The sequence below is a fragment of the Neoarius graeffei genome, chromosome 21 (assembly GCF_027579695.1).
Source record: "Neoarius graeffei isolate fNeoGra1 chromosome 21, fNeoGra1.pri, whole genome shotgun sequence".
In the NCBI taxonomy this organism is placed as follows: Eukaryota; Metazoa; Chordata; class Actinopteri; order Siluriformes; family Ariidae; genus Neoarius; species Neoarius graeffei.
This window is the reverse complement of record NC_083589.1, coordinates 4073609-4361966: the sequence shown is the minus strand read 5'-3', so window position 1 is coordinate 4361966 and position 288358 is coordinate 4073609. Positions and strand designations below refer to the sequence as shown.

General features: G+C 46.2%; 2 protein-coding genes across 10 annotated transcripts in view; both read left to right on the top strand.

Annotated features, from left to right (window-relative positions):
• Positions 1-44908, top strand: part of rps16 (ribosomal protein S16) — a 457927-nt gene extending 413019 nt beyond the window's left edge. For 3 of the 4 annotated variants that reach the window (XM_060903800.1, XM_060903801.1, XM_060903802.1), the window contains exons 2-6: positions 39720-39772; positions 40302-40403; positions 43683-43779; positions 44055-44102; positions 44570-44908. In XM_060903800.1, the coding sequence (XP_060759783.1) occupies positions 39720-39772; positions 40302-40403; positions 43683-43779; positions 44055-44102; positions 44570-44715 (446 nt within the window). In that variant the 3' untranslated portion in view covers positions 44716-44908. Of the gene's footprint in view, positions 1-39582; positions 39633-39719; positions 39773-40301; positions 40404-43682; positions 43780-44054; positions 44103-44569 lie in introns of those variants that run through there. The other variant, XM_060903799.1, reaches the window with a different exon arrangement.
• Positions 44909-111644: 66736 nt separating this feature from the next.
• ppp1r12a (protein phosphatase 1, regulatory subunit 12A) lies at positions 111645-273477 on the top strand. Of its 6 annotated transcripts, none has more exons than XM_060903789.1 (26): positions 111645-111997; positions 229859-229989; positions 230770-230888; positions 231805-231964; positions 232127-232271; positions 232898-232972; positions 238692-238786; positions 238887-239044; positions 241868-241986; positions 244467-244688; positions 245011-245096; positions 246720-246833; positions 253150-253287; positions 255539-255652; positions 257835-257957; positions 258051-258141; positions 258261-258443; positions 259209-259374; positions 260743-260858; positions 260975-261040; positions 261246-261262; positions 261365-261473; positions 261840-261944; positions 263445-263492; positions 264264-264314; positions 271770-273477. In XM_060903789.1, the coding sequence occupies exons 1-26, from the start codon at positions 111767-111769 to the stop codon at positions 271854-271856; spliced, it is 3069 nt and encodes a 1022-aa protein (XP_060759772.1). In that variant the 5' UTR covers positions 111645-111766; the 3' UTR covers positions 271857-273477. The 6 variants fall into 6 exon arrangements, with proteins under 6 accessions (XP_060759772.1, XP_060759770.1, XP_060759771.1 ...); XM_060903787.1 differs by having other exon boundaries at positions 261840-261959; XM_060903788.1 differs by having other exon boundaries at positions 111646-111997; positions 259206-259374.
• Positions 273478-288358: the final 14881 nt, after the last annotated feature.

The following is a 288358-nucleotide window of genomic DNA, read 5'->3' as shown; positions in this document are numbered from 1 at the left end:
TTTTTCTTAAACTTCTTCTTGAAAATAATTTGGATTATTGATGCAAACATTTCATTTGTATACTTTTATCCCAGCTCTCTTAAGTTAGCACCATAAATAAACACCATTGTAGTGTTTTTTTTTTTTAATTCAGTTAAATATTATTGGGATAGTAATCATTTCCTAGAACACAATATTGTATTTTATGAAATAATGCAAGACACGAAATTTATCGGTTTTTATTTATTTATGGAGTAGTTTTGACTGTAAGTGGCATTTTATTTGTGTGTGTGTGTGTGTGTGTGTGTGTGTGTGTGTGTGTGTGTGTGTGTGTGTGTGTAAAATCTGCACTTATACACAGTGTTTTTGTTAAGAATTATATTACTTTATTATTGTTTTACAAAGTATTTGTTATTGGATGTGTTATCACAATAAAACAACAAAAAATCTGAGATAAATTCATCGACTACGAATTTAAACCAGATAAACTGGCCATAGTCGACCAGTTCAGGTTGATTTCACTGCTGAGCATGGAAGGGAAAATCTTCTTCATTATAGTAGCAAAGCGATTGTCGGACTTCCTCTGCCATAACAACTACATAGACACGTCGGTGCAAAAGGGAGGGGTCGCCGGAGTGCCGGGGTGTCTAGAACACACTGGAGTGATGACTCAACTCATTCGGGAAGCTCGCGAGAACAAGAGAGACCTCACTGTGTTGTGGCTAGATATAGCCAATGCGTATGGCTCTATCCCTCACAAACTGGTCCAGACCACCATGTCCAAACATCATGTGCCACACCATATTGCAGATTTTATCCTGGACTATTATGACCAGTTCAGGTTAAGAGCCTCAGTAGGTGCAATAATGTCTGAGTGGCACAAGCTGGAGGTTGGAATAATTACAGGCTGTACCATCTCAGTAGCCTTGTTTGCCTTGGCAATGAACATGATTGTGAAGTCAGCTGAGCCAGAGTGTCGAGGCCCCAGGACCCAGTCAGGGATCCGACAGCCACCAATCAGGGCTTTCATGGATGACCTGACAGTCACCACGGAGACTGTGCCAGGATGCAGATGGATCCTCCAAGGGCTAGAGAAGCTAATCAAGTGGGCTTGGATGAGCTTCAAACCAGCCAAGTCCAGATCACTAGTGGTGAAGAAGGAAAAGGTCACCGAAAGGTTCCGATTCAAGATTGAGGGGACATTAATACCAACAATCATGGAGAAGCCTGTGAAGAGTTTGGGCAAGGTGTTCGACAGCAGTTTCAAGGACTCCACATCTGTTCAGTCAACCTGCCATGAACTGGACAGCTGGCTAAGATTCATTGACAAATCTGGACTACCAGGCAAGTTTAAAGCTTGGATATACCAGCATGGTATCTTGCCAAGGATACTCTGGCCACTCCTTGTCTACGAGGTCCCCATATCCACTGTGGAGACCTTGGAAAGGAAGGTTAGTATCTGTCTCCGGAGATGGTTGGGATTGCCCAGAAGTCTCAGCAACACCGCTCTCTATGGTAACACCACAAAGCTGGTTGCCTCTGAAGTCCTTGGAAGAGGAGTTCAAGGTTACATGGGCAAGGGAGGTGTTGATGTACAGGGACTCAAGAAACCCAAAGGTGGCCCAGGCAGGAGTGGTGGTGAGGACTGGGAGGAAGTGGAGTGCCCAGGTTGCAGTGCTGGATGCAGAGTCCCAGTTGCACCGTAAAGATCTAGTGGGTGTGGTGGCGCATGGCAGAGCTGGCTTGGGATTGTTCCCAACACCTCGGCACAAGGAGGGCAAGGGGAAGGAGAGGTGGAGGCAGATTCAGGAGGAAGTGAGGGCTGCAGTAGAGGAAGGAAGATCAAGCAGAGCCTCTGGCTTAAGGCAACAGGGAGCAGAGATGCAGTGGGAGCAAGCCATGGACCAGAAATTCACCTGGTTGGACCTCTGGCACACTGAGCCACACCGCATCACCTTCCTGATTCGGGCAGTGTATAATGTCCTGCCTAGCCTGGCAAACCTCTTCACCTGGGGTAAGGTGAAGACCCTGAACTGCTCACTGTGCTCAGGAAAAGGAACATTGGAACACATCCTGAGCTCCTGCCCGACAGCACTCGGCCAGGGTCGATACACCTGGCGCCATAACCAGGTGCTGAAACCCATTGCAGAAGCCATCAGCAAGGGGATCAGCAGCTGCAGCCAGGTGTGCAACATAACATGAGCGGTTGCATTTGTCAAAGCAGGAGAGCAGCCGAGGGCTGGACACAAGAGGGCGGCAGCAGGGATCCTGGCTACAGCCCAGGACTGGCAGTTGTCAGTGGACCTAGAGAAACAGCTGAGATTTCCACAGCACATTGTTGGCTCCACCCTGAGGCCAGATATCTTTCTGGTCTCAGACAGCACCGAGAGCATCATTATCATGGAGCTGACGGTGCTATGGGAGGACCGCCTGGGGGAGGCCCATGAAAGGAAGAAAACCAAATATGAACATCTGGTGGCAGACTGTCAAGAGCAGGGCTGGAAGACAAGGTGTATGCCCATTGAAGTAGGCTGCAGAGGATTTGTGGGCTACTCATTCCACAAAGCACTCAGTGTACTGGGCATCACAGGAGGAGCAAGGAGCAGAGCCATCAAGAACATCACCAAAGCAGCTGAAAAAGCCTCGAGATGGCTCTGGATAAAGAGAGAGGGTCCATGGGGACAAGTGAATGCCACCTGAACACACACCGTGGCTTGATCAACCGTGGTGGGGTCACCTGGGTGCGGGTGTCTGATGTTGAAAGACCCGAAACATCCAAGGACCCCAGGTTACATCACTGATGATGTGTTCAGGTGCACCAGTAGGTGTATTTAAGAACTATTTTTATAATCTAAATATTTTATGATATGCAAATTAATGCATATTTACTGATTAGCTAACTTGCATATTTTTATATTCAAAAAGAAATTCGCAACACAAGATGGTGCACGCTTTCAACAGGTTTATACTGCATGCATACGAGCAGAGTTAGCAAAAGATAATTATAGAACTAGGAGTTGAGTTTAAAGTTTTATTTTTATTCTTTTCCTCATTTTTTGTAACTATACATTTCAGAAGAAAAACGTCACTCATTTGTCCTCAGTCTACGTTTTAAAACCCTGATAGTCTGAGAAACTCAAACTTATTCATATGTAAATCATGTAAAGATATACTTTTTACTTTAACCAGATTAAACTTGAGGAAGGAATTTCTGTCATTCTGAAACATCAGCAGCAGCAGCAGCCTGAGCCATGTGTAAGTGATCCTTCTCAAGTGTGTGCTATTGATCCAGTCAATGGTAAAACTCCATCGCACTAACATTAGTGTAGCTGAAACACAGTAACTCTGTACGTGCTCTGTGTGTGTGTGTGTTATCTTAGCGATTAGCTGACTTAACTAGCAGAAAAGAAACAACAGTGAGTTTTTACAGCTCCATCAGCAGCATCCAACACAAACTAACAGGATACTGATGAAGACCAGAGTGACAGAGACAGTGGAGACACGACGCTGGTGTTCCTGTTTCAACTAACACACATGACATTTAGTCTGATTCTCCAGGAGAACATGATCACCATCACACCACAGAGCGTAAAACAAACAGCCATGTTTCACAATACAGTGTGGAAAATCAATGAAATACACTCAACGCCCACTTTATTAGGAACACCCAGCTACCTGCTGTTTTATGCAGTTCTCTAATCAGCCGATCCCCTGACAGCAGCACAGTGCATCAACTCATGCAGCTACAAATCAAGAGCTTCAGTTAACGTTCACTTCAAACATCAGAATGGGAAAAATTGTGATCTCAAAGTGTGACTTCCTTTCTTTCACTGTGGCATGGGTGTTGGTTTGAACCAGATGGACTGGTTAGAGTATTTCAGAAGCTGCTGATCTCCTGGGGTTTTCACACACAACAGTCTCTCGAGTTTACACAGAAAGGTGCGAAAAACAAAAACACCAGCGAGTGAGTGAGCGACAGTTCTGTGGGTGGAAACAAACACCTTGTTGATAAGAGAGGGTCAGAGGAAAATGGACAGATTGGTTTGAGCTGCCAGGAAGGATATATGTAGGACTTTGAGTGGGTGGGTGGAGCACAGAAGTACAGCAGGCCAGAACTGAGTTTCAAAAAACTCTTTACTTTCAGCTTTTCAGCTTTCTCAATCTCCCAGTCACACAGACATGCATACACACATAAGTCGTCTGGTTGGGGAGAGAGCTCCCTTCCTCTGCTCTCTCTCTCGTTATATAGGTGCAGTGATTCTGCCCCTTACCTTCCCTGACTCCACCCTCCGGTTACAGACCGACGCTTGACCATGCCCCCGCTGCCACATACCCCCACCACCCGACTCAGGCCGGGCAGCCGTCCGGCCTGCAGCCGACTCCCCTCCCCCTTGACGGGAGAGGAAGTCCGCCACAACCATCTGCACCCCCGGCCTGTGGATCACCTTGAACTTAAAGGGCTGGAGTGCCAGATACCAACGGGTGATCCGCGCGTTGGCATCCTTCATGCGGTGGAGCCACTGGAGGGGCGCGTGGTCCGAACAGAGGGTGAAAGGGCGTCCCAGCAGGTAGTAGCGGAGGGCGAGGACCGCCCACTTGATGGCTAGGCACTCTTTCTCTATCGTGCTGTAGCGCCCCTCACGCACCGACAGCTTTCTGCTGATGTACAGCATGGGGCGATCCTCCGCCTCCACCTCCTGGGACAGAACAGCCCCCAGCCCTCTGTCCGACATGTCCATCTGCAACATAAAGGGGAGAGAAAAGTCAGGGGAGTGTAACAGTGGCCCCCCACACAGTGCAGCCTTCATCTCAGAGAAAGCCCGCTGGCATTGCTCCGTCCACTGGACCGGATCTGGTGACCCCTTTTTAGTGAGATCAGTCAGCGGGCTGGTGACGTCCGAATAATGAGATATAAACCTACGATAGTAGCCAGCCAGCCTCAGGAACTGTCTCACCCCCTTTTTGGCCTTGGGCCTCGGGCAGGCCGCAATCGCTGCTGTCATTAATTTGGGGACGCACCTGCCCATTGCCCAAGTGGAAGCCCAGATACCGTACTTCCACCCGCCCAATCGCACACTTCTTCGGGTTGGCAGTGAGACCCGCCCGCCTCAGCGACCTAAGGACGGCTCTCAGATGTTGGAGGTGCCTCGGTCAGTCATTACTATAGATAATGATATCGTCGAGATAGGCGGCCGTATAGGTGGCGTGGGGGTGGAGGACCCTATCCATCAGCCGCTGAAATGTAGCAGGCACCCCAAACAGCCCAAAAGGAAGTGTGACAAACTGGTGTAAGCCGAACGGTGTGGAAAAGGCCGTTTTTTTCTCAGGATAATGGAGTCAAGGGGATCTGCCAATAACCCTTTGTTAAATCCAGTGTCGAGTAAAAGCAAGCCGTGCCTAGTCGATTGAGCAACTCATCAATATGAGGCATTGGGTACGCGTCGAATTTTGACACCGTGTTGACTTTTCTATAGTCCACATAGAACCGGACCGACCCGTCGGCCTTGGGAACCAAGACCACTAGGCTGCTCCAGTCACTGTGGGACTCCTCGACAATGCCCATGTCGAGCATGGCCTTGAGTTCTTCCTGAACCACCTTTTTCTTGTAGTCGGGTAGCCTGTAAGGGCGGCTGAGCACTACCACCCCCGGGAGCGTCTCAATGTGGTGTTCTATGAGGCGGGTGCGGCCGGGCAGGGGCGAAAACACATCCGAAAATTCGGTCTGCGACTGGGCAACCTCTGTGAGTTGGGTTGGGGAGAGGTGGTCTCCACAGGGGACCGGAGAGGCAAGTGATGTCAATGTTCTCTTTTGAACCTCCAGCCCCAGCTCTGCCTTCTCTGGAACCAACGACACCAATGCCACTGGGACCTCCTCGCTCCAGAGTTTGAGGAGATTGAGGTGGTAAATCTGTAGCGCCCCACCCCTGTCCGTTCACCTCACCTCATAGTCAATGTCCTCAACTCACCGTGTGACCTCAAAGGGTCCTTACCACTTGGCGATCAATTTGGAGCTCGATATGTGCAACAGTACAAGTACTTTATCTCCCGGTGCAAACTCCCTAAGGCGCGTACCCCTGTCATACAGGCGGATTTGCCGTTCTTGGGCTTGCCGCAAATTCTCCTGGGTTAGGTGTGTGAGTGTGTGGAGTTTTGTGCGCAGGTCGATAACGTATTGAATTTCAATTTTGCTTGGTGAAGGTCACTCTTCCCAATTTTCCTGCAGTACATCTAGGATGCCGCGCGGCTTACGCCCATATAATAATTAAAACGGGGAGAACCCCGTGGAGGCTTGTGGGACCTCTCACACTGCGAATAACAGGGGTTCGAGCCATTTATCTCAATTGCGTGCATCCTCGTGTACAAACTTTTTAATTATATTCTTGAGGGTGCGATTGAACCGTTCAACTAAACTGTCCATTTGTGGGTGATAAACGCTGGTGCGGATCGGCTTAATTCCCAGTAACCCATACAGTTCACGCAGTGTGCGTGACATAAACTAAGTGCCTTGATCAATCAGAATCTCTTTGGGGATTCCGACTCGGGAGATGATGTGGAAGAGTGCTTCCACAATATTACGTGCTGAGATATTGCGAAGAGGCACTGCTTCCAGGTATCGCGTTGCATAGTCCACCAGAACTAAAATAAAGTGATACCCTCGTGTTGACCGATCTGATGGACCGACGAGATCCATCCCAATTCTTTCGAATGGGGTCTTGATTAATGGTAGAGGGCGCAAAGGCGCTTTTGGAATGGCCGCTGGATTTACTAACTGGCATTCGCGGCATGCCGTACACCACCTACGGACATCACCGCGAATCCCTGGCCAATAGAACCGGGCCATTATTCAGGCTAGTGTCTTATCCTGCCCCAAGTGTCCAGCCATGGGATTAAAGTGAGCCGCCTGGAATATAAATTCCCGGCAGCTCTTTGGGATCAAAAGTTGTGTGATCGGCTCCTTAGTCTGAGTGTCCTGCATCACTCGGTATAATCTATCCTTCATAATGGAGAAATAGGGGAAGGACGGGGTGGCATTTGGCTGGAGCGTTTGACCATCAATTACTCTCACTTGGTCAAATGCATGCCGCAGAGTCTCATCTCGCAACGGATTCCCCAAGAGAGGGAGGAGGAGCCTGCTGCTCCTCACTCTGACGCGGAGATGACGTAGACGGCTCTGTGACAGCTGCTCCCGCCAATGCCACACCGGGACCTCCCCCTGCTGAACTACAGCAGGACCCACTCTTCACTAAATGAGTCATTAACTCCCGAAATCCTGGCCAATCGGTCCCCAAAATTATCAAGTGGGTAAGGCGAGGATTAACTGCCGCCTTTACTCTAAATTTTTCCCCTCGAAATAGAATGTTGACCGACACTAAAGGGTAGTTGTGAACATCCCCGTGCACACACAACACCTTCACCAATTGTGCTCCCCCCAATGCCTCGTCTTGCACCAGGCTTTGGTGGATTGAGGTCTGATTACAGCCGGAGTCCACCAAAGCCTGATACGTATCCCCTTGGACACTCACCGGTATGCGATACACTCCAGCCCAATCGAGGGCGGTTCCTGGCGTGTCGGGGATCCGGACCACCACGCCCACCTCCATTGCCGAGCACTGATGCTGGAGGTGTCCCGGCTCCCCGCAGCGCCAGCAAACCTGCCTGGGCTCTCTGCACCGGCGCTCTGGGGCTCACTCACCTGAGGGGGGGAAGAGACAGACATGGAAGCGGGAAACGGGAGGGCACCGCGGGTGTGACGGGCCGGCTGGGGTGGAGCCGGCCCCCGCCTCCGCGGTGGGAGAACAGGGCAAGGACAAGACACAGAAGGGGAGAGAGAGAGAGAGAGAGAGAAAGAGAGAGGAGAAGAGGAGATCTGCGATCCTGCCATTGGAACTGCCGCCAAATGATCCTCTGCCAACTCGATGGCCTGATCCAGCAACGCCGGGAGATGGCACTGGACCCACTCCACGGTCCCTTCGGGAAGCCAAGTGACGAACTGCTCCAGTACCACCAGATCGACGATTCCCTCGGCGTCGCGGTTGTCAGCCCTCAGCCACCACCGGCAGGCATCCCGGAGTTACTGGCCAAACACAAACGGCCGGCTGACCTCCTCTAGGTGTAGACCGCGGAAGCGCTGGCGTTGTTGTTCAGGGGTGCACCCCACACGCTGGAGGACGGCCCGGCGCAGGTCTGCGTAGACCAGCCGGCTGTCGTCAGGGAGCTGTAGCGCAGCCAGCTGCACCTCGCCCGTTAGCAGGGGGAGGAGGCGCGCCACGCACTGTTCCACCAGCCAGCCCCAGGCCTCTGCTGCTTGCTCGAAGAGTGCTAGGAAAGCCTTGGGATCATCGTGCGGGCCCATCTTCATTAGGGTGAGGTGGGGAAGGACCGCGGTGGTGGAGGTGGTGGACCCCGCTGACGCGAGGAGGTGCCGGAACGCCTGATGATCTTCCTGTTGTGCCAGCACCAGGGCCTCAAACCTTTGCGCTTGCTCCTTTCGGAGGGCAACCAGCGCCTGGTGCTGGCTCTGTTGGGCCGTGGCGTGGATCAGGTCTGCGAAGGGGGAGGACTCCATGGGGCTGTTCTCCTCTGTGCTCCTTCCCGGGTTTCAGCACCACTGTAAGACTTTGAGCGGGTGGGTGGAGCACAGAAGTACAGCAGGCCAGAACTGAGTTTCAAAAAACTCTTTATTTTCAGCTTTTCAGCTTTCTCAATCTCCCAGTCACACAGACACGCACACACACATCAGTCATCTGGTTGGGGAGAGAGCTCCCTTCCTCTGCTGTCTCTCTCGTTATATAGGGCGCGGTCACTGGGGAAGACACACAAACATAGGTTAACTGACATCAGGTGCAGTGATTCTGCCACTTACCTTCCCTGACTCCACCCTCTGGCTACGCCCCCGCTGCCACAATATAGTAACTCATATAATCACTCTTTACAACAGTGGTGAGCAGAAAAGCATCTTAGCGTGCAACAGCAGAAGAACACATTGGGTTCCACTTCTGCAGCCAAGAACTGGGATCTTAGCGTCAAGAACAAGTTCCTATTAAAGTGGCCAGTGAGTGTATGTGGTTTGGGACACACCCACAGTAGACTGATGATGGTGTTTATGTTGACTGTGTAGTGAATAGGGTGTGTGGTTTGGGACACACCCACAGTAGACTGATGATGGTGTTTATGTTGACTGTGTAGTGAATAGGGTGTGTGGTTTGGGACACGCCCACAGTGATCTGATGGTGTTTATGTCTTTCCTCAGGAATGGATGAGGTTCTAAATGTAACCTGAGTTCCCACTCATCTTCATAACGGTGACAGAGAGGATCACGGGATTGTCCTTCATCTTCATCCACCCAGGTGTGTGTGCGTGTGTGTGTGCGTGTGTTTTATGTACATTTTTATGTACATTTTATTTTTACATGTTTTCTTATATTCTACACTAATCTTGGATATCAAAACCATCTTTACTGCAATGCCTGTCCACTTACGTAGGCTCTGTGTGTGTGTGTGTGTGTGTGTGTGTGCCCTGATTCCATCCTTTACATAAATCAGCACAGCGTGACTAAACTTGAGTAACAGGAGCTGCTGAGCACATCATTGTTTTAACTCTCTCTCTCTCTCTCTCTCTCTCTCTCTCACACACACACACACACACACACTTATTTTCCTCCATGTGCACAGGGTTACAAAGTTATAAGCTGTATGTTTTGTTTTACCTTCTCGTCCATTATCTTCACTGAATTCCATTATAGTCTGTGAGAAAAATCTCTCATGGTTTCCATCACATAATCAGAATCAAGGTAATGGTTTCCATTAAGGACTTTCTGGTGACTATTATTCTACATTCCAGCAGAACCCAGTAGGCCCTTATTTCATCTGTAACAGATGACCATCAGAATAAAATGAGACGGAACCACTGGGAAGAACACAATCCATTAAACTACCATTACAGACCATTACACAAGCACATAAGAACCTGTTAAGAACCAGTAGAAATCTATACTGGTTTCTGATGATGATGATGAAGTTGATTATTATTATTATCCATCCATCCATTATCTGTAGCCGCTTATCCTGTCCTACAGTGTCGCAGGCAAGCTGGAGCCTATCCCAGCTGACTACGGGCGAAAGGCGGGGTACACCTTGGACAAGTCGCCAGGTCATCACAGGGCTGACACATAGACACAGACAACCATTCACACTCACATTCACACCTACGCTCAATTTAGAGTCACCAGTTAACCTAACCTGCATGTCTTTGGACTGTGGGGGAAACCGGAGCACCCGGAGGAAACCCACGCAGACACGGGGAGAACATGCAAACTCCACACAGAAAGGCCCTCGCCGGCCACGGGGCTCGAACCCGGACTTTCTTGCTGTGAGGCGACAGCGCTAACCACTACACCACCGTGCCGCCGCCCCTATTATTATTATTATTATTATAGTAGGCACAGTGGTGTAGTGGTTAGCACTGTCGCCTCACAGCAAGAAGGTTCTGTGTTCGACCCCAGCGGCCGGCGAGGGCCTTTCTGTGCGGAGTTTGCATGTTCTCCTCACATCTGTGTGGGTTTCCTCCAGGTGCTCCGGTTTCCCCCACAGTCCAAAGACATGCAGGTTAGGATAATTGCTGGCTCTAAACTGACCGTAGGTGTGAATGTGAGTGTGAATGGTTGTTTGTCTCTGTGTGTCAGCCCTGCGATGACCTGGCGACTTGTCCAGGGTGTACCCTGCCTCTCACCCATAGTCAGCTGGGATAGGCTCCAGCTTGCCCGCGACCCTGCACAGGATAAGCGGTTACAGATAATGGATGGATGGATTATTATTTTCAGCAGGGATTCTTTGGGAAGGTTTTATATTTATTTATCTGTGAATGCTAGTTTATGCACACTGTTGGTTTATTGCACAGTATGGTAGCCATCATGCTAACTGCTACTTAACATTTCAGTTGGCGAGTTATTAATCCTAAACTTTGTTCATATCATAGTCAGCTATGATTCTTTTCTCTTATACTCAAATAACATTCGATAACACACTCCTTTTTTAAGAAAAATAAAAGAAAAACTTCTATCAAACATGAGCATTCAGGATTAGCATTTGTCCTTTCTTAATGAGAACTAGCCGAACAGTTTCCTTTAACTATTTAAAATCATGACCTTTCGATATCAGCTGACATTAAGTCGTCATGTTTTTACCATGTTGTTTCTATTTTTTTTAAATAATTTTTTTCAATTCTAGTTCTCAACTGTAGCTTAGTTTTCATATTAACTACTTGGTTGTGTGAGAGCCACCTAACGAGCAGGTCGAACGTGTTTACTCTCCTCCATCAGACCACACAGACAGAGCTGAAGTGGTTTTTAGGTTTCGAGTGTCCTCTGAAGGGTCGCTGGTTAATTTGCGTTTTACAATGTGCTTTTGTTCAGGACAGAAAAGGGACAGGTGACACCACACAGGAAGTCCTGAGCGAGTCTGAGAGCATTAGCAACACGCGCTACTCCAACTCCACGGAGAACCCTGAGAAGTTTGGTTAGCCGTGGAGGCTAAGTGTAATTACAGTGTAATAAATTCATGTGGATTTTTTTTTATCAACACATCTGAGGTAAATGTTGATATTACGACTCATTCTATCTCCTTTCTGCTGTCATTCTGCTTTCATATTCATATAAAACACTTACCGGCTACATGCTAGCGAGAATTTTAGCCACACAGTGTTTTTTCTTAGTAATTTATCAACAAATCTGAGGTAAAGGTCGATGTTCCAGATATATCTCTCATTTCTGCTGTCATTCCACTTTCATATTCATGTAAAATACTTACCGACTACATGCTAGCTGGAAGTTTCGCCACACGGTGTCTTTTCTTAGTAATTTATCAACACATCTGAGGTAAATGTTGATATTTCGGATAGTTCTATCTCATTTCTGCTGTCATTCTACTTTCATATTCATATAAAAGACTTAACGGACACATATTAGCTGGAATTTTAGCCACACAGAGTCTTTTCTTAGTAATTTATCAACACATCTGAGGTAAATGTTGATGTTCTGGACAGTTCCGTCTCATTTCTACTGTCATTTTACTTTCATAATCATATAAAATACTTATTGGCTGCATGCTAGCTGGCATTTTAGCCACATGGTGTCTTTTCCTTTTACAGTTATTTTCAACTGCTTACACACATTTTCAAAGCTCTGTGTCTTTTTCTCAAAACTTTACACACAAATCCAACTATTGCTCACACGAAATGCAAAAAGCGCGCTGTCTCCTGCGAAATGAAACACAGTATTCAGAATATTCTAAACACACCTCAAAAGCAAGCATTTGTCTCACATTATAAACACATTTCCCATAGTATCACATACGTGTGTATATCATTTACACACTGTTGCTCTAAATCTAAAGCTCTTTTGTTTTTGTTTTTTTAATATATTGCCATACAAGAATGAAAATACAGTATTATGCAAATAGAAGTCAACACAAGCAATATTGGAACCAAAAATATTAAATTTTCTGAATAAATCGGTTGCTGTTGTGAATGCAGTATTGTACAGCATATAAGAAAAAAAGAAAACAAAGTACACCAACCACCACATATGGTGATACAGCAACCAAAAAATAGACATGTATGAAAAAGTGTGTATGTGTGTGTTTGTGTGTTTGTTGATGGGGAGAGCAAGTTGGGTGTGTATTTAGGATCAGTCTCTCCTCCAGGCTGGGTCTGGCCACAATATTTCATCAACATCGCATGCTATATTTTCTCTTGCCAAACATCAAGGAAAGAATCGTCTTGTGTGGCGTATCCAACCTTGGACAGAAGCAGCATCAATGTCACCACATGCTTCCTCCATTGCCTGGAGAAGTATAAGGCGGGCATAGGGACGATGATCATACAATTTCCAACGCCATGTTGAGAAGAATTCTTCGATCGGGTTAAGAAATGGTGAATATGGAGGCAGGTTAACAACAGAAAAATGGGGATGGTTGACAAACCAATTTTGGACCAGCTGGGAGCGATGAAAACTGACATTATACCATATAACCACAAATCTTGCCTGTTCTGGATTCTCTTCTTTTGGAGCAAGAATACCATGAATATTGTCCAGAAATGTTAGGATATGACCAGTGTTATAGGGGCCAAGTGTTGCATGGTGGTTCAGGACACCATTCTGCATTATAGCAGCACACATGGTGACATTTCCTCCACGTTGGCCTGGGACATTGACAATTGCCCTCTGTCCAATGATGTTTCTCCCCCTCCGTCTTGACTTTGTGAGGTTGAATCCCACCTCATCCACATAAATGTATTCATGGAGGATGGGGTGGGCTTCCATCTCCAAAATTCTCTGTATTGGACAAAAGAATAGATTAGGATACGCACAATACAATAGTCTGTCTCAGCAGGTGAAAGTCTGATGTACTGGCAGTGCTATGTACATACCTCCACATAGTCACGCCGCAGGTTCTTGACTCCATCACAGTTCCTTTCAAATGGGACCCTGTACAGCTGCTTCATCCGTAACTGATTCCTCTGGAGGACCTGATGTATCGTAGATAGACTAACAGCATCAATATTGTTGAATATGGTGATGTCTTCCAAAATATGATTTTGAATCTCACAGATTCTAATGGCATTATTTGCCAAAACCATATTCACAATTGCTGTCTCCTGCTCTTGTGAAAATATACAACCTCGTCCTCCATGATGCTGTTGTCTTTCCACTCTAGAAAATTCAGAAATACAGTAGTACTGTAAGAGTGCTGTATAAAGTCAAGGTTGTACTGCCCTGTGACCATTCATACAGTATAGTGCAGTAAAATGGATGCTTGGAGCTACAATAGTATACATGTATTTTACAGCTATGCAGGAATGGCTATTACATGTACATATACATTACAGTACTGTTGATTGTTGCATACCTGTTCACATTTCAAAAAGTTCGAATTATGACTGCCACTGTAAATCGACTCAAGTTGGGCTGGACTCTGAGTCCAGCCTCTCTCATGGTCAACCCATGATTGATCATGTGATCAATCAGAGTAGCCCTAATCTCATCAGAGACTATTCTTCTTGGTTCTTCGTCCCTTCCTCCTTCAACTCGTCCTCGTCCTCTTCCTCTTCCTGCTCCCCTTCCAAAGCGTCCTCCACGAACCCGAACTCCTCGTCATCCTCTGTGCCTTCCTCTGACTCCCCTGGCTCTCTCTGCATTGTTGTTATCCATTGTTCAAGACTGATAACTTGACCTTTACCCTGTTTATAGGCCTATGACAGGCAGTGATTGGTTGGTGTTCATTAAAGCAATTATTGTTTGCACATATGAGGACATAGTCTGAGGCACTGATGAATAAGTGTGGCATTTTGATTGGTTGTGTTTGAAATAGGAAATCAAGTTACTTCCTGTTAGATTTTCGTGTGTTAGGTAGAGAATTGTGTGTATTGATTTGCAGAAAGTCTCATCTCATTATCTCTAGCTGCTTTATCCTGTTCTACAGGGTCGCAGGCAAGCTGGAGCCTATCCCAGCTGACTACGGGCGAAAGGGGGGGTACACCCTGGACAAGTCGCCAGGTCATCACAGGGCTGACACATAGACACAGACAACCATTCACACTCACATTCACACCTACGCTCAATTTAGAGTCACCAGTTAACCTAACCTGCATGTCTTTGGACTGTGGGGGAAACCGGAGCACCCGGAGGAAACCCACGCGGACACGGGGAGAACATGCAAACTCCGCACAGAAAGGCCCTCGCCGGCCATGGGGCTCGAACCCAGACCTTCTTACTGTGAGGCGACAGCGCTAACCACTACACCACTGTGCCACCTGATTTGCAGAAAGTGAATAGCTAAATTGAAAACTGTGTCAAGGCTGAGAATTAGTTTATGGTTTTGCTGATTTGAGGTGGAGTTGTGAAGTTTGAGTGACAGAGTTTAGAAATAGTGTAATATATAAAGGTTTTGTGTGTAAGCAATTGAAAAAAACTGTAAATTATCAACACATCTGAGGTAAACGTCGATGTTCCAGATACATCTGTCTCATTTCTGCTATCATTCCTCTTTCATATTCATATAAAAGACTTATTAGCTACATGCTAGTTGGCATTTTAGCTGCACTGTGTCTTTTCTTAGTAATTTATCAACACATCTGAGGTAAATGTTGACATTCTGGATCATTCTGGCTCATTTCTTCTGTCATTCTATTTTCATATTCATATAAAAGACATAATGGCTACATATTAGCTGGAATTTTAGCCACACAGTGTCTTTTCTTTGTAAATTATCAACACATCTGAGGTAAATGTTGACGTTCCAGATCATTCTGTCTCATTTCTACTGTCATTCTACCTTCATATTCATATAAAATACTTACCAGCTACATGCTAGCTGGAATTTTAGCCACACGGTGTCTTTTCTTAGCAATTTATCAGCACATCTGAGGTAAATGTCTGTCTATTTGTTTACTTATTTATCTGTCTGTTTGTCTGTCTATCTATATATATGCATCTATCCATCCATCTGTCTGTCTGTTTATTGATTTATCTGTATATCTATCTATCTATCTATCTATCTATCTATCTATCTATCTATCTATCTATCTATCTATCTATCTATCTATCTATCCTCATGTTGTCACGGTGATGTAACCAGTTTATTGTGTGATTATGTTTTCAGTCAGTGATGAGGGTTTAAAGGTCTCAGAAAGTGGAGACATCAGTGATATTATTGTGGTCCATGATGATTTTAGTGGCCCACCAATATAGTGCACTACCTAGTGAACAGGGTGTGACATCATCACCTTGAAGCTGTTCTCCAGAGAGTCAGTCAGTGCGTTTACATGCACATCCAAATCGAGCTACTGTCAGTAATCGAGCTAAGGGTCCCAGCAGGGGTGCCAGAGAAATCCAATCCTACATGCACACAAGGAAATCGAGCTATTGTGTGAGGTACATTGTGCACCCGAGCCACAGGTGGCGCTACATGCCCCATTGTGTTGGTACACTTCCGGTTGTCGTCATGAAGAAGAGCTATTCAAGAGTATAAGCAAAGTTATCAGTTCCGTGTTCACAAGAAGAACGACGACAAAAATTAGAATATCATGGAAAAGTTGTTTAATTTCCATAATTCCATTCAAAAAGTTAAACTTTCATAGATTATAGATTCAGGGCCACAATTTAAATGATTTCAAGTATTTATTTGTTTATTTTTACATAATTTCCAGCTCATAAAACCCACAAAAACAGGAATTCAAAAAATTAGAATACTGTGAACAAATCACCATTTACTTCTCAGTTTTTGCAGAAAAAAAAGAAAGAAATTAGGATCACATCAAATCAATCAAAATATGGTACTTTCAAAACAATATGTCAATCTTCAGTACTTGGTTGGGAATCCCTTTGCCTTAATCACTGCCTTGATGCGACATGGCATTGAGGCAATCAGCCTGTGGCATTGCCTGGGTGTTATGGAAGCCCAGATTTCCTTGATGCTTGCTGTCAGCTCTTCTTTGTTGTTGTGTCTGGTGCCCCTCATTTTCCTCTTGAGGATACCCCATAGATTCTCAATGGGGTTTAGGTCCGGCGAGTTGGCTGGCCAGTCAAGCACTGTGATGGCATGGGCATCAAACCAGGTTTTGGTGCTTCTGGCGGTATGGGCAGGGGCCAGGTCCTGCTGGAAGACGAAATCTGCATCTCCATACAGATCCTCAGCAGAAGGAATCATGAAGTCCTCTAAAACATTCTGGTAGACTGTTGCGGTGACCTTGGACTTAAGAAAGCGGAGTTTACCAACACCTGCACCGGACATTGCACCCCAAATCATGACTGACTGTGGATATTTCACATTGGACCTCAAGCAGCTTGGGTTCTGTTCCTCACCTGTCTTCCTCCAAACCCTTGGACCTTGATTCCTGAATGAAAGGCACACTTTACTTTCATCGGAAAAGAGGACCTTGGACCACTGGCCAACAGTCCAGTCCTCCTTCTCCTTGGCCCAGTTGAGATGCTTCCTACGTTGGCTCAGGTTCAGAAGTGGCTTGACCCGAGGAACCCGACAGTTGTAGCCCATCTCCCGGATGCGTCTGAATGTGGTGGTTTTTGAAGCTGTGACTCCCGCCTCATTCGACTCTTTCTGGATCTCTGCCAGATTCTTGAACCTTCTCTGTTTGATAATCCGCTGAAGGCCACGGTCATCTCTTTTGCTGGTGCATCTTCTCCTGCCACATTTTGCCCTTCCACTAGACTTTCCATTGATAGTATGCTTGGACACAGCAGTCTGTGAACAGGCAGCCTCCTTAGCTATGAACTTTTGTGACTTACCCATCCTATGGAGGGTATCAATGATGATCTTCTGGCCAGTTGTCAAGTCTGCAGTCTTCCCCATATTGAACCGAACTGAGACAATTGAACCAAACTGAAGCAATTTAATGACACCTGGGGAAACCTGTGCAGGTGCTTTGAGTTTAGTAGATGATTAGTGTGTGACACTCAGTTTAAAACATTCATGGCCTGCAAAATGTGGGCTGATTTGTTCACAGTATTCTAATTTTTTGAATTCCTGTTTTCGTGGGTTTTATGAGCTGGAAGCCCAAATTATGTAAAAATAAACAAATAAATACTTGAAATCATTTAAATTGTGGGCCCTGAATCTATAATCGATGAAAGTTTAACTTTTTGAATGGAATTATGGAAATTAAACAACTTTTCCATGATATTCAAATTTTTTGGAAAGGGTCTGTATATATATATATATATATATATATATATATATATATATATATATATATATATATATATACAGTGGTGCTTGAAAGTTTGTGAACCCTTTAGAATTTTCTATATTTCTGCATAAATATGACCTAAAACATCATCAGATTTTCACACAAGTCCTAAAAGTAGATAAAGAGAACCCAGTTAAACAAATGAGACAAAAAATATTATACCTGGTTATTTATTTATTGAAGAAAATGATCCAATATTACATATTTGTGAGTGGCAAAAGTATGTGAACCTTTGCTTTCAGTATCTGGTGTGACCCAGCAATAACTGCAACTAAATGTTTCCGGTAACTGTTGATCAGTCCTGCACACCGGCTTGGAGGAATTTTAGCCCATTCCTCTGTACAGAACAGCTTCAACTCTGGGATGTTGGTGGGTTTCCTCACATGAACTGCTCGCTTCAGGTCCTTCCACAACATTTCCATTGGATTAAGGTCAGGACTTTGACTCGGCCATTCCAAAACATTAACTTTATTCTTATTTAACCATTCTTTGGTAGAACAACTTGTGTGCTTAGGGTCGTTGTCTTGCTGCATGACCCACCTGCTCTTGAGATTCAGTTCATGGACAGGTGTCCTGACATTTTCCTTTAGAATTTGCTGGTATAATTCAGAATTCATGGTTCCATCAATGATGGCAAGCCGTCCTGGCCCAGACGCAGCAAAACAGGCCCAAACCATGATACTACCACCACCATGTTTCACAGATGGGATAAGGTTCTTATGCTGGAATGTAGTGTTTTCCTTTCTCCAAATATAATGATTCTCATTTAAATCAAAAAGATCTATTTTGGTTTCATCCGTCCACAAAATATTTTTCCGATAGCCTTCTGGCTTGTCCATGTGATCTTTAGCAAACTGCAGACAAGCAGCAATGTTCTTTTTGGAGAACAGTGTCTTTCTCCTTGCAACCCTGCCATGCACACCATTGTTGTTCAGTGTTCTCCTGATGGTGGACTCATGAACATTAACATTAGCCAATATGAGAGAGGCCTTCAGTTGCTTAGAAGTTACGCTGGGGTCCTTTCGTGACCTCACTGACTATTACACGCCTTGCTCTTGGAGTGATCTTTGTTGGTCGACCACTCCTGGGGAGGGTAACAATGGTCTTGAATTTCCTCCATTTGTATACAGTCTGTCTCACTGTGGATTGGTGGAGTCCAAACTCCTTAGATATGGTTTTGTAACCTTTTCCAGCCTGATGAACATCAACAGCGCTTTTTCTGAGATCCTCAGAAATCTCCTTTGTTCGTGCCATGATACACTTCCACAAACATGTGCTGTGAAGATCAGACTTTAATAGATCCCTGTTCTTTCAATAAAACAGGGTGCCTACTCACACTTGATTGTCATCCCATTGATTAAAAACGCCTGAGTCTAATTTCTCCTTCTAATTTTAACTGCTAATCCTAGAGGTTCACATACTTTTGCCACTCACAAATATGTAATATTGGATCATTTTCCTCAATAAATAAATGACCAATTATAATATTTTTGTCTCATTTGTTTAACTGGGTTCTCTTTATCTACTTTTAGGACTTGTGTGAAAATCTGATGATGTTTTAGGTCATATTTATGCAGAAATATAGAAAATTCTGAAGGGTTCACAAACTTTCAAGCACCACTGTATGTATATATATATATATATATATATATATATATATATATATATATATATATTCAACTCCTTAAGCTGAATGAGCATGAACTCTTATCTCCTCATTGCTCCAGAAGTGCACGTTTCTACTACTGTTGTCATGCTGACCGAGGCTGTTGTGTTTCCCGCTTGTGGTCTCGTCACTCGTCACTTCCGGAAGGGGCAGTGCTGAAGTAAGTAGCTCGACTACGTAGCTCGATAGGGTTTACATGCACTAAGTAGCTCGGCTACAATCACATAATCTAGGTCGCGTAGCTCGATTACGAGAAATCCAGTTCGGTTCGATTTCAGCCGAGCTAAGGTGTTTTCATGGCATTTAGAACTTCAATTTCAGTTGAGCTACCGCAGAAATTCGATTTTCTCTATGTGCATGTAAACGCACTGAGTGTTTAAGTGACCTTAGTGAAGTGGACAATTTCACGCCTGGTGCAACAGAAAATAAATTCAGAGTAGAAGTGACGTGAGCTACAGCCCCACTGAGAGTCCACTATGATCAAGCTTACTCTCCTGAGGATACTAAGGCTCAGAAGTGCCCTTATTGGGCCAAGAGGGGATTCAGGGGTCCTTTAGATTCACCCTGAGAGGAAAGGAGGGGTTAATGAGAGAACCCTGATCTTTAACCTTCATAAATAACACCACAAACATTCCACTGTGGGTGTGTCCACATGCCTACAATCACTACTTATTCACGACATAGTCCATATAAACATCATCATCGGTCCTCTGTGGATGTGTACCAATCCACAAGCCCTTTTCACTATATAGTCTTCATAAACACCATTATCTTTAATTCACTGTGGGCGGTCTCAAACCACATCCTATTCATGTAATATTTGGTACATATATATTATATATCCAGACCACTCTTTGAGGAAATCACCTAAAGTTTGGTGTGTGTGTGTGTGTGTGTGTGTGTGTGTGTGTGTGTGTGTGAGGGGGGGTGTAGGTTTCAAAGAGAGTCTCAAGAGTCTGTATAAACAAACAGAGGTCATGGTGAGGTCACGCTGGGACACCCCGAGCTCGGCTATCAGATGACCTGTTCCTGTCCCACAAGGTCAAATCCATATCAACATTTCACCAACATGGCAATAAAGACATGAAATATGACCAAAACACACAGCTATCAAGTGTCAGTGTGTGTGTGTGTGTGTGTGTGTGTGTGTGTGTGTGTGTGTGTGTGTGTGTGTTAAAATGCTAACATACTCTCAGTACACACTGATCCATGTGATATTTCATTTCATATACCTGTCTGAGACACTATATCCCCCCACCACCACCCCCTTACCAAGTGGTACAGTCTGGATTCGACTGCTGAGCTAAAAAGTCCCATAAAACCAGGAAGAGGCTGACCACACTGAACGCTAACAGGAGCATTAGCAATACAGAATGCTAAAAAAAATGTATTAGCAATATAGAATGTTCGTCAGCATGTTACCAATGCAGTGAAAGTCCCTCCCGCGCCAGGATCTGGTCTTCCCAGGCAGTTTCCTGTCCCAGTACTAACCAGCTCTTTGAGGCACATGGGTGCGGCACCAATCTCCATATCTACAGCCCTCAGCCTCTCACCTATTATACAGCTTGGGTTACAGTGGGGGGCTAGTCCTCTGGTAACCGCAAGAGAATGCCAATGCAGTACGGGGCAATAATTATTTTTGCACATGTTTCTTCTTATGATTGACTTATTTTCGCTATTGATTCTGAAACATGATTCATTTACAGTGTTTCCCCCGTTTACTGGCTGGGGCAGGGGGTGCTGGATGAGGACGGTCACCTGCAGGACCCCTCTCCGTGGGTCCTATTACAGAGCATTTGGACCTGAACAAGGACTCATATTTAAGTCTTCACGTTTATTTTAGAACAATCATTAGAACAATTTTTACAATAGAACTGCGCTCCTGAGTTTTTTTCAGACCTTAAAGTGTGTGTGTGTGTGTGTGTGTGTGTGTGTGTGTGTGTGTGTGTGTGTGTGTGTGTGTGTGTGGTGGGGATTTCAGTATAATGGTAGGGGAAGCAATGATTTATTTAAACGTGATTATTAAACATGATTAATTTAGGCCCAATCCCAATTCTAATTTCTACCCCTACCCCTCCCCCTTCCCCTCCGCCTTCCCCTTGGCCCTTCCCCTTGAAACTGAGCTACAAGGGATAGGGCTTGAAATTCAACCCTTACGTATTGGGATAGCCCTTCAACGATCGCATACGTCATCGCGTACCTCCGTCAGCGTTTACGTTAGCAAGACGCGACCAAATGCGTCATTGGCTGCGACCAGCCGCTACAGTCAGAGCCAGAGGCAGAAATCTCTGCTGGCAGGGTGTGATTTGTTAACTAACACCACTGAATGGGATATCTTTGGCGCTTCGTGCACCACATCCGACAGAATGAGGTGTCAGAACACTCATGTAAACAATAAAAGCGAGAATAACAGAACAAAACGTACGCAGTCAAGCAACCGAAAACAATACTCACTCCCAAAGCTTTTTAGCAGCAGCTTGGATTTCAGAAATCGCTGCTCATTCTCAGCTCGAAAGCGAATCAAGCGGCGTGTTTCCTCTGGATAACAACTTAAAACACGTAAATAATGGAGAAAATACATTTATGACAATCTTTCGCCGCGGGAACTGCCATCTTTCTGAAATCCGCATGAAATCTCGCTGAAATCCGCATGGCATTGTGGGAAATCACTCAAACCCCTTCGTTCGGAGTCAGCTCCAGGAAAATCTCCGTTTGGAGGGGTACAGAAGCCCTCCCCCTTCCCCTACCCCTCCGCGTTAACTGGGATTGGGATACCCCTACCCCTTCACGTGAACGCACAAAATGGAGGGGAAGGGCCAAGGGGTTGGTCCAAGGGGTGAAATGGGATTCGGCCTTATTTTCACTTTTGATTCTTAAACATGATTCACTTATTTTCACTTGTAGTTCTTACACCTGATTGCATAAGGGATTGAAGAAAATGGAAATGAAAGTACTACAGGATCAGTTCCCAGACTGTCAAATACATACTTTGAAAAAAATATTTTTGTGAAACTTTAATTTATTTGTGTAAAATAAATGAAAATCTGCCTATATTTGCTATCATTTGCTAGCCAACTTCAGAATGTTAGCTAACCTTCTATATGTGCGTCTTTAGGTTCATATATAAATAATATGACACTGGCTGAGTTTAGAAGTGCAGAGGGAACCCATACGGCTAATGTTAATGAAATTAATGTTGAATTAGCGAGCTAGCTTTCTTACTAGCATTATAATGGACTGGCTTGTTGTTAGAAAAGAGTGAGATAAAAACATCACCATACGAAGTCATTAATCTTCTTGCTAATTCAAGAAAAAATAATGAAGGAGTTTCTCAACTAGGAGAGTTTCTCAGAGCGGGAAAACCTGGCTTTAAATATTTTCTGGTTTGCTAGCTAACATGCTAAATACCTAGCAGTGTAACCCGCAATCCAGTTGACATGTTTGAACAGCTTTTTAAATCTAACATTTTATTAAAACATAAACATTAGCTGATCTTATGAACTTCACAAGAGTGACTAATGAAGATCATGGAGAATTCTTTCACAGTGGAATGGGAACACAATCCAAGCACAAGCCGAGCTTCCTGATGTATGGACAATTAGGATTTCATGCTAAAATGTTGGAATAATGGCCATCTGTCTCCGATATTTTGTTTCATTCTGATGCTGATCTTTCATTTGATTCATTTCGTGTAACCAATGGAGGTGAGGTCAGCCATTTCTCTCCGCACATTAACTCACCGTGATTAATAGAGATTTACCTCAGAAAAGAAAACAGCTGGAAGACGAAGGGACAAATACAGGAGAGGACAGGACGTAAATCCAACTCAAGGAAACCCGACGCATTTGTTAAAACATGAATTACTCACTGCAGCCAGTTATTCCAAGAATGTCCCTTATCCCACAACCGGAATGTCGTATTTCAACCGAGGGATTTCTTTATACCTTGGAAACACCGCCTGCGTGCCTTCAGTGGAAAATTGCTAAGACACATACTGTCTCACTGTCCAGTATGTCTCTTATGATAGAGTTTACACCAACACACCTTTAATGCAATGTTTATGTTGAAATTCTCATTCTGTCATCTCTTCAGCTTCATGCTGAATATCAGCAATACGGATGAATGGAGCTCATGGAATACTGGTTGTTTAAAGGCGCTTGGAAAAAAATGAAAACTAGAAAATACTGAAAATTGCAAAACACTAAAGAACTGGCAACTAAAGAACACTAGAAAATAGAAAGTATTAGCAACTAGGAAATAATGGGTATAAAAGAAATGCTGAGCATGAAGGAATTCTAATAACTGTTAGACAACAGGATTGAGGGAACACTGGGAAATAGGAATCATTGAGAAATAGCAAACAACAAGCGAACATCTCATTATCTCTAGCCGCTTTATCCTGTTCTACAGGGTCGCAGGCAAGCTCGAGCCTATCCCAGCTGACTACGGGTGAAAGGCGGGGTACACCCTGGACAAGTCGCCAGGTCATCACAGGGCTGACACATAGACACAGACAACCATTCACACTCACATTCACACCTACGCTCAATTTAGAGTCACCAGTTAACCTAACCTGCATGTCTTTGGACTGTGGGGGAAACCGGAGCACCCAGAGGAAACCCACGCGGACACGGGGAGAACATGCAAACTCCACACAGAAAGGCCCTCGCCAGCCACGGGGCTCGAACCCGGACCTTCTTGCTGTGAGGCGACAGCGCTAACCACTACGTGCCACCCAAGCGAATGTTTAGAAACTAAATATTAAGAAACCTGAGAACACAAGACACTAAGGAATGCTGGAATTCAATGACCACTAAGGAACAACAGAACACTGGTGAACATTAAGGAACAAGGGAATGCTGGAACAACATATAAAATATGGAAGATAAGAATTAAGGAATTTGAGAAACTTGAGAGCACAAGACACTGAGGAATTCTGGAATATATAAAGACTGCTAAAATTTAAGGAACAGGAAAACAATAGAAGTAGGGAATGTTGGAAACTGGTAAGCTGGACAACCCTAAGTTAGGGAATGCTGGAAATGAGGAAACACTGAAAACTAGGAAATAATGCTGATAATTAAGATAATTGGGATGATTGGAAGTAAGGAAATATGGGAATAATGGAAACTGGAAACCAGAAGATGGTTAACATCGGAACTGCACGGGGGCACTGGATCAGGATTTATACAGATGTTTAAAAGCATTTAAAAACCTTTTTAAACTTAAACATTTGTGTTGACTTTCACTTTAGAAATGCTAAAAATGAGGAAACATGATTAAAATAGTTAGTGTTAGAAGTGAAAATAATATATATGTGAAAGAAGTGCAAATCAGTTTTACTGCTGTACAGTAGTGTGGGGGGGGGGGGGGGATGATGTTACATGCCTGATCTTTGACAGATGTGTTCTCTCTCTCTCTCTCTCTCTCTCTCTCTCTCTCTCTCTGTCTCCAGGCCATTAGGGTGGGCTGCACTTGCTTCATATCCCAGTTGGTGCAGGTCGCGACCCCGTATCGTGCTCCATTTCCTGTTTCTATAAGAAAAAGTCTAGAGAGACGGACAGAGATGAAGAAGGCACATGGAGAACATCCGGATGTGGACAGCCTGCTGCGCTCCAAACCTATCCATCAGCCCTACAGTAGCAGCTCCTGATGGTGGGGGAACGAGAGCTTACAGTGAGGAACCACAGAGGAACCGGAGGGAACGTTCACAGCTACCAGGGCTCCTCAACAAATCACCAGGATTTTCTATCAGCAGATAAACATTTCTCTCAGCTGCTTTATTACACCACACTGCACATAAGTAAAAAGATGAAGGTGTGTAGGAGTGGGCGGAGCTAAAACATACTCATAGTCATCAAATCTGATATATGATGATGGAAAAATTCAACATTTTATAATTTAATTTTAATGTATTTATGAATTTGATAATTATATAAACATCTAGAACATCTTAAATGTACCACGTTCAGGATTTTATTTTGTGAATGTTGTAAAACACACACACACGAAAGTGAATTTTAGAAGTTACGCATTGTATTCACTGAATATGTGATACTTATGTCAGTCATTCAACAAATCCTCGTTCACAACTCCTTACATTTTAAATTCTGTTAAAACCCCAATCACCTTGTATTAGCGACCAACAATTTTAATAATGGCACTCTTTTACAGATATAAGTGTAATTTCACTTGATTTTCGAGATTGTGGTGCAGCTCACTAGCCCCATTTAGTACCATTAAGTTATTAGTGATGCAGTGCCTAGTTATTATTATTATTATTATTATTATTATGGGCGGCACGGTGGTGTAGTGGTTAGCGCTGTCGCCTCACAGCAAGAAGGTCCTGGGTTCGAGCCCCGGGGCCGGCGAGGGCCTTTCTGTGCAGAGTTTGCATGTTCTCCCCGTGTCCGCGTGGGTTTCCTCCGGGTGCTCCAGTTTCTCCCACAGTCCAAAGACATGCAGGTTAGGTTAACTGGTGACTCTAAATTGAGCGTAGGTGTGAATGTGAGTGTGAATGGTTGTCTGTGTCTATGTGTCAGCCCTGTGATGACCTGGCGACTTGTCCAGGGTGTACCCCGCCTTTCGCCCGTAGTCAGCTGGGATGGGCTCCAGCTTGCCTGCGACCCTGTAGAAGGATAAAGCGGCTAGAGATAATGTGATGTGTGATGTGTATTATTATTATTTCTGCACCTAGTGGTCAGAAATGAGAACTGCAACAAAGCATGACTAAAGGCCCATTGGAGCAGGACTCATGCTGCCCCATCCTCACTTTTCAGGACAGTTAATGACCGGGTTGCCAGATTGCGCTGGTTTAAAAATACTCCTCATCCAAAAATGTCTTATTTGTAACAAATGATCAAAATGTAATTGATTAAATTTTCTGTTAAAAAAGCAATATTATGTTGGATAGTATCAAACACAACACTTAAATCTCGTAGGATTAACACAGAGACATTCCCAGCATCTTCATTCATTACAGTGTCATTCATAACCCTGAGGAGGGCCGTTTCTGTCCCGTGTTTATGTCTGAATCTCAGTTTCCTCCACTGCTCTAACTTTCTCTAACACTTTAGATAGAAATAGCAGTTTGGAGATGAACCTGTAAGTATCTGACTGTAGCAGATAAAGCAGCTGTAGAGTAGTCAGGAAGCACACCAGCATCCAAAGGACTCTCAGAATAGATAGAAGAGTCCAGGCTACGACGTCCCTGAGCAGTGTAGTGGGCGTACCATCAACAGAACTGATGAGGGTTTAATGCTGTAACATGATGTCAGTTAAAGTCATTGATATTTTCATTTCCATCCATATTTAAGATTTATTTGCACTTTGCGGCCTTGTTTCCATTACAGCCGTTTACACTGATTTTCATTGAGATGTATTGTGTTAAGTTGTACTTGCGTGTGTGTGTGTGTGTGTGTGTGTGTGTGTTTAAGATGATGTTAGGGGTATTTCAGGGTGTTTGAGGAATCAGTCTGCCACCACAGGTCCTGTAAATCAGGGCACTTTAGTGTGTGTGTGTGTGTGTGTGTGTGTGTGTGTGTGTGTGTGTGTGTGAAGAATTACAGCACTTCCTCTCACACTGCGAGCTCCATGACACACTCAGAAATGCATTTACTGTAACTAACAGCCGTCCTTTCCCCATTATCACGCTCCTGTGTGTGTGTGTGTGTGTGTGTGTGTGAGTGAGAGAGAGAGACAGAGAGAGAGTGTGTGTGTGTGTGTGTGTGTGTGTGTGTGTGTGAGTGAGAGAGAGAGACAGAGAGAGAGAGTGTGTGTGTGTGTGTGTGTGTGTGTGTGTGTGTGTGTGTGTGTGTGTGTGTGTGTGTGTTTAGTCGTCAGTAATCCTCATTATCTCTTTCCCAAATAGAAAACACAAACACACGTGTCGCCTCCATCAGCTCCATTTCCTCTTCCAACATCTGTCTGAGTGTTACTGTCTCACACACACACACACACACACACACACACACACACACACACACCTGAGCTATTGTCTTCCTGCCATCCTCTCTCTCTCTCTCTCTCACCCACACACACGCAGAGGGACAAAAGGCAGTGTGGTGGTTTTATAAGTGTGTAAGTTAATAACACAGGACACACAGATGAGGAGTTGAAAGAAAGTGCTGCTGGAGAGAGAGAGAGAGAGAGAGAACTGTATTTACTGACCACATCACTGTGTATCTTCATCGCCCCCTGTTGACTGATCACAGAATCTGCTAATCTACACACACTTTCATTATTTTTTTTTACATTATGTTATTCTTCCTGTGAGCAGCACACTTAATATTAACAGAGTGAGTCTTGTGTAATTAAACATTAATATGTGCTTTAAAATCATAAATCAATAAAGTAAATCTATCTATCTTCTTCTTTTGGCTGCTCCTGATTAGGGGTCACCACAGCGGATCTTTCGTCTCCATTGCTCCCTGTCTTCCGCATCCTTCTCTACCACACCTGCCACTTTCATGTCCTCTCTCACCACATCCATGTATCTCCTCTTTGGCCTTCCTTGTTTTCATTTGCCTGGCAGCTCCATTCTCAACATTCTCCTTCCCACATGCTCTGCATCTCTTCTCAGGATGTGCCCAGACCATCTCAGTCTCATCTCTCTTAGCTTCATTCCCAAGCTCTCCACATGTTCTGTCCCTCTGATGTGTTCATTCCTTATCCTGTCCAACCTCCCATCACAAACCTTAACATCCTCAATTCCGCCACCTCCAACTTTGCCTCCTGTCTCTTCGTTAAGGGTACGGTCTCCAATCCGTACATCACAGCTGGTCTCACTACTGTCTTGTACATTTTACATTTCACTTTTGCTGGGACTTTCCTATCACAAATAACTCCCGAAATCCTTCTCCAACTGCTCCACCCTGCCTGCACTCTCTTTCTCACCTCACTATCGCAGCCCCCATTTTCCTGCACAGTTGACCCCAGGTACTTGAATTCACCAACTTTCTTGACGTCTGCTCTTTGCATCTTCACTGCACTCTCATCCCCATTCTCATTGATGCAGATGTATTCTGTTTTGCTACTGCTCACCTTCATTCCTCTTCGTTCCAATGCATACCTCAGTCTCTCCAAACCCAGCTCAACCTCCTTTCTACTTTCACCACATATCACAATATCATCCGCAAACATCGTGTTCCATGGTGACTCTTGCCTCACTCCGTCCATCAAGCTATCCATCACTATGGCAAACAAAAAAGGACTCAAAGCAGATCCTTGATGGAGTCCCACCTTCACCTTGAACCATTCAGTCGTTCCAACTGCACACCTCACTGCAGTTTCACTGTTCTCATACATGTCTTGCACCACTCTGATATACTTCTCATTCACTCCACACTTTCTCATACAATACCATAACTCATCTCTTGGCACTCTGTCGTATGCCTTCTCCAGGTCTACAAACACACAATGTAGCTTTCTTTGGCCTTCCCTGTGCTTCTCTATTAACATTCTTAAAGCAAAAATTGCATCCCACGTGCTCTTCCTTGGGGCGGCACGGTGGTGTAGTGGTTAGCGCTGTCGCCTCACAGCAAGAGGGTTCGAGCCCCGTGGCTGGCAAGGGCCTTTCTGTGCGGAGTTTGCATGTTCTCCCCGTGTCCGTGTGGGTTTCCTCCGGGTGCTCCAGTTTCCCCCACAGTCCAAAGACATGCAGGTTAGGTTAACTGGTGACTCTAAATTGACCGTAGGTGTGAATGTGAGTGTGAATGGTTGTCTGTGTCTATGTGTCAGCCCTGTGATGACCTGGCGACTTGTCCAGGGTGTACCCCGCCTTTCGCCCGTAGTCAACTGGGATAGGCTCCAGCTTGCCTGCGACCCTGGAGAACAGGATAAAGCGGCTAGAGATAATGAGATGAGATGAGATGCTCTTCCTTGGCATAAACTCATACTGCTGTTCACAGATTGCTACCTTTCTTCTTGATCTCACCTCCAATACCCTTTCCCATAACTTCATGGTGTGGCTCACCAATTTTATCCCTCTGTAATTACTGCAGCTCTGTACATCTCCCTTATTCTTGTATATTGGGACTAGCACACTCTTTCTCCATTCATTCAGCATTTTCTCATTCTCTAGGATCTTATTAAACAATCTCGTGAGGAACTCCACAGCCGTCTCACCCAAACATCTCCAAGCCTCAGTCGGGATACCATCTGTTCTGACTGCTTTCCCAGTCTTCATTCTTTTCATGGCTGCCCTCACCTCATCCTTACTAACCAACTCTGCTTCCTGATTTGCTGTCTCCAATGAATCTGACCTTTTCTCTCTTGGATTCTCCTCATTTAATAAATCCTCAAAGTACTCTTTCCACCTTCTTAATACACTCTCTTTGTTTGTCAGCACATTTCCATTCACATCTTTCATCACTCTTACATTATTCGCTTCCTTGTTTCGCTGCCTAGCTAGTCTGTACAGGTCTTTCTCTCATTCTTTGGTCTCCAGTCTTTTGTACAACTCCTGGTATGCATCTGCTTTCGCCTTCAGATAGCTTTCTTTCATCTCAGAAATATTGCTAAGATAAGAAATTTAATGTCACTACATGACGCAGAAAAACTAGTTCAAGCTTTCGTTACCTCCAGGTTGGATTATTGTAATGCCTTACTGTCTGGATGTTCCAATAAGTGCATAAACAAGCTCCAGTTAGTTCAAAATGCAGCAGCAAGAGTCCTTACTAGAACTAGAAAATATGACCCCATCACCCCTGTCTTATCCACACTGCACTGGCTCCCAATCAAATTTCGTATTGATTATAAAATACTACTATTGACCTTTAAAGCACTGAATGGTCTCGCACCACAGGTCCTGAGTGAACTTCTGGTCCTCTATGACTCGCCACGCCTACTTAGATCAAAAGGTGCAGGCTATCTGCTGGTACCTCGTATAGTGAAGGCTACATCAGGGGGCAGAGCCTTTTCTTACAAAGCCCCACAGTTATGGAACAGCCTTCCAAGTAGTGTTCAGGAATCAGACACAGTCTCAGCGTTTAAGTCTCGGCTGAAAACATATCTGTTTAGTCAAGCCTTGTGTTAATGGTGTTTATGAGGTAAAGGAGTAGATCTGGAGGGTCTTCAGACATAGAGTGTTTTGGTAAACTGGGATGTATGGATGCTGTCAGTCCCCCACTCGCTTGCTCACTCGAGTTTGTTGGCGGTGTAGTGGCTGCTGCTTTATGTCCCAGAGCTCCCTCATGCCTGTGTTACCTTCTGGCTCTCCCCTTTTAGTTATGCTGTGGTAGTTAGTTGCCGGAGTCCCTGCTTGTACTCAGTGCAATATGTATACTGTTCCTACTTATTCAGGTGACATTAGACATACCTAACAACCTGTGTTTCCCCCCCCCCAAATCTGTCCCTCTGAGTTACATGTCGGTCCTGGGATCGAGATGCTGACCTCTTCTGCTCCTCGGACCTGCCTGATCCATCCTGGTGCCCTGTGTCTGGTTGGAGTCTTGTCACATCGCTCCTGTGGAGGACGGCCCCATGTGGACAGTTGAAAGTCACACCTGGAGGACGTTCTGGACTCTTACAGTAATGCTTTTAAGGCTGAGGACTACAGTTGACTTGCAAACTTTAGGACTGCAGTTGTCATGAACAGTTTTGCACTCAAGTTTCCATCAATGAAGAGTTTATAACATCAACGAAACTGACTTCATGTTAAAACTGTTAATGTTATAGTCATGTTGTCTGGTGTTGCCCAAATGAGGATGGGTTCCCTTTTGAGTCCGGTTCCTCTCGAGGTTTCTTCCTCGTGTTGTCTGAGGGAGTTTTTCCTTGCCACCGTCGCCACAGGCTTGCTCATTGGGGATAGATTAGGGATAAAATTAGCTCATGTTTTAAGTCGTTCAAATTCTGTAAAGCTGCTTTGCGACAATGTTTATTGTTAAAAGGGCTATACAAATAAACTTGACTTGACTTGGCCTTCGCTACCGCTCTTTTTGCCTTCTGTCTTGTCTCTCTGTATAACCGCCTGCTTTCCTCATCTCTCTGATCATCCCAATTCTTCTTTGCTAGCCTCTTCTCTTTTATAATTTCCTGCACTTCTTTGTTCCACCACCATGTCTCCTTGTCTTCCTTCCTCCTTCCCGATGACCACCCTAGCACCTTCCTTGCTGCCTCTCTTACTAGTATAGCAGTAGTATACCAGTCTTCTGGCAGACTTCCATTCCCACTCAGTGTTCGTCTCATTTCTTCCCTAAACTCCTTCTGATGTTCAACCTCTTTTAGTTTCCACCACTTAATCTTCAGCTCCACTATTTCATGCTTCCTCTTTTTCACTTTCAAGCTCATCCTGCACACAACCACTCCTTGTTGTCGAGTTACACTCTCCCCTGCCATCACTTTACAGTCTCCAATCTCCTTCAAGTTATCCCTTCTGCAGAGTATGTAGTCCACCTGTGTAGATCTTCCTCCACTCTTAAACGTCACCCTGTGCTGCTCTTTCTTCTCGAAGTATGTATTGACTATTGCCAAATTCATCCTCTTTGAAAAATCAACCACCATTTGCCCTTCCACATTTCTCTCTCTTACACCATATCTGCCCATCACGTCCTCATCTCCTCTGTTTCCCTCGCCAACATGTCCGTTGAAATCTGCTCCTATCAGCAAGCGCTCCTCCCTTGGTATACTTTCTACCACTTCATCCATCTTTTCCCAGAAAGACTCTTTCTCTTCATTCTCACATCCAACCTGTGGGGCGTATGCACACACAACATTGATTACCACTCCTTGAATCTCCAACTTCATGCCTATCACCCTCTTCACATCAATTACACTGTTGACCAACTCTCCCCTCAAAACAATCCCAACACCATTTCTCTTTCCATCGACTCCATAATAAAACAACTTGCATCCATCTCCAGTGTTCTTGGCCTTGCTTCCTTTCCACCTCGTCTCCTGCACACACAGAATGTCCAACTTCCTTCTTTCCATCATACCTGCTAACTCTCTCGCTCTGACAGTCAATGTTCCCACATTCAGTGTTCCTATCCTCAATTCTAAGCTCCTTCCCTTCCATCTTTCACGCTCTCTCCTAACACGCCTCTCCCCTCTCTTTCTCCTTCTCCGTTGTGGCGCAACAGTAGCATACTTTCCACCAGCACCCTGTTGACCAACAGTATCAGAGGCGGTCATTGTTAACCTGGCCCCCGACCGATCTGGTATGGTATTTCTCTTTTCAATCTGCATATTAGATTTGGCACAGTTTTATGCCGGATGCCCTTCCTGATGCAACCCTCTCCATTTATCCGGGCTTGGGACCGACACCAAGAGTACGCTTATGCACCCCCAGTGGCTGGATTAGAGACAGACACATGAATAGTGATGTAATATGCTGGAACTTGTCTCAGTGTAAATATTAATTAATTAATGCACAGAGAGAAAGAGAGAACTATATTTACTGACCACATCACTGTGTATCTTCACTGCCCCTGTTGACTGATCACTGAATCTGCTAATCTACACACATTTTTATTGTTTTTTACATTATGTTATACTTCCTGTGAGCAGCACACTTAATATTAACAGAGTGAGTCCTGTGTAATTACACATTAATATGTCCTTTAAAATCATATATCAATAAATTAAATCTATCTATCTATCTATCTATCTATCTATCTATCTACAGTGGCATGCAAAAGTTTGGGCACCCTTACTGAAAATGTCTGTTACTGTGAATAGTTAAGTGAGCAGAAGATGAACTGATCACCAAAAGGCATAAAGGTAAAGACGACACATTTCTTTTCAGCGTTTTCTGCAAGATTTGTTTATTATTTTTGTTTTGTACAATTGGAGAGTGAAAAAAGAAAAGGAACACCATGCAAAAGTTTGGGCACCCCAATACATTTGAGTTCTCAGGTAACTTTTACCAAAGTTCCAGACCTTAATTAGCTTACTGAGCTGTGGCTTGTTCAAATTCTTCGTTAGGAAAGGTCAGATGATGCAGATTTCAAAGCTGTATAAATTCTCTGACTCCTCAAACTTGTCCCTAAAATCAACAGCCATGGGCTCCTCTAAGCAACTCCCTCGCATTCTGAATAATAAAATAATTGATGCTCACAAAGCAGGAGAAGGCTACAAGAACGTAGCAAAGTGTTTTCAGGTAGCTGTTTCCTCAGATCGTAATGTTATTAAGAAATGGCAGTTAACAGAAACAGTGGAGATCAAGGTGAGGTCTGGAAGATGAAGAAAACTTTCTGAAAGAACTGCTTGTTGGATTGCTAGAAAGGCAAATAAAAACCCCGGTTTGGCTGCAAAAGACCTTCAGAAAGATTTAGCAGACCCTGGAGTGGTGGTGCACTGTTCTACTATGCAGCGACACCTGAACAAATATGACCTTCATGGGAGAGTCATCAGAAGAAAACCGTTCCTGCCAGTAGCGTGCACAGATAGACACGAGGTGGTGCTCAAGCACCTGCCCCTCTGCCCTCTGTCCAAAAAAGTGCCCTTTTTGAATTTTTTTTTTTTTTACAGTTTACTGAGGCCAATGTCGACATGATCTTTTAGAAAAGCCATGGCATTAAAAGCGTGTGTGAAAATAATGTCCCGATGTGTGCCCCCTCCGCACACACACCGGACCTCTGTCTCTCTTGCTCTGTCACGTGAACAAGCGTGCAGTGCATTCAATGTGAGGTTGCAGCAGCATAGCGTCCTGGAAGCCACGGCCTTGTCGTAGCGCAGACAACACATCGGGCAGTCAGTCAGCTCTTCCCCTGCCCCACCAACCAGGTAACACATGAATCGAGTGAAAATGTATTGTTTGCCCTCTAAGCCCAAGCTGTAATTATTTTGTCGTGAAGTAGCCCGTCGCATACAGAAACAACTGCATATAAGTATTATATTTTTTGCTAGACCATTTTCAGATTTAGGAAAACAAAAATTTCTTTTTCTGTTTTGTTCAACTAGAGATTCCTGGCAAAGTCAAAAAGCCTTGATGTAATAAATTAACATTAAGTGGTTGTTTTACACCTTTAAAAACTAAAACGGGTCAGTGGCGACCCAAACACAAGAGGAGGGTTAAATCTCAGACTTTTATAATACGGTATTCCACATGCGCAAAAAAGTGCCCTTTTTTCTCCCCAGAGCACTTGCACCCCAAAATGTCTGTGCACGCCACTGGTTCCTGCATCCTAGCCACAAAATTCAGCATCTGATGTTTGCAAATGAACATCTAAATAAGCCTGACAAATTTTGGAAACAAGTCCTGTGGACTGATGAAATCAAAATAGAACTTTTTGGCCACAATGTGCAAAGGTATGTTTGGAGAAAAAAGGGTGCCAAATTCCAGGAAAAGAACACCTCTCCAACTCTGAAGCATGGGTGTGGATCGATCATGCTTTGGGGTCGTGTTGCAGCCAGTGGCACAGGGCACATTTCACTGGTTGAGGGACGCATGGATTCCAATAAATACCAGCAAATTCTGGAAGCAAACATCACACCATCTGTAAAAAAAAGTTGAAGTTAAAAAGAGGACGGGTCCTACAATAAGACGATGATCCAAAACACACCTCAAAATCTACAATGGAATACCTCAAGAGGCCCAAGCTGAAGGTTTTGCCCTGGCCCTCACAGTCCCCTGACCTAAACATCATTGAAAATCTGTGGATAGATCTCAAAAGAGCAGTGCATGCAAGACAGCCCAAGAAACTTGTAGAACTGGAAGCCTTTTGCAAGGACGAATGTGTGAAAATCCCCCAGGTAAGAACTGAAAGATAAGTCTTTATTGTCATTGTCACTTTTTCAAAGGTACAACGAAATTGAAGGTGCTGTTGACTCATGAGTTATAGAAAAAAATAAAAACAAATAAAGTATAAAAACAAATAGTAAAGTATACAGAATTGCACTGGTAAAATAGTATAAACAGAATGTAAACAGAATTGTATTGTATTGGTTCTATATGTACACAGATTGCACTGATCTCATCTCATCTCATTATCTGTAGCTGCTTTATCCTGTTCTATAGGGTCGCAGGCAAGCTGGAGCCTATCCCAGCTGACTACGGGCGAAAGGCGGGGTACACCCTGGACAAGTCGCCAGGTCATCACAGGGCTGACACATAGACACAGACAACCATTCACACTCACATTCACACCTACGGTCAATTTAGAGTCACCAGTTAACCTAACCTGCATGTCTTTGGACTGTGGGGGAAACCGGAGCACCCAGAGGAAACCCACGCGGACACAGGGAGAACATGCAAACTCCACACAGAAAGGCCCTCGCCGGCCACAGGGCTCGAACCCGGACCTTCTTGCTGTGAGGCTACAGCGCTAACCACTACACCACCGTGCCACCCAGATTGCACTGATAAAATAGTATAAACGATTTTATTAAAAAAGAAAGATTATTAGCCGGCTACAAAAAGTGTTTACAAGCTGTGATACTTGCCCAAGGGGGTGTTACTAGCTACTAACCATACAGGGTGCCCAAACTTTTGCTCCGGGCCCTTTTCCTTTTTTTGTCATTTTGAAACTGTAAAAGATGAAAAAAAAATTTTTGCTTAAAATATAAAGGGAATGAGTCATCTTTAACTTTATGCCTTTTGGAGATCATTTCATCTTCAACTTGCTGAACTGTTCACAGTAACAGCAATTTTGACCAGGGGTGCACAAACTTTTGCATACCACTGTATCTGGGACATTCCACCGAATGGGTGCCATTTGCTTGTTGTACCACTCCCAAATTAAACTTAATTTGTTATATCTTTTCAACACTGATTATAATAACACACATATTTAACTATTCAAAATGTGTATTGGCCAACCTCAGGCTACGTTACAAGGTTTGGAAGTCAAAGATGGCTGCATTTTTTTCAGTCCTGTTACCAAAACTCTGAAAGTAACAGGACTGAGTTTTTAGCCTAGGATTAGCTAATACATGGAATTAAGCCACATGGCGTCATCGCTAATAGCATGACCACACTTAGCACAGTCTAGTGATTTACCAAAAATCTGTATTTTTAAAATAAACAAATATCATCGAAGAAATAATTTAAGTAACAGGACAGTATGTTGACATTGACCTTATCAGTCAAAGTTAAAAAATCATCAAATATACAGAAAAGTAAATGAGAGAACTAACTTTTGGTCTTCCCATGGCCTTCAGAAGACACAACTGATGTAACTTCCTGTTGAGCATGTGATTTATGGAATGTTCCAAATTTGTCAGATGGGGTAATATGTTTGGGTAACAGGACTGAGTGAAAACCCAGGGACATGGCTAAAATTTGTATTTTAACTAAGATATTGTGGATTTATTATGAAAAAAATATATTTAAACCATGGATAGGATATGGAGTCACACAACAGTGCAAAAGAAATACTGTTTCTGAAGGATTTTAATCATAATATTTCATAGTTAAGTATAAAGTTAGAGTGCGGGGACAGGTAACACATGCTATTTTTCAGTGTTTTAGGTAGTTTTTATTAATCCTTACAATTATATATCTTAAATTTGAAATTAGATCAATGTGCAGGACATTCTGCGTAATAAGGAAATGTATTTTAAAGTACATTTTTATGTGCATTTATACATATAATTTTCTAGGGATGGAAATGGCACCGATTCGGTGGAATGGCTCATCTATCTATCCATCTCTACCAGTCTATCGACCAAATCAACAACTGGATGTCACAAAATTTTCTTCAGCTGAACACAGATAAAACAGAAGTAATTCTATTTAGTAAAAAGATGAAAGACTCAGGATTACCACTATTCTTGACACAAAGGGGATTAAAACAAAAGAAATGGTTAAAAATCTTGGTGTTTTCATTGACAGCGAGCTAAACTTTGACAGTCACATGAAAGCAATCACTAAATCGGCATTTTATCACCTAAAAAACATTTCCAAACTAAGAGGACTTATGTCAAAAAATGATCTAGAAAAAAATCATACATGCCTTCATCTCTTGTAGGGTTGATTACTGCAAAGGCCTTTTCACAGGCCTGCCAAAAAAGACCATCAAACGACTTCAGCTGGTGCAAAATGCAGCGGCTAGGGTTCTCACACGAACAAAAAGAACAGAGCACATTACTCCAATTCTAAGGTCCCTTCACTGGCTTCCAGTAAGCTACAGAATTGACTTTAAAGCATTGCTGCTGGTGTACAAATCTCTAAATGGTACAGGGCCCAATTACCTCTCTGATATGTTGCAGCGGCCTAACCCAATCAGATCTACCAGATCGCAACAGAAAAATTTACTGTTAAAACCTGTTGTTAAAACAAAGTGTGGTGAAGCAGCTTTTAGCTACTATGCAGTCCAGCTATGGAACCAACTGCCAGAGGACATCAAAAATGCTCCTGCTGTTGGCAGCTTCAAATCTAGACTAAAGACCAAGCTGTTCTCAGATGCTTTCTGCTAAATATCATCATCTTTACATGTTTTAAACTTTACTTAACTTTTACAGTCCTTGCATGTTTTAAACTTTACTTCACTTTTATTCAATTTTATTATGCTGTTTTTTACTGAACTTTTACTTAATTTTATTACTTTATTTCTACTATTCTTTAATTCTCATCTCATCTCATTATCTCTAGCTGCTTTATCCTGTTCTACAGGGTCGCAGGCAAGCTGGAGCCTATCCCAGCTGACTACGGGTGAAAGGCGGGGTACACCCTGGACAAGTCGCCAGGTCATCACAGGGCTGACACACACCCCTTTTCCACCAAATCAGTTCCAGGGCTGGTTCGGGGCCAGTGCTGGTGCTGGTTCACAACTCGTTCAACTTGCAAGCCAGCTGAGAACCAGCTTGCTTTTCCATAGCTCGTGGTGCTAAGGGGAGCCGCGTCATTATGTCGCTGTATACGTCAGTTATGTCGCTGTATATGTCAGTTACGTCGCTGCGTTTGCATAAACCTTGGCGCGAATATCAAAGCAACAACAACACGGAGGAGAAGAAGAAGAAGAAGAAGAAGAAGCAACAACAACAATAATGGATGACTTCGCGTTTGTACAGCTGCTGCTTCTCGTCGCTTAAAAATGGTGATCTTTCGCGGTCTTGCTATTGTTGTTGGTCTTAACAACTCCACCCCCCCGCTGACGTAAGCGGTTCTTTCCTCTGGCCCAGCAGAGAGTTGGTGCTAGCCTGGAACCGGTTTTTCTGGCCCCAGAGCCAGTTCTTTGTCAGTGGAAACAGAAAACCCGGTTCCAAACTAAGCACTGGCCCCGAACCAGCCCTGGAACTGCTTTGCTGGAAAAGGGGCAACATATACCCCTTTTCCACCAAATCAGTTCCAGGGCTGGCTCGGGGCCAGTGCTGGTGCTGGTTCACAACTCGTTCAACTTGCAAGCCAGCTGAGAACCAGTTTGCTTTTCCATAGCTCGCGGTGCTAAGCGGAGCCACGTCATTACGTCGCTGTATACGTCATTACGTTGCTGTATACGTCAGTTACGGTGCTACGTTTACATAAACCTTGGCGTGAATATCAAAGCAAAAACAACACGGAAGAAGCAGCAGTGGCAACAACAATAATAATGGATAACTTCGCGTTTGTACAGCTGCTGCTTCTCATTGCTTAAAAATGGCGATCTTTCACGGTCTTGTTATTGTTGTTGGTCTTAACAACTCCACGTAAGCAGTTCTTTCCTCTGGCCCAGCAAAGAGTTGGTGCTAGCCTGGAACCGGTTTTTCTGGCCCCATAGCCAGTTCTTTGTCAGTGGTAACAGAAAACCCGGTTCCAAACTAAGCACTGGCCCCGAACCAGCCCTGGTGGAAAAGGGGCAATAGACACAGACAACCATTCACACTCACATTCACACCTACAGTCAATTTAGAGTCACCAGTTAACCTAACCTGCATGTCTTTGGACTGTGGGGGAAACCGGAGCACCCGGAGGAAACCCACGCGGACACGGGGAGAACATGCAAACTCCACACAGAAAGGCCCTCGCCGGCCACGGGGCTCAAACCCGGACCTTCTTGCTGTGAGGCGACAGCGCTAACCACTACACCACCGTGCCGCCCTGTTTAATTCTCATATTATTTTTATTTTTCTCTCTGTTTTTACTGTTTTGCCTTTACCTCTGTAAAGCACATTGAACTGCCACTGTGTATGAAATAAACTTGCCTTGCCATCTGTATTGATTTTCCCCCTGTCGTGTCCTGACGCCACCGATAGGGGTCAGTGGCGCTCTAATCCTCCCACTACACCGTAGAAGAAGAACGCGCAGCCCGTGCATTTCGGGGTGAGAAACCCCGCCTCGGCCTCTTCTTCCGGTGCTGTGCTGAATGCGGTGTGTGTGATTAACGCTCTCTCACACTTTACACTTTTATCACATTTAAACCTTTAATTAACGCGGACATTTCTGTGTTTTATTGTAGAATCATGCCGGCTAAAGGACCTCTGCAGTCTGTCCAGGTGTTCGGGCGCAAAGTGAGTGCAGGAAATAGCGAGTTTATTCAAACTTCACATGAGGCCGCTAGCTACTCGGCTAATCAGTCAGCGCGTGCGGGCTTTCAGTCACTGTCTCTAATAAATAAATAAATAATATTAAAATAAACTCAGAAATGTCTGTTTATTAAAGCTCACAGTGTTTCTGTTGGTATTCAGAGGGCGAAGCGAGTGCGCTGTCTGTAGCTAATATGCTAGCATTGATTTATTATTATTATTGACTAGCCCTGTATTCTGAATTAATTAGAATTTATTTCTATGCAGTTCTGATTTTACTATAGCGATAAAACTCTGATTAAGCGCCTGTCTCCATCATGGCTCGGTGTATAATCATGATATAAAATAATGCGATTGAGTGTGGGGTTTGTTCTGTATTATTAGTGAAGCTGTAAATGTTATCCAGTCAGAAGATGAGTGGTCCTGTCACTCAAGCGGTAGTGCGTTTAATTGAGCTGTTTTCTGGTTCTGCAGGTTAATAATAAAGTGATCTGGATCTCTGTGTGTGTTGTAGAAAACAGCCACTGCTGTAGCGCACTGTAAGCGAGGGAATGGACTGATTAAAGTGAACGGCAGACCGCTGGAGACCATCGAGCCAGCCACACTGCAGTACAAGGTGTGTATACGATCCAGCAGGGACGAGAGCATCCACACATCCATCAGCTACGCCTTATTCAGAACTCCAGGCACTGGGTACTGATTATGGGTTCCTAAATCCGACAGGACCTGAAAATAGGGGTGTTCACACGGCACATATTTGCATCGATGCTGCACCGATGTAATTTGTTGCGATGTATCTTACACCGGTGTAAATTTTGTGGAACATTCACACGTCACAAACCTGCTTACTAGAGAGAAGCGTGTTAGCACCGGTTCACGCGGCAGTTTTTGCGACCGTGCTATACGATAGTAATAATACGGAAATGAAATATGCGCATGTGTGAAAATGTACTTCCTTTTCCCAGTTGTCATGGCATCACCAAGCGCCGGGAAAACAACGTGGATGAAGACACCAGTGTTGCCAGATACTGCTGACGTTTTCCAGCCCAAAATATGTTCAAATCCGCCAAAATGCACTTAAAACCGCCCAATCTGGCAACACTGGAAGACACGCAGTTCTGTTGTTGTTGATATTCGCCATTTTGGAAGCGCAAAATACCAGGATGCAAATTATGCAATGCCCGTATGTAATCAACTCTCCTTACGCGTAGCGAGTCTACCCCTGTAGCGTTCAGACGTCCCATTTTATATCGGTGCTGCCCCGCAATCTAGCATTTACTCCGGAGTAAATTTCTTAAACCACCTCCCGAGCAGGGTTAGATTTGCACCGGTTTAAGCAGCTTTCAGGGGCTACACCGCTATAACTTTGTACCGTGTGAACGCTCTACCAGAGCAGCCCCGGTGCTACACCGGAGTAAAAGTTGCCGTGTGAACACCCCTCATGTCACAACAGTACAGGGCTTGACATTAACGGTGGTCCGACTGTCCGGGACAACCAAATGTTTGGTCCAGGCAAGTCAAATCTGCATTTGGTGGGATGAGTTGAATATTTATTTATTTATTTATTTATTGAAATTCAGCATTTTTTTAATAATAATTATTCAAGAATTACATCAATAAAATTCCAACAAAACCAGTTCAATCCCCTCAGTGATCTGGCCATATTACTGTTCATGAAATTCAGGTGAAGCCGAGTACAGCAGGAGTGTGTGTGTGTGACGTCGTAATATCTAATTATAGATCAGACTAAATTGAAATCAGAGATTGTGATCAAATGCCTCAATAAAATAAATATCTGTGGTGAGTCATTTTATTCAGATGGTTATTGGTTTTTTTTTTGTTTGTTTGTTTTTTTTTTTGTATGGTTCACATTAGCCATTCTAAATGTGGTAAAATATTTCAGCGGGATTGTACGACAGTGCCGAACTCACGGTTTTTCATTCACAGCGTGATTCTGTCCCCCTTATCATGTCCAACTCATTTTCTTTAGATAAATTTATACTTCAAGTGAGTTTAACTCTTAAAACTGCAGATCAGGGCATGAGTAACACCATAATGGGGCTTTGGATAGTTTCTGTTTGTTATAGTTTTTCAATAAAACTAGAAGTAATTAAAGCATAATGATTAACTAGACCTGCTTTTAGATAAACATTGTTAATCACTTTCCTTCCGTTGAACTGGTAGATACGTAGGAATAAAAAGGTTCTGGTCAGGACAAGTGAAAAATCTTGCTGCTCGGATGAGTGGATTAAATTAAAATGATGCCGGGATCTAAATGTACGTCCACCAGAAGAATAAAAACGAGGGACAGTCCGAGAATGTTCTCTGGAGTAAAACTTCAGTCTGTCAGACCAAACCATCTCTCGTTCACATCAGGGGGAAGAAAATCAATGACTGTAAACCCCACTGATCTGATGCTTCGCTTAAGCATGCGCTAGTGCATGTGAATCAGAGTCATTTGACTTGATGAAATGGCATGACACCAAAAAAAGGTGATTGAAGGAGGGAAAAAAACCCTCAGGTTGGGAACAGAACTGATGTTAAATAAGTGATTTTAATCTAAATTGGTGTTTTAAATCGGTGTTTGTCTCTCATCAGGCCGTGGTTTGTGCAGTGCTCCATCTGTTATAGTGCCGTTCATCCCAAAACACTTGACCTTGGGTCATGCTCTTGTTAGTGACTCTGCCTCTAATCTCTTCTCTTCTCCGTGTTCTCGCGTACCTAAAGAACCTTCTCCAGAAAGGTTAATGCGCAGAGGTTTAGCGCCCCGTCTCCGCTGCACTCCTCGTCTCTGTGAACACGCGTCAGGTTAAAGGTGTCAGGACTTTAATCAGCCGTGTGCGGCTCAGAGCCCCGGCATCCAGCTGTCGCGACGATACTGCACATCAGCCAACGGATGCAGTCTGATGAGTAGATGCCCACTGAGCATCACATCACTGCAGCTGGTTTACATTAACAGATCTTTATTCTGACTGCACTCAGATTATTACTGGATTATTGGGCTTTTATAACTTGGAATAAATTTATTTTGCGGTTCTTGTTCTGGTGTGTAACGGTGTTAAACTCTAAGGGCCTCTGCATGCTTTCACGACAAGGCTTTCGCAGATAGCTTTTCGCAGACAGTTGTAATTTATCGTTGAGCAGGGAGTATAGGTGTGTATAGGTGTGCGCGATGTTATTCACCACCACAACGCAAGGGGGCGCGAAGTCGCGAAATCATGAGGAGTAGTTGGTGGGTGTGGTTAGTGGAGTGTTTATCCTCCGGTTACTTATTATGCTTATAATGACTAGAACTGGAGTCGTATAGATGTCCGTACTTCCTCGATCAACCGCTCTTCGTGCTGCTCCATCTTCGCTCGTGTTTTTAAAAATGCCGGTCATGAAAACAAACCAAACCGGGAAAGTAGGGAAGCGGAAGTGCGTGTACAGCGGATGTAGAGTGGACCAATCAGAGCCCTCTTGTCTGCGACGCTGTCTGCGGTGGTCACAATTTTTGGGGGGTGCGCGCAGAGCGTCTGTGAAGGGGGGGGAGGCTTCGCAGACGCTATCTGCAACGCCATCTGCGAGGACTGGGTTGTCAGCATAAATTGGCCTTAAAGGACAGTACAGGTTCTACATCACACCTTTAACCACACTTCCTGCTGACATCACAGTGTAGGGGCGTGGCTTTTCCATACTTCAGTTTATAAAGTAACATAACTGGAAATGTGAATATTTAATGCATTTATATAAATACAAATGAGGTATCTGGTTTAAATAAATGTAAAAAGTAAAATCAAATTTAAAGAATGTAAATGTTTAGTAAAGGATTCACAGTGAAATAAGAGTAAAATATTTATAAACCAACACGGGGGGGGGGGTATGCGGTAGTTAACCATATGTGTAACTGTTCCAGCTGCTGGAGCCAATCCTGCTGTTGGGAAAGGAACGCTTCGCTGGCGTTGATATCAGGGTGCGTGTGAAGGGCGGAGGACACGTCGCACAGGTCTACGGTAAGCGTGCGCACACAGTCCTCGTGACTTTAATACGGATTTAAACAACGTGACTGACACTAATGGGCGTGGTCAAGTATTCTAATCAGCACATGATTGAACATTCAGTTGAACGGGGTTGTTGGTGAATATTATGCACGCAGTTATAAAAACATTATAACACTAACACGCCCTCTGATTTTTTTTTCCTCACAAAGAAAGAATTTAATGTATGTTTGTACGGGGGGTGGGTTTTTTTTTTCTCTCTCTCCTCAACATGTGTTGTTTCCTCACAGCGATTCGTCAGGCCATCTCCAAAGCTCTGGTCGCTTACTACCAGAAGTGTGAGTACTGTTACTGCACTCTACTGAGTCCTGAACGCTGCCTTCTGATTGGCTGAGAAGAGCTGCAGCAAGATTATTATGAACAAAAACCCTCCATAACTTTAATTATAAAACTATTTAACATTAGTGTATGACTGCAAACACCATCATGGGATGTTTGTTTTATTGGTTACTTTTTTTTTTAAAGCCAGGATTTTGATTCGGAGAAATCTTTTAAAATTAAAAAAAAATCAAAAACTATAGTTTTGTGTAAACGAGGGTTATTTTGTCTATAATGTACATGAATTAAAGTTAAATTCGTATAATGAGTAAAAAGCATGTACAGGAATAAATATGTAGATACCTGGAAAAATGGTGTAAATACAGAAGTAAAGTAGAAAATAAATATCATTATATTTGAGTAAATAAAGAATACACAAATGAATCAGAGTAAATAAATTTTAAAAATATTGTGTGTTGGTCCTCAGATGTGGACGAGGCGTCCAAGAAGGAGATAAAGGACATCCTGATCCAGTATGACAGAACTCTGCTGGTTGCCGATCCGCGCCGCTGCGAGTCCAAGAAGTTTGGCGGTCCAGGAGCTCGCGCTCGCTACCAGAAGTCGTACCGTTAAACTCCACCCACACTTCATCCAAATAAAACTGAGGAGAAAAACCATCCGTCACTGCAGTATCACGCTTTATTACTGACGCCCATCAGTCCTCCTGTAGGACACAGTGGGCGGGGCTACAGTCAGCTCACCGTCTGATTGGTCCATTCATTTAGCTGTCGAAGTGATTATTAAAGACCCGAGTGTTTCTGTTTAACTTTCTGTAGGGTGTTTTTATATCAAAACATCTAATAAAACACACACAAAAGTTAATTATATGCAAATTTAAAACTGGGACATACAAATGTAATTTAAACCTACTGAATTATTTAAATTTAGAAAGAGTGAATTGATACTGAAAATACAAGAGAAAGTAGAGTTCAGTGAAAAACAGAACAGACTATCATGATTTGAGGTGACATGAGCACCAAGAAAACAACAGGAGCAGAGTTTAAATAGTAGTTGAAGGAAGGATAAAGGAGTAGGAATGAAAGAGTGGAATGCGGACGAGTGAAGTTACTCCAGTTCTTGGGGAGGGAGAGAGAGACAGATCGCGCCCTCTGCTGGTTAAAACTCATTAGTGGAAGATGTGCAGTGTGTTGGTGTCACCTGCAGGGGGCGACGGTAAGCCGGTGCAGGTTTTAGATCTGCTCTCAAACTGAAATAAATCCAATTAAAATCTCAGGGGGGAAAAAAACAACAAAATTACATTGAGGTTTTTAAGAAGTCGCTTCAGGAGTAAATGCAAAAGTAAAGCAAGATATTTTAATATAAAATAAACATGAATGGATGCAGAAAATTCTGCGTTTTGTAATATTTTTGTTCATGCCTTGAATTAAATACAAAAGTCTGTATAAATAGAACAAATATGTAAATAGAATAAAGAGTAACTTTACTGCAGGGAAATAAATACAAAAACTGCTACAGAGGGGGTTTTTAGAGAGAAACCTTTATTCAAATCAATACAAACTAGTGCAAAGTTTAATATATTAAGACTAAACTACAGGAATAATATATTTAAAAAATATCTTGAATAAAAATTAGAGTAAACAAAAACAATGAAAAATGCAAAAAAAAGACTAAACTACAGGAATATATCTTGAATAAAAATTAAATTTAAGAGTAAACAAAAACAAATGTAATGAAAAATGCAAAAAAAGAATAAATCACAGAAATAAAATCATACACTGTATAAATAGCAAAAATTATTGAATTAAAGGATAAAAATACACAGATTAAAAAGTAACTAAATACAGAAATATATTAAACAAAGTAAATATACAAATATAATAAAATGGTTAAGGGAAATTTCTTTCATTTTAAAGTTGTGTATTCAATAATTTATTTATTGGGTTATTAGTTTATTTAGTTTTCATTCTGGCCAATCTGCTTACACACACACACACTGGTCAGTGTTTCCTGTAACGCTGAGGTCCGACTGAGTGCAGGTTCTGACCCCCGGAGCAGCAGAACCACAGAGACGTGGGAACTGGGGACGGGTTCGCATGGGAGAGAGGAAACACACACACACCAGATCAGAGGAGGGTAAGAGAAAATAAAGAGGATGAAAGAACACAAAGATGTTTATAACAGTCAGGAAAAGTCCAGATTTTGGCTGCAGTGGTTTTAGTCTCTTGTGAGGATGAAGATGTTAAAGTAAATCCATAGATAAATTTATTTTAAAATAAATGAAAAATACAGTACCAGTCAAAAGTTTGGAAACACCTTCAAATTCAATGTTTTTATTTTTTTTTCCTACATTGTAAATTAATACAGAAGTCATCCAGACTATGCAGCAACACGTAAGGAATCGTAGTAAACTTTAAAATGTTAATCAAACCAAAATATGTTTTAGATTTTAGATTCTTAAAGTAGGCACCGGCGGCACGGTGGTGTAGTGGTTAGCGCTGTCGCCTCACAGCAAGAAGGTCCGGGTTCGAGCCCCGTGGCCGGCGAGGGCCTTTCTGTGCGGAGTTTGCATGTTCTCCCTGTGTCCGCGTGGGTTTCCTCCGGGTGCTCCGGTTTCCCCCACAGTCCAAAGACATGCAGGTTAGGTTAACTGGTGACTCTAAATTGACCGTAGGTGTGAATGTGTGTGAATGGTTGTCTGTGTCTATGTGTCGGCCCTGTGATGACCTGGTGACTTGTCCAGGGTGTACCCCGCCTCTCGCCCGTAGTCAGCTGGGATAGGCTCCAGCTTGCCTGCAACCCTGTAGAACAGGATAAAGCGGTTAGAGATAATGAGATGAGAAAGTAGGCACCTTTTGCTTTGATTACAGCTTTGCACACTCTTGACATTTTCTCAATCAGCTTCATGAGGTAATCACTCGAAATGGTTTCCCAACAGTCTTGAAGGAGTTCCCAGAGGTGCTGAGCACTCGTTGGCTGCTTTGCCTTCACTCTGCGGTCCAACTCATCCCAAACTTTTTCGGACTGACCGACCTTCGTTTCTTAAAGTAATGATGGACTGTCGTTTTTCTTTACTTAGTTGAGTAGTTCTCGGCATAATATGGAATAGAACAGTACTCAAATAGGGCCATTCACTGTATACCAACTCTACCTCTTCACAACACAACTGATGGTCTCAAACACATTAAGAGGTCAAGAAATTCAAGAAATTAACTCTTGACAAGGCACAGCTGTAAACTGAAAGCCATTCCAGGTGACTACCTCGTAAAGCTGCCTGAGAAAATGCCAAGACGTGCAAAGCTGTCATCTAAGCAAAAGGTGCCTACTTTGAGGAATCTAAAATAAAAAACATTCTTGTTTGATTAACACGTTTTTGTTTACCAAATAATTCCATATATACTTCTTCATAATACTGATGTCTTTAGTATTAATCTACAATTCAGAAAATTTTAAAATAATGAAAAACCACTGAATTAGAGGCATTTCCAAACTTTTGACTGGTACTGTACAGTGGTGCTTGAAAGTTTGTGAACCCTATAGAATTTTCTATATTTCTGCATATATATGACCTAAAACATCAGATTTTCACACAAGTCCTAAAAGTAGATAAAGAGAACCCAGTTAAACAAATGAGACAAAAATATTATATTTAGTCATTTATTTATTGAGGAAAATGATCCAATATTACATATCTGTGAGTGGCAAAAGTATGTGAACCTCTAGGATTAACAGTTAATTTGAAGGTGAAATTAGAGTCAGGTGTTTTCAATCAATGGGATGACAATCAGGTGTGAGTGGGCACCCTGTTTTATTTAAAGAACAGGGCTCTATCAAAGTCTGATCTTCACAACACATGTTTGTGGAAGTGTATCATGGCACGAACAAAGGAGATTTCTGAGGACCTCAGAAAAAGCGTTGTTGTTGCTCATCAGGCTGGAAAAGGTTACAAAACCATCTAAAGAGTTTGGACTCCACCAATCCACAGTCAGACAGATTGTGTACAAATGGAGGAAATTCAAGACCATTGTTACCCTCCCCAGGAGTGGTCGACCAACAAAGATCACTCCAAGAGCAAAACGTGTAATAGTCGGTGAGGTCACAAAGGACCCCAGGGTAACTTCTCAGCAACTGAAGGCCTCTCTCACATTGGCTAATGTTAATGTTCATGAGTCCACCATCAGGAGAACACTGAACAACAATGGTGTGCATGGCAGGGTTGCAAGGAGAAAGTCACTGCTCTCCAAAAAGAACATTGCTGCTTGTCTGCAGTTTGCTAAAGATCACGTGGACAAGCCAGAAGGCTATTGGAAAAATGTTTTGTGGACGGATGAAACCAAAACAGAACTTTTTGGTTTAAATGAGAAGCATTATGTTTGGAGAAAGGAAAACACTGCATTCCAGCATAAGAACCTTATCCCATCTGTGAAACATGGTGGTGGTAGTATTATGGTTTGGGCCTGTTTTGCTGCATCTGGGCCAGGACAGCTTGCCATCATTCACTACGTTTACATGCACATCCAAATAGAGCTACTGTTAGTAATCGAGCAAAGGGTCCCAGCAGGGGTGCCAGAGAAATCCAATCCTACATGCACAGTGTTTAAATCGAGCTATTGTTATGAGGTGCATTGTGCACCCGAGCCACAGGTGGCGCTACACGCCCCATCGTGTTGGTACACTTCCGGTTGTCGTCATGAAGAAGAGCTATTCAAGAGTATTGAGGTATTTCACTCACGTGACCAAGTCATGTGATGCTGCCATTTTGGACGGCACGGCTCGAATCAGTTTGAATGCGAGGAAGGCGACAAACGAAAAACATAAAAGAAAAAGGAGCGAGATGCAGAAAACACCTTCACTATCCAGCGACGTAGGGCATTTACAGGGCAAGCAGAGGGAGAGGTATTTGCAAAAATTGAGGTTAGCAGGCTTAGAGAACGACGTTTACCTGCTTCCACCAGGATTGTTCACTGACATACGGAAGTACACCAAGCCCTCGTCTTTACCTGACTTCAGCCCACATGATCTGTATACCTATGTCGTTAAAAACCCATCGCCATACACAGGTATTGATCTGAAAGCGTATATGAGTTTGGATACCTACAAATATTTTGTGTCAGGCTGGGTAACATGCCTACATCAGTGGGTCGTCCCTAGAGCCGGTGGTCGACATCTTATTACAGCTAAGGTTTGCTCACATTTTCATTTACTTTCGGTCCTCAGGATAAACAAAATGTTATTAAATGTCATTGAAATAACTTCTTAGTCTGTTGAGACATGGCCCGTTATAAATTTGCTGTTACCAGGCAATGACCAAGAACTGTATTATTAGGGTCGGTGTAGTTGTAGCAGTGTATTAGCAACTAGCTGTTAGCACTAGCTAATGTCAACAACATCATAGCTGGTATGTTACTGTAGCAATGTTTACATTCAGTCATTTGGATGACTGTTAAAACCTTTCAGTCTCAAGTTTTTTCCTTTACTGGATTTACTAGTTTACTGAGCTAGCGCGCTCGGGCAAGCCGGGAGCTAGCGCGCGCTAGCCAGCCTGCCGGCCGGGAGCTAGCGCGCGCTAGCCAGCCTGCCGGCCGAACTTGTTATCAGTATAAAAGACACCTGTCCACAACCTCAAACAGTCACACTCCGAACTCCACTATGGTCAAGACCAAAGAGCTATCAAAGGACACCAGAAACAAAATTGTTGACCTGCACCAGGCTGGGAAGACTGAATCTGCAATAGGTAAGCAGCTTGGTGTGAAGAAATCCACTGTGGGAGCAATTATTAGAAAATGGAAGACATACAAGACCACTGATAATCTCCCTCGATCTGGGGCTCCACACAAGATCTCACCCCGTGGGGTCAAAATGATCACAAGAAGGGTGAGCAAAAATCCCAGAACCACACGGGGGGACCTAGTGAATGATCTGCAGAGAGCTAGGACCAAAGTAACAAAGGCTACCATCAGTAACACACTACGCCACCAGGGACTCAAATCCTGCAGTGCCAGACGTGTCCCCCTGCTTAAGCCAGTACATGTCCAGGCCCGTCTGAAGTTTGCTAGAGAGCATTTGGATGATCCAGAAGAGGATTGAGAGAATGTCATATGGTCAGATGAAACCAAAATAGAACTGTTTGGTAAAAACTCAACTTGTCGTGTTTAGAGGAGAAAGAATGCTGAGTTGCATCCAAAGAACACCATACCTACTGTGAAGCATGGGGGTGGAAACATGCTTTGGGGCTTGTTAGTTTTTTTTCTTTTTTATCAGACATCTAATTTTTTAGGTTTGTTTACCTGACATGTTTCGACGTACGACTGTCGTCTTCCTCAGAGTGTCACCGGATGTTATTGGTGACGCATCTTTTATCAGCTGATGTTTCCGAAGGCGTGGCCTTCCTGTCTGGATTGACAGGTCGGTCACGCCTTCTACTGTCAGTTCGTCCCCTGCAAGATGGCACTCCAGGTATGGGAGAGCATGTATGCTCCCTCATCTCGGTTGATGGTCCTCGGGCTTCGCTTACGGATCTCTATGGCCTCCCTGATCCAGCGCTGATGTTTATTATCTTCTGTGCGGATGACTCTGGCATTCCCCCAGTCCATAACATGATTTTCCCTTTTGCAATGATCTGTTATGGCTGACTTATAATTTTCCTGTTGTGCCTTTTCTTTTATTGTTCGGGTTTGTCTATGGTCATGGAAGCCACCATACAGATAGTACAAGACAAATTAAAAACAGATAGGACGCTCAAGAAACGCACAAACCTCACCGTACAAGACATCACTCAGCTCCTTCAATTCATCGCCACATCCACATACTTTCAGTTCAGGAACACAATTTACAGACAAAAGGAAGGGTTTGCCATGGGAGACCCACTATCAGCCATCATGTGCGGCTTTTTCATGGAAGACCTGGAGCAGAAAGCACTCACTACAATACCAGTGGAATACAGGCCAACACTCTGGAAACGGTATGTGGACGACATATTGGAAAAAGTAAAGAGGGGACACACTCAACAACTCACCGACCATCTCAATACTATAGACAATACCGGCAATATAAAATTTACACATGAAGAGGAAACGGAGCAGTCAATAGCATTTTTGGACTTAAAAATACATCACACAGAAGAGGGGGATATCAAAATAAAAGTACACAGGAAACCCACACACACCGACCAATATTTAAACTGGACTTCCGAACACCCCATAATGCACAAAATATCAGTAGTTAGAACATTACATGAACGCACAGCAATAATTACAGATGCACAGGACAAAGAACAGGAAGAACAACATATACAACACGCACTGAAGGCATGTCAATATCCACAATGGGCAATATCCAAAGGGGAGGAACAGGTCAAAAACAATAAAACACAGAAGAAAGAGAAAAAACAAACCAACAAACAAGAACACAGGGGAGTAGTGACATTACCATACATCAGAGGAATAACGGAACGCATTCAAAGAGCAATGAGGAAATACAACATTAACACACCTGTCAAACCACACACAACTCTCCGTCAGATCCTGGTTCATCCCAAAGACAGAATACATCCGGACAACAGATGCAACACCATATATGAGATTCCATGCCAATTATGCAATAAAACTTACATCGGGGAGACAGGAAGGAGTTTCAACACAAGAAAAAATGAACATAAGAAAGAGTGCGAAAAGGAGACAGCTACAAGACAAACCCGAACAATAAAAGAAAAGGCACAACAGGAAAATTATAAGTCAGCCATAACAGATCATTGCAAAAGGGAAAATCATGTTATGGACTGGGGGAATGCCAGAGTCATCCGCACAGAAGATAATAAACATCAGCGCTGGATCAGGGAGGCCATAGAGATCCGTAAGCGAAGCCCGAGGACCATCAACCGAGATGAGGGAGCATACATGCTCTCCCATACCTGGAGTGCCATCTTGCAGGGGACGAACTGACAGTAGAAGGCGTGACCGACCTGTCAATCCAGACAGGAAGGCCACGCCTTCGGAAACATCAGCTGATAAAAGATGCGTCACCAATAACATCCAGTGACACTCTGAGGAAGACGACAGTCGTACGTCGAAACATGTCAGGTAAACAAACCTAAAAAATTAGATGTCTGATAAAAAAGAAAAAAAACTAACAATATTCAATATAAGGCATAATGAACGTAATCGAAAGATGCTTTGGGGCTGTTTTTCTGCAAAGGGACCAGGACGACTGATCCGTGTAAAGGAAAGAATGAATGGGGCCATGTATCGTGAGATTTTGAGTGAAAATCTCCTTCCATCAGCAAGGGCATTGAAGATGAAACTTGGCTGGGTCTTTCAGCATGACAATGATCCCAAACACACTGCCCAGGCAACGAAGGAGTGGCTTCGTAAGAAGCATTTCAAGGTCCTGGAGTGGCCTAGCCAGTCTCCAGATCTCAACCCCATAGAAAATCTTTGGAGGGAGTTGAAAGTCCGTGTTGCCCAGCGACAGCCCCAAAACATCACTGCTCTAGAGGAGATCTGCATGGAGGAATGGGCCAAAATACCAGCAACAGTGTGTGAAAACCTTGTGAAGACTTACAGAAAACGTTTGACCTCTGTCATTGCCAACAAAGGGTATATAACAAAGTATTGAGATGAACTTTTGTTATTGACCAAATACTTATTTTCCACCATAATTTGCAAATAAATTCTTTAAAAATCAGACAATGTGATTTTCTGGATTTTTTTTTCTCATTCTGTCTCTCATAGTTGAAGTGTACCTATGATGAAAATTACAGGCCTCTCTCATCTTTTTAAGTGGGAGAACTTGCACAATTGGTGACTGACTAAATACTTTTTTGCCCCACTGTACATGTTTTTTGCAGATGATGTGGTCCTGTTGGCTTCATCAATCTGTGACTTACAGCATGCACTGGGATGGTTTGCAGCTGATTGCGAAGCAGCTGGGATGAGGATCAGTACCTCCAAGTCCGTGGCCATGGCGCTCAGCCGGAAACAGGTGGAGTGCCTACTCCAGGTCAGGGGGGAGTTGCTACCTAAAGTGGAGGAGTTTAAGTATCTCAAGATTTTGTTCATAAGTGAGGGTAAGGGGGAGCCGGAGTTGGACAGACGGATCGGGGCAGCGTCAGCAGTGATGCGGATGCTAAACCGGTCTGTTGTGGTAAAGAGAGAGCTGAGCCAAAAGGCAAAGCTCTCAATTTACTGGTCCATCTACGTTTCCACTCTCATCTATGGTCACGAGCTGTGGGTAGTAGCCAAAAGAATGAGATCACGGATACAAGCAGTAGAAATGAGTTTTCTCCACAGGGTGACCGGTCTCTCCCTTAGAGACAGGGTGAGAAGCTTGGTCATTCGGGACAGACTCGGAGTAGAATCGCTGCTCCTCCACATTGAAAGGAGTCAGTTGATGTGGTTCGGGCACCTTGTTAGGATGCCCCCTGGACACCTCCCAAGGGAGGTTTTCTGGGCATGCCCCACCGGGAGGAGACGCCGGGGCAGACCCAGGACATACTGGAGAGATTACATCTCTCAGCTGGCCTGGGAATGCCTCAGTATTCCCCCGGAAGTGCTGGTGGAGGTGGCCGGGGAGAGGGAAGTCTGGGCTGCTCTGCTTAGGCTGCTACCCCCATGACCCGGTTCCGGATAAGTGGTAGAAGATGGATGGATGGTGTGGCAGCGGGGGCGTGGTCAAGCGTCGGTCTGTGAACAGAGGGCAGAGTCAGGGAAGGTAAGTGGCAAAATCATTGCACCTCATGTTAGTTAACCTGTGTTTGTGTGTCTTCCCCAGTGACGGCGCCCTATAAAAGGAGAGAGAGAGAGAGCAGAGGAAGGGAGCTCTCTCCCCAATCAGAAGACTTGTGTGCGTGCATGTATGGCTAGGAGAGTGTGAAAAGCTGAAAAGCTACAAATAAAAAGGGTTTTTTGAACTCAGTTCTGGCGTGCCATACTTCTGTGCTCCACCCACCTGCTCTGATCTCTACAGTGGTGCCGAAACCCAGGATCGGAGCACAAAGGAGAAACAGCTCCATGGAGCCATGGACCTGATCCATGCCCTCACCACGGCCCAACAGAGCCAGCACAAGGTGCTGGTCGCCCTCCGGAAGGAGCAGGAGCAAAGGTTCAAGGCTCTGGTGCAGGCGCAGCAGGAAGATCACCAGGTGTTCTGGCACCTACTCGCATCGGCGGGGTCCATCACCTCCACGGGCCCTCCCCACCTCACCCTAACGAAGATGGGCCTGCACGATGACCCCGAGGCCTTCCTCGCGCTCTTTGAGCAGGCAGCAGATGCCTGGGGCTGGCCGGTGGAGCAGCGCGCCTCCTCCCCCTGCTAACGGGCGAGGCGCAGCTGGCTGCGCTACAGCTCCCCACCGACAGTTGGCTGGTCTATGCCGACCTCCACCGGGCCGTTCTCCAGCATGTGGGGCGCACCCCGGAGCAACAACGGCAGTGCTTCCGCACTCTGTGCCTGGAGGAGGTCGGCCGGCCATTCGCGTTTGGCCAGCAACTCCGGGACGCCTGCTGGCGGTGGCTGAGGGCTGACAAGCGCGACGCCGAGGGAATCATCGATCGGGTGGCACTGTAACAATTCATTGTCCGACTTCCCGATGGAACAGCGGAGTGGGTCCAGTGCCATCGCCCGGCGTCTCTGGATCAGGCCATCAAGCTGGCAGAGGACCATTTGGCAGCTGTCCCGACGGCAGGACAGCATGTCTCCTCCCCTCTCCTCTCTCTCTCCCCCCCCCATTCTGTTCCTCGTCCTCGCCTCGTTCCCCCACCGCGGAGGCGGGGGCCGGCTCCACCCCAGCTGGCCCGCCGCACCCGCAGTGCCCTACCGTTTCCCGCTTCCGTGTCTGTCTCTCCCCCCCCTCAGGTGAGTGAGCTCCGGAACACCAGTGCAGAGAGAGAGCCCGGGCCGGTTTGCTGGCGCTGCAGGGAGCCGGGACACCTCCAGCATCAGTGCTCGGCGATGGAGGTGGGCGTGGTGGTCCGGATCCCCGATGCGCCAGGGACCACCCTCGATCAGGCCAGAGTGTATGGCATACCGGGGAGTATCCAAGGGGATACGTATCAGGCTTTGGTGGACTCCGGCTGTAATCAGACCTCAATCCACCAAAGCCTGGTGCAAGACGAGGCATTGGGGGGAGCACAATTGGTGAAGGTGTTGTGTGTGTGCACAGGGATGTTCACAACTATCCTTTAGTGTCGGTCCACATTCTATTTCGAGGGGAGAAATTTAGAGTAAAGGCAGCAGTTAATCCTCGCCTTACCCACTCGATAATTTTGGGGACTGATTGGCCGGGATTTCGGGAATTAATGACTCATTTAGTGAAGAGTGGGGCCTGCCATAGGTCAGCAGGGGGAGGTCCCGGTGTGGCATTGGCAGGAGCAGCTGTCACAGAGCCGTCTACATCATCACCGCGTCAAAGTGAGGAGCAGCAGGCTCCTCCTCCCTCTCTCGGGGAATCCCTCACGGATTTCCCGTTAGAGCAATCGCGAGATGAGACTCTGTGGCATGCGTTTGACCAAGTGAGAGTAATCGATGGTCAAATGCTCCAGCCAAAAGCCACCCTGTCCTTCCCCTATTTTTCCATTATGAAGGATAGATTATACCAAGTGACGCAGGACACTCAGACTAAGGAGCCGATCACACAGCTTTTGATCCCAAAGAGCCACAGGGAATTTATATTCCAGACGGTTCACTTTAATCCCATGGCTGGACACTTGGAGCAGGATAAGACACTAGCCTGAATAATGGCCCGGTTCTACTGGCCAGGGATTCGCGGTGATGTCCGTAGGTGGTGTACGGCATGCCGCGAATGCCAGTTAGTAAATCCAGCGGCCATTCCAAAAGCGCCTTTGCGCCCTCTGCCATTAATTGAGACCCTGTTCAAAAGAATTGGGATGGATCTTGTTGGGCCATTAGATCAGTCAACACGAGGGTATCACTTTATTTTAGTTCTGGTGGACTATGCAACGCGATATCCGGAAGCAGTGCCTCTTCGCAATATCTCAGAATGTAGTATTGCGGAAGCACTCTTCCACGTCATCTCCTGAGTTGGAATCCCCAAAGAGATTCTGACTGATCAAGGCACTACGTTTATGTCACGCACACTGCGCGAACTGTATGGGTTACTGGGAATTAAGCCAATCCGCACCAGCGTTTATCACCCACAAATGGACGGCTGAGTTGAACGGTTTAATCGCACCCTCAAAAACATAATTAAAAAATTTGTACGCGAGGATGCACGCAACTGGGATAAATGGCTCGAGCCCCTGTTATTCGCAGCGCGAGAGGTCCCACAAGCCTCCACGGGGTTCTCCCCATTCGAATTATTATATGGGCATAAACCACGGGGCATCCTAGATGTACTGCGGGAAAATTGGGAGGAGGGACCTTCAACGAGCAAAAACGAAATTCAATACGTTATCGACCTGCGTGCAAAACTCCACATACTCACACACCTAACCCAAGAGAATTTGCAGCAGGCCCAAGAATGGCAAATCCGCCTGTACGACAGGGGCACGCGCCTTAGGGAGTTCGCACCGGGAGATAAAGTACTCGTGCTGTTGCCCACGTCGAGCTCCAACTTGATCGGCAAGTGGCAAGGACCCTTTGAGGTCACATGGCGAGTCGGGGACATCGACTATGAGGTGAGGTGAACAGACAGGGGTGGGGCGCTACAGATTTACCACCTCAATCTGCTCAAACTTTGGAACGAGGAGGTCCCCGTCGCGTTGGTGTCGTTGGTTCCGGAGAAGGCAGAGCTGGGGCCGGAGGTTCAAAAGGAAACATTGACATTGCTTACCACTCTGGTCCCCTGTGGATACCACCTCTCCCCAACCCAACTCACGGAGGTTGCCCAGTTGCAGACCGAATTTTCGGACGTGTTCTCACCCCTGCCCGGCCGCACCCGCCTCATAGAACACCACATTGAGATGTCCCCGGGGGTGGTAGTGCATAGCTGCCCTTACAGGCTGCCCGAACACAAGAAAAAGGTGGTTCGGGAAGAACTCAAGGCCATGCTCAACAAGGGCATCGTCGAGGAGTCCCACAGTGACTGGAGCAGCCCAGTGGTCTTGGTTCCCAAGGTCGACGGGTCGGTCCAGCTCTGTGTGGAATATAGAAAAGTCAACGTGGTGTCTAAATTCGATGCGTACCCAATGCCTCGTATTGACGAGTTGCTTGATCGACTAGGCACGGCTCGTTTTTATTCGAAACTGGATTTGACAAAGGGATATTGGCAGATCCCCTTGACTCCATTATCCCAAGAGAAAACGGCCTTTTCCACACCGTTTGGCTTACACCAGTTTGTCACACTTCCTTTTGGGCTGTTTGGGGCACCCGCTACGTTCCAGCGGCTTATGGATAGGGTCCTCCGCCCCCACGCCACCTATGCGGCCACATACCTGGGCGATATCATAATCTATAGTAATGACTGGCCACGGCATTTACAACACCTAAGGGCCGTTCTTAGGTCACTGAGGCAAGCGGGTCTCACAGCCAACCTGAAGAAGTGTGCAATTGGGCGGGTGGAAGTACGGTATCTGGGCTTCCACTTGGGCAATGGGCAGGTGCGTCCCCAAATTAATAAGACAGCAGCGATTGCGGCCTGCCCGAGGCCCAAGACCAAAAAGGGGGTGAGACAGTTCCTGGGGCTGGCTGGCTACTATCGTAGGTTTATACCTAATTATTCGGACATCATCAGCCCGCTGACTGATCTCACTAAAAAGGGGGCACCAGATCCGGTCCAGTGGACAGAGCAATGCCAGTGGGCTTTCTCTGAGGTAAAGGCTGCACTGTGTGGGGGGCCACTGTTACACTCCCCTGACTTTTCTCTCCCCTTTATGTTGCAGACGGATGTGTCGGACAGGGGGCTGTTCTGTCCCAGGAGGTGGAGGGGTAGGATCGTCCAGTGCTGTACATCAACAGGAACCTGTTGGTGCGTGAGGGCTGCTACAGCACCATAGAAAAGGAGTGCCTGGCCATCAAGTGGGCGCTCCTTGCCCTCTGCTACTGCCTACTGGGACGCCCTTTCACACTCTGTTCAGACCACGCGCCCCTCCAGTGGCTCCACCGCATGAAGGATGCCAACGCGCGGATCACCCGTTGGTATCTGGCACTCCAGCCATTTAATTTCAAGGTGGTCCACAGGCCGGGGGCGCAGATGGTCGTGGCGGATTTCCTCTCCTGTCAAGGCGGGGGGGGGGGGGGGGGGAGTCAGCTGCAGGCCGGACGGCTGCCCGGCCTGAGTCGGGCAGTGGGGGTATGTGGCAGCGGGGGCATGGTCAAGCGTCAGTCTGTGAACGGAGGGCATAGTCAGGGAAGGTAAGTGGCAGAATCACTGCACCTGATGTCAGTTAACCTGTGTTTGTGTGTCTTCCCCAGTGACCGCGCCCTATAAAAGGAGAGAGAGAGCAGAAGAAGGGAGCTCTCTCCCCAACCAGAAGACTTGTGTGTATGCTTGCATATGTGGCTGGGAGAGTGTGAAAAGCTGAAAAGCTACAAATAAAAAGAGTTTTTTAAACTCAGTTCTGGCCTGCCGCACCCGATCTGATCTCTACAGATGGATATCCAACGTTTAATTAACAGTGAACTGCAGATAGAACTGTTTGGTTTTACCTGTTCATTTATTCGCTGAAAATCCAACATTGTTGTCCGCCATTGGTGCTGGTGTTGATGACGATGACGATGATGATCCTCATTCTGGTGTCATGGTAAAATTCAGTATGGAGGAAAACTAGGGACACAATGTGACAAATCATTTTTACATGATCGACTCAGATATACGGAGATAGGACTTTCTTAATTTTATTCATTTCTTATTCATTTCTTCATTGAATTATTTTTCAGAAATATTCATAAATTACTGTATTTTATATATATATATATATATATATATAATATATATATATATATATATATATATATATATGTGTGTGTGTGTGTGTGTGTGTCTGTAGATTTTGTTGAAATGATGAACATCAGTCTGATGGTGAATTACATCATGACGTATTGATTTAATTAACTTTTTATAACGATGTAATACAGCTGTTCCAGGGGTGCGTGTGTGAGCTGCAGTAACATATTTCCACCAGAGAGTGCGCCAAACTCACAGGAACGCGCACATCCCCGATACACACAAAAGAAACATAAAATATCAGATGGCTGTTCGCTTACGTCACGTTCATCACGTGACACCGAAGATTCAGTGTTTTTAGCAACTAGTTTGTTACTGTGCAGAGATTCGCTTACTTGCACACACACACACACACACACGAGTGTGTATGTATAAATGGATTTTTATGAGGCTGATTTGTGCTCAATAGTTTATGTTCTGGAATAATAATAATAATAATAATAATAATAATAATAATAATAATAATAATGAGAAGAAGAATACATGTTGAATTCTGGATTGTGATTGGTCAGAGGATGTTGATTAATTTTCTATAATGGCAGCTCTGACAATAGTGCAGCTCCACATCACACCTTAATATACGCACATCATAAACATCTTAATGCGCTCATTCTAATACGTTATCGTTTCTATTGTAGCAAATCAATCTGTCTGTCTGTATCTCTATCTATTTGTCTGTCTGCAACTTTATCTTCTTTAATCTTTAACAATAAAAGAGAGATGAGTAACAGACAGCGTGAGAACACACACACACACACACACACACACACACACACAGTTTAAGATAAACACACTGCTTTATTCTCTGAGGTGTGATGACATCATGATACACTCCAGCTACAGGCTGGGAGTAAAAATAGCAGCACAGTGTCAACACACTCGACATATATGTCCATGCAAGAGGAGCAGCATTCAATACGCACACGCACACACACACACGTAGATAAATAAAATTGAATCAACACAAATACAAGCATTTCATCTCTTGGCAGGCAAGAGCATTCCTGTAAAGCTGTATCATGTCCATTGTTAAAAGTGTTATGTAAATAAAATTGAATTGAATTGAATTGAAACAAACAAACACACACACAGAGTTCTGACTGAGACTCATAAAGGTCGAGATGGAAAAGGTGTGTCACACTGAAAGTGAAAGTGTAGCAGTGTGTGTTGGTCCTGCTGCTGATTCATCTCTCTCTCTCTCTCTCTCTCTCTCTCTCTCTCTCTCTCTCTCTCTCTCTTTCTATTATAGCTCATTATCTGTTCCACAAAATCAGCACTTACTTTTTCTCAGATTGTATAACACTCTGTAATGCTCTGTCATATGGTGTAAAACTCTGCAATGTAACTCTGTAACTCACTGTGTAACACTCTATCACTGTAACTCTGTAACCCACTGTAACACCATGTAACACTCACTGTAACTCTATAACACTTTGTAACTCTAACTCATTGTAACACCATGTAACACTCACTGTAACTCTCTAACACTTTGTAATTCTAACTTATTGTAACACCAAGTTACTCACTGTAACTTTAACACTGTAACTCTCTAACTCATTGTAACACCATGTAACAATCTGTAACACTTACTGTAACTCTCTGTAACACCATATAACCCTCCATGTAACACTCTGTAACACCATGTAACACTCCCTGTAACATTCTGTGACACTCTATAACACCGCATAACACTCCCTGTAACATTCTGTACCACCATGTAACACTCACTGTAACACTGTGCAACACTCACTGTAACTCTCTGTAACACCATGTAACACTCTGTAACACAATGTAATGCTCCCTGTAACACTCTGTGACACTCTGTAACACCATGTAACACTCACTGTAACGCTGTGCAACACTCACTGTAACTCTCTGTAATGTAACTCCCTGTAACACTCACTGTAACACTCTGTAACACTGTGTAGCACTCTGTAATGTAATTCCCTGTAAAACTGTGTAACACTCACTGTAACATCATGTAACATCATGTAACACTCCCTGAAACACTCTGTAACCCCATGTAGCACTCACTGTAACACTCTGTAACACTGTGAAACACTCACTGTAACACTCTGTAATGTAACTCCCTGGAACACTCACTGTAATACTGTGTAGCACTCTGTAATGTAATTCCCTGTAGCACTGTGTAACACTCACTGTAACACCATGTAACACTCCCTGTAACACCATGTAACACTCCCTGTAACACTCTGTAACACCATGGAACACTCACTGTAACACTCTGTAACACTGTGGAGCGCTCTGTAATGTAATTCCCTGTAACACTGTGTAACATTCACTGTAACACTCTGTAATACTGTAGCACTCTGTAATGTAACTCCCTGTAACACTGTGTAGCACTCTGTAATGTACAGTAACTCCATGTAACACTGTGTAACACTCACTGTAACACTGTGTAACATTCGGTAACACTGTAATGCAACTCCCTGTAACACTGTGTAACACTCACTGTAACACTCAGTAACACTGTAATGTAACTCTCTGTAACAATCTGTAAAACTATAATAATAATAATAATAATAATAATAATAATAAGACAAAGAAGAAGAAGAAGAATCTTTATTGAGGAAGCCAACTTCACTGGGAGGTGATTTACAGAGGGGTCCTCCAAAATACATATAATAAATAAACATATAAATAATATCAATATATGATAATATAAATAATAACAATACATTAAAAACAGAATTATAACTAAAATAACTAGATTCTATATTAAATTCTATGTTACTTATCCAAAAGTAAAGTAAGATCACTGCGATCATACTACACCATCACCACAATCACGATCACCAGAATCCCTTCCAGCTCATCATAAAAGATAAACTAAAAAAGATCCCGTCAACATGAATAATACAATAGCAATGACCTTAAGTATACTCACTGATACATTAAATTGGAGCTCTAGCTAGGCCACGTTTGAAAGCTGCTAAAGTAGGCGCTTCTTTAAGAGAGCGGTCTAAGGAGTTCCAGCCATCGGCAGTAAAATTAATGGTAGACCAATGTCCCCATCTCCTATTAGCAGTGGTTTTACGGATGTTATTTCTGGACCTAGTATTATAGTTATGACAATTCTTATTGAATGAACACCGAAAGGGGTGTAAAAAACAATTGTTAATTTACTTGTAAACAAAAATAGCACAGGGTTCAGCCCTACAACGCTGTAATGGCTTCCAGTGAAACTTCCCAAGTGCATTACTGGCAGAGGCGCGTGGGGGGAGATCTAAGATAAGTTGTGCAGCCTTATTATATAGAGTTTGGAGCTCAGCCATTAAAGTTGCATTCCCTCGGTCGCCCCAAATAATATCCCCATAATCGAAAAGTGGCAAGACATAGCTATTAAAAAACATAATTCTAGCATTAAGAGGTAAATATGATTTGATGTGCCTTAAAAGACCCAGTTTCTTATTAATCTTGCTATATGCTCTAAATGATCACCCCATGTGAGGTTCTTCTTGATAACTATTCCTAAATATATGAAAGATCGAACTTCATCCAAGGCGCAATCATTAGCAAAACTCTGTAATGTTTTGCTAATGCGCCTCTGTAACACTGTGTAAAACAGGCTTGTAGTATTCGAGTCCAGGAGTCAGACTCGAGTCCAATTTGTGCCCTAATTTTAAGGACTCGTGACTTGACTTGGACTTGAGCGGTGATGACTCAGACTTGGACTCAGACTTGTGCATTAACTGCATTCGGACTTATAAATTGGAGACAAGGACATGGATTTTTTCTTTATTTTTTGTAACATGCCATAATAATTTGGCATAAAATATTTATATCTACATTAATTTTTATACTAATTTCGTGCAAGAGTGTCACACCTGTGCGCCTTGGCGCGTGCATCAGATAGACTCTGGGGGGCGCTCCAGACAGCGCACGCACCAAGCAGACTCTCTCGTGCACCGTAAACGACTCACACCTGCACAGGATTAAGGCACAATCAGCACGCATATATAAAAACTGTGAAAACACACTTACTTTGCGAAGTATTGAGTTGTGTTGATGACACATTACCAAGCCTTATTTCCTTGTTTGGTTTCCTGATCCCTGATTTCCTGTTTCTCGACTTTGATTCTGCCGAGTCTACGATAGCCTGTTTGTGTCTCGCTCAACCTGTTGGCTGTTTCATGATTTTGCCTGCCATTCTGGATTGTTCACCTGTCTTCACTTGTATTAATAAACACACCTTCTGCATTTACATCCGTCTCCCAACCATATCTGACAGAATACTTCACACCCCCTGACAAAGAGAAGCACATTCACCTGTTCATACGTCATGTTCAGGAACAAACTAATGTTAATGGCGCTAAAACAGCCACCATCAAACGGTGCGGTTGGAGTCTTGTTCTCGGACTCGACTCGAAATTTTTTTTAATGACTCGGACTCGAACACTGGACTCGGACTCGAGGTTTAGTGACTCAACTACAATACTGGTGTAACACTCACTGTAACTCACTGTAACACTGTAACTCTCAGTAGCGCTCTCTGTATAATGCTCTGTGTAACACTATCACTGTAAAACTCTAATACTCTAACACTGTAATACCTTGTGACATTGTAATGCTGTGTTAAACTCTAACACTGTCATCTTTTTCAAGATTAAAAACATTTTAACCTCGCAATTTATGCAAATCACCTTTATCTCTTTTTTATATGCATGTGTTTATTTTAACTGGTTCAATATTGACCTGGTTTCACACTCCCCAATTCATTTTGCTTTGTTTTCTTTGTTATAAATCCCCCGAGCGGCACGGTGGTGTAGTGGTTAGCGCCGTCGCCTCACAGCAAGAAGGTCCGGGTTCGAGCCCCGTGGCCGGCGAGGGCCTTTCTGTGTGGAGTTTGCATGTTCTCCCCGTGTCCACGTGGGTTTCCTCCGGGTGCTCCGGGTTTCCTCCACAGTCCAAAGACATGCAGGTTAGGTTAACTGGTGACTCTAAATTGACCGTAGGTGTGAATGTGAGTGTGAATGGTTGTCTGTGTCTATGTGTCAGCCCTGTGATGACCTGGCGACTTGTCCAGGGTGTACCCTGCCTTTCGCCTGTAGTCAGCTGGGATAGGCTCCAGCTTGCCTGCGACCCTGTAGAACAGGATAAAGTGACTAGAGATAATGAGAATGAGATAAATCCCCTGCTTATGTTCACCTGCTCCTGGTTTCCCCTTAAATACTCTGTGTATTTATACTGTCTTTGTGGTCCTGTGGGTTTTTTGAACTTGTGTATATTTGTTATCAATCTTGGAACCTGTGTTTTTAATAAGGATGGTCCTTGTGGTTCCCCTGCTATGGCCCAAGGCTCACTACACCACCTTGGGTGGCACGGTGGTGTAGTGGTTAGCACCGTCGCCTCACAGCAAGAGGGAAGAAGGTTCTGGGTTCGAGCCCAACAGTCGACAAGGGCCTTTCTGTGTGGAGTTTGCATGTTCTCTGCGTGGGTGCTTTGGTTTCTCCCGCAGTCCAAAGACGTGCAGTTAGGTTAACGTGGAGCGGCCTTGGGCTGAGGTGCCCTTGAGCAAGGTACTTAACCCCTGACTGCTCCCCGGGCGCTGCAGTATGGCTGCCCACTGCTCTGGTTGTGTGTGTGTTCACTGCTTCAGATGGGTTAAATGCAGAGGATGAACCTCACTGTGCTTGAAGTGCGCATGTGACAAATAAAGGTTTCTTCTTCTTAAATATATTCAACCCTCAGCATGTATCCATAAAGTTTATAATAATAATAATAATAATAATACACTATTTGTTTTTTATCTAATCCAATATCTGTCCAGTTTTATGTGGTGCATCTGATGTGTGTGAAGCTTCAGCTTAGTGAGAGCAAAACAGAACGGAGGAAAGAAAGAAAGAAAGAGAGAGAGAGAAAAGAGGACGCTTCCACGACATCATCCATCCTGGCCTTTTAAGGAGCTCTCCTGAGGAACTGGCCTAGTTTCACTCACACACACACACACACACACACACACACTTCATCATGCTCTCTATTTTCCTGACTATAACACACTTTTTCTCTGACTGAAGCAGTGTAGTGACAGTGATGTAGTTATTGATTATGTACCGTGATTTGAGCTGCCCGTGTTTTACAGTATTTACAGTAGACAGGCTCCTACAGCAACTATGATCATGTTATGAGCGGGTCTGTTACACTTAGCTTGGTGTAACAAACCACTAAAAATCTCATCTCATTATCTGTAGCCGCTTTATCCTGTTCTACAGGGTCACAGGCAAGCTGGAGCCTATCCCAGCTGACTACGGGCGAAAGGCGGGGTACACCCTGAACAAGTCGCCAGGTCATCACAGGGCTGACACATAGACACAGACAACCATTCACACTCACATTCACACCTACGCTCAATTTAGAGTCACCAGTTAACCTAACCTGCATGTCTTTGGACTGTGGGGGAAACCGGAGCACCCGGAGGAAACCCACGCGGACACAGGGAGAACATGCAAACTCCGCACAGAAAGGCCCTCGCCAGCCACGGGGCTCGAACCCGGACCTTCTTGCTGTGAGGCGACAGCGCTAACCACTACACCACCGTGCCGCCCCTACCACTAAAAATACCATAGATATTGTATGCTAGCAGAGATTAGCATTATATTAGCTTGGCAATGTCGTCTAGAGCTTGATTTTAAACAGCGTTTCACGAAAACATCATCACAAAACGAAATCGTCCATTGCGAGAATTTGAGTTTCATCATGAAACCAAATGAAAAGAATCAACTACTGCACCTGCACAGTACAGTGGAAAATACTTGGACCTCTTAATCACTCTTATTGGTCCCTTTACAGCCGTTATGAAGGATTCGTTTACAGAGTTATACACTGAGCGGACGGAACACATGAATCACAACATATCAGTGAGAGGGAGGGAGAGAGAGAAAAGGTGAGAGAGAGAGAAGGAGTGGGAGAGAGAATAAAACTTGCTGATGTTTTTTTTTCATAAGGAATAATGAATGAAAAAACACCGGACACTTGAAGAAAGTGTAAAAACCCTCACCGCTTGTTTCTGCATATCTGTGTGGACAAGCAGAAGATGTGATGAATGAATTAATAACTGAATGGTGCTAATGTTCCACATGTTGGACACCAGTGTGTCCTGTAGAGCTGTGTGTTCCTCTAGTTCTCGAGGTGTTTTCTAGTTTCCTGACCCCCCAGTATTTGATAGTTTACAGAAAACAGTCTGAACAAAGTATGAAAGATTTTAAGGGGCTTAAAGCGTCATGTCTGTCTGCACGTTCCTGTTTGTAAGATATTCGTTTTCTTTCGTGGATGTTCTTGTGTGGGTATTTAAACTGTCTGGAAGATTTGAAGCCTACACTGTAATCTGAAATATTTTTATCTGGAAATAATGAACTAAATCTGATCTAGAGCTGAAATGTTCAGGCTGTCACTGCGGTTCAAGACCCCTGATATAGTTTGCGATTTCTCTGTCGACCCTGTTGTGAGCTCTCTGTAGGCTGTGTAGAACAGGACTGTGTAACACAAATAAACACCGTAGGCATTAAATACACTGGCGAGCGTGACAGTGCTGGTGTTCGTTCAACACTTTGCAAGTCAGTTTAATGCTGTAATGTGTTAATCCTACACTACATTATCCTGCTAATTAAGCAAAGCCCTAAATCCGTTCCCATAACAACCGTATTAATATATCCATCACAGAAGGGACACACACACACACACACACACACACACACACTTGGCAGCCCATATGGACATGCAGGGAACCTTCAGTACCAGGACATGTTTTTTCTCAGCTCTCAGAGCCTATTATGGTAAAACAAGGTGATATGGCGCGGGCGAGAATAAATCTCCTCTGATCATCACGTCAACCAGGGGTCAGGAGGTCAACAGCCTCATCAGGTGCTGTGTTTCCATAGTGCTGGGGAAGGCAGAGGAAATGCCCATGTATGGTCTCTCCTTTGTTTGTGACTGTTCAGCTTTTTTTTTACAAGACGATGATTCACTGAGGCCCGTGAGAGCCGCTGAAGATACTTTGTCTCGTCATCATATCACCTCATCGTGTTTTAGAGAAGTGGGGCAGAGTTCATTTCAGCACATCGTAATCCAACAGACACTGAAATATATCATTCAACACCAACATTCTCCGTCAAGCACCAACATTTACCACTAAACCCCAACATTTATGATCAAACACCAACATTCAGCATCAGACACTAATAATCCCCAATAAACCCCAATATTATCCATCTAACACCAACATTTACCACTAATTCCCAATATTTATCATCAAACACCAATATTCACCATCAAACACCAACATTCACCATCAAACTTTAAAATTTCCATTAAACACCTACATTATCCATTTAAAACCAACATTCATCATCATGCACCAACACTCTCCATCAATCACCAACATTATCCATCAAACACCAACATCCATCATCAAACCCCGACACTGTCCATCACCAACATTCTTCATCAAACACTAACATTTACTACTAAACTCCAACATTTATGATCAAACACCAACATTCAGCATCAGACACTAATAATCTCCAATAAACCCCAATATTATCCATCTAACACCAACATTTACCACTAATTCCCAATATTTATCATCAAACACCAATATTCACCATCAAACACCAACATTCACCATCAAACTTTAAAATTTCCATTAAACACCTACATTATCCATTTAAAACCAACATTCATCATCATGCACCAACACTCTCCATCAATCACCAACATTATCCATCAAACACCAACATCCATCATCAAACCCCGACACTGTCCATCACCAACATTCTTCATCAAACACTAACATTTACTACTAAACTCCAACATTTGTCATCAAACTCAGTCTCCATCAAACACTAAGAATCACAATCAAACTTAATTGTTGACGTCAAATGTTCATAATTGATTATAAAGAAATAATGTTTGAGTTGGGGCAGCATGGCGGTGTAGTGGTTAGCGCTGTCGCCTCACAGCAAGAAGGTCCAGGTTCGAGCCCCGTGGCCGGCGAGGGCCTTTCTGTGCGGAGTTTGCATGTTCTCCCCGTGTCCGCGTGGGTTTCCTCTGGGTGCTCCGGTTTCCCCCACAGTCCAAAGACATGCAGGTTAGGTTAACTGGTGACTCTAAATTGAGCGTAGGTGTGAATGTGAGTGTGAATGGTTGTCTGTGTCTATGTGTCAGCCCTGTGATGACCTGGCGACTTGTCCAGGGTGTACCCCGCCTTTCGCCCGTAGTCAGCTGGGATAGGCTCCAGCTTGCCTGCGACCCTGTAGAACAGGATAAAGCAGCTACAGATAACGAGATGAGATGAGATATTTGAGTTTGATTAGTGTAAGTTTAGTAAGTTAGTCAGAAACACCTCGTCTCAGAATGAATACAGGATTAGAGTTACAGCAGTAATGGATTTAACTACACACAGGTGAGAGTAATGATAAGGGTTAGGGTTGTCCAGGACCGAGCAGGAGTATGGGTGAGCCAGTGAGGAGCTGAGAAGCATCTTCATGTGTGATACCTGCCCTTCACAGATACACATCATGAGCCTGTGTGTTGAAGTGTGTATGAAGTGTGCAGGTATCTGGGGTGTTTTTTGTGATGTGTGTGTGTGTGTGTGTGTGTGTATGTTTAGTTTGCGCATCTGATTTACAATGTGTTGACAATGAAAGTGCCTGAGGGTGGTGAAGAGTAACGATGCGACTGGCTGTACATGTGTTTTTTACACACACACACACACACACACACACAGATTGTCAGTGGCAAGCGAATCAGGACTTGTCACAGGTTGCTGACAGATTCCAAGGAAGATGGATGCTATCAGTCACCTTATATCTTGTACTACACACACACACACACACACACCTTCAACACAACAACAGATGTGGTTCTTCTGTACTTAACCTTTACCTCCAGGTCATGTGATTATGTCATGGAGCCAGTGTTGTAGTCAAGTCACCAAACCTCAAGTCCGAGTCCAGTCTTGAGTCCCCAGTGTTCAAGTCCAAGTCATTAAAAAAAATTTCAAGTCCACTCCATGATTGATCCGAGTCGAGTCTGAGAACAAGACTCCAACTGCACCATTTGACAATGTCTGTTTTAGTGCCATTAACATTAGTTTGTTCCTGAACATGCAAATGTGCTTCTCTTTATCAGGGAGTGTGAAGTATTCTGTCAGAGATGGTTGTAAGTGCAGGTGGTGTGTTTTTTTTTTTTTTTAAAGATTTTTTTGGGGCTTTTTTCACCTTTATTGGATAGGACAGTGTAGAGACAGGAAATGAGCAGGAGAGAGAGACAGGGAGGGATCGGGAAATGACCTCGGGTCAGAATCAAACCCGGGTCCCCGGATTTATGGTATGGCGCCTTATCCACCTGAGCCACGACTGTGGGGGAAACTGGAGCACCTGGAGGAAACCCATGCGGACACGGGGAGAACATGCAAACTCCGCACAGAAAGGCCCTCGCCGGCCACCAACCCGGACCTTCTTGCTGTGAGGCGATGGCGCTAACCACTACACCACCGTGCCGCCCGGGGGATTTATAACAAAGAAAACAAAGCAAAATGAACTGGGGAGTGTGAAACCAGGTCAATATTGAACCAGTTAAAATAAACACATGCATATAAAAAAGAGATAAAGGTGCTTTGCATAAATTGCGAGGTTAAAATGTTTTTAATCTTGAAAAAGATGACAGTGTTAGAGTTTAACACAGCATTACAGCATTACAATGTCACAAGGTATTACAGTGTTAGAGTATTAGAGTTTTACAGTGATAGTGTTACACAGAGCATTATACAGAGAGCGCTACTGAGAGTTACGGTGTTACAGTGAGTTACAGTGAGTGTTACACCAGTATTGTAGTTGAGTCACTAAACCTCAAGTCCGAGTCCAGTGTTCGAGTCCGAGTCATTAAAAAAAATTTCGAGTCGAGAACAAGACTCCAACCGCACCGTTTGACGGTGGCTGTTTTAGCGCCATTAACATTAGTTTGTTCCTGAACATGACGTATGAACAGGTGAATGTGCTTCTCTTTGTCAGGGGGTGTGAAGTATTCTGTCAGAGATGGTTGGGAGACGGATGTAAATGCAGAAGGTGTGTTTATTAATGCAAGTGAAGACAGGTGAACAATCCAGAATGGCAGACAAAATCATGAAACAGCCAACAGGTTGAGCGAGACACAAACAGGCTATCGTAGACTCGGCAGAATCAAAGACAAGAAACAGGAAATCAGGGATCAGGAAACCAAACAAGGAAATAAGGCTTGGTAATGTGTCATCAATACAACTCAATACTTCGCAAAGTAAGTGTGTTTTCACAGTTTTTATATAGGCGTGCTGATTGCGCCTTTATCCTGTGCAGGTGCGAGTCGTTTACGGCGTGCACGCCAAGCAGACTCTCTCTGTCCAGAGCACCTGAGGGTCTATCTGATGCCCGCACCAAGGCACACAGGTGTGACACTCTTGCACAAAGTTAGTATAAAAATGAATGTAAATATAAATATCTTGTGCCAAATTATTATGGCATGTTACAAAAAATAAAGAAAAAAGTCCGGGTCCTCATCTCCAATTTACGAGTCCGAATGCAGTTAATGCATGAGTCCGAGTCCGAGTCCAAGTCATCAGTGCTCAAGTCCAAGTCAAGTCACGAGTCCTTAAAATTAGGGCACGAGTCAGGATCGAGTACTACAAGCTTGCATGGAGCATGTATGTATGTATGTATGTAGCAGCGTCTATAAAGAGCTTCAGGTTTTTAGCTTGAGGGAGGCAGGTATCACCCAGAGTGACTGCGTGGTGCAGCTGAAATACTTCAGAAGTTAAAGTACTGAAGCATGGAATGTGTGCCTCAGGACATGATGCAAATCACATCCTCATGGGGACTACAGATGGAAAGGATTTACAGTTTGAAGGAGGCATCACCAAGTGGTACAGGAAGATGTTCAGAAGGCAGTGACCCTCCTCACCATGATCCCCATCCCAGCATGTCAGGCAGTTCCTCAGCATGATCCTGTTCCACACTGTAACCCTGTTCCTTACCATAATCCTCATAGTTATCCCATCCCTCACTATAATTCATTTCTTCACCATATCCATTTTCCTCACTGTAATCCCCATAATCTACACTGTAATAAACACCTGACAGTAATACCATTCCCCAACATAATCCTCTATCTCAACGTAATCCTTTTCATCACTATAACTCTGTTCCCCACCATAATCCCGGTCCCCACTATAATCCCGCTCCTCACCATAATCCCATCCACCACCATGATCTCATGCCACACTGTAATAAACACCTGACAGTAATCCCATTCCCCAACATAATCCTCTATCTCAACGTAATCCTTTTCATCACTATAACTCTGTTCCCCACCATAATCCCGGTCCCCACTATAATCCCGCTCCTCACCATAATCCCATCCACCACCATGATCTCATGCCACACTGTAATAAACACCTCATAGTAATCCCATTCCCTACCATAATCCCATTCATCACCATAATCCTCATCTCATCGTAATCCTTTTCATCACTATAACCCCTTTCCTCCACATAATTCTGTTCCCCACCATCATCTTGTTCCCCACCATAATCCTGCTCATCATCATAATTTTGCTCATCACTATAATCCCGTTCATCACCATAATCTTGTTCCTTACCATAATCCTGTTCATCACCATAATCCCATTCCACACTGTAATAAACACCTCACAGAAATCCCATTCCTCTGCATAACTCTGTTCCCCACCATAATCCTCTTCCTCACCATAGTCACATTCTACACTGTAATAAACACACAATAATCCTGTTCCCTACCATAATTTTGCTCCCCACCATGATCCTGTTCCCCACCATAATCCCATTCATCACCATAATCCTCTATCCCACTGTAATCCTTTCCCCACTATAATCCCATTCCTCACCATAACCCCTTTTCTTTAATGTAATCCTGTTCCTCACCATAATCTCATTTCTTCCATTTCTGACTGTGATCCCATTCCTCACCATAATCTCTTTCCTCCCCATAACATCGTTCCCCACCATAATCCCGTTCCTCAGTATAAAACCCTTCCTCACCATAATCTTCTTCCTCACCATAATGCTGCTGCTCACCCTAAACCTGTTTTTCACCACAATCAAGTTCTTCATCATAGCCCTTCTCACTGTAATCCATTTCCTTCTCATAATCCCGTTCCTCACTGTAATCCCATTCCCCACTGTAATCCCGTTCCCCACTGTAATCCCGTTCCTCACTTTCCCACTGTAATCTTGTTCCCCACTGTAATCCCATTCCCCACTGTAATCCCGTTCCTCACTGTAATCCCATTCCCCACTGTAATCCCGTTCTCCACTGTAATCCCATTCCTCAATTTCCCACTGTAATCCTGTTCCCCACTGTAATTTCATTCTTCACTGCAATCCAGTTCCTCACCATAATGCAGTTCCCCACTGTAATCCCGTTCTTCACTGTAATCCTGTTCCCCATTGTAATCTCATTTGCCACTGTAATCCTGTTCCCCATTGTAATCCAGTTCCTCACTGTAATCCTGTTCCCCACTGTAATCCCGTTCCCTGCTGTAATCCAGATCCTCACTGTAATCCAGTTCCTCACTGTAATCCCATTCCCCATTATAATCCCATTCCCCTCTGTAACCCCGTTCCCCTCTGTAATCCAGTTCCCTGCTGTAATCCAGATCCTCACTGTAATCCAGTTCCTCACTGTAATCCTGTTCCCCACTGTAATCCTGTTCCCTGCTGTAATCCAGATCCTCACTGTAATCCAGTTCCTCACTGTAATCCCATTCCCCATTATAATCCCATTCCCCTCTGTAATCCCATTCCCCATTATAATCCCATTCCCCTCTGTAATCCCGTTCCCCTCTGTAATCTCGTTCCTCGCTGTAATTACTTTCCTCGCCATAGTGATAATGATGTTAAATCTGTTTTTCCTCACTGCTCACTCTTGACTGTATTCCTGCCATTGCACGGCTGTAACACTGTCAACGAGTGACTCATATTGTTTATTATCATTCTAGTTATGCACTTTACAGCCCGTTAATTCTTGTCTGCGCAGTCTTACATGGCTTTTATGTTCCTGCTGGAACGTGTTTGTTGTCTGTGAATGAAGGTATGTGTTAGTACAGTATGTTATTACAAGGCGTTAGTGATGAAACGCATTAACTGCAGTGTACATGATGCATGACCAGGATTGGGGTCTGATAGCTAAAATGAAAACGTCAGAAGAAAACACTTGATGGAAGTCTGAAGTTGGAGAAGTAAAGAGAAATCTGTTCATCCCTCACTCTATTTCGATTTATCTCCCTGTCTGTGTGTGTTGGAGAAAGCACTTTATACTGATTGATCTGAGAGGGAAAGAGCATTCTCTCTGGTCTCTCTCTCTCTCTCTCAAGTGATCAATCCAGCTTTCTCTAGCTCTTTCTCCCTCCTTCTCTCTTTCATTCTTTCTCTTTGTCTCTCTCATCATATCACCCCCTCCATCCCTCCATCATAATATAATACACATTTACAGTAATGTAAAAGCCTAATGCATGCTTAAATAGTCATCAGATTTGCTGATTGGTAAATTTGCAATGCATTAGCTTTAGCATGTGCTTACTCTGAAGTGGGTTATAATGGAGAAGGTCAATACGGCTGAGTGTGTTTGCATCTCACATAACCCACTGCACTGTCTGGATGGCCATAGTTGCCATGGTAACGAGTGGGAACTTGCGTCGTCCAAAATGTGTCGAAAAATAAGCTATTATCCTCCTACACACTCAGAATGTGCTTTTACACACTGCTCTGTGTGTGTGTGTGTGTGTGTGTGTGTGTGTGTGTGTGTGTGTGTGTGTGTGTGTGTGTTTCTCATGCTGGTTGAGAAGGAGTCAGTCAACTTTATCAGTTCTGTTAAACTCTTGTTGAAGCTTTTGAGTTGCACTGTTATGAAACACAACCATCAGTGCACTGTGAATGTGTCCCAAAGCACACACCTTCGAAAAAACTTTTGGGATCATAGTGTTAGGAGCCTAATAATAAAGGAAGTGAAAATAAGCACATAAATAGTTTTTTCCCCTCCCCTGTAGCTATGGTGTGGAACTGAAACAGAAAGACTGTAGTTCCTGGTTCATTCTCGCTCTAACGCCAATGCCAAGTTCACAACAAAAGAAAGAATATGTGACATTTACGTATTCAGATCTGAAAATAAATACAAAGGGTGAGGTTGAGCAGCTCTGTTCCAGGTTAGGGTGGAGCTACTTTTTAGGCTCTACCAAGTCAAGGTCAAGAATAATACTAACCAATACCAAAGCTAAGACAAGACCAAGAACTGGAATAAACAAGAACAAGATCCATACTGACCAACAGGGACGTGCACAGGATTATAGAGGGGCAGGGGCTCAAAGTTAGAAAAAGGGCAGCAAGTGCATGATTTTTTTTTTCCCGGTCCTTTCCAAAATATGGAAATGTAGAATTAAAATTAATGTGCTAATAGGAAGGTAAGTACTTAGCTATGTGTCCTGTGTTGGTGAAAGTGATATGCAATTGCCATTTCTTTTGTGTCAGCAAAATTGTCACTCACATTATCATCGGCTTGGAAGACATGCAAAGCAATAAAACACTGGTGCATTATTAGGCTTTTTTATTGTTAAAGATTTAATATTGAACAGTGAAACCTGAACTTTGAACAAACAAGTAAATAGCCTAATGGACAAAATGATAAAAATCAGTCCTTCCTCTCATAAGGTAGAAGCCTAACATTCCAGGGGCCTTAAAGCAGTAACCTTCTGAGGGCCATGTCCCTGTAGATATTAATGACCTCATTGTGATTTACGGGTATGTCTTTTTCAATCGAGAGGAGAAGGAGATCAGAGAGCCTCTCTTCTTTGCATAGGCTTCCGAGTACATTTTTCACAAGCTTTTGTTTTTGCTTTTTTCTGAAACATAACCCACATTTGATTTGAGCACGTTGTGGAAGAGGTCGACGACTAGTTATATATACAAGAGGAGAATGTAAGCTTCCCGACGATATATGATACTTGCATGTAGACCGAAGCACGGCCGAGGCAATCGATTGTGAACAGTAACAGGTCAGGTCACGTCAGTTAACAAGCAGATTATTAAACTACAGAGACTTAAATTACTCGCACAAATGTCAGTAGCCCTACAAACGCCCAAATGTGATGTACATACAGTTTGAAAGGGCTAACTGTTAGACCATAACTCACATGTTCAAGCTGCCTCACTATCGCGTCTCCTCTGTTATCATTGTGGCAGCGCAGCGGCTTCTTCCCTCTCACTCCCGTCCGCGCGCCCCCTCTCTCTGGCCACACTCGAGCAGAGCAGCAATGGACAGAGAAGCGGCAGCTCAACGCACACAACGACCCCGTATTACAAGAAAATTGTTAGATTGCCGTGGACTTTTTGTACCGCCGTTGTTTTAAACTTATAACAGGACTGTATTATTTATTATTAGGATTATTATTATTATTATTTTAAAAGGGCAACATTTAATTCGAGGCAAAAAGGGCAGGGGCTCAAGCACCCCTAAAGCCCTATGTGTGCACCAGGGGTAATTTCTCAGAGACAACAAGGGAAGCTGAGCTTCCCCTAAAATTCTCTCCCCAAACTGCGGCGTCTACGACGTTGAATTCTCATTAAAACAATAACTTGCATAACATAATATATGCCCAAGATTGTATTCATGTTCATAACTATCCTGTAACTTATTTGAGTGATGTCTGACGAACTTGCAGTTCGCTACGAGAATCACCTTTGCTGCCAGGCCGTAACCTTTCTTATTTCAATGGGCTCTATGGACTGGCAGCAGTGTTCCCAGATTGGGCGGTTTTAAGTGCATTTTGGCGGGTTTTGAACATATTTTGGGATGGAAAACGTCAGCAGTATCTGGCAACACTGACTGGCAGCCGGGTATCCGTTGCAGTCTACGAGACGGCTCTGAACAGCCAATTTCGGCTAGTTGTTATTGGTTAAAATCAACAAAATCGTCACTTCCAGGGAAGCCGGGCTTCTCTGGGACTAAATGAGACAGTGGGAGGGACAAGAAGCCGGGCTGATAAAGGATTATTGGAGGTAGTGTTTGAAAGACATGAGGAGAGCGGTACTTCGGCGTCGGCGAGGAACACGGAAGTATGATCAGCCAGTCAGGATGTCGAGAAAGTGTAGTCGTGTGCCAAAGTGCTGTCCGAATTTCTTTTCATATAAACGGTTCTTCTCATTGATGTCTCTGTACATTACTCTGTAAATAAATGTAAATATTACTCGTTGTGCTCTGTTAACTTTCATCCATTCTATCAGTTTGATCATTCGTGAATTCACTCATTTATTTCATTTGTAGTTCAATCTGGTTGTAGGATAGCTTGAGCCTTATTGGGATCTGCAGTGCTAGCTGCTAACAGAAATTGGTGAAGTCTCTGGAAAGCACAACCAGCTGGTATGACAGGGTCACAGACCATTTTCTGGAAAAGGAGTGGAGGGCAGAATTTGTGTATAAATAGTGTTCATGTTCATGAATCTGAAGTGTGTATATTGTTCAGTAATGTGAAGAGAATGGTGGGCTCTGTGTTATAGGTTATACCTGGGTATAATATTCAAGGTTCTGTGTGTTGCATAGCCTACCTGGTTATGAATTTCCAGACTGTGTTGCAGAAGATGTTCAAGGATGTGTTGCACAGCTGGGTGTTGTGTTAAAGACTCTGTGTTGCATATCAGGGTATGATGTTCAAGGCTCTTCGTTGAATAGCCAGTGATTTTTGGATGTTTGATATTTTTGATTAAGGATATGAGGCACTAGCCTGGCAAGCCAGACTATAACATGAAATGTACAAGCAAAAATACTTTCTGCCACTAGGTAGGGTTGTCTAGTTCACTGTGCTAATGGGGCACACTTTTCTATGCTTTGATATCCGGCCTACAGGTTTTAAGATGAATGCGTAAAATGGGCTTCCCCTGTTTTAAAAACCAGCAGCCGCCACTGGTGTGCACGTGCCTGCTGACCAAAACCAAGATGTCTTCAATACATACTGTAGATAACTAAGATTAAGATATGACTAAAGACCAAAGACCAAAACAGGACGATGACCCATGCTAGACAAGACGATGACCCCTACTAACCAATACATTTCCAAGAACAAGCCAAGACCAGAGACCAAGACAAACCCAAACCAAGAACAAGACCAATATTAATGAAAACCAAGACCAAAAAAGACTAAAACACCTATTAACAATACTCAGACCCATACTGATGAAGAACAAGACAGTATAAGCACCCACTCTAACTAAGACCAATAATGGATCAAGACTCATTCTAATCCAAACAAGAAGACAGAGTCATCTATATCCCCTGCCCTATATACCAACTATATACCAAGTTTCAAGATATTATTTGTCACATTTTTCAAGTTCTGCTGCAGGAAACCAACCAACCCTACCCCTTTACACTGACCTCAGCAACTCATGGTATACAGTAAGCCCACCGGACCTTTGGAGCAGGTGAGCTAAAAATTTAAATTTCTCACATTTTTTAGTATCTAAAGGCACATAGACATTACTTAATCAACACATATACCAACTTTCAAGACCATACCACTCATAGTTTTCAAGTTCTGCTCCAGAAACAAACCTACCCCTAAGACTAACCTGAAAGACTAAGTCTGAAACTGTTTCCATGGAAACATGAAAAATTACAATTTCTCAAATTTCTTAGTATGAAAAGGCACATCTACATCACCTTGTTAACATGTATACCAAGTTTCAAATCCATATCATGAATAGTTTTGGATATATGCTCCCGAAACGAACCTTGCTCTTAGAAACTATGTCAAAATCTATTTTCTATGTAAAAATTTGAATTTTTTTTTCAAAAATCCAAAATAGCAAAAGGCACCAATTCACATGTTGCTTGATATGTATACAAAGTTTCATGAAGCTATCTTCAGTAGTTTTAAAGATATGGCCCGAAAACATGACTGGACGGACAGCCGGTTGGACAGATGGACGGACGGATGGATAGCCAGATGGACAGATGGAACCCATTTCTATATCGAAGTTTGGGTGGGGGATAACCAAGACCAAGACACACTCACCAAAGCAAAGCCATGACTCTTACTAACCAAGACCAAAGACCTATACTAGACCAAAAGGATAAAGACCTATACTAACAAAGATCAAGACCCACACTAAACAAGACTATTAAGGCTCTTAGTAACCAAGAACAAGACAATACCAGAAGACAACATAAAAACAAGCCAGGGCGAATTCCCATAATATTCAAAACCAAGACCATGACCCATCCTAACCAAGAACAAGGCTCAGACCCATACAAACCAAGAACAAGACTAAAGACCAAGACTGGCTGGAGAGTCATTGTAACTAAGACCAACACAGGACCATGACCCATATTGACTAAGACAAGACCCAAACTAACCAAGACCCATACTAACCACGATACATACTAACCAAGACCCATACTAAACAAGACCCATACTATCCAAGACCCATACTAACCAAGACCCATACTAATCAAGAGCCATACTAACCAAGATCCACATTAATCAAGACCCATACTAAACAAGATCCATACTAACCAAGATCCACATTAATCAAGACCCATAGTAAACAAGACCCATATTAACCAAGATCCACACAAATCAAGACCCATACTATCCAAGACCCATACTAATCAAGACCCATACTAACCAAGACCCATACTAATCAAGACTCCATACTAACCAAGATCCATACAAATCAAGACCCATACTAATGAAGACCCATATGTGGCAGCGGGGGCATGGTCAAGCGTTGGTCTGTGACCGGAGGGTGGAGTCAGGGAAGGTAAGTGGCAGAATCACTGCACCTGATGTCAGTTAACCTGTGTTTGTGTGTCTTCCTGACTGCACCCTATAAAAGGAGAGAGAGAGAGCAGAGGAAGGGATCTCTCTCCCCAACCAGACGACTTGTGTGTGTGTGTGTGTGTGTGTGTGTGTGTGTGTGTGTGTGTGTGTGTGTGTGTGTGTGTGTGCGTGCGTGTGTGGCTGGGAGAGTGGAAAAGAATCACTGAAAAGTGCATAATAAAGAGTTTTGAAACTCAGTTCTGGCCTGCCGTACTTCTGTGCTCCACCCACCCACTCGAATTCTTACACCATACTAACCAAGACCTATACTAATCAAGAGCCATACTATCCAAGACCCATACTAACCAAGATCCATACTAACCAAGACCCATACTAATCAAGATCCATACTTACCAAGATTCACATTACTCAAGACCCATACTAAACAAGACCCACCAAGATCCACACAAATCAAGACGCATACTAACTAAGACCCATACTAATCAAGATCCATGCTAACCAAGATCCATACTAATCAAGATCCATACTAATCAAGATCCACATTAATCAAGACCCATACTAACCAAGATCCACACAAATCAAGACGCATACTAACCAAGACCCATACTAATCAAGATCCATGCTAACCAAGACCCATACTAATCAAGATCCATGCTAACCAAGATCCATACTAATCAAGATCCATACTAACCAAGATCCACATTAATCAAGACCCATACTAACCAAGATACATACTAATCAAGACTAAGACAAAACTCATACTATTCAAGACCCACATCTGTAGTAACCATGTTAGTAGAAGGAGTTTAATATAAGTGCATGTTAAGGACACTAGTTCAGATCATATTTGTGTGTTCATGAGTTGGCATGTGTTTGACCCAAATTGTCTGTAAACATGAGCTACATAGACAACGTTGGTGTTGGTGTCTCATTGCCTCCATCTCTCATTTCCACTCCCACCTGCTATCAGCAGGGGCTGTAACCCTGGGGGAGGAACTTTGTGTCTCCGTTTCCATCAGGATTGTTTATATTCATCATCAGTGAGACGACGAGACAAAAGATTGGGGATTAAACGTTAAAAATAATCTGAAACGATGCTTTGCTCTCTGACAGGACCTTTAGTCTAGGATATAAATAGTGAAAATTGTTGCCCTATTTCTGGTCTCACTCATAGCCCAGCTGTTGTCTGAGTACAGATCAGGACTTGTTCATTCGTCCCCTCATTCCCTTTGCTCTGAGGGATTTATTCTGGTTTTGGCTCTGGATATAAAATAATGTGCAAGCATTTGAGGCTGTACATGGCTAGACACACATTAGCATGTCTGAATCTGGAACTTCTGGATCTCCTCATGCTCTATAGTTAACCTCTTTTAATTGGGGAGCTGTAACACCTCCAGCTTTTTCTGAAATGCTGACAAGAAAAATAACCCCCAGCCCCCCACCCCCAAAAGAATTGCCATGGTATGATCCAATCTAAAATAAGACAAACAATAATAGTGCAACAATAATAACAACATTAGTAAGAACATTTGAAGATATGTAACACCTCCAGAGTTCAAATCACAACTGATGAAAACTCAACAACACTGGCAAGACAATATCACCACCATCACCACCACCACCCCTGTAGAGGGTGGTAGACCATACTGGGGATTAGTAATAAATAATACAATATCATAAGACTAGAAAAGCACTCGGAGAGCGCAGACCTCCACCAAGAATCCTTTAAAAAAAATCCGGGATCCAGAAGGTGATCCGGATCACCGCCAAAATTTAATGGATTGTTACTTGTGCCCAGTCACACCTCTGGAAAAAATTTCAGAGCAATCCGTTCATTACTTTTTCCGTAATGTTGCTAACAGACAAACTAACCAACAAACAAACCAACGCTACCGAAAACATAACCTCCTTGGCGGAGGTAATAATAAACTATCACTAATTACCTTTAGTGACATGGAAAAGCATCAAGAGCTCAAACACTAAATGATGACATCTATAAGACACACCTGAAGTTATCTAATTATGGTACAGTCCACTCTGGGTGTTTGAGAATAACTACCTAATAAAAAGTAATAATAAAATAATAAGTATGACAGCTGAAACATTGAAGACTTTGCCAAGACAGTGAACCCCTACAGAACAGTTATTATGGTACAGTCCTCTCTGGGGCTCAATAATGAATAACTCAACATAATATGTCATAAAATATCAAATATGAAGTAAAAACGAGGCGGCACGGTGGTGTAGTGGTTAGCGCTGTCGCCTCACAGCAAGAAGGTCCTGGGTTCGAGCCCCGGGGCCGGCGAGGGCCTTTCTGTGCGGAGTTTGCATGTTCTCCCCGTGTCCGCCTGGGTTTCCTCCGGGTGCTCCGGTTTCCCCCACAGTCCAAAGACATGCAGGTTAGGTTAACTGGTGACTCTAAATTGACCGTAGGTGTGAATGTGAGTGTGAATGGTTGTCTGTGTCTATGTGTCAGCCCTGTGATGACCTGGCGACTTGTCCAGGGTGTACCCTGCCTTTCGCCCGTAGTCAGCTGGGATAGGCTCCAGCTTGCCTGCGACCCTGTAGAAGGATAAAGCGGCTAGAGATAATGAGATGAGATGAGATGAAGTAAAAACAGCCCAAATGAGTACTGTCTAATGGAACAGCATCCACGGATCTCTGGAACATTCCCTACATTAAGCCTGTAATGGTACAGTCCAATAGAGGCCATGATACTAAGTCTAAAACTTCAGAAGTCTAATTTACCCATTTGATCAGAATATTTATGGCACAATCCATGTAAATCTTTATTTAAAATACATTTATGTAGCTGTAACAACATTTAGAGTTTAAGCTATAACTGATAAGCCGTCTGAGACTGTCATAAGGAAAAAAAGTAAATAATAAATTATTATTATTATTATTATTATTATTATTATTATTATTATTATCCCCCTATAGAGAGGTTAATTATGGTATGTTCTGCTCTTGGCCTTGATGATAAATAATCAGATGATAATATGATAATAAATCATTTTAGGTAGATGTAATGATTGTTATAAGTTGAAACCAAGACTCATAAGCGGTTTTAGACTTTGGAAAGATATTACTCACCCCAGGGAAGCCATGGCCTGATGGTTAGAGAAGCAGCTTTGGGACCAAAAGGTCGCCAGCTCGATTCCCTGGACCAGCAGGAATGGCTGAAGTGTCCTTGAACAAGGTGCCTAACCACCAACTCTGGGTATGTTGTTGCTCTGAATAAGAGTGTCTGCTAAATACCATTAATGTAATGAAGGTAGTCCACTATAGTATGTAATAATAAAAGAAGAACTTTGAGGGAGGTATAACAATACAGAAATATTTTCCCTCTGAAATCTCTGTGATGGTACAGTCCAGAAGATTTTTTTTTGACACTCCTGTAGATGGTTTTAATGGTATAGTCTACTCTGGAGGAGAATGATGGGTCTCTGGAACAGCTGTGGGTTTGATGAGGAACCCAACACAGATCTATTTGACCTTTGACCCTGGTCTGTCAAATTTAAACCCTCATGTCTCTCTCACATACTATTTCTGTGGCTAGGATTTACGCTGAGCTATTATAAGTTTTAACGTGTGGAGAGAGGGAAGGAAAAATACCCCCCCTCAAAAAAAAAAGCCAAATGGTGGGCTTTAAAAAGGTAAATAAATAAATAATATTATATAATAATAATCTTCTTCTTTTGGCTGCTCCCGATTAGGGGTCGCCACAGCGGATCTTTCGTCTCCATTGCTCCCTGTCTTCCGCATCCTTCTCTACCACACCTGCCACTTTCATGTCCTCTGTCACCACATCCATGTATCTCCTCTTTGGCCTTCCTCGTTTTTGTTTGCCTGGCAGCTCCATTCTCAACATTCTCCTTCCAACATGCTCTGCATCTCTTCTCAGGATGTGCCCAGACCATCTCAGTCTCATCTCTCTTAGCTTCATTCCCAAGCTCTCCACATGTGCTGTCCCTCTGATGTGCTCATTCCTTGTCACTCCCATCGCAAACCTTAACATTCTCAACTCCGCCACCTCCAACTTTGCCTCCTGTCTCTTCGTTAAGGGTCCAGTCTCCAATCCATACATCACAGCTGGTCTCACTACTGTCTTATGCATCTTACATTTCACTTTTGCTGGGACTTTCCTGTCACAAATGACTCCCGAAATCCTTCTCCACTTGCTCCACCCTGCCTGCACTCTCTTTCTCACCTCACTATCACAGCCCCCATTTTCCTGCACAGTTGACCCCAGGTACTTGAATTCACCAACTTTCTTTATGTATTATCACCTTCATTCCTCTTCGTTCCAATGCATACCTCCATCTCTCCAAACCCAACTCAACCTCCTTTCTACTTTCACCACGTCACAATATCATCCGCAAACATTATGTTCCATGGTGAATCTTGCCTCACTTCATCCATCAAGCTATCCATCACTATGGCAAGCAAAACAGGACTCAAAGCAGATCCTTGATGGAGTCCCACCTTCATCTTGAACCATTCAGTTGTTCCAACTGCACACCTCACTGCTGTTTCACTGTTCTCATACATGTCTTGCACCACTCTGATATACTTCTCATTCACTCCACTCTTTCTCATACAATACCATAACTCATCCCTCGGCACTCTATCATATGCCTTCTCCAGGTCTACAAACACACAGTGTAGCTATCTCTGGCCTTCTCTGTACTTCTCCATTAACATTCTTAAAGCAAAAATCGCATCCGACGTGCTCTTCCTTGGCATAAACCCGTACTGCTGTTCACAGATTGCTACTTCTCTTCTCAATCTCGCCACCAATACCCTTTCCCATAGCTGTGTGGCTCATCAATTTTATTCCTCTGTAATTACTGCAGCTCTGTACATCTCCCTTATTCTTGTATATTGGGACTAGCACACTCTCCATTCATTTGGCATTTTCTCATTCTCTAGGATCTTATTAAACAATTTCGTTAGGAACGCCACAACCGTCTCACCCAAACATCTCCAAGCCTCAATCGGGATACCATCTGGTCCAACTGCTTTCCCAGTCTTCATTCTTTTCATGGCTGCCCTCACCTCATCCTTACTAACCAACTCTGCTTCCTGATTTGTTGTCTCCAATGAATCTGACCTTTTCTCTCTTGGATTCTCCTCATTTAATAAATCCTCAAAGTACTCTTTCCACCTTCTTAATACACTCTCTTTGTTTGTCAGCACATTTCCATCTTTCATCACGCTTACCTGCTGTACATCCCTCGCTTCCCTGTTTCTCTGCCTAGCTAGTCTGTACAGGTCTTTCTCTCCTTCTTTGGTCTCCAGTCTTTCGTACAACTCCTGGTATGCATCTGTTTTCGCCTTCACTACCGCTCTTTTTGCCTTCTGTCTCATCTCTGTATAACCGCCCGCTTTCCTTGTCTCTCTGATCATCCCAATTCTTCTTTGCTAGCCTCTTCTCTTTTATAATTTCCTGCACTTCTTTGTTCCACCACCATGTCTCCTTGTCTTCCTTCCTCCTTCCCGATGACCACCCTAGCACCTTCCTTGCTGCCTCTCTTACTAGCACAACAGTAGTATTCCAATCTTCTGGCAGACTTCCATGACCACTCAGTGCTCGTCTCATTTCTTCCCTAAACTCCTTCTGATGTTCAACCTCTTTTAGTTTCCACCACTTAATCTTCGGCTCCACTATTTCACGCTTCCTCTTTTTCACTTTCAAGCTCATCCTGCACACAACCACTTGATGTTGTCTAGCTACACTCTCCCCTGGCATCACTTTACAGTCTCCAATCTCCTTCAAGTTACCCCTTCTGCAGAGTATGTAGTCCACCTGTGTAGATCTTCCTCCACTCTTAAACGTCACCCTGTGCTGCTCTTTCTTCTCGAAGTATGTATTGACTATTGCCAAATTCATCCTCTTTGAAAAATCAACCACCATTTGCCCTTCCACATTTCTCTCTCTTACACCATATCTGCCCATCACGCCCTCATCTCCTCTGTTTCCCTCGGCAACATGTCCATTGAAATCTGCTCCTATCAGCACGCGCTCCTCCCTCGGTATACTTTCTACCACTTCATCCATCTTTTCCCAGAAAGACTCTTTCTCTTCATTCTCACATCCAACCTGTGGGGCGTACGCACACACAACATTGATTACCACTCTTTGAATCTCCAACTTCATGCCTATCACTCTATCTGACACCCTCTTCACATCAATCACACTGTTGACCAACTATCCCCTCAAAACAATACCAACACCATTTGTGCACACACAAAATGTCCAACTTCTTTCTTTCCATCATACCTGCTAACTCTCTTGCTCTGCCAGTCAGTGTTCCCACATTCAGTGTTCCTACCTTCAATTCTAAGCTCCTTCCCTTCAATCTTTCACGCTCTCTCCTAACACGCCTCTCCCCTCTCTTTCTCCTTCTCCATTTTGGCGCAACAGTAGCACACTTTCCACCAGCACCCTGTTGAAATATTATATCTCATCTCATCTCATTATCTGTAGCTGCTTTATCCTGTTCTACAGGGTCGCAGGCAAGCTGGAGCCTATCCCAGCTGACTATGGGCGAGAGGTGGGGTACACCCTGGACAAGTCGCCAAGTCATCACAGGGCTATAATAATAATAATAATAATAATAATAATAATAATAATAATCTCATTCATCATCATGAATGAGATTATTATTATTATTATTATTATTATTATTATTATTATTATTATTATTATCCACCCTCCTCTCAGCACAGTGGGGCACAGCATGCTGGTTTGTTTGCCAGAAGTCAACCAGGCCTTTCAGGCTTTTTGATCAGATAGGTATTCAGCTAAGGATTCGTCGAAGGATGTGTGCCATCCTGAGGAGTGCGATGTTCTGGGTCTGTTTTGCACTCATCTTGCATGGGAGTTTGTCCAGCTGGTCTTGAAACCCAGTCTTGATAGTCCCCAGCGTGCCTACTACTATTGGGGCCACTCGTGTCTTCGTGTTCCACATGCGTTACACCTCGATCTCAGGGTCTTTGTACTTGATGATCTTCTCGGCCTCCTTACTCAGTATGTTGTCTTCTGGGATGGCCACATCGATGAACACACGTTTTGTTCTTTTTATTCTGGAACATGATGTCCGGCCTGTTGGCAGCTATGGTTCGGTCCATGGGCACCGTCTTATCCCATGTGACACAGTCTCTGTTGTTGACAACTGTATCTGGCTTGTGTTGATACCAATTGTCCACCACAGGAACACCCAGTTGCCAACACAGCACCCAGTGCACGTAGGTACCAACCCTGTTGTGTTGCTCGAGGTACTCTTTTTGGGCCAATACCCGGCATCCGGACACTATGTGGCTGACGGTCTCCTCGGCTTCACCACACAGACAGCACTTGCTGTTGACCTGCATGCCCATGACATATTTCTGGTGGTGACGGGTGTTCAAGGCCTGATCTTGTGCAGCTGTGATGAGGCTCTCGGTTTCACCCTTGAGTCCTGCAATTCGGAGCCATGCATGTGTCTGTTCTTTGTTGATGTACGGCCTGTCCAGGCTGGTAAAGAACTGACCGTGCAGTGGTTTCTCCTTATAGCACTGCATTCTGGCCTCCATGATCTTGATGTGGAGTAGTTTCTTGGTGGTCTCACTGCTAGCACTCGCTGTCTCAGGTAAACTGTACCTTGTTTTGATCTCGCAACCTCTCTTTATGACTGACTTGTGTTCACCCAGGTCTTATAGGTGTGCTCGCAAGAGTCGCAAGAGGCATCTGTCGGTCCATTCCAAGTACTCACACAGTCCGACTATGGCATCCTCCTCTGAGGACTCAAGCTCTAATAGTCCTCAGCCTCCTAGACGTCGCAAGATGTAGAAATGCTCAATGTCTGCTCTAGGATGCAGAAGGCCATGCATCGTGAGGAGCTTTCTGGTCTTGCAATCCATATTCTTAAGCTCCCGGTTTGTCCATGAGATGATACCAAAGTTGTATGAGACAACCAGGACAGCCAGGCTGTTGATGGTTGTGATCTTGTTCTTTGAGTTGAGCTCTGACTTGAGGACTAGTCGCACATGCCTATAGTATTCTTTAGAGATCTTGGTCATCATTAGCTCGTGTTTGATGTCGTCGCTCTCGTCCATGCCAAGATACTTGCACGCAGTTCTGAGTCCAGGTTCTTGAAGGTTTCTTTGTCACTGAGCACAGCATCAGGAGCTTTGACGAGTTTGCCTCATGGGAAGGTCACCTTGGCACACTTGTTGAGGCCCCACTCCATTCACGTGTCATTCCTAAACTGCTTTACCAACTCCAGTTGTTTTTTGAAGATTGGTGTAGTTACAGGAGAAGAGCTTCAGATCATCCAGATACAGCAAGTGGCTGATGCATTGGCTAATCTTAATCTCGTACCCTACTTGTTCTTGGTTAAGCATGCTGCTGATTGGTATCAGGGCAGTGTAGAACAGCAGGGGAGACAAGGAGTTGGCTTGAAAAATGCCTCTCTTTATCTGGATCTCATTCGTCTGGATTACACCTCTGCTATAGAACAGGCTCATTTTAGTTCACCATGTTCCCATCATGTGTTCCAAGAACCTCATGATGACCGGACTGACTCGGTAGAGTTCCAGGCTCTGTAGGATCCGTGTGTGTGGCAGACTGTCGAAGGCCTTCTTGTAGTCTATCCACACCATACTGAGATGTTTTTTCCTGCTTTTGGCATCTCTGATCATCATCTTGTTGATGAGGAGCTGGTCCTTGCGTCCACAGTTCCATCATCAGCATCCCTTCTGTTCTTCTGGAGCATGTTGTTTTTGAACAGGTGATCATAGAGGTTGTCTGCGATGACCACCGTGAGTACCTTGTATAGTGTTGGCAAGCATGTGATCGGGAGGTAGTTCTTTGGGTCCTTGCTGTTTTTGCCCTTAAAGAGCAGGAACGTGTTACTCTTGGTCATCCATTCGGACATCAGATGTGACTCATGGAGCACTTCATTCAGTGCTCTTGTGATCTGGCTGTGAACTTCTTGAGCCAGAAGTTCTGGAGCTTAGCCGGGCCTGGCACCTTCCAGTTGCTGGTCTTGTTGATAGCAGCGGTCATGTTGTTGAGTGATAACTCACACCACTGTTGTTCGGGCATGTTCTCATACTTTTCAGCCTTGTGACAGATCCACAGCATGCTCTTGTTGTGCTCCTTTCTATCTGACAAAATGTTTATCCAGAACTTGTGCACTTTGTCTTTGTTCGGCAGCTCGGTCACCAAGATTTGCTCATTGTTGAGCTCTCAGTACAGGAGCTTGGTGTTTTCAGCAAAGAGATTGTTCTGATGGTACTGCTTACTTTGCATCGCAAACAGTCTCAGACATTGGGCACATACAGTGATCTTCAGCTGAATGTCCTGGATGAGTTCCGCAAGCTTGTTTGGTCCCATTTGCCATCTCCTAAAGATCGAGAGGCAATGGATCTTTTCGGCAGCGACTCCTTTTGTCAGCTCAAGCAAGATGGAGAGTTGCCCTCTCAGGTGCTCAACCTGGTGCTCAATGTGTTGTTTCCAGGCAGGTGCCTCTCCTTTCCAGTGCTTGGCAGGCTTGTCCTTAAATTCGCCCGCAACCACAGCAGCAGCGGCATAAAGGAGTTGGTTGATCTTGGTGAGGGTTTGGTGTTCTTCCCTGCACTGTCTCTCAATGGCCTGGGTGGCACGGTCGATCTTCCCCATGATTTCTTTGTTCAGCTTTACTTTCCTCATGCCTCTCCATTTGTCTAGTGGAAGCGTTTCGGTCTCAAGCAGCTTCTCTACGATCTTCCTCTCCATCTCTACCACAAAGTCTACTTGCAAGTTCGCTGCAGCAACAGCTGTTTTCTCAGTCGTGGCAGCCTCATCTGCAAGTTCTTCTTCTTGCACTTGCTCTGCTTCCACTGCGGCTTCGATCAAGACCATAGGGCCTTGCTGTGCTGCTAATGTTGTTGGTCCAGCAATGCTGGATTGTGTCTTTACATTGGGAATTATTTCATTGATCTCGAGTGTCATCAATAGTTTCTTGGCTTCAATGTACCTCCTCTGCGTACTGAGCTTCAATGCATTCATGTCCGGAAGTAGATCTGGATTTTGTGATCTCCAGGTGTTGAAGGTACCACTGGTCTTGTGCGCATCCAGGTTGTTGAGACTGCATAGTGGTAGACCCACATCTCTTCTTTGTATTGCTCTTTGGTCCAGTGATGCTTTTGTTTTTTACTTGATGCACTGGAGATAGATGTTGCAGTGAGTAGGCCATCTTGCGAACTGGCCTCAGTCTGGGAACTACTTACCTGACATATGTAATTGGCCGAATCAGTCACCAATTTTTCGACCCCAGGCTGTTCGGCATTCCCTGAGGGACGTGCTCCTTGTTGATCCACGCAACGAGCGATGTGGCATGTTTTACTTTTTGAATGTGTTTTCATAATCATTAATTTGCCTGCTCTGTTAGCCACTACCTGGGGCCTTTCGAAGATGCTACTCTCCCTTGAGCAGATGAGCACCCAGGGTATTAATGAGTAGCAGAAAGGGGCATCCAGGTAATGTTCCTGCCCAGCACCATAAGGAGGTAGAGCTAGGACTTTGCCAGGCTTATTATTATTATTATTATTATTATTATTATTATTGTGTCATGATTTGGTTAAAAAAACAGCACATTTTAAATGAATATTGAGAACCAATCTTGACCTAAAACGTTATTTAACACACACACACACACACACACACACACACACACACACACACACACACACAGAAGAAAGGCAGCTGAATTCACAGCTGTGATGCTTAAGGCATGTGATCTGCAGAGCTCAGGTTTCTATTATTGCTCTACTGCTGAAGAGCAGAAATCCATCACTGATTGAAACACACACACACACACACACACACACACACACACACACACACACACACACACACACACTTTAATAGTTTCACAACCTCACAAACTCAATCACTGCCAGTGTGCATCACATTTTTACCTTCTGAGAAATCACGGTTCCTCGAGTGTTCTTCAGCTGGTTAAGGGTTCTTATGGGTTCAAGTAAAGTAAACCCATCTGTTTTAGGGTTCTAGATAGAACCATTAGAGGTTTACTTAGCAGGAAATAAAATCTGGAACAGGACATTATTTTCTGCTCTGTACATTATTTCATTAGCTATCAAATATGTCATTGTTATAAATGCGAAGAAACTTTTTTTTAAAATGCGAAACATTGCATCATATTTTATAACTCAGGAACTAAAACCAGTTCTTTGAAGCTGACACACTTTTGGACCAGAACAAAGCTTAGTAGAAAGAGATCTGGGGGTAAATCGTACATACTGTATATACTAGTATATACTGTATATATATACACATCAGTGATGTTTCTAATCCATTCTGAAGGCTCTAAGATGATATATAATATGTACAGTATATTTTATCTGTGCAGATCGTGACTCCCTCTCTCTCTCTCTCTCTCTCTCTCTCGGTCTAATGTCATATAAAAGATCAAAGCCTGGTTCTGTGTATCTGTGTGATAACTGTACATTCTGTGCGTGTGTGTGTGTGTTTAAGAGTGTTTGAAGCCCCACTTTCTCTCTATGGTAACCAAAACCAAGCATCTGGATTTTCTCAAACCATCTTTACTCGTTTTCAGTAGTTCACGGGTCACTCAGAGCGCAGAGCTTTAGCGCTGTACAGATCTCTCATCTACAAAGACTGGGCAAAAATCTTTTCATCATCATCATCATCATGTTTACATGTGTAAAAAAATGTTCTGATTATTCTGAACTTAATTTTTGCTTGTTACAGCGTCTTTGCTAGTGTAGATTCATTCCAGTGTAAGAAAATTAAAAATGATCGTAAGTACAGTGGTATTTTTTTAACATTAAAAGTTACACTGATGAAACAGTGTTCATCATTTAAAGTTTCACTAAATACATTTCTTACTTAAAGTCACAGTGGATGAACTTGTATCAGTAAAAGTTATCATGAATATACAGTACTGTAGATTTTCTGCTATTAAATTGCCCTCACTAGAATATTTCATCCTGGAAAACTTACAGTAATATACAGCACCGTGCAAAAGTCTTAGCTCCCTATTTATTTTTCATCCAAACTTTGTTATAGATTTCTACTTTATGACTTCTACATTATTGAGTCAGTACAAAAAAATTTTAGAGTCCAAATGTTCATTTTCCAGCACAAAATAAAATGTTACAGAAACAAAAGTGTTTGTATTTGAGCAGCATATTCCACAAGAGAGCACTTTTCAGATTAAAAAGAAAACTTAATGAAGGCTGCTGGGTTTTGGTGCAAAATGAAGACGCGAGTGTGACAGTGTCCAGAAGAACTGGGGCTGGTTCTGGAAGATGCTCAGTAAAACCTACAGATCATTTCCGCATAAAACTGGACCTGAGACAGATTTTTTTTTAAAGCAAAGAGAATTTTGTCTCACACCATATATCAACTTTGTTTCATTTATTATGGCTTACTGAGTACTGTTAATAGTCTTTTTTTTTAATGTTGAAAGATTTAATTTCATTAGTTTTTAGCCATTTTTTGGTCAACAGCATTTATTATATGTGCCTAAGACTTTTGTACAGGACTGTAATTTGTATAAATATAATACCATTGAGTATGACAGTAGAATTTGGATCATTGCAAGTTACACTAATGAGAGCTTTTTTCATTGGAAATGAATTGTACATTAAAAAGTTTAATTGAAAATTGAAAAGATTGAAAATTGCTTGCAAATTAATTAATTTATTAAAACTACATTTCTTACTTTTCCAGTTATATTTTTATTCAAATTTACCACCAGAAGGATTTTTCACTGAAAGTTTCATCATTTTTAAATCTTTCCAATCATTTAAGCTACTGATACTGAAACAAACAAGTTAGTGATAAACGTTGGGTACTTACCTGGAAAATTCTGGCTGAGTAAAAGAATATTGAGAATTAAAAAAACTTTTATATTACCATGTAAGAGCAGTATCATTAAATAACTCATTTTTAAAATACATTTTACTGAATATTTATCATTTAAAAAATATTTGTTTGATTTATTTGCTGTCGGAATTAAGGCTGTCTTTTTGCACTCAATGTGTATAGATAGATAGATAGATAGATAGATAGATAGATAGATAGATAGATAGATAGATAGATAGATAGATAGATAGATAGATAGATAGATAGATAGATAGATAGATAGATAGATCATTTAATGCACAGTGAGGTTTCCATTGACTTTTTTTGGAAGAGTAAGAAGTGAAATCTACTTCATCTTTTTATTGCTGTTCTTTAAGATAAAGATCAGAGCTGTTCTGAAAACAGTATACTACACTCACAAAGTTATAAATCCTGTCGACAAATTTGTAAGGAGATCTGCACAAACGTTTACAGGAAAGATCGGGTTGGAAGTGGAAAATAAGAGAGAGAGAGGAAGGGACACACTGTCAGACAAACAGTGGAGTGGTGGTTGATGAGGAAACGAGGGAATTATCCGGCAGCTTGAGAGGAGAGAGGAGAGAAGAGACGACACTGGGATGAAAAGAAACCTCTCACCTTGGCCTTTAATAATGACAGAATACTAATAAGCAGGTTGTGTTGTTTAATTTTATTTGACCTTTTTAAAACTTTTGTCTTTTAGAAAAATAATTTAATTCTATTTTAATTTGTGTACCACTTGGTTTTTTGTTGGACACTCTAAATAATAATAATAATAATAATAATAATAATAATAATAATAATAATAATAGAATGTGTATTCAGCAATACTTCATAAAACTTTGATACCAATCCTTTGCTTATATATATATATATATATATATATATATATATATATATATATATATATATATATATATATGATATTACATGGTTGTGCGAAGATATGAAGTTTATCTTTGAGTGGTGAATGTATATATCACAAGTGAGTGAAGCGAATGAGTGAAAATATTTTCAACATGAGAAGATAAACTTCATATCTTCACACAACCATGAAATGTTCTTTATATTATATGGACACATCCACACAAAAAAATACACAAGTTAATCAAATGAATTTTAATTTTGAACCGGTTCGCCATTTTGACAACACGCATCTAGTCGGCGTGAAAACACTGGGAATGACGTCATCAGAGTGAAATATCAGGAAATATGCCACTCAGATCCGCCATGTATTTTAAATGAAAAATGCGAGTTTTTCAACACGAGAAGATAAACTTCATATCTTCAAGCCAACGTGTGATTTTCTTTTTCTTATATTGACACATTCACAAACAAAAAGTCCTCAAATTTATCAAAACAATTCATCGATTTCCTCACGATAGACACTTAGAGATTTATGCCCAGGTTTTGGTTCTCCGTGTCCCAGATGGAGCTCGGATGAAAAATACCAGTGGTGTATTTCCCAGTAAAACACTCATGTCTATGTAATATATATTTATTCTTTATTATATACTGCACCTGTCATTCGTTACCTGGCTGAATGTATGTTTTTGGCGATGGTGTAAAAGTGTTATATTTGTTTGTTCTGTACTTCAGTCACTAAAGTGTCCTCGGTGTAAACCCAGTGTTCCAGCATGTGTTCTCTCCACTGAGGGGAAATAAGTACAGTATTCAGACACTTCTGTTTTTGTTATTGACATACTTCTAGTGATTACAGTACAAGTATATCCACTTCACATTTACACACTTAATGTCTTTTGACTTTGTACTTCGAAACATGAACAAAAAAGGATGCATTCATGAGCGTAAACAAAGATACATCAATCAACTGATCTGTCTATCAATTACAAAATTAATCAAGAAGAGTATATTTTGACACTGTAATAAAAAAAAATTAAAAAGAGAATCAAATTCAAGAAAAGGTGTTATTTTTGGTTGGGAAGATTTCACACAAATAGTCATCATGGTGAAAGTGAAGGAGCTCAAATAACATTATTACACAACAGTCGAGTAGAAAAACCTACAGAGTCATAGGAAAGACCTTAAACTTCCCTGGTACGATAATATGCAGGTGGAAAGTTCATGAAACAACAACTAATTTTCCCTTTGACAGGTGTGTCATGCAAGATTTCACACCACACTCTCAGATTCATTATAAAGAAGATAAGAAAGAAACCAACAGTCACTTGAACAGAGTTGCAGGATGACCTGAAAGCAGCAGGAACAACATTTACACAAAGAACAAGAAGCAGTGAACTGCACCATAATCATCTCTGTCCCTACACCTCAGTGAAAAATTCAGCTTGTCACATTTGGAGAAATAAGGGCTGGGGATCCCACCATCCACACAGTGAAGCATAGTGATGGGAGCATCAGAATAAAGGGTTGCTTCTCTGCAGATAGTACCGGGGCATTACATATCAGTGAAGGAAACATGAACGAAGCGATGTATCAGGATTTTTAGAGGGAAAAACTAGATCTCAGAAAATAAATCTAGAGTGAAGATGAGAATTTACACAAGACAATGCTCAGTAGTTTGTTAGGATTATATTATGTAACTTTAATTTTTAAAAAATCCTAGTTACTGTAATTATCAACAATAAAAGTTGGAGTGAGTGTAACTTTAAACAATACAAATAGAATAGAATAGAATATCTTTATTGTTAATGCACTAGTACAATGAAACTAGTTTAAGAAACACTTAATAAACATCCCAGTGAGTGTAATTTTAACTAATAAACATCCTGGTGAGTGTAATTTTTGACAAAAAAAGTAGTTATTGTAACTTTCAACAATGAAATCAGAATCAGATTGTTTCTCTTTGCCAAGTCTACAAGGAGTTTGTCTTTGTATTGGAGTCAACAGTGAAAACAACTGACATAAAATACAGTATCTACTGTACAATGTTCACAATGCACACAATACACAATAATTTAAAACAGACAGTAGTTTATACAGTAAACTAAACGACAGTAAATAAACTAGTGCATTAACAATAAAGATATTCTATTCTATTTTTTCTGTTTTATCTTTTGCAATATGGCCACCTGATATGTGCAGTAAGTGTGTTTCTGCTTTCCATTGTGCTGCTGCGAACAGAAAATTTCCCCATTGTGGGATAATAAAGGTCTTTTTATCTTGTCTTCTTATCTTAAATCCTAGTTAGAGCAATTTTCAACAATGAAAAATTTTAATTAGTGTAAGTTTCAACAATAAAAAGGTAGCTTGTGTAACTTTCTACAACCAGAACCCAAGATAAGAGAACATTCAACAATAAAAATCCTAGTTAGTTTAACTTTCGATCATAAAAACCTCGTTAATACAACCCCAAATTAGAAACAGTTGAGATCGTTTGTTGAAATTGAAATTAAAACTAAAATAATGATTTGTAAATAATCTTTGACCTGTAATACACTCAAAACAATATAACAGCCCATTACACTGCAACTCCGCTATAGCTAACTTTTTTACGATAAACTTTCACACATAACAAACTCAGTTGGCGTGTTCAAAAAAAAAATCATCACTGAGCCATGCGCTCCTCTTCCCACAGAGACAAACAATATGTAATAAAAGTTAATAGTAACAACAGTACAGCTGGAATCATGTACAAACAACCATTCTACAGAACCTCCAGATATCAAAACAACGAGAATTTGGAAGGCACTACCACAAGAAACTTGCCAACTCAGACTAACCCTGTCTTCCTACCAGGGCTTTACATTAGCACCCGCCCACCCGCCAAATGCGGGTAAAATTTGGCTTTGGCGGGTAATAACTTTAGTCTCACTAGCCACTTTGGCGGGTGGTTTATTCTGTGGTATGACAATATATTTTAATTGTAGTTTTCTCTGAAGGCATCTGATATAATAAACGCATTGCAATGTAATATTACACGCCTACAACTCACATGAGCACCTGCATAAACGTTCTGACAACATGTTAGAATTGTTTAGAACGTTCGTTAACGTCTCAGATAAAATCAATGATACGGTAACCTGCGGTTAATGAACGAAGCAGCAAAGTTGCTGACGACTGACAAGCGCACTATGTGGCGGCATATAGCTGAAGTTTCAAACCCTGCTGCTCAGGAAAAAAAGGGCAGAGATGATCAGGGCCGGAGCAGCATTTTAAAATCACCGAGGTCCGTGATGTGCAAAGCGCACGCTGAAAATGTTCGACATATTTAAATGAGAGGGTGAATTACACATCACACAAGAGATCTCATCTCATCTCATTATCTCTAGCCGCTTTATCCTTCTACAGGGTCGCAGGCGAGCTGGAGCCTATCCCAGCTGACTACGGGCAAAAGGCAGGGTACACCCTGGACAAATCGCCAGGTCATCACAGGGCTGACACATAGACACAGACAACCATTCACACCTACGCTCAATTTAGAGTCACCAGTTAACCTAACCTGCATGTCTTTGGACTGTGGGGGAAACCGGAGCACCCGGAGGAAACCCACGCGGACACGGGGAGAACATGCAAACTCCACACAGAAAGGCCCTCGCCGGCCATGGGGCTCGAACCCAGGACCTTCTTGCTGTGAGGCAACAGCGCTAACCACTACACCACCGTGCCGCCCACAAGAGATCTATTCCTGAAATTACTTTTAATGGTGTTTGAACTGAATATCATCGGTTTTGAAAAAAAAATCATGTATGTGGCAAGAGTAAGAATAATTTAAGCTTGTTTAATGGTTTGATCTGGCCCAAGCAATGAGGACAAAAGATACCCTAACCATGTAGCCTATGGAACTAAGATACATTAACAATCTGGCATCCGTTACACCTACACACAAAAAAAATTCTGGGAAAAAAATCAGTATACACCACCATGTTTTAGGCAAAGTTATCCAAGGCAAACATAAGTTGAAACTTTCCACTCTACTGCTTTGGCTTATCGAATGATTTATTTTTAAAATGACAAACAAGGCAGGCTACAACTGCGCTGCTTCGAAAATGTCAACTGAACAGCTTGATGAAAGTGCGCTGATGGTTACCATGGAAATCCTGTGTCTCCTGCACTGCGTTCCTCCGCCAAGTCGCGAGCTCATTCGCTTTTGTGTTCTTGGTCTCAGAGCCGCGCGCTCTCAGAGACCAAACACACACAGAAGACATAATCAGCATTTAACATAATTAACAATGCACTTTTTATGGAGACGTTTTAATGTTATTCTTTATTTTTTATCCAGTTGAATATTTAGCGTACAAATGTATTTTCAGCTCTTAAAAATGACCGAGGTCCAGACCGCGGGGCCTCAGAGCTGGCTGCGACCATGGAGATGAACAACACGCTAATAGGAAGATAAGACAGTTCAATGACAAATGGAAGTTCGGGCGAGATTGGCTAGTTCATAGCAAAACCGAAAATACCCTGTACTGCGAAGACTGTAGAAAGTCTGGCAAAGACAGGCACCAGTAATTTTAAACTTGAAACTATAAAAGACCACGAAAAGTCAAATGCACACATCGGTAGCATAACATCAAAACCGGCGAAGATGGCTGGTCACTACAGGACAGCATTGCTTTCAAGTCCCTGGCTGTCATGAAGTCGGCTGAGCTGGAGAGGATGGAGCTGCTGTTTAGAAACGTTCACGCGATTGGAAAGAAGTTGATCTCGCCCCAGCTATCAACTTACGGCCTGCTGGAAGCCTCAGGTCACGAAGACCATTTTTCATGGACCATTCAGACTCATCTGATGATGAATGTAATGAGGACATTTAATGTCTCTCTCTACACATGTTCACACACACACACTAATAGATAATACATAATATACATAATAATACTTGATAATACACATACGGTAATACTTGCATATCAAAACATCAAATGTTTTTCAGTGATAAATGTTTTGAATTGGACTTTTAATATTAGAATCAGTTCAGTTGTACTGAATGTTATTTTTCATATTATACGATATTTCATATTGTAAGGGGCTTGAATTTGAGTTCAATAAACAGAATACTCTGTTTATATTCTTGTCTGAATTGGTTGCATGTTTTCATACAGGGAGCGACCTTAACAGCACTGAATACTTGAGTGCTACTGTAGAGATGCATTATACGCTGCCATTCATAATTACATCTAGATCTTCCGAACTTTAACATATAATGGTGAAGAAAAAACTGCGATTTCCTGGCAACAAAATTGTGGCTAATGAAAAGGCTGAATGGCTAGTGACTCGGGAAAACCACTAGCCACAGCGGCCAGTGAGCAAAAAAGTTAACGTAAAGCCCTGCCTCCTACATGTCCCTCCTCCTACAGTATTACACCTTATCCTTATCCTTGCAGTCTACTTACAACCCTGACAATCCATGAACATGGAGAACATGATTTATATTAAGTGCAATTCTACACGTAGGCTTCTTAGACCTTTAACTTGTTGTTTTCAAATATTTATATTTTATTACTAAGTTAGTTGTCATTATCATGTAATCTTAGTTTGACATACGGGTCTGCAAGAATTGGCTTTAGCTGTTGCGGTTTCTATGCCTTAGTTTTATTATTATTGTAAAATTATTTAAAATTTGTTTACCCTAAGGCAAAGCGAAATAAATAAAATAAAAATAACAATACGTGTTAACGCCATAAAACAAAGGCTTAATGAGTCTCATTTAGATGTTGATCACTAACAATTATCAAGAACGGTGATCAAAGGAGCGATAAAAAGATGAAGAGTCTGCTGAAATCATCGGTGATTTGCGACACTTGAATAAACTGAATGGTGAAGATTTAGAAAACACAGTGAGTGGACATTGACAACAAATGACACACCAGTAACCTCCATCATTTCCACAACAGACAAAGAACTCAATCATCGCCTCCGTTCGTGATCCTTTAACTCAGGCTACATCCACACGACAATGGCAACGAGATTTTTTTTTTTAAATATCACGTCCACATGGGCAAAGGATCAGTAAAATTTCAGGTCCATATGGCAACGCAACGCTTGCTGAAAATGATGCAATACACATGCCACACCTCTATGTGCGCTGTAAGACGGTCCCATCGGAGACACCAGAACAATAGAAGAAGTAGACGCATGCGCATAAACCCCTTCTTCTGTAGCATCAGCCACATAAAGTTTTGATTATTAATCAGTAGTGTAAAATGAAAGACACGGAAAGAGGAATGAACGGGGGTAGATGGAAGCCGGTACGCCAACATTCTGATATCCTCCAGAATTCTTTAATGGTCCGGAATAAATTGAATGCTACACGTTGATGGATTACTTTGTTCTTCTACGTCCTTTTTGAAGAATGTATTGTTGGACTTAAACCAACATCTGAAGAGGTGAGATCGCTCCTTTTTTTTTTTCCTATTTTTGCTGGTGGGATTGTTTTTGTTTTTGGAAAGCGCACGGGCGCTGCGCGGTTTGGTACTGCTTCCGCAGTGTTTGGACTAAAGACTCTGCCCTAAGCGCTATTCTCTCACTCTCTCTCTCTCTCTCACTTTGCACCATTACACAATAAATATTCACAGTGAAAATATTTTGTAAGCGCGTTTCATGAACCAAGTTATAGGATTTGTTGACAACTCGCATCGAGTTCATTACACTTCTACCTGGCGTGAAGCACTGACAGTCATGTGGTTGTGACGTCATCGTAAACAAATCCGTTCTACTCATCCAGACGACTTCGCAACGGGGCCGTTGCCAGATTTTTCCACTCTGGAACCTGTTCTCAAAAGATTTCGTTTTGGGGCACCCAAAACGCCGGTGCTGTGTGGACGCCAGGCCGAAACGATAAACAATTTTATCAGATTCACCTGAATCCGTTGCCGTGTGGACAGGGCCTTAGTCAGTGAACTGCGATAGTGACTCAAGAGGAGAAATTCATGATCAGGAGAATGCGGTGAAAATTAAAGCAGTCCAGGATTACAAGTTTCTTTAGCAAGTAAAACAGATGTGACACTACTGTAGTATCGTACTGTTACTAATGGAAAGTTTATATAATGTGAATAAATTCACCACTTGAAGATAAACTTCATATCTTCGCACCACCATGTAATATCCTCTTTAAATGATACGTTTTAAAAATACGTTTTTATATTACACGAAACCTTTTGACGTTTCTGATGAGAACCATTGCATGTATTGTTTTCTACTGTATATATTTATATTTATATATATAAAGTTTTGCTGTTTTGTCTCATAAGAAAATGAGTACACGATGACCAAGTTGTGTTTTATTTTTCTGACTCTTGTGTCCATGACAGCTGATGGAGCTGCTAAAATTACTCTGCTAGCAAATTAGAAAAGCATGATCTCTAATTATCATGATACATGGCTTACAAGAAATAGATCCTACTGGAAATACATGTGTACAAGTCACATGTGTATTGGAACCGTACTGGAATGCAGCACTGTGTATAACATCCTTTAACCGGTCAGTTTAGACGCATCACATCTGAGAAATCTGACTAATCTGGCTCTGTGAGTGTATTCTAGTTTTGGATGAGCCAGAAAACAATCATTTACCATCATACTCCTACTAAAAACACACACACACACACACACACACACACACACACACACACACACACACACACACACACACACACACACAGTTGCCAGGAGCTGATTCATGCGCTGAGTGTGCTAAAATCCATTAGCGTAAGCTCTCTCATGCGGCCTGATGGATGGAGTTCTGTACAAATCCATTGGTAATATAAACGTCCAGTGTGGAGATGAGGAAGATCCTTCATTTATTTATGTAAAGTCACCTTCTCACACTCCAAACTACTTTACAAAATAAAGGAAAAAAGTGGACTTCTCGTTGGTTCTTGGCCTCTTTGACGTCAAGATGTTCATCATGTGTTATGGTTTACTTTTGTGCTTTATTGTGATTTTTTTCCCCTCATCTTAATGTCAGGGTTTGCTCAACAGCCTGTAATCACAGAAAACATTAGTGTTAGTGAGCTGTGAACTCTGTGTTATAGGTACCATGCTGATTGTGTTCCATCGGAGAAGCAGAACAGTGGATAATGGAAGATAAAATTAGATTGTTTACATTTCTAAAATAGGTGGCACGGTGGTGTAGTGGTTAGCGCTGTCGCCTCACAGCAAGAAGGTCCGGGTTCGAGCCCCGTGGCCGGTGAGGGCCTTTCTGTGCGGAGTTTGCATGTTCTCCCCGTGTCCGCGTGGGTTTCCTCCGGGTGCTCCGGTTTCCCCCACAGTCCAAAGACATGCAGGTTAGGTTAACTGGTGACTCTAAATTGAGCGTAGGTGTGAATGTGAGTGTGAATGGTTGTCTGTGTCTATGTGTCAGCCCTGTGATGACCTGGCGACTTGTCCAGGGTGTACCCCGCCTTTCGCCCGTAGTCAGCTGGGATAGGCTCCAGCTTGCCTGCGACCCTGTAGAACAGGATAAAGCGGCTAGAGATGATGAGACATTTCTAAAATAATGACTCAAACACCAAGACATGCTAAAATAACACTCAAAAAAGGTTATCTTTTTCACTTCTTTCTGTAGAAAAGCTGATATTAGGGCAGGGCTCAGATACTGATGTCATTAATAGAACCGATCACATTTGAGCTTAGAGAATAAAAATGTGATTCTTTTAGCCAGAAAAGCTTGGTATATAGCTAACCTAGCCCTACGTAATCTCAGTGATGAGCACATGGGTGTTGTCATGGTGATGATACACACAGTCCTGTACAAAAGTCTTCGGCACATGTAAAGAAATGCTGTCGACCAAAAATGGCTTAAAAAATAATGAAATGTTTCAACATTAAAAAACACTATAAACAGTACTCAGTAAGCCATAATAAATGAAACAAAGTCGATATTTGGTGTGAGATGAAATTCACTTTGCTTTAAAAAAATAAAATAAAATATCCGTCTCGGGTCCAGTGAGTGCAGTTTTATGCGGAAATGATCTGTAGGTTTTACTGAGCATCTTCCAGAACCAGCCACAGTTCTTCTGGACACTTTGACTGTCACACTCGCGTCTTCATTTTACACCAAAACCCAGCAGCCTTCATTATGCTTTATTTTTTCATCTGAAAAGTGCTCTCTTATGGAATAATGCTGCTCAGATACAAACATTTCTTCTGTAACATTTAATTTTTTGCTGGGAAAAAAAGTTTTTGTACTGATAATGTATCGATAATGTAGAAGTCATAAAATAGAACTCTATCACAAAGTTTGTAGTAAAAATAAATAGGGGGCTAAGACTTTTGCACAGTACTGTATTTATTCTTATTAGTTTAAATAAAGTACAGTAATTTGAGACCCATAACGAAGTCACCCTTGTTGTCATTGTTGGCAAGTCGATTAGAAATGTTAGCTAATGTTCGCTTGATTAGCTTTTGTTATGGTACTAATTAGATTATTTTTGATTGTTAAATTTTCATATTACTCAAGAAAGACAAATTCTGATTAAAAACTAGAATGCTAATTAGCAGTTTAAGTGTTTATGAGAACTGTATTTTTATAAATTTGAGAAGTTGAAAAAACAAAACAGAACAGGCGTCTCATTTGATTCCCATATGCTCACATTAAATATGAGTGTTTTAGAGCATGTACGTTTATCCATAAACAGGTTCAAAGGATTCTAGACAGGAAGCCTTAATCTATCTGGTAAAATATCTGGCATGCTAACCATCATGAGGGATTGGGAAGTTGGTAGCTACTGGATTAATTAGCGTTTACCTCGCCCGGGACGGAGTCCACCAGGGGGCGAGGTATTGTTTTCGGTCGGGTTTGTTTGTTTGTTAATGATATTACAGGAAAACGGCTGGACCTATCTTCATGAAAATTTCAGGATAGATGGGCATTGGTCTCAAATAGAACCTCCAACTAGAGCCCTGCACTCCCACGGGAGTCCCGCGGGACCCGACGCAAAGCAGTGCGACGTGGGACAAATTTTGAAAGCTCATTGCGGGCGTGGGCGGGAGGGGGAGTGCACAATGCGGGAGTGGGCGGGAGAGGTGATAAGCTGTAGTCCCGCTAACTAAAAATGTGTTTAAAATAAAATGTATAAATTATTCATTTATGTCTATCATATTGTAAGAGACCCTACGTGTGGGTGGAGCACAGAGGACGGCAGGACAGAGATCAGGTTTTATAAATTGGCTTTATTGCCACACTTTTCAGTCTAACAATAATATTCACAGACACACACCACCGGCGTCTGGTTCAGGGTTGAGCTCCTTCTGCTCTCGCTCTCCCTCCTGATATAGGGCGCAGTCACTGGGAAGACACACAAACAGGTTAATTGCTCTCAGGTGACGTGATTCTGCCACTTACCTTCCCTGACTCCGCCCTCCTGTCACAGACCGGCGCTTGACCACGCCCCCGCTGCCACACATATATAATTTGTGCTGGATATTTTATTTGCCATTAATAAAAACATTTTAAGATGCCTAAATTTGCGGATGTGGTCTAATCTCGCGTACGTTTCCGATTCCTTTCCGCTCTTCCGTGTTTGAGATCTCCGATCATGGCAGAAGAGCAGAGCTCCTCTAGTGAAGCTCACAGTGCTTCAGAAGTAAGTGCTGCTTTAAAAAGAGGTACATTTACCATTAAAAAGTCAAGAGTCCTGAAATCAGACGCACCCCTGAACGTGAGCTGTAGATATTTATGCTCAAATCCACTCAAAGTAGGGGGCGGGGCACCATCACGCTGTGTCTTTAAATTATATTAATTTCTTATAGGCCTACTTGTATTTCCTAGAATGTAAATGTGAGGAGTGACATATAAGCTATGTGCAATGTACAATATTCTTAATATCCACTGTAGATTTTGGTAGGTGTGTTGGGTATCTCTGTAAAGCCTCAGCTGCGCATGCCGCCTGGCAACGCGCACCCTCGCTACGTGCGCTAGGTGAAGGATCGGTCAGTGGAGAGCTCAGCTAAGCTCAGCATGTTTAATTCCCCAAGCCAATGACAAGAACTTTCGTGAGAAATAACGCGAACGTCTGCATCATGTGGGATTTGCGGGCGCGGACGGGAGTGGGACTGAAAATCATAATTCTTTGCGGGAGCGGGACTGCACAATGCGGGAGCGGGCCTGAAAATTCTGTCCCGCGCAGACCTCTACCTCCAACATTTTGAGGCTCATCCAGTCAAGGTCAAGGTTTTTGTGGCTACTGCGTCGTACACTCATATGTAAGAGTGTAACAATCACGCACTGCGCGTACAGATCACCAGAACCGCACTGCGCACGCGCATACACGTGTTCCTATTAAAATGGCCGGTGAGTGTATACAATTCGGTTCACTTTTCGAAATAAATGGACTAAAGAAGTCACTTTCGGACATGTTTGTGTTTATTACAGATGGAAAATGTGTTCCACTGAGCTCGAGCGCCGGGCCATTTCCAGGAAATAAGAGTTTGGGTAATGGTGACAGCGTGTGTATGTCAGCCTCGGTTCGGAGGTTTCGGTTTGAAAACTGTAAGCGGTAAGAGTCGAATAATATAAAGTACAGACATTTGGTATATTTTACTTCTGAGATTTTTAAATTGTTCATTTTTGGATTACGCTTCATTTTTGTGGCTACTGCCTCATAGAGTAAATATACTAGTATATATGCTATATTTACTGTATGGACATGGGATCCATGGGCGCCGCCAGGGAGGGAAAGGTTAGAACAATTCTAGGGGCCCAGCACTGCCATGGGGCCCTTTAAGGGGCTGATAATATGCTTTTAATGATTTTAATAAGACTTTTGAAATAACAACAATGCAATATTCCATCTGGTAAAATGAGCTAAGTGAACAAGGTTGTCTATTTCTTGAGTTCTTCAACATATTGTCATTTAACCCTCCCCCTTTTGCGAAATGGTACGGTCCAGTTCTGGTAGAAGCACGATGCGTTAAATCTGTGTGCTGATCAGTGCAACGCTACTTGCTGCTGTGTTGCGGTGCAGCAGCCAGCCAGCCAGCAGTGGAGTGCGTACAGTCTATGATCGCTAAATATGAAGAGTGGCTGTCAAAAACGTAAAGAAAGGCAGCTGAAAGCTGAGAGGGACCGGAGAGGCAGGCAACTGGTCACTCAGTTTTTCCCAAAGACAGGTCGCTATCGCTCACGTGTGTTCAAAATATTAGCGAATGGTAAATGAACAGTATGAACGTGGTTGGATTAGCCTATCAAGAGAGCACTTTTACAGTTTGTACAGTGACATTTTTTCCATTTTAATAACTGAACTGACTTGTGTGATAAACAAGATGAAATATTACGTTATGCTGGTGCTAATAACTAGTGCTAATAACCAGTTTCATAACTAATGGGGTGCCTTAAATATGCACAGATGCAGCCTCAGGGGGACCTCCGCCCTACCAAACCACTGAACCCCCCTTTGGAGAAGGAGGTAAGCAGCAGTACAACCCATAAATGCTTTAGGATTTAAGTTTTTAATGAGCGAGCGCCGTATACAGTTTGCTGGATTAAAGTGTTGCTAATAAACTTTTTCTATGATTTATTAGCAGTCACATCACACATTTCACTACCAGTTGCCCTAGCACAAGAAGGCATGTGGCAAAATCTTGAATTTTCATTTGTGATTGTAAATGCACCAGAATTAGTCACTGACCAGTTTTCATCTAGTCCCTGGTAGGTTAATACATAAAATGTAATAAAGTCACAAACTCAAGGTCCATGGGCTATCAAAAGTCAAATAATGACAATAGTGCAATTGTGATGAGGGTGGGCAAAGTTGGGGGGCCCAAAATTCTAATCTTTCATGGGGCCCAAAATTTCTGGCGGCGCCCCTGATGGGATCAGAAAACTATTTTATTTATAAGCAGGAGCCACATGGACCCATAGGGGACTGATTTTTTTTCATGATATCTTCCTTCATATTCCTCTTAAGTGCTACCGGGCGAGGTTTGTTTTGCCTGGTAACACTTGCTAGCATTTAATTTAGCGCTGTATAAGAACCCAGAGAGAGCGATTGAGAGAACCCACAAAAAACTGTAAAGAGATAACAAAGAGTTACATTTTAGGCTCAAAGCAAAAAATATTGCCTTTTCGACAATTTAGCCCCGCCCACTTAAAGTGTAAGTTAATTTGCATACTATGCTAAACCTACTTTTACAAACCGTTCTTAGGATTGTTATCCTGTCTTTATAGAATTGGTGTCAAAATATTGAGAAGAGTCTGAAGCTCAATAATTAACAAAAAAAAAACATGTTGAGATTTAGGCGGCACAGTGGTGTAGTGGTTAGCGCCGTCGCCTCACAGCAAGAAGGTCCGGGTTCGAGCCCCATGCCTAACGAGGGCCTTTCTGTGTGGAGTTTGCATGTTCTCCCCGTATCCGCGTGGGTTTCCTCCGGGTGCTCCGGTTTCCCCCAAAGACATGCAGGTTAGGTTAACTGGTGACTCTAAATTGAGCGTAGGTGTGAATGTGAGTGTGAATGGTTGTCTGTGTCTATGTGTCAGCCCTGTGATGACCTGGTGTACCCCGCCTTTCGCCCGTAGTCAGCTGGGATAGGCTCCAGCTTGCCTGCGACCCTGTAGAACAGGATAAAGCGGCTACAGATAATGAGATGATGTTGACATTTATAAACAATATGGCTGCCACAGACCACATGATTCAGAGCTTAACACTTGGATCAAACAGATTTAACTTGAGAATGCTTGCATGGATTCACACAAAAAATTTATTTGATGCTCAGGATAAGAATCTGAGGAGGTTGGGGTGTGGTCATCCATAGGGCGGAGTGATGTACTTCAAACAGTTGTTTCTTATGAATGGTAAACTTGATCGAGCTCAAATTCGGCATTGTGTATCGTAGTCTTTGTAAATGAATTGAACACGGATGCTGCGAGCAGTGAGCTTTGAGCAGGGTGAGAACTGAGGGAGTGAGTTCCTGTGAGCGGCGGTGTTTTTATCCGGGGTCTCTTTAGTGTTCTGTGTAATTCGCCCACCAGTGGAGCGTTAAACTGTGAAAAGTGCTTGGGCCCCCTCATACCCCTTTTCCACCAAATCAGTTCCAGGGCTGGTTCGGGGCCAGTGCTGGTGCTGGTTCACAACTCATTCAACTTGCGAGCCAGCTGAGAACCAGTTTGCTTTTCCATAGCTGGGGGTGCTAAGGGGAGCCACGTCATTACATCGCTGTATACATCAGTTACGTCGCTGCATTTGCATAAACCTTGGCGCGAACATTGAAGCAACAACAGCATGGAGAAAAAGAAGCAGCAACAGCAACAACAACAATAATGGATGACTTCGCGTTTGTACAGCTGCAGCTTCTCGTCGTTTAAAAATGGCGACCTTGCGCGGTCTTGCTATTGTTGTTGGTCTTAACAACTCCGTCCCCCCCCCCCCCCCCCCCCCCCCGCTGACATAAGCGGTTCTTTCCACTGGCCCAGCAAAGAGTTGGTGCTAGCCTGGAACCGGTTTTTCTGTCCCCAGAGCCAGTTCTTTGTCAGTGGAACCAGAAAACCCGGTTCCAAACTAAGCACTGGCCCCGAACCAGCCCTGGAACTGCTTTGGTGGAAAAGGGGCAAGAGAGTACCCAGAGAGAGAACCCAGATAGAGCAAGTGAGAGTAGTCAGAGAGAGAACCCAGATAGAGCGAGTAAGAGTACCCAGAGAGAGAACCCAGATAGAGCGAGTGAGAGTACCCAGAGAGAGAACCCAGAGAGAGCGAGTGAGAGTACCCAGAGAGAGAACCCAGAGAGAGCGAGTGAGAGTACCCAGAGAGAGAACCCAGAGAGAGCGAGTGAGAGTACCCAGAGAGAGAACCCAGAGAGAGCGAGTGAGAGTATCCAGAGAGAGAACCCAGAGAGAGTGAGAGTTCCCAGAGAGAGAACCCAGAGAGAGCGAGTGAGAGTACCCAGAGAGAGAACCCAGAGAGAGCGAGTGAGAGTACCCAGAGAGAGAACCCAGAGAGAGCGAGTGAGAGTATCCAGAGAGAGAACCCAGAGAGAGTGAGAGTTCCCAGAGAGAGAACCCAGAGAGAGCGAGTGAGAGTACCCAGAGAGAGAACCCAGAGAGAGCGAGTGAGAGTACCCAGAGAGAGAACCCAGAGAGAGCGAGTGAGAGTATCCAGAGAGAGAACCCAGAGAGAGCGAGTGAGAGTACCCAGAGAGAGAACCCAGAGAGAGCGAGTGAGAGTTCCCAGAGAGAGAACCCAGAGAGAGCGAGTGAGAGTACCCAGAGAGAGAACCCAGAGAGAGCGAGTAAGAGTATCCAGAGAGAGAACCCAGAGAGAGTGAGAGTTCCCAGAGAGAGAACCCAGAGAGAGCGAGTGAGAGTACCCAGAGAGAGAACCCAGAGAGAGCGAGTGAGAGTACCCAGAGAGAGAACCCAGAGAGAGCGAGTGAGAGTATCCAGAGAGAGAACCCAGAGAGAGCGAGTGAGAGTACCCAGAGAGAGAACCCAGAGAGAGCGAGTGAGAGTTCCCAGAGAGAGAACCCAGAGAGAGCGAGTGAGAGTACCCAGAGAGAGAACCCAGAGAGAGCGAGTGAGAGTACCCAGAGAGAGAACCCAGAGAGAGCGAGTGAGAGTACCCAGAGAGAGAACCCAGAGAGAGCGAGTGAGAGTACCCAGAGAGAGAACCCAGAGAGAGCGAGTGAGAATACCCAGAGAGAGAACCCAGAGAGAGCGAGTAAGAGTTCCCAGAGAGAGAACCCAGAGAGAGCGAGTGAGAGTACCCAGAGAGAGAACCCAGAGAGAGCGAGTGAGAGTACCCAGAGAGAGAACCCAGAGAGAGCGAGTGAGAGTACCCAGAGAGAGAACCCAGAGAGAGCGAGTGAGAGTACCCAGAGAGAGAACCCAGAGAGAGCGAGTGAGAGTACCCAGAGAGAGAACCCAGAGAGAGCGAGTGAGAGTACCCAGAGAGAGAACCCAGAGAGAGCGAGTGAGAGTACCCAGAGAGAGAACCCAGAGAGAGCGAGTGAGAGTACCCAGAGAGAGAACCCAGAGAGAGCGAGTGAGAGTACCCAGAGAGAGAACCCAGAGAGAGCGAGTGAGAGTACCCAGAGAGAGAACCCAGAGAGAGCGAGTGAGAGTACCCAGAGAGAGAACCCAGAGAGAGCGAGTGAGAGTACCCATAGAGAGAACCCAGAGAGAGCGAGTAAGAGAACCCACAGAGAGAACCCAGAGAGAGCGAGTGAGAGAACCCACAGAGGAACCCAGAGAGAGAACCCAGAGAGAGCGAGTGAGAGTACCCACAGAGAGAACCCAGAGAGAGTGAGTAAGAGAACCCACAGAGAGAACCCAGAGAGAGCGAGTGAGAGAACCCACAGAGGAACCCACAGAGAGAACCCAGAGAGAGCGAGTGAGAGAACCCACAGAGAGAACCCAGAGAGAGCGAGTGAGAGAACCCACAGAGGAACCCAGAGAGAGAACCCAGAGAGAGCGAGTGAGAGAACCCACAGAGAGAACCCAGAGAGAGCGAGTGAGAGAACCCACAGAGAGAACCCAGAGAGAGCGAGTGAGAGAACCCACAGAGAGAACCCAGAGAGAGCGAGTGAGAGTACCCAGAGAGAGAACCCAGAGAGAGCGAGTGAGAGTACCCACAGAGAGAACCCAGAGAGAGTGAGTAAGAGAACCCACAGAGAGAACCCAGAGAGAGCGAGTGAGAGAACCCACAGAGGAACCCACAGAGAGAACCCAGAGAGAGCGAGTGAGAGAACCCACAGAGAGAACCCAGAGAGAGCGAGTGAGAGAACCCACAGAGGAACCCAGAGAGAGAACCCAGAGAGAGCGAGTGAGAGAACCCACAGAGAGAACCCAGAGAGAGCGAGTGAGAGAACCCACAGAGAGAACCCAGAGAGAGCGAGTGAGAGTACCCACAGAGGAACCCAGAGAGAGCGAGTGAGAGAACCCACAGAGAGAACCCAGAGAGAGCGAGTGAGAGAACCCACAGAGGAACCCAGAGAGAGCGAACCAGCCCTGGAACTGCTTTGGTGGAAAAGGGGCATGAGATAACACACTTTCACGAGGAAAACTCACACAGCTTGTTTTTCATAAATATTACAACTCTGAATAATATTTTCCCTCCGTAACACTCAGGGCTCTTATCACAAAGAATGCTTGGACCCCTCAGATCGCCACTCAGGTGGCTGTATACAGGATATTCGTAAACAGAACTGTCTCGTTATAACGTTATACTGTATCAGGTACACATCCGTGTTAGTCAATGTCCTTCTACAGAACTGTGCTTTTTATTTTAAAATCCTCATCTGGTCATGATTTCATGCCTGTAATGATGAATGTAATCAGTCCTGATGGAAACCGAACCCTCTTATTTCTGTAAAATGGACGAGCTGCTACCAACAGCTGATGGAAAAAAAAACTCTCTCTTGTACACACAGTGTTGATCTGGAGCCAAGAACAACACGCCAGAACACACTCACCAGGATGGGAGACCACCCAGTTGTGCAGAACCACAACAGAAGCTTTAAATAAAGGACCGAGAAAAAAAAAAAAAACCTCCAAGAAAATATACATTTGGTCTGTGAGAGAAATCTCATGTGGTGTGTTTAGCTCAGTTAAACTCGGAAACATGAACATGAACTGAATAACGTCGGAAAATGATTAGTGGATCCGTGAACACCTGCCTCATCATGCTCCAGTGCGTGGGCGGGGCTTACAGCAGGTAACGGACAGATGTGTCAAAGCTGGTATCATCCTGACCTTACTGGGACACTGCCAGGAAAAATCCTCCAATCAACACTCTACTTTTATTCCTTATAATAAATACTACATACAGAATACACTGGAATAGCTGTATAATGTAACTGCAACATTAATGTTGTAAATAAAATGTAATAAATTATACTTTTTACAACATATTATATAAAATATACACAATGCAGAGAGTCCATTATGTATAATTATTGCATGTTATATAATTAAATAATCTTTCTAGAATCATAAACGTTAAAAATGATAATTTGTTTAGTAATTTGTTTTTATCATTATAATATTATTATCCAAGTTTTATACATAAATGTATTATTATTAATATAATTACAGTATTATTAAATGCATGTGAACATATTTAAAAAAGTTAAACATTCTAGAAATATCCTCATATAAATAAAAATATGTTATAACTTTTTAAAATGATAAAGAGAATTGCTGAGTATAAATTTGTATTATATGATATAAAATTCTGTACATGATGTGATTTTACAAAAAATATATCATTCAAAATTAATTATATATCTGATATGCACATAATGACATAAATGTTACATTTTCATGTTATAAATATACAGTATTATTTACATATACGGTATCCTATTTGAGAAAGTTCTATTTTTTATTCCCATCCCATTTATTTTTCATCCAAACATTAACAAGTGAATGTTATATTTAAATCTGACATATTAAAATGAATAATTAATTAAAAATAGTATGAAAGATGTTTATACTAATTATAAAATTATATTGTGTATGTTATGCATTTAAAATAAAATATATTTGTCATTTGCTATTTATTTATTTATATCACAGTTATGATTTGTTGCAAAGGTTGTTTATTTTTATGTTTATATGAATAGGCAATCTATATAATCTATATAATATTAAATCATTAACAGCATTAGGGAGAGGAATATTCCCCAAAAAACAAAAATCAATATTTTATTGTTATTTATATTCATATTTATTTTGACATGTTTGTGTAACTCTCCCTCGTCCCTTCCCGAATGTTTATTGTTAATGATTACGTCATACTGCAGATCCGGACCGGGGCAGGGTTAAGATTACCGTTTTGGTGTTTGCTACTGTAATCTCGCGAGAATATGTATTTAAAAAAACTGGTTTCTATGTGCGATCTCGCGAGATTGTAGGCTGTGGTAGCGAGGGCGGGAGAAGGGGGGAGATGACGACGAAGACGAGAAGGTTTGCTAAGATCTCGCGAGATGTCTGAGAACGTAGTGTAGTTGTGGAAGGGAGATCTCGCGAGAATGTGTAAAAAAGTGCTGTTGTGTGGCTAGTGGCGGTATAAAGTGGTGAGCGAGCGCGCGCGCGCGGGCGGGCGGGAGAGAGAGAGATTATAAAGCAGGGCAGGAAAAGCCCCGGGGGGGATGCGGATATGGCGGACGCCAAGCAGAAGCGGAACGAGCAGTTGAAGCGATGGCTGGGTTCGGAGACGGACCTGGAGCCGCCGGTCCTGAAGAAGAAGAAGACGAAGGTGAAGTTCGACGAGGGCGCTGTGTTCCTGGCCGCCTGCTCGAGCGGAGACACCGAGGAGGTGCTGCGGCTGCTGGAGCGCGGAGCCGACATCAACTACGCTAATGTGGACGGGCTAACGGCGCTGCACCAGGTCTCTGTCCTTCATCACACACACACACACACACACACACTCCCTCCCTCTCCGTCTGTCCGTCCGTCTGAGAGCCGAGCGCGCTGTTTTCATGCACCACACCTAATCCTCCTCATCCTCTCTCTCTCTCTCTCTCCCGGCCGCTGTGACTGAGGGGAAACGGCTAGCGCGCTGTGGGTTAGCTTAGCCTGGAGCCTGCCTGCCTGTAAACACACACACACACACACACAGGGAGGACGCACAGAAACAGGCCTCGGGTTAAAGCACTGCTCACTTTTCCACTAAACACTCTCTCTGCTCATCTCCTCCTCATCGCCTCCTCATCTCATCTCCTCCTCATCTCATCTCATCTCCTCCTGCACTTACTGAGCTAATATTAGCAGTGAACAGCACTACAGGCAGGAAGAGACTCTCTCTCTCGCTCTCTGTGGGTTCTCTCTCTGTGGGTTCTCTCTCTCGCTCTCTGTGGGTTCTCTCTCTGTGGGTTCTCTCTCTCGCTCTCTGTGGGTTCTCTCTCTGTGGGTTCTCTCTCTGTGGGTTCTCTCTCTGTGGGTTCTCTCTCTCGCTCTCTGTGGGTTCTCTCTCTGTGGGTTCTCTCGCTCGCTCTCTGTGGGTTCTCTCTCTGGGTTCTCTCACTCGCTCTCTGTGGGTTCTCTCTCTGGGTTCTCTCACTCGCTCTCTCTGGGTTCTCTCTCTCTGGGTTCTCTCACTCGCTCTCTCTGGGTTCTCTCTCTCTGGGTTCTCTCGCTCGCTCTCTGTGGGTTCTCTCTCTGTGGGTTCTCTCTCTCGCTCTCTCTGGGTTCTCTCACTTGCTCTCTCTGGGTTCTCTCTCTGGGTTCTCTCTCTGTGGGTTCTCTCTCTCGCTCTCTGTGGGTTCTCTCTCTCGCTCTCTGTGGGTTCTCTCTCTCGCTCTCTGTGGGTTCTCTCTCTCGCTCTCTGTGGGTTCTCTCTCTCGCTCTCTGTGGGTTCTCTCTCTCGCTCTCTGTGGGTTCTCTCTCTCGCCCTGTCTGGGTTCTCTCTCTCGCCCTGTCTGGGTTCTCTCACTCGCTCTCTGTGGGTTCTCTCTGTGGGTTCTCTCACTCGCTCTCTGTGGGTTCTCTCTTTGGGTTCTCTCGCTCGCTCTCTGGGTTCTCTCGCTCTCTCTCTCTGGGTTCTCTCGCTCGCTCTCTCTGGGTTCTCTCGCTCGCTCTCTCTGGGTTCTCTCGCTCGCTCTCTCTGGGTTCTCTCACTCGCTCTCTCTGGGTTCTCTCGCTCGCTCTCTCTGGGTTCTCTCGCTCGCTCTCTGTGGGTTCTCTCTCTGGGTTCTCTCACTCGCTCTCTCTGGGTTCTCTCTCTCGCTCTCTCTGGGTTCTCTCTCTCGCTCTCTCTGGGTTCTCTCTCTCGCTCTGTGGGTTCTCTCTCTCGCTCTCTGTGGGTTCTCTCTCTCGCCCTGTCTGGGTTCTCTCACTCGCCCTGTCTGGGTTCTCTCACTCGCTCTCTGTGGGTTCTCTCTGTGGGTTCTCTCTGTGGGTTCTCTCTGTGGGTTCTCTCGCTCGCTCTCTGGGTTCTCTCGCTCGCTCTCTCTGGGTTCTCTCGCTCGCGCTCTCTGGGTTCTCTCGCTCGCTCTCTCTGGGTTCTCTCGCTCGCTCTCTCTGGGTTCTCTCGCTCGCTCTCTCTGGGTTCTCTCGCTCGCTCTCTCTGGGTTCTCTCGCTCGCTCTCTGTGGGTTCTCTCGCTCGCTCTCTCTGGGTTCTCTCGCTCGCTCTCTGGGTTCTCTCGCTCGCTCTCTCTGGGTTCTCTCGCTCGCTCTGTGGGTTCTCTCGCTCGCTCTCTGTGGGTTCTCTCGCTCGCTCTCTCTGGGTTCTCTCGCTCGCTCTCTCTGGGTTCTCTCGCTCGCTCTCTCTGGGTTCTCTCGCTCGCTCTCTCTGGGTTCTCTCGCTCGCTCTCTCTGGGTTCTCTCGCTCGCTCTCTCTGGGTTCTCTCGCTCGCTCTCTCTGGGTTCTCTCGCTCGCTCTCTCTGGGTTCTCTCGCTCGCTCTCTCTGGGTTCTCTCGCTCGCTCTCTCTGGGTTCTCTCTCTGGGTTCTCTCGCTCGCTCTCTGTGGGTTCTCTCGCTCGCTCTCTGTGGGTTCTCTCGCTCGCTCTCTGTGGGTTCTCTCGCTCGCTCTCTGTGGGTTCTCTCGCTCGCTCTCTGTGGGTTCTCTCGCTCGCTCTCTGTGGGTTCTCTCGCTCGCTCTCTGTGGGTTCTCTCGCTCGCTCTCTGTGGGTTCTCTCGCTCGCTCTCTGTGGGTTCTCTCGCTCGCTCTCTGTGGGTTCTCTCGCTCGCTCTCTGTGGGTTCTCTCGCTCGCTCTCTGTGGGTTCTCTCGCTCGCTCTCTGTGGGTTCTCTCGCTCGCTCTCTGTGGGTTCTCTCGCTCGCTCTCTGTGGGTTCTCTCGCTCGCTCTCTGTGGGTTCTCTCGCTCGCTCTCTGTGGGTTCTCTCGCTCGCTCTCTGTGGGTTCTCTCGCTCGCTCTCTGTGGGTTCTCTCGCTCGCTCTCTGTGGGTTCTCTCGCTCGCTCTCTGTGGGTTCTCTCGCTCGCTCTCTGTGGGTTCTCTCGCTCGCTCTCTGTGGGTTCTCTCGCTCGCTCTCTGTGGGTTCTCTCGCTCGCTCTCTGTGGGTTCTCTCGCTCGCTCTCTGTGGGTTCTCTCGCTCGCTCTCTCTGGGTTCTCTCTCTGGGTTCTCTCGCTCGCTCTCTCTGGGTTCTCTCTCTGGGTTCTCTCGCTCGCTCTCTCTGGGTTCTCTCTCTGGGTTCTCTCGCTCGCTCTCTCTGGGTTCTCTCGCTCGCTCTCTGTGGGTTCTCTCGCTCGCTCTCTCTGGGTTCTCTCGCTCGCTCTCTCTGGGTTCTCTCGCTCGCTCTCTCTGGGTTCTCTCGCTCGCTCTCTCTGGGTTCTCTCGCTCGCTCTCTCTGGGTTCTCTCGCTCGCTCTCTCTGGGTTCTCTCGCTCGCTCTCTCTGGGTTCTCTCGCTCGCTCTCTCTGGGTTCTCTCGCTCGCTCTCTCTGGGTTCTCTCGCTCGCTCTCTCTGGGTTCTCTCGCTCGCTCTCTCTGGGTTCTCTCGCTCGCTCTCTCTGGGTTCTCTCGCTCGCTCTCTCTGGGTTCTCTCGCTCGCTCTCTCTGGGTTCTCTCGCTCGCTCTCTCTGGGTTCTCTCGCTCGCTCTCTCTGGGTTCTCTCGCTCGCTCTCTCTGGGTTCTCTCGCTCGCTCTCTCTGGGTTCTCTCGCTCGCTCTCTCTGGGTTCTCTCGCTCGCTCTCTCTGGGTTCTCTCGCTCGCTCTCTCTGGGTTCTCTCGCTCGCTCTCTCTGGGTTCTCTCGCTCGCTCTCTCTGGGTTCTCTCTCTGGGTTCTCTCGCTCGCTCTCTGTGGGTTCTCTCTCTGGGTTCTCTCGCTCGCTCTCTCTGGGTTCTCTCTCTGGGTTCTCTCACTCGCTCTCTCTGGGTTCTCTCGCTCGCTCTCTGGGTTCTCTCGCTCGCTCTCTCTGGGTTCTCTCGCTCGCTCTCTCTGGGTTCTCTCGCTCGCTCTCTCTGGGTTCTCTCGCTCGCTCTCTCTGGGTTCTCTCGCTCGCTCTCTCTGGGTTCTCTCGCTCGCTCTCTCTGGGTTCTCTCGCTCGCTCTCTCTGGGTTCTCTCGCTCGCTCTCTCTGGGTTCTCTCGCTCGCTCTCTCTGGGTTCTCTCGCTCGCTCTCTCTGGGTTCTCTCTCTGGGTTCTCTCGCTCGCTCTCTCTGGGTTCTCTCGCTCGCTCTCTCTGGGTTCTCTCGCTCGCTCTCTCTGGGTTCTCTCGCTCGCTCTCTCTGGGTTCTCTCGCTCGCTCTCTCTGGGTTCTCTCGCTCGCTCTCTCTGGGTTCTCTCGCTCGCTCTCTCTGGGTTCTCTCGCTCGCTCTCTCTGGGTTCTCTCGCTCGCTCTCTCTGGGTTCTCTCGCTCGCTCTCTCTGGGTTCTCTCGCTCGCTCTCTCTGGGTTCTCTCGCTCGCTCTCTCTGGGTTCTCTCGCTCGCTCTCTCTGGGTTCTCTCTCTGGGTTCTCTCTCTGGGTTCTCTCGCTCGCTCTCTGTGGGTTCTCTCTCTGGGTTCTCTCGCTCGCTCTCTGTGGGTTCTCTCTCTGGGTTCTCTCACTCGCTCTCTGTGGGTTCTCTCTCTGGGTTCTCTCACTCGCTCTCTCTGGGTTCTCTCACTCGCTCTCTGGGTTCTCTCTCTGGGTACTCTCACTCACTTTCTTTGGGTTCTCTCTCTCTCTCTGGGTTCTCTCCTTGGGTTCTCTCTCTCTCTGGGTTCTCTCTCTTGCGGTGTGTGTGTGAGAGAGAGAGGTCCTCCTGTTTGTTTACACACTTCATTGTGTTCACTCTGCACACACAAGTGGCTCCAATCTCATTTCTTTCTTTCTCATTATCTGACTCCAGGGCAAAAACGACAATATTCTGATTCTCCTAATCTAAACTAATATCCCATTAATCTCCCTGTGTGCATCCAGCCGACCTCAGACTCTCTGGTGTTTTTGTCGTCTGTGATGGGTCAAGAACATGACCCGTTCGACCTCGACTAATTCGAAACATCGTTCTAGGAGGCGGGTCACAAAATTGTCAGTCATAGAAATTGGGATCGAGGAGCACTGGGCGAGAACGTGCACATTTCTGACGTGCTAGACAGACTTTGTTGCGTTTCATCCCAGATGCCATGTTGCTGTTCTTCGGTGATGCATCACACTGAGACCTGCCCGTCAGATTCGGGTCCTGATGCTGCAGGTTTGTGTTCTGTGATGAAATCGGATCACGGTCAGGTTGTAGTCTGATCCTGGGATAAAACGTCACTGTGGTCTTTGTGTGAGTGAGCGAGCAGTCAGACTGCTGTAAAAACCCAGCTGGGATGCAGGTTCCGGATGCACCGTGCACATGTCTGTATGATGCTCGAGTAATATCAGGATATCCCACGTGTTGGAATCGGCTACACCGGTTTGTGACCTGTATCAGAGTCTAAATCTCATCCGAGTTGCACTGACAGCGTATTAGTGTGAACAGATCACGTGGATTATGATCTTTAAGTCTGATTTAGGCCACTTGACCGGTCTGATGCTGTGCAGTCTGAGTTCGGAATTCGTGCAACTTTTCCGTCGCTCTCGACGGACGTTCGTCACACTTCTTTTCCTGTAGTGCTGCTGACCGATGGAGTTAAAAGTAGCTCTTGGATGTGGATGAAATCTGTTTCAGTGAAGCCTTGCGTCATGATCTCACAACTCCTGGCTCTGACTCCTGCGTGCGCGCACACACCTCTCTCACAGAAAGTCGGAGCTCTGATTAACAGTCCGACTCCATCTCCTCGCGATCTCACTGGCTTCCCGGCACATCCACTTACACGCCAAACTGTAAACGCCGACTTCACGGCCTCTGTGTTTATTACGTATGATGGTGTGCTGCGTGTGATGCCTGTTATTCTTCTGTTGCGCGTGCAGGTCGGGTCAGGACTGTGACCGGTTCACACTGGAATCTATCAGCCACATAAAACAAAAAACCCCCCCAATCTAAACAATCAGACCTGAGCAGTAAAGCCGAAGTGAACGCTGAGGCTGGTGGCGTGACTGTAACCTGACTGAGGGGTCTATTCCTGATTCGGCGCCCTCGCTCTCACGCGCGTACATCATGAGGATTAAATGTGTGAGAGCCTTCACTCTGACCAGTGACCTGTCTCACTGCTTCCAGTCATCTCACTATGATTGTGAAGATGCTGAATGAACTCGTGACCTGAGATTACTGAAACCTGGAGAGAACCGAAGCTCTGAGTGAGATGGAGATATTCTGCTTTTAGCGTCGGTGATAGTGGAGAGGCGGAGTCGTCTCCTGCACCTGTGTGCAAACAGTGCCTCAGGCAGCGCTCGAAACTAACGGTGTCCCGACGTCCCGGGGACCATAAAAAATGTCATCGGGACACAAAATTATAATATCTGGGACAATCCCGGGACAATGGAAAAAAATAGATCTAGAGACGATAATTCCCCCGGGGGAAATCGTGAGAGTGATGCAGTGCGCGTAGCAGTCACAGTTGCCGGAGCTGAGCTGGACTGTATTTTTGTCTCTCTCTGCTCAGCGCGCGGGTGGGGGAGGAGCACACAAAAAGGGCAGCTTTCCGTCAGAGCGCTCCCTCCAAACAACGGGGGTTTATACGAAAACGGAAGGAGATATTCACAAAATTATTTCACATTGAGTGCCACAAGGGTCTCCTGAACACACTGATGTACTTTTTTTTGTCTGTAGTGTAAAAATTGAGGACACTAGAGCGAGTTAAAAACGAGTGACTTTTCTGATTTAACAGTCAAAGCGCAGCCACGTTTATAATGGCAGTCTATGGGGCTGCGCGCCTGCCCTCTCCTCACTTTCAGGCTTCTCATTCAAAAACTGCAAGTCCTATCGCTCAGGGAGACACATTGTGTGAATCAGGACAAGTGTGGCTACTACTTTTGAGAAAATTATGTGTGTAGAGTGAAAATTGGGGCTGAAAACACAGTTTAAATTTTCCAAGCTCTCTACACTGTAACTTAACGAGCTGCACTGGTGTGTAACGCAATAGACACCCATTATAAAGCCGGAATTTCTCCAGGAACCCACATGGTGTTTGAGCTGGGACTGAGCCAAAAGTATAGAACCTAGCAAAAAGTTGAATGCCAGATCCACAGAGGAGAAGTTTCTCTACGTTTTAAAGTTTGAATCATGTCTCTAGGTGAAAGTATGCCAGAGCAGCGGATGTTTGAAAATGTGTGTAGTTTTTCAAATAATTCCATAGAAATGAATGGGAAATTTATCTAGGTCAAAGAAAATGAAATTAAGCACTGTAAATAATGTAAATGATTTCTATGACTAAAGGTTACAATAAAAAAAACGTGCATTACATTGCTTTGTTTGCACTTATGATATGACACTTATCCAAAGTGACTTTACATTTTTTACAGTGTTACAGTCCCTGTAGCAACGTTGGGGGGGTAGGTGCTTTGCTCAAGGGCATTTCATCCATTGATGGTATGGCTGATGGCTTTCAAAACATCTCTGAATGGGGCAACAGGTATATTACATAAAAATGGATAACGGTAATGGTGAAAATGATAAGTTGGCCTTATATATGCCAACAGATATTCAAGGTATAAGTAGATGAAATGAACATAAAAGGGGTCTTATTTTCAACTAAAGTGTACTGCAGATGTAGTGAGTTGAAACATTTTCTGAATGAGCTAGTTGGCCCCTTTAAATAAACGGGTATCTATTCATACAGTGAGATCGCCGAAGTTTAATAAACTGAAAATGCAATAACTGTAATTTTGAAGTAGATGATGTATAGTACATGTCACTTGTGTTTTGTGACTTATTGTAAAAATGATATAAAGGGTTCAAAATCGCATAGTTACAAATATAATAGTAACTTCAACACCACTGGTTATTTCAGAGAGGAAAAAAATGGGGACACTATTGCTTCCATTCGGGACAATACAACACAGAATTCGGGACCACTGGGGGACACAAAGAAAAAAAGTTAATTTCGAGCCCTGGCCTCAGGTCACACGATGGGCGGAGGCGCTACGTCTAACCCGATGAACCGTCAGACACGCGTCCTGTAGATCCCAGTTTATACGCAGAATCCCAGGAATGGAAGGTGCACATCACATGATCTCAAATAAACTGAAATAAGTGTGTGTAAATGACAGGAAGTGAACTTTCTCCACGGTTCGTTTATTTGCAGTATTCCACATCCTGACTCGAGCTCACACGCTCGCCCGACTGGAACGCAAGTTTATCCGCCCTGATGTGACACCGAGTGAACTGGCAGCCAGACACTGTGATGGTGGTGCTCACACTTGCGTTTATCTTCTGAGGCCATGCCCACATTAATACGTTTTAGTTTTAAAACACATGATGTTTGTGATGCTTACGCCCAGCGTCCACACCGCTCGGGAGAATTCAAGCTCTGAAATGACGCGGACACCCACGCTCACTTCCTGATCGAGTCTCATCAGTCACCCTGTAGCCTTCCTTGATTTGTCACGCTCCGATCACATGACTCTTTCCTGGAAGAAAGCAAACGAAATCAGCTGTTTATCCTGGCACGCGCATGCCCAGTGTACGTGATGGGTCATGTGATCTGTCTTGGCGTGGGCGGAGATTGTTTCTCAGACGGAGCTAAAACACTTGTCCGGATGGAGACCGTTTTCGTTTTAAAATTAAATCGCATTAATGTGGACGTAGCTTTAGTCGCTTTAGCAGTTTACTGCTTAATGAATGAAAGAAGAACGAGGCTGTAGAAATAACCTCAATCAGCTGTCTGTAGAATTAATGACTAATAAATCCATCTTTCTGAAACTGGAACCCACACACAGACAGGAACTCGGTTTTCACTCAGTTAATACAGCGCATAAACAAAACTTCTGATGGTTTATGAATGTCATCAGTTTGGAAGATGATTTGTTTATTACATGGGTACTGAACTAGTACCATTCCCATTCTACCATACCAGGTACCAAACGGAACCCTACTCTGGACACAGTGTGTTGTTGATGTACGCTCTATGGAGTGTGTGTGCGTGTGTTTGTTAGATGCTCTGTATGGAGGGTGTTGGTGTGATTGATGCTCAGGCTGTAGTGTGGTGTACGCTCTGGATGCAGTGTGAGAGAGTTGGTGTGTATGGTACGCTCTGGATGCAGTGTGAGAGAGTTGGTGTGTATGGTACGCTCTGGATGCAGTGTGAGAGAGTTGGTGTGTATGGTACGCTCTGGATGCAGTGTGTGAGAGAGTTGGTGTATATGGTATGCTCTGGATGCAGTGTGTTGGTGTGCGTGGTATGCTCTGGATGCAATGTATGAGAGAGTTGGTGAGTATATGGTACACTCTGGAAGCAGTGTGTGTGTTGGTGTGCGTGGTACGCTCTGGAAGCTCTGTGTGTGTTGGTGTGCGTGGTACGCTCTGGATGCAATGTATGAGAGTTGGTGTGTATATGGTATGCTCTGGAAGCAGTGTGTGTGTTGGTGTGCGTGGTACGCTCTGGAAGCTCTGTGTGTGTTGGTGTGCGTGGTACGCTCTGGAAGCTCTGTGTGTGTTGGTGTGCGTGGTACGCTCTGGAAGCTCTGTGTGTATATTGGTGTGCGTGGTACGCTCTGGAAGCTCTGTGTGTGTTGGTGTGCGTGGTACGCTCTGGAAGCTCTGTGTGTATATTGGTGTGCGTGGTACGCTCTGGAAGCTCTGTGTTGGTGTGCGTGGTACGCTCTGGATGCAATGTATGAGAGAGTTGGTGTGTATATGGTACGCTCTGGAAGCAGTGTGTGTGTATTGGTGTGCGTGGTACGCTCTGGAAGCTGTGTGTGTGTTGGTGTGCGTGGTACGCTCTGGATGCAATGTATGAGAGAGTTGGTGTGTATATGGTAGGCTCTGGAAGCTGTGTGTGTATTGGTGTGCGTGGTATGCTCTGGAAGCTCTGTGTGTGTTGGTGTGCGTGGTACGCTCTGGATGCAATGTATGAGAGAGTTGGTGTGTATATGGTAGGCTCTGGAAGCAGTGTGTGTGTGTTGGTGTGCGTGGTACGCTCTGGAAGCTGTGTGTGTTGGTGTGCGTGGTACGCTCTGGAAGCTCTGTGTGTTGGTGTGCGTGGTACGCTCTGGATGCAATGTATGAGAGAGTTGGTGTGTATATGGTAGGCTCTGGAAGCTGTGTGTGTATTGGTGTGCGTGGTACGTTCTGGAAGCTCTGTGTGTGTTGGTGTGCGTGGTATGCTCTGGATGCAATGTATGAGAGAGTTGGTGTGTATATGGTAGGCTCTGGAAGCAGTGTGTGTGTGTTGGTGTGCGTGGTACGCTCTGGAAGCTGTGTGTGTTGGTGTGCATGGTACGCTCTGGATGCAGTGTATGAGAGAGTTGGTGTGTATATGGTAGGCTCTGGAAGCAGTGTGTGTGTGTATTGGTGTGCGTGGTACTCTCTGGAAGCTGTGTGTGTTGGTGTGCATGGTACGCTCTGGAAGCTCTGTGTGTGTTGGTGTACGTGGTACGCTCTGGATGCAATGTATGAGAAAGTTGGTGTGTATATGGTAGGCTCTGGAAGCAGTGTGTGTGTGTATTGGTGTGCGTGGTACGCTCTGGAAGCTCTGTGTGTTGGTGTGCGTGGTACGCTCTGGATGCAATGTATGAGAGAGTTGGTGTGTATATGGTAGGCTCTGGAAGCTGTGTGTGTGTGTGTGTGTGTGTATTGGTGTGCGTGGTACGCTCTGGAAGCTGTGTGTGTTGGTGTGCATGGTACGCTCTGGATGCAGTGTATGAGAGAGTTGGTGTGTGTATGGTACGCTCTGGAAGCAGTGTGTGGTTGTGCAGGGTTTTGTCTAGAAAAATTTAGTATGAGGGTGCTCACCATGGCGAGGGAGCAAAGCGGGGCGGGGGGGGGGGGGGATGGTGCCGGTTGTCCCCCCCTCTCCGCCGTGTGAAGCCTTTGAAAAATTGAGGCTCCAATGGGACATTCTGAGGCTATCTGAGAGGGAAATTGTAACAAATTGTCTGTCAATATTGAAAAAGAAAGAAGTAATCTTCTGCCCCGGACAGTCTTTGGCTTTCTTCCGCTTCGTGCCGCGGGATAACGACGTCTTTAAATGCCCAAGTGTCAACAAAAACAACTCGCGAACTACTTCTGTCAAAGGCTCCCATGCTGGTGGGTGAAAGGTCATTCAGTCTCGCTCTTGCTGACCTTGTATGTAACCCATGTCAAATCTCGCGAGAGCAGCCGCGACAAGTAAACAAACATGGCACCTCAGTCTGGAAAATGCCAATTCGGATTGTTTTTGCACCGTCTGGCAGTGTATCTACTATGATGGGAATATTTTTGGAGTAATTATAACGTATTTGATGATCAGACACATTGTCACGTGGTGGTGCTGGGATCTTTTCACGGAGAAACGATCGTTTTGAGAGATTGCATGTTGTGCAGAAGCGTATAAGTGCATGGCCTGAGTGTGACTTGGGGTTCAGTCGGCATTTCGGTAAGAGGGCGCACGCCGAGAGTAAGAGGGCGCAGCGCCCCTGTTCCCCGGTTTAGACGAAAGTCTGGTTGTGTGCATGGTACGCTCTGGAAGCAGTGTGTGTTGGTGTGCGTGGTACGCTCTGGAAGCAGTGTGTGTTGGTGTGCATGGTACACTCTGGATGCAGTTGGTGTGTGTATGGTATGCTCTGGAAGCAGTTGGTGTGTGTATGGTATGCTCTGGAAGCAGTTGGTGTGTGTGTATTGGTGTGTGTATGGTACGCTCTGGAAGCAGTTGGTGTGTGTATGGTACGCTCTGGAAGCAGTTGGTGTGTGTATGGTACGCTCTGGAAGCAGTTGGTGTGTGTATGGTATGCTCTGGAAGCAGTTGGTGTGTGTATGGTATGCTCTGGAAGCAGTTGGTGTGTATTGGTGTGTGGGGTACGCTCTGGAAGCAGTGGGTGTGTATTGGTGTGTGGGGTACGCTCTGGAAGCAGTGGGTGTGTATTGGTGTGTGTGGTACGCTCTGGAAGCAGTTGGTGTGTGTGTATTGGTGTGTGTATGGTACGCTCTGGAAGCAGTTGGTGTGTGTATGGTACGCTCTGGAAGCAGTTGGTGTGTGTATGGTACGCTCTGGAAGCAGTTGGTGTGTGTATGGTACGCTCTGGAAGCAGTGGGTGTGTGTATGGTACGCTCTGGAAGCAGTGGGTGTGTGTATGGTACGCTCTGGAAGCAGTGGGTGTGTGTATGGTACGCTCTGGAAGCAGTGGGTGTGTATTGGTGTGTGTGGTACACTCTGGAAGCAGTGGGTGTGTATTGGTGTGTGTGGTATGCTCTGGAAGCAGTTGGTGTGTGTGTGTATGGTACGCTCTGGAAGCAGTCGGTGTGTGTATGGTACGCTCTGGAAGCAGTTGGTGTGTGTATGGTACGCTCTGGAAGCAGTGGGTGTGTATTGGTGTGTGTGGTACGCTCTGGAAGCAGTGGGTGTGTATTGGTGTGTGTGGTACGCTCTGGAAGCTGTGTGTGAGTTGGTGTGTATGGTACGCTCTGGATGCAGTATGTGTGTGTATTGGTGTGCGTGGTACGCTCTGGAAGCTGTGTTGGTGTGTGTGTGGTATGCTCTGGATGCAGTGTGTGAGAGTTGGTGTGTGTATGGTACGCTCTGCAAGCAGTGTGTGTTGGTGTGTGTATGGTACGCTCTGCAAGCAGTGTGTGTTGGTGTGTGTATGGTACGCTCTGCAAGCAGTGTGTGTTGGTGTGTGTGTGGTACGCTCTGGAAGCAGTGTATGTATGGTACGCTCTGGAAGCAGTGGGTGTGTATTGGTGTGTGGGGTACGCTCTGGAAGCAGTGGGTGTGTATTGGTGTGTGGGGTACGCTCTGGAAGCAGTGTATGTATGGTACGCTCTGCAAGCAGTGTGTTGGTGTGTATGGTACGCTCTGGAAGCAGTGGGTGTGTATTGGTGTGTGTGTGGTACGCTCTGGAAGCAGTGGGTGTGTATTGGTGTGTGTATGGTACGCTCTGCAAGCAGTGTGTGTTGGTGTGTGTATGGTACGCTCTGCAAGCAGTGTGTGTTGGTGTGTGTATGGTACGCTCTGCAAGCAGTGTGTGTTGGTGTGTGTATGGTACGCTCTGCAAGCAGTGTGTGTTGGTGTGTGTATGGTACGCTCTGCAAGCAGTGTGTGTTGGTGTGTGTATGGTACGCTCTGCAAGCAGTGTGTTGGTGTGTGTATGGTACGCTCTGCAAGCAGTGTGTGTTGGTGTGTGTATGGTACGCTCTGCAAGCAGTGTGTGTTGGTGTGTGTATGGTACGCTCTGCAAGCAGTGTGTTGGTGTGTGTATGGTACGCTCTGGAAGCAGTGGGTGTGTATTGGTGTGTGTATGGTACGCTCTGGAAGCAGTGGGTGTGTATTGGTGTGTATGGTACGCTCTGGAAGCAGTGGGTGTGTATTGGTGTGTATGGTAGGCTCTGGAAGCTGTGTGTGGTACGCACTGGAAGCTGTGGGTGTGTATTGGTGTGCGTGTGTGTGGTATGCTCTGGAAGCTGTGGGTGTGTAGTGGTGTGTGTGTGGTATGCTCTGGAAGCTGTGGGTGTGTATTGGTGTGTGGGGTATGCTCTGGAAGCGGTGGGTGTGTATTGGTGTGTGTGTGTGGTACGCTCTGGAAGCAGTGTATGTATGGTACGCTCTGGAAGCAGTGGGTGTGTATTGGTGTGTGGGGTACGCTCTGGAAGCAGTGGGTGTGTATTGGTGTGTGGGGTACGCTCTGGAAGCAGTGTATGTATGGTACGCTCTGCAAGCAGTGGGTGTGTATTGGTGTGTGTGTGTGGTACGCTCTGGAAGCAGTGGGTGTGTATTGGTGTGTGTGGTACGCTCTGGAAGCAGTGGGTGTGTATGGTACGCTCTGGAAGCAGTGGGTGTGTATTGGTGTGTGTGGTACGCTCTGGAAGCAGTGGGTGTGTATTGGTGTGTGTGGTACGCTCTGGAAGCAGTGGGTGTGTATTGGTGTGTGGGGTACGCTCTGGAAGCAGTGGGTGTGTATTGGTGTGTGTGGTACGCTCTGGAAGCAGTGGGTGTGTATTGGTGTGTGTGGTACGCTCTGGAAGCAGTGGGTGTGTATTGGTGTGTGGGGTACGCTCTGGAAGCTGTGTGTGGGGTACGCTCTGGAAGCAGTGGGTGTGTATTGGTGTGTGTGTGGTACGCTCTGGAAGCAGTGTGTATTGGTGTGTGTGTGTGTGGTATGCTCTGGAAGCTGTGGGTGTGTAGTGGTGTGTGGGGTACGCTCTGGAAGCAGTGGGTGTGTATTGGTGTGTGTGGTACGCTCTGGAAGCAGTGTGTTGGTGTGTGTATGGTACGCTCCGGAAGCAGTGGGTGTGTATTGGTGTGTATGGTACGCTCTGGATGCAGTGTGTGAGAGAATTGGTGTGTATGGTACATCTGGATGCAGTGTGTGTTGGTGTGCGTGGTATGCTCTGGAAGCTGTGTGCGTGGTATGCTCTGGATGCAAGGTATGAGAGTTGGTGTGTATATGGTACACTCTGGAAGCAGTGTGTGTATTGGTGTGTGTGGTACGCTCTGGAAGCAGTGGGTGTGTATTGGTGTGTGTGCGTGGTACGCTCTGGAAGCTCTGTGTGTGTTGGTGTGCGTGGTACGCTCTGGATGCAATGTATGAGAGAGTTGGTGTGTATATGGTACACTCTGGAAGCAGTGTGTATTGGGGTGTGTGGTACGCTCTGGAAGCAGTGGGTGTGTATTGGTGTGTGTGTGTGTGCGTGGTACGCTCTGGAAGCTCTGTGTGTGTTGGTGTGTGTGGTAAGCTCTGGAAGCTCTGTGTGTTGGTGTGCGTGGTACGCTCTGGAAGCTCTGTGTGTGTTGGTGTGCGTGGTACGCTCTGGAAGCAGTGTGTGCGTATTGGTGTGTGGTACGCTCTGGAAGCAGTGTGTGCGTATTGGTGTGTGGTACGCTCTGGAAGCAGTGTGTGCGTATTGGTGTGTGGTACGCTCTGGAAGCAGTGTGTGTGTATTGGTGTGTGTGGTACGCTCTGGAAGCAGTGTGTGTATTGGTGTGTGTGGTACGCTCTGGAAGCAGTGTGCGTATTGGTGTGTGGTACGCTCTGGAAGCAGTGTGTGTGTTGGTGTGTGTGGTACGCTCTGGAAGCAGTGTGTGTGTATTGGTGTGTGTGGTACGCTCTGGAAGCAGTGTGCGCATATTGGTGTGTGGTACGCTCTGGAAGCTGTGTGTGTATTGGTGTGTGTGGTACACTCTGGAAGCAGTGTATGTATTGGGGTGTGTGGTACGCTCTGGAAGCAGTGTGTGCGTATTGGTGTGTGTGGTACGCTCTGGAAGCAGTGTGTGTGTATTGGTGTGTGTGGTACGCTCTGGAAGCAGTGTGTGTATTGGTGTGTGTGGTACGCTCTGGAAGCAGTGTGTGTGTATTGGTGTGTGTGGTACGCTCTGGAAGCAGTGTGTGTGTGTATTGGTGTGTGTGGTACGCTCTGGAAGCAGTGTGTGTGTATTGGTGTGTGTGGTACGCTCTGGAAGCAGTGTGTGTATTGGTGTGTGTGGTACGCTCTGGAAGCAGTGTGTGCGTATTGGTGTGTGTGGTACGCTCTGGAAGCAGTGTGTGCGTATTGGTGTGTGTGGTACGCTCTGGAAGCAGTGTATGTATTGGGGTGTGTGGTACGCTCTGGAAGCAGTGTGTGCGTATTGGTGTGTGTGGTACGCTCTGGAAGCAGTGTGTGTGTATTGGTGTGTGTGGTACGCTCTGGAAGCAGTGTGTGTATTGGTGTGTGTGGTACGCTCTGGAAGCAGTGTGTGTGTATTGGTGTGTGTGGTACGCTCTGGAAGCAGTGTGTGTGTGTATTGGTGTGTGTGGTACGCTCTGGAAGCAGTGTGTGTGTATTGGTGTGTGTGGTACGCTCTGGAAGCAGTGTGTGTATTGGTGTGTGTGGTATGCTCTGGAAGCAGTGTGTGCGTATTGGTGTGTGTGGTACGCTCTGGAAGCAGTGTGTGCGTATTGGTGTGTGTGGTACGCTCTGGAAGCAGTGTGCGTATTGGTGTGTGGTACGCTCTGGAAGCAGTGTGTGTATTGGTGTGTGTGGTACGCTCTGGAAGCAGTGTGTGTATTGGTGTGTGTGGTACGCTCTGGAAGCAGTGTGTGCGTATTGGTGTGTGTGGTACGCTCTGGAAGCAGTGTGTGCGTATTGGTGTGTGTGGTACGCTCTGGAAGCAGTGTGTGCGTATTGGTGTGTGTGGTACGCTCTGGAAGCAGTGTGTGTATTGGTGTGTGTGGTACGCTCTGGAAGCAGTGTGTGCGTATTGGTGTGTGTGGTACGCTCTGGAAGCAGTGTGTGCGTATTGGTGTGTGTGGTACGCTCTGGAAGCAGTGTGTGCGTATTGGTGTGTGTGGTACGCTCTGGAAGCAGTGTGTGCGTATTGGTGTGTGTGGTACGCTCTGGAAGCAGTGTGTGTATTGGTGTGTGTGGTACGCTCTGGAAGCAGTGTGTGCGTATTGGTGTGTGTGGTACGCTCTGGAAGCAGTGTGCGTATTGGTGTGTGGTACGCTCTGGAAGCAGTGTGTGTATTGGTGTGTGTGGTACGCTCTGGAAGCAGTGTGTGTATTGGTGTGTGGGGTACGCTCTGGAAGCAGTGGGTGTGTATTGGTGTGTGTGGTACGCTCTGGAAGCAGTGTGTGTATTGGTGTGTGGTACGCTCTGGAAGCAGTGTGTGCGTATTGGTGTGTGCTACGCTCTGGAAGCAGTGTGTGTATTGGTGTGTGTGGTACACTCTGGAAGCAGTGTGTGTATTGGTGTGTGTGGTACACTGTGGAAGCAGTGTGTGTATTGGTGTGTGTGGTACGCTCTGGAAGCAGTGTGTGTATTGGTGTGTGGTACGCTCTGGAAGCAGTGTGTGTATTGGTGTGTGTGGTACGCTCTGGAAGCAGTGGGTGTGTATTGGTGTGTGTGGTACGCTCTGGAAGCAGTGTGGGTGTATTGGTGTGTGTGGTACGCTCTGGAAGCAGTGTGTGCGTATTGGTGTGTGGTACGCTCTGGAAGCAGTGTGTGTGTATTGGTGTGTGTGGTACGCTCTGGAAGCAGTGTGTGTGTATTGGTGTGTGTGGTACGCTCTGGAAGCAGTGTGCGTATTGGTGTGTGGTACGCTCTGGAAGCAGTGTGTGTATTGGTGTGTGTGGTACGCTCTGGAAGCAGTGTGTGTATTGGTGTGTGGGGTACGCTCTGGAAGCAGTGGGTGTGTATTGGTGTGTGTGGTACGCTCTGGAAGCAGTGTGTGCGTATTGGTGTGTGGTACGCTCTGGAAGCAGTGTGTGTGTATTGGTGTGTGTGGTACGCTCTGGAAGCAGTGTGTGTGTATTGGTGTGTGTGGTACGCTCTGGAAGCAGTGGGTGTGTATTGGTGTGTGTGGTACGCTCTGGAAGCAGTGGGTGTGTATTGGTGTGTGGTACGCTCTGGAAGCAGTGTGTGTGTATTGGTGTGTGTGGTACGCTCTGGAAGCAGTGTGAGTATTGGTGTGTGTGGTACGCTCTGGAAGCAGTGTGTGCGTATTGGTGTGTGGTACGCTCTGGAAGCAGTGTGTGTGTATTGGTGTGTGTGGTACGCTCTGGAAGCAGTGTGTGTGTATTGGTGTGTGTGGTACGCTCTGGAAGCAGTGTGTGCGTATTGGTGTGTGGTATGCTCTGGAAGCAGTGTGTGTTGGTGTGTGTGGTACGCTCTGGAAGCAGTGTGTGTGTATTGGTGTGTGTGGTACGCTCTGGAAGCAGTGTGTGTGTATTGGTGTGTGGTACGCTCTGGAAGCTGTGTGTGTATTGGTGTGTGTGGTACACTCTGGAAGCAGTGTGTTTATTGGTGTGTGTGGTACGCTCTGGAAGCAGTGTGTGTGTATTGGTGTGTGTGGTACGCTCTGGAAGCAGTGTGTGTATTGGTGTGTGTGGTACGCTCTGGAAGCAGTGTGCGTGTATTGGTGTGTGTGGTACGCTCTGGAAGCAGTGTGCGCGTATTGGTGTGTGTGGTACGCTCTGGAAGCAGTGTGTGCGTATTGGTGTGTGTGGTACGCTCTGGAAGCAGTGTGCGCGTATTGGTGTGTGTGGTACGCTCTGGAAGCAGTGTGCGTATTGGTGTGTGGTACGCTCTGGAAGCAGTGTGTGTATTGGTGTGTGTGGTATGCTCTGGAAGCAGTGTGTGTATTGGTGTGTGTGGTACGCTCTGGAAGCAGTGTGTGCGTATTGGTGTGTGGTACGCTCTGGAAGCAGTGTGTGTGTATTGGTGTGTGTGGTACGCTCTGGAAGCAGTGTGTGTGTATTGGTGTGTGTGGTACGCTCTGGAAGCAGTGGGTGTGTATTGGTGTGTGTGGTACGCTCTGGAAGCAGTGGGTGTGTATTGGTGTGTGGTACGCTCTGGAAGCAGTGTGTGTGTATTGGTGTGTGTGGTACGCTCTGGAAGCAGTGTGTGTGTATTGGTGTGTGTGGTACGCTCTGGAAGCAGTGTGTGTATTGGTGTGTGTGGTATGCTCTGGAAGCAGTGTGTGCGTATTGGTGTGTGTGGTACGCTCTGGAAGCAGTGTGCGTATTGGTGTGTGTGGTACGCTCTGGAAGCAGTGTGTGCGTATTGGTGTGTGTGGTACGCTCTGGAAGCAGTGTGTGCGTATTGGTGTGTGTGGTACGCTCTGGAAGCAGTGTGCGCGTATTGGTGTGTGTGGTACGCTCTGGAAGCAGTGTGCGCGTATTGGTGTGTGTGGTACGCTCTGGAAGCAGTGTGCGCGTATTGGTGTGTGTGGTACGCTCTGGAAGCAGTGTGCGTATTGGTGTGTGGTACGCTCTGGAAGCAGTGTGTGTATTGGTGTGTGTGGTACGCTCTGGAAGCAGTGTGTGCGTATTGGTGTGTGGTACGCTCTGGAAGCAGTGTGTGTGTATTGGTGTGTGTGGTACGCTCTGGAAGCAGTGTGTGTGTATTGGTGTGTGTGGTACGCTCTGGAAGCAGTGGGTGTGTATTGGTGTGTGTGGTACGCTCTGGAAGCAGTGGGTGTGTATTGGTGTGTGTGGTACGCTCTGGAAGCAGTGTGTATTGGTGTGTGTGGTACGCTCTGGAAGCAGTGGGTGTGTATTGGTGTGTGTGTGGTACGCTCTGGAAGCAGTGGGTGTGTATTGGTGTGTGTGGTACGCTCTGGAAGCAGTGGGTGTGTGTATTGGTGTGTGTGGTACGCTCTGGAAGCAGTGGGTGTGTATTGGTGTGTGTGCTACGCTCTGGAAGCTGTGGGTGTGTATTGGTGTGTGTGTGTGTGTGTGTGTGGGGTACGCTCTGGAAGCTGTTGGTGTGTGGGGTACGCTCTGGAAGCAGTGGGTGTGTATTGGTGTGTGTGGTACGCTCTGGAAGCTGTGTGTGTGGTACGCTCTGGAAGCTGTGGGTGTGTATTGGTGTGTGTGGTACGCTCTGGAAGCAGTGGGTGTATTGGTGTGCGTGGTACGCTCTGGAAGCAGTGGGGGTGTATTGGTGTGCGTGGTACGCTTTGGAAGCAGTGGGGGTGTATTGGTGTGCATGGTATGCTCTGGAAGCAGTGTGTATTGGTGTGTGTTTATGGTATGCTCTGGAAGCAGTGGGTGTGTGTGGTACGCTCTGGAAGCAGTGGGTGTGTATTGGTGTGTATGGTACGCTCTGGAAGCAATGGGAGTGTATTGGTGTGTATGGTACGCTCTGGAAGCTGTGTGTGGTACGCTCTGGAAGCTGTGGGTGTGTATTGTGTGTGTGTGTGTGTGGTACGCTCTGGAAGCTGTGGGTGTGTATTGCTGTTTGTGTGTGTGTGGAACGCTCTGGAAGCTGTGGGTGTGTATTGGTGTTTGTGTGTGTGGTACGCTCTGGAAGCTGTGGGTTTGTATTGGTGTGTGGGGTACGCGCTGGAAGCAGGGTGTGTATTTGTGTGTGTGTGGGCGTATGCTCTGGAAGCTGTGGGTGTGTAGTGGTGTGTGTGGTACGCTCTGGAAGCTGTTGGTGTGTGATGTACGCTTTGGAAGCAGTGTGTGTATTGGTGTGTGTGGTACACTCTGGAAGCAGTGTGTGTATGGTACGCTCTGGAAGCTGTGTGTGTGGTACGCTCTGGAAGCTGTGGGTGTGTATTGGTGTGTGTGTGTGTGTGTGTGTGTGTGTTACACTCTGGAAGCTGTGGGTGTGTATTGGTGTGTGGGGTACGCTCTGGAAGCAGGGTGTGTATTGGTGTGTGGGTGTGTAGTGGTGTGTGTGGTACGCTCTGGAAGCTGTTGGTGTGTGGGGTACGCTTTGGAAGCAGTGTGTGTATTGGTGTGTGTGGTACACTCTGGAAGCAGTGTGTGTATGGTACGCTCTGGAAGCAGTGGGTGTTCATTGGTGTGCGTGGTACGCTCTGGAAGCAGTGGGTGTGTATTGGTGTGTGTGGTACGCTCTGGAAGCAGTGGGTGTGTATTGGTGTGTGTGGTACGCTCTGGAAGCTGTGGGTGTGTATTGCTGTTTGTGTGTGTGTGGTACGCTCTGGAAGCAGTGGGTGTGTATTGGTGTGTGTGGTACGCTCTGGAAGCAGTGAGTGTGTATTGGTGTGTTTGGTATGCTTTGGAAGCAGTGGGGGTGTATTGGTGTGCGTGGTATGCTCTGGAAGCAGTGGGGGTATATTGGTGTGCGTGGTACGCTCTGGAAGCAGTGGGTGGGTGTGTATTGGTGTGCGGGGTACGCTCTGGAAGCAGTGGGTGTGTATTGGTGTGTGTGGTACGCTCTGGAAGCAGTGGGTGTGTATTGGTGTGTGTGTGTGTGTGGTACGCTCTGGAAGCAGTGGGTGTGTATTGGTGTGTGTGGTACGCTCTGGAAGCAGTGAGTGTGTATTGGTGTGTTTGGTATGCTTTGGAAGCAGTGGGGGTGTATTGGTGTGCGTGGTACGCTCTGGAAGCAGTGGGGGTATATTGGTGTGCGTGGTACGCTCTGGAAGCAGTGGGTGGGTGTGTATTGGTGTGCGGGGTACGCTCTGGAAGCAGTGGGTGTGTATTGGTGTTTGGTATGCTCGAAGCAGTGGGTGTGTATTGGTGTGTGTGTGGTGCGCTCTGGAAGCAGTGGGTGTGTATTGGTGTGCGTGTTACGCTGTGGAAGCAGTGGGGGTGTATTGGTGTTTGTGTGTGTGGTACGCTCTGGAAGCTGTGGGTGTGTATTGGTGTGTGGGGTACGCGCTGGAAGCAGGGTGTGTATTTTTGTGTGTGGGGGGGGAATGCTCTGGAAGCTGTGGGTGTGTAGTGGTGTGTGTGGTACGCTCTGGAAGCTGTTGGTGTGTGGGGTACGCTTTGGAAGCAGTGTGTGTATTGGTGTGTGTGGTACACTCTGGAAGCAGTGTGTGTGTGGTACACTCTGGAAGCAGTGTGTGTATGGTACGCTCTGGAAGCTGTGGGTGTGTATTGTGTGTGTGTGTGTGTGTGTGTGTGGTACACTCTGGAAGCTGTGGGTGTGTATTGGTGTGTGGGTGTGTAGTGGTGTGTGTGGTACGCTCTGGAAGCTGTTGGTGTGTGGGGTACGCTTTGGAAGCAGTGTGTGTATTGGTGTGTGTGGTACACTCTGGAAGCAGTGTGTGTATGGTACGCTCTGGAAGCAGTGGGTGTTCATTGGTGTGCGTGGTACGCTCTGGAAGCAGTGGGTGTGTATTGGTGTGTGTGGTACGCTCTGGAAGCAGTGGGTGTGTATTGGTGTGTGTGGTACGCTCTGGAAGCAGTGGGTGTGTATTGGTGTGTGTGGTACGCTCTGGAAGCAGTGAGTGTGTATTGGTGTGTTTGGTATGCTTTGGAAGCAGTGGGGGTGTATTGGTGTGCGTGGTACGCTCTGGAAGCAGTGGGGGTATATTGGTGTGCGTGGTACGCTCTGGAAGCAGTGGGTGGGTGTGTATTGGTGTGCGGGGTACGCTCTGGAAGCAGTGGGTGTGTATTGGTGTGTTTGGTATGCTCGAAGCAGTGTGTGTGGTGCGCTCTGGAAGCAGTGGGTGTGTATTGGTGTGCGTGTTACGCTGTGGGTGTGTATTGGTGTGTGTGTATTGGTGTGCGTGGTACCCTCTGGAAGCAGTGGGTGTGTATTGGTGTGTGGTACGCTCTGGAAGCAGTGGGTGTGTATTGGTGGGTGTGTGGGGTACGCTCTGGAAGCAGTGGGTGTGTATTGGTGTGTGTGGTACGCTCTGGAAGCAGTGGGTGTGTATTGGTGTGCGTGGTATGCTCTGGAAGCAGTGGGGGTGTATTGGTGTGCGTGGCACGCTCTGGAAGCAGTGGGTGTGTATTGCTGTGCGTGGTACGCTCTGGAAGCAGTGGCTGTGTGTGTATTGGTGTGCGGGGTACGCTCTGGAAGCAGTGGGTGTGTATTGGCGTGTGTGGTCCGCTCTGGAAGCAGTGGGTGTGTATTGGTGTGCATGGTACGCTCTGGAAGCAGTGGGTGTGTATTGGTGTGCGTGGTACGCTCTGGAAGCAGTGGGTGTGCATTGGTGTGCATGGTACGCTCTGGAAGCAGTGGGTGTGTATTGGTGTGTGGTACGCTCTGGAAGCAGTGGGTGTGTATTGGTGTGTGCGTGGTACGCTCTGGAAGCAGTGGGTGTGTATTGGTGTGTGCGTGGTACACTCTGGAAGCAGTGGGTGTGTATTGGGGTGTGCGTGGTACGCTCTGGAAGCAGTGGGTGTGTATTGGTGTGCGTGGTAAGCTCTGGAAGCATTGGGGGTGTATTGGTGTGCGTGGTACGCTCTGGAAGCAGTGGGGGTGTATTGGTGTGCGTGGTACGCTCTGGAAGCAGTGGGGGTGTATTGGTGTGCGTGGTACGCTCTGGAAGCAGTGGGGCTGTATTGGTGTGCGTGGTACGCTCTCGAAGCAGTGGGGGTGTATTGGTGTGCGTGGTACGCTCTGGAAGCAGTGGGGGTGTATTGGTGTGTGTGGTACGCTCTGGAAGCAGTGGGGGTCTATTGGTGTGCGTGGTACGCTCTGGAAGCAGTGGGTGTGTATTGGCGTGTGTGGTCCGCTCTGGAAACAGTGGGTGTGTATTGGTGTGTGTGGTACGCTCTGGAAGCTGTGGGTGTGTATTGGTGTGTGTGTGTATTGGTGTGCGTGGTACGCTCTGGAAGCAGTGGGTGTGTATTGGTGTGTGTGTGTGGTACGCTCTGGAAGCGGTGGGTGTGTGTGGTACGCTCTGGAAGCAGTGGGTGTGTATTGGTGTGTGGTACGCTCTGGAAGCAGTGGGTGTGTATTGGTGTGTGTGGTACGCTCTGGAAGCAGTGGGTGTGTATTGGTGTGTGGTACGCTCTGGAAGCAGTGGGTGTGTATTGGTGTGTGGTACGCTCTGGAAGCAGTGGGTGTGTATTGGTGTGCATGGTACGCTCTGGAAGCAGTGGGTGTGTATTGGTGTGTGTGGTATGCTCTGGAAGCAGTTGGTGTGTATTGGCGTGTGTGGTATGCTCTGGAAGCAGTGGCAGTGTATTCGTGTGCGTGGCACGCTCTGGAAGCAGTGGGTGTGTATTGCTGTGCGTGGTACGCTCTGGAAGCAGTGGCTGTGTGTATTGGTGTGCGGGGTACGCTCTGGAAACAGTGGGTGTGTATTGGCGTGTGTGGTCCGCTCTGGAAACAGTGGGTGAGTACTGGCGTGTGTGGTCCGCTCTGGAAACAGTGGGTGTGTACTGGTGTGTGTGTGTGTGTGTGTGTGGTCCGCTCTGGAAGCAGTGGCTGTGTGTGTATTGGTGTGCGGGGTACGCTCTGGAAGCATTGAGTGTGTATTGGTGTGTGAGGTACGCTCTGGAAGCAGTGGGTGTGTATTGGTGTGCGTGGTACGCTCTGGAAGCAGTTGGTGTGTGCGTGGTACGCTCTGGAAGCAGCGGGTGTGTATTGGTGTGTGGTACGCTCTGGAAGCAGTGGGTGTTTATTGGTGTGTGGTACGCTCTGGAAGCAGTGGGTGTGTATTGCTGTGTGCGTGGTACACTCTGGAAGCAGTGGGTGTGTATTGGTGTGTGCGTGGTACGCTCTGGAAGTAGTGGGTGTGTGCGTGGTACGCTCTGGAAGCAGTGGGTGTGTATTGCTGTGCGTGGTACGCTCTGGAAGCAGTGATGGTGTATTGGTGTGCGTGGTACGCTCTGGAAGCAGTGGGGGTGTATTGGTGTGCGTGGTACGCTCTGGAAGCAGTGGGGGTGTATTGGTGTGCGTGGTACGCTCTGGAAGCAGTGGGGGTGTATTGGTGTGCGTGGTACGCTCTGGAAGCAGTGGGTGTGTGTGTATTGGTGCGTGTGGTATGCTCTGGAAGCAGTGGGTGTAGTGTGGGTGTGTGTGTATTGGTGCGTGTGGTATGCTCTGGAAGCAGTGGGTATAGTGTGTGTGTGTGTGTGTGTATTGGTGTGCGTGGTACGGTCTAGAAGCAGTGGGTGTGTATTGGTGTGCGTGGTACGCTCTGGAAGCAGTGGGTTTGTATTGGTGTGTGTGTGTGGTGCGCTCTGGAAGCAGTGGGTGTGTATTGGTTGTGTGTGTGTGTGTGTGGTACGCTCTGGAAGCTGTGGGTGTGTATTGGTTTGCGTGGTACGCTCTGGAAGCAGTGGGTGTGTATTGGTTTGCGTGGTACGCTCTGGAAGCAGTGGGTGTGTATTGGTGTGCGTGGTACGCTCTGGAAGCAGTGGGTGTGTATTGGTGTGTGGGGTACACTCTGGAAGCAGGGTGTGTATTGGTGTGTGTGTGGTACGCTCTGGAAGCTGTGGGTGTGCATTGGTTTGTATGGTACGCTCTGCAAGCAGTGAGAGTGTATTGGTGTGTGTGTGGTGCGCTCTGGAAGCAGTGGGTGTATTGGTGTGTGCGTGGTACGCTCTGGAAGCAGTGGGTGTGTATTGGTGTGTGTGTGTGTGGTACGCTCTGGAAGCTGTGGGTGTGTATTGGTTTGCGTGGTACGCTCTGGAAGCAGTGGGTGTGTATTGGTGTGCGTGGTACGCTCTGGAAGCAGTGGGTGTGTATTGGTGTGTGGGGTACACTCTGGAAGCAGGGTGTGTATTGGTGTGTGTGTGGTACGCTCTGGAAGCTGTGGGTGTGCATTGGTTTGTATGGTACGCTCTGCAAGCAGTGAGAGTGTATTGGTGTGTGTGTGGTGCGCTCTGGAAGCAGTGGGTGTGTAGTGGTGTGTGTGTGGTACGCTCTGGAAGCTGTGGGTGTGCATTGGTTTGTATGGTACGCTCTGGAAGCTGTGGGTGTGTGTGTGTGGTGCGCTCTGGAAGCAGTGGGTGTGTATTGGTGTGTGCGTGGTACGCTCTGGAAGCAGTGGGTGTGTATTGGTGTGTGCGTGGTACGCTCTGGAAGCAGTGGGTGTGTATTGGTGTGTGCGTGGTACGCTCTGGAAGCAGTGCATGTGTATATTGGTGTATGGTACGCTCTGGGAGCAGTGGGTGTGTATGGTATGCTCTGGGAGCAGTGTGTGTATGGTATGCTCTGGGAGTAGTGTGTGTATGGTATGCTCTGGGAGCAGTGTGTGTATGGTATGCTCTGGGAGCAGTGTGTGTATTGTATGCTCTGGATGCAGTGCGTGTATGGTGTGCTCTGGATGCAGTGTGTATGGTGTGCTCTGGATGCAGTGTGTATGGTATGCTCTGGAAGCAGTGCGTGTATGGTATGCTCAGGAAGCAGTGCGTGTGTGGTATGCTTTGGAAGCATTGCGTGTATGGTATGCTCTGGGAGCATTGCGTGTATGGTATGCTCTGGATGCAGTGCGTGTATGGTGTGCTCTGGATGCAGTGTGTATGGTATGCTCAGGAAGCAGTGCGTGTATGGTATGCTCTGGAAGCATTGCGTGTATGGTATGCTCTGGAAGCATTGCGTGTATGGTATGCTCTGGGAGCAGTGCGTGTATGGTATGCTCTGGATGCAGTGTGTGTATGGTGTGCTCTGGATGCAGTGTGTATGGTATGCTCTGGAAGCAGTGCGTGTGTATATTGGTGTGTGGTATGCTCTGGATGCAGTCTGTGTGGTATGCTCTGGAAGCTGTGTGTGTGGTACGCTCTGGAAGCTGTGTGTGTGGTACGCTCTGGAAGCTGTGTGTGTGGTACGCTCTGGAAGCTGTGTGTGTGGTACGCTCTGGAAGCTGTGTGTGGGGTACGCTCTGGAAGCTGTGTGTGGGGTACGCTCTGGAAGCTGTGTGTGGGGTACGCTCTGGAAGCTGTGTGTGTGTGGTGTACGCTCTGGAAGCTGTGTGTGTGTGGGGTACGCTCTGGAAGCTGTGTGTGTGCGGGGTACGCTCTGGAAGCTGTGTGTGTGTGGGGTACGCTCTGGAAGCTGTGTGTGTGTGGGGTACGCTCTGGAAGCTGTGTGTGTGTGGGGTACGCTCTGGAAGCAGTGTGTGTATTGGTGTGTGTGTGGTACGCTCTGGAAGCTGTGGGTGTGCATTGGTTTGTATGGTACGCTCTGCAAGCAGTGAGAGTGTATTGGTGTGTGTGTGGTGCGCTCTGGAAGCAGTGGGTGTGTAGTGGTGTGTGTGTGGTACGCTCTGGAAGCTGTGGGTGTGCATTGGTTTGTATGGTACGCTCTGGAAGCTGTGGGTGTGTGTGTGTGTGGTGCGCTCTGGAAGCAGTGGGTGTGTATTGGTGTGTGCGTGGTACGCTCTGGAAGCAGTGGGTGTGTATTGGTGTGTGCGTGGTACGCTCTGGAAGCAGTGGGTGTGTATTGGTGTGTGCGTGGTACGCTCTGGAAGCAGTGCATGTGTATATTGGTGTATGGTATGCTCTGGGAGCAGTGTGTGTATGGTATGCTCTGGGAGCAGTGTGTGTATGGTATGCTCTGGGAGCAGTGTGTGTATGGTATGCTCTGGGAGCAGTGTGTGTATGGTATGCTCTGGGAGCAGTGTGTGTATTGTATGCTCTGGATGCAGTGCGTGTATGGTGTGCTCTGGATGCAGTGTGTATGGTGTGCTCTGGATGCAGTGTGTATGGTGTGCTCTGGAAGCAGTGCGTGTATGGTATGCTCAGGAAGCAGTGCGTGTGTGGTATGCTTTGGAAGCATTGCGTGTATGGTATGCTCTGGGAGCATTGCGTGTATGGTATGCTCTGGGAGCATTGCGTGTATGGTATGCTCTGGATGCAGTGTGTGTATGGTGTGCTCTGGATGCAGTGTGTATGGTATGCTCTGGAAGCAGTGCGTGTGTATATTGGTGTGTGGTATGCTCTGGATGCAGTCTGTGTGGTATGCTCTGGAAGCTGTGTGTGTGGTATGCTCTGGAAGCTGTGTGTGTGGTACGCTCTGGAAGCTGTGTGTGGGGTACGCTATGGAAGCTGTGTGTGGGGTACGCTCTGGAAGCTGTGTGTGTGTGGGGGGTACGCTCTGGAAGCTGTGTGTGGGGGGTACGCTCTGGAAGCTGTGTGTGTGTGGTACGCTCTGGAAGCTGTGTGTGTGTGGTACGCTCTGGAAGCTGTGTGTGTGGTACGCTCTGGAAGCTGTGTGTGGGGTACGCTCTGGAAGCTGTGTGTGGGGTACGCTCTGGAAGCTGTGTGTGTGTGGGGTACGCTCTGGAAGCTGTGTGGGGTACGCTCTGGAAGCTGTGTGTGTGTGGTACGCTCTGGAAGCTGTGTGTGTGTGTGGTACGCTCTGGAAGCTGTGTGTGTGTGTGGTACGCTCTGGAAGCTGTGTGTGTGTGGGGTACGCTCTGGAAGCTGTGTGTGTGTGGGGTACGCTCTGGAAGCTGTGTGTGTGTGGGGTACGCTCTGGAAGCTGTGTGTGTGTGGGGTACGCTCTGGAAGCTGTGTGTGTGTGGGGTACGCTCTGGAAGCTGTGTGTGTGGTATGCTCTGGAAGCAGTGTGTGTGGTACGCTCTGGAAGCAGTGTGTGTGTGTGGGGTACGCTCTGGAAGCTGTTTGTGGGGTACGCTCTGGAAGCTGTGTGTGTGTGGTATGCTCTGGAAGCAGTGCGTGTGTGTGGTACGCTCTGGAAGCAGTGCGTGTGTGGGGAACGCTCTGGAAGCAGTGCGTGTGTGGTACGCTCTGGAAGCAGTGCGTGTGTGGTACGCTCTGGAAGCAGTGCGTGTGTGTGGGGTACGCTCTGGAAGCAGTGCGTGTGTGTGGGGTACGCTCTGGAAGCAGTGCGTGTGTGGGGAACGCTCTGGAAGCAGTGCGTGCGTGTGTGGTACGCTCTGGAAGCAGTGCGTGTGTGGTACGCTCTGGAAGCAGTGCGTGTGTGGTACGCTGTGGAAGCAGTGCGTGTGTGTGGGGTACGCTCTGGAAGCAGTGCGTGTGTGGGGGGTACGCTCTGGAAGCAGTGCGTGTGTGGGGGGTACGCTCTGGAAGCAGTGCGTGTGTGGGGGGTACGCTCTGGAAGCAGTGCGTGTGTGGGGGGTACGCTCTGGAAGCAGTGCGTGTGTGGGGGGTACGCTCTGGAAGCAGTGCGTGTGTGGGGGGTATGCTCTGGAAGCCAGGGCTCGAAATGAACTTTTTTTCTTTGTGTCCCCCAGTGGTCCCGAATTCTGTGTTGTATTGTCCCGAATTGAAGCAATATTGTCCCCATTTTTTTCCTCTCTGAAATAACCAGTGGTTAATATTATATGAAGTTACTATTATATTTGTAACTATGCGATTTTGAACCCTTTATATCATTTTTACAATAAGTCACAAGACACAAGAGACACATGTCCTATGCTATAAGTATTTACACCTCTACTTCAAAACACATCTACTACTACATGACACATCTACTTCAAAATTACAGTTATTGCATTTTCAGTTTATTAAAAACTTTGGCGATCTCACTGTATGAATAGATACCCGTTTATTTAAAGGGGCCAACTAGCTCATTCAGAAAATGTTTCAACTCCCTACATCTGCAGTACACTTTAGCTGAAAATAAGACCCCTTTTATGTTCATTTCATCTACTTATACCTTGAATATCTGTTGGCACTTATAAGGCCAACTTATAATTTTCACCATTACCGTTATCCATTTTTATGAACTTTCCGTTATCCATTACAGTTATCCATTTTTTATGAACTTTCGCTGCCGAAACGTGGGTGCAAATGTTAGCAACATCAACATAGTGCCAGGTCCGAGCCTAGCTGTGCTGCTGACTGACTAAACTTTCTGAACTAGAAAGACACCAAGAAAACTCACTTATTCTGTTGAACGGTATCTTCCGTCAATATCATCCACATCATTCCTGTTGTATTTTATAACGTGTCTAACAGTGTTCATTCAGTTCATTCAGTTGCTAGCGTTGCCTGCAGACCAGGCGATGACATTTTGGATCCTGAAGGTCCCGGAGACGTTATGTCTGGGCTTTCAGTTTCTTCCCCGCGGTCGGTCCGCTTCAACCCCTTCTGCATTTTTGTTCTGGCAAGAGTCGGCGCAGCGTGTGCGGTGGCAATTCCATTCCAAGTCCATATAACGCGGACTCCGGCCGAAGATTCTAGAACAGAATGCGCTGCTCTGTAGCCTACGGATGCAGGTGCATCGAAAGTGTAGCTACTATGTATTTTTCGCTGTTAATGTTTTAAAATTAAAATTGACAAATTAGGTGAATGTCTATGTATGTGTTACGGCTTTGTAAATAATATTAATGTAGAACTTTTTTTCTAGATCTATTTTTTTCCAGTGTCCCGGGATTGTCCCAGATATGATAATTTTGTGTCCCGATGACATTTTTTATGGTCCCCGGGACGTCGGGACACCGTTAGTTTCGAGCGCTGCTGGAAGCAGTGTGTGTGTGGGGTACGCTCTGGAAGCAGTGCGTGTGTATATTGGTGTGTGGTACGCTCTGGAAGCAGTGTGTGTGTGGTACGCTCTGGAAGCAGTGTGTGTGTGGGGTACGCTCTTGAAGCAGTGTGAGAGGTGTGTGTGTATCATACGCTCTAGAAGCAGTGTATGTATGGTACATTCTGGATGCAGTGTGTGGTACGCTCTGGATACAGTGCATGTGTATATTGGCGTGTGGTACGCTCTGGATGGAGTGCGTGTGTTGGTGTGTGTGGTATGCTCTGGATGCAGTGTGTTGATGTATGCTCTATGGCGTGTGTTGGCGTGTTAGATGCTCTGTATGGAGGGCGTTGGTGTGATTGATTCTCAGGCTGTAGTGTGTGGTACGCTCTGTATGCAGTGCGAGTTCGTGTGTGTATGGGATGCTCTGGATGCAGTGTGTGTGTGTTGGTGTGTTGTACGCTCTGGATGCAGTGTGAGTTGTGTGTGTGTATCGTACGCTCTAGAAGCAGTGTATGTATGGTACATTCTGGATGCAATGTGTGGTACGCTCTGGATACAGTGCATGTGTATATTGGCGTGTGGTACGCTCTGGATGGAGTGCGTGTGTTGGTGTGTGTGGTACGCTCTGGATGGAGTGCGTGTGTTGGTATGCTCTGGATGCAGTGTGTTGATGTATGCTCTATGGAGTGTGTTGGCGTGTTAGATGCTCTGTATGGAGGGCGTTGGTGTGATTGATTCTCAGGCTGTAGTGTGTGGTACGCTCTGGATACAGTGTGTATATTTGTGTGTGGTACGCTCTGTATGCAGTGCGAGTTCGTGTGTGTATGGGATGCTCTGGATGCAGTGTTTATTGGTGTGTGGTACGCTCTGGACGCAGTGTGTGAATGGTATGCTCTAGAAGCAGTGTGTGTGTGTGGTCCGCTCTGGAAGCACTGTGTGTGTGGTCCGCTCTGGAAGCAGTGTGTGTGGGGTCCGCTCTGGAAGCTGTGTGTGTGGTCCTGCTCTGGAAGCTGTGTGTGTGGGGTCCGCTCTGGAAGCAGTGTATTGGTGTGGGGTACGCTCTGGATGCAGTGTATTGGTGTGTGGTACGCTCTGGATGCAGTGTGTGTATGGTACGCTCTGGATGCAGTGTGTGTATGGTACGCTCTGGATGCAGTGTGTGTATGGTATGCTCTGGAAGCAGTGCATGTGTATATTGGTGTATGGTACGCTCTGGATGCAGTGTGTGGTATGCTCTGGAAGCGGTGCGTGTGTATATTGGTGTATGGTACGCTCTGGATGCACTGTGTATGGTACGCTCTGGATGCAGTGTGTGTGTATGCTATGCTCTGGAAGCAGTGCATGTGTATATTGGTGTATGGTACGCTCTGGATGCAGTGTGTATGGTATGCTCTGGAAGCAGTGTGTGTGTATACTGGTGTATGGTACGCTCTGGATGCACTGTGTGTATAGTATGCTCTGGATGCAGTGTGTGTATGGTACGCTCTGGATGCAGTGTGTGTATGGTATGCTCTGGAAGCAGTGCATGTGTATATTGGTGTATGGTACGCTCTGGATGCACTGTGTGTATGGTACGCTCTGGATGCAGTGTGTGTATGGTACGCTCTGGATGCAGTGTGTATGGTATGCTCTGGAAGCAGTGTGTGTGTATACTGGTGTATGGTACACTCTGGATGCAGTGTGTGTATGGTACGCTCTGGATGCAGTGTGTGTATGGTACGCTCTGGATGCAGTGTGTGTATGGTATGCTCTGGAAGCAGTGCATGTGTATATTGGTGTATGGTACGCTCTGGATGCAGTGTGTGGTATGCTCTGGAAGCGGTGCGTGTGTATATTGGTGTATGGTACGCTCTGGATGCACTGTGTGTATGGTACACTCTGGATGCAGTGTGTGTGTATGCTATGCTCTGGAAGCAGTGCATGTGTATATTGGTGTATGGTACGCTCTGGATGCAGTGTGTGGTATGCTCTGGAAGCGGTGCGTGTGTATATTGGTGTATGGTACGCTCTGGATGCACTGTGTGTATGGTACGCTCTGGATGCAGTGTGTGTGTATGCTATGCTCTGGAAGCAGTGCATGTGTATATTGGTGTATGGTACGCTCTGGATGCAGTGTGTGGTATGCTCTGGAAGCGGTGCGTGTGTATATTGGTGTATGGTACGCTCTGGATGCACTGTGTGTATGGTACGCTCTGGATGCAGTGTGTGTGTATGCTATGCTCTGGAAGCAGTGCATGTGTATATTGGTGTATAGTATGCTCTGGATGCAGTGTGTATGGTACGCTCTGGATGCAGTGTGTATGGTATGCTCTGGAAGTAGTGCGTGTGTATATTGGTGTATGGTATGCTCTGGAAGCAGTGCGTGTGTATATTGGTGTATGGTACGCTCTGGATGTAGTGTGTGTATGGTACGCTCTGGATGCAGTGTGTGTATGGTACGCTCTGGATGCAGTGTGTGTATGGTATGCTCTGGAAGCAGTGCATGTGTATATTGGTGTATGGTACGCTCTGGATGCAGTGTGTATGGTATGCTCTGGAAGCAGTGTGTGTGTATACTGGTGTATGGTACACTCTGGATGCAGTGTGTGTATAGTATGCTCTGGATGCAGTGTGTATGGTACGCTCTGGATGCAGTGTGTATGGTATGCTCTGGAAGCAGTGCGTGTGTATATTGGTGTATGGTACGCTCTGGATGCAGTGTGTGTATGGTACGCTCTGGATGCAGTGTGTGTATGGTACGCTCTGGATGCAGTGTGTGTATGGTACGCTCTGGATGCAGTGTGTGTATGGTACGCTCTGGAAGCAGTGCGTGTGTATATTGGTGTATGGTATGCTCTGGATGCAGTGTGTGTGTGGTACGCTCTGGATGCAGTGTGTGTATGGCACGCTGCGGATGCAGTGTGTGTATGGCACGCTGTGGATGCAGTGTGTGTATGGCACGCTCTGGATGCAGTGTGTGTATGGCACGCTCTGGATGCAGTGTGTGTATGGCACGCTCTGGATGCAGTGCGTGTATGGCACGCTCTGGATGCAGTGCGTGTATATTGGTGTATGGTATGCTTGGGATGCAGTGTGTATGGTATGCTCTGGAAGCAGTGTGTGTATATTGGTGTATGGTATGCTTGGGATGCAGTGTGTGTGGTATGCTCTGGAAGCAGTGTGTGTATATTGGTGTATGGTATGCTTGGGATGCAGTGTGTATGGTCCGCTCTGGATGCAGTGTGTATGGTATGCTCTGGAAGCAGTGCGTGTGTGTATATTGGTGTGTGGTATGCTCTGGATGCAGTGTGTGTATGGTATGCTCTGGATGCAGTGTGTGTATGGTACGCTCTGGATGCAGTGTGTATGGTATGCTCTGGAAGCAGTGCCTGTGTATATTGGTGTATGGTACGCTCTGGATGCAGTGTGTATGGTACGCTCTGGAAGAAGTGCGTGTGTATATTGGTGTATGGTACGCTCTGGAAGCAGTGTGTGTATATTGGTGTATGGTATGCTCTGGATGCAGTGTGTATGGTATGCTCTTGAAGCAGTGTGTGTATATTGGTGTATGGTATGCTCGGGATGCAGTGTGTGTATGGTACGCTCTGGATGCAGTGTGTATGGTATGCTCTGGAAGCAGTGCCTGTGTATATTGGTGTATGGTACGCTCTGGATGCAGTGTGTGTATGGTACGCTCTGGAAGCAGTGTGTGTATGGTACGCTCTGGAAGCAGTGTGTGTATGGTACGCTCTGGAAGCAGTGTGTGTATGGTGTGCTCTGGATGCAGTGTGTGTATGGAGTGCTCTGGATGCAGTGTGTATGGTATGCTCTGGAAGCTGTGCGTGTGCATATTGGTGTGTGGTATGCTCTGGAAGCTGTGTGTGGGGAACGCTCTGGAAGCTGTGTGTGTGTGGTACGCTCTGGAAGCTGTGTGTGTGTGGTACGCTCTGGAAGCTGTGTGTGTGTGTGTGGTACGCTCTGGAAGCTGTGTGTGTGTGTATGGTACGCTCTGGAAGCTGTGTGTGTGTGTGGGGTACGCTCTGGAAGCTGTGTGTGTGGGGGGTACGCTCTGGAAGCTGTGTGTGTGTGGTACGCTCTGGAAGCAGTGTGTGTGTGTGGTACGCTCTGGAAGCAGTGTGTGTGTGGGGGGGTACGCTCTGGAAGCAGTGTGTGTGTGGTACGCTCTGGAAGCAGTGTGTGTGTGTGGTACGCTCTGGAAGCTGTGTGTGTGTGTGTGGTACGCTCTGGAAGCTGTGTGTGTGTGTATGGTACGCTCTGGAAGCTGTGTGTGTGTGTGGGGTACGCTCTGGAAGCTGTGTGTGTGGGGGGTACGCTCTGGAAGCAGTGTGTGTGTGGTACGCTCTGGAAGCAGTGTGTGTGTGTGGTACGCTCTGGAAGCAGTGTGTGTGTGGGGGGGTACGCTCTGGAAGCAGTGTGTGTGTGGTACGCTCTGGAAGCAGTGTGTGTGTGTGGTACGCTCTGGAAGCAGTGTGTGTGTGTGCTACGCTCTGGAAGCAGTGTGTGTGTGTGCTACGCTCTGGAAGCAGTGTGTGTGTGTGCTACGCTCTGGAAGCAGTGTGTGTGTGGGGGGGTACGCTCTGGAAGCAGTGTGTGTGTGGTACGCTCTGGAAGCAGTGTGTGTGTGGTACGCTCTGGAAGCAGTGTGTGTGTGTGGTACGCTCTGGAAGCAGTGTGTGTGTGTGGTACGCTCTGGAAGCAGTGTGTGTGTGTGGTACGCTCTGGAAGCAGTGTGTGTGTGTGGTACGCTCTGGAAGCAGTGTGTGTGTGGGGGGGTACGCTCTGGAAGCAGTGTGTGTGTGGTACGCTCTGGAAGCAGTGTGTGTGTGTGGTACGCTCTGGAAGCAGTGTGTGTGTGTGCTACGCTCTGGAAGCAGTGTGTGTGTGTGCTACGCTCTGGAAGCAGTGTGTGTGTGTGCTACGCTCTGGAAGCAGTGTGTGTGTGCTACGCTCTGGAAGCAGTGTGTGTGTGTGCTACGCTCTGGAAGCAGTGTGTGTGTGTGCTACGCTCTGGAAGCAGTGTGTGTGTGTGCTATGCTCTGGAAGCAGTGTGTGTGTGTGTGCTACGCTCTGGAAGCAGTGTGTGTGTGTGTGCTACGCTCTGGAAGCAGTGTGTGTGTGTGCTACGCTCTGGAAGCAGTGTGTGTGTGTGCTACGCTCTGGAAGCAGTGTGTGTGTGTGCTACGCTCTGGAAGCAGTGTGTGTGTGTGCTACGCTCTGGAAGCAGTGTGTGTGTGTGTGCTACGCTCTGGAAGCAGTGCGTGTGTGGCACGCTCTGGAAGCCAGTGCGTGTGTGACGCTCTGGAAGCCAGTGCGTGTGTGACGCTCTGGAAGCCAGTGCGTGTGTGACGCTCTGGAAGCCAGTGCGTGTGTGACGCTCTGGAAGCCAGTGCGTGTGTGACGCTCTGGAAGCCAGTGCGTGTGTGACGCTCTGGAAGCCAGTGCGTGTGTGACGCTCTGGAAGCAGTGTGTGGTACTCTCTGGAAGCAGTGTGGTACGCTCTGGAAGCAGTTTGTGGGGTACGCTCTGGAAGCCAGTGCGTGTGTGACGCTCTGGAAGCCAGTGCGTGTGTGACGCTCTGGAAGCCAGTGCGTGTGTGACGCTCTGGAAGCCAGTGCGTGCGTGTGTGACGCTCTGGAAGCCAGTGCGTGCGTGTGTGACGCTCTGGAAGCCAGTGCGTGCGTGTGTGACGCTCTGGAAGCCAGCGTGTGTGACGCTCTGGAAGCCAGCGTGTGTGACGCTCTGGAAGCCAGCGTGTGTGACGCTCTGGAAGCCAGCGCGTGTGACGCTCTGGAAGCCAGCGCGTGTGACGCTCTGGAAGCCAGCGCGTGTGACGCTCTGGAAGCCAGCGCGTGTGACGCTCTGGAAGCCAGCGCGTGTGACGCTCTGGAAGCCAGCGCGTGTGACGCTCTGGAAGCCAGCGCGTGTGACGCTCTGGAAGCCAGCGCGTGTGACGCTCTGGAAGCCAGCGCGTGTGACGCTCTGGAAGCCAGCGCGTGTGACGCTCTGGAAGCCAGCGCGTGTGACGCTCTGGAAGCCAGCGCGTGTGACGCTCTGGAAGCCAGCGCGTGTGACGCTCTGGAAGCCAGCGCGTGTGACGCTCTGGAAGCCAGCGCGTGTGACGCTCTGGAAGCCAGCGCGTGTGACGCTCTGGAAGCCAGCGCGTGTGACGCTCTGGAAGCCAGCGCGTGTGACGCTCTGGAAGCCAGCGCGTGTGACGCTCTGGAAGCCAGCGCGTGTGACGCTCTGGAAGCCAGCGCGTGTGACGCTCTGGAAGCCAGCGCGTGTGACGCTCTGGAAGCCAGCGCGTGTGACGCTCTGGAAGCCAGCGCGTGTGACGCTCTGGAAGCCAGCGCGTGTGACGCTCTGGAAGCCAGCGCGTGGTCCGCTCTGGAAGCCTGCGCGTGGTCCGCTCTGGAAGCCTGCGCGTGGTCCGCTCTGGAAGCCTGCGCGTGGTCCGCTCTGGAAGCGTGCGCGTGGTCCGCTCTGGAAGCCAGTGCGCGTGGTCCGCTCTGGAAGCCAGTGCGTGTGTGGGGTACGCTCTGGAAGCAGTGTGAGAGGTGTGTGTGTATCATACGCTCTAGAAGCAGAGTATGTATGGTACATTCTGGATGCAGTGTGTGGTACGCTCTGGATACAGTGCATGTGTATATTGGTGTGTGGTACGCTCTGGATGGAGTGCGTGTGTTGGTGTGTGTGGTATGCTCTGGATGCAGTGTGTTGATGTATGCTCTATGGCGTGTGTTGGCGTGTTAGATGCTCTGTATGGAGGGCGTTGGTGTGATTGGTTCTCAGGCTGTAGTGTGTGGTACGCTCTGTATGCAGTGCGAGTTCGTGTGTGTATGGGATGCTCTGGATGCAGTGTGTGTGTTGGTGTGTGGTACGCTCTAGATGCGGTGTTGGTGTGTTGTACGCTCTGGATGGAGTGCGTGTGTTGGTATGCTCTGAATGCAGTGTGTATGTATGCTCTATGGAGTGTGTTGGCATGTTAGATGCTCTGTATGGAGGGCTTTGGTGTGATTGATTCTCAGGCTGTAGTGTGTGGTACGCTCTGGATGCAGTGTGTATATTGGTGTGTGGTACGCTCTGTATGCAGTGTGATTTTGTGTGTGTATGGGATGCTCTGAATGCAGTATGTTTATTGGTGTGTGGTACGCTCTGGACGCAGTGTGTGAATGGTATGCTCTAGAAGCAGTGTGTATATTGGTGTATGGTTCGCTCTGGATGCAGTGAGAGTTGGTGTGTGTATGGTACGCTCTGGAAGCAGTGCGTGTGTGTATGGTACGCTCTGGAAGCAGTGCGTGTGTGTGGTACGCTCTGGAAGCAGTGCGTGTGTGGTACGCTCTGGAAGCAGTGTGAGAGGTGTGTGTGTATCATATGCTCTAGATGCAGTGTGTGGTACGCTCTGGATGGAGTGTGTTGATGTATGCTCTATGGCGTGTGTTGGCGTGTTAGATGCTCTGTATGGAGGGCGTTGGTGTGATTTGGTTCTTAGGCTGTAGTGTGTGGTACGCTCTGTATGCAGTGCGAGTTCGTGTGGTACGCACTGGAAGCAGTGTGTGTGATACGCTCTGGACGCAGTGTGTGTGGATGGTCTATGGAGTGTGTTGGCATGTTGGATACTCAGGCTGTAGTGTGCGGTAGGGTCTGGATGCAGTGTGTGAGAGAGAGAGTTGGTGTGCATGGTACGCTCTGGATGCAATGTGTTTGATGTAGGCTATATGGAGTAGGGTTGGGCGGTATTACGGTAAGAAGGTATCCCGAGGTATCCAAAAGTACCAACGGTATCGGTCTCATTACCATCATTTTAAAAAAAATATATAATATCTAAATAAATATGGAGTACATGAGGTCATAATATAAAATAATAAATTGAAGATCATCTCGAATAACTGTGTGATCGTATTTTCACTAATTCTATCAATTTCCTAAAGAAGTTCTCATCGCGTGCAGGGTTGTTTGTCGTTACCATGGCAACCCTGCGTGACATTTGGAGTCTGACAGAAAGCTTCGCAAGAGACTGAGACCGCGGTTGAAAGATGGCAAGTCAAGATAACGAGTTAGTGGCAAAAAAAAAAAATACAACATCGGCAGTATGGCAGTATTTTGGTTTCAAACCAAACGAAAAGGGAGAGCCAGCAAACACAGATGAAGCTGTGTGTAAAGTATGTAAGAAGAAAAATCGAAAAAATCTAATATGTCCCCTAAGGCACACCATAGCCTGGGGTACTCCACTTCCATGAGATCTCTCCAATGAGTTGTGTTTTGAGTAGGTTACATGAGTAACAACAAGGTAAAATAATATAACGTATGACATTTGGGATGTGGGTAATAAACGTTTGAAATGTCATCTACTGAAGAAACGGAAGAAAACATCGTAGCGTAAACCGTTAGGTTTCTGGTGGGAATTAGCAATGCGCTTGCTATCTTCGTTGGGTGTGTTAAACCGTATGGATTTAAGTGGAATAATTGTAAGGAGTTATGTGATCAAGACAACGTTTTAAGCAAGGTAAGGCCATTTGATTATTAATTTCTCCGCCATGGCATGACGTGGGCCCATATGATTTTGCCTTGTGCAGCTATCACGCATTTGAATTAGGTTCGCCTCATTTGCGCTGAAGAATATGGTTTATCGCGCAGTCTAAACGGACTTGGTTTCTTTTTCTTTTCTTTTTTTATTTCCCATGCTTGAAAGGGTATGATCCTGCTCATCGTGTACTTTTTTTGATGGAGTAGGTGAAATAGTGCTGCAAATGGCGTTTCAACGCAGACATGTGTAAACGACAGTTGAATGCTATTTTCAAGATGAAGAAAGAGTTGCGTGATGCTTTGAAATATCTCTTAATCCATTCATCAATGCACAAAATTCGCTTTGCTGCTTAATCCATACCACAATGCACACAATTCGCTATGCTGCTTTTAAATAGTACATTTGAGGCATAGGCGCAGGTCTGGACAAGGTCCGCCGGTATAGGCGCACGTTACACAGTAGGCCGAAACAAAATATTTTTTTTCTCGGTAATACCGTATACCCCGGGAAAACACAGAGACAGTTTAAAGGTATCAAAATTTGGATACCGCCCAACCCTAATATGGAGTGTGTGTGTGTTGGCGTGTTAGATGCTCTGTATGGAAGGTGTTGATGTGATTTGATGCTCAGGTTGTAGTATGTGGTATACTCTGGAAGCAGTGTGAGTTGGTGTGTGTGGGGTACGCTCTGGAAGCTGTGTGCATGGTACGCTCTGGATGCAGTGTGTTGTATGCTATATGGAGTGTGTGTGTTGGTGTGTTAGATGGTCTGTCTGGAGGGCGTTGGTGTGATTTAATTCTCAGGCTGTAGTGCGTGGTACGCTCTGGATGGAGTGCGTGTATATTGGTGTGTGGTACGCTCTGGATGCAGTCTGTGCATCCAGAGCATACAATACACACACTGTATCCAGAGCGTGCCATACACACACTGCATCCAGAGCATACCATACAGTGTGTGTATATTGGTGTGTGGTATGCTCTGGATGCAGTGTGTGGGGTACGCTCTGGATGCAGTGTGTGTGGGGTACGCTCTGGAAGCTGTGTGTCTATTGGTGTGTGGTACGCTGTGTGTGTGTGTGGTACGCTCTGTGTATGGGGTACACTCTGGATGCAGTGTGTGTATGGTACACTCTGGAAGCAGTGTGTATATTAGTGTGGTACGCTCTTGATGCAGTGTGAGAGAGTTGGGGTGTGTGTGTGGGGTATGCTCTGGATGGTGTGCGCATGTGGTACGATCTGGATGGAGTGTGTGCGAGCATATGGTACGCTCTGGATGGTGTGTGTGTGTGTGTGTGGTATGCTCTGGAAGCAGTGGGTGTGTATATTGGTGTGTGGTACGCTTTGGATGCAGTGTGTGTATATTGGTGTGTGGTACTCTCTGGATGCAGTGTGTCTCTATTGGTGTGTGGTACGCTCTGGATGCAATGTGTGTGGGGTATGCTCTGTATTGAGTGTGCGTGCGTGTGGTACACTCTGGATCGTGTGCGTGTGGTACACTCTGGATGGAGTGTGTGCGTGGTACGCTCTGGATAGTGTGTGTGTTGGGGTGTAATTGATTCTCTGGATGGACTGTGTGTGTTGGTGTGTGATTGACGCTCTGGATGGGCGGTGTGTGATTGACGCTCTGGACGGGCTGTGTGTGAGATCGGTGCTCTGGACGGGCCGTGTGTGTGAGAGATCGGCGCTCTGGACGGGCCATGTGTGTGTGAGATCGGCGCTCTGGACGGGCCGTGTGTGTGTGAGATCGGCACTCTGGACGAACTGTGTGTGTGTGTGTGTGTGAGATCGGCGCTCTGGACGGGCTGTGTGTGTGAGATCGGCGCTCTGGACGGGCTGTGTGTGTGTGTGAGATCGGCGCTCTGGACGGGCTGTGTGTGTGTGAGATCGGCGCTCTGGATGGGCTGTGTGTGAGAGATCGGCGCTCTGGACGGGCTGTGTGTGTGAGATCGGCGCTCTGGACGGGCTGTGTGTGAGAGATTGGCGCTCTGGACGGGCTGTGTGCGTTGCGTTGTGACTGACGCTCTGGATGGACTGTGTGTGATTGATGCTCTGGATGGACTGTGTGCGTTGGTGTGTGATTGACGCTCTGGATGGGCTGTGTGAGATTGACGCTCTGGACGGGCTGTGTGTGAGATCGGCGCTCTGGACGGGCTGTGTGTGTGAGATCGGCGCTCTGGACGGGCTGTGTGTGAGAGATCGGCGCTCTGGACGGGCTGTGTGCGTTGCGTTGTGACTGACGCTCTGGATGGACTGTGTGTGATTGATGCTCTGGATGGACTGTGTGCGTTGGTTTGTGATTGACGCTGAGGACGGGCTGTGTGTGTGATTGACGCTCTGGACGGGCTGTGTGTGTGATTGACGCTCTGGACGGGCTGTGTGTGTGTGATTGACGCTCTGGGCGGGCTGTGTGTGTGATTGACGCTCTGGGCGGGCTGTGTGTGTGTGATTGACGCTCTGGACGGGCTGTGTGTGTGTGATTGACGCTCTGGACGGGCTGTGTGTGTGTGATTGACGCTCTGGACGGGCTGTGTGTGTGTGATTGACGCTCTGGACGGGCTGTGTGTGTGTGATTGACGCTCTGGACGGGCTGTGTGTGTGTGATTGACGCTCTGGACGGGCTGTGTGTGTGTGATTGACGCTCTGGACGGGCTGTGTGTGTGATTGACGCTCTGGGCGGACTGTGTTGTTGTGTGATTGACGCTGTGAACGGACTGTGTTGGTGTGTGATTGACGCTGTGAACGGACTGTGTTGGTGTGTGATTGACGCTCTGGACGGACTGTGTTGGTGTGTGATTGACGCTCTGGACGGACTGTGTGTGTGTTGGGGTGTGATTGATGCTCTGAACAGGCTGTGTGCGTTGCGGTGTGACTGACGCTCTGGGTGGACTGTGTGTGTGATTGACGCTCTGGGTGGACTGTGTGTGTGATTGACGCTCTGGGTGGACTGTGTGTGTGATTGACGCTCTGGACGGACTGTGTGTGTGATTGACGCTCTGGACGGGCTGTGTGTGTGTGATTGACGCTCTGGACGGGCTGTGTGTGTGTGATTGACGCTCTGGACGGATGGTGTGTGATTGACGCTCTGGACGGATGGTGTGTGATTGATGCTCTGGACGGACGGTGTGTGATTGATGCTCTGGACGGACTGTGTTGGTTTGTGATTGATGCTCTGGACGGACTGTGTGTGTGTTGGGGTGTGATTGATGCTCTGAACAGGCTGTGTGCGTTGCGGTGTGACTGACGCTCTGGACGGACTGTGTGTGTGATTGATGCTCTGGACGGGCTGTGCGTGTGATTGATGCTCTGGATGGACTGTGTGTTGGTGTGTGATTGACACTTTGGATGCACTGTGTGTGTGATTGACGCTCTGGATGGACTGTGTTGGTGTGTGATTGACGCTCTGGACGGACTGTGTTGGTGTGTGATTGACGCTCTGGACGGACTGTGTTGGTGTGTGATTGACGCTCTGGACGGGCTGTGTGTGTGTGATTGACGCTCTGGACGGGCTGTGTGTGTGTGATTGACGCTCTGGACGGGCTGTGTGTGTGTGATTGACACTCTGGATGGATGGTGTGTGATTGACGCTCTGGACGGATGGTGTGTGATTGATGCTCTGGACGGACTGTGTGTGTGTTGGGGTGTGATTGATGCTCTGAACAGGCTGTGTGCGTTGCGGTGTGACTGATGCTCTGGACGGACTGTGTGTGTGATTGATGCTCTGGACGGGCTGTGCGTGTGATTGATGCTCTGGATGGACTGTGTGTTGGTGTGTGATTGATGCTCTGGATGGGCTGTGTTTGTTGGTCTGTGATTGACGCTTTGGATGCACTGTGTGTGTGATTGACGCTCTGGACGGACTGTGTTGGTGTGTGATTGACGCTCTGGACGGACTGTGTTGGTGTGTGATTGACTCTCTGGACGGACTGTGTGTGTGTTGGGGTGTGATTGATGCTCTGAACAGGCTGTGTGCCTTGCGGTGTGACTGACGCTCTGGACGGACTGTGTGTGATTGGCGCTCTGGGTGGACTGTGTGTGAGATTGACGCTCTGGATGGGCTGTGTGTGAGATTGACGCTCTGGATGGGCTGTGTGTGAGATTGACGCTCTGGATGGGCTGTGTGTGTGATTGACGCTCTGGATGGGCTGTGTGTGTGATTGACGCTCTGGGCGGGCTGTGTCTGTGATTGACGCTCTGGGCGGGCTGTGTGTGTGATTGACGCTCTGGATGGGCTGTGTGTGTGATTGACGCTCTGGGCGGGCTGTGTGTGTGATTGACGCTCTGGGCGGGCTGTGTGTGTGATTGACGCTCTGGGCGGGCTGTGTGTGTGATTGACGCTCTGGGCGGGCTGTGTGTGTGATTGACGCTCTGGGCGGGCTGTGTGTGTGATTGACGCTCTGGGCGGGCTGTGTGTGTGATTGACGCTCTGGGCGGGCTGTGTGTGTGATTGACGCTCTGGATGGACTGTGTGTGTGATTGATGCTCTGGATGGACTGTGTGTGTGATTGACGCTCTGGATGCACTGCGTGTGTAGATTGACGCTCTGGATGCACTGCGTGTGTAGATTGACGCTCTGGATGCACTGCGTGTGTAGATTGACGCTCTGGATGCACTGCGCGTGTAGATTGACGCTCTGGATGCACTGCGCGTGTAGATTGACGCTCTGGATGCACTGCGCGTGTAGATTGACGCTCTGGATGCACTGCGCGTGTAGATTGACGCTCTGGATGCACTGCGCGTGTAGATTGACGCTCTGGATGCACTGCGCGTGTAGATTGACGCTCTGGATGCACTGCGCGTGTAGATTGACGCTCTGGATGCACTGCGCGTGTAGATTGACGCTCTGGATGCACTGCGCGTGTAGATTGATGCTCTGGATGCACTGTGTGTGATTGACGCTCTGGATGGGCTGTGTGTGTGATTGACGCTCTGGATGGGCTGTGTGTGTGATTGACGCTCTGGATGGGCTGTGTGTGTGATTGACGCTCTGGATGGGCTGTGTGTGTGATTGGCGCTCTGGATGGGCTGTGTGTGTGATTGGCGCTCTGGATGGGCTGTGTGTGTGATTGACGCTCTGGATGGGCTGTGTGTGTGATTGACGCTCTGGATGGGCTGTGTGTGTGATTGACGCTCTGGATGGGCTGTGTGTGTGATTGACGCTCTGGATGGGCTGTGTGTGAGATTGACGCTCTGGATGGGCTGTGTGTGAGATTGACGCTCTGGATGGGCTGTGTGTGTGATTGACGCTCTGGATGGGCTGTGTGTGTGATTGACGCTCTGGATGGGCTGTGTGTGTGATTGACGCTCTGGATGGGCTGTGTGTGTGATTGACGCTCTGGATGGGCTGTGTGTGTGATTGACGCTCTGGATGGGCTGTGTGTGTGATTGACGCTCTGGATGGGCTGTGTGTGTGATTGACGCTCTGGATGGGCTGTGTGTGTGATTGACGCTCTGGATGGGCTGTGTGTGTGATTGACGCTCTGGATGGGCTGTGTGTGTGATTGACGCTCTGGATGGGCTGTGTGTGTGATTGACGCTCTGGATGGGCTGTGTGTGTGATTGACGCTCTGGATGGGCTGTGTGTGTGATTGACGCTCTGGATGGGCTGTGTGTGTGATTGACGCTCTGGATGGGCTGTGTGTGTGATTGACGCTCTGGACGGATGGTGTGTGATTGACGCTCTGGACGGATGGTGTGTGATTGACGCTCTGGACGGATGGTGTGTGATTGACGCTCTGGACGGATGGTGTGTGATTGACGCTCTGGACGGATGGTGTGTGATTGACGCTCTGGACGGATGGTGTGTGATTGACGCTCTGGACGGATGGCGTGTGATTGACGCTCTGGACGGATGGCGTGTGATTGACGCTCTGGACGGATGGCGTGTGATTGACGCTCTGGACGGATGGCGTGTGATTGACGCTCTGGACGGATGGCGTGTGATTGACGCTCTGGACGGATGGCGTGTGATTGACGCTCTGGACGGATGGCGTGTGATTGACGCTCTGGACGGATGGCGTGTGATTGACGCTCTGGACGGATGGCGTGTGATTGACGCTCTGGACGGATGGCGTGTGATTGACGCTCTGGACGGATGGCGTGTGATTGACGCTCTGGACGGATGGCGTGTGATTGACGCTCTGGACGGATGGCGTGTGATTGACGCTCTGGACGGATGGCGTGTGATTGACGCTCTGGACGGATGGCGTGTGATTGACGCTCTGGACGGATGGCGTGTGATTGACGCTCTGGACGGATGGCGTGTGATTGACGCTCTGGACGGATGGCGTGTGATTGACGCTCTGGACGGATGGCGTGTGATTGACGCTCTGGACGGATGGCGTGTGATTGACGCTCTGGACGGATGGCGTGTGATTGACGCTCTGGACGGATGGCGTGTGATTGACGCTCTGGACGGATGGCGTGTGATTGACGCTCTGGACGGATGGCGTGTGATTGACGCTCTGGACGGATGGCGTGTGATTGACGCTCTGGACGGATGGCGTGTGATTGACGCTCTGGACGGATGGCGTGTGATTGACGCTCTGGACGGATGGCGTGTGATTGACGCTCTGGACGGATGGCGTGTGATTGACGCTCTGGACGGATGGCGTGTGATTGACGCTCTGGACGGATGGCGTGTGATTGACGCTCTGGACGGATGGCGTGTGATTGACGCTCTGGACGGATGGCGTGTGATTGACGCTCTGGACGGATGGCGTGTGATTGACGCTCTGGACGGATGGCGTGTGATTGACGCTCTGGACGGATGGCGTGTGATTGACGCTCTGGACGGATGGCGTGTGATTGACGCTCTGGACGGATGGCGTGTGATTGACGCTCTGGACGGATGGCGTGTGATTGACGCTCTGGACGGATGGCGTGTGATTGACGCTCTGGACGGATGGCGTGTGATTGACGCTCTGGACGGATGGCGTGTGATTGACGCTCTGGACGGATGGCGTGTGATTGACGCTCTGGACGGATGGCGTGTGTGTGTTGGGGTGTGATTGACGCTCTGGGCGGACTGTGTGTGTGTTGGGGTGTGATTGACGCTCTGAACAGGCTCTGTGCGTTGCGGTGTGACTGACGCTCTGGGCGGACTGTGTGTGTGTTGGGGTGTGATTGACGCTCTGAACAGGCTCTGTGCGTTGCGGTGTGACTGACGCTCTGGGCGGACTGTGTGTGTGATTGACGCTCTGGGCGGACTGTGTGTGTGATTGACGCTCTGGGCGGACTGTGTGTGTGTTGGGGTGTGATTGACGCTCTGAACAGGCTCTGTGCGTTGCGGTGTGACTGACGCTCTGGGCGGACTGTGTGTGTGATTGACGCTCTGGGCGGACTGTGTGTGTGATTGACGCTCTGGGCGGACTGTCTGTGTGATTGACGCTCTGGGCGGACTGTCTGTGTGATTGACGCTCTGGGCGGACTGTGTGTGTGATTGACGCTCTGGGCGGACTGTGTGTGTGATTGACGCTCTGGGCGGACTGTGTGTGTGATTGACGCTCTGGGCGGGCTGTGTCTGTGATTGACGCTCTGGGCGGGCTGTGTCTGTGATTGACGCTCTGGGCGGGCTGTGTCTGTGATTGACGCTCTGGGCGGGCTGTGTCTGTGATTGACGCTCTGGGCGGGCTGTGTCTGTGATTGACGCTCTGGGCGGGCTGTGTCTGTGATTGACGCTCTGGGCGGGCTGTGTCTGTGATTGACGCTCTGGGCGGGCTGTGTCTGTGATTGACGCTCTGGGCGGGCTGTGTCTGTGATTGACGCTCTGGGCGGGCTGTGTCTGTGATTGACGCTCTGGGCGGGCTGTGTGTGTGATTGACGCTCTGGGCGGGCTGTGTGTGTGATTGACGCTCTGGGCGGGCTGTGTGTGTGATTGACGCTCTGGGCGGGCTGTGTGTGTGATTGACGCTCTGGGCGGGCTGTGTGTGTGATTGACGCTCTGGGCGGGCTGTGTGTGTGATTGACGCTCTGGGCGGGCTGTGTGTGTGATTGACGCTCTGGGCGGGCTGTGTGTGTGATTGACGCTCTGGGCGGGCTGTGTGTGTGATTGACGCTCTGGGCGGGCTGTGTGTGTGATTGACGCTCTGGGCGGGCTGTGTGTGTGATTGACGCTCTGGGCGGGCTGTGTGTGTGATTGACGCTCTGGGTGGATGGTGTGTGACTGACGCTCAGGATGGGCTGTGTGTGAGATTGACGCTCTGGATGGACTGTGTGTGTGTTGGGGTGTGATTGACGCTCTGGATGGGCTGTGTGTGTGATTGACGCTCTGGATGGATGGTGTGTGATTGACGCTCAGGATGGGCTGTGTGTGAGATTGATGCTCTGGATGGACTGTGTTGGTGTGTGATTGACGCTCTGGATGGGCTGTGTGTGTGACGCTCTGGTTGGATGGTGTGTGATTGACGCTCAGAATGGGCTGTGTGTGTGATTGATGCTCTGGATGGACTGCGTGTTGGTGTGTGATTGATGCTCTAGATGGGCTGTTTGTTGGTCTGTGATTGACGCTTTGGATGCACTGTGTTTGGTGTGTGATTGATGCTCTGGATGGACTGTGTGAGATTGATGCTCTGGATGGACTGTGTGTGTGATTGATGCTCTGGATTAGGGATCCCAGACGTCCGCTATTTAGCGGAATTCCGCTATTTTTCCTAGCCAAAGTGTTTTTTTTAATCTCTTGTATATCCAGGGGTGAAAGTAGACCGGTGTGAGACGGTGCTGTGCACCGTCAAAATATTTAGGGCCGGTGTGTCGCACCTGTAAGAGAGAGGGTTTATGCTGACTAAAAAAAAAAACCCACATAAAATTAATGTTCGCTGTTTGAGAAGAAAACATGTCTACCCACAATATGCCATTTTTGACCAGCTCCGATGAAGAGTGGCGTGTTTAAAAAGTCATAGGATGTGTGACGCGCGTCAGCAGCAGCTTCCTTTTGCAGTTCTGTGCATTGACTAATGCTTTCAAATCCACCCATTCGAGCCGCAATAATAAATAGGAAAATAATGGTACTAAATGCCAGCAAGTATGGTAATCCGTTTTCAAAACTTCTGCAAATGTCTCCCATATTTTGGTCTTTCTGTTGGTGTGTTTTTGGAGCTTCAATTCCGTCTCCATCTCATGCAGGGCTCGTGCTGCCCGCTCAGCAGTTTGTCAGCCAAGTCTCGTCTTTGATAGAAAATTTTGTCAACGAAATTAATCTGCATTTCAAACATGTTTTTAAGTGACTGGGTATCAGATTGAGACATGGCATTCACATCACTGGTGGTTTCACTCGGACAAATAATAAAGGATTCTTCAAATACACCTTTTATAAATCGTGGTTAAGCTTTAGAACATTGTGCTCACGCCGTTTATAACTGGGGCATGGCCAGGGGTGAAAGTAAGCCGGTCCGGCGTACCACTAAAAGATTTGGCCGTACCAGAAAGAAAAATATACTGTCTGAAAAAAAAATGCACTTTAAGCATCACACCACACCTGCTAACGTCAATTTACCAAAAGCAACACGTTTTCCTCAATATACATTGCATATAACTCGTTCTGACCGGTCTCTGAATTGTCTGAAGTGAATTCCTTCCGTGTTTCACTCGACAGACAACGTGTGAGTGCGCGCGGAGCCCACTGCTTAACCATCTTGCGCCAACGTGCGCAGCTGGTATCCAAAGTGTTTTAGTAGACAGACGTTTGTTGCAAAGCCTCCCAAATAAAAAACATGTACAGAAACGTATGTTGATGTTTCAATATTCTATTATGTGTGCAGTGTTTCGCTGGACAAACAACGAGCGAGCTACAGCGCGCGAACGGCTTAACCAGATCTTGTGCTATAAAGTGCGCAGCTGGTAATCAGTGTTTTAGCAGACGGACGTTAGTTGCAAAGCCTCCCAAATAAAAAGGCATATAAAGAAACATGTTAACGTTTCATGATGGGCTATTTAAAAATGGCTTTCATCAGAATTCCTAAATCGAGTGGAAGTCGGGGCAAAGATTCTAGATTACTGTCTGGTTGGAGCGAGCAGAGTAACTAGGCTCCCAATGCATGGCACGCACACTGAGAACACACGCACTTTCTCAACCGTTCCGACACACCCGTGGGAAAATACAAAGAATCCAAAAAACACCACCAGAAAACCACAACGATATATTTGATAAGATAAGGAAGAGAGGACAACTTTTACCTACAAACTTTCACTTTTCTGTTCTGTTACACTGTTCTGTGTCCAAAATGAAAAGTTAGTTTTCAACTGTTCACCTAAAAAAAAAATTATTAAAACAATTGTGTTGTTGAAATGATGTGTTTGCAATTTATTTATAATCAAAAACTGATACAGGTGGATGAAAGAGTGATAGTGTGATAAAGTACTATACTAGTACTACTGAGCGATAAGAAGTTCTAGTGAATGCTTGATAAGTAGACGATAATAAATAATTAGGTGTATTAGGTGACTCAAAATAATAGTACCGGCAAGAAATAAAAGTTACTTTCACCCCTGTGTATATCCGTTAAGTAAAATGACCAGCAGAATACGTTCTGATTTGGTTTGCTTGTTTAGCGATGTTTTTGTCAGCTTCGTTTATCGTTGACATTCGGGAACACTCGGAAGTTAAATTGATGTAAATACCGCGAGACTGTACGCGATAGAACGAGAAAACAATATGGCTGTGCCCATTTGCGAGAATGTGTTTTAACTCCGTTCGTGCTTTTGTTTCTAATGCGTTGAACTTAATTCAATATGTCGTGGAAAAAAAATATCCTCCATAAAAGAGATAGCGGAACAGTGTCCGGGTTAGAAGTATATTCTTCAAAGCTAAATTTTCATCTAATTTTTATAAATATTTTTTTTGCCACTTATGTCATTGATTACAAAATATGGCATCAAATAGATACACATTATTGTTATATTCTGTTGCTTTTCTATGTTAAATCTATGTAAAAAATGTGTTCTATAGCATCTTTAAATGTTAAAATCTCAACAGCTTCAGGGGGCTTGCAGCACCCTTGACCCCTGCTGATAGTTTCTTACATTCCTCTATTTTTTTCAATTACTGCTGGGATCCCTGCTGGATGGACTGTGTGTGTGATTGACGCTCTGGATGGACTGTGTGTGTTGGGGTGTGATTGATGCTCTGGATGCACTGCGTGTGTGAGATTGATGCTCTGGATGGACTGTGTGTGTGATTGACGCTCTGGATGGACTGTGTGTGTGATTGACGCTCTGGATGGACTGTGTGTGTGATTGACGCTCTGGATGGACTGTGTGTGTGATTGACGCTCTGGATGGACTGTGTGTGTTGGTGTGTGATTGATGCTCTGGATGGACTGTGTGTGTTGGTGTGTGATTGATGCTCTGGATGCACTGCGTGTGTAGATTGATGCTCTGGATGCACTGCGTGTGTAGATTGATGCTCTGGATGCACTGCGTGTGTAGATTGATGCTCTGGATGCACTGCGTGTGTAGATTGATGCACTGCGTGTGTAGATTGATGCACTGCGTGTGTAGATTGATGCACTGCGTGTGTAGATTGATGCACTGCGTGTGTAGATTGATGCACTGCGTGTGTAGATTGATGCACTGCGTGTGTAGATTGATGCACTGCGTGTGTAGATTGATGCACTGCGTGTGTAGATTGATGCACTGCGTGTGTAGATTGATGCACTGCGTGTGTAGATTGATGCACTGCGTGTGTAGATTGATGCACTGCGTGTGTAGATTGATGCACTGCGTGTGTAGATTGATGCTCTGGATGCACTGCGTGTGTGATTGACGCTCTGGATGGACTGTGTGTGTTGGGGTGTGATTGATGCTCTGGATGCACTGTGTGTGATTGATGCTCTGGATGGACTGTGTGTGTTGGGGTGTGATTGATGCTCTGGATGGACTGTGTGTGTTGGGGTGTGATTGATGCTCTGGATGCACTGTGTGTGATTGACGCTCTGGATGGACTGTGTGTGTTGGGGTGTGATTGATGCTCTGGATGCACTGCGTGTGTGAGATTGATGCTCTGGATGCACTGTGTGTGATTGATGCTCTGGATGCACTGCGTGTGTGAGATTGATGCTCTGGATGCACTGTGTGTGATTGATGCTCTGGATGGACTGTGTGTGTGATTGACGCTCTGGATGGACTGTGTGTGTGATTGACGCTCTGGATGCACTGCGTGTGTAGATTGACGCTCTGGATGCACTGCGTGTGTAGATTGACGCTCTGGATGCACTGCGTGTGTAGATTGACGCTCTGGATGCACTGCGTGTGTAGATTGACGCTCTGGATGCACTGCGTGTGTAGATTGACGCTCTGGATGCACTGCGTGTGTAGATTGACGCTCTGGATGCACTGCGTGTGTAGATTGACGCTCTGGATGCACTGCGTGTGTAGATTGACGCTCTGGATGCACTGCGTGTGTAGATTGACGCTCTGGATGCACTGCGTGTGTAGATTGACGCTCTGGATGCACTGCGCGTGTAGATTGACGCTCTGGATGCACTGCGCGTGTAGATTGACGCTCTGGATGCACTGCGCGTGTAGATTGACGCTCTGGATGCACTGCGCGTGTAGATTGACGCTCTGGATGCACTGCGCGTGTAGATTGACGCTCTGGATGCACTGCGCGTGTAGATTGACGCTCTGGATGCACTGCGCGTGTAGATTGACGCTCTGGATGCACTGCGCGTGTAGATTGACGCTCTGGATGCACTGCGCGTGTAGATTGACGCTCTGGATGCACTGCGCGTGTAGATTGACGCTCTGGATGCACTGCGCGTGTAGATTGACGCTCTGGATGCACTGCGCGTGTAGATTGACGCTCTGGATGCACTGCGCGTGTAGATTGACGCTCTGGATGCACTGCGCGTGTAGATTGACGCTCTGGATGCACTGCGCGTGTAGATTGACGCTCTGGATGCACTGCGCGTGTAGATTGACGCTCTGGATGCACTGCGCGTGTAGATTGACGCTCTGGATGCACTGCGCGTGTAGATTGACGCTCTGGATGCACTGCGCGTGTAGATTGACGCTCTGGATGCACTGCGCGTGTAGATTGACGCTCTGGATGCACTGCGCGTGTAGATTGACGCTCTGGATGCACTGCGCGTGTAGATTGACGCTCTGGATGCACTGCGCGTGTGATTGACGCTCTGGATGGACTGCGCGTGTGATTGACGCTCTGGATGCACTGCGTGTGTAGATTGATGCACTGCGTGTGTAGATTGATGCACTGCGTGTGTAGATTGATGCACTGCGTGTGTAGATTGATGCACTGCGTGTGTAGATTGATGCACTGCGTGTGTAGATTGATGCTCTGGATGCACTGCGTGTGTGATTGACGCTCTGGATGGACTGTGTGTGATTGACGCTCTGGATGGACTGTGTGTGTTGGGGTGTGATTGATGCTCTGGATGCACTGTGTGTGATTGATGCTCTGGATGGACTGTGTGTGTTGGGGTGTGATTGATGCTCTGGATGCACTGTGTGTGATTGACGCTCTGGATGGACTGTGTGTGTTGGGGTGTGATTGATGCTCTGGATGCACTGCGTGTGTGAGATTGATGCTCTGGATGCACTGTGTGTGATTGATGCTCTGGATGCACTGCGTGTGTGAGATTGATGCTCTGGATGCACTGTGTGTGATTGATGCTCTGGATGGACTGTGTGTGTGATTGACGCTCTGGATGGACTATGTGTGTGATTGACGCTCTGGATGCACTGCGTGTGTAGATTGACGCTCTGGATGCACTGCGTGTGTAGATTGACGCTCTGGATGCACTGCGTGTGTAGATTGACGCTCTGGATGCACTGCGTGTGTAGATTGACGCTCTGGATGCACTGCGTGTGTAGATTGACGCTCTGGATGCACTGCGTGTGTAGATTGACGCTCTGGATGCACTGCGCGTGTAGATTGACGCTCTGGATGCACTGCGCGTGTAGATTGACGCTCTGGATGCACTGCGCGTGTAGATTGACGCTCTGGATGCACTGCGCGTGTAGATTGACGCTCTGGATGCACTGCGCGTGTAGATTGACGCTCTGGATGCACTGCGCGTGTAGATTGACGCTCTGGGTGCACTGCGCGTGTAGATTGACGCTCTGGGTGCACTGCGCGTGTAGATTGACGCTCTGGGTGCACTGCGCGTGTAGATTGACGCTCTGGGTGCACTGCGCGTGTAGATTGACGCTCTGGGTGCACTGCGCGTGTAGATTGACGCTCTGGGTGCACTGCGCGTGTAGATTGACGCTCTGGGTGCACTGCGCGTGTAGATTGACGCTCTGGGTGCACTGCGCGTGTAGATTGACGCTCTGGGTGCACTGCGCGTGTAGATTGACGCTCTGGGTGCACTGCGCGTGTAGATTGACGCTCTGGGTGCACTGCGCGTGTAGATTGACGCTCTGGGTGCACTGCGCGTGTAGATTGACGCTCTGGGTGCACTGCGCGCGTAGATTGACGCTCTGGGTGCACTGCGCGCGTAGATTGACGCTCTGGGTGCACTGCGCGCGCGTGTAGATTGACGCTCTGGGTGCACTGCGCGCGCGAGTAGATTGACGCTCTGGGTGCACTGCGCGCGCGAGTAGATTGACGCTCTGGGTGCACTGTGTGTGTTGGTGTGCAGGGCTCTAAATTCATATTTTTTCACCAACCAGCTGGACGAGTTCCCTTCCAAAGTAACTCGCCAAATCGAAAATCAACTCGCCAAAATTTGTGTGAATTTTACTTCTGTCAAAAATAACGCAAGAGAGTAGTTACCACTGTTCATGACTGTGCATTTATTTCAAGACCCGAGTATTTTGATACTGTTGTGAAATACATACGAGAACAACACAGAGCACCATAATATAATATCAACAAATAATAATATATTGGACTTTTTCCCCATCAGCGCGGGGGGCGGTGTCTGCAGGTTGGGATGTCTGTAAACCAATCAGGATGCTCTTTGTCTAGTGTGCGCTTCATGAACCGGCGCACACAGTCTCTCTCGCTCATGCACTCCGTCATATGCGCGATGCAGACATTAATGTTTCGCGTGCACGCTCTTGCTCGCTTGCTCCAGATTCCGGGAGATATTATACAATTTGCGGGCCTCCGGGAGCCACTATCAATATGCGGGAGACACCCGGAACTTCCGAGAGACTTGGGATGTCTGTTATATGTATGCGCAGTAGTGAAAAAACTGACAGCCTGACCGTCCTGCTGATAAATGGATCGATTAACGCAGACACGGCACGCGCTTAATATGTAGTGGCTTTAGTTGACCGTGTGTCCGAATCTTCGCTTCATGTATCTTTTATTTTCAACTAGCCAGCCGGGCTGGTTAGTGACAGGAATTACTCGCCAAATGACAAATTAAGTCGCCTCGGGTGACTGGACCACCACGAATTTCTAGCCCTGTGTGAGATTGACGCGCTGCATGGACTGTTGGGTTGTGATTGACACTCTGGATGGGCTGTGTGTGTTGGGGTGTGATTGACGCTCTGGGTGGACTGTGTTTGGGTGTAATTGACGCTCTGGATGGGCTGTGTGTGTTGGTGTGTGATTGACGCTCTGGGTGGACTGTGTGTCTTGGGGTGTGATTGACACTCTGGATGGACTGTGTGTTGGTGTATGATTGACGCTCTGGATGGGCTGTGTGTGATTGATGCTCTGGGTGGACTGTGTTTGGGTGTGATTGACGCTCTGGGTGGACTGTGTGTGTTGGGGTGTGATTGACGCTCTGGGTGGACTGTGTGTTGGGGTGTGATTGATGCTCTGGGTGGACTGTGTTTGGGTGTAATTGACGCTCTGGATGGGCTGTGTGTGTTGGGGTGTAATTGACGCTCTGGATGGGCTGTGTGTGTTGGGGTGTAATTGACGCTCTGGATGGACTGTGTGTTGGGGTGTGATTGACGCTCTGGATGGACTGTGTTTGGGTGTAATTGACGCTCTGGATGGACTGTGTGTGTTGGTGTGTGATTGACGCTCTGGGTGGACTGTGTTTGGGTGTAATTGACGCTCTGGGTGGACTGTGTGTGTTGGGGTGTGATTGATTCTCTGGGTGGACTGTGTTTGGGTGTAATTGATGCTCTGGGTGGACTGTGTTTGGGTGTAATTGACGCTCTGGATGGACTGTGTGTTGGTGTGTGATTAACGCGCTGGGTGGACTGTGTTTGGGTGTAATTGACGCTCTGGATGGACTGTGTGTTGGTGTGTGATTGACGCTCTGGGTGGACTGTGTTTGGGTGTGATTGACGCTCTGGGTGGACTGTGTGTGTTGGGGTGTGATTGATGCTCTGGGTGGACTGTGTTTGGGTGTAATTGACGCTGTGGATGGGCTGTATGTGTTTGGGTGTAATTGACACTCTGGATGGACTGTGTGTGTTGGGGTGTGATTGATGCTCTGGGTGGACTGTGTTTGGGTGTGATTGACGCTCTGGGTGGACTGTGTGTCTTGGGGTGTGATTGACACTCTGGATGGACTGTGTGTTGGTGTATGATTGACGCTCTGGATGGGCTGTGTGTGATTGATGCTCTGGGTGGACTGTGTTTGGGTGTAATTGACGCTCTGGATGGGCTGTGTGTTGGTGTGTGATTGACGCGCTGGGTGGACCGTGTTTGGGTGTGATTGACGCTGTGGATGGGCTGTGTGTGATTGATGCTCTGGGAGGACTGTGTTTGGGTGTAATTGACGCTCTGGATGGACTGTGTGTGTTGGGGTGTGATTGATGCTCTGGATGGGCTGTGTGTGTTGGTGTGTGATTGATGCTCTGGGTGGACTGTGTTTGGGTGTAATTGACGCTCTGGATGGACTGTGTGTGTTGGGGTGTGATTGACGCTCTGGGTGGACTGTGTTTGAGTGTGATTGACGCTCTGGGTGGACTGTGTGTTGGGGTGTGATTGATGCTCTGGGTGGACTGTGTTTGGGTGTAATTGACGCTCTGGGTGGACTGTGTTTGGGTGTAATTGACGCTCTGGATGGACTGTGTGTTGTGTGATTGACACTCTGGATGGGCTGTGTGTGTTGGTGTGTGATTGATGCTCTGGGTGGACTGTGTTTGGGTGTAATTGACGCTCTGGATGGGCTGTGTGTGTTTGGGTGTAATTGATGCTCTGGGTGGACTGTGTGTTGATGTGTGATTGACGCTGTGGATGGGCTGTGTGTGTTGGTGTGTGATTGATGCTCTGGATGGGCTGTGTTTGGGTGTAATTGAAGTTCTGGGTGGACTGTGTGTTGGTGTGATTGACGCTGTGGATGGGCTGTGTGTGTTGGGGTGTGATTGATGCTCTGGGTGGACTGTGTTTGGGTGTAATTGATACTCTGGATGGGCTGTGTGTTGGTATGTGATTGATGCTCTGGGTGGACTGTGTTTGGGGGTAATTGACGCTCTGGATGGACTGTGTGTGTTGGTGTGTGATTGACGCTCTGGGTGGACTGTGTTTGGGTGTACTTGACGCTCTGGGTGGACTGTGTGTTGGTGTGTGATTGACGCTCTGGATTGGCTGTGTGTTGGTATGTGATTGATGCTCTGGGTGGACTGTGTTTGGGGGTAATTGACGCTCTGGATGGACTGTGTGTGTTGGTGTGTGATTGACGCTCTGGGTGGACTGTGTTGGTGTGTGATTGACGCTCTGGATTGGCTGTGTGTTGGTGTGTGATTGATGCTCTGGGTGGACTGTGTTTGGGTGTAATTGACGCTCTGTATGGACTGTGTGTGTTGGGGTGTGATTGATGCTCTGGGTGGACTGTTTGGGTGTAATTGACGCTCTGGATGGACTGTTGGGGTGTGATTGATGCTCTGGGTGGACTGGGTGTAATTGACGCTCTGGATGGACTGTGTGTGTTGGTGTGTGATTGACGCTCTGGGTGGACTGTGTTTGGGTGTAATTGAAGTTCTGGGTGGACTGTGTTGGTGTGATTGACGCTCTGGATGGGCTGTGTGTGTTGGGGTGTGATTGATGCTCTGGGTGGACTGTGTTTGGGTGTAATTGACGCTCTGGATGGACTGTGTGTTGGTGTATGATTGACGCTCTGGATGGGTTGTGTGTGATTGATGCTCTGGGTGGACTGTGTTTGGGTGTAATTGACGCTCTGGATGGTCTGTGTGTGTTGGTGTATGATTGACGCTCTGGGTGGACTGTGTTTGGGTGTAATTGACGCTCTGGATGGTCTGTGTGTGTTGGTGTATGATTGACGCTCTGGGTGGACTGTGTTTGGGTGTAATTGACGCTCTGGATGGTCTGTGTGTGTTGGTGTATGATTGACGCTCTGGGTGGACTGTGTTTGGGTGTAATTGACGCTCTGGGTGGACTGTGTTGATGTGTGATTGACGCTGTGGATGGGCTGTGTGTGTTGGTGTGTGATTGATGCTCTGGATGGGCTGTGTGTGTTGGTGTGTGATTGATGTTCTGGATGGACTGTGTTGGGGTGTGATTGATGCTCTGGGTGGACTGGGTGTAATTGACGCTCTGGATGGACTGTGTGTGTTGGTGTGTGATTGACGCTCTGGGTGGACTGTTGGGGTGTGATTGATGCTCTGGGTGGACTGGGTGTAATTGACGCTCTGGATGGACTGTGTGTGTTGGTGTGTGATTGACGCTCTGGGTGGACTGTGTTTGGGTGTAATTGAAGTTCTGGGTGGACTGTGTGTTGGTGTGATTGATGCTCTGGATGGGCTGTGTGTTGGTGTGTGATTGATGCTCTGGGTGGACTGTGTTTGGGTGTAATTGACACTCTGGATGGGCTGTGTGTGTTGGTGTGTGATAGGGCTGCTCGATATTGGAAAAAATCAATATCACGATTTTTTCAGTAAATATCGATATCGCGATTTTTAAAACGATATTTATACACCTTTTTTTAAAGCCCTGATCATCAACACCTGAGGCACCGGGCCACATTTTTATAATACAGGCCTCATAGGCTACCTGTCAACCCTTCCCGTTGTACCCTGAAACGCCTTTTACTTAAACTATTTACTGTGCAAGCGCGTACTTTGCATAGGTCCTATAGCCTGCACAAAGCTCACGTTCTCCTCACTCAACATTTCCGATCACAGAGGATGGAGCCAGCGCTGGTATTACCAGTGATTACTGCGTAACGTCCACACTGGCTCGTAGCCAGCCAAGGATAAAATCTCTCTCTCACACACACACACACACACACTACAACGTAAGCTTGTGTGTTGTTAAGACACCAACATTAAAACACGCACACACACGGACTGGCCATTGGGAGTAGCGGGAGTTTGTGGGCCGGCGGAGAAAAAAAAAAAAAAAAAAAGTTGCGCGCTGGCCTTTAATATGATAAGCAATGTTAACAGTTTCTTTAAGAAACTGTTAACATTGCTTATCATATTAAAGGCCAGCGCGCAACTGTTTTGTTTTTTTCTCCGCCGGCCCACAAACTCCCGCTACTCCCGATGGCCAGTCCGTGTGTGAACACGCACAATATAGAGACAAGTCCTTAAGAATTAACATACATGAAAATAGCTCAGCGGCATGTAAACATTCCCTGAAAGTGTAGGTGGCACTGCGGCTAGATGCTACGTGAAATGGCACAAGGCAAACACCATGCTTCGCTCAGTCAACAGACAAAATCCACGAACCCAGTAGTCCTCCTACTACTGTGGGTTAGTGTTCTGTGGCCAAAAACACCCTACGCACAGTCATTCCAAAACATCCCCACTAGTTGCAGGTTATGTCTCAAATACAGATATGCGTTGTGGATTAAGCGATCTATTTTCAAGCATCAGGCTTCTCTTCCTTCATCTTCCAAATGTGGACTCCGCTATCTTTTTGGCATGTCAGCATTGAAATACCATTTGCAGAGATATTTCACTCGAAAAGTAAAAGCAACACATGATTAGGGCTACATGATTAGCAGGGGGACACCGTTTTAAGCGCACGGAATTTTAAAAACAATGTAATTACATCTGAGTCCGTCTACATCGCGCAGTAAACCCGTCCTTAGCAGAACCTACTTCAAAGCATGATGCGAGCTGCAGATGCACAAGTCAAAATCAAATGAACCCAAGTAAACATGCCGCGGCGGGCAACATTAATAACCAAATTGCCTTACCTTAAAACGCTGCCTTGACCACAGGACGACTCGCAATTATTCCACTTAAATCCACACGGTTTAACACATCTAACACAGCTAGCAAGCTGGATATGTGCTAATATTGTTGTGCTTGTTTTCTTCCGTAGATGCCATTTTTACATTACCCAGTCCCACATCCAAAAATATGACGTAAATATATGTTAATTGTATTATTATAACTATTAGCAAGCAAATCAAACAACATATTAACAAATCAATATATCAAATCACCCGACACGTATGAAAACAGAAGAATTGATTTTTTACTGTTGCGGAGATATCGCGGGAGTAGAATGGATGACGTATACAAGGCTACGGTGTGCCTTAGGGGACAGAAGGGTTCGTTTTACCTTACTGTCACGTCAATGTTATTGTTGTTTTATTGCCATTGTAGAAATATTGTGCACGTCCCTTTCGACAAATGACAAAAAATCGTTTCATATCGATATTATGAATTTTGATATCGTTTGACACCAATATCAATATCGCGATAAAAATACGATATATTGCACAGCTCTAGTGTGTGATTGACGCTCTGGGTGGACTGTGTTTGGGTGTACTTGACGCTCTGGGTGGACTGTGTGTTGGTGTGTGATTGACGCTCTGGGTGGACTGTGTTTGGGTGTAATTGACGCTCTGGATGGGCTGTGTGTGTTGGGGTGTGATTGATGCTCTGGGTGGACTGTGTTTGGGTGTAATTGACGCTCTGGATGGGCTGTGTGTGTTGGGGTGTAATTGACGCTCTGGGTGGACTGTGTGTTGGTGTATGATTGACGCTCTGGATGGGCTGTGTGTGATTGATGCTCTGGGTGGACTGTGTTTGGGTGTAATTGACGCTCTGGATGGTCTGTGTGTGTTGGTGTGTGATTGACGCTCTGGGTGGACTGTGTTTGGGTGTAATTGACGCTCTGGATGGGCTGTGTGTGTTGGTGTATGATTGACGCTCTGGGTGGACTGTGTTTGGGTGTAATTGACGCTCTGGGTGGACTGTGTGTTGGTGTGTGATTGATGCTCTGGATGGGCTGTGTGTGTTGGTGTGTGATTGATGCTCTGGGTGGACTGTGTTTGGGTGTATTTGACGCTCTGGATGGACTGTGTGTTGTGTGATTGACGCTCTGGATGGGCTGTGTGTGTTGGTGTGTGATTGATGCTCTGGGTGGACTGTGTTTGGGTGTAATTGACGCTCTGGGTGGACTGTGTGTTGATGTGTGATTGACGCTGTGGATGGGCTGTGTTGGTGTGTGATTGACGCTCTGGATGGGCTGTGTGTGTTGGTGTGTGATTGATGCTCTGGATGGGCTGTGTGTGTTGGTGTGTGATTGACACTCTGGATGGACTGTGTGTGTTGGTGTGTGATTGACACTCTGGGTGGACTGTGTGTGTTGGTATGTGATTGATGCTCTGGGTGGACTGTGTTTGGGTGTAATTGACGCTCTGGGTGGACTGTGTGTGTTGGGGTGTGATTGATTCTCTGGGTGGACTGTGTTTGGGTGTAATTGACACTCTGGATGGGCTGTGTGTGTTGGTATGTGATTGATGCTCTGGGTGGACTGTGTGTGTTGGGGTGTGATTGATGCTCTGGGTGGACTGTGTTTGGGTGTAATTGACACTCTGGATGGGCTGTGTGTGTTGGTGTGTGATTGATGCTCTGGGTGGACTGTGTTTGGGTGTAATTGACACTCTGGATGGGCTGTGTGTGTTGGTATGTGATTGATGCTCTGGGTGGACTGTGTTTGGGGGTAATTGACGCTCTGGATGGACTGTGTGTGTTGGTGTGTGATTGACGCTCTGGGTGGACTGTGCTTGGGTGTACTTGACGCTCTGGGTGGACGGTGTGTGATTGACGCTCTGGATTGGCTGTGTGTTGGTGTGTGATTGATGCTCTGGGTGGACTGTGTTTGGGTGTAATTGACGCTCTGTATGGACTGTGTGTGTTGGGGTGTAATTGACGCTCTGGATGGACTGTGTTGGGGTGTGATTGACGCTCTGGGTGGACTGTGTTTGGGTGTAATTGACGCTCTGTATGGACTGTGTGTGTTGGGGTGTAATTGACGCTCTGGATGGACTGTGTTGGGGTGTGATTGATGCTCTGGGTGGACTGGGTGTAATGTTTGGGTGTAATTGACGCTCTGGATGGATTGTGTGTTGGTGTGATTGACCCTTTGGGTGGACTGTGTGTGTTGGTGTGTGATTGACGCTCTGGGTGGACTGTTTGGGTGTGATTGACGCTCTGGGTGGACTGTGTGTGATTGACGCTCTGGATGGACTGTGTGAGATTGACGCTCTGGGTGGACTGTGTCTGTTGGTGTGTGATTGACGCTCTGGGTGGACTGTGTTTGGGTGTAATTGACGCTCTGGGTGGACTGTGTGCGATTGACGCTCTGGGTGGACTGTGTGCGATTGACGCTCCGGGTGGACTGTGTGCGATTGACGCTCCGGGTGGCCGGTGTGCGATTGACGCTCCGGGTGGCCGGTGTGCGATTGACGCTCCGGGTGGCCGGTGTGCGATTGACGCTCCGGGTGGCCGGTGTGCGATTGACGCTCCGGGTGGCCGGTGTGCGATTGACGCTCCGGGTGGCCGGTGTGCGATTGACGCTCCGGGTGGCCGGTGTGCGATTGACGCTCCGGGTGGCCGGTGTTGGTGTGATGCTCTCGATGCACTGTGTGTTGGTGGGATTGATGCGCTGGATGGATGGATGCTGTGTGTTGGTGTCGTACGCTTTTGAATGGACTGTGTGTTGGTGTGATTGGATTCTCTGGACAGACTGTGTTGGTGTGTGCACTGGATGGACTGTGTGTGTTAGTGTGATTGATGCTATTGGAGTGTGTGTGTGTGAGATGCGTGCTCTGGATGGACCTGGATGTGTTGGTCTGATTGAGGCTCTGGATGGACCTGGATGTGTTGGTCTGATTGAGGCTCTGGATGGATCGATGCAGTGTGTTGGTCTGATTGATGCTCTGGATGGATGGATAGTGGTGTTTTTGTGTTGGTGTGTTGGACGCACTGGATGGACTGTGTGTTGGTCTGATTGAGGTTCTGGATTGAATGTGTTGGTGTATGATTGATGCTCTGGAAGGATGGATGGTGTGTTATTAATGCACTGGACGGGCTGTGTGTGAGTTGGTGTGATTGACGCTCTGGGTGGAGTGTGTCTTGGCGTGATTGACGCTCTGGGTGGAGTGTGTCTCGGCGTGATTGACGCTCTGGGTGGAGTGTGTCTCGGCGTGATTGACGCTCTGGGTGGAGTGTGTCTCGGCGTGATTGACGCTCTGGGTGGAGTGTGTCTCGGCGTGATTGACGCTCTGGGTGGAGTGTGTCTCGGCGTGATTGACGCTCTGGGTGGGGTGCGTGCGTGTGGGGTACGCTCTGGGTGGGGTGTGGGCGCTTGTGTCGGCGTGATGGATGCTCTGGGTGGAGTGCGTGCGTGTGTGGCACGCTCTGGATGGAGTGTGCGCGTGTGTGTCGGCATGATCAACGCTCCGGGTGGAGCGCGCGTGTGTCGGAGGGCACGCTCCGGGTGGAGCGCGCGCGTGTGGTATGCTGTGGATGGAGTGTGTGTGTGGGGGGTACGCTCTGGATGCATTGTATGTTTGATTGATGCTCTGGAAAGGCTGTGCGCATTGGTGTGTGATTGACGCTGTGGATGGGCTGTGTGTGATTGACGCTGTGGATGGGCTGTGTGTGATTGACGCTGTGGATGCGCTGTGTGTGTGATTGACGCTCTGGATGCGCTGTGTGTGTGATTGACGCTCTGGATGCGCTGTGTGTGATTGACGCTGTGGATGGGCTGTGTGTGATTGGCGCTCTGGATGCGCTGTGTGTGAGATTGACGCTCTGGATGCGCTGTGTGTGTGATTGACGCTCTGGATGCGCTGTGTGTGATTGACGCTGTGGATGGGCTGTGTGTGATTGACGCTCTGGATGCGCTGTGTGTGTGATTGACGCTCTGGATGCGCTGTGTGTGTGATTGAAGCTCTGGATGGGCTGTGTGTGTGATTGACGCTCTGGATGGGCTGTGTGTGTGATTGACGCTGTGGATGGGCTGTGTGTGTTGTGTGATTGACCCTCTGGATGGGCCGTGTGTGTGATTGACGCTGTGGATGGGCCGTGTGTGTGATTGATGCTGTGGATGGGCCGTGTGTGTGATTGATGCTGTGGATGGGCCGTGTGTGTGATTGATGCTGTGGATGGGCCGTGTGTGTGATTGGTGCTCTGGATGGGCTGTGTGTGTGATTGACGCTGTGGATGGGCTGTGTGTGATATTGATGCTCTGGATGGGTTGTGTGTGTGATTGACGCTCTGGATGGGTGTGTGTGTGTGTGATTGATGCTGTGGATGGGCTGTGTGTGTTGGTGTGAGATTGATGCTGTGGATGGGCCGTGTGTGTGATTGACGCTGTGGATGGGCCGTGTGTGTGATTGACGCTGTGGATGCGCCGTGTGTGGGATTGACGCTGTGGATGCGCCGTGTGTGGGATTGACGCTGTGGATGCGCCGTGTGTGGGATTGACGCTGTGGATGCGCCGTGTGTGGGATTGACGCTGTGGATGCGCCGTGTGTGGGATTGACGCTGTGGATGCGCCGTGTGTGGGATTGACGCTGTGGATGCGCCGTGTGTGGGATTGACGCTGTGGATGCGCCGTGTGTGGGATTGACGCTGTGGATGCGCCGTGTGTGGGATTGACGCTGTGGATGCGCTCTGGGTGGAGTGTGTGCGTGTTGGTGTGATCGACGCTCTGGGTGGAGTGTGTGCGTGTCGGTGTGATCGACGCTCTGGGTGGAGTGTGTGCGTGTTGGTGTGATCGACGCTCTGGGTGGAGTGTGTGCGTGTCGGAGTGATCGATGCGCTCTGGGTGGAGTGTGTGTGTGTTGGTGTGATCGACGCTCTCGGTGGAGTGTGTGTGTGTTGGAGTGATCGATGCTCTGGGTGGAGTGTGTGTGTGTCGGAGTGATCGAAGCTCTGGGTGGAGTGTGTGCGTGTCGGTGTGATCGACGCTCTGGGTGGAGTGTGTGCGTGTCGGTGTGATCGACGCTCTGGGTGGAGTGTGTGCGTGTCGGTGTGATCGACGCTCTGGGTGGAGTGTGTGCGTGTCGGTGTGATCGATGCTCTGGGTGGAGTGTGTGCGTGTTGGTGTGATCGACGCTCTGGGTGGAGTGTGTGCGTGTCGGAGTGATCGATGCGCTCTGGGTGGAGTGTGTGCGTGTCGGTGTGATCGACGCTCTGGGTGGAGTGTGTGCGTGTCGGAGTGATCGATGCGCTCTGGGTGGAGTGTGTGTGTGTTGGTGTGATCGACGCTCTCGGTGGAGTGTGTGTGTGTGTGTGTTGGAGTGATCGATGCTCTGGGTGGAGTGTGTGTGTGTGTGTGTGTCGGAGTGATCGACGCTCTGGGTGGAGTGTGTGCGTGTCGGTGTGATCGACGCTCTGGGTGGAGTGTGTGCGTGTCGGTGTGATCGACGCTCTGGGTGGAGTGTGTGCGTGTTGGTGTGATCGACGCTCTGGGTGGAGTGTGTGCGTGTTGGTGTGATCGACGCTCTGGGTGGAGTGTGTGCGTGTCGGAGTGATCGATGCGCTCTGGGTGGAGTGTGTGTGTGTTGGTGTGATCGACGCTCTCGGTGGAGTGTGTGTGTGTGTGTGTTGGAGTGATCGATGCTCTGGGTGGAGTGTGTGTGTGTGTGTGTCGGAGTGATCGATGCTCTGGGTGGAGTGTGTGTGTGTCGGAGTGATCGATGCGCTCTGGGTGGAGTGTGTGTGTGTTGGTGTGATCGACGCTCTGGGTGGAGTGTGTGCGTGTTGGTGTGATCGAAGCTCTGGGTGGAGTGTGTGCGTGTCGGTGTGATCGACGCTCTGGGTGGAGTGTGTGTGTGTTGGTGTGATCGACGCTCTGGGTGGAGTGTGTGCGTGTCGGAGTGATCGATGCGCTCTGGGTGGAGTGTGTGCGTGTCTGTGTGATCGACGCTCTGGGTGGAGTGTGTGCGTGTCGGTGTGATCGACGCTCTGGGTGGAGTGTGTGCGTGTCGGAGTGATCGATGCGCTCTGGGTGGAGTGTGTGCGTGTCGGTGTGATCGACGCTCTGGGTGGAGTGTGTGCGTGTCGGAGTGATCGATGTGCTCTGGGTGGAGTGTGTGCGTGTCTGTGTGATCGACGCTCTGGGTGGAGTGTGTGCGTGTCGGTGTGATCGACGCTCTGGGTGGAGTGTGTGCGTGTCGGTGTGATCGACGCTCTGGGTGGAGTGTGTGCGTGTCGGTGTGATCGACGCTCTGGGTGGAGTGTGTGCGTGTTGGTGTGATCGACGCTCTGGGTGGAGTGTGTGCGTGTCGGAGTGATCGATGCGCTCTGGGTGGAGTGTGTGCGTGTCGGTGTGATCGACGCTCTGGGTGGAGTGTGTGCGTGTCGGAGTGATCGATGCGCTCTGGGTGGAGTGTGTGCGTGTCTGTGTGATCGACGCTCTGGGTGGAGTGTGTGCGTGTCGGTGTGATCGACGCTCTGGGTGGAGTGTGTGCATGTTGGTGTGATCGATGCTCTGGGTGGAGTGTGTGCGTGTTGGTGTGATCGACGCTCTGGGTGGAGTGTGTGCGTGTTGGTGTGATCGACGCTCTGGGTGGAGTGTGTGCGTGTTGGTGTGATTGACGCTCTGGGTGGAGTGTGTGCGTGTCGGAGTGATCGACGCTCTGGGTGGAGTGTGTGCGTGTCGGAGTGATCGATGCGCTCTGGGTGGAGTGTGTGTGTGTTGGTGTGATCGACGCTCTCGGTGGAGTGTGTGTGTGTGTGTGTGTGTGTGTTGGAGTGATCGATGCTCTGGGTGGAGTGTGTGTGTGTGTGTCGGAGTGATCGATGCTCTGGGTGGAGTGTGTGTGTGTCGGAGTGATCGACACTCTGTGTGGAGTGTGTGTGTGTGTGTGTTGGAGTGATCGACGCTCTGGGTGGAGTGTGTGTGTGTGTGTGTGTGTCGGAGTGATCGATGCTCTGGGTGGAGTGTGTGTGTTGGTGTGATCGATGCTCTGGGTGGAGTGTGTGTGTGTGTGTGTGTCGGAGTGATCGATGCTCTGGGTGGAGTGTGTGTGTGTGTGTGTCGGAGTGATCGACGCTCTGGGTGGAGTGTGTGTGTGTTGGTGTGATCGATGCTCTGGGTGGAGTGTGTGTGTGTGTCGGCGTGATCGACTCTCTGGGTGGAGTGTGTGTGTGTGTGTGTTGGTGTGATCGACGCTCTGGGTGGAGTGTGTGTGTGTTGGTGTGATCGACGCTCCGGGTGCAGTGCGTGTGTTGGAGTGATCGACGCTCTGGGTGGAGTGTGTGTGTGTGTGTTGGTGTGATCGATGCTCTGGGTGGAGTGTGTGTGTGTGTGTGTGTGTGTCGGCGTGATCGACTCTCTGGGTGGTGTGTGTGTGTGTGTGTTGGTGTGATCGACGCTCTGGGTGGAGTGTGTGTTGGTGTGATCGACGCTCTGGGTGGAGTGTGTGTGTGTTGGTGTGATCGATGCTCTGGGTGGAGTGTGTGTGTGTGTGTGTCGGCGTGATCGACTCTCTGGGTGGAGTGTGTGTGTGTGTGTTGGTGTGATCGACGCTCTGGGTGGAGTGTGTGTTGGTGTGATCGACGCTCTGGGTGGAGTGTGTGTGTGTTGGTGTGATCGACGCTCTGGGTGGAGTGTGTGTGTGTGTTGGTGTGATCGACGCTCTGGGTGGAGTGTGTGTGTGTTGGTGTGATCGACGCTCTGGGTGGAGTGTGTGTGTGTTGGTGTGATCGACGCTCTGGGTGGAGTGTGTGTGTGTTGGTGTGATCGACTCTCTGGGTGGAGTGTGTGTGTGTTGGTGTGATCGACTCTCTGGGTGGAGTGTGTGTGTGTTGGTGTGATCGACTCTCTGGGTGGAGTGTGTGTGTGTGTTGGTGTGATCGACGCTCTGGGTGGAGTGTGTGTGTGTGTTGGTGTGATCGACGCTCTGGGTGGAGTGTGTGTGTGTGTTGGTGTGATCGACGCTCTGGGTGGAGTGTGTGTGTGTGTTGGTGTGATCGACGCTCTGGGTGGAGTGTGTGTGTGTGTGTGTTGGTGTGATCGACGCTCTGGGTGGAGTGTGTGTGTGTGTTGGTGTGATCGACGCTCTGGGTGGAGTGTGTGTGTGTGTGTGTGTGTGTTGGTATGATCGACGCTCTGGGTGGAGTGCGTGTGTGTTGGAGTGATCGACGCTCTGGTGGAGTGTGTGTGTGTTGGTGTGATCGACTCTCTGGGTGGAGTGTGTGTGTGTTGGAGTGATCGACTCTCTGGGTGGAGTGTGTGTGTGTTGGAGTGATCGACGCTCTGGGTGGAGTGTGTGTGTGTGTTGGTGTGATCGACTCTCGGGGTGGAGTGTGTGTGTGTGTTGGTGTGATCGACGCTCTGGGTGGAGTGCGTGTGTTGGTGTGATCGATGCTCTGGGTGGAGTGTGTGTGTGTGTGTGTCGGAGTGATCGATGCTCTGGGTGGAGTGTGTGTGTGTTGGTGTGATCGATGCTCTGGGTGGAGTGTGTGTGTGTGTGTGTCGGAGTGATCGACGCTCTGGGTGGAGTGTGTGTGTGTTGGTGTGATCGATGCTCTGGGTGGAGTGTGTGTGTGTGTCGGCGTGATCGACTCTCTGGGTGGAGTGTGTGTGTGTGTGTGTTGGTGTGATCGACGCTCTGGGTGGAGTGTGTGTGTGTTGGTGTGATCGACGCTCCGGGTGCAGTGCGTGTGTTGGAGTGATCGACGCTCTGGGTGGAGTGTGTGTGTGTGTGTTGGTGTGATCGATGCTCTGGGTGGAGTGTGTGTGTGTGTGTGTGTCGGCGTGATCGACTCTCTGGGTGGTGTGTGTGTGTTGGTGTGATCGACGCTCTGGGTGGAGTGTGTGTTGGTGTGATCGACGCTCTGGGTGGAGTGTGTGTGTGTTGGTGTGATCGATGCTCTGGGTGGAGTGTGTGTGTGTGTGTGTCGGCGTGATCGACTCTCTGGGTGGAGTGTGTGTGTGTGTGTTGGTGTGATCGACGCTCTGGGTGGAGTGTGTGTTGGTGTGATCGACGCTCTGGGTGGAGTGTGTGTGTGTTGGTGTGATCGACGCTCTGGGTGGAGTGTGTGTGTGTGTTGGTGTGATCGACGCTCTGGGTGGAGTGTGTGTGTGTTGGTGTGATCGACGCTCTGGGTGGAGTGTGTGTGTGTTGGTGTGATCGACGCTCTGGGTGGAGTGTGTGTGTGTTGGTGTGATCGACTCTCTGGGTGGAGTGTGTGTGTGTTGGTGTGATCGACTCTCTGGGTGGAGTGTGTGTGTGTTGGTGTGATCGACTCTCTGGGTGGAGTGTGTGTGTGTGTTGGTGTGATCGACGCTCTGGGTGGAGTGTGTGTGTGTGTTGGTGTGATCGACGCTCTGGGTGGAGTGTGTGTGTGTGTTGGTGTGATCGACGCTCTGGGTGGAGTGTGTGTGTGTGTTGGTGTGATCGACGCTCTGGGTGGAGTGTGTGTGTGTGTGTGTTGGTGTGATCGACGCTCTGGGTGGAGTGTGTGTGTGTGTGTTGGTGTGATCGACGCTCTGGGTGGAGTGTGTGTGTGTGTGTGTGTGTTGGTATGATCGACGCTCTGGGTGGAGTGCGTGTGTGTTGGAGTGATCGACGCTCTGGTGGAGTGTGTGTGTGTTGGAGTGATCGACTCTCTGGGTGGAGTGTGTGTGTGTTGGAGTGATCGACGCTCTGGGTGGAGTGTGTGTGTGTGTTGGTGTGATCGACTCTCTGGGTGGAGTGTGTGTGTGTGTGTTGGTGTGATCGACTCTCTGGGTGGAGTGTGTGTGTGTGTTGGTGTGATCGACGCTCTGGGTGGAGTGCGTGTGTGTTGGAGTGATCGACGCTCTGGTGGAGTGTGTGTGTGTTGGTGTGATCGACTCTCTGGGTGGAGTGTGTGTGTGTTGGAGTGATCGACGCTCTGGGTGGAGTGTGTGTGTGTGTTGGTGTGATCGACGCTCTGGGTGGAGTGTGTGTGTGTTGGTGTGATCGACGCTCTGGGTGGAGTGTGTGTGTGTTGGTGTGATCGACGCTCTGGGTGGAGTGTGTGTGTGTGTGTGTTGGTGTGATCGACGCTCTGGGTGGAGTGTGTGTGTGTGTGTTGGTGTGATCGACGCTCTGGGTGGAGTGTGTGTGTGTGTGTGTGTTGGTGTGATCGACGCTCTGGGTGGAGTGCGTGTGTGTTGGAGTGATCGACGCTCTGGTGGAGTGTGTGTGTGTTGGTGTGATCGACTCTCTGGGTGGAGTGTGTGTGTGTTGGTGTGATCGACTCTCTGGGTGGAGTGTGTGTGTGTGTTGGTGTGATCGACGCTCTGGGTGGAGTGTGTGTGTGTTGGTGTGATCGACGCTCTGGGTGGAGTGTGTGTGTGTTGGTGTGATCGACGCTCTGGGTGGAGTGTGTGTGTGTTGGTGTGATCGACGCTCTGGGTGGAGTGTGTGTGTGCGTGTGTGTTGGTGTGATCGACGCTCTGGGTGGAGTGCGTGTGTGTTGGAGTGATCGACGCTCTGGTGGAGTGTGTGTGTGTTGGTGTGATCGACTCTCTGGGTGGAGTGTGTGTGTGTTGGTGTGATCGACTCTCTGGGTGGAGTGTGTGTGTGTGTGTTGGTGTGATCGACGCTCTGGGTGGAGTGTGTGTGTGTTGGTGTGATCGACGCTCTGGGTGGAGTGTGTGTGTGTGTGTGTGTTGGTGTGATCGACGCTCTGGGTGGAGTGCGTGTGTGTTGGAGTGATCGACGCTCTGGGTGGAGTGTGTGTGTGTGTGTTGGCGTGATCTACGCTCTGGGTGGAGTGTGTGTGTGTTGGTGTGATCGACGCTCTGGGTGGAGTGTGTGTGTGTGTGTGTGTTGGTGTGATCGACGCTCTGGGTGGAGTGTGTGTGTTGGTGTGATCGACGCTCTGGGTGGAGTGCGTGTGTGTTGGAGTGATCGACGCTCTGGGTGGAGTGTGTGTGTTGGTGTGATCGACGCTCTGGGTGGAGTGTGTGTGTCTGTCGGAGTGATTGACACTCTGGGTGGAGTGTGTGTGTGTGTGTCTGTCTGTCGGAGTGATCGACGCTCTGGGTGGAGTGTGTGTCTCTGTTGGAGTGATCGATGCTCTGGGTGGAGTGTGTGTGTCTGTCGGAGTGATTAACGCTCTGGGTGGAGTCTGTGTGTGTCTGTCGGAGTGATTGACGCTCTGGGTGGAGTGTGTGTGTGTGTCTGTTGGAGTGATTGACGCTCTGGGTGGAGTGTGTGTGTCGGAGTGATCGATGCTCTGGGTGGAGTGTGTGTGTGTCTGTCGGAGTGATCGATGCTCTGGGTGGAGTGTGTGTGTGTGTGTCGGAGTGATTGACGCTCTGGGTGGAGTGTGTGTGTGTCGGAGTGATCGACGCTCTGGGTGGAGTGTGTGTGTGTCGGAGTGATCGACGCTCTGGGTGGAGTGTGTGTGTGTCGGAGTGATCGATGCTCTGGGTGGAGTGTGTGTGTGTGTCTGTCGGAGTGATCGATGCTCTGGGTGGAGTGTGTTTGTGTGTGTGTGTGTTGGAGTGATTGACGCTCTGGGTGGAGTGTGTGTGTGTCGGAGTGATCGATGCTCTGGGTGGAGTGTGTGTGTGTGTCTGTCGGAGTGATCGATGCTCTGGGTGGAGTGTGTGTGTGTGTGTGTGTGTGTGTTGGAGTGATTGACGCTCTGGGTGGAGTGTGTGTGTGTCGGAGTGATCGATGCTCTGGGTGGAGTGTGTGTGTATGTCTGTCGGAGTGATCGATGCTCTGGGTGGAGTGTGTGTGTGTCGGAGTGATTGACGCTCTGGGTGGAGTGTGTGTCTGTCGGAGTGATCGACGCTCTGGGTGGAGTGTGCGTGTGTCTGTCGGAGTGATCGATGCTCTGGGTGGAGTGTGTGTGTCTCTGTCGGAGTGATCGACGCTCTGCGTGGTGTGTGTGTGTGTGTGTCTCTCTGTTGGAGTGATCAACTCTCTTGGTGGAGTGTGTGTCATTCGGAGTGATCGACGCTCTGGGTGGAGTGTGTGTCTGTCGGAGTGATCGACGCTCTGGGTGGAGTGTGTGTCTGTCGGAGTGATCTACGCTCTGGGTGGAGTGTGTGTCTGTCGGAGTGATCGACGCTCTGGGTGGAGTGTGTGTGTTTTTGTCTCTGTCGGAGTGATCAACTCTCTTGGTGGAGTGTGTGTGTGTGTGTGTGTGTGTGTGTGTCAGTCATTCGGAGTGATCGACGCTCTGGGTGGAGTGTGTGTGTGTCTGTCGGAGTGATTGATGCTCCGGGTGGAGTGTGTGTGTGTGTGTGTGTCTGTCGGAGTGATCGACGCTCTGGGTGGAGTGTGTGTGTGTCTCTGTCGGAGTGATCAACTCTCTGGGTGGAGTGTGTGTGTCTGTCGGAGTGATTGATGCTCCGGGTGGTGTGTGTGTGTGTGTGTGTGTGTCGGAGTGATCGACGCTCTGGGTGGAGTGTGTGTGTGTCTCTGTCGGAGTGATCAACTCTCTGGGTGGAGTGTGTGTGTCTGTCGGAGTGGTTGATGCTCCGGGTGGAGTGTGTGTGTGTCTGTCGGAGTGATCGATGCTCTGGGTGGAGTGTGTGTGTGTGTCTGTCGGAGTGATCGATGCTCTGGGTGGAGTGTGTGTGTGTGTCTGTCGGAGTGATCGATGCTCTGGGTGGAGTGTGTGTGTGTCGGAGTGATTGACGCTCTGGGTGGAGTGTGTGTGTCTCTGTCGGAGTGATCGACGCTCTGGGTGGTGTGTGTGTGTGTGTGTCTCTGTCGGAGTGATCAACTCTCTTGGTGGAGTGTGTGTCATTCGGAGTGATCGACGCTCTGGGTGGAGTGTGTGTCTGTCGGAGTGATCGACGCTCTGGGTGGAGTGTGTGTCTGTCGGAGTGATCGACGCTCTGGGTGGAGTGTGTGTGTGTCTGTCGGAGTGATCGATGCTCTGGGTGGAGTGTGTGTGTGTGTCTCTGTCGGAGTGATCAACTCTCTTGGTGGAGTGTGTGTGTGTGTGTGTGTCAGTCATTCGGAGTGATCGACGCTCTGGGTGGAGTGTGTGTGTCTGTCGGAGTGATTGATGCTCCGGGTGGAGTGTGTGTGCGCGTGTCTGTCGGAGTGATCGACGCTCTGGGTGGAGTGTGTGTGTGTGTCTCTGTCGGAGTGATCAACTCTCTTGGTGGAGTGTGTGTGTGTGTGTCAGTCATTCGGAGTGATCGACGCTCTGGGTGGAGTGTGTGTGTGTCTGTCGGAGTGATTGATGCTCCGGGTGGAGTGTGTGTGTGCGTGTCTGTCGGAGTGATCGACGCTCTGGGTGGAGTGTGTGTGTGTCTGTCGGAGTGATTGATGCTCCGGGTGGAGTGTATGTGTGCGTGTGTGTGTCTGTCGGAGTGATCGACGCTCTGGGTGGAGTGTGTGTGTGTCTCTGTCGGAGTGATCAACTCTCTGGGTGGAGTGTGTGTGTCTGTCGGAGTGATTGATGCTCCGGGTGGAGTGTGTGTGTGTGTCTCTGTCGGAGTGATCGACGCTCTGGGTGGAGTGTGTGTGTGTCTCTGTCGGAGTGATCAACTCTCTGGGTGGAGTGTGTGTGTCTGTCGGAGTGATTGATGCTCCGGGTGGAGTGTGTGTGTGTGTCTGTCGGAGTGATCGACGCTCTGGGTGGAGTGTGTGTGTGTCTCTGTCGGAGTGATCAACTCTCTGGGTGGAGTGTGTGTGTCTGTCGGAGTGATTGATGCTCCGGGTGGAGTGTGTGTGTGTGTGTGTGTCTGTCGGAGTGATCGACGCTCTGGGTGGAGTGTGTGTGTGTCTCTGTCGGAGTGATCAACTCTCTGGGTGGAGTGTGTGTGTCTGTCGGAGTGATTGATGCTCCGGGTGGAGTGTGTGTGTGTGTGTGTCTGTCGGAGTGATCGATGCTCTGGGTGGTGTGTGTGTGTGTGTGTGTCTGTCGGAGTGATCGGTGCTCCGGGTGGAGTGCGTGTGTGTGTCGGAGTGATCGACGCTCTGGGTGGAGTGTGTGCGTGTGTGTGTTGGTGTGATCGACGCTCTGGGTGGAGTGTGCGCGTGTGTGTGTTGGTGTGATCGACGCTGTGGGTGGTGTGTTGGTGTGATCGACGCTGTGGGTGGAGTGTGTTAGTAATTTTCCTCACCCTGCTCTGAGAGGCTCCTGTAGAATGTTGTGTTGGTGTCTGAGTGAGGGGCCCCAGGCCTGAGTAAAGCGCTCCTCCCCCAGTCCCCCGAGTGAATCTGTGATTCCCGCAGCCTCTCGCTGTGTGGGGTATTACACTTATATCCCTCATCACACATTCAAAACTACATGTGACCCTTTCGTCTGAGAGATGGCGTCTCGGCGTGAACTCTCTGCAGGCAGCCTTGCTTGTTTTTTACGTTGGAGTGACCTTTGACCTGCACGTGTGCAATTTCCCATGTGATCACTTTTTAAACCTATTCATTTTATTTTTTAAAATTTGTACTATGCTCTCACCTGTTTCACCTGGCGTGATCACGATATGTAGAGTTGCGCTCGCTCGTGGAGCCACAGCGGTGACTCTGTTCAGTTACTCAACTGTTATTTTTGGGATTTGAATAATGGACCAATCGGTACATGACAATCACTGATCTCCCGATCGGAGCGGTGCTCACACTATTGATTTGTGGTTATTTTAATGTGTTCAGTTGAAAATCCCCCTGACTGAAATGGGGACGCCATGGCCTCATGGCTCGAGAAGCAGCTTTGGGACCAAAAGGTTGCTGGTTCAAATCCCTGGACCAGTCGGAATGGCTGAAGTGCCCTTTGAGCAAGGCACTGAACCCCGGGCTGCTCTGGGCGTGTCTCACATCACTCTGGATACGAGCGTCTGCTAAACTCCTGGAATATTCATGCTTTCATTTTGGTTGTGTTAATGGCCTCTGTTTTTGGATGTTGAGGGTTTTTTTTTTTTAAATTCAAAAAGGTAAACTTTCCTGTGTTCTATATTCATTACACGTAAAGTGAAATATTTCAAGCTTTTTATTTTATTTTCATGAGTATGGCTTATAGCTCATGAAAATCAGAAATCCAGTATCTCGGATGATTTAGAATATTTAATTGAGTTTAGTGAAACAGTCGGATGTTTTCAGGACGGGCTACAACAGTCGCATTCCTAATGTCAATCCCCTCCTGAACCCGAGACGACGTCAGAAGCGTCTTACCTGGGCGACGGAGAGAGAGAGAACCGGACTGTTCCTCAGTGAACTTGATAAAACACAGTGGACCAACACCAGCAGAAGACACGGCACCCCAAATCATCACAGACTGTGGAAACTTCACGCTGGACTTCCCTTGGATTCTGTTCCTCTCCAGACGCGAGGACCTCGATTACCAAATGAAATGTAAAATTTACTGAAAAGAGGACTTTGGACCACTGAGTAACAGTTCAGTTCTTTCTCTCCTTCGCCCAGATAAGATGCTTCTGGGCTTAATATTAGGAACGCAACAGTTGTCGCCCCTTTCCTGAAGATGTCTGTGTGGTGGCTCTTGATGCACCGACTCTCGTCTCAGTCCGCTCCTTGCGAAGCTCTCAAGTCGATTTTTGTTTTTGACGATCCTCTCAGGGCTGCACTCATCCCTGTTGCTTGTGCACCTTTTCCAGCCAGCCTTTTCAGCAGTGATCATCTGTGGCTTCCCCTCCTTGTCGAGGGTGTTGTTGATCCTCTTCTGGAGAACTGTAGAGTCAAAGTGTGTCATTTTTATAGATATATCTCTATATTCGTGTATGTTAATGGTCCATTTCCTCTGCATGGTTCCGGCTCGACTTGCTTTCCACTACAGCTGGGCGTCATAGCAACACTGCATAAAACTGCAATGATGTCATGTTCAATACCACACACACAGGATTTATTATTATTATTACTACTACTACCACTCATACGCGTGTGTGTGTGTGAGAGAGAGAGAGAAACGGTGTTGGTCACACTGAAGTTGCCATGATTTGATGTTTTTAACTCTGTCTTGGTGAAGTGAAAGCCTTGTAAAACAGCTGCGTCCAGGTTCAGTGTACCTGTGATCTCTGAGCGAGAACCCTGAGCTCTAATATATTATATCAGGGCTTTTCAAAGTGTGGGGCGCACCTCCCCTAGGGGGCGCCAGAGTTCTTCAGGGGGGGCGCAATGTGAGGAAACATAAATCAGAATAAGTTACTATTGCGGACATTTAACGAACTTCAGCTCGCCTTTGCCAGAGACAAAATGGATCGATTTTTAGTACCTAAAGCTACAGCGAGTTAGTCTGGCTAACGCGACTTCAAAGCTCTGTGAGCATTTGGTCTGGCAAAGATATTAAGCCCAACCGTTTCCCAAAGCGCGTGGTTGACCCGCCTCCCTGAAATGCCTCAGTTTGCTACTGGTCGAAGCCAGAAAAGGCTGTGACGAAGCTTAAACCAATCACATCACTCTTTCCTCTGACGTATGTGACGTGACGGAAACTGCTTGAGTAACAGGAAGAAGATAAATACCTCCAGGGCTGCTCTTTGCTCCGTTTTCAATGAGAACTTCCCGTTGAATGCTTTCAATACAGCATCTACCGCTGTGTCAAAGGCTTGCCGCTGCTCCATGTTCGTAATGTTTCTAGTGAATGAAGCACTTCCGGCATAGATTCTGTAAACAATCTATCGCTTCCGGTCGCAGTTCTACTACGTCACTGCCTTGAACACGCCTCTACCCAGGGCCGTTGGAGATGCTCAAAGTTGATTGGCTCCTGATTTTTCGGGAGCTTGGAAGAGCTGGAGATAGCTTGCCTTGTCAGACTAAGTTCGCAACAGGCCCCCGTGTTGCGTCACACTTAGGATGGGCGGGCCCAGGCTAACAGTGAGTGAGGAGACAGAGTCTGGGCCAAGCAAAAAACCACACCCTCCAGGATTTCGCGATATGATTTTGCAAATTCAACCAATCCCCGTGAATTCAGGGCGGTGTTGCAATTATATCCAATCACCGCAACTTTCCCACAAATTTGACCAATCGTTGGCGTCGTCTTGAGGTGACGTCGACAAACTACCTTCCGCCTTACTTCCGTGTATACGTTCAAGAGAAGCAGCATGTGTGAGTCAGTGTTTCTGTAGGCTTAAATTCTGTTACTGAAAGTGTGTTATGTTTACAGTGAAGGACTGTGTGTGCTTTACATTATTTGTTTTACTTAATACAAGAAATTAATGGATGCCAGCTTTTTTGCCAAAATGGTATTTTATTTTCCATTGTTTAGGCAGCTTCAGCATCATACTGTGAGATTCTGTTCAAATTGTTTTTTTTTTTCTTCTATGAAGCCTGAGCCATTTATTTTATTAGTTTATAATTATTGTTTAATTTAGTCTTCAGGAGAGACTGCCTGCACACAGTACTAGTATTAATAGTTTTTTTTCTTATATGAAAACTGAGGCATTTATATTATATTTTAAGGTAACTTCATGTTGTGCTGTGAGGTTCTCTGCACTTTAACTTTTGAACCAACAGGTGCATTTGGATAAGTAAAGCCTATTTTTCTGCATTTTTGTAGTCCTGGTAATCTTTTATATTGGTAAAGTTGACTGTAACGGCATTTGCTTATTTAGTAATTTTAATACAGAATTTACTTTGATGAAATTATAATCAGACCCCCCCCCCCCCCCCCCCAATTCACGCAAGTCCCCCAGACAGCCGTGAAAAAGGCGGCGTCTGCCAAAAGGCGTGCCGTTTGCGTCCATGCAAGATTGAGTGGAATAACTTTCTATCCACGTTCACTGGATGTTGAGAAACAGCACATTTATTTATTTATTTATTTATTTATTTATTTATTTGCAAATTCAATAAATACAATTTTATACAAAACGTCCGACGAAATCATTTCCACTTAGACCGTGAGCAAATTGTGAAAAATGCGATCATAATAAGACATTCTTACCATCAAAGTACGTGGACGACACGACGGTAGCTGAGATCGTACCTCGCGGTGATGTTGGAAACGCACACAAGGCCGTGCCAACAGTCGCTGATTGGACACCTGAAGAACAACATGCAGCTCAACGCTGATAAGTGTAAAGAGTTAATTATTGATTTTAAGAAGAACGCTCATGATTTCTCCCCTTTTGTGATCGAAGGGAATGAATGAATGAAAATGAGTTTATTTTTATTTCGAACATGTATATAAAAAAATGTATGTAACTATTTGTACATACAAAAGTAAGAAAACGAGAAAGTGACAAAAAAATAACAAAAAATAACACAGAGCTAAGACATTACAAAACACCGCACAGTGTTCGAAAAAGGAGTGGGAAGAAGTACAATACTTTTTTAATTTCCCACCCCTTTTTAACTACCCCGAAATCCAAACTACATTAATACACCTATAAAAATATATACCATATATACACTTCATGAATATCTATATAAATATATAATTACAAAAATATATACTACATACCATATATGTATGGAATCAATTTTGTGCCAAAATGTTCATACAATACTTTTGAAGTATCAAAGAAAAACGACAAATCAAAATACAAAAAAAAAAAGTCAATTTTTTTTAGACTGGCAAACAAATTATTCGTGTAATTGTGCAAAATATCAGTCTATTACTCTTCAGAAACCTTTTATTTTTGTTCCGCGTCTTTCATGGTTTTGTTTGCCGTAACTTTTGTTTGCGCTCCCTGACTTTTTGCTTGCAGTTTTGGCACAAACTTCCCGTGTGGGCGGGCTGTCCAGGAATGCATTCCCATTGGCTAACTTGTGTTTGACTGACAGCTGCGCTCAGCCATTCCCTACTCGGATTCTGGCGGACTGTTTGACGAGTGAGCGATCCATTGATGGTAAACAAGGATGGAGTGGACTTCAGTGGCGACTATGATATTGAATTAATTCAACAAAGTGTAAATTCAATATCATAGTCGCCACTGAAGTCCACTCGATCCTTGTTTACCGTCAATGGATCGCTCACTCGTCAAACAGTCCGCCAGAATCCGAGTAGGGAACAGCTGAGCGTAGCTGTCAGTCAAACACAAGTTAGCCAATGGGAATGCATTCCTGGACAGCCCGCCCACACGGGAAGTTACACACGATTGCTATGTCAATAAACATCATTTTGCCAATATTTTAGAGACCCCCCAACATTTCCCAAATCATGTTTTCAAGGGATCTCATGTCTGTTTCAGGGGATCTCGGATCCCCCGAGTACCCCCGTAGTTCGAACGGTGAGCAAGCCCATTCACTTTTTTATGCTGATAAGAGAATTACATGGTTTTTCATGTGACAAAAATGTGCGATTAAATTGCGATTAATCGCGAGTTAACTATGACAGTCGCGACATTAATCGCGATTTAAATATTTTAATCGCTTGACAGCACTTATATATATATATATATATATATATATATATATATATATATATATATATATATATATATACACCATATACCACATATACAACTCCCTGTTGTAACATCTGCTAAGATTCTTGGAGTTACCATTTCGGACAATCTCAGATGGAGCCATCACATTCGAGAATGCATTAAGAAAACGAATAAACGCTTGTTTTTCATCGTTTGATTGAAAAGGGCCAATGCTCCCATTAAAGACGTTCTGGAGTTTTACTCTTGTACCATCAGGCCCATATTGGAATACTGTGTGCCGCTTTACCGTCATGTGCTTCCAATATGCAGTTGTGCTCATAAGTTTACATACGCTGGCAGAATCAATGATTCTTTGACCATTTTTCGGAGAATATGAATGATAACACCAAAACTTTTTTCCCCACTCATGCTTAGTGGTTGGGTGAAACCATTTATTGTCAAGCAACTGTGTTTTCTCTCTTTAAATCATAATGACCCTGATCAAAAGTTCACATACCCTGGTGATTTTGGCCTGAGAACATGCACAGAAGTTGACACAAATGGGTTTGAATGGCTACTAAAGGTACCGTAGCATCCTCACCTGCGATCTGTTTGCTTGTAATCAGTGTGTGCATAAAAGCTGAGTGAGTTTCTGGGATCCAGACAGACTGTCACATCTTTCATCCACCCACTGATGTTTCTGGATTCTGAGTCATGGGGAAAGCAAAAGAATTGTCAACGGATCTACGGGAAAAGGTAGCTGAACTGTATAAAACAGGAAAGGGATACAAAAAGATATCCACGGAATTGATAATGCCAGTCAGCAGTGTTCAAACTGTGATTAACAAATGGAAAATCAGGGGCTCTGTTAAAACCAAACCACGGTCAGGTAGACCAAACAGCACAGAGACAAGCCTCAAAACTTCTGGAACAAGGTGATTTGGAGTGATGAGACCAAAATTGAACTTTTTGGCCACAACCATAAACGTTACATTTGGAGAGGTGTCAACAAGGCCTGTGATGAAAGGAACACCATTCCTACTGTAAAGCACGGAGGTGGATCGCTGATGTTTTGGGGATGTGTGAACTACAGGAAACTTGGTCACAGTTGAAGGAAAGATGAATGCAGCACGTTATCAGCAAATACTGGAGGCAAATTTGCACTCATCAGCCCGGAAGCTGCGCATGGGACGTACTTGGACGTTCCAACGTGACAACAATCCAAAACACAAGGCCAAGTCGACCTGTCACTGGCTACAGCAGAACAAAGTGAAGTCCACTGGAGTGGCCATCTCAGTCTCCTGACCTCAATAGGGGTGTTCACACAGCAACTTTTACTCCGGTGTAGCGCCGGGGCTGCTCCGGTAGAGCGTTCACACGGTACAAAGTTATACCGGTGTCGCCCCTGAAAGCTGCTTAAACCGGTGCAAATCTAACCCTGCTCGGGAGGTGGTTTAAGAAATTTACTCCGGAGTAAATGCTAGTTTGCGGGGCAGCACCGATATAAAATGGGACGTCTGAACGCTACAGGGGTAGACTCGCTACGCGTGAGGAGAGTTGATTACATACGGGCATTGCATAATTTGCATCCTGGTATTTTGCGCTTCCAAAATGGCGAATATCAACAACAACAGAACTGCGTGTCTTCCAGTGTTGCCAGATTGGGCGGTTTTAAGTGCATTTTGGCGGATTTCAACATATTTTGGGCTGGAAAACGTCAGCAGTATCTGGCAACACTGGTGTCTTCATCCACGTTGTTTTCCCGGCGCTTGGTGATGCCATGACAACCGGGAAAAGGAAGTAAATTTTCACGCATGCGCATATTTAATTTCCGCATTATTACTATCATATAGCACGGTCGCAAAAACTGCCGTGTGAACGCAAGTGGGGCTGCACCGGTGCTAACACGCTTCTCTCTAGTAAGCAGGTTTGTGACGTGTGAACGCTCCACAAAATTTACACCGGTGTAAGATATATCGCAACAAAATACATCGGTGCAGCATCGATGCAAATATGCGCCGTGTGAACACCCCTAATGTCATTGAGCCACTCTGGGGAGATCTCAAGCGCGCAGTTCATGCAAGACAGCCCAGGAATTTACAGGAACTGGAGGCTTTTTGCCAAGAAGAATGGGCAGCTGAGAAAATAAAGAGCCTCATCCACAACGACCACAAAAGACTTCAGGCCGTCATTGATGTTAGAGGGGGCAATACACGGTATTAAGAACTGGGGTATGTAAACTTTTGATCAGGGTCATTTGGATGTTTTTTTTGTCATTATGATTTAAAAATAGAAAACACAGTTATCAATAAATGGCTTCACCCAACCACTAACCATGAGTGGGGGAAAAGTTTTTGTGTTATCATTCATATTCTCTGACAAAAGGCCAAGAAAGCAAAAATTCTGCCAGGGTATGTAAACTTATGAGCACAACTGTACCTAAGCGAGGAACTTGAACGGGTGCAGAAACGTGGAATTAAAATTCTTGCCCCACACTCGTCGTATAACGAAGGTATCGCCAACCTCGGTCTCGCTACACTCGAGAGACGTTCCAACATCTGTGCCAAGGTCATCCTTAAAAAAAAATCCGTTTCCTGTCCACCGCGTGAGCAAAAAAATGTTCAGTCGGGAGGGAGGGATTTTTTTTTTTTAATATATATACATGGATGGATAAGAAATCGCAGTGCTGTTTGCTTTTTCTTTCAGTACTTTATTACAAAAGCAGACACGTTTAATAAAATATGACGGTTTAATCAACTGAAACTTGTACAAAAACTTTAAGTTAGCATTTTAAATGCTGACTGCGACATTTGCAAAACTTTTACAAAGGGACTTAAAATGTCCGACACACGGACTTTTTGTAGTTCTGAATCGAGCGTTAGGCCGAGTTCGGATGAAATTACACTATTAAAATGATTTGTTTTTCTGAATCTTTACTATTTTGTTGTTCGCTAGAATACCATTTTGCGATTTCACACTTCAGCAAATGTTTGAAAACTCCGGATCTCCTTCCTTCATGGTGGCTGCCATTTTTTGTGCCGCACGGCGCATGCGCAGAGCTGATCCAGTTCAGAGTGCACGTGGCGGACGGAACAGAAGCCGAGATGACGCTTATTTAGTCTCTGGTAAACCAGTCTTCTCTCGCTCAGTTACGTGCTGGCATCAAAAGGCCCCGTCGGTTGTAAATGAACCCAAACTGAGTGGTTGGAGTGTATTTTCATACACAAATGGAGAAATGTTGGCTGAGTGTGTAATTGTGTCGCCCCACTGCAGACCGTTGTCGTTGTTAATTCATAGCATGCTCAGCTGCGTGAATGTGTCATGCACCGAAAATAAGAGATTTACAAGCCAGGAACGCCTCATGATGCAATACGCAAGAAAAGAAAGAAGATTTACTGCCATTTTACTTTGTATTTGAGTAAAGTGAATAAATAAATGGTCTGTGGAAAATACATTTAATCCTGGGAACTGCGTGCACAGGAGTTTATTTTGTGTTTACTCCCCCGGCTGGCTACTTATTTGTCGTGGCTGGCTAGTATGAGCCTTAGTGGAAAGCCCTGGGAATGCGCAAATGTCAAGTTCGATTTTAGATTTACGAACCCGAAAAAATTGTCGAAAAACCGGCGTTAAAAAAAAAAATTTCAACCGCACAAACGGCACTCACCCGGCCGGTGGACCGGAAACAGAACATTTTTTAATAATGGCCCAACTTCTTCACTGCTCTCACCAGTGATCCTACTCACAAGCTCAACCGCCTCTTGCCACCAGTTAACTGCTCAAAGTATACGCCAAGACAGGGGCTTCAAAGTTTGGGAGAATAGCAGGGTGCAAATAATTTACAGCAGGGTGCAAAATGGTAAAATAATGCACGCAAAGCGTGCAGGGAGGGTTCAAAGGGGGGTGCGCCCCCTTTGGGCACGGAAAATTTTATGAAATGCCCTGAGAAATGGTGGCCTCTGGTAACTTTTAACAGTGAAAATAAAGGGTAATCAATACTATTTGGAAACTTGAAATATGAAACCATAACTCAGTCATTTTATCAAATTTCAGAAATATTTGCAAACAAACACAAAAAGTAGTCCGATTGAAATCCACATATGGATGATATAATAATTTTAAGTCTGATTTGCACTTTGACTAAGCTAAGGTGACAAGTTTCTCCAGATTCTCTCATGCTATTGAAGAATATGGTGAAGTCTTGAATACAGATGAAGAACAAAACAACTTCAATTATAATCAAAATGTTTATTTTTTGGCAGTCAATAAACTGTTACATAAAATGCAGCTACATGTACTTCATCAGCTGACTTCATCGTTATTAAAAAACAGCAGCTAGCAGCACTCATTGATTTTTATATATATATATAATATATATATCAGGGGCGATTTCTCAGAGACAACAAGGGAAGCCGAGCTTCCCCTAAAATTCTCTCCCCAAACTGCGGCGTCTATGATGTTGAATTCTCATTAAAACAATAACTTGCATAACATAATATATGCCCAAGATTGTATTTACGTTCATAACTATCCTGTAACTTATTTGAGTGATGTCTGATGAACTTGCAGTTCACTACGAGAATCACGTTTGCTGCCAGGCTGTAACCAGCGTTGCCAGATACTGCTGACGTTTTACAGCCAAAATATGTTCAAAACCCACCAAAATGCACTTAAAACCTCCCAATCTGGCAACACTGGCTGTAACCTTTCTTATTTCAATGGGCTCTATGGCTGGCAGCCGGGTATCCGTTGCAGTCTACGAGACGGCTCTGAACAGCCAATTTCGGCTAGTTGTTATTGGTTAAAATCGACAAAATCGTCACTTCCAGGGAAGCCGGGCTTCTCTGGGACTAAACGAGACAGTGGGAGGGACAAGAAGCCGGGCTGATGAAGGATTATTGGAGGTAGTGTTTGAAAGACATGAGGAGGGCGGTACTTCAGCGAGGAACACGGAAGTATGATCAGTCAGTCCCTAGCGGATGTCGAGAAAGTGTAGTCGTGTGCCAAAGTGCTGTCCGAATTTCTTTTCATATAAACGGTTCTTCTCATTGATGTCTCTGTACATTACTCTGTAAATAAATGTAAATATTACTCATTGTGCTCCGTTAACTTTCATCCATTCTATCAGTTTGATCATTCGTGAATTCACTCGTTTATTTCATTTGTAGTTCAATCTGGTTGTAGGCTAGCTTGAGCCTTATTGGGATCTGCAGTGCTAGCTGCTAACAGAAATTGGTGAAGTCTCTGGAAAGCACAACCAGCTGGTATGACAGGGTCACAGACCATTTTCTGGAAAAGGAGCGGAGGGCAGAATTTGTGTATAAATAGTGTTCATGTTCATGAATCTGAAGTGTGTATATTGTTCAGTAATGTTAAGAGAATGGTGGGCTCTGTGTTATAGGTTATACCTGGGTATGATATTCAAGGTTCTGTGTGTTGCATAGCCTACCTGGTTATGAATTTCCAGACTGTGTTGCAGAAGATGTTCAAGGATGTGTTGCACAGCTGGGTGTTGTGTTAAAGACTCTGTGTTGCATATCAGGGTATGATGTTCAAGGCTCTTCGTTGAATAGCCAGTGATTTTTGGATGTTTGATATTTTTGATTAAGGATATGAGGCACTAGCCTGGCAAGCCAGACTATAACATGAAATGTACAAGCAAAAATACTTTCTGCCACTAGGTAGGGTTGTCTAGTTCACTATGCTAATGGGGCACACCTTTCTATGCTTTGATATCCGGCCTACAGGTTTTACGATGAATGCGTAAAATGGGCTTCCCCTGTTTTAAAAACCAGCAGCCGCCACTGATATATATAATAGAGAGAGAGATGCAAGTACGAATTTTTCATGGGGCGGGATGGTTTGGAACAGGTCATCTAAAATTGGGATAACATTTACCCGGGACGGGCATTTGAGGCGGGTCGTCTAGCTTAAGCTTGATTAGCGTTGTTACGCACGCAGTTTGTTTTTTCGAGCAGCTGTCAAACGCAGAGTCAACTTTACGATCTGCGATTATAATGTCTTAAGCAAGGCTGAGAAACGGCGGACTAAGACGTATTTATTTTTCTATATCAACACAATGACAGAATAAATTTGCGTTCAAAACGTACTTACCTTTCCCTCTAGACCTTTTTAGCCACGCATCCAGTGTGGAGCCGCTCGCAACTCTCTTCGTCGCCATTTGTGAGTCGCATGATGGTATGAACCATTCACAGTCCATGGAACACTCTAAGCCAATCAGAGTACGGCTTACATATGGCACAAGGGGCAGTAATGGCTGCACTCGTGTCGAGGATGGAAACAAAGTTGACGTGGCAACGGACATACATGACATAGTGGATGTAATTTATGTTCACAACTTTTTTTTTGCCGTTAAATATTTAATATTAAATTTTGTGACTCGACTGACGATAGCCGGCGGCATAACAAGCCACAGACGGCGATTTGCCGCCGGTGACAGCTACTTTTGAGACCGCAGCTAAGACGAAAGAGGAACTTCTGCTTGCCGCGGTTTAAAACGGACAGGCGTCGAAACACCTTTTATACCTGCTGTGTGTGCAATGCAGTTTTCGTAATGGAGACTATCTTTATAGAAATTTTAATCAATCTATTTTCTAAATTATTCAAATGTATTTATAAATTTATGTATATTTATATATATTTTTTGTGTACATATGTCACGCAATTCAGTCATGTGACTGTTATGTGAGGTTTTTTTAATAAACTGTCTAACTAACTAACTTTTATTCCATGTTTTGTTTTATTTCGTCTTCGGTTGGTTCAGCAACACGCTCCGCCATCTTGTTTTTCTCTACTCACGATATATGAGCTGATAGCCTAGTAGTAGAGTAGCCGACCAGCGCGCACGATTGCTCATATCCAGTGAAATGTGGATATTTAAATGTAGAATAATACCATTTTATCCTCGTAAATTGGGTAATTTTATGGTAATTTGCTTCATTAATTCTGCACAGAAGTTTAAAAACAAAAAACAAAAACCCCACACTCCTGGGTTCTTCAGGGGAAAACGGTGTAGCACAGAAAACTTGGTCAAATTTGGCAATTTAGTAAAAAATTATAGTTTTATTCCCAGGATTAGCCGCCTTTTTTTTTTTCTTCCCTCCTTCTTAATTCCTCACTCATCACCGTTTGGCTACAGACTCATCTCTCTGAGAAGAGCAAATATCCAGGACACACAGACGTGAGCCAGTCAGAGTGGATAACGCTGGGAGATCATGTTTAAAGCTCTGTGCAGTAGTTGACGTGAATGTACGTTAGGGTGCATCAGTTGCCCCCTGAAAATGAAAAGTTCCTCCAATCATGATGCATTTTTGTTTCTTTTGGTAAGGAAACACACTGGGTGAAATATTTTTGACAAAATTCAAAAGTTTAATGGTGGCACCAGGAGCTCAAAGTTATGGAAAAAGCTGCTATTTTATGACAAAATTTCGATCACTTTTCATGAAACATTATGGCACCTTAGAGTATACCAAATATCTTCGATACACATGTTTAGTCCATATTCTAATTATATTATCAAGCACAGTTTGAGTTTTAGCTGTTCATTGAATCATTGTTCAACTTCGGGATGGCGAAAACTAAAAAAAAAAAAAATCTTGACCGACCACCGAGCCTCATGAGCCGGTTAAAGTCGGTTAACCTATGAGTTTAAACAGGGATGCAAACGGCGCGCCTTTTAGCGGATGCTGCCTTTTTCACGGCTGAATCGTGCAGATCCGATTTTTATTTTTATTTATTTATTTATTTTTTGGGGGGGGGGGGGGGGGGGTTGGAGTGTCTGAATAATTTCAACGGCATTTGCTTATTTAGTAATTTTCATACAGAATGTACTCTGATGAAATTATTCAGACACTCCAACGCCCCCCCCCCCCCCCCCCCCCCCAAAAAAAAAAACGGATCTGCACGATTCAGCCGTGAAAAAGTCGGCATCTGTGTCTTTAGTTTGTGTGGAGAGATCTGATCTGCAATAACATGCATTGTTGGTTACAGACCGAAACATACTTTCAGAATGCACTGGCCAAGGCAGGACTAAACTCCATGTGCCTTCTAATAATTAAAAAAAAAAAAAAAACAGAATAGTAATTTGTAAGCTAAAAAGCCTGTCTCTACTAGCCTGGCAAGCCAGACTAAATGTGAATATTTAGTCTGGCCTCGATCCGTAGACATTTCCGAAGCGGGTAGGAGGAACAAACCGCTGTCTTTCAAACTGTCTCTGTGCGTATAGGCCAACGCTCTGACCAATCAGCGCAACTGTGACGTAGTCAGAGCGACAGAAAGCAGTGGGGGAGGCCTTGAAATAAATAATTTTTCAAAATGCGTATTAATTAATAAACAGGTTCTAGATATTAAGAAGTTTGGAGATAATGACCACAAGTTTGGAGTCTGTACCACATACTTAAAATACACTTTTTTTTCCAAGTGTTTTTCAAGGGTTTGCTTAAACTGTTTTTGAGAGTTTTTATTTAGTGGTGTTTGGTGAAATAATTTCCCTTAAATTTAAAATAACGGGAAAATAAGAAACAATCAAAAAGTAATGTTTCAAAGCTGTTTATTAATTCTTCGTACTGCACAAACTAGCCCCATCCTTTTGGCTACGAGCGGAGCCAGCTGGTAGATCAGACTTTTGCCATAGCCGGTCGGCAAAACAGCGAAAACGTCCTTCTTGAAAAGGAATGAGCGGAGAGCCTCTTCCTGCTCATGTTTCAACCAAAACTCCAAGTCTAATTCTTCTAAAACTGATTCCAAAGCGGAGTCAAACGCGCGCTGTTCACTAGCCGTAGCCATCTTTCCTGTTGCGCTTTCTCCAGCGTCGCGCAGCTTTGTCGTCACTCCTGCAAAAGCCCGCCCAAAGAATCCAAACAAAAACCTTGCGTTGTGATTGGCGGGCACGATTTGATGCCCGGGGTGTTTTTGTTTATATGGTGCGAGGCTAGACCCACTCGCTAGGCAAAAATATTTTTGGCTGCTAGGCGGGTGGGTCTAGTTTACTAGGCTGTGTCGACACTTTTTTCTTTCGCCAAGTGGCAGCTGTGTTCAACTGGGGCGGGACATGACTGAATGGGTGTTTCTGATTCGTCAGCTGTCGTCCTTACACCGCATGGCACGCCCCAAGCGTTTACAACACAGAATTCCAAGTCCTCCGCTCCAAAATTGGCAGCTTCAAAACGATTGATTTTTATTTTTAACTGACAACAAAAAAAAATTAACCGGTTGACGTTGATTCGGTCAACCACTGGTCAAACGGTCATCGGTTAACATCCCTCGGTGGGACCACCGTTATGACATTCTGATTAATCCCTACTGAATCTAAAATGGACGCAAACGCTGTTTTCAAAGGGTCTTCTGGGTTATCGAAGTGAATATTAAAATCTCCGACAACTAAAGCTTCGTCTCAGGAAATAACCAGGTCTGAGATAAAATCTGCAAATTCAGAAAGAAACTCAGAATATGGCCCCGGGGGCCTGTAAATAATAAGTAATGGAATTAACTGGGTAGGCCTATTTTTCGAGGCTACATGCATTATATGAGTACGAAGAACTTCAAATGTATTAAATTTATAACCAGGTTTTTGTGTTACACCGAGATAATCATTATAAATAATGGCGCCGCCGCCTCCCCTGCCCGTGAGACGAGGCTGGTGTATAGAACGGTCTTCCTTTAATGCTCTCTGTTCATTTGGTTTAATCCATGTTTCTGTTCAACACTAAAACTCCTGATCAGTAATGAGCTCATTAGCGCTTTAGATACAAGATGTAATATTTAACCGCACTGCCTGGAGATCAACGGTCAGGATGACTAATTTGATATTGATTAGGTGACTGGAGCAAACCGAGTATTTCTGCTTTGGACGCTGTGTTCCAGTCAAAAGTTTGTACACCCCTACTCCGCTCATTGATGGGTGTTTCTGTGTTGTGATTCAACGTTGACGACCTCGAGCCCTGTGGAAAAACATCTGGAATTGTGTGATAAACTGCTGTTTTAGATCCTTCAGCGTATCCAGTGTTTGCACACTATTGCCATCATCTTACCCAGCTTCATGAGGGAGTCACCTGGAACACACTTCAGTTAACAGGCGCGTCTCCTCAAAAGGTGATTAGTGAAGGAGTTTGTGGCCTCCTTAATGCGTTTTGAGATCAAACAGTAAATAACACTGTAAATGGCCCTGTTCAACACCTGCACTCATCCATAGGTCAAGAACCAAATAGCCAAGTAAAGAGAAACGGCATCCATCGTTACTGTAAGACAGGAAGTGACTTAATTCATAAGTGTGTGTGTGTGTGTGTGAGAGAGAGAGAGAGAGATGAGGCAGTTTATGATGAGTGCAGGTGTGATTGTGTTAGAGTCCCTGTGGAATGTGTTGGTGTTTTATGGAGTGTGTGAGAGAGAGAGAGATGAGGGTGTGTGATGAGTGTCTCTATGGTAATTGTGTGTGACGATGCGTGATGAGTGCGTGTGTTTGATTAGTATGGGTGTGTGTGCGCACTGACTTAGTGTGCACTCTGCTTCATCCCACTGATTGTGTTCTCTCCATAATAGTGATTTAAACATCAGTTCTGAATGTGTGGATCTTGGCATTTTCACACACTGAATGATCCACTGACTCGTTTACTGACTCATTCACCGACTGAATGATCCACTGACTCGTTTACTGACTCATTCACCAACTGAATGATCCACTGACTCGCTTACTGACTCATTCACTGACTGAATGATCCACTGACTCGCTTACTGACTCATTCACCGACTGAATGATCCACTGACTCGCTTACTGACTCATTCACCGACTGAATGATCCACTGGCTCGCTTACTGGCTCATTCACCGACTGAATGATCCACTGACTCGTTTACTGGCTCATTCACCGACTGAATGATCCACTGACTCATTCACCGACTGAATGATCCACTGACTCGCTTACTGACTCATTCACCGACTGAATGATCCACTGACTCGCTTACTGACTCATTCACCGACTGAATGATCCACTGGCTCGCTTACTGACTCATTCACCGACTGAATGATCCACTGGCTCGCTTACTGACTCATTCACCGACTGAATGATCCACTGGCTCGCTTACTGACTCATTGACCGACTGAATGATCCACTGACTCGCTTACTGGCTCATTCACCGACTGAATGATCCACTGACTCGCTTACTGGCTCATTCACCGACTGAATGATCCACTGGCTCGCTTACTGACTCATTCACCGACTGAATGATCCACTGGCTCGCTTACTGACTCATTCACCGACTGAATGATCCACTGGCTCGCTTACTGACTCATTGACCGACTGAATAATCCACTGACTCGCTTACTGGCTCATTGACCGACTGAATGATCCACTGACTCGCTTACTGGCTCATTCACCGACTGAATGATCCACTGACTCGCTTACTGGCTCATTCACCGACTGAATGATCCACTGACTCGCTTACTGGCTCATTCACCGACTGAATGATCCACTGGCTCGCTTACTGACTCATTCACCGACTGAATGATCCACTGGCTCGCTTACTGACTCATTCACCGACTGAATGATCCACTGGCTCGCTTACTGACTCATTGACCGACTGAATGATCCACTGACTCGCTTACTGGCTCATTCACCGACTGAATGATCCACTGACTCGCTTACTGGCTCATTCACCGACTGAATGATCCACTGGCTCATTCACTGGCAATGTTAAGTCAAGTTTATTTGTATTGCGCTTTTAACAGTAGACGTTGTCCCAAAGCAGCTTTACAGAATCTGAATGACCCAAGATGAGCTAATTTTATCCCTAATCTATCCCCATGAAGCCTGTGGCGATGGTGGCAAGGAAAAACTCCCTCAGACAACACGAGGAAGAAACCTCGAGTGGAACCAGACTCAAAAGGGAACCCATCCTCATTTGGGCAACACCAGACAGCCTGACTATAACATTAACAGTTTTAACATGAAGTCAGTTTCGTTGATGTTATAAACTCTTCACTGATGGAAACTTGAGTGCAAAACTGTTCATGACCACTGCAGTCCTAAAGTTAGCAAGTCAACTGTAGTCCTCAGCCATAAAAGCGTTACTGTAAGAGTCCAGAGCGTCCTCCAGGTGCGACTTTCAACTGTCCACATGGGGCCGTCCTCCACAGGAGCGATGATTCACTGACTCGTTTACTGTGTGGTGCGTTTACAGTCTGTACAGAGCTTTTGTGTGGAATGTTTAGTGTGTGTGTGTGTGTACTCTGCTGAAGCCTGGGTTTGTTCTGATGATAAATTGTAAAACTCTGTTCAGTAAGAGAAGGAAGTGTGTGTGTGAGAGAGCGCTGTGTTTCCTGCCCAGTGAAATGCGGGTGTTAATTCAGCCCCGTGTGTGAGAGAGGTGTTAAATCTCGTAGGTTTGCTGCTGTCTCAGTAAAGCAGGGTTGGAGTGATGGTTATTAATCTGGAGCTCCACAGTGACGTGAGCTGCTCTCGCTCGGATGCACTCCGTCTCTTACACTCACTGGGGGGGGGGGGGCAACTCACTATGGGCTTTATTCTCCTTTACTTTCACTTTTACTTTATCACACACACACACACACACACACTGCTCTCTGATCTCTCTCCTCTTTGTCCTTTTCACAATGCTGATTAGCACAAATCCCTCACGCCTAAATCATTACCACGCCCCTTTTCCGGCTTCACCCTCCATTCACACGCTGGTGCTCAGCCACGCCCACACTCCTACAAATTCATCATCGCCAGATTATCAACTTTTTATATTTTTTTCATAATTAAACTATAATTTTATAGGAGTGCCGTCCGCCCAGACACACTCTGACCCCGCCTGCTGGGGTCATCGTCTATCGCGGTGTTTCACTGTAGACGTCGCCCGATCATTGTGTGGAATATGTCGTGTGTAGAAGTCGCAATCTCCAAATGATTGGATGACCGAGGCTGTGTGTGTGTGTGCGCTCTGTAATCTCCTCAGCTGTGTATATGTCTACAAATGGTAATGACAGCTCTGTGTTGAGATGCACAGGAATGTAAAGAATGCTGAGCTGAACGTGTAGGTGCCTGGGCTTTACTGCGGCCCCCACACACACACACACACACACACACTGTGGAATAGGTTTCCTGTGTGCTGAGATGTGGGCTAGCGAGCATGCTGCTTTATTTTTAGTCTGTGTGCTGCAGTGGACTTCCAGCCAGTCAGAGTCCTGAGGGTGGGTGGGTTTGTTTGTTTGTTTGTTTTGAATGAATTGAATACTGAAATGACGTTAAAACGTGAGCTTGTTCCTCCGACTCCCTCATCAGCGCTTTGCGTCTCTATCAGTTTAAAAACGGAGCTTTACGGAGCCACTCAGGCGGAACCTGGGGTTGGTTGTGAGGAAGAAAGACACTGATGATACAGGTGCTGATTTAAATATGCAAATTACATTTAAATACAGTGCTGTCCATAATTATTGGCGCCCCTTTGTAAGGATTAGTCAAACGGGTCGAGGGGGGGGGAGGGGTTCACCTTTTGGTGAAGCCGCTTCATCTCCCGCTGAAAAAATGAGCGAGCCTTCATCAAGAAAATTCTTTTCAACACTAACTGAAGCGTGTTTCCATTTAAACTGTACAGTGTGTTTGAGTTGATTGGAGTGTGTAGGAACTTTCAAGCTGTAATCCATGACTTCCTGATTAACTGGGGAACGAACATGAGGCGACACAGAGGGCAGATTCCTTCAACATCGCCATGGGAAAGAGAAAAGAGACGCACAAATCCACTGAGGGAGACCTGTGTTGACCTTCATAAGTCAGGGAACGGGGATGGAACATATCTACTCGCCTGAAAATGTCCATTTCTACTGTTAGGGCGAGAATAATAACGTGGACACCAACTGGACCTGTTGCACACTCCCCTGGAAGAGGAGCGTAACGCCCAGGTCAGACGCAGGCTGAGACTCGCTTTCGACTACTTGCATCTACCTGCAGTAACAATCCCAGGTGGACGCAAGTGGATCACGACGTGTTGGCATTTCACCTGCGATTCGCTTCGTCGGTGCAGACAGCAGGTTGATGCCTGGAGAGGCAGGCAGCGCTTGAGCGACCGATCGCAGGCTGACGCAGGGGAAGACGATGCATCACAGGTCGATGCAGACTGTACCTGCAAATAGTTTACAGCAACTTGCCAGCTTGTATTTTAAAAGGTTTTCTGTGCGCTGCGTCTGGCTGCTTCTGATTGGTCGATTCAGCTTAAAAACTCTGCGTCTTGCAATACCGATTGCAGGTCACAGCATCTGTCTTTCTACTGTCTGACCTGGGCATAAGAGAGGCAAAAAATAATAATAATCCCCAAGGGTCACTGTTGGTGAATTACAAGAAAAAGTAAACTCTTGGCGTCTCCGAGTCTCCAAAACCCCCATCAGACTCCACCGCCATACCAACTTGGACTGGAACCATGTTCTCTGGTCTGATGGAACAGAAATGGAGCTTTCTGGTGATAAACACTCAGTGGGTTTGGAGTAAACAGAATGCTGGAACCCGATCCCAACTGTACAATATGGAGGAGGTTCTGTGATGTTTTGGGGCTGTTTTTCCTCCTGGAACCTTGTTCGTGTCCATGGCTCCATGAAGCACCAGGACATTTTAAATCAGAGTCTGACTCCTCTGAGAGGAAACCAAAACCCGGTTGTGACCGGATCTTCCAGCAGGACGATGATCCAAAGCTCAAATCAACACACGGTTCACTGAGAATCAGGCTTCTGCCCTGAACGTCTCCGTCCTCTGAGCTGAAGAGGAGCAAGCACGAGAGGGTCGAGGACCCTGGATGATGGAGAGACTGTGTAAAGAGGAACGGGCTCAAGGCCCTGCTCTGGCTCTCCAACGTTATAAAGTATTCCAGGAGACTCGGGGCTGTTTTACTGATAGAGGGTCGGACGGAGTATTAAATACAGGGGTGCCAATAATAATGGAACACGCGTGTCTGTTGAATAAATTTATTTCTATTAAAGGTTGGATTTTTCTCAGTGACGGATCAGGCTTTCGTCTAAACCGGGGAACAGGGGCGCTGCGCCCTCTGGCTGAAATGCCGATTGAACCCCAAGTCACACTTAAGCCGTGCACTTATATGCTACTGCACAACATGCAATCTTTCTCAAAACGATCTTTTCTCCGTGAAAATATCCCAGCAACACCACGTGACAATGTGTCTGATCATCAAATACATTATAATTGCTCCAAAAATATTCCAGTCATAGTAGATACACCGCCAGACGGTGCAAAAACAATCCGAATTGGCGTTTTCCAGACTGAGACGCCATGTTCAGTTGTTTACTTGTCGCGGCTGCTCTCGCGAGATTTGACATGGGTTACATACAAGGTCAGCTGACTTGTAGAGCGAGATTTCTCGAGACTGAATGACCTTTCACCCACCGGCGTGGGAGCTTTTGACAGAAGTAGTTCGTGAGTTGTTTTTGTTGACACTTGGGCATTTAAAGATGTCGTTATCCCGCGGCACGAAGCGGAAGAAAGCCAAAGACTGTCCGGGGCAGAAGAAGATTACTTCTTTCTTTTTCAATGTTGACAATTTGTTACACAATTTCCCTCTCAGATAGCCTCAGAAAGTCCCATTGTAGCCTCAATTTTTCAAAGGCTTTGCAAGTCAGAGGGGGGGACGGACAACCAGCACCATCCCCCCCCCGGTCATGGTGAGCGCCCTCATACTAAATTTTTCTAGAAAAAACCCTGCGGATGAAGCGACTTCAAAAGGTGGATTTTTTTTTGAAAAAGCCTTTTTACGGATCTTTCCAAGGGGTGCCAATAATTATGGAGGGTGCGGTGTAATATATGCATTATTACACGACTGAATATTATACTAAGCACGAGAATGTGACGCTTTATCATGGCTAAGTTTATTCATATTATGTTTTGTATTTTATTTAATAATGCGAGTTTGTTGGACTTTTTGTTTGTTAAATTAATTGTTTTTTTATTCAATGTACAACCCCGATTCCAAAAAAGTTGGGACAAGGTACAAATTGTAAATAAAAACAGAATGCAATAATTTACAAATCTCAAACTGATCTTGTATTCACAATAGAACATAGACAACATATCAAATGTCGAAAGTGAGACATTTTGAAATTTCATGCCAAATATTGGCTCATTTGAAATTTCATGACAGCAACACATCTCAAAAAAGTTGGGACGGGGCAATAAGAGGCTGGAAAAGTTAAAGGTACAAAAAAGGAACAGCTGGAGGACCAAATTGCAACTCATTAGGTCAATTGGCAATAGGTCATTAACATGACTGGGTATAAAAAGAGCATCTTGGAGTGGCAGCGGCTCTCAGAAGTAAAGATGGGAAGAGGATCACCAATCCCCCTAATTCTGCGCCGACAAATAGTGGAGCAATATCAGAAAGGAGTTCGACAGTGTAAAATTGCAAAGAGTTTGAACATATCATCATCTACAGTGCATAATATCATCAAAAGATTCAGAGAATCTGGAAGAATCTCTGTGCGTAAGGGTCAAGGCCGGAAAACCATACTGGGTGCCCGTGATCTTCGGGCCCTTAGACGGCACTGCATCACATACAGGCATGCTTCTGTACTGGAAATCACAAAATGGGCTCAGGAATATTTCCAGAGAACATTATCTGTGAACACAATTCACCGTGCCATCCGCCGTTGCCAGCTAAAACTCTATAGTTCAAAGAAGAAGCCGTATCTAAACATGATCCAGAAGCGCAGACGTCTTCTCTGGGCCAAGGCTCATTTAAAATGGACTGCGGCAAAGTGGAAAACTGTTCTGTGGTCAGACGAATCAAAATTTGAAGTTCTTTATGGAAATCAGGGACGCCGTGTCATTCGGACTAAAGAGGAGAAGGACGACCCAAGTTGTTATCAGTGCTCAGTTCAGAAGCCTGCATCTCTGATGGTATGGGGTTGCATTAGTGCGTGTGGCATGGGCAGCTTACACATCTGGAAAGACACCATTAATGCTGAAAGGTATATCCAGGTTCTAGAGCAACATATGCTCCCATCCAGACGACGTCTCTTTCAGGGAAGACCTTGCATTTTCCAGCATGACAATGCCAAACCACATACTGCATCAATTACAGCATCATGGCTGCGTAGAAGAAGGGTCCGGGTACTGAACTGGCCAGCCTGCAGTCCAGATCTTTCACCCATAGAAAACATTTGGCGCATCATAAAACGGAAGATACGACAAAAAAGACCTAAGACAGTTGAGCAACTAGAATCCTACATTAGACAAGAATGGGTTAACATTCCTATCCCTAAACTTGAGCAACTTGTCTCCTCAGTCCCCAGACGTTTACAGACTGTTGTAAAGAGAAAAGGGGATGTCTCACAGTGGGAAACATGGCCTTGTCCCAACTTTTTTGAGATGTGTTGTTGTCATGAAATTTAAAATCACCTCATTTTTCTCTTTAAATGATACATTTTCTCAGTTTAAACATTTGATATGTCATCTATGTTCTATTCTGAATAAAATATGGAATTTTGAAACTTCCACATCATTGCATTCCGTTTTTATTTACAATTTGTACTTTGTCCCAACTTCTTTGGAATCAGGGTTGTAAGTACCCATGGTGACTTCATTAAAAAGCGCTGGCCAGTAATCCCCACACACACACACACACACGCGCGCGCACCCGTCTGTGACTCATGCATACCTGTGTAATGATCCCCGCTGTGTGTATTGAGTGTGTATAATGCGACTGAGGTGTGTTTCCTGTCCTTCCACACTCTGGAGGAGATTAACCTGGGCGTGTTTGTGTCCTGTTTGTGGAAATCCAGCGTGGTGCTGAACCCTGGACTCTGATTGGTCAGTGTCGGTGTTGATTAATTCTCTGACCGTAGTGCTGCAGGTTTATATTAACGCGCTCGCTCTGATATGGTTTCTATAGCAACGGGCGGTTCACAGGGGCGTGTCCGGCAGACGTTCCACTGATGATAAATGTGCCTTTTAATCCCTGATGCGGTCTAAATTAGATTTAACATCAGTTCAAGGATCAAGTCTGAAGATTCAGAAGAAAATTATGGCGAGAAAAGTCCTGAAAATAATTTAATACAACATATTTAAAAGCTTGCAGAAGCAAGAGAGGAAGTGTTCATTGATCCTTTTCTAAAATATCTACCAAAAAACGAGAGTAATTCCAGAATCAACACGATGGTACTCTAATGTTAATGAAAATAATTCTTAAGAAGGAAAGGTTTCAAAAATCATTTTCCTTTTGAGTTCCTCCTGGAACACACACACACACACACACACACACACCCCACACTTAACATTCTCCACACACCCCACACACACTGACGCCCCACTCAGACGGGTGATTAACACGCATTTATAATAAAGCTGTACTTAGTATGGTGTGATCTCATACCATCACTGGCTCCGCCCCCTTCCCTTCATAAACAAGTTTAATATAACATCTGTTTAACTTATAACGTGAAAGTAAGGCTAATAATATAACTTAGATTACACATTTTTCAGTTTTACTCAAATTAGGGTGGTGCAAAAATGAGTACACCCCACAACAAAAACTACTACATCTAGTACTTTGTCTGGCCTCCATGATTTTTAATGACAGCACCAAGTCTTCTAGGCATGGAATGAACAAGTTGGCGACATTTTGCAACATCAAGCTTTTTCCATTCTTCAACAACGACCTCTTTTAGTGACTGGATGCTGGATGGAGAGTGATGCTCAACTTGTCTCTTCAGAATTCCCCATAGGTGTTCGATTGGGTTCAGATCAGGAGACATACTCGGCCACTGAATCACTTTCACCCTGTTCTTCTTCAGAAATCCAACAGTGGCCTTAGATGTGTGTTTAGTCATGTTGGAAAAGTGCACGACGACCAAGGGCACCGAGTGATGGTAGCATCTTCTCTTTCAGTATAGAGCAATACGTCTGTGAATTCATGATGCCATCAATGAACTGCAGCTCCCCGACACCAGCAGCACTCATGCAGCCCCACATCAGGACACTGCCACCACCATGTTTCACTGTAGGCACCAGGCAGTTTTCTCTGTATTCCTCGCCATACAGTTTTGAAGCCATCAGTTCCAAAAACATTTCTCTTGGTCTCATCACTCCAGAGTATAGAGTCCCAGTAGTCTTCATCTTTGTCAGCATGGGCCCTGGCAAACTCTAGGCGGGCTTTTTTGTGCCTGGGCTTTAGGAGAGGCTTCTTTCGTGGACGGCATCCATGCATGCCATTCCTCTGCAGTGTACGCTGTATTGTGTCACGGGAAATAGTCACCCCAGTTTGGCTTTCTACTTCTTTAAATAACTGCAGTGAACTTGCATGCTGATTTTCTTCAACCCTTCTCATCAGAAGACGCTCCTGTCGAGGTGTTAACTTCCGTGGATGACCTGGACGTCTCTGTGAGATGGTTGCAGTTCCATCTTTCTTCAATTTTTGTACCACTTTTGCTACAGTATTCTGACTGATAAGTAAAGCTTTGCTGATCTTCTTGTAGCCTTCACCTTTGTGGTGGAAAGAAATTATTTTCTTTGGGGAATTCTGAAGAGACAAGTTGAGCATCGCTCTCCATCCAGCATCCAGCCACTAAAAGAGGTCGTTGTTGAAGAATGGAAAAAGATTGATGTCGCCAACTTGTTCATTCCATGCCTAGAAGACTTGGTGCTGCCATTAAAAATCATGGCGGCCATACAAAGTACTAGATGTAGTAGTTTTTGTTGTGGGGTGTACTCATTTTTGCACCACCCTAATTTGAGTAAAACTGAAAAATGTGTAATGTTATATTATTAACCTTACTTTCACGCTATAAGTTAAACAGATGTTATATTAAACTTTTTGGAAATAGTTTGTGTTCATTGAGATATTGTTTAAAATGTTACTTTTCAAAGGGGGTGCACTCATTTACGCTCAGCACTGTGTATTTAATTTTTAAAGAGTCGCTCAGATGGATGACGCTCCACATTTCAGCATGTTATTGGCTTTAAACGGAACTCAGACATCACCGGGGGGGGCAATCTCGCAACTCCTCTGACGTTCTAAAACGCATCTTTTTCTCATCGTCTTCTCTTGGACCTCGGTCCAGCTTTGTGTTCTTCCGAAATGTTCTTTAACCACAGTGAATCCCGCTTCCTCAGTGGGTTCTGCGTGGAACCTTTTTACTGTACATGGAACACTGAACGGACAAACCAAAATCCCATCAGGGTTCCAGACGGACACTTGTTCTTTTTGGAGAACGGTGAGGACTCCTCAGCTCTCTGTAGAGGAACCTTTCGAGGTTCTATGTAGAACCCTACAGCATGATTTCCTCTCTCTGAAGGGTTCTTTAAAGGGTTCCTGTGTCCCCAGATATGTTCTCGAGAGCTGCTTTTCTTCATCGCTCTGAGAACTGTGTCCACGCTGCAGGATGGATCTGAGGAGCTTTTTTCGCTCGGCGTTGTGGGAAGGTTCTCCCTCAGTACCACAGGAACCACGAGTGATGGAAGGGTGCACGGATTGGTTGAATGTGAAGCCAGTGCAGCACCGGGAAACGGCGTTTATTTACTTTTCCAATAAGTGTGTGAAACGTGAGCTGTGCAAACGACGGCTCGGAGCGTTAGTGTGAGGTTTTATGGTGCGCACACGTGACGGAGGAAACGCGAGCGATTTTGTCGCATCGGAGTGAAAAATAAAAATCCCGGCTCGTGTTTCCTGAAGACTTGACACTCGAGTCACCTTGCATCACGCCAGCGTTCCTCCTGCCGCTGAGAACACAAACAGAAATAGAGCTCCTGAAGGTGTGGAGTTCTCGAGGAGATCCCCAGGGCGCGGTTCCGCTCACTGAGAACTGCTCGGACTGAAAGTTCGCGCTGTCGTCCGGTTCTCCCAGACGGACGGCCCGAGAGTCGTTACCGGTGCAGAAACCTTTCAGCAGGCCGTCTCTAAACATTTGGCTTGTTTTTATTTGTTGTGTGATTTCATGGCTCTTGTTTATCTGCGGTGTGTGAATTCCTTTAGTGCCTCGGTGTGTTTTATCCGTTTATAGTTGCGTAATGTGTTGAAGTTACTTCCTGTTCTGTCTGTAACTCGAGCAGCTGCTCAACAGCAGAACGCGTCGATGTCGGAGCGGACGGCGCGCTGACCCTGGAGACTCCGCCCATCGGGGGATTGAGTTCTCGTCGCTGGGATCGGCGCGTTATTATTGTGAAGGTGGTGTTACTATGGCAACGATAGTAAAAACACGTTGATGTATAAAGCGGTGATGCGGAGCTGCACAGCTTTCCAAGTGCCGAGCGTGACCTGAACCCGATCCGATCCGGTGCGACGCGAACACGCCAAGAGCTCGCTGAGTGACGCGCTAATATGAGAAACTAGTCGGGCACGCAGTGTGTAATTGGCACGTTGCTGATGAAAGGTGTGTGTGTTTTTAAACAAACCTGTAATCATCAGTAGGAAGTCTGTTGACGTTTTTCACCACAGAGACGCTGGGTGGGGTGTGTGTGTGTGTGTGTGTGAGAACAGGAGTGTTTACAGAAACGTCATATTTATTGTGCTTGTCCACTCCTGAACTGCTGATTAATTTCCACCTCGGCTGTGAATAAAGAGGGTTAATGAGTGATTTTTGGGACTCGCCTCCACCGCGAGTTTCTCAGAGGCTCCTGTGCGACGCGTCGCTGCTCCGCAGGAAGCAGAACGAGTTTTACGTTCAGGTTTCTTTATTTCTCAAGCGGAATTTAATGCCGCCTCATTTTCTTTGCTCTTTTTCCTTTCAGCTTGCAGTTACAAACTTGGCCGCCTGATTTTATTTATTTATTTATCCAGAACTGAATGGATTTCTGAAATGGACCAAGTTTTTATACTGATTATGGCTTTGTTTTATAAATAATAATAATAATAATTAAAAAAAAAACCCTCGAAGACGCTCTTTATTAATGTGTTCAGTAGCATCTTTTTTTTTTTTTTGGTAAACTTTACTGTAACACTGGTTTTAAAAACCTCAGGGGAAATCCATCAGTGTTTTTCAATCTTTTTTTTTTTTTCCCCCTGAATCTTTAGAAGAAAGTTTGCACGGTGGTGTAGTGGTTAGCGCTGTCACCTCACAGCAAGAAGGTCCTGGGTTCGAGCCCCGTGGCCGGCGAGGGCCCTTCTGTGCGGAGTTTGCATGTTCTCCCCGTGTCCACGTGGGTTTCCTCCGGGTGCTCCGGTTTCCCCCACAGTCCAAAGACATGCAGGTTAGGTTAACTGGTGACTCTAAATTGACCGTAGGTGTGAATGTGAGTGTGAATGGTTGTCTGTGTCTATGTGTCAGCCCTGTGATGACCTGGCGACTTGTCCAGGGTGTACCCCGCCTTTCACCCGTAGTCAGCTGGGATAGGCTCCAGCTTGCCTGCGACCCTGTAGAAGGATAAAGCGGCTACAGATAATGAGATGAGATGAGAAAATGTTAATTTCAAAAATATAAATTAAAATTTTTTTTCGGTAAACATCAGCAAACTTTTTTTTTTTTTTTTTAATGTAGACGTGTTTGCATGATTTTAATATAAATGTGTATCCGGTGTTTAATAGATTTATCGAAATGAAGCTTTTTCTGAACCCTTTATTAATTTGTATTGAACTGCAAGAGGAAGTCCTGCAGCACTGAGCTCACTGCCGACTCTTTCACATCACCGCTGTGCTGCTCAGACCGCCGTCAGATTTAAAACATTAAAGTATATTTAGATGTCTTCAGACCTCTGTGTGTGTGTGTGTGTGTGTGTGTGTGTGTGTGTGTGTGTGTTATAACCCCGCTCTGAAGGGGGGGGGGGGTGTTCTGGTTTATCTCTGTCCGTCTGAAATGCCCTTTTTCTCCGCAGCTACAAATCAAGGCCAATTTATGCCGACAACCCAGTCCTCGCAGATGGCATCGCACAGTGTCTGCGTAGCCCCCCCAAAAAATTGTGACCACCGCAGAAGCCTCGCAGACAGCGTCGCAGACAAGAGGGCTCTGATTGGTCCACTCTACATCCGCTGTACATGCACTTCCGCTTCCCTACTTTCCCGGTTTGGTTTGTTTTCACGACCGGCATTTTTAAAAACACGAGCGAAGATGGAGCAGCACGAAGAGCGGTTGATCGAGGAAGTGAGGAAGTACGGACATCTATACGACTCCAGTTCTAGTCATTATAAGTAACTGGAGGATAAACACTCCACTAACCACACCCACCAACTACTCCTAGCAACTTCGCACCCCCTTGCGTTGTGCCGGTGAATAACATCGTGCACGCCTATTACTCCCCGCTCAACGATAAATTACAACTGTCTGCGAAAAGCTATCTGCGAAAGCCTTGTCGCAAGAGCATGCAGAGGCCTTCACTCCCGCTTGGTCCTGAGCTTCAGTGTGAGGTTCTGTTCCGTGTTTACCGTTTTCAGGTCTGTCGCACATCGACTTCCTGTTTACTGACTGAATGTATTTTATGAAACATGGCGTGGATTTACGAAATTTTCACAACCCTTTTCTCAGCAACTACAGATCGCACCTGCTCCATATTTGTACCGGAGTTTCAGCTGGCAGTTTTTTAACATCTTGTAAAAATAGCAGATGGATGCGGACGGGTTTGACTGTGGGCTGTGCCGGTGTTTACGGTCACTGTGTAAATGGTGGCTTCTGATGCATCAGTCAGCAGGAGCTCACAGGTGATCTGTCTGAGAATATACACAACCGTTCAAAAGTTTGGGGTCACCCAGACAATTTTGTGTTTTCCATGAAAAGTCACACTTTTATTTCCCACCATAAGTTGTAAAATGAATAGAAAATATAGTCGAGACATTTTTCTGGCCATTTTGAGCATTTAATCGACCCCACAAATGTGATGCTCCAGAAACTCAATCTGCTCAAAGGAAGGTCAGTTTTATAGCTTCTCTAAAGAGCTCAACTGTTTTCAGCTGTGCTAACATGATTGTACAAGGGTTTTCTAATCATCCATTAGCCTTCTGAGGCAATGAGCAAACACATTGTACCATTAGAACACTGGAGTGAGAGTTGCTGGAAATGGGCCTCTATACACCTATGGAGATATTGCACCAAAAACCAGACATTTGCAGCTAGAATAGTCATTTACCACATTAGCAATGTATAGAGTGGATTTCTGATTAGTTTAAAGTGATCTTCATTGAAAAGAACAGTGCTTTTCTTTCAAAAATAAGGACATTTCAAAGTGACCCCAGACTTTTGAACGGTAGTGTAAAACCATTAACATGATGTTTAACACCATGGTATAACATCGAAATACTTCAGTATTATTACTGTGTGTCTGTCTGTCTCCCTCTCTCCCTCCGTGTCTGTGTCTCTCTCTCCCTCCATTTCTGTGTCCATCTCTCTGTGTGTCTCTCTCTCCCTCCGTGCCTGTGTGTGTCTCTCTCTGTGTCTCTCTCTCTCCCTCCGTGCCTGTGTGTGTCTCTCTCTGTGTCTGTCTTTCTCTCCCTCCATGTCTGTGTCCATCTCTCTCTGTGTCTCTCTTTCCCTGTCTCTCTCTGTCTGTGTGCGTCTCTCTCTCTGTGTCTGTCTCTCTCTCTCTCTCTCTCCCTCCATGTCTGTCTCTCTCTCTGTGTGTCTCTCTGTGTCTGTCTGTCTCTCTCTCCATGTCTGTGCCTCTCTCTCCCTCCATGTCTGTGTCCATCTCTCTCTCCCTCCATGTCTGTCCATCTCTGTGTCTGTCTCTCCCTCCGTGTCTGTCTCTCTCCCTCCATGTCTGTGTCCATCTCTCTCTGTCTCTCTCCCTCCGTGTCTGTGTCTCTCTCTGTGTCTGTCTCTCTCTCTCCCTCCATGTCTGTGTCCATCTCTCTCTCCCTCCATGTCTGTCCATCTCTGTGTCTGTCTCTCCCTCCGTGTCTGTCTCTCTCCCTCCCTCCATGTCTGTGTCCATCTCTCTGTCTCTCTTTCCCTCTGTGTCTCTCTCTCTCTGTCTGTGTGCGTCTCTCTCTGTGTCTCTGTCTCTCTCCCTCCATGTCTGTCTCTCTCTCTGTGTCTGTCTGTCTCTCTCTCCGTGTCTGTGCCTCTCTCTCCCTCCATGTCTGTGTCCATCTCTCTCTCCCTCCATGTCTGTCCATCTCTCTGTGTCTGTCTGTCTCTCCCTCCATGTCTGTGTCCATCTCTCTCTCTCTCCCTCCGTGTCTGTGTCTCTCTCCCTCCATGTCTGTGTCCATCTCTCTCTGTCTCTCTCCCTCCGTGTCTGTGTCTCTCTCTGTGTCTGTCTCTCTCTCTCCCTCCATGTCTGTGTCCATCTCTCTCTCCCTCCATGTCTGTCCATCTCTCTGTGTCTGTCTCTCCCTCCGTGTCTGTCTCTCTCCCTCCCTCCATGTCTGTGTCCATCTCTCTGTCTCTCTTTCCCTCTGTGTCTCTCTCTCTCTGTCTGTGTGCGTCTCTCTCTGTGTCTCTGTCTCTCTCCCTCCATGTCTGTCTCTCTCTCTGTGTCTGTCTGTCTCTCTCTCTGTGTCTGTCTGTCTCTCTCTCCGTGTCTGTGCCTCTCTCTCCCTCCATGTCTGTGTCCATCTCTCTCTCCCTCCATGTCTGTCCATCTCTCTGTGTCTGTCTGTCTCTCCCTCCATGTCTGTGTCCATCTCTCTCTCTCTCCCTCCGTGTCTGTGTCTCTCTCCCTCCATGTCTGTGTCCATCTCTCTCTGTGTCTCTCTTTCCCTCTGTGTCTCTCTCTCTGTCTGTGTGCGCGTCTCTCTCCCTCTGTCTGTCTCTCTCTCTCCCTCCATGTCTGTCTCTCTCTGTCTGTGTGTCTCTCTCTCCCTGTGTCTCTCTGTGTCTGTCTCTCTCTCCCTCCATGTCTATGTGCCTCTCTCTCTGGCTGTCTGTGTCTCTGTCTGTCTCTCTCTGTATTTGTCTGTGTGTCTCTCTCTCTCTGCTGTCTGTCTGTCTCTCTGTGTCTGTCTGTATTTGTCTGTGTCTCTCTGCTGTCTCTCTCACACATTCTGTTTAAAACATGAAGTCTGTTCAGTTTTACTGTTTACCATGGGGGGTGTAAACTTTCACACTCACCTGTGTGAATGAAAACTGATGGATAAACGAGTGCAGTGATGTGGGGATGAGTGAAGACAGATTATTGGCTGAAGTGTGTGAAGCACTGACTGATCGATGGGTGAAAGGGTGGAGTGTGAAGGAGCACTGAATGGACAGGTGGGCCGGAGGGAGGACGAATAAACAGATGGATTGAAGAATGAATGAATGAATGAACGAGTGAAAGGATAGGCAGGTGGATAGATAAATGAATGGATACAGATCAGAGGTCAGGATGGGAGGAGGAGTAATAAACCCCACCTCCTGGAGGACCACAGTGTAAACGAGGGAAAGCAGTGTCTCCCAAACGCACCAGTGCTGCTCATGTTCCTCGGCCCGTTCCTCAGCGCGTCTCCAGATGATCCCTGAGCAGAGCCTGGTGTTGATGAAGTGGATGTTTTGCTCTGAGGCTCTGTGAGATGTTTGCTGGATGATCTCACACTGGCGTGTTTACATTTCACTGAGCTGTGTACACACTCGCTCCACTCTCTGTATGGCACACACTCGTCTGTGAGAAGTTTTCACCACAGCGCTGACCTTCCCACCATTTCATAGCGTTACAGTCAGGACCTCAAATGGACTTGATGTTTTTTGGGGTGAAAGTCCAGAGGTTTTGGTGACTGCACTCTTGAAACTGTCTGGAATCCACCAGGAGACAGTGAGCGAGTAACGAGGGGATGAGTCGGAGAGACGGCCAAGTGGACAAAGAGCTCTGTGGTCTGCTCGCCATGTTGCCTTCACTCTGTGTTTGGCTCCTTATCCTGTTCCTCTGCTTCTTGCCACGACTCCTCATCTCCTCACAACATTCCTTGCCGTGTTCCCCATCTCTGCTCTGTATTCCTTCCTTGTTGTCTCCTCGCCACGTTCCTTTGTCCTTACCAAGTTTTAATAATGGATTTGACCAGAGTTGAACTTTCTGGACAGCCGCGCTGTGAAGCATGGTGGTGGTAGCATCATGTTGTGTGTTCTCCTTGCCCTCTTGGTTGCTTCTGTCGACACTAACCCTCATTAAAATGTCTCCCCCACGCTCGTCTTCACGGCGCTGTTCGTTTCTGTAGCTCGCTCTGGGTTCTTTCAGGAACGGGTGTCGTTTTTATTGAGGAGATGCAGCCGTGTGAATCTCGCACGCCGGTCAACTCTGTTCCGGTCATCACGTGACTTGTGAGGGAAACGGGTTACTGGCGTCAGAAAGGGGGTGAATACTTGTGCACCCGGTATGTGGCGAGTGAGTTGGTTCTGTTTGGGACTCGGGAGAACGTTCTTCACCTCGGCTGTGTTTATATCCCAGTTACACCGAGCGCTGGAGCAGAGTCAACCAGGAAACATCTCAACAAGCTGCCCACACACACACACACACACACCACTTCATGATATCGGCACAAAACTCACTCGTGCACTTTGGTCCAATTTTCTTTCTTTTCTTTCTTTCTATTTCCTTCCCTTTTTTCTCTATTCTTCTGCATTTTCTGTGTTGGTTCTGCTTCCCTTCTTCCTTCTTTTTCACCGGATCGCTCATTTGAGGTGTTTATTCTTTTTGCTGAATGTTTACGGTGTTTCCCTTTTACGAACAGAGTGCTTCCGTTCCCTCTTCTTTTTATCCGTGACCGTTTCTTGCTTGCCGTCTTGTGAGCAGTTGTCCTTATTTATCTCGGTCTTTATTTTATTACACTTGTTATATTTTCTCTATCTTTTTTTTAATTTATTTTACTTCTGCATCTATCTGTTCGTCCGTACTTGAGCTTTTGCAGCTCCTGAGTTTCCCCTCATGGGGATCAATAAAGGACGATCTTTATTATTTTACATTTCCGTCTCCTTTTGCTCCTTCTTTACAACGAAAGTCGTAGAGAAGTGAAACGTGGTCATGAGAGACGGGCTTGGTGTCGAGTCCCTCCGCACGTCAGTCAGGTTTGAGGAGGCGAAGCCTATTTTCTTCGCACCAGTAGCTCGAGTGCTTGCACGGATTCAGACAAAAACTTCGGCATGTACAGGGCAGGTCTCTGAGGTCATGTGTAAAGTTTGGGGTGTGGTCATTGGTAGTGGGCGGAGCTAATGTCTCAAGAGTTTCTGAGGACCTGGATGTCTGATCAAGCTGAAATCTGGTACGTCTCATGATGACTGCCATCAGCCAATCAGATTTCAGCTTGGCCTCTGGGGGCGCCGTTCCTGTTGGTGCGCAAAACCACGTCTGTCTCGCGGAGTACATGATGAACACGGCTTCCTTCTGTTTGCCTTTCGCATGTTGCTCCACCCACTCAGTTGTGATAATTTAAATAAAAGTAAATGGCCGCGTCTCAAAAACCAAACGTTTGAGCTGAAATGCGGTGTGTTGCATCGACTGGACCCCTGGCGGCCGCTGCTCGGGGAGAGCACTTGGACCCCCGGCGGCCGCTGCTCGGGGAGAGCGCTTGGACCCCCGGCGGCCGCTGCTCGGGGAGAGCGCTTGGACCCCCGGCGGCCGCTGCTCGGGGAGAGCGCTTGGACCCCCGGCGGCCGCTGCTCGGGGAGAGCGCTTGGACCCCCGGCGGCCGCTGCTCGGGGAGAGCGCTTGGACCCCCGGCGGCCGCTGCTCGGGGAGAGCGCTTGGACCCCCGGCGGCCGCTGCTCGGGGAGAGCGCTTGGACCCCCGCCGGCCGCTGCTCGGGGAGAGCGCTTGGACCCCCGGCGGCCGCTGCTCGGGGAGAGCGCTTGGACCCCCGGCGGCCGCTGCTCGGGGAGAGCGCTTGGACCCCCGCCGGCCGCTGCTCGGGGAGAGCGCTTGGACCCCCGGCGGCCGCTGCTCGGGGAGAGCGCTTGGACCCCCGGCGGCCGCTGCTCGGGGAGAGCGCTTGGACCCCCGGCGGCCGCTGCTCGGGGAGAGCGCTTGGACCCCCGGCGGCCGCCGCTTACAGCTTGATTTCTTTTATTAGTGTTTTTTTTGTATTCATTTCTCTCATTTTCTTTTCTTGTCTATACACCCCCTCTCTCTCCCTCCTTCCCTCTGTAGTGCTCTTTTTCTTTTTCCATGGGAATCCCAGGTCCTTTTATGGTCATCAGCAGAGACTTCTGCATTCTCTCCCTCATCCTATTCTGTGTCTCTCTCACTCACACACACACACACACACACACACACACACACACACACACGAGCATGAAGGAATTCCTTTTGTGGAAGTGGTGGTGCTCTCCCTCTGACGTCCTCGGCTCGGGGGGGGAGTGTCACACACTGACTTATCTGGGAATTTTCTCCCTGGAATGCTCCTGTTAGGCTGCTGGTGCCTCTCTAGGTGGCCTACACAGAGTAGCGGAGTGGGATCGGGTCACAGCCCCACCCCCACACACTCCTCTTCCTTTATAAGGAAGTGTGCACTTTATCAGAGACCCTTCCCTCCGGCTCGGTGCCCTGCCGAGCCGTTTCCTCCATCACGCCGTTCCCCAGTGTTCTATTCCTCTTACACCACGGCAGCTTCAGCGTTACACTCTGCTGTTTATTAAAGAGCCGCGCGGCAGTTCCTAACCGTTTATAGCTGTGTAACCGGGCAGTTCCTGTTCTCACTCGTCTCGTCGCAGAGGTGAGGAGCAGCTTGTGGTTTTACAGAGAAAAGTGTCGAGTGGTGTTCCAGCTTCAGCTCTGACTGGGGCACTGGAGACTCCTCCCACACACACACCGTGAATCCCCCGCCGTCCGTGTCCATCATCAGCCAGATCCTGGAATTCGTCCATTAAAGTGTCTCGCCGTGGTGGAAAAATTAACTTTCACACTGGGTTTTGAAATTATGTTCAATGTTTAATATGTCTAGTATGCAGATATAGACGAGTTTTACCTTAAAGGTCGTAACAAATATATTCTGAAGCTGATTTAACGTACGGCACCTCGTGGTTACGGACACTACGGGAACTCATCACCGTCAGAATTTACTTTCAAACAGCTCGAATTCGAGACGTGAAGAATGGCGTGCAACCAAAATCATAAAAATGAGGAAAATTTCCCAACGGAATCTATTCTGGATTTTAACACCACAGTTAAATCTTGAAGAAAATGTCAAAAGAACTTTTAATACAACTTTTGAAACTGATATAATTGAGTGTTTAAAGTCCTCTGTACGCACTCTTCTCAAACAGCGTGGAAGTTCTTTAGCTTTTGTGAACGCGACCGTTTTCCTGAACCGTGTAAACACTGGGCTCCCGCCGCTTCCAGACGCCGCCAGCTTTCGTCTTCTGAACGCCTTTGTTTCCTGCCTTTCGTTTCATTCGGTGGATTTGTGCTTTTCGCAGCCTTGTGTTCTCCATGCTTGGGTTCGTTTAACAGCTGCTTCTCTTTCCTAATAGCTGCATCACGGCGCTTTTATGCTTTTGAATGTTCTGGTAATCCACTTACACTCATCGTCTCGTTCTTTCAGCTTTCCCTTCTGTTGTTTTTCCTTCTCAAGGTTGCACGTAATCGTGGATTTGATGCTGCCGTAATCTTTTTCTTTCTTTCTTTGTCAGTGCGTTTACATGCACATCCAAATCGAGCTACTGCCAGTAATCGAGCTAAGGGTCCCAGCAGGGGTGCCAGAGAAATCCAATCCTACATGCACACAAGGAAATCGAGCTATTGTGTGAGGTACATTGTGCACCCGAGCCACAGGTGGCGCTACACGCCCCATCGTGTTGGTACACTTCCGGTTGTCGTCATGAAGAAGAGCTATTCAAGAGTATAAACAGAGTTATCAGCAGTGTTGCCAGATACTGCTGATGTTTTCCAGCCCAAAACATGTTCAAATCCGCCAAAATGCACTTAAAACCTCCCAATCTGGCAACACTGGCAGTTCCGTGTTCACAAGTTCCGTGTTCGAGCTGTTAGGCTTGCTCTAACAGGCTGTATGGCTACAAACTGTCCTGCGCAGACCACTGTTTTGTAAGACAACTTATTTTGCACAATTGTATATTTTTCTAAAGTCCATTTTTTGCTTACAGTTTAACTTATGTCTTAATAAACACACAAAAAGTTCAATTGTTTTGTTTTTATTGACATTCTTCAGATGTTGGACATCTATACACACACACACACACACACACACACACACACACACACACACACACACAATGACTTGTTTATGTACACAATTCACAGCTATGCAACAGCTGTACAGATGTATTTGGTGATACAGTAAGTGAGCTAAATTTTAACAGTGCAAACAATGCCACAAAAAGAAAAGATTCATGCCGTTGTCATGCCGACCGAGGCTGTTGTGTTTCCCGCTTGTGGTCTCGTCACTCGTCACTTCCGGAAGGGGCAGTGCTGAAGTAAGTAGCTCGAATACGTAGCTCGATAGGGTTTACATGCACTAAGTAGCTCGGCTACAATCGCATAATCTAGGTCGCGTAGCTCGATTCCGGTTCAATTTCAGCCGAATTAAGGTGTATACATGGCATTTTGAACTTCGATTTCAGTCGAGCAACGGCAGAAATTCGATTCTCTCTATGTGCATGTAAACGCACTGAGTGTCTTTAAGTCGACGGTACTTTGCGGTGTGTAGCGTCCTTTGACCCGTTCTCCATGCCCACACTTCCTGGCTTTTTCTCGTCATGGGAACGATTTACTGCTTCGGAGTGATGATTTCCTTCTCTCGTCTGCAAACGTAGTCCATTTCAATGTAGATGTGCGTCTTATTTCTGTACTTCAGGTAGCAGACAGTGGCACGGTAAGAGCATTGATTTCAAATGCGTCTCCATTAAAGGTGGAGTACAAGATTTTGGAATAACGGTTCCTGCAAGCCATATTTTGAAAAGAGAAACACCCGCCCTCGCCATGCTCCCACCCCCCTCCCTACCCGCGCCTCCAAAGCATGTTGCCAAAACCATGTTTATGTGAACATAATGGTACTTACAGGTCAGAGCCTGAGAGTGAATCCGAACGAACAGTGGATACGGGAGGAGGAGGTGGTTTCAAAAACCCATGCTTCATTGGTGTCGAACGGGCTTGTGCCATGCCTTCATAACTAAGAAAACAATAAGTTATCGTTTGTGCCACATACAGCTAAGCTAACAAATCGTTTGTATGCATGAAATAAATACCATGGAAAAACTACCATCAAGGATGTAATACGACTATACGCGTTAGGATAACAATCCGTGTCCGCTAACTTTGCAAAACCTACATTGTGGTCCGTATCATCGGTTCTGCTCTTGCTTGTTAAAACGACAGCACTGTCCTATCTGAAAATGTAATAAATACATAATGTTATCTTACCTATCGAGTAGAAACAGGGCCACCATTGCATGGTAGGCTATCTATCCGTTGCTTTGAAATGGCTGGAGTGGCCCCTGCGCATACTGTACGCGCAAGGGCGGGGGGGGGTTGGGGTCACGGGCTTCAGTCTGATTGACGTGTCAGTATCCAATCATTTTGAGGTGGTACCTCGATAGGATTTGATGGCGTTTTTCCTTTATTTTACACTGTAGACTGGATTAAAATATTTCGTTTTTGGGTCAAACCTTCTATTGTACTGCTTGCAGCATGGGTGTGAGGAGCTTTTCAAGCACTATGGAAAAAATACTCCTGAAAAAAATCTCATACTCCACCTTTAATCGAATAACATCACGGTAACATACATCTGCTGTAGTTCTGGAGCGACGCCCTGAGCAGGCTTTAATTCCGTGGATATCTTCAAGTCTTTAAACAATGTTTGGTAATTTCAGGCTGCTGCTGTTGCTGCTGCTGCTGATATTAATTATAGAGGAGTTGGTGCAGCTTGTCGTGTCTCTAACCTTATTAAAAGGCTGATAAAATGATCCAATTACTTTAAAAGTGCCCAATTTTAAGGCAGTTGAGCTGTTCCGGTCCATGATGATGTTAAAGGGGAACTCGAGTCATTTTTAAACTTGCTTTATTTCTTAATTAACATGTTATTCAATTACGTTTCCGGTTTTAGTAACCTTTTTCATGACACAATTAAATATTATACTTATCGGCCTGTTCGGTTTTTCGCCGTGCTGAATTTAGTTCGTTTGGTCCACAGCAGGCGTCGCTTATCCGCGTGATCTTCACGAGACTTGCGCGAGACTTTGAAACGTTAGGTGTCATTTTGAAAACTGTTTTCCAAACGAAGTATTGCATAAAAACGAGTTTAAATGATGATTACTGCCTACTTTTTTTTCAAACTTTCCCGATCGCTATCAAAACAAACAAAACTTCCGGCTTGATTACGTCAGCGTTCGAAAGAGGGCGCACGCATCTTTTGACAACCCGTGTCCGAAATCGCTCCCTACTCGCTATATTGAGGTATTTCACCTGACGTCACAGGGTCACGTGACGCCCCGGTGTCCACCATTTTGGACGGCAAGCTAGCTAATGTCAACAACAGTAGCTAGTATGTTACTGTAGCAATATTTACGTTCAGTCATTTGGATGACTGTTAAAACCTTTCAGTCTCAAGTTTTTCCTTTACTGGATTTACTAGTTTACTGAGCTAGCGCGCGATGGCTCCCGGCTTGGCCGGCGAGCGCGCGATGGCTCCCGGCTTGGCCGGCGAGCGCGCGATGGCTCCCGGCTTGGCCGGCGAGCGCGCGATGGCTCCCGGCTTGGCCGGCGAGCGCGCGATGGCTCCCGGCTTGGCCGGCGAGCGCGCGATGGCTCAGTAAACTAGTAAATCCAGTAAAGGAAAAACTTGAGACTGAAAGGTTTTAACAGTCATCCAAATGACTGAACGTAAATATTGCTACAGTAACATACCAGCTACGATGTTGTTGACATTAGCTAGTGCTAACAGCTAGTTGCTAATACACTGCTACAACTACACCGACCCTAATAATACAGTTCTTGGTCATTGCCTGGTAACAGCAAATTTATAACGGGCCATGTCTCAACAGACTAAGAAGTTATTTCAATGACATTTTGTTTATCCTGAGGACCGAAAGTAAATGAAAATGTGAACAAACCTTAGCTGTAATAAGATGGCGACCACCGGCTCCAGGGACGACCCGCTGATGTAGGCATGTTACCCAGCCTGACACAAAATATTTGTAGGCATCCAAACTCTTATACGCTTTCAGATCAATACCTGTGTATGGCGATGGGTTTTTAACGACATAGGTATACAGATCATGTGGGCCGAAGTCAGGTAAAGACGAGGGCTTCGTGTGCTTCCGTACGTCAGTGAACAATCCTGGTGGAAGCAGGTAAACGTCGTTCTCTAAGCCTGCTAACCTCAATTTTTGCAAATCCCTCTCCCTCTGCTCGCCCTGTAAATGCCCTACGTCGCTGGATAGTGAAGGTGTTTTCTGCATCTCGCTCCTTTTTCTTTTATGTTTTTCATTTGTCGCCTTCCTCGCATTCAAACTGATTCGAGCCGTGCCGTCCAAAATGGCAGCATCACATGACCAATACCTCAATAGAGACGACGCCATTTTGTAGCGCTATCCGAAACCTTAGTGAGGATTATTTACACCCTATATAGTGCACTCAAAGTATCCCACAATGCATCACGAAAAGTAGTGTACAACGATGGTCACTAACCAAAGCAGTATATCCCATCATGCATTGTGGTTGCGCTGAAAGAAATCAAATTAAAAGTCTGAAATGTGATTTAATAAAAGGCAGCGGCGAAGACGAAAGTATTCAGCCTTGATTTAAAAGAACTGAAAGCTGCAGGGACTCTGTATTGATTAATGTGTGAAATGCGCTCAGTATAATATGGATTTATCACAAAAACACACGCATGTGTTTATTATTTTGAAAAGGTGACTGATCTGGCTCGTTTTAATTGTGCGACAGTCATGACGTAAATACCGGTGCGACGGAGTAGTGTCCGAAAGCGTTTTTTCATTTTACCAGTGAGCTCACGAGATAGTCCTCTATAGAGGGCTACCGCATGACGTCACCGCGCCGCGAGAGTTTGTTAGGCGCCATATTGGAAGACCAAGTACATGCACTCACAATATAAAACAAAGTACGAGCGAGAGTAAAGTGACAGGATGGCTGATAATTTGGGTTATGTGAGTACATTACCAGCTGCAGAAAGGGCACGGTATGTGGAGAAACTGGCTGTGATTGATGGGTTTGACCCACATGATAAGACTCAGAAAAAATTATGTGAATCCAAGCACACAGTTTAACACACAAGTTCGTTTATATCCCGACCTTGTCAGCGGTCAGATTTATGTTAATGGACCCGGTAAGCTGGTAAATAATATATATTTTTTTTCTTTACCAAATTCTAACAGAAAACGAGAGCGCCCGAAAGGGAAAACCGAGCCGAGCCGCCTCACGGCTGCAATGCAAATTGCTTTCCTTCTCGGTATACAAGTGCGCTTCCATGGCAGGGAAAAAGAAACTACATTCTGCCGCCTATGTAGTCCCCTATTTAAACAAACAGGAGTCATTCAGGATTCAGCCATGTTTTTGCTCCGTGCTTTTACTCGACCAAAGTTCTACAGTATTATGTAGGGCTGTAACGATACACCCAACTCACGGTTCGATTCGTATCGCAATTTTTGACCCACGATTCGATACACCCACGATTTTTTTAAAATGTTTTTTTTAAAGTAGTAAATTTGACTTATTAACATTTACTTACTTACATTAACTATTTAATAACAAATAATTCAGACCACTGCAGAGAATGAGTAATATGTATGCAAAAATGAACAAATGTATATCCAAAGACTGTTTTATTTCTCAAAATAATACTGTTGAGCCGGAAGCTCTGTTTTTTTCGGTTCTGAAAAAGTCATTTTTCCAAATCGTGTAAATCCGTTAAGATTTTTTTTTTTGGGGGGGGGGCTCTCTCACTGTCTCACTCTCATAGGGCCAATGATTTTCTGTGATCGCGGAAAACAGATGGAAATTACGGAATTTTTATAGTGAAACATTGCTCGCGTGTCAAAGTGTAACTGCCGCAGAAGGCTTCCGCCCAAGCAGACATGCCTTCAGTGTTGCCAGATATTGCTAACGTTTTCCACCCCAAAATATGTTCAAAACCAGCCAAAAAGCACCTAAACCCGCCCAATCTGGCAACACTGCATGCCTTTCCGGTCAAGTGATTGTGATTGGCTTGTGGCACACCTAGCCAGCCAATGAGCTGCTTGTTTACAGATTCGCTCCCCGCGTCGCAACCAGAATGGCGACCGCTTAAAAGAAACGAATGCTCTGCCAGTGGCGAGTGTGGATGTTGCGTGACTCACAGAAGATTGTCGCAGGTCGGCGAAAAAACGACTTACTAATAGATATAAAAAATAAAAGTAATTTAAGTAAGTTTAAAATGTAATTTAAATAAAAAGTAAAGTATTCACAAGTTGAAGTTTGGAAGCGCCTCTGTTTTTGGGCTGAGGAGAAGTTTGAAAGGGTGTACCGCGATTCTGCCTTCTTGTATCGCGATACGGATCGTGGCTCTGCGTATCACGATTTTGATACGCATATTGTTACAGCCCTACTATTAAGGTATCCATAATTTAGGTTAATTTATCCAAATTATACATATGTATTTATGATATATGCCTACACAACAACTATGATTTATTTATATAATAGGAGGGAGAGCAAGCCCCAAACCATCCTAAATTATTATTATTATTAAATTGTTGAAGTCTGGGAGGCTTGCTCCTCATACAGTTATCAACTTGGGGCCAATTTAGCATGTTTTAAATCTGAATTTCTTGCGTTTGCTTACCTCAAAGTGTCCGCAGATCATGCACAGACTTATCCATTATATCCACAGTTTTTTGCCAAGTCTCACACAGGTTTCTTTCAAGTCTACTGTTGGGCCAATAAATCATAAATAAAACAGCTCAGATTTGTTTAAGTCGTTTGCCACTCCACTTTATTCTTGTGGGTTCAAATACCGCTGCCGTTATTATCCCCTTATCACAAGTTTGTTGGTCTTCCAAAATGGCGCAGGGTCTGTTTACTTCCGGTTTCGGGTGACGCCAGTGAAAGGGGTCTATAGAGTAATTCCCTATATAGGGAGTAGTGAACGAGTGAGCGATTTCAGACACGGAATGTTGGCAGACGTCGGTCACTTTGATTTGCGCTGTACGTTTTACTTCCGTCCTACGATGTCTCGCACAGGTCTCAGCGAATCTCGTTTACGGCCGTCGCTTTGACATACGGACTGATATATCACAGAGCGCATTTCAAACATAACTCGCTACAGCAGCGACAAAACAGCGATCAGAAATGCATTCCGATATTTAATAAAATGAGAAATAGAATTTTGATTATTTTAAAACATTTGCCTTCAGTCCTCCTTTAAATAAAGCTGCGAGTGGAAAGTGAGCGAGGCTTTTTGTCATGAAATAAATTCCATTCCAAAGTCAAATTTTCTTGAAGCTAATGTTTTTGGGCAGGCCACTTTCTTCACTTCAACCGTGCTGCAGCTGAAATCTCTGGGTTTTCCAGCAGTGGACGGATGCTGCAGTATTGCACAGTGGAAAAGAACCCTTTCTGATCAAGAACTCGAAATATCAGGCGATGAGAAGTCGGGACGTTTTCATGCCGAGGTTTGTCAGCGGTTTCTGTCGTGTCCGTAACCTTTCCAAGCTCCAAAAATGCAACTTTAAACAAACGTGTATTCGACAAGATATTTCGTCTGTCTTGTTTAACTAATGAAGGCGTTTAAAGCTGGTAAAGATCGTTCTGTGATGAACACGTTAAAAGAGAGAGAAGAGAGAGTCCCCGTAAAAGAGAGTCCCCGTAAATTGCGCGAGATCTTTACTTGCAAAAAAGTAATAATTCTGGGAGTCGTCATCAGGAACGAGTAGAACAAGTTAACTTTCATTCTTAAACTCGGTTTGCACTATTTTACACGAATATAAAGAGAACACACTTTACACTGTAGAGTTTTTGGCAAAAGCACCTCTCTGTTATTCAGCCATGACTTTCTCTAATCTCCACCAGCTTTCTTCATTAAACTTCTGAAATTTAATGAAGGAAATGCTCTGACAGGATCAGGAGATTTTAGTAAAAAAAAAAAAAAAGCATCTCCCCCCCCCCCCCCCCCCCCCCCCAAGTTATTTTAGTTTGAAAATAATTTACATTTTTTTTTAAAAACGAGAGCGTTGCGCTCAAAAATGGCCGTTTCTGGGTGCTGTTTGTATTTCTCACTCAAACACTCAGGCATCCGTGTGGAATTTGGTTGGTGGTCATTAAAAGTGGTCGACATCAACAATCTTGAACATCAAAAACCAATTCTAGATGATTAGCTCATGTTTTACCCGCGTAGAAGGTTAAATATAAAAATGGATGGGTTCCGTGTTTTGGCCGCAGAGAAACCGGAGATTTACCAAACCTTTTATTTCTCCCCGGTTTTTAACCGCCGGCTTCAGAAACCCAAAGTGTTGGTTTATTTTTGTGTAACTCTCTTCCTGTGTGTCTCTCTGTCTGTCTATCTCTGTTCGTCTGTGTCTGTCTCTCTCTCACTCTTTCTTTCTCTCTCTCTGTCCATCCATGTCTGTCTGTCTCTCTGTCAGTCTGTCTTTGTCCATTTGTGTCTGTCTGTCTCTCTCTCCGTGTCTGTCTGTCTTTCTTTCTCTCTCTGTCTGTCCATGTCTCTGTGTCCCTCTGTCTGTCTGTCATCTGTGTTTGTGTGTCTGTCAGTCTGTCTCTCTGACTGTCTTTCTGTCTCTCTCCCCCTCTCTGTCCTCTCTGTCATCTGTGTTTGTGTGTTTGTCAGTCTGTCTCTCTCCCCTGTCTGTCTGTCTCTCTGACTGTCTTTCCATCTGTCTGTCTGTCTCACTGTTTTTCTTTCTCTCTGTCTGTCTTTGTCCATTTGTCTGTCTGTCTCTCTCTCACTGTCTTTCTTTCGCTCTCTCTGTCCATTTGTCTGTCTGTCCATCTCTCTGTCCCTCTGTGTCTCTCTCTGTCATCTGTGTTTGTCTGTGTGTCTGTCTGTCTCTCTCCCCTGTCTGTCTGTCTGTCTCTCCCTCTCTGTCCTCTCTCTCTGTCCATTTGTCTGTCTGTCTCATCTGTGTCTGTCTGTCCATCTCTCTGTCCCTCTGTGTCTCTCTCTGTCATCTGTTTGTGTGTCTGTCTGTCTCTCTCCCCTGTCTGTCTGTCTGTCTCTGACTGTGTCTCTCTCCCTCTGTCTCTCTTTGTGTGCGTCTCTCTCTCTCTGTATTTTGAATGTGAACTTGTGTATCAGATTTGTAGAAAGTGAGCTGTGGTGTGTAAATTGTTCCATCGATGCAGAAGTTTTCCTGAAAGAGTTGAACACCGCGTTACTTCACCTGTCTGTACCATCAGTACCTCAACGCCGTATCAGTACCTCAGCGCCGTTCCCTCTTCCCCCCCAACACGGAACGGGTTCGGTTTTATTCCTGCACCAAATTACGACCCGTTTGGAGCATTTCACCCAAAAATAAATTGGCTCAGAACCTGAAAACTTGGTTCCCATCTGGAACTGAAATAGCTGGTTTTTCCAGCGTGAACTGTGATGTCGTCAGTGGGCGTGTCATTAGTTTGGTGCGGAAGCAGAGCGCAGTGATGGAGAATGCAACGGAAAAGGAAACATCTTCAGAAAAAAAGGACTGAAAACAAACATCTGCAGTAACAGAACAAAACCTCGGAGTTCTTCAGTGAGCTCCGTCATCTTACTCCTACTGTTCACTCCTGTAGTGGACTGTGCCACGCCCTCCCTTCATGATGCGTCCTTCATTACAGCGGTGAAAACCTGGGACGGTTCACAAGCTGGCACCAAGGTTCAAAGAATCCTGAACGGAACCGGTTCAAGAACCCGATTCACGTTGGTGGAAAAGGGGCAACAGAGACTGGAGGATGTGCTGAGAGTCGGGTTCTGACTGAGGGAACGGTGGGATTCTCTGTGGTGGGTTTCGGATCCGATCGCTGCCTGGAGTTCTCCGCTTAAATGGGGAGGAAAATTCTGGTAAACGAGGTGTGTGTGTGTGTTTCCATAACGGTGATCAGTGTGTGCGCTGGACTTCCTCTCGGTCAGATGTTTGGAGAGAGACGGCTGGAGTACAGACCATTAGTTTTCACCACCTTGACCTCATTAATATTCAAATGAGCCCTGATTGATATTCGAGTGTGATGGTGACGGAATGATTGGCTGAGGAGGTTATAAAGCTCTGCAAGATGGAGAAATATGAGCAAATTCATTTAATTTCAGTCTATTACTCATGAGCGCTCTCTAGTGGTGAGGATGGCCATTTATTTATTTATTTATTTATTTATTTATTGTACTTTACACACACCCCCGTGTGTTATTTATAGTAATAGTGATCACAGAGCTGGAGTTGGAGAAAGAGGAAGCTAAAGTGTGTCAGTTTGAAACCTACAGTTGTGTGTGTGGGAGGTCAGTCTGCTGCTGTGTTCATGTGATTGTTGGGCGTGTGTATTTTTAGTAACCTTTGTAACAGCACTGATGAAGTGTGCGCGCGCGCGCACACACACACACACACACACACACACACCTACCTACTTCTGTTCCTGTGTGCGTGAAGGAGAAATTTGAGGTTCAGTCTGTTCACACTTGAACATTGCTGGAAAGTGTGTGTGTGGAGTTCACAGCTCATCTCGACCTCCCTCTCTCTCTCTCTCTCTCTCTCTCTCTCTCTCACACACACACACACACACACACACACACACACACACACACACAGAGTCTGTACTCTCCTGCACTGCATCCAAATTTGGGCACCAGTTCCAGCTGAGCACCCGCGTGTGTTCCATGAGTTTGTTGGTGCCGTTGTCACAGCAACGCCAGATGCAGATATGATGTACAGAGAGAGAGGGGTCATTTTAGTGTTATAACAACTTCAGCTCTCTCAGCTCTAAGCTCCTCCCCCTCATTCTGTATCATTATGAAACACGCCCTAATTAAAGCTCCTCGTTGTGCTCACCTCCGTGTGTGTTTTTTTCTCTCTCTCTTCAGGCGTGTATAGACGATAACGTGGACATGGTGACGTTCCTGGTGGAACACGGTGCCTGTATCAATCAGCCGGATAACGAGGGATGGATCCCCCTGCACGCCGCCGCTTCCTGTGGCTACATGGACATCGCAGAGTGAGTACATGGATGCTGGGGCGCCAATACTTTTACTCCCCTGTATTATACTTGTGTATACAAAGCTGCCTTTGCGTACCTGGAGTGCCAATACTTTTGATCCACACAAGCCCCCCCCCCTCCCTCCCAAAAGACTGGCCGGTCCGCCCCCATCCATAATGATATTATATTAACATAAACAGCGGACACTACTTTTTAAGCATTCGATCTGGTGCAAAAGTTTGTACACCCCAGGACAAAATGAAGGGCACCCGTCTGTCTGTCTTCAGATATACCTGCCTGTCCGTTCTGTCTGTCTGACTGACCCTACCCATCTGTCTGTCTTGTAACCTGTTACATGTAATATGTTATTAATAAGAGTAACGAACACACACACGGTATGCGGGAGTGTGTGTGTGTGTTATTGAGGACAGAATCTGCTTATGCTGATTTATGTCCTAGTTAAATGTCCTCTCTGTCCTCCTTACACACACACACACACACACACACACACACACACACTCACTCTCACTGCTCCACTGTGATGTATAATATTGCTGTATATAATAATATAATATCAGCAGTGGTCTGTCAGTCTGCTGATCTGATTATTTGTACACCTACCTGTCTGGGATTTTTTTTTTTGGGTCTGTCTTTCAATCTTTCATCATTAAAAGTGGTCTTTTTTTTTTTTTTAAATTCCCATACTTGTAAGTTTGTTCATCATATTTTGTCGATAATTTTCACTCATTTATCTGTTGTCTTTTCTCAAATATTGTGCGTTTTTTTTTTTTTTTGCAGGTATTTGATCAGTCAGGGTGCGAATGTGGGCGTGGTTAACAGTGAGGGAGAGACACCACTGGACATCGCAGAGGAAGAACCCATGGAGGAGCTGCTGAAAAACGAAATCAACCGGCAAGGTCATTCATTCATTCATTCATTCATTCTTCACTGTCCGGCAACACGCGTCAGCCAATAGGAGGGGGTCTCGGGGCGGGGCTTCACTTACTGATGTAGAACATTTATAGTTTTATTTTTGCACACATCAGTGTGTTCCACTCTCAAAGACCCCGCCCTCTGGGGGGCATTCCAGCCAATCAGCTGTCAGAGTGAGAGGGAGGCGCTCACTCACGCACACTTGTTACACTACTCATAAAACAAGGGGAAAGAAAAGTGGAGCAGAGAGCAGGAGAAAAAAAACCCTGAAGATAAAAAGAAAGGAGTAAAATGCACAAAAGAGAAGAAATAAAATGGAGAAAAAAATGTAAAGGAAAGAATAGTTTTAAAAACAAATGAGAGAAGAACTTAAAGAAGCTGTGAGTACAGGAGGAGAAAAGAACACAGGAAAAATCTAAAAGAAAGAAAGGAAAAAACAAAGAAATAAGGACAGAAAATCTAAAACCTGAAAGGAGTGAGATGCGTGATGGTGTAAACAACTGAAAAAAAAAATAAAGTGGGGGGTTGTGATGGATATCTTATTTTTATTATTATATTTTATATATATTTGTTGTTTTGTCTATTTTAGTAGTTTAGTTGAATTTCTTCTTTGGGTTGCAAAATAAAAATATATATGTGACCTTGAAAATGCGGCATTTAGTGAAGTGTGAAGGAGTGAGTGTTGTACTGTTTTCCTCATGGTGTCCATTTAGAAATGTTTAGGACACGGGGCTGTGGGATGTTTTCCTCTTTTCCGTGGCTTGTATCGGTGAACATTCTTTCTGAAAAGTTTCCAAACGCATGAAACTTATTTCCACATTATTATTATTACAGTCTCATTAGAGAGTGACGCACGGCTCAGAGGTGAAATGTTTTGCGGTGGGTTTTTATTTCTTGAAGGTGTGGATATCGAGGCAGCGAGGAAGGAGGAGGAGCGCATCATGCTACGTGACGCACGTCAGTGGCTAAACAGCGGGCAAATAAACGACGTCCGGCACGCCAAGTCAGGAGGAACCGCACTGCACGTCGCCGCCGCGAAAGGCTACACTGAAGTTTTAAAGTGAGTCGTCATTCTGACTCTCGGTCCGGTTTTATTTTGAATTATAAAGCGATGGTGCAGTGTGTGTGTGAGGGACTGTGGCCTGGGGGGCTTTAGGACCCTCAGCATTCACACACTGCAGTATTTATTATTTTAAATGTATGGTGTGTGTGTGTTTTTCAGGCTTTTAATCCAGGCAGGTTATGATGTAAATATTAAAGACTATGACGGCTGGACTCCTCTTCATGCTGCTGCTCACTGGGGGAAGGATGAAGCCTGCAGGATCCTGGTGGAGAACCTGTGTGACATGGACATCGTTAATAAAGTGGTAATTAATCTTTATTACCACTCAGTCATCAGTGATGTCTCGCAGTGTGACACAGCATTGAGATCTGAGGGAATGATTGATGTGCTGAATTAAAATCAATGGAGAATTGATGGATGGATGGATGGATGGATGGATGGATGGATGGATACAAGTGTAAAATAGATGGGTGGGTGAATGAACGAGTGGATTGATAGCTGGATGGATAGACATGGTTAGTAAATGTACTGATGTATGGATGGGTAGATTGATCAGTAGAAGGATGGATGGAAGGGTGGCTATATAAAGGAAGGGTGAATGAATTACAGTATTCGTGTATAAATCAGTGTTCGAGTGGATGGGTGTGTGAGTAGATGGTTGGATGGATAGATGAGGATGGTGATATTGTATGAAAGGATGGATGGATGAGTAAATGATTGGGTGAGGAGATGGATGGATGGAAGGTTGGATGAGCACGAGTGGATGGATGAGTAGATAAATGGGTGGATGGGTGAGTAGATGAATGGATAGGTGGGTGGATTAAGTGTGTTATCTGCTTTTGATATAATTGTGAAAGTTTTTAATGTAAATAAATGACAGTAATATAACGGACGTTTACAGCATTTAGTTACGTGTGTGTGTGTTTTCAGGGTCAGACGGCGTTCGATGTTGCTGATGAAGATGTTTTGGGATATTTAGAAGAGTTACAGAAGAAACAGAATCTGGTGAGGACTTGAGTTTTAATGTAATAAAATGACACACTGATGAGGAGAGACGTAGATGAGATTCGTCCTCCAGACAATACAGTACCTGTACGGTGTAGAGGAGATACAGAGGGTGTAGACGACGGGGAACCTGTACGGTGTAGAGGAGATGCGGAGGGTGTAGACGATGGGGAACCTGTACGGTGTAGAGATGCGGAGGGTGTAGGCGACAGGGAACCTGTACGGTGTAGAGGAGATGCGGAGGGTGTAGGCGATGTGGAACCTGTACGGTGTAAAGGAGATGTCAAGGGTGTAGACGACGGGGAACCTGTACGGTGTAGAGGAGATGCGGAGGGTGTAGACGATGGGGAACCTGTACGGTGTAGAGGAGATGCGGAGGGTGTAGGCGATGTGGAACCTGTACGGTGTAAAGGAGATGCCAAGGGTGTAGACGACGGGGAACCTGTACGGTGTAGAGGAGATGCGGAGGGTGTAGACGACGGGGAACCTGTACGGTGTAGAGGAGATGCGGAGGGTGTAGGCGACGTGGAACCTGTACGGTGTAAAGGAGATGCCAAGGGTGTAGACGACGGGGAACCTGTACGGTGTAGAGGAGGTGCGGAGGGTGTAGACGACGGGGAACCTGTACGGTGTAGAGGAGATGCGGAGGGTGTAGGCGACGGGGAACCTGTACGGTGTAGAGGAGATGCGGAGGGTGTAGGCGATGTGGAACCTGTACGGTGTAGAGGAGATGCGGAGGGTGTAGACGACGGGGAACCTGTACGGTGTAGAGGAGATGCGGAGGGTGTAGGCGACGGGGAACCTGTACGGTGTAGAGGAGATGCGGAGGGTGTAGGCGACGTGGAACCTGTACGGTGTAAAGGAGATGCCGAGGGTGTAGACGACGGGGAACCTGTACGGTGTAGAGGAGATGCGGAGGGTGTAGACGACGGGGAACCTGTACGGTGTAGAGGAGATGCGGAGGGTGTAGGCGACGGGGAACCTGTACGGTGTAGAGGAGATGCGGAGGGTGTAGGCGACGTGGAACCTGTACGGTGTAAAGGAGATGCCAAGGGTGTAGACGACGGGGAACCTGTACGGTGTAGAGGAGATGCGGAGGGTGTAGACGACGTGGAACCTGTACGGTGTAGAGGAGATGCCAAGGGTGTAGACGACGGGGAACCTGTACGGTGTAGAGGAGATGCGGAGGGTGTAGGCGATGTGGAACCTGTACGGTGTAGAGGAGATACAGAGGGTGTTGACGACGGGGAACCTGTACGGTGTAGAGGAGATGCGGAGGGTGTAGGCGACGGGGAACCTGTACGGTGTAGAGGAGATGCGGAGGGTGTAGGCGACGTGGAACCTGTACGGTGTAAAGGAGATGCCAAGGGTGTAGACGACGGGGAACCTGTACGGTGTAGAGGAGATGCGGAGGGTGTAGACGACGGGGAACCTGTACGGTGTAGAGGAGATGCGGAGGGTGTAGGCGACGGGGAACCTGTACGGTGTAGAGGAGATGCGGAGGGTGTAGGCGACGGGGAACCTGTACGTTGTAGAGGAGATGCGGAGGGTGTAGGCGATGTGGAACCTGTACGGTGTAGAGGAGATGCGGAGGGTGTAGACGACGGGGAACCTGTACGGTGTAGAGGAGATGCGGAGGGTGTAGGCGACGGGGAACCTGTACGGTGTAGAGGAGATGCGGAGGGTGTAGGCGACGTGGAACCTGTACGGTGTAAAGGAGATGCCGAGGGTGTAGACGACGGGGAACCTGTACGGTGTAGAGGAGATGCGGAGGGTGTAGACGACGGGGAACCTGTACGGTGTAGAGGAGATGCGGAGGGTGTAGGCGACGGGGAACCTGTACGGTGTAGAGGAGATGCGGAGGGTGTAGGCGACGTGGAACCTGTACGGTGTAAAGGAGATGCCAAGGGTGTAGACGACGGGGAACCTGTACGGTGTAGAGGAGATGCGGAGGGTGTAGACGACGTGGAACCTGTACGGTGTAGAGGAGATGCCAAGGGTGTAGACGACGGGGAACCTGTACGGTGTAGAGGAGATGCGGAGGGTGTAGGCGATGTGGAACCTGTACGGTGTAGAGGAGATACAGAGGGTGTTGACGACGGGGAACCTGTACGGTGTAGAGGAGATGCGGAGGGTGTAGGCGACGGGGAACCTGTACGGTGTAGAGGAGATGCGGAGGGTGTAGGCGACGTGGAACCTGTACGGTGTAAAGGAGATGCCAAGGGTGTAGACGACGGGGAACCTGTACGGTGTAGAGGAGATGCGGAGGGTGTAGACGACGTGGAACCTGTACGGTGTAGAGGAGATGCGGAGGGTGTAGACGACGTGGAACCTGTACGGTGTAGAGGAGATGCCAAGGGTGTTGACGACGGGGAACCTGTACGGTGTAGAGGAGATGCGGAGGGTGCAGGCGACGGGGAACCTGTACGGTGTAGAGGAGATGCGGAGGGTGTAGGCGACGTGGAACCTGTACGGTGTAAAGGAGATGCCAAGGGTGTAGACGACGGGGAACCTGTACGGTGTAGAGGAGATGCGGAGGGTGTAGACGACGTGGAACCTGTACGGTGTAGAGGAGATGCGGAGGGTGTAGACGACGTGGAACCTGTACGGTGTAGAGGAGATGCCAAGGGTGTTGACGACGGGGAACCTGTACGGTGTAGAGATGCGGAGGGTGTAGGCGACGGGGAACCTGTACGGTGTAGAGGAGATGCAGAGGGTGTAGGCGACGTGGAACCTGTACGGTGTAAAGGAGATGCCAAGGGTGTAGACGACGGGGAACCTGTACGGTGTAGAGGAGATGCGGAGGGTGTAGACGACGTGGAACCTGTACGGTGTAGAGGAGATGCGGAGGGTGTAGGCGACGGGGAACCTGTACGGTGTAGAGGAGATGCGGAGGGTGTAGGCGACGTGGAACCTGTACGGTGTAAAGGAGATGCCGAGGGTGTAGACGACGGGGAACCTGTACGGTGTAGAGGAGATGCGGAGGGTGTAGACGACGTGGAACCTGTACGGTGTAGAGGAGATGCCAAGGGTGTAGACGACGGGGAACCTGTACGGTGTAGAGGAGATACCGAGGGTGTAGACGACGGGGAACCTGTATGGTGTAGAGGAGATGCGGAGGGTGTAGACGACGGGGAACCTGTACGGTGTAGAGGAGATGCGGAGGGTGTAGACGACGGGGAACCTGTACGGTGTAGAGGAGATGCGGAGGGTGTAGACGACGGGGAACCTGTATGGTGTAGAGGAGATGCGGAGGGTGTAGACGACGGGGAACCTGTACGGTGTAGAGGAGATGCGGAGGGTGTAGGCGACGGGGAACCTGTACGGTGTAAAGGAGATGCCAAGGGTGTAGACGACCGGGAACCTGTACGGTGTAGAGGAGATGCGGAGGGTGTAGGCGACGTGGAACCTGTACGGTGTAAAGGAGATGCCGAGGGTGTAGACGACGGGGAACCTGTACGGTGTAGAGGAGATGCGGAGGGTGTAGACGACGGGGAACCTGTACGGTGTAGAGGAGATGCGGAGGGTGTAGACGACGGGGAACCTGTACGGTGTAGAGGAGATGCGGAGGGTGTAGACGACGGGGAACCTGTACGGTGTAGAGGAGATGCGGAGGGTGTTGACGACGGGGAACCTGTACGGTGTAGAGGAGATGCGGAGGGTGTTGACGACGGGGAACCTGTACGGTGTAGAGGAGATGCGGAGGGTGTAGACGACGGGGAACCTGTACGGTGTAGAGGAGATGCGGAGGGTGTTGACGACGGGGAACCTGTACGGTGTAGAGGAGATGCGGAGGGTGTAGACGACGGGGAACCTGTACGGTGTAGAGGAGATGCGGAGGGTGTAGACGACGGGGAACCTGTACGGTGTAGAGGAGATGCGGAGGGTGTAGACGACGGGGAACCTGTACGGTGTAGAGGAGATGCGGAGGGTGTAGACGACGGGGAACCTGTACGGTGTAGAGGAGATGCGGAGGGTGTAGACGACGGGGAACCTGTACGGTGTAGAGGAGATGCGGAGGGTGTTGACGACGGGGAACCTGTACGGTGTAGAGGAGATGCGGAGGGTGTAGACGACGGGGAACCTGTACGGTGTAGAGGAGATGCGGAGGGTGTAGACGACGGGGAACCTGTACGGTGTAGAGGAGATGCGGAGGGTGTAGACGACGGGGAACCTGTACGGTGTAGAGGAGATGCGGAGGGTGTAGACGACGGGGAACCTGTACGGTGTAGAGGAGATGCGGAGGGTGTAGACGACGGGGAACCTGTACGGTGTAGAGGAGATGCGGAGGGTGTAGACGACGGGGAACCTGTACGGTGTAGAGGAGATGCGGAGGGTGTAGACGACGGGGAACCTGTACGGTGTAGAGGAGATGCGGAGGGTGTTGACGACGGGGAACCTGTACGGTGTAGAGGAGATGCGGAGGGTGTTGACGACGGGGAACCTGTACGGTGTAGAGGAGATGCGGAGGGTGTAGACGACGGGGAACCTGTACGGTGTAGAGGAGATGCGGAGGGTGTTGACGACGGGGAACCTGTACGGTGTAGAGGAGATGCCGAGGGTGTAGACGACGGGGAACCTGTACGGTGTAGAGGAGATGCGGAGGGTGTAGACGACGGGGAACCTGTACGGTGTAGAGGAGATGCCGAGGGTGTAGACGACGGGGAACCTGTACGGTGTAGAGGAGATGCGGAGGGTGTTGACGACGGGGAACCTGTACGGTGTAGAGGAGATGCCGAGGGTGTAGACGACGGGGAACCTGTACGGTGTAGAGGAGATGCGGAGGGTGTAGACGACGGGGAACCTGTACGGTGTAGAGGAGATGCGGAGGGTGTAGACGACGGGGAACCTGTACGGTGTAGAGGAGATGCGGAGGGTGTAGACGACGGGGAACCTGTACGGTGTAGAGGAGATGCGGAGGGTGTAGACGACGGGGAACCTGTACGGTGTAGAGGAGATGCGGAGGGTGTTGACGATGTGGAACCTGTAGCAGATATGGAGGATGTAGATGTAGAAAAAAAAACCACTCACTGAGGACTTTATTAGGAACACTCACACTGGGTGGGGCACTACTTCCTTTGTTCTCAGAACAGCCTCAACTCATGTCTTTGGCATTCAAGTCTTCGTTGGTTGGTGTTCACAGCCCGAAGTGTGCCAAGGAAACACTCCCCACCTCATTCCACCACCTCCACCAGCCCGGACTGGTGACCCGAGGCAGGGTGGGTCCATGAACTCATGCTGTTGGTACCAAATTCTGACCAGGCTCCGTTTATCCAATCTACAGTGGTCCAGTTTTAGTGAGTCTGTATTCTCTGCAGTCTCAGCTTCCTGTTCTTGGCTGACAGAAGAGGAACTTGTGGTGGTGTCGCTCATCCGCCTCAAGGTTCGACGTGTTGTACGTTCTGAGATGCTGTTCTGCTCACCACAGCTGGACAGAGTGGTGATGTGAGTCACTGTAGCCGTTGTCTGGCTGGTTCTGCTCTGACCTCAGTCTGGCTCCAACAGGCAAACTCTCAGGTCCTGTTTTCTCCATTCTGATGGTTGCCGTGAAGCTGCTGGTCCGTATACGCCCGAGTTTCTGCACTGCACTGCCGTGTGACATGATTGGCTGATTAAATGATTACGTGATTGTGTAGGTGTTCCTAATAAAGTGTTGGTGAGTAGAGGAGATATGGATGATGTGAAATGTTAACCTGATGATGATCATCTCGTCCTCCAGCTGATGAGTGAGAAGAAAGTCAGTAAGAAATCTCCTTTGATAGAGACCACCCCTACAGCGGATAATAACCAGTCCACTAAACCGGCCGTGAAGAGGTGAGATGTGTATCTCTCTCTCTCTCTCTCTCTCTCTCTCTCTCTCTCTCTCTCTTTAATTCTAATTCCTGATGTGATGTACTGGTTGTGCACCCTTCAGTAAGGAGACCCTGTTACTGGAGGTGGAGAAGAACGCTCCTCACATCGAGAACCTGGAGACGGAGAAAGCTGATGAGGAAGAGGAGGGGAAGAAGGATGAGTCCAGCTGCTCCAGTGAGGAAGAGGATGAAGACGACTCGGAGTCTGAGAATGAAGCAGGTGGGTCTCTCTCTCTCTCTCATACACACCTCTGTTGCCCCTTTTCAACCAACGTGAATCGGGTTCTTGAACCGGTTCCGTTCAGGATTCTTTGAACCTTGGTGCCAGCTTGTGAACCGTCCCAGGTTTTCACCGCTGTAATGAAGGACGCATCATGAAGGGAGGGCGTGGCACAGTCCACTACAGGAGTGAACAGTAGGAGTAAGATGACGGAGCTCACTGATGAACTCCGAGGTTTTGTTCTGTTGCTGCAGATGTTTGTTTTCAGTCCTTTTTTTCTGAAGATGTTTCCTTTTCCGTTGCATTCTCCATCACTGCACTCTGCTTCCGCACCAAACTAATGACACGCCCACTGACGACATCACAGTTCACGCTGGAAAAACCAGCTATTTCAGTTCCAGATGGGAACCAATTTATTTTTGGGTGAAATGCTCCGAACGGGTCGTAATTTGGGGCGCGAATGAGAACGGAACCCCCGCTGTGTTGGTGGAAAAGTGGTATGGGGGTTATTTCATTTGTTTGTGTATTAATTTTGGTATACAAATTTAGATTTTTTTTAATAATTATTATATTTTTATAAACATTACTAATAGTTTTTATTTACATTTTATTTATTTATCCTTTTTATTTCTACTCTTCTATTTGAGTTATTTAGTATTTACTTATTTTATATACTTTATTGTATAATTTAGTTATATTATTTTTACAACAGCATTAGGTAGTATTAGCATACAATAACAATAATAATAATTATTGTAGCAGTAGTAATATTCCAAAATAACTAAAGTCATAAAATTATGGGGAATAAAAACTTGAATATTCTGAGATTTTAAAGTCAAAAATTTGCAAGAAGAAACTTGGGGGATTTTTTCTTTTCTTTTCCCCACCAAAACAGTATTTTTCCTGAAAAAAAAAAATTGAGTTTAATCTCAGACATTTTGAGGGTTTTTTTAATACTTCTAATAGACTAATAATATCTAATATTTAATTATTTTGATTTTTTACCTCATTTTCTTAATTTTCTAAAAAAAAGTACATTAAAATTGCACTTTCTATGAATTTTTAATATTCTGCCACTTATCTTCATTGCCTTATTGATGTTTTTCCGTTATTTTTTTTTATTTGTGATTTTTAAATTATTTGTTTGAGGGTTTGGTTTTTTTAAATAAATGTCATTTATATATACAGTGGTGCTTGAAAGTTTGTGAACCCTTTAGAATTTTCTTTATTTCTGCATAAATATGACCTAAAACATCATCAGATTTTCACACAAGTCCTAAAAGTAGATGAAGAGAACCCAGTTAAACAAATGAGACAAAAATATTATACTTGGTCATTTATTTATTGAGGAAAATGGTCCAATATTACATATCTGTGAGTGGCAAAAGTATGTGAACCTTTGCTTTCAGTATCTGGTGTGACCCCCTTGTGCAGCAATAACTGCAACTAAACGTTTGCGGTAACTGTTGATCAGTCCTGCACACCGGCTTGGAGGAATTTTAGCCCGTTCCTCTGTACAGAACAGCTTCAACTCTGGGATGTCGGTGGGTTTCCTCACATGAACTGCTCGCTTCAGGTCCTTCCACAACATTTCGATTGGATTAAGGTCAGGACTTTGACTTGGCCATTCCAAAACATTAACTTTATTCTTCTTTAACCATTCTTTGGTAGAACGACTTGTGTGCTTAGGGTCGTTGTCTTGCTGCATGACCCACCTTCTCTTGAGATTCAGTTCATGGACAGATGTCCTGACATTTTCCTTTAGAATTTGCTGGTATAATTCAGAATTCATTGTTCCATCAATGATGGCAAGCCGCCCTGGCCCAGATGCAGCAAAACAGGCCCAAACCATGATACTACCACCACCATGTTTCACAGATGGGATAAGGTTCTTATGCTGGAATGCAGTGTTTTCCTTTCTCCAAACATAACACTTCTCATTTAAACCAAAAAGTTCTATTTTGGTCTCATCCGTCCACAAAGCATTTTTCCAATAGCCTTCTGGCTTGTCCATGTGATCTTTAGCAAACTGCAGACGAGCAGCAGTGTTCATTTTGGAGAGCAGTGGCTTTCTCCTTGCAACCCTGCCATGCATACCATTGTTCAGTGTTCTCCTGATGGTGGACTCATGAACATTAGCCAATGTGAGAGAGGCCTTCAGCTGCTTTGAAGTTACCCTGGGGTCCTTTGTGACCTATTACACGCCTTGCTCTTGGAGTGATCTTTGTTGATCGACCACTCCTGGGGAGGGTAACAATGGTCTTGAATTTCCTCCATTTGTACACAATCTGTCTGACTGTGGATTGGTGGAGTCCAAACTCTTTAGAGATGGTTTTGTAACCTTTTCCAGCCTGATGAGCATCAACAACACTTTTTCTGAGGTCCTCAGAAATCTCCTTTGTTCGCTCCATGATACACTTCCACAAACATGTGTTGTGAAGATCAGACTTTGATAGATCCCTGTTCTTTAAATAAAACAGGGTGCCCACTCACACCTGATTGTCATCCCATTGATTGAAAACACCTGACTCTAATTTCACCTTCAAATTAACTGCTAATCCTAGAGGTTCACATACTTTTGTCACTCACAGATATGTAATATTGGATCATTTTCTTCAATAAATAAATGACCAAGTATAATATTTTTGTCTCATTTGTTTAACTGGGTTCTCTTTATCTACTTTTAGGACTTGTGTGAAAATCTGATGATGTTTTAGGTCATATTTATGCAGAAATAGAGAAAATTCTAAAGGGTTCACAAACTTTCAAGCACCACTGTATTTATTACACATCCGCATGATCTTTTCATCCTCTCTGTTCCAGATAAAACCAAATCAGCCGCTCCGGTCAGCAACTCCACCAGTGGTGTCCCCGCCCCCACCACCATCCCAGTCTCCGCCTCCAGCAACACTCCAGCCACGCCCACCTCACCTGTCAAAAAGGTACACGCTCTGATCACACATCTGGACTGGTGCATATGGAATTTAAAAAACAAAAAAACAAAAACCCAAAACATACGTGTAGACTTTAAAGCTCTGCCGCTGCACGACACTACCATTGAGCTAATGTAGCGCTTAGCATCCGCACTGCTCTCTGATACACCATGGCTGTGTGAGATTGGCTGGTTTGGGATTGGTGATGTCATCATGTTGAGTCACTTCATGGAACGAGCGCTTTTATTTTCTACAACCCCGATTCCAAAAAAGTTGGGACAAAGTACAAATTGTAAATAAAAACGGAATGCAATAATTTACAAATCTCAAAAACTGATATTGTATTCACAATAGAACATAGACAACATATCAAATGTCGAAAGTGAGACATTTTGAAATTTCATGCCAAATATCGGCTCATTTGAAATTTCATGACAGCAACACATCTCAAAAAAGTTGGGACAGGGGCAATAAGAGGCTGGAAAAGTTAAAGGTACAAAAAAGGAACAGCTGGAGGACCAAATTGCAACTCATTAGGTCAATTGGCAATAGGTCATTAACATGACTGGGTATAAAAAGAGCATCTTGGAGTGGCAGCGGCTCTCAGAAGTAAAGATGGGAAGAGGATCACCAATCCCCCTAATTCTGCACCGACAAATAGTGGAGCAATATCAGAAAGGAGTTCGACAGTGTAAAATTGCAAAGAGTTTGAACATATCATCATCTACAGTGCATAATATCATCAAAAGATTCAGAGAATCTGGAAGAATCTCTGCGCGTAAGGGTCAAGGCCGGAAAACCATACTGGGTGCCCGTGATCTTCGGGCCCTTAGACGGCACTGCATCACATACAGGCATGCTTCTGTATTGGAAATCACAAAATGGGCTCAGGAATATTTCCAGAGAACATTATCTGTGAACACGATTCACCGTGCCATCCGCCGTTGCCAGCTAAAACTCTATAGTTCAAAGAAGAAGCCGTATCTAAACATGATCCAGAAGCGCAGACGTCTTCTCTGGGCCAAGGCTCGTTTAAAATGGACTGTGGCAAAGTGGAAAACTGTTCTGTGGTCAGACGAATCAAAATTTGAAGTTCTTTATGGAAATCAGGGACGCCGTGTCATTCGGACTAAAGAGGAGAAGGACGACCCAAGTTGTTATCAGCGCTCAGTTCAGAAGCCTGCATCTCTGATGGTATGGGGTTGCATTAGTGCGTGTGGCATGGGCAGCTTACACATCTGGAAAGACACCATCAATGCTGAAAGGTATATCCAGGTTCTAGAGCAACATATGCTCCCATCCAGACGACGTCTCTTTCAGGGAAGACCTTGCATTTTCCAACATGACAATACCAAACCACATACTGCATCAATTACAGCATCATGGCCGCGTAGAAGAAGGGTCCGGGTACTGAACTGGCCAGCCTGCAGTCCAGATCTTTCACCCATAGGAAACATTTGGCGCATCATAAAACGGAAGATACGACAAAAAAGACCTAAGACAGTTGAGCAACTAGAATCCTACATTAGACAAGAATGGGTTAACATTCCTCTCCCTAAACTTGAGCAACTTGTCTCCTCAGTCCCCAGACGTTTACAGACTGTTGTAAAGAGAAAAGGGGATGTCTCACAGTGGGAAACATGGCCTTGTCCCAACTTTTTTGAGATGTGTTGTCATGAAATTTAAAATCACCTCATTTTTCTCTTTAAATGATACATTTTCTCAGTTTAAACATTTGATATGTCATCTATGTTCTATTCTGAATAAAATATGGAATTTTGAAACTTCCACATCATTGCATTCCGTTTTTATTTACAATTTGTACTTTGTCCCAACTTTTTTGGAATCGGGGTTGTACTCCATAAATGTTCTGGAAAACTTGGCTGTCTGAAACGTCGTCATTATTGTGTGAGTGTGTGCGCGCGTGTGTGCTGCCCTCTAATGTACCTTTAGAAAAACTGAATCTGCTCCTCAGTTGGACACGAATCTATTCACTCATTTCCACTCCTGTTTTCTTTTTCTATCGCTCTCTCTCTGTCTCTCTTCCTCTCTATCTCTCACACTCACTCACTGTCTCTCTCTCTCTCGGTGTGTGTTTGTGCTGTAGTGTGAGTTTATGTCCACATCGGGCGAGGCCTGTCCTGCATTGTGGCGTCAGGGCTTGAGAAAAACTGGCATTTCGCTTGTGCCCAATAAAGTGATGGTGAGGCTTTGGGTGTGCTCCTCCCCCCAAAAAAATAATGAACTCCTCCCATTACCGTGTTCCTAACCAATCAGATCCTGAGTTGGGTAATCCGAGCCCGTAACCTCTCTGCATGGTGATGTGTTGTGTCACTAAAACCACTTTATTACTCCTGCACATCTCTATAATACTGCTGTTTATTCTAATGAGCTCATAAACTGATTAAAACATCGTGTGTGTGTGTGTGCGGCACGAGGTCATGGTTAACCTCCAGACTAATGTTGTACTGCCTTCCCCCCCTCCCCAGGTGAATATACCTGCAGGAAAAGTGTCCTCTAAAGAGGAAGAGAGGAAGGACGAGTCTCCAGCGTCCTGGAGACTGGGCCTGAGGAAGACGGGGAGTTACGGAGCCCTGGCCGAGATCAGCGCCACTAAAGAGGCTCAGAAGGAGAAAGACCCGAGCGGGGTGATGCGCTCAGCCTCGTCGCCTCGCCTCACCTCCTCACTGGATAACAAGGACAAGGAGAAGGTGAGTGACGCAGAGGCCACGCCCTCCTCTACTGAGACGCGCTTCATTCACCGAGAGCAGTGGCTGCGTGAACACTGTTAGTCATGCTGAAATAATCTGAGGCCCCCTAGTGGCTGGCTGGAGTATATTTTAAACCCCGCCCATTCCCATGTCAGTCAATGGGACAGATAGCAAAGTACCATTTACATCTCACACCTTCACTGAGACTGACTCAGAGGCCACGCCCTCTTCATGGACACCGAGACCACGCCCCTTTCACTGACCGCTACACGCACAGGCCACGCCTCCTAATAATAATAAATTGTGTGTTTATTTTGGTCAGGAGAAGGAGAAGTCTCTGGCATACGTGGCTCCAACTTTCCCCAGAAGACACCCGAGTGTATCAGACATCGATGAGAAAGAGAACAGGTGTGTGTGTGTGTGTGTGTGTGGCTGAGTGCACCATCTGCTGTTCACTGCTGTGTGTTGCAGTGTGAGATGGAATGGAGCTCAGCATGCAGTGTTTGCGCTTTGATAGCAGCTTGGAACCGTTATAGTCTAGAAGAAAAAATTATATTCACTCTAAGACTCCGTTCAGACTGCACCCTGAAACGACCCATATCCGATTTTTTTGCCCATATGCGACCTGGATCCGATTTGTTATTGACAATCTGAACGACACCGATCCGATTTTTTCACATGCGACCCAGGCCGCTTGGATATGTGGTCCTAATTCCGATGCGTATCCGTTATTTTCACATGCGACTGCGGTCTGACCGGACAGGTCGCATTCATGCCACCTACACGTCATCAACAAGAGACAAACGTCACTATTCTGCGTTGGCTAATCCCGCCTCTTTGGTGGGAAACAACATTTGTACAGTTTTCAGAATTTAAATAGACTATTATAGAATTGATCAAGCTAATGGTGGATTTGGTAGGGACCTGGATGTTGATCTGTTAGCCTGATTAAATAAAACAGTTTCTATAACTGATTTATAACTTAAACCATCCTGTACCACATCGCCAGGTCTCGCCTCATCTCCATCGCAAACTGCACTGGTGTTTCTGCACCTTGAGCCAGCGCTGAGAGAAGCTGCAGAATTCAGCTGGCTATAAACAATCTATTTATAAACATGTAGAAAAAGTTTATTAATATGACGAAATAAATACGTGCAAATTATTAAGCCTGAATTAAGAGTTTGGTAATACAGCGGCCGCATCCCAAATGACCGCCTACTGAAGCTCGAGTGCACTATATAGAGTTTAAAAATCCATTACTTCCTAGTAACATGTAGTGCACTTATATAGAAATTAGAGAGACATTTAGGAGTCAACCCTCGTTACCAGGCTACACGTTTTCATTTCAGTTCAGAAACAAAAACACACACGAGACCTCACACTTTAACATGAACCAGATAATTAAACAAACAAACAAAAATCATTAAACTTGAAGAGTGCGCTTTTTTTTTTTGTTGTTTACGTATTGCGTAGATGTGCTTATTACGTGTCAATTTGCGCATGCGGGACACTTTTGGGTCGTTTTCCGTTCATATTGGAGATCGCATACAAGTCTCATATAATTGGTAATGTGAACAGCCTGACAAAAAAATCGGATTTCACAACAAATCGGATACGGGTCGTTTCAGGTTGCAGTCTGAACGTAGTGCATAATGTTTGCTTTTTTTATGAACAAATGTTAAGTTTACCAAAGTAAATATCACTACAAGTCTTTAATTGTGAATAATATTTTTCTTGATTATTTTTTGGCATTTTAACCGTGCTAAATTATTTTGCACAAAACCCACAAGTATTTTATTTTCTATTTATTTCGATTTCTCTGGCAGTCGTATGGTAACAGCAGAAATTAAACTCCAGCTGTTAAATACTGTCTTTAAATTAAAATAGTCATGTTTAGGTAAAATTAATTGTAATTTTATTTGTAAATTTGAGATTTCCCAGTTATATGTTTTTAAGATGCCCCTCGCACACACCACAGCACTGTGTCTGTCTGTGTACATGCCATGGTTCTACTGTAGTCTCGGTTCTCAGGGACTCGGCGGCTAGTCTGGTGCGCAGTGGTTCCTACACGCGAAGACGCTGGGATGAAGATCTGAAGAACAACGACACAACCCCCTTGAACCGAACATCTAGCTACCAGCGCAGGTTAGCGTTCATCTCGAACGGAGATCAGCCTGGCCTTTATCTAGAACCCCAAATCAGAAAGAGTTGAAATTAAAACTGAAAACAGTGATTTTTGTAAACGCTCTTTGACCTGTATTTCACGCAAAACAATACAACAGCACATTATTATTTGATGTTTTGATTCTTGCAACACATTTAAAAAAAAGTTATAACCAGGGCTTTGAACCAGAATTTTTTTCCTATTGGTTCGTTCCGAACAGAAACGGAATTTTAACGTTTCCGGTTTTGGGTTCCACCATTAAATAGACGTTCCCGAACCGGTTAGAACAAAAAAATTTCGTTCCCGGAACGGTTAATTACGTTCCCTGTCAGCTGTTTAACAAATGGCTATAAAATTATGTCTCTGTCTCATCCAGCTTAAGCCAAATGTAGGCTAATTCTATTACAACCTTCATTAAATAAGACAAGAAATAATTCAAAACAATTATTATTTCAAATGTTGGCGATTTGGATTCTCAGTATGTCTTCCCATCTACACAAACAGAAAAAGTGCCAAAAATGAAAGATAATTCGTTTAGTGTGTTACCAAAGGCTAGTCAGGCCCTATGCATTGATAGGCTAACAGAGGTTAACGTCATTTAATGTTCGCGAGCCTCTCATTAACATGGACAAATATATTGATATCGTGTTTGAAATTGACGTTTTTGAATAACGATAGACTGCAATATTTACCTCTTATTTAAGATGTGGAGACGTGATGGTAGTCCACCCTCCCGCTCTCTACATTCAGTCAGCAAACGTCACACAGGAAGTGAACCCAAGCGGGTCATAGAAACTTGCGCAGGAGAAGAATGGCTTTATTTGTAGGCTACGGAAACTTTGAGGAACGAAATAAAAACCGGTATCAACCGGTTACCATTATTTTTAATAAGCGTTTCTGTTCCATGTGAAATAGAAAAAGTTCCCGGTTTTCGTTCCTTGAACCGGTTCAAAGCCCTGGTTATAATGTTCCCGTTCCTTCTCCCAACACTTAAAAGCCGTTTACGGACTGAAGACTCCAAGTGATGAAGTGTTTCAGGTGTTATTTTTGTCCCGTTCTTCCTGTAAACAGGTCTTAAGGTGTGTAACAGTACAGGGTCGTCACTGTCATAGTTTCCATTTCTGAATTCTCCACCCACTCTCTCTATTGGGGACAGAGAGGACACGCCGTCTTCTCCCACGGCCACGCTTTTGTAATGTGAGCAGAATGTGGTTTTGCATCGTCTTGTTGAAATCTCCCTGGAAAAGACGTCATCTTGAAGGCAGCAGATGTTGCTCCAAAGTCTCCGTGTACTTTTCTGCATTAATGCTCCATCACAGAAGTGTAATACCGCTTTTCCACTACAAACGCGGCTGAGTCGGGCTGAGCCGTGCCGTGCTGAGTCGAGCTGAGCGGGGCTGTTGGAGTTGCATTTCGACTACAACCGCGCTGAACCGTGCTGGCTGGAAGTGGGTGAACACGTTGGGTGGAGTTAGCGAAAGTGGGTGGACGTCAGGTGATGTCGTTAAGCAGCGCAAACAGTGACATCAGTGAGCTTTTAAGCGGTAGTCTCACGACCCGAATAGTAAACAATAAACATGGAGGACATGGAGTCGTTAGTGTTGCTGGTCTTGGTGCTGTGGCTTGTTGTCACCGACAACGCCAACAGATACTGGCAAGAGCGTATAGATGAGGCGAGGCGCATAAGGCTTCAGAAATTCTCGTAATTCGTAATTCTTCCGGGTTTACGGTGTTTACAGATCCCAGCGTGCTCGCGGGGCGTGTGTGGGCATGTAAGGACACTCCTCCTCACCAATCAGTGCACAGGGGAGTGTCTGCTCACGCCCCCAGCCTCACTCGGCTTGCTTTGGCTCGCTTCAGCCCCACTCCAAAACCGTGCGAGTTTTAGGGGCTAAGCAGGGCTGAAGCGAGCCGAGTCGTGCTGTTTTTGGTAGTCGAAACGCGAGCCATGTCGGGCTGAAGTGAGCTGAAAAAGGGTAGTGGAAAAGGACCATAAGTTACCTTCGCCAAGGGCACTGACCCAACCCCATACCATGACCCACGCTGGCTTTTGGACTTGCTCCTGGTTACAGTCTGGATGGTCCTTTTCCTCTTTGGTCCAGAGCACACAGTGTCCATTTCTTCCAAAAAAGACCTGGAATACTGATTTGTCTGACCGCAATACCCGTTCCCACCGTGTGATGGTCCATCCCAGATGCCTCCGAGCCCGGAGAAGTCAACAGCGCTTCGGGACACAGTTAGCATAAGGCTTCCTTTTGCACAGCAAAGTTTTAATTGGTGTTTGTGGATGTAACTCTGTACTGTAGCTTGATAAAGGTTTTCCAAAGTAATCCGGAGCCCACGTGGTTCTATCGGCTGTAGATGATTGACGGTTCTTGATGCCGTCTGAGGGATCGGCGATCACGGGTTCAGATTAGGCTTGAGCCCTTTACACACTGAAATTCCTCCTGATTCCTTGAATGGTTTTAATCTTCTTATGCACCATAGAGGGTGAAAAATCCAAATCCCTTCCTGGCTTTCTTTCAAGAGCATCGTTTTTAAAAATTTCAATATTTTTCTCACACGTTTGTTGATAAACTGGAGATCCTCGGCCCTTCCCGGATACTGATTGTAATCATGATTTGGTATAAAGTCACCTGTTTCAAATCACATCATTATTTAATTGCTTTACCCCATTAGGCCACACCAATTTAATTAGTTGGTTCTGGGATTTTTTCAGGAAAAATATGAAGCGAGCGGGCGAAATAAAAATAAAATTTTTTAAAAAATGCTCTGATGGTAAAATTAGCGGTGGAAATAGACCAAACAATACAGGCAAACCAGTAAAGAGAATTTCAACACGCCTGTCAAAGATTTTACGCTTCTGTTCGCTGAATATCCTAACGATCACTAACACAGGCTTTGCAGGACTCCCCTCCACAGCCATGTTTCTTCCACAAGTCTTTATCGAAAGTGAAAGGGGCGATTTGATTGGTTTTCGACGTCACGTGACCTTTTCTGTTGGCGGGAGTTTGATTTCGATTTTTTTTTTTTTTTCATTTTGCGTTTTCTTCAAGCGGCGATTCCGAGAACCAACTAATTGAATTGGTGTGGCCTTACTAGCCCTAAATTGCCCCACCCCAACGTTTTTTTGGAATGTGTTGCAGGACTGAAATGCAGGAATGGATGGATATTAACAAATGAAACGAAGTTGACCAACAAAACATGAAATATCTTGGGTTCATTCTGTCTGCGATGGAATACAAGTCAAAGTACATTTAAAAAAAAAAATCACTGCTTTCTCTGTTTTGCCTTTGCATTTTCCACACCGTCTCAACTTTTTCAGGTTTGGGGTTGTAGAGCTGTGCTCAGCCCACCCTTTATCTAGAACAGGGTTCTCTAGAATGGAAAGTAAAACATTTGATTTTATTTAGAGCTAGGCTAATCTTTGTCTAAAGGTATTTAGAACCTGGATAGCGATGAATTGTTTGTGGAAATGAGCATGTTGATGTTCATCTGAACTTGACTGCAGTGCCTTTATCACGTTAACTGGAACATGTACAGAGTAGCCACTGGTCTCCATCTGTGTGCTGGAGATGGGTGTGAATAAGCCTTTTTCCGCCGTCCAAAATGTTCTCTAGTTTTCCCACTTCATTCGATTACCTCTTACTAACAAAACCATTTAATCATCGAACAGGAAAAATTCATATTTCTGTTTGTGTGTATCTTACAAAACTAATAGCCCCTAAATAAAAGCATCTTAGGCTACGTTAACATTAAATGCTATTATTTAAACCTTTAATAGCCCTTTAGACCCAGCCCACCTCTCACCACTCATTGCTTCAGCAGTTATTTTGTAATGTTTTAACAGTGCTCTGCTTGTTTTTAAATGTGTTACTCTGAGGACGTGTTGATGATCAAGATGTCTACCTGTTCATCAACTGCACCTCTAACGCCTGGTTTCTGTCTTCTTGTAGAGTTTTGGCTTGGAAAAAAAATCTGGTTAAAATATTCAGGATGCTGGAAGTACAGCAGGAACTCGGGTGACAGTGGGAACACAGCTCGGACGGAAGAACGCAGGGAAATGTGCAGTGACTGCGAGAATTTGAGGGGATTTATTTATATTTTAACAGGAAGCTTCTTCACTTATTAATGTGATTTTCAAGAAGGTCCTGAAAATCACAATAAGTGAAGAAGCTTCCTGTTAAAATATGAATTAAAAAAAAAAAATCCCCTCAGGCCATCCTTAAAAAAAAATCCGTTTCCTGTCCACCGCGTGAGCAAAAAAATGTTCAGTCGGGAGGGAGGGATTTTTTTTTTTTTAAATATATGGATGGATAAGAAATCGCAATGCTGTGTTTGCTTTTTCTTTCAGTACTTTTTTTATTACAAAAGCAGACACATTTAATAAAATATGACGGTTTAATCAACTGAAACTTGTACAAAAATTTTAAGTGAGCATTTTAAATGCTGACTGCAACATTTGCAAAACTTTTACAAAGGTACTTAAAATGTCCGACACACGGACTTTTTGTAGTTCTGAATCGAGCGTTAGGCCTAGTTCGGATGAAATTACACTATTAAAATGATCACTGAATGATTTGTTTTTCTGAATCTTTACTATTTTGTTGTTCGCTAGAATACCATTTTGCGATTTCACACTTAAGCAAATGTTTGAAAACTCCGGATCTCCTTCCTTCATGGTGGCTGCCATTTTTTTGCGCCGCACGGCGCATGCGCAGAGCTGATTCAGTTCTATATTCTGCGCGGAATGCAGGGCTCTCCACAAGCGCCTGCCGTACAGCCGACTACACAATTAAGTCCAGCCGGCTACTTTAATGACTATTATTTTTGTAGCCCACAGGCTCTAAATATTAATTTTTGATTTTAATAAAATTTAAATGTTTATCTAACAGACTGACAATAATGTCAAACTGAACCGCACTCATTTAAGTTGTGATTCGCGCTGTTTGTACCAATAATAACCACAAATTCCCCGCCGACTTCGTTGATGAAGGGAGAGTAACTCATCCGCAGCCCCGACATGCGGTGTGCGCGCGCTCGGCGGAGGCAGTAGTGTGTCAGGGCCGTCGGAGGGAACAGAAGCAGAGATAACGCTTATTTAGTCTCTGGTAAACCAGTCTTCTCTCGCTCAGTTACGTGCTGGCATCAAAAGACACCGTTGGTTGTAAATGAACCCAAACTGAGTGGTTGGAGTGTATTTTCGTACACAAATGGAGAAATGTTCGCTGAGTGTGTAATTGTGTCGCCCCACTGCAGACCGTTGTCGTTGTTAATTCATAGCATGCTCAGCTGCGTGAATGTGTCATGCACCGAAAATAAGAGATTTACAAGCCAGGAACGCCTCATGATGCAATACGCAAGAAAAGAAAAGATTTACTGCCATTTTACTTTGTATTTGAGTAAAGTGAATAAATAAATGGTCTGTAGAAAATACATTTAATCCTGGGAACTGCGTGTACAGGAGTTTTTGTGTCCCCCCCCCCCGGCTAGTATGAGCCTTAGTGGAAAGCCCTGGGAATGCGTAAATGTCAAGTTCGATTTTAGATTTACGAACCCGAAAAAATGTCGAAAAACCGGCGTTAAAAAAAAATTTCAACCGCACAAACGGCACTCACCCGGCCGGTGGACCGGAAACAGAACATTTTTTATTAATGGCCTCAAGTTCTCGCAGTCACTGCACATTATCGTAAGGACACCAGAAACTAGGCAGATAATGGAAGGACAGTGGGAACTATGGGGATACTGCAATTACAGAAGTGACTAGGACGAATGCAGTGGGACTAGAAGGAGAATGGAAATTGGGGGATACTATCAGGTGCATTTCGAGCTGTGAATGCCAGAAGGACAGTAGAACCTTGAGGGCATGGTGTTCCCCAATTTTTCTTGCTTCCTAATATAATGTCGCCTGGCCAACTCGGGGAGCGTAAACTGGCCTACTATTTGTACATCATCTTTAGGACTGTAGTGTGTGTGATTAGCTCTTGAGCATTACTCCGAGCTACCAGTTAAAAGAAACCAAGCCTTGTTTATTTCTTTGCAATTGTATTTATTTTTACATAAATGTGGTAGTGTACATGTGTGTGTAGATAGATAGTTTTGTCTGTGTAAACACGCACAGTGGGATCCTACAGTCTGAGTGCACGACCAGGAGGTGAGTGTTTTATCAGTTAAAAAACACCTGCGATGATTATTTCATATAATCAGTTCTCAGCTGTGGACTCAGACTTGTAGGACCCGGCAGTAGGGGTGTGTTTGTGTGTCTTCACGTCTTGCTAACAGTCACGCACTCTGCAGCACGTCACACACTTTAACACTCGGCCGAAGCAGCAGCTCTCGCGATCTTCCTGCAAAATCGTCTTCGGCTTCCAGTCTGGATCCTAACAGCACTAAAGCCTCACCGTCCTACTACCAGTCATACAACATACACCGCAGGTACACACCCTCTCTCTCACACACACACACACACACACACACACACACACACACTTTCTGTAGTTGTGTTTCCATACAAATGTTTCACTCAGTCTTTCAAAATATTTGCTAAAAGAAAGCAGTCTGAGGATAACAGACTCTTGACAGTAATTATTTGTATCGTGGCTAAATGACAGTAACTACAATTGGCTGAACAACTGTGATTTGTGGCATTCGCAATCGGCGGTCAGGAGCCATAGTAACACCTTCCACAGGTGAAGGGGGTTATGTCAGGATTTTACATGCTTCTCATCATTCTCTCATATAGGGACCTCACCAATGATGGCTGTAGGGTGTCCCATTTCTATTTTTAGGCTCTTATAGGGTGCTCAAGAACTCCTGTGTGCGCCTTTACGACATCCTTTGGTAAAGTCTAAATTGAACAGACTTTCTTACCCAAAACTCCTGCAATTACTTGCCTCTTTTCCAGTGAATGGGTTGGTAGAGTGTGTAATGTTAAGGCTAGTGATATGGGAAACTGCAAGGGGCAGTGAAAATGGAGGGATACCCAAAGGGCATACTGCAAGGGCAGCGGGAAGCGAAGGAAGGGGATACTGCAAGGGAAGTGGAGGAGGGGGGATACTGCAAGGGCAGTGGGAAGCGGAGGAGGGGGATACTGCAAGGGAAGCGGAGGAGGGGGATACTGCAAGGGAAGCGGAGGAGGGGGATACTGCAAGGGAAGCGGAGGAGGGGGGATACTGCAAGGGCAGCGGAGGAGGGGGGGATACTGCAAGGGCAGCGGAGGAGGGGGACGATACTGCAATGGCAGCGGAGGAGGGGGACGATACTGCAAGGGCAGCGGAGGAGGATACTGCAAGGGAAGCGGAGGAGGGGGATACTGCAAGGGAAGCGGAGGAGGGGGATACTGCAAGGGAAGCGGAGGAGGGGGATACTGCAAGGGAAGCGGAGGAGGGGGACGATACTGCAAGGGAAGCGGAGGAGGGGGACGATACTGCAAGGGCAGCGGAGGAGGGGGAGGATACTGCAAGGGCAGCGGAGGAGGGGGAGGATACTGCAAGGGCAGCGGAGGAGGGGGAGGATACTGCAAGGGCAGCGGGAAGCGGAGGAAGGGGCATATTGCAAGGGCAGCGGGAAGCGGAGGAAGGGGGATACTGCAAGGGCAGCGGAGGAGGGGGGATACTGCAAGGGCAGCGGAGGAGGGGGGATACTGCAAGGGCAGCGGAGGAGGGGGGATACTGCAAGGGCAGCGGGAAGTGGAAGGGGGGATACTGCAAGGGCAGCGGGAAGTGGAAGGGGGGGATACTGCAAGGGCAGCGGGAAGTGGAAGGGGGGGATACTGCAAGGGCAGTGGAGGAGGGGGGATACTGCAAGGGCAGCGGAGGAGGGGGGATACTGCAAGGGCAGCGGAGGAGGGGGGATACTGCAAGGGCAGCGGAGGAGAGGGAGGGGAAGAAATGTTGTAAGGGCGGTGGGGGGGGGATGCCGTAAGGGCGGTGGGGGGGGGATGCCGTAAGGGCGGTGGGGGGGGGGATGCCGTAAGGGCGGTGGGGGGGGGAATTGGAAAGGGGGTGGGAAATGCTGTAAGGGCAGCGGGAAGGGGAATTGGAAAAGAGGGGGGGATGCTGTAAGGACAGCAGGAAGTGGAGTGGGGTGCCAGTAGGGAAGTGGAAGGGGGGGGGGAGGACCCGGCAGGGCAGTATGAAGGGGAATTGAGGGGGGGTAGGGCAGTGGAAGGGGGGTATTAGATGGAAAAGGGAGTTCTACTGTGATGTTGGCAGGACAAGGGACCCAAATGGGCTGCTGTGAGGCCATAATGTGTGCCATTTCACAATGTAGGCTTTAATAAGGTGCTAATAAACACTGTGTGCTGTAACTGCATCTTTTGGTGAAGTCCAAATTAAAGTGGACTCTAAGCCAAAACTCTTGATTATTTGTGAGGCCCAGTCACAGAAAGAGGGTCTGTCAAGAGTTAAACATGACAGCCATGGACAGCTGGATGGAAATACACACTACTGAATACACACTACTGTTACACACACACACACACACACACACACACACACTGCATCATGTGGCTCCTGCTGTGGTTTTTGTGTGTACGTTTGGAGAAGATTAAATGTTGATGGCTGTGAGTTGCATTATTTGTGACAGTATCTTAAGTGTCGTTAATGTTTTAGTTGACATTTGTTAAAATAAGAAATGGGTGGGGGATAAATGTGTCTTGATTGCATTAAGTTAATTCTGTGTGTAGCGGATCGTTTGGAAGGAGGCAAGACGACGCTGTGAGCTCCACTGTTACCACGACGACAAGCTCCACCTCCACTACCACTATTACCTCACCTACAGGACACCGCAGTGTGTCCAGGTACACACACACACGCCCCTACATGCATTGATTTGATTTGTCCTTGTTTGGAATTTGTATCTTTACCCAGTATCTTTAGTGAGGAGATTGCAGTTTGTCTATATTTTTATCATCAGATGAGTCAGTCATCCTTGGTGTGTATATTATCACTCTGTATTTAAGCGAGCATGCTATCTCTGTCCAGCTCATTCCTAACCTATTTTGACAGGCTTTCGAACAAAATGTAGAGATGAGATGAGGATAAAATACAAAGATGATAAATATACATCGGCTGTCCATCACTAGCGATGATGACTGCTTCATTAGGATGCACAGAAACGCAGATGGGCCACGAGGCCTGCAGTAGCCGCACGAACGGCCCGGCTCATCCGTCACAGAATGTCTGGCCTCGTGAGCTGTCGCATACTATTCTCCTCTCCTAATGGAGCGCCTTGCACATGAGGTAAGACAAACGATGTTGCGCCCCCATCGTGTTGTCTCTCTGGACCTCCAGACCTGATGCCAAGTGGTGCACAAAAGTGCCACAGACCTGACGGGTATGGAAGTTGCCCCGCAGTGACAACTGCCTTGCCGAGTGATGCCATCCATTGGCCATTTGAGTGGCTCTTCCACGTGCCATCTAGTGGTGTGGCATTGACCCTGTTGGGTTCATCTGCCACACTGCACTGAAAAGTGCCCTGCTGCCAGCACCTTATTGGTGATGTACTGTTTTAACCCATAGCTGGAACCCAGGCAGGTGCTACCACTCCGGGTCAGAGCGGACCTGGGAGCAACGGTGATTAAGGGGTAACTCCACTTTCCCCAGTACTCAAGTCCTCTCGGACCTGAGACTCCCCGCCAGTTCCAGTTTAAAGTCAAACCCAGGACTAGATAAATATATACACACACTGGAAGGATTAGCACATGCTGTGCTTAGGAGGTACTCTTCTCCCTCCCCCATTGAGTCATTTTATGATATGTGGGTGTGCCTAAATCTAAATCAGCTGTGCCATGACTTATGCATGCGCAAATCTTGAATTTGGTTTGACCATGAAAGCATTTGCACTTAACTGGACTAAAACCTGGATAAATGGCGCCCAGTGTGCACAGACGACGCATCACAGCCCATGTGGGGGAAAAAAACAACTATGTCCTCTAATATGCTTGCAGTATAGTGATGGTAAGCTTCACAGCGGTGTAAAAGTTCACGATGCAGTTCTGATTAAATGAGTGCGCACTGGATAGAGTTCGGGATGAACTCTGGGCCGTGTCATTTATAATATCTTTGCGTCGGGAAAGTCTGAATTATTAATATATAATTATTAATAGAGGCCTTGTGCCTCTCTTCTGTGCTGCTGTCATGCCCCTTTTCCACCAAAGCAGTTCCAGGGCTGGTTCGGGGCCAGTGCTTAGTTTGGAACCGGGTTTTCTGTTTCCACTGACAAAGACCTGGCTCTGGGGCCAGAAAAACCGGTTCCAGGCTAGCACCAACTCTCTGCTGGGCCAGAGGAAAGAACCGCTTACGTCAGCGGGGGGCGGAGTTGTTAAGACCAACAACAATAATAAGACCGCGAAAGGTCGCCATTTTTAAGCGACGAGAAGCCACAGCTGCACAAACGCGAAGTCATCCATTATTGTTGTTGCTGTTGCTGCTTCTTCCGTGTTGTTTTTGCTTCGATATTCACGCCAAGGTTTATGCAAACGTAGCGACGTAACTGACGTATACAGCGACATAATGACGTGGCTTCCCTTAGCACCGCGAGCTATGGAAAAGCAAACTGGTTCTCAGCTGGCTCGCAACGAGTTGTGAACCAGCACTGGCCCCGAACCAGCCCTGGAACTGATTTGGTGGAAAAGGGGTATGAGTGGCCTGTTCTCGTCAAGTTTCTCGGCCAAGTCTTGCGCAACTTGGAAGTCTCAGATTCTCACGGAGGAGGAGGAAGAGCCATCACATTCATTTGCATACCATCGTTATTCTTTTGCATTGCAATTGGGGTGAATCATGCAGTATCACATTGGTAGCTCCTTCAGATGTATATTTAACGTATCAGATGGTTGGCACCACAGCGAGATGAACATCCCTAACGCACTACCATTTTTCTACCAGAGAGCGTGACGTTCCAGAATCATACGCTGTACCTTTCTGCTTTGAATGGTGTTTTTGAAGAAAGAACATGGAGGAGTGTTGTGTGTTTGTCGGTAGGTATTGGTCCGAGGATGGTGTTGAGAAAGAGAAGGAGTCGGCGACTGTAATCCCCACCATTAACACTGCAGGCACCACCACCACCACACACACTACTGCAGGAGACGGCAGAGAGAGACGCAGGTATGCTCAGAAAGAGACGCTTCTGCTTTGTTGCTAATAAAAAATACTGAACCAGAATTTTATTAAATGATTATGACTGTGACGTGTGTGTAGATCATACCTCACTCCTGTACGTGATGAAGAGTCCGAGTCTCAGAGGAAAGCTCGATCTCGACAGGCTCGACAGTCCAGAAGGTCCACACAGGTACTCCTCTGTCTCAGCACCTCTTTCTGTGACTCACTATATTTGACCGGTCACGTAGTTCTGTATTTACCGGTACCTGCTGTATGTTCACCGGCTCACTTTTGATCTTTTTTTTTCAGGGCGTGACCTTAACTGACCTCCAGGAGGCGGAGAAGACCATGGGACGCAATCGTCCGACCCGTTCCCGAGAGGAGGAGAAGGAAAAGGAAGAGAAGGAAAAGCAGGACAAAGAGAAGCAGGAGGAGAAGAAGGAGGTGGAGACGAAGGAGGACGACTATCGATCACGCTATCGCTTCGACGAGGTGAGGACGAGCGGTCGTCGAGAGCGGCGTTTGTTTTCGAAATGGGTCCAGAGGTGCCGGGACTGTTGCAAGAAATGAATATTCAAAAATATGCAAATAGGGAACAAACTCATGGCACGCCGATCTGTTTCCTGTAAACTGCTCTTACTTTGGCGACACGTGCATCATTTCTATACTGGAACCTGCTCGGCTGTTGAATTTTATGACCCCGTCCGAATTGTTCGTCACTTATTCAGCACTAAACTGTTTTCTTAATTATTGTCACAACCACTTTTCATACATTTTACAATGTATTATAGTGTGGTGAATTAACTTGCTTAGGGTTATTGGACAGAAGTATAAAGTAACGGTGGTCTCTCACTGGGCTGCGACTAGTTGGACACACGACAATTGCGATAAAATATCCGAATTGGCGACAATTTTCACTTGGAATCACGCTGAATCGATATTCGCGTATTTTATCGCAATTGTGTCGCAGCCCAGTGAGATACGCTCGCACTTCCTTTCTCACAGAAGCTGACTCGAGAAGGCTTCGTGACGGCTTTGCGGCTATTTTGAGAGAAATTTTGTCGCACGAATTTTTTGAACACGTTCAAAATTTCAGCGACGAAGGAGCGACATTTTGCGAGGAAATTGAGAAGCCCCGCGAATGTTTCAAGACACTTTTGAAACTCTCGCGAATGACGTTTGCAAGCTGTCGCAGCCCAGTGAGATACTGGCTTACACGTGTGTGTGTGTGTGTGTGTGTGTGTGTGTGTGTAGCAGCGTTACCGCACCCCCTCATTGAGTTCATCCACTTCCACCACTGCGCCGTCGTCCTCGGTCACTTCATCCCTTTATACTTCCTCCTCTTCTTCCTCGCTGAACCGCCCTGACAGCCTGAGTGGAATCACGCCCAGCTACAGGAGCTCCTCCCGCGACACTGAGAAAGGTAACGCGCTAAAAACACACCTTCAAACCAGGGCTTTGAACCGGTTCAAGGAACGAAAACGAAAACCGGGAACTTTTTCTATTTCACATGGAACAGAAACGAAACTTTATTATTTTTTATGTTCCGGAACAGAAACGCTTATTAAAAATAATGGTAACCGGTTAATACCGGTTTTTATTTCGTTCCTCAAAGTTTCTGTAGCCTACAAATAGTCATTCTTCTCCTGCGCAAGTTTCTATGACCCGCTGGGGTTCACTTCCTGTGTGACGTTCGCTGATTGAATGGAGAGAGCGGGAGGGTGGACTACTATCACGTCTCCATTACTGAGTGTCTGAGCAAAGAAGAGCCTGAACGATGCAACCTCCCTATTGGCTGTTTGTAAAAATGTATCAGTTGTTGCCCTTCCCACGGGAATCATCGCGGGCTCGAGAGACGAGACCTGACGAGTTAGTTCGTTGGTAGCAGAACAAAATGTCTGGACACAAATCGGGTTTTCAGAAAAGGAAAGAAAATAAACGGAGGGTCGAAAATACAAAAAAGGAGGCAGAAAATGCAAAACGAGTTTTAAGGTAGGACAAATGGTTACTTTTCTGAGGCAGCCCGCCGTGGCTGCCTGCAGGCTTATTTATTATAGCCCATTTAGTTAAAATAGTTGATATAAAATGTTTATAGTTATGTGATGGTTGTCCTGATTTAGACTGGGTTTTTTTTTGGCGGGGGTTGCGCGATGTTGCACCCGGGTCCAGATTAGGGCAGAACCGGCCCTGGCTACATTTCAGGTGTAGTTTGTTTTATGTATGTATGTACTTGCATAGATGTGTACTTGGTCTTCCAATATGGCGCCTAACAAAATCTCGCGGCGTGGTGACGTCATGCGGTAGCCCTCTATAGGGCCTGACTAGCCTTTGGTAACACACTAAACGAATTATCTTTCATTTTTGGCACTTTTTCTGTTTGTGTAGATGGGAAGACATACTGAGAATCCAAATCGCCAACATTTGAAATAATAATTGTTTTGAATTATTTCTTGTCTTATTTAATGAAGGTTGTAATAGAATTAGCCTACATTTGGCTTAAGCTGGATGAGACAGAGACATCATTTTATAGCCATTTGTTAAACAGCTGACAGGGAACGTAATTAACCGTTCCGGGAACGAACATTTTTTTGTTCTAACCGGTTCGGGAACGTCTATTTAATGGTGGAACCCAAAACCGGAAACGTTAAAATTCCGTTTCTGTTCGGAACGAACCAATAGGAAAAAAATTCCGGTTCAAAGCCCTGCTTCAAACTAGACCGAATCTGACGGTGTGAAAATTCTAGTTGTGTGATGCGGCTTGTGTATGAGTGGTGTTGGTGTGTGTATTCAGATAAGAAAGAAGAGGAGAAGGAGGGAGAGGATAAAACTCAAGCCCGTTCTATACGTGATCGCAGACGGCCTCGAGAGAAACGCCGCTCTACTGGAGTCCCGTTCTGGACACAAGATGTACAGATACTTTTCATTAATCCACACCCACATACAGTACCTTTACAGAGAAGCACAACATGGAGAAGTGTATTCTGCAAATAGAAATCCACTAAGACTGGACCTGTGTGTTACAGAGCGATGAGAACGACCCGGAACAGCACTCGGACTCGGAGGAAGGAAGCACTAAAGCAGAACCTCAGGTATCATCATCCTGCATTCACTTTGAGGCTGGGGCTCGCCGAGAGCCGGGGCCCGAAAGGCTGGGCCTTAGGCATTACCCGTCTTTGCCATCTGTTATCTTGTATCTGATCGTTTTTAATGTGCGACTGTAGAGACAGAAGTCCTTTGTCCACCCAGATTGTTTTAATTGGTAACCTTCAGTTGTGTTTTTTTGTTCTTCCACAGAGTGAAAGACTCTCGAGGTATGTGACCTTTTAAACACACACACACACAATAGTGACGGGTTCTACCTGCATATTTGTTTGAAACAGTCCGAAAATTCACTTGTGATTTTTTTTCGTCAGAAACGACAGCGTGTCCTCCGGTTCGTCCCTCGCTGATCGTTATGAGCACAGAGAGAGCCGTCGGGCATATTCACGCTTCGACAGAGACGACAACACTGACTACAAGAAGGTACCATAGTTTCTGGGTCCCCCCCGTCAGGTGGGCATGGTTCTCTAGAGAGTCCAGGAAAGGCTTTTAGTGTAGAACAGGAAGTGCGTGTCTGTTTGTGTTTCACTGTAGCAAAGAAATCAGAGGAAAAGAGTTCCTGTGTACAAATTATGGAGACATAAAAGGACCAGAAGGGTGTGGAGGCAGGAAATCCTCAATCTCTCTCTCTCACACACACACACACACACACACACACACAGATCAGGAGGCAGTGCATCATGTACTCACTAGGACCACTGTTCCAGAAGCAAACAGCTAGTTACTGAACTGGGCTTCCCAGAAAATGTGTTTCTATTTGTTTGATGTGTGTGTGTGTGTGTGTTGTAGCTTTATGAACAGATCCAAGCTGAAAATGAGAAGCTGAAGTCTCAGTTACGTGACACGCATCTGGAGCTGGATGACCTGAAGCGGCAGCTGGAGAAGGCCACACAGGTGAGGGGATTACAGGTGAGAGGGTTACAAGTAAGGGGGGGTGTAAAGGTTACAGGTGATGTGGGGGATATGGGTGATTAGGTCAGAGTTGAGGTCACAGGTGATTGGGGTGTGGGGGTCACAGGCGATTAGGTCAGAGTTGAGGTCACAGGTGATTGGGGTCTGGGGTCACAGGTGATTGGGGTGTGGGGGATACAGGGGATACGGGTGATTAGGTCAGAGTTGAGGTTACGGGTGATTGGGGTGTGGGGGATACGGGTGATTAGGTCAGAGTGGGGGTACAGGTGATTGGGGTGTGGGGGATACGGGTGATTAGGTCAGAGTTGAGGTCACAGGTGATTGGGGTGTGGGGGTACAGGTGATTGGGGTGTGGGGGATACGGGTGATTAGGTCAGAGTTGAGGTCACAGGTGATTGGGGTGTGGGGGTACAGGTGATTGGGGTGTGGGGGATACGGGTGATTAGGTCAGAGTTGAGGTCACAGGTGATTGGGGTGTGGGGGGTTATGGGTGATTGGGGTGTGGGGGATACGGGTGATTAGGTCAGAGTTGAGGTCACAGGTGATTGGGGTGTGGGGGTACAGGTGATTGGGGTGTGGGGGATACGGGTGATTAGGTCAGAGTTGAGGTCACAGGTGATTGGGGTGTGGGGGTACAGGTGATTGGGGTGTGGGGGATACGGGTGATTAGGTCAGAGTTGAGGTTACGGGTGATTGGGGTGTGGGGGTTTACGGGTGATTGGGGTGTGGGGGTTTACGGGTGATTGGGGTGTGGGGGTTTACGGGTGATTGGGGTGTGGGGGGTCACGGGTGATTGGGGTGTGGGGGGTCACGGGTGATTGGGGTCACGGGTGATTGGGGTGTGGGTGTTTACGGGTAATTGGGGTGTGGGGGATTACGGGTGATTGGGGTGTGGGTGTTTACGGGTGATTGGGGTGTGGGTGTTTACGGGTGATTGGGGTGTGGGTGATTGGGGTGTGGGGGTTTACGGGTGATTGGGGTGTGGGGGGTCACGGGTGATTGGGGTGTGGGGGGTCACGGGTGATTGGGGTGTGGGTGTTTACGGGTGATTGGGGTGTGGGGGATTACGGGTGATTGGGGTGTGGGGGATTACGGGTGATTGGGGTGTGGGTGTTTACGGGTGATTGGGGTGTGGGGGATTACGGGTGATTGGGGTGTGCGGGGTCACAGGTCAGGGTGTGGTTTTTGTTTTTTGTTTTTCCAAAATTTGCACAAAAAGTGTAAATTCTAAAAGTTTTTAGATGTGTTAAAATTAATTAATATTAAGATTCACATCTGCCCCAAAATAAGTATTTTTCTTGATATTTTCAATCAAAATATTGCAGATGTTTGACACACTTTATTTTACCATTGTGTTTTAAAAGTAAGTAAATAAATACATTTTGTTTTGGTATTCCAATGAATCTACTTTTAAATTTTACCTCACTTTCAAAGAAAATCCTTGACTCGTTACTGGTGAGTTAATGCCGTGTGTGTTTACAGAGACAGGAGCGCTTTGCTGATAGATCACAGCTGGAGATGGAGAAAAGGGTAAACACTTTACACACACATTCTACTGTTTAACACAGTGTGGGTGTGTTTGAGACCATAACTCCTCCCACTGCTTTATATCTGAAGGTTGCTGCCAGGTCTCAGTACCGGCTCGGTGCCATCGGTAACGTCCAAATTAACTTTATCCAGCTCTGCTATTAGCCGATCCACACGCCTGTCACTGCAAAAAAAAAATGGGGCGTGGACATTATCAGCCAATCACAGAAAGCCCTGTGTTACACACGCGTGTGTTTGAGTGGTCACCTTTCCATCTGTGTGTGAAGTTTTGCATTCACTGTGCGTGCGTGGTCATTTAAACACTCGCCACTGTGTGTGAGAGATGGAGTGAAGCACATTTTGCAGTGTGTGTTGTGCGTTAGCTCGTGCAGTTCCCACTGCGAGCTCGGAGCCGTCGCTGAGTGACAGTTTAGTCCGTCATTAAGTGTTTAGGTGAGAGTGTACCTAATAAACTGGACACTCGGTGCTGTTTATTTCTGATGTTTGGCTTTGATTTGTTTCCACACAGCAGCTTGTCGTCCCTCCCCCACCACCTCCTTTTACGTGTGCGAGTGTGCGCACTCATAAATGTTGGTGTTTGCGTGTGACTGTGTGTCTGTGAGTGTACTTGTTTTGTTTCTAATTATGTTAGAGAGTACTTGCATGCGAGTGTGTGTGTGTCTGAGTGTACTTACCTGTGTGCACACTTGCATGAGAATGTGTGTGTGTGTATGCCACATGACACTAAAAAAATAAATAAATGTGTTTTTGCAGGAAAGACGAGCTCTAGAAAGAAAGATCTCTGAGATGGAAGAGGAGCTGAAGGTACTTATCTCTCTCTCTCTCTCTCTCTCTCTCTCTCTCTCTCTCACTGACCAGTATAAACACATGTAACACTCACTTTCTTGAGTGAAGCTAGTTAACTTTATTTTGTTGTTGTGTATACAGTATACATGCGTGTGCGTGTTTCTGTACGATTATAATACAAATAGTGAGTCTCACTTTATATTAATGACAGTAAGTACAGCTGTGTGTGTGTGTGAGTAATGTGGGCGATGTTCCTGATTTCGGTGATGGAGAAATAAAGGTAAAAGGACAGAAATAACAGAACGAGGTCTGAGGGAAGAGAACCGATGTTCCCCGGTGTGTGTGTGGATCAGTGTATATATTTTTAATGCTCTGTGTCTCCATGTAAATTGTTGTGTTTATTGGGGGTCGGAGCGCCGCCGTCTGCTCAACCTTCAGCTCATTTGCATAATATGTGAAACTGACCTTCTTATTGGCTTTTCTTCAAAGTGTCGGTTTCAGAGTCGTCAGCAACTATCCAAACCACGTCGAGATTTGTAAACAGGATGGCCGCCACATGCCAGTCAATCCGAGTGGGCGGGACTTGGTTTAGTCGCAGAGCTGTACGGTGTGAGCAGTTTTGACAAAGTTGAATCGAGTTCAGGACAAAGTTCTGAGGAGTTCTGTGAAGTTTGGGGCGTGGTGACGTTTTAAATTACCGTATTTTCTGGACTATAAGCCGCTGCTTTTTTCCTAGGTTTTGAACCATGCGGCTTATACAAAGGTGTGGCTATTCTGTGGATTTTTCTTCCACCGCTAGGGGCGCTCTAACCGGAAGTAGAATCAAAAATAAGATGGACGAAAAATCAATGCAAAGAAGAATTAGCAGATCTTTAGCAGATAGAACACGCACGACAAATTACTAACCGGTAATTATTTTCAAATCCAGCGAAGATGATTAAAGTGACTTGTGGTTTCAAACACAGGAGAAATGAAGGTAAATAAATACCGGTTATTTTCTCTTGGTTCTGTTCCGTTTTAATCAGCAAAGTTGCTGCCGTGTTAAAAGGCACTGTTCGGAAAGAATCTGTTCAGGTACATACATGTACATTTACAGTACAAAATCGTTCTGTACATGCAGTAAATATCAACATAGATATCTGCGGCTTATAGCCCGGTGCGGCTTGTATATCTTTATTTTTAATTTTTTTTTAAAAATAGAGCGGATGCGGCTTATATACAGGTGCGCTCTATAGTCCAGAAAATACGGTACATTTTGTCAGGCGCCATGATTACAAAACTCACCGCTGTAGTGGGAACGCGTCGCTGTTGCGTGTGGGGGGGGGGGAGAGTTAGTCTGGCTAACGCGACTTCAAAGCTCTGCGAGCATTTGGTCTGGCAAAGATATTAAGCCCAACCGTTTCCCAAAGTGCGTGGTTGACCCGCCTCCCTGAAATGCCTCAGTTTGCTACTGGACGAAGCTTAAACCAATCACATCACTCTTTCCTCTGACGTATGTGACGCGACGGGGCTAACTGGTAGATTAAACTCTTACCGAAGCCGGTCGGGAGCAAGGCGAAAACGTCCTTCCTTTCAATAAATCCCTCCAGGGCTGCTCTTTGCTCCGTTTTCAGTGAGAACTTACTCCATGTTCGTAATGTTTCTAGTGAATGAAGCGCTTCCGGCATAGATTCTGTAAACAATCTATGGCTTCCGGTCGCAGTTCTACTACGTCAGTGCCTTGAACACGCCTCTACCCAGGGCCGTTGGAGATGCTCAAAGTTGATTGGCTCCTGATTTTTCGGGAGCTTGGAAGAGCTGGAGATAGCCTGCCTGGCCAGACTAAGCTCGCAACAGGCCCTCGTGTTGCGTCACGCTTAGGATGGGCGGGCCCAGGCTAGGGGGGAGTGCCTGGACCCCACACATCACTTCCCTCAGCTCTGATTCCCTTTTTAAAAAAATATTAGACCAAACAAGATACAAAGCTTTTAAAAAACCATCACCAGGACCGTGTGTGTGTGTTGAAAAGAAAGCCACACATGTATTACACACTTGCACATCTCTTTGATCTCCTGTTCTTTCCTCTTTCATGTTGTTACCACTTGTTTCTGTTGCTCTAATCTCTCTCTCTCCTTTCTTTTTTGTTTTTACCCTACTAATCTTTTTTTAATCTCCTTTTCCTCCTCCTTTACTCATTTCTCTTCTCTTCTTTTCTTTCTATCTCCTGTTTCCCCCCCGTCGTGTGTAGAACCTTCCGGAGATAAAGCAGGTTCAGGCTCTGAGGCAGTATAACGAGCGATTGCAGGCGGAGAACAGAGCTCTGGCCCGCGTTCTCTACAAACTGCCCGCGGCTGATCTTTAAGCCCCTCCTACTCCATTTACATGTCCCGTTTTGGCTCCGCCCTCTCCTGTAGACAGGCAGGTGCTGCCTGCTGTTGCTCCGCCCCCTTTTCAGAATTTCCCTGCATTTCTGAAAGCGAGCGTCACAGTGCAGTGATATTATTACTGAGAAATCTCTCGCAGTTCATTACGACACGAAAGACTTGAGTATTCCGATTTTTTTCTCCTCCTTTTAAAAAAAACAAAACGTGGTAATGAATACACAGTTCACTTTCTGACGCTTTAAGTGGCTAGCTGTCAGAGCGCACGTTCTTTAGCTCTTATTAATGCTCCTGTTTTTTACATTAATTATTTAACATTTGTAAATGATTGTCCTGGGTACGAGAGACATGATGATGATGATAAATTGTCACAATATTCTTTGATGAGATATTATGATATTTTTTGTACACTTTTTTGAAAAGTAGTCATAAAATAATTACAGACTGAATGGAAGAACTGAAAAAAAAACCCACCACAAAATGATCTATATTTTAATGGAAGATTTTTGTTTTTTCAGTTTTCTTTTTTTATAAATGCTAATGTTTAAAAAAAAATCCAAATACTTTGTTATAATGTTTTAAAAACTATAGCTGTATAATTTATTTGAAATGAAGCTCTCGTGCTGGCGGCGTATTAAAGGCGTATGTGGCGGTGATGAAGGCGACCGTGGAGCTGTTCAGTGCTGTTGGTGTTTATTTTTGCGTTTTGGAGACAGATGGTCAAGTTTTATTTGCCGGTTTCTCAGTAATAAGTCCGAGTGCCGCTGATTTGAGTCTCGAGTGTGTTGCTGTGACGTAGAGCTCCGTTTGGACTCGACTGGCTTCCTGCATGAACTGATCTTTCAGCTCTTCACTCATCTCAGAGTTTTATACTTTCAATAATCCTGCGCTCCCCCACCCCGGTTCTGGTTCTGTTGCCTGAGGTTTGACTGGACTGCATGGCTTCTGAATACGGCACTCCTGCATCCACACACACTTCTATTGATCCACCTATATACATACAGTTATAATAAAGTTCCCAAGATGGGTATTTATTTATTTATTTAAAATGCAATTAAATCAGAGAATTCTGAAAATATTTGAAAGAAATGCAGAGTTCCCTTAATTGCTTTTTGTCATTAAAGAAACTTTTAATAAAATAAAGCCATGTCAAAAATGAAGAAAGAGCTGAGCCAAAAGGCGAAGCTCTCAATTTACCGGTCGATCTACGTTCCGACTCTCACCTATGGTCATGAGCTTTGGGTGATGACCGAAAGAACAAGATTGCGGATACAAGTGGCCGAAATGAGTTTCCTTCGCAGGGTGGCTGGGCGCTCCCTTAGAGATAGGGTGAGAAGCACAGTCACTCGGGAGGAGCTCGGAGTAGAGCCGCTGCTCCTCCACATCGAGAGGAACCAGCTGAGGTGGCTCGGGCATCTTTTTCGGATGCCTCCTGGATGCCTCCCTGGGGAGGTGTTCCAGGCATGTCCCCCCGGGAGGAGGCCCCGGGGAAGACCCAGGACACGCTGGAGGGACTATGTCTCTCGGCTGGCCTGGGAACGCCTCGGTGTTCTTCCCGAGGAGCTGGCCGAGGTGTCTGGGGAAAGGGAAGTTTGGGCTTCCATGCTTAGACTGCTGCCTCCGCGACCCGGTCCCGGATAAGCGGAAGAAGACGAGACGAGACATGTCAAAAATGGTCTATGAAAGTATGCTTACATTTCAAAAAAAAAAATTATGCTAAATTTTTTAAAATTACATTTAATTTTTTCTTAAAATATTTTATATATGCATAATTATACATTTACAGTTTAGTTCACATTAGCGATGTACCGAATCCTGATTTTTAAGATTCGGCCGATACCGAATCCTACTCCGAACATGAGCTAGTACATTATAATGCAGTGAAAAACATTGCACGTTTCCTTTTCTTAATAGTAAGCTAGAGATACTTTATCCAGAAGGAATATTTTATTTTATTTTAAACTGTAAAAACAGAGGCAATAACTTCTGCCACTATTTTGTATTTGAATAGTCACACTTGGAGAACTTAAAGCTTAGTCATTCAGTGTACAGGCTTTAGTATACTGTCCATCATAAAGAACAAAGAAAAAGAGCAAAAAGTGACATTATTGCTAAAAGAAGAAGGCCTGTCAGGAACAGTGAGCCGTTGCTAAAGTGCTCTTTGTTGAACAAAAAATAACACTACGTTCAGACTGCAACCTGAAACGACCCATATCCGATTTGTTGTGAAATCCGATTTTTTTGTTAGGCCGTTCACATTACCAATTATATGAGACTTGTATGCGATCTCCAATATGAACGGAAAACGACCCAAAAGTGTCCCGCATGCGCAAATTGACACGTAATAAGCACATCTACGTAATACGTAAACAAAAAAAAAGCACACTCTTCAAGTTTGCAAGTAAAGCATGGAGATGAGGCGAGACCTGGCGATGTGGTTTTTGTGGCGGCGGCGGAACTCACGCAATAATCTGATTAATGTGGGCAGCAGACTAATGAGACCGAAGGTGTCAAATTACTGGAAATTTCCAGAACAATCTTATAACCTTGTGTAATACAGGATGATTTAACATCCAGGTCCCTACCAAATCCACCATTAGCTTGATCAATTCTATAAAAGTCTATTTAAATTCTGAAAACTGTACAAATGTTGTTGTTTTCCACCAAAGAGGCGGGATTAGCCAACGCAGAATAGTGACGTTTGTCTCTTGTTGATGACGTGTAGGTGGCATGAATGCGACCTGTCCGGTCAGACTGCAGTCGCATGTGAAAATATCGGATCTGTGTCGTTCAGATTGTCAATAACAAATCGGATCCAGGTCGCATATGGGCAAAAAAAATTGGATATGGGTCGTTTCAGGGTGCAGTCTGAACGGAGTCCTAAAAGTAAAAAAAAAAAAAATCGAATCTCTGCAGATGGAATGCAGCAAAACATGGCACATTTACATTTTAACTCTTGCATACATGTAAGCCTACTTAATTTTCAAACAAAAAGGTGATATTTAATGCTGAATCTGTTTTCCTCAGAAAAGAAAAAACCTTGCTGGGGATCTTGATCATGTTTAATGCTTCCACTCATGGAGCATAAATTATAGGCTGTTTCACGTCAAGTTCAAGCACTTACAACTGTAGGCGTAATTAGATACATTAAACAAAGTGTAGCGCAAAAAACTCGAACATGTCTCCACGTAGGCTATTTTATTAATGACCTAGCTCTATAGCTAGCTTTCACGGAAAATGAACATTTCCTTTTAGAAACGCAAGACGCTCAGCATTAATAGGTGACAGCCGGTCGGTCGCGAGTGTGAGAACGGATCTCTCCAGCGGTGCTGAACAGTCTGTTGGTGGTGCACAGAGGTAAACCTTTGCCGTTTTTGACAGCAGTGGAAACCGCTGCTGATTGGCCTTCCACCACTGAAGAGGATCCTCGGTTAGAGGAATCCGAGGCTCGCTGAAAAAAGCGCTGACCTCCGTTTCAGCGTGACTGGCTCACACTCGGTGTTGTTGCGGAACAGTTCGTCACAAGCACAGTGGAGGCTATCTTCTCCTAAACATTGACGACGTGTGCCACACGTAGGATTCGGTTCGGTCGGCGCTGTAGGGTTCGGCCGAAACCGAACCCCTTTCAAAAGGCCAAGATTCGGCCGAATCCGAAACCGGATCTTGGATTCAGTGCAACCCGAGTTCACATTCCTGGTTTATATTTTTGGCCTTGAGCAGGTGGACTTTATTTATCCGAGTTTATTTTATCTCTGGGTTTATTCGTTTCACTCTGGTCAGTGGGGTGCGTGTGTGTGTGTGTGTTTATGGACTGTTTTATTACCATGTTTCCAGTGTGTAAGATAAACGAGGTGTGTAACTGTGGGACAGAGCCGGACGAATAAAACCCGATTACACCAATAAATCCAGAAATATCCTCACGAACAGAACCTCAGCCGCATGCTGATTGGCTGAGAGCCGAGGCGCGTAGAACTGAGTGACTGGCAGGAGTTAGTGTTAATTATCGCGATCTCGTAATGACTGCGTGTTCCATACTTCTGTCCCTGGGTCTGAAAGGGTGGAGCTTAATATCTGCCAGTCATACGCCAATTACATAATCTAAATCCTCACAAGCTGTTTTTCAGCTCCTGTCTGTTCTGTTTAATCCTGATGGCTTTTGCTGAATATGTATTGCAATTAAATCAGTTAACGCTTTAGAGAGAGGTGTGTGTGTGTGTGAAGGATTTAGCTTTTATTTGCTAATTCTCCAACGCATGGCTCGTGTTTTGGAGTTTTGGCCTGCTGTGAGATGATTCTGTAGCTCAGGATCATGTGACCAACCTGCCCTTGTCGACTTCCTCTCTCCGAATTCAGTCCTCCATCTGAGCTGCTGTACCGTATCGCGGGGGGGCCTCCTCACACACGTCGGCTCGCGAGCTGAGATGGTGCGAGTCGACAAGGGCGCATTGCGAACAGGAACGGAACGTCAACGCGCATGACTTCTTTACGTAGAACGCGTTCCTCAGGCAACATCCGGCGTCGCTTAACCAATCCGTGTGCGCCCCCGACTCCTCCCACTTCCAGCAAGATCAAACAAAACATCCTGGTGCACGGTTCGTTTCCAGACAGATAAAACTGTTAAATAATAATAATAAGTCACAGTGGCTTGGAAAACGGCACCAAAAGGAGAGGTGTAAGAATGAAGGCGAAAAATGAAAGTGTAAAGAGAAGGGGGAACGAATCAGTATGGAATAGACGGGTGATGGAGGACGGGAAGGTAAACGGGGAAGAGGAAAAGTTTATAAGCGGAAAATGTATCTAAATGTGGGATGAGGGGACGAGATGAAAGGAGGAGGGAGTAAAATAGGGAAAAGATGATGGAAAGGGGAGGAAGGAAAAGAAGCGAAATGATGTTTGGAAGAGGAGGAAAGGTGGCGGGAAGGGGGAAAGAAAACAGATGGGGTGATGGAGGGAGGAGTGGATGATGAGGAGTGCTGAGGGAAGAGAGGAAGAGTGTGTGGCTGCACGCTGGTGAGGAACGGGTTGTACGCGTGGAGCGGCGTCACTGAGGCGGACCTGACTGACCAGCGCACGTCTCTAACTTCTGCTCCTTCTTTCTTCTCTTGTTTTTCAGACGTTACCCGACTTGAAGGCAGATAACCAGAGGCTAAAGGACGAGAACGGCGCTCTGATCCGAGTCATTAGTAAACTTTCAAAGTAGAGCAGCGCCCCCTGTGTTCAGCGTAGGGCATTACACGCTGAGAACCCCATTACAGCAAACACGCAACAAAAACACATCCATCCTCCTCTCTCTCTCTCTCTCTACACATCCCCTAACCACTCACTTCCTCCCTCCATGTTTGGTCTGGCTGCTGCAACACACACACACACACACACACACAGTTTACAGGGCGGAGCGACAGCTTTAACCTACACGCCTACGTTTGTACAGAAAAAAGGAAATAAAGAAAGTTTATTGGTGCCACAAACTTTCCTTTATTTTCCTCCTCCTTCCTGTGTAGTGAGTGCATCTCTCTCTCTCTCTCCCTCCTCCTCCCTGTCTCTCGCCCCTTCCTCCTCCTCCCTTTTTTATCCTCTCTTTCATGTCGAAGCCCCGCCCCCTTTTCTCCCTCTGTAGTACTGTTTCTCCACAGCAGATTTCCCAGCATTCAGCAGTGTTGGTGCACGAAACCTGAACCTGATCCCCCTCCTTCCTCCCTCCCTCTCTCTCTCTCTCACACACACACACACACACACACACACCCCTCTGTGTGAGTTCTGGTGGAATGTTGAGCTTTCCCTGAATGTGCAATACGCCTCTGTTCCTTTATAAACATCGCTTAAACCGGCTGTAGGAAGAAAAGTTCTCTCCTTCTCCTTCCTCTCTTTCTTTTGACTTTCTCCTCCCTCCATTTTTCATTTTGTGTGTTTTTCTCCTCCTTCCTCCTCACTTCCTGTCCCCCCCCCACCATGCCGTTAGTAGTGTGTGTAGTGTTCAGGCGGTGGTGTATAATTAATCCTCACGGTGTTTTTAGCAGGTACTGAGTGAAGCTGTATATAAACCTGTACGTATCGTATTTGAGACGAGCACATGGCATGCGTTGACGCTTTTCTCCGTCTGTTACTGTTCGAATATCGCAGCTCCAGCGGACGAAAGTGTGTTTTAAATATTTTGTTTGTTTTTTGTTTTATAGTGCTGTTGAATAACGGTAGTGCCGCCGCCCCTCGTATCGTATTGGGGGAGGGGCTCCAGTGCATCCTTTTTCAGTTTTAAAGAGAAATAAATATTCACCGTAATTGTGACATAAGAATAATATAATACAACTTCACTACTTTTCACACGCGTTGAGTGCTCTTCTTTATTTTATTTTATTTTATTTTATTTCCTCCTCAGTGCTGTTAGTATTAGCCGAGGCGTCATCACTAAAAATGAAAGCCTAGATATCGCTAACCCCAGTCCTTCCTCCCTTTCTTTCTGTCTGTCTTCTTTATTTGAAGTAAAACCCATCCTCCACATGCACTGTCCACGCCATGGCCGGAGTCTCGTGTCCATCTGTTTTACTGAGAGTCAGAGCGAATGAGATTTTATGCATTTCAGTGGCCTTTTAAAATGAAAATGCTGTAGTTTAAAGAGAAGAGCAGGGAAAAGACTCTGTTGGACTCTCCTCTTTGGTTTAGGTTTTAAACTTTTTGTTGGTTTTTATGATTTGTTTTTTCCTTCCTTTTTTTTTTTTTTTATATCCCATCATCATTGTAAAATAGATGTGTGGCTTCCTACATGCGAGCTGTGCTGTGACTACAACCACTGAGAGTTCAAATAAAGTTGTACATTGTAAAAACTCCTCCCAGTCTCGTGGCCGTTTATTTCATAGTTATTCGGCAGATTTTAATCAAACTGTGCACCGAAACCTGCTGAGGAAGTCAGATATAATTTTGCTTTTATATATAAAACAAGCGCAAAATGTAAAAGGCTATTATATATTTTAATTTAATTTTTAACAAATTTTAAAATGTAATATTGCTACTTTATTGCTTTCTATTTTTGTATTGTATTAAACTTTTTTTGAATTTACTCATTTTATCAAACATTTGTTTTTGTAACTTTTTTGAAGTTTCTTGCTTTATTCATTTTAGTTTCCTGTTTATTTCTTTTATTGAACACTCGAGGCTTGATTATATTTATTCATTATTTTTGTCATCTCATACACTTTATGGCGCACTTGAAGTTTGTACTTTTATTTTTCTGCGTTTTACTGTTTTGCTTTGTAATATTTTATGCAGTGTTTATGATGTATTTTGTGCTTGAAATTGGTATTGCATTTATTTTTACATATATGGACACTGCCGAGCGTTTTTAACACTTCAATTTACTCTCCAAAACAAATATCAAAATGCGTCTTTAAAAAAAAAAAGTTTTAAAGAAACGCAGATGGTATTTAATCTCCACTGAGAGGAGCTTCACAGAGAACAGAGCAGTGCTTTTAGGGAAATTCAGGGCTTGATGTGAATTTATTATTTTATCTACATGTTGAAGTTTTAAGATCGGCGGTAGATCAAACCTGCGAGATGCGTGAAGAAGGAAATGTCTCAAAGATGCAAAACCTCGTGTTTTACTAACTAAGAATAATAAAATAACTGAATATTCCACTTATTTAAGAGATTACAGGAACGGTGTTGGTTTACATCTTTATCTTTACACTGACGCTACATTAGCATAGCTAACAATCAAAACTTCGCAGAGTGCTGAAGGGTTATTTATTGAGGGGCGGGCATCTTTACTCCCTTAGGCCACGCCTCCACTGTTTTCCAGAGGTGGACAAAGAACCCAACTTCATGACTTAAAAGTCCAGATCCCACTGGTCAGATGTTACTCCGATACAAGTGAAAGTTGTCCAGTCAAATTTTTACTTAAGTACTGAAGTATTTGCTTTTAAAAATACTTCAGTATTAAAAGTACATTTTCTGTCAGCACATTGTTGTATTATTGCCACAACGCTTACAATACCGAATGCCTCTGAAGCAGCCGACTGGATCTACTGACTGACTAACCTGTAGAATAAACATCTGGTTGAACGTTACAAAATGAAAAACACAACTGAACTGAAAGAGCCGTTGTCAATTATTTTTCTTTAATTGTAACCCTTCTCCCGACCCCCACAAAGCAGCATGGTCGTGTTCTGACCCGGCTCTGGCAGTGTGCGCACACACATGTATGTGTGTGTTAATCAGGACGACAATGGAACAGCTGTAAATGCAGCTTGCTCAGAAAATAAAAACGACGATCCGACCTGATTAAAACCCAGATCCGCACCTCGAGCTTAATAACGGCCCAACAGCAACTCTGCTTTCAGCAAGACAAAAAAAAAATGCAAGACCATCATCTGACATCAAAACAAAAAATTCCAACAATTTGTTGTGACTGACTAGTACAATACTGTCCGTCTCACGCGTGCAAGTGTATGTATTCACGCACATCTGAATCTGCTTGTGCCATCATGGTGGTTTAACGTTAAGCTAGCTAGTCAGCGAAACTCCACCTGACATGCTAGCAAACTCTCTTCAAACTCAAAATCATATCGTGTAGCTAATGTTACTAGAAAATAAAATTTCTGCATTTTTTTTTTGGCAAGATTCTGCTAAAACATACAGTGCCTTGCAAAAGTATTCATACCCCTTGAACTTTTTCACATTTTTCCACCTTACAACCACGAACTTAAAAGTTTTTTATTGAGATTTTATGTGATAGACCAACACAGAGTAGCACATAATTGTGAAGTGAAACGAAAATGATAAATGGTCTTCAAAATTTTAAACAAATAAAAATCTGAAAAATGTGGTGTGCATTAGTATTCAGCCCCCCTGTACTCTGATACCTCTAAATACAATCCAGTGCAATCAATTGCCTTCAGAAGTCATCTAATTAGTTAATAGAGTCCTACTGTGTGTAATTTACTCTCGGCATAAATACACTTGTTCTGTGAAGGCCTCAGTGGTTTGTTAGAGAACACTGAAGAACAAACAGCATCATGAAGACCAAAGAACTCACCAGACAGGTCAGGGATAAAGTTCTGGAGAAGTTTAAAGCAGGGTTAGGTTATAAAAAAATATCCCAAGCTCTGAACATCTCAAGAAGCACTGTTCAATCCATCATTCAAAAATGGAAAAAGTATGGCACAACTGCAAACTTACCAAGACATGGCCGTCCACCTAAACTGACAGAGTGAGCAAGGAGAGCACTGGTCAGAGAAGCAGCCAAGAGGCCCATGATCACTCTGGAGGAGCTGCAGAAATCCACAGCTCAGGTGGGAGAATCTGTGCACAGGACAACTATAAGTCGTACACTCCACAAATCTGGCCTTTTTGGAAGAGTGGCAAGAAGAAAGCCATTGTTGAAAGACAGGCATAAGAAGCCATCTAGGGGACACAGCAAACATGTGGAAGAAGGTGCTTTGGTCAGATGAGACCAAAGTTGAACTTTTTGGCCTAAATGCAAAGCGCTATGTGTGGCGGAAAACTAACACTGCTCATCACCCTGCACACACCATCCCCACTGTGAAACATGGTGGTGGCAGCATCATGCTATGGGGATGCTTTTCTTCAGCAGGGACAGGGAAGCTGGTCAGACTTGATGGGAAGATGGATGGAGCTAAATACAGGGCAATCCTGGAAGAAAACCTGTTGGAGGCTGCAAAAGACTTGAGACTGGGAAGGAGATTCACCTTCCAGCAAGACAATGACCCTAAACATACAGCCAGAGCTACAATGGAAAGGTTTAGATCAAAGAATATTCATGTGTTAGAATGGCCCAGTCAAAGTCCAGACCTAAATCCCATTGAGCATCTGTGGCAAGACTTGAAATTGCTGTTCACAGATGCTCTCCATCCAATCTGGCTGAGCTTGAGCTATTTTGCAAAGAAGAATGGGCAAAAATTTCAGTGTCTAGATGTGCAAAGCTGGTAGAGACATACTGTACCACAAAAGACTTGCAGCTGTAATTGCAGCAAAAGGTGGCTCTACAAAGTATTGATGCAGGGGGGCTGAATACTAATGCACATCACATTTTTCAGATTATTATTTGTTTAAAATTTTGAAGACCATTTATCATTTTCGTTTCACTTCACAATTATGTGCTACTCTGTGTTGGTCTATCACAAAATCTCAATAAAAAACTTTTAAGTTCGTGGTTGTAAGATGGAAAAATGTAAAAAAGTTCAAGGGGTATGAATACTTTTAAAGGCACTGTATTTCTGAAAGGACTTCAGGTAAGTGAACATTATTCATGTTAGCGTAACTCCATTTTTACATGCTAACTAACAGTGTCCAAGTTAACTAGCTATGTGTTGACGTTAGTTGTGGACAAGGCGACGGCAACTTGGCAGGAAAATCCATAGAAAGTCATTTGACTAACCAGACTGTAACGTTACCGCTAGCTCTAAAAGCACAGACAACTTTGTTGCAAGCTTTCTCTTGGAATAAAACGTTTATATCCCTCAATATGCTTCTGCAGGTTGGATGGCGAGTTTTTGTAGACAGTGATGCGCTCCGTTTTAGGCACATAAAGCAAACATTTAAAACCAATCTTTATTCCTTTCAGAAAACTGAATCATGGGTTCTAGCTATAGAACCGTGGGTGTGTGCATTCCCCAGAAGAACCGCCTCCTTCCATTCTGCCATCAACTGATCGTGTTAAATAACGCTGCGGAGAAATCATTGAACTTGATTTTATACTGTCGATGGATGTGACGTGACCCTAGTGATTACTGATAGACTGTCTCAGTGCCTTAGAAAAGAAAAAGCATCCGCTTTCAAAGCTGTTTCATAGTAACGAGGACCTTGACAGAAATGTAGTGGAGTAAAAAGTACAATATTTGCCTTTCAAATGTAGTGAAGTTGGTCATAAGTGTCCAAAAAAAAAAGTATAGATACTCAAAAAGTGTACTTCGTTACTGTCCACCTCTGCTGTTTTCACATAATATAGATCAAATTCTACTATAAAATTGTAAGTGTGAATACTAACAAGCACTGTACATTTATAAAAATGTATATTTTTAAAAAAGTATGGTTGGAGATTAGTTTTATATATTTATATACATATCTACACTACCGTTCAAAAGTTTGGGGTCACTTTGAAATGTCCTTATTTTTGAAAGAAAAGCACTGTTCTTTTCAATGAAGATCACTTTAAACTAATCAGAAATCCACTCTATACATTGCTAATGTGGTAAATGACTATTCTAGCTGCAAATGTCTGGTTTTTGGTGCAATATCTCCATAGGTGTATAGAGGCCCATTTCCAGCAACTCTCACTCCAGTGTTCTAATGGTACAATGTGTTTGCTCATTGCCTCAGAAGGCTAATGGATGATTAGAAAACCCTTGTACAATCATGTTAGCACAGCTGAAAACAGTTGAGCTCTTTAGAGAAGCTATAAAACTGACCTTCCTTTGAGCAGATTGAGTTTCTGGAGCATCACATTTGTGGGGTCGATTAAATGCTCAAAATGGCCAGAAAAATGTCTTGACTATATTTTCTATTCATTTTACAACTTATGGTGGGAAATAAAAGTGTGACTTTTCATGGAAAACACAAATGGCCCTTTTCCACTACCCTTTTTCAGCTCACTTCAGCCCGACACGGCTCGTGTTTCAACTACCTCAGAGCAGCACGACTCGGCTCGCTTCAGCCCTGCTCAGCACCCAAAACTCGCACGGTTTTGGAGTGGGGCTGAAGCGAGCCAAACCGAGCCGAGTGGGGCTAGGGGCGTGAGCAGACACTCCCCTGTGCGCTGATTGGTGAGGAGGAGTGTCCTCACACGCCCCGCGAGCACGCTTGGATCTGTAAACACCGTAAACCCGGAAGAAGGAGAATTACGAGAATTTCTGAAGCCTTATGCGCCTCGCCTCATCTATACGCTCTTGCCAGTATCTGTTGGCGTTGTCGGTGACTACAAGCCACAGCACCAAGACCAGCAACACTAACGACTCCATGTCCTCCATGTTTATTGTTTACTATCCGGGTCGTGAGACTACCGCTTAAAAGGTCACTGATGTCACTGTTTGCGCCGCCTAACGACGTCACGTGACGTCCACCCACTTTCGCTAACTCCACCCAACGTGTCCACCCACTTCCAGCCAGCACGGTTCAGTGCGGTTGTAGTCGAAATGCAACTCCAACAGCCCCGCTCAGCTCGACTCAACCCAACTCAGCCGCGTTGGTAGTGGAAAAGCGGCAAAAGTTGTCTGGCTGACCCCAAACTTTTGAACAGTAGTGTATTTCTATATTGTCCAGTTTATTAGGAACACCTGTACACATTGTCCTAATCAGCCGATCGCTCGACAGCAGCACGACGCATCAAATCACGCAGATACAAATCAAGAGCTTCAGTGAATGTTCAAACATCAGAACGGGAAAAATTGTGATCTCACAGTGAAGTGTGACTTACTTTCTTTCACTGTGGCATGGCTGTTGGTTCGAGTATTTCAGAAGCTGCTGATCTCCTCCTGGGGTTTTCACACACGACAGTCTCTAGGGTTTACACAGAATGGTGCGAAAAACAAAAAACATCAGCGAGTGAGTGAGCGACAGTTCTGTGGGTGGAAAGTAAACAAACGCCTTGTTGATGAGAGAGGGTCAGAGATCAGAAAATGGACAGATTGGTTTGAGCTTTGTTGCCAGGTAGGATATGGTAACTCGTATAATCACACTTTACAACCGTGGTGAGCAGAAAAGCATCTCGAAAACGCACATCAGACGTTGACGTGGATGAGCTCCAACAGCAGAAGAGCACATGAGGTTCCTCTCCTGTGATAGTGTAGCAGATAACTGAAACAATCTTTCAAATGGTGATACAAGCACCAAACTTGGCACAAATGCGCCTTAGACGACATTCTTTTGAAAAAGTACGCGGGCCACCTGAAATTCAAGATGGCCGCCGCTGCAGACTTGAAAATGGGATATAATCTGGCCACTTTGACCGATTTGAATGATCTTGGTGTCTAAAAGTAGGTTTTTGACTATGAGAAATCTAAAAATCCCACTCTTAACCTTCTAGGGAGCTCCTTTCTGCCATTTCTAGGAAAAATATGAAAAATATACATAGACCAGAACACATCCTACAAACTATTTTATTTGTTATTTTTAAATGCACAACTGGAATGTTTAGTTATGGTCAATGTTTGTCACTGCAGAGTGCAATGAGTCAAATACAGAGCTCACAAATGCACTGTTCACCCCAGCAGTGAGCTGCATGGTTTCACTTGTCCTCACATTTGCAGCTACATAGTCCGGTGCAGGTGAGACTGAATCGGTAGCATTTGCACCTTCCATGGCATTCAGATTTGCATCCACATTTGGTCAGCTGTTGGCAACAGGTGGAAGCGTTGTCCAGAAGACCTTCCATGTGTCTCCACTCTTTGTCCATCTCCAGTCAGCAGGACTTTGTGTTTCTGGTTGGCGCAGTGTTGATTGACTCCATATACAGCCTGCTTGATAGGCAGCGCGCTTTGCATGCTGAAGTAGTGCTGCTCGAGTTGGAGGGATGGCTTCATATGGCTTCTGCTTTCGAGCAAACATATCCAGCCTGGCATCATCAACACGTGCAACTATACTGGACCTGTCATACATTGTCACCACAAACTTCTCCAGGACCTCCAGATCATCATCTACTGTTGGTGGGTACTGGCTGAGCTTGGCAAAGACATCAGAAGCTTCAGCATACACATCCCAGGTTTGCCATGCAGACTTCTTCCCTTTGCTGCGGAAGCCTGATACAACATCGCAACCAGTGAAGGCATGGAAGAAGAGTATTCCTTTGCTCTTCTCCAGTCCTAAAGAGAAGTGCAGGTCATGTACAGGAATCCATCTCAGGTTCCGTCCTTGGCCAAAGGCCACCCACAACTGGTGCAGACCAATCCCTTGAAGGAGAGGCAGAACACTGATTGCTATGATGAGGACATCCTCTACCTCTACTGCTACACCCTACACCCCAAACTACACTGACAGTCAATGAAAATGTCCAGGTGACATTTATGAAAATAATTTTATTCATAAGCTATGAAATCATGTACTAGAAGCTTACAGATCAATATACTGACATTTAACTCGAGATGAATAAACAAAAAAATCACAATTGTTGTGAGCTTTGATAATGTACAGTCCAAACAAAATGGATACCCTGTAATTGGAAAGTTGCAGCTTCAGTACCGAGTATTGTCCCCACCAACAGCAATACAAGCTGTCAGTCTGCGACGCATACTGCGTATCAAACGGCGAATCCTGTCTTGTGGAATGGCCTGCCACTCCTCTTGAAGAGTCTGGATCAGTTGACCTCTGTTCATGGGACGAGGAACACGGTTCTGGATCTGAACACCAAGGTGATCCCATAAATGCTCAATGGGATTGAGATCAGGTGAATACGCAGGCCATGGCAGGGTTTGGACATTCAATCGACGCCCAACTTCTGAAAAACTTAGGTCGGCTTGCACCATGCCGAGGGCCCGTCATCTGGATTTAACCGTGGCATCTTGGACATAAGGAATACAAAAGTCGGCTTTTTCATGGCCTTAATAAAGGCTATCCAACCCATCCTTTCAACCGTGTACAAATTTTTGTTTTTCTCCAAAACAGCACTGAGCTGATTCCTAAAGACCACTCCCTGAAGACTATTGAAAAATTGGATTGAGGAGAACTCATTAATGACTTCTGTGCACGCTATTCAATAGAAACATCTCAAAACAAACATTTCCCCAACTCCGTATTGCATAATATGTTGAATTATTGACCTGGACTTTTTCATTGACTCCCAGTGTATAATTATTGCTACAGTCTATACAAACATGCATGCTAGCTATGTTAGTGGACTATTTTACAAAAGGCCAAGAATAAGGCAAAAGTAAGCTTCTGAGTGATTTTATTCTCCCAGATTTGGATTCTACATGGTCAAAAATGTATAATTTGATGCCAGAATCATCCATATCGGACAAGTCTGTGCATAGTTATGGCAAAACGATATATTTCTGTACTGGACATGGCGGCCATCTTTAAAATGGGCAGCCATCTTGAATTTCAAGTGGCCCGCATACTTTTTCAAAAGAATGTCTAAGGAGTATCTGTGCCGAATTTTGGTGCTTGTATCACAATTTGAAAGATTCCTCTGAAATATTATGTTATCTGCTGCACTGTGAGTAGGATCAGGAGTCCGAGGCTACAGTGGGCACGGACACGCCCGCACCGGGCAGGTAAACAAACAAATAACTTCAGGTAACAAAAACAGCAGATTTCAACATGTCTTTTCTTCTCCAAAAAGTAAACCAACATTCAGAAACCGGGTGTGAAAAAATAAGTGCACCCTTCTTACTTCCACAGTCATTGCTCGAGTAATTAGCAGCCAGGTGTGTTGTGGAAGCCTGAACCTCAGAAGTCACCCGAAGATAACCGTGACCAGAGAGACAGAATTCTTACCACGTTGTGAAGCTCTGATCAGTCATTTTCAGCTATAAAATAATCCACAGGTGTCACTAATGAAATGCATGAGATTAGTTAATGATCAGGACGTTTCGTAAAACCAGAACTCTGTAAAAATCAGAACGGTTGGTGTTCTGGAGCACCTCATCAGCCATGACCTCAGAGAAACAAGTGGTGCTGCTCATCTGTCAGTCAATCCAATAAAAACACTTTTATCTTTTTGTGTTACGCTCAAACTTTATTTTAATTTGTTAGATTTTTTAAATGGGCGGCACAGTGGTGTAGTGGTTAGCGCTGTCGCCTCACAGCAAGAAGGTCCTGGGTTCGAGCCCCGGGGCCGGCGAGGGCCTTTCTGTGCGGAGTTTGCATGTTCTCCCCGTGTCCGCGTGGGTTTCCTCCGGGTGCTCCGGTTTCCCCCACAGTCCAAAGACATGCAGGTTAGGTTAACTGGTGACTCTAAATTGAGCGTAGGTGTGAATGTGAGTGTGAATGGTTGTCTGTGTCTATGTGTCAGCCCTGTGATGACCTGGCGACTTGTCCAGGGTGAACCCCGCCTTTCGCCCATAGTCAGCTGGGATAGGCTCCAGCTTGCCTGCGACCCTGTAGAAGGATAAAGCGGCTAGAGATAATAAGATGAGATGAGATGAGATTTTTTAAATAGACTATAAACACTCTGCAGACACTTTAATAGGAACTTCTTGTTGAGTCTAAGATCCCTGTTCTTGGCTGCAGGAGTGGAACCCGATGTCTCATCTCATCTCATTATCTCTAGCCACTTTATCCTGTTCTACAGGGTCGCAGGCGAGCTGGAGCCTATCCCAGCTGACTACGGGCGAAAGGCGGGGTTCACCCTGGACAAGTCGCCAGGTCATCACAGGGCTGACACATAGACACAGACAACCATTCACACTCACATTCACACCTACGCTCAATTTAGAGTCACCAGTTAACCTAACCTGCATGTCTTTGGACTGTGGGGGAAACCGGAGCACCCGGAGGAAACCCACGCGGACACGGGGACAACATGCAAACTCCGCACAGAAAGGCCCTCGCCGGCCACGGGGCTCGAACCCAGGACCTTCTTGCTGTGAGGCGACAGCGCTAACCACTACACCACCGTGCCGCCGGAACCCGATGTGTTCTTCTGTTTTCTGTTGCATGCTGAGATGCTTTTCTGCTCACCACGGTTGTAAAGAGTGATTATACGAGTTACTATATCTCTCCTAGCAAAAAAAAAGCTCGAACCACCTTGAATCTGTCCATTTTCCTCTGAGCCTCTCTTATCATTACTTTCCACCCACAGAACTGTCGCTCACTCGATGTTTTTTGTTTTTCAAACCATTCTGTGTAAACTCAGGAGACTGTCGTGTGTGAAAACCCCAGGAGATCAGCAGCTTCTGAAATACTCGAACCAACAGCCATGCCCCAGTGAAAGAAAGAAAGAAAGTCACACTTCACTGAGAGATCACAATTTTTCCCGTTCTGATGTTTGAACATTAACTGAAGCTCTTGATTCGGATCTGCGGGACTTGGTGCATCGTGCTGCTGTCGAGCGATCGGCTGATTAGAGAACAGCAGGTGGATGGGTGTTCCTAAAAAAGTGGCCAGTGAGTATATTTGATTCCAGCTTCCTTTTTTCCTTTGCATTTTTATTTTATTTTATTTGCATATATAATATATACTGAATTTCTGTCATGTTCGATGGAACACAACATGATTTTCTAAACGTCTTCTCATGTCTCAGCTGATGGAGTACATTTATGGTAAAAGGAAACATTATGGATGTTGATATTTATATAAAGCCACAAATCGTGCAGCAAAATCTGCCCCATACACAAAAAATCTCAAATCATTCGCACGTAAACAATAACAATCTCAGAATTTAGACAAAGTAAATGTGTCTAAAATATTTGTCCATAAAAATCTAATGTAATGTGGGTCATTTAGACTGGGACACACAGTGTGTGTGTGTGTGTGTGTGTGTGTGTGTGTGTGTGTGTGTGAGCACCAAACCCATTCATCAACAATCTTCTGCTCTGATTGTAGCGCTCATGCAGGCCGATCCTGTCTCGTGGTCCAAGGCTGTAAATCTCAGACTGTCTTGCAACAGGATTTGCATTTTTCCTTTCCCCCCTCTTTATTCTCTTTCTTTCCATGTTCCTCTTTCTCCTTCTTTTGATTTATAAACAAAAACATTCCTCCAGCTCTCTAAATCCGAAACCTGACGGACGATAATGTGCAAAAGATCAGCTGGATCTCGTCCCGGATTTCAGGGAGGAAAACTTACAGAAGCGAACGGATTTAATTACTGTGATTCGGGTTGTGTTTGAGGAAGTGAGCAGGATAAATCCACAGAATCGGCTCTCAGACTTCCTCAGGAATGTGGAATTTTTCTTCTGTGTTGTATTAAACGCTGCAGTCACTTTGTGTTAGAATCACCACGCGCTGGAGACGATTCAGAGACACAAACATGCTGAGCTTTTATCGTTTTGTTCTTTTAAACACTGAGCGCTTATCAAATAAACCAGTAAACACCTGCACGCTTCTGATCTAAAACATTTCCAGGACAAGTATTTTTCTCCAAAAATACTCCAAGACCTAATCAGTAAATCAATCAAATGTGTAACTGCATCTGTTAGACATCAAGCAACATTAACAATCAAATTCCACTACAAAATAAACATACACTAACACACTATATACTAATACACTATACACTAACACGCTATATACTAACACACTGGTCTACACTATACACATACACTATACACTAACACGCTATATACTAACACACTGGTCTACACTATACACTAATACACTATACACTAACACACTATATACTAACACACTGGTCTACACTATACACTAATACACTATACACTAACACGCTATATACTAACACACTGGTCTACACTATACACTAATACACTATACACTAACACACCATATACTAACACACTGGTCTACACTATACACTAATACACTATACACTAACACACCATATACTAACACACTGGTCTACACTATACACTAATACACTATACACTAACACACCATATACTAACACACTGGTCTACACTATACACTAACACACTATACACTAACACGCTATATACTAACACACTGGTCTACACTATACACTAATACACTACACACTAACACGCTATATACTAACACACTGGTCTACACTATACACTAATACACTATACACTAACACACCATATACTAACACACTGGTCTACACTATACACTAATACACTATACACTAACACACCATATACTAACACACTGGTCTACACTATACACTAATACACTATACACTAACACACCATATACTAACACACTGGTCTACACTATACACTAACACACTATACACTAACACGCTATATACTAACACACTGGTCTACACTATACACTAATACACTATACACTAACACACCATATACTAACACACTGGTCTACACTATACACTAACACACTATATACTAACACGCTATATACTAACACACTGGTCTACACTATACACTAATACACTATACACTAACACACCATATACTAACACACTGGTCTACACTATACACTAATACACTATACACTAGTGTACACTATACTAACACACTGGTCTACACTATACACTAATACACTATACACTAGTGTACACTATACTAACACACTGGTCTACACTATACACTAATACACTATACACTAGTGTACACTATACTAATGCACTGGTGTACACTATACACTAACACTATACACTAACACACTGGTGTACACTAAACACAAATACACTATACACTAACGCACTGGTGTACACTAAACACTAATACACTATACACTAACACACTACACTAACACACTGGTGTACACTATACACTAACACTAGTGTACACTACACACTAATGCACTGGTGTACACTATACACTATACATGAACACACTATACACTAATACACTGGTGTACACTAAACACTAATACACTATACACTAACACTATACACTAACGCACTGGTGTTCACTAAACACAAATACACTATACACTAATGCACTGGTGTACACTAAACACTAATACACTAACACACTACACTAACACACTGGTGTACACTATACACTAACACTAGTGTACACTACACACTAATGCACTGGTGTACACTATACATTAACATACTATACACTAATACACTATACACTATATAACGCACTATACACTAACACACTGGTGTACACTATAACACTAGTGAACACTACACACTAATGCACTGGTGTACACTATACATTAACATACTATACACTAATACACTGGTGTACACTAATACACTGGTGTACACTAAACACTAATACACTATACACTATACACTAACACACTGGTGTACACTAAACACTAAGACACTATACACTAAGACACTATACACTAATGCACTGGTGTACACTATACACTACCACGAGTGTACACTACACACTAATGCACTGGAGTACATTATACACTAACACTATACACGATACATTAACACACTATACACTAATACACTATACACTAACACACTAACACAATGGTGTACACTATACACTAATACACTATACATTAACACACTATACACTAATACACTAGTGTATACTATACACTAACACAATGGTGTACACTATACACTAACGCAATACACAAACACAATATACAGTGGTGCTTGAAAGTTTGTGAACCCTTTAGAATTTCCTATATTTCTGCATAAATATGACCTAAAACATCATATTTTCACACAAGTCCTAAAAGTAGATAAAGAGAACCCAGTTAAACAAATGAGACAAAAATATTATACTTGGTCATTTATTTATTGAGGAAAATGATCCAATATTACATATCTGTGAGTGGCAAAAGTATGTGAACCTCTAGGATTAGCAGTTAATTTGAAGGTGAAATTAGAGTCAGGTGTTTTCAATCAATGGGATGACAATCAGGTGTGAGTGGGCGCCCTGTTTTATTTAAAGAACAGGGATCTGTCAAAGTCTGATCTTCACAACACATGTTTGTGGAAGTGTATCATGACAGGAACAAAGGAGATTTCTGAGGACCTCAGAAAAAGCGTTGTTGATGCTCATCAGGCTGGAAAAGGTTACAAAACCATCTCTAAAGAGTTTGGACTACACCAATCCACAGTCAGACAGATTGTGTACAAACGGAGGAAATTCAAGACCATTATTACCCTCCCCAGGAGTGGTCGACCAACAAAGATCACTCCATGAGCAAGGCGTGTAATAGTCGGCGAGGTCACAAAGGACCCCAAGGTAACTTCTAAGCAACTGAAGACCTCTCTCACATTAACATTAGCCAATGTTCATGAGTCCACCATCAGGAGAACACTGAACAACAATGGTGTGCATGGCAGGGTTGCAAGGAGAAAGCCACTGCTCTCCAAAAAGAACATTGCTGCTCGTCTGCAGTTTGCTAAAGATCATGTGGACAAGCCAGAAGGCTATTGGAAAATGTTTTGTGGACAAATGAGATCAAAATAGAACTTTTTGGTTTCAATGAGAAGCGTTATGTTTGGAGAAAGGAAAGCACTGCATTCCAACATAAGAACCTTATCCCTTCTGTGAAACATGGTGGTGGTAGTATCATGGTTTGTGCCTGTTTTGCTGCATCTGGGCCAGGATGGTTTGCCATCATTGTTGGAACAATGAATTCTGAATTATACCAGCAAATTCTAAAGGAAAATATCAGGACATCTGTCCATGAACTGAATCTCAAGAGAAGGTGGGTCATGCAGCAAGACAGCAACCCTAAGCACACAAGTCGTTCTACCAAAGAATGGTTAAAGAAGAATAAAGTTAATGTTTTGGAATGGCCAAGTCAAAGTCCTGACCTTAATCCAATGGAAATGTTGTGGAAGGACCTGAAGTGAGCAGTTCATGTGAAGAAACCCACCAACATCCCAGAGTTGAAGCTGTTCTGTACGGAGGAACGGGCTAAAATTCCTCCAAGCCGGTGTGCAGGACTGATCAACAGTTACCACAAATGTTTAGTTGCAGTTATTGCTGCACAAGGGGGTCACACCAGATACTGAACGCAAAGGTTCACATACTTTTGCCACTCACAGATATGTAATATTGGATCATTTTCCTCAATAAATAAATGACCAAGTATAATATTTTTATCTCATTTGTTTAACTGGGTTCTCTTTATCTACTTTTAGGACTTGTGTGAAAATCCGATGATGTTTTAGGTCATATTTATGCAGAAATATAGAAAATTCTAAAGGGTTCACAA

Bases quoted from the DNA above. Each gene is read 5' to 3' on its own strand.
- ppp1r12a (XM_060903786.1), top strand. From the start codon at position 111,767: ATGGCGGACGCCAAGCAGAAGCGGAACGAGCAGTTGAAGCGATGGCTG. The intron at 232,272-232,897 runs GTAATTAATCTT...GTGTGTTTTCAG, and splicing joins TGGACATCGTTAATAAAGTG to GGTCAGACGGCGTTCGATGT. The intron at 253,288-255,538 runs GTACACACCCTC...TTCTGTGTGTAG, and splicing joins TCATACAACATACACCGCAG to CGGATCGTTTGGAAGGAGGC.